General features: G+C 43.6%; 4 protein-coding genes and 2 long non-coding RNA genes across 14 annotated transcripts; 1 reads left to right on the top strand and 5 right to left on the bottom strand.

Annotated features, from left to right (window-relative positions):
* Window positions 1–6,386: 6,386 nt before the first annotated feature.
* Window positions 6,387–28,298, bottom strand: LOC144935465 (F-box/LRR-repeat protein 4-like). 3 transcript variants are annotated; one of them, XM_078862134.1, is made up of 11 exons: window positions 28,045–28,298; window positions 26,464–26,528; window positions 25,706–25,847; window positions 23,074–23,243; window positions 15,821–15,975; window positions 15,537–15,614; window positions 13,734–13,923; window positions 12,837–12,964; window positions 12,248–12,364; window positions 8,370–8,480; window positions 6,387–8,230 (listed from the first exon to the last, which is right to left on the bottom strand). In XM_078862134.1, exons 1-11 carry the CDS (start codon window positions 28,061–28,063, stop codon window positions 8,122–8,124), a joined length of 1,284 nt encoding a protein of 427 aa, XP_078718260.1. In that variant the 5' UTR covers window positions 28,064–28,298; the 3' UTR covers window positions 6,387–8,121. The 3 variants fall into 3 exon arrangements, with proteins under 3 accessions (XP_078718260.1, XP_078718261.1, XP_078718262.1); XM_078862135.1 differs by having other exon boundaries at window positions 13,767–13,923; XM_078862136.1 differs by lacking the exon at window positions 6,387–8,230 and having other exon boundaries at window positions 8,291–8,480.
* A 41-nt stretch (window positions 28,299–28,339) lies between these two features.
* Window positions 28,340–31,862, bottom strand: LOC144935307 (uncharacterized). Its single transcript, XR_013637291.1, has 3 exons — window positions 29,628–31,862; window positions 29,172–29,277; window positions 28,340–28,585 (listed from the first exon to the last, which is right to left on the bottom strand). It is a non-coding gene; the product is annotated as an uncharacterized LOC144935307 (long non-coding RNA).
* A 34-nt stretch (window positions 31,863–31,896) lies between these two features.
* Window positions 31,897–35,287, bottom strand: LOC144935308 (uncharacterized). Of its 2 annotated transcripts, none has more exons than XR_013637293.1 (3): window positions 35,063–35,287; window positions 33,233–33,313; window positions 31,897–32,253 (listed from the first exon to the last, which is right to left on the bottom strand). It is a non-coding gene; the product is annotated as an uncharacterized LOC144935308 (long non-coding RNA). The 2 variants fall into 2 exon arrangements; XR_013637292.1 differs by lacking the exon at window positions 35,063–35,287 and adding an exon at window positions 34,623–34,740.
* Window positions 35,288–42,206: 6,919 nt separating this feature from the next.
* On the bottom strand, window positions 42,207–104,909 carry FRMD3 (FERM domain containing 3). Of its 4 annotated transcripts, none has more exons than XM_078862137.1 (16): window positions 104,811–104,909; window positions 103,289–103,528; window positions 80,378–80,482; window positions 79,790–79,832; window positions 79,513–79,591; window positions 75,564–75,661; window positions 71,724–71,847; window positions 64,481–64,568; window positions 52,088–52,176; window positions 51,425–51,488; window positions 50,783–50,871; window positions 49,239–49,313; window positions 48,764–48,832; window positions 47,324–47,430; window positions 43,247–43,598; window positions 42,207–42,640 (listed from the first exon to the last, which is right to left on the bottom strand). In XM_078862137.1, exons 2-16 carry the CDS (start codon window positions 103,415–103,417, stop codon window positions 42,235–42,237), a joined length of 1,917 nt encoding a protein of 638 aa, XP_078718263.1. In that variant the 5' UTR covers window positions 103,418–103,528; window positions 104,811–104,909; the 3' UTR covers window positions 42,207–42,234. The 4 variants fall into 4 exon arrangements, with proteins under 4 accessions (XP_078718263.1, XP_078718265.1, XP_078718266.1 ...); XM_078862139.1 differs by having other exon boundaries at window positions 50,783–50,868; XM_078862140.1 differs by having other exon boundaries at window positions 50,783–50,823.
* Window positions 104,910–110,255: 5,346 nt separating this feature from the next.
* IDNK (IDNK gluconokinase) lies at window positions 110,256–114,918 on the top strand. The gene is made up of 5 exons (XM_078862132.1): window positions 110,256–110,351; window positions 112,184–112,214; window positions 113,457–113,543; window positions 114,063–114,103; window positions 114,281–114,918. Exons 1-5 carry the CDS (start codon window positions 110,314–110,316, stop codon window positions 114,609–114,611), a joined length of 528 nt encoding a protein of 175 aa, XP_078718258.1. The 5' UTR covers window positions 110,256–110,313; the 3' UTR covers window positions 114,612–114,918.
* Window positions 114,919–121,631: 6,713 nt separating this feature from the next.
* Window positions 121,632–271,117, bottom strand: MEGF10 (multiple EGF like domains 10). 3 transcript variants are annotated; one of them, XM_078862129.1, is made up of 25 exons: window positions 270,761–271,117; window positions 225,174–225,302; window positions 223,879–223,980; window positions 223,637–223,737; window positions 215,143–215,235; window positions 179,192–179,438; window positions 177,007–177,127; window positions 175,574–175,710; window positions 168,143–168,355; window positions 159,166–159,340; window positions 149,953–150,073; window positions 148,582–148,745; window positions 147,336–147,438; window positions 141,294–141,440; window positions 140,149–140,283; window positions 139,487–139,615; window positions 135,791–135,919; window positions 135,073–135,201; window positions 133,546–133,674; window positions 131,289–131,531; window positions 129,283–129,410; window positions 127,714–127,834; window positions 127,544–127,591; window positions 126,115–126,318; window positions 121,632–124,734 (listed from the first exon to the last, which is right to left on the bottom strand). In XM_078862129.1, the coding sequence occupies exons 1-25, from the start codon at window positions 270,802–270,804 to the stop codon at window positions 124,526–124,528; spliced, it is 3,501 nt and encodes a 1,166-aa protein (XP_078718255.1). In that variant the 5' UTR covers window positions 270,805–271,117; the 3' UTR covers window positions 121,632–124,525. The 3 variants fall into 3 exon arrangements, with proteins under 3 accessions (XP_078718255.1, XP_078718256.1, XP_078718257.1); XM_078862130.1 differs by having other exon boundaries at window positions 127,726–127,834; XM_078862131.1 differs by lacking the exon at window positions 127,544–127,591.
* Window positions 271,118–280,014: the final 8,897 nt, after the last annotated feature.

Raw genomic sequence — 280,014 nt, 5'->3', positions numbered from 1 at the left:
AATCACCACGCAGCAGCAGGAGGGGGGTGTGTGGTGTGATGCACGGCGCATCATCCCCACCCACCACCACCTCCCCCCCCCCCCGTGCCCCGTGAAAACGGACGAGGAGTGGGAATCTGGGACCGAGTTTAGTCGACGGCAACCCGGTGGCATTTATCGTTAAAGGGCCGTCCATAAATGACGTCACGCGATTTTTGACAATTTTTGACCCCCCCCTCGTCACACGGCGTCACAAAAAGTCAGACCCCCCCCCTCAAATATGACGTCACAAAGCTCTGCCCCCCCCCACAAAATAAAACACGCTTCAAATCGCTTTAAACTATTGTCATTGTAGTGCGTATTTAATGTGGCGCTGCACTCTGATGTTGTAGGAGAAAACATTTATTAAAAAGTCTATTTAATTAAGTAGAACGTGTTGTCTATATTTAAAGTTGCGCATTTTTATGTGACGTCACATTTCTCAAACCCCCCTCGTCACACATCGTCACAAATGTCTGACCCCCCCCCTAGGTGCGTGACGTCATTATGAACGACCCCTAAATGGAACTCAGACTCCACGAACGATGGCTCCTCCATCATCACGTGGAGTTTGTTTTAGTGCTGGGGGTGGTAATGTGAGTCAAGTGCCTAGCGGCTGAGCAAAAAAGCAAATACGGGGTAAACCGATCATGGCACGAACCAGCCCTTCCCACCTCCCCCATCCCTTTTACGGCAAGGTAGTTCCACAACTGGCCCGACTTGACAGACGTGTTTTTTGTTTGTTCTATTGTTGTCGAACAAAAAGTCTCCGACCCCCACGGTCCCCACGCCAACTTGCGCGTCTTGAGTCGCGAGTTCCGCCTCGCGCTGTTTGTCCACGTGGCCGTTGGCGGGTCAACGCCAGAGAGATGACACGTGGGGGACAATGCCCTGTTCATCACGTAGGAGTGAGTAGTAGGACGAGGGCTTTCGCGACCAATATCATCCATAATAGAGGGGGGGAGGTGGAGTTGTTTTGGTTAGATCGCGTAAATATATGGATGTGTCATAATAAGGGTTTCCCCCTTTTTTTTGGCAACAAAACTGAAGCCTTTTTACCAGGAATTATATCTGCGTTAACCACACTATCTTCTTGGTTTTTTCGGTAAAGTCACGTAGAAGGGAAATAATAAAAGAATAAAAATCAAACATAATAAAATACAATTCTCACGAAATCGAAATTTAACCACAATACTTGTGGTCAAAATGCAAAAAAACCATAACTCTGATAATATATGGCATTGTCCTTGAAACTGATTGGTCCACACCAGAGACAGCTTTCTTTTGAGCCTCAAAAGAAAGGGGAAAACCCCTATCATTATATTTTGGTACTGGCAAAGGAGGTCTAATGATATGAATGTGTCGTTAAAACCCGACACCACCCGACACAGCCAACGAGTAAGGGTTGTCACGTTAACAGAACGTGGCCATTCGTCACTAGTACAGCACTAACCGGTGTGTTGGAGAGCCAAGCCAGATTGTAGCCAGTCCTCAGATTGTAAATGTTGTGGCTTGGCTCTCCAACACACCGGTTAGTGCTGTACTAGTGACGAATCGGCCACATTCTCTTTACGTGGCAACCCTTACTAGTTGGCTGTGCCGGGTGGTGGCGGGGTTTAACGACACATTTATATATTCACGCGATCTAACCACAAGAAAGCCTCATTCATGGGGACAATGCTGTTTTATTTTAAATTTAGGAAGAGTCAAAAGGCGTATAACAACCTTGTAGCGCGCACACGCATTCCATCACAGGCCACGGCTAATCCACTGCTGGATGAAGACCTCCCCAAACTGGCCACCACCTTCCACGATGTGACTGATGATCGTGATGCACGCAAAATGATTTCATAGCTTCATATACAACTCGGGGAAAGTCCTCGGTAGACGTGTTCCGTTTCTCGAATGTCCGTGACGTGAATCATTGCTGTGTTGTCGCCGATATGAACACACACTCACAGTAAACACAACTTCCGTTCGTGTTTATGAGGTTGATTTGCATGAAACGCGGATTACAGCTCTGCTTAGTTGATGGTTAAGTTCGGTGTTGCACAATATAACTTTATATTAGTCCGTAAACGTGTGAACTGCTTTCAACGCTTGAGCCTCATTCGAAACGGACACGGGTTGAAGTTTTTGTTTTTACATTTAAACTATCTGGATGTTAACGTTACTTTAAAGGTTTGAAACGGCACGCGTTCGAGTTGTTTTCGCTGTAACCAGGTGATCAATGAATAGAAACGGGTTGGTCTCGCTTGCCGGCGTGACCAGGGTCGCGTACGGTACGAAAGAAGTTCAACATACATATGGTAGGGGGACTAAATACATAAACGTTAACGATTTGTAAAATTAAACAGGTTGTAATAATTATGAGCACATGTGGCCGGATGAGAAATGGAACGGGTTGTGATCATTAAGAGCAGGTGGTCGGATGGCTAACATCTGGAGAGGCGTCCAATTAAGGGCGGGGAGAGAAATATTTAGAAGGGGAGAGAGGACTGCAGTAGGGGCGATTGTCCAAGACGAAGACAACAGAGAGATTACCACAGATCGGTGACCACACCACAGAGAAGCGACAACAACACAGATTTGTGACAACAGATTTGTAACGACAGAGAGGTGCCCACAGTTGGGCTGTCCTCATCGCAGAGCTGTGAACAATCTCCACCTACGCAAATAACAAAGACTTACACACTCGTCTCCAAGGAGCTGCTCAACACCTACGTACATCAAAAGGACAAAAGCTAAATCGTAAAAAACAAGTAGAGTACAATGACGCCATCTGAAATCGGAGCAAAAAATAACCGCGTCACAGAAGAAACAACGTAATAATAACGTCCATAATAGAGGTGTTTTTTGTGTTTAGATCGCGTAAATATATAAATGTGTCGTTAAACCCGCCACCACCCGACACAGCGAATTAGTAAGATTTGTCACGTAAACAGAACGTGGCCAATTCGTGACTAGTACAGCACACCGGTGTGTTGGAGAGTAAATCTACAACATTTACAATAACGTAATAATGATGATAATGTGAGTGGCAGCCAATGTATGTAAGGCGTCCCACAGAGGACGTCAACTGTGGAGATGGAGCGGTGCGATTAGTTTGGCTTGCAGATATTAGGTGGATGGTGACATCGCGGGATCGGATTAAAACACAACTTGGCAGAACCCTGCTGGGAAACAAAGACTTGTGAGGCTTTCCTCGGTAAAACAAACGTGAATAAATAAGATATGGATCACCATTGGAACCTCATTTGCCAGTAAAAATATAATTGTTTTTTACCCTTATATCTGGCAACAAAACTGACACCTTTTTTTTACAAGGAATCATGTTTACATAGACCACAATACCTGCAGTCATAATGCAAACAAAAAACATAACTCTGATAATGTGCACTGTCCTGGACCAATCAACTTCAAGGACAGTGCACATGATCAGAGTTATGTTTTTTGTTTGCATTATGACTGCAGGTATTGTTGTCTATGTAAACATGACTCCTTGTAAAAAAAGGTGTCAGTTTTGTTCAAGTTCAAGTTCATTTATTAGGTATAGCCCGTGAGCCATTCAGCTCTTGAATCGGGTGCAACCGCAACAAACAAAAAACAAAAACATGAACAAAAAACATCTTAAAGTGAATATGTGACTAAGTGCAAACAGAAAATCCAAGAAAAGACAGCAAAATATTTCAGAAAAATCACCATACACCAACCCTGTGCAAATATCCCAGTGGGATGCAAGTCAAACAACAACAACCACAAGACAACTTAGATTAAGGCCATCAGTCTAACTCTGTACTACAACAAACAAACATGGCCAAACCAAAAAACTTTTCGAAAATCCCCAAAATAAAGCCATAAAAGCAATGAAACAGTGGTCACATGAAAGGGACTGCACAGTAATTCGGCGGCAATGAGCGCTGCTTTCAAATAATGCCCTCAAGCCGTAGTGGTGGTACTTGTGCGTGGAGACTCCGAAGTTGAGCAGTGAACGGGTTATGGGTTAGCCATTGGTACAGCTTAAATTTCGATTTAAAGCTTTCGTGACTGCAAGGATTCATCTTCTTGGTTCTTTCGGTAAAGTCACGTAGAAGGGAAATAATAAAATAATAAAAATAAAACATTAAATAATTCTCACGACGTTTCAGCCACCATTCAGACGCTGTCTCGCCGACAGACCTGGTCTTCTTCACCTGAGGACGGCTGCTTGCGTTGTGGCTGAAACGTCGTGAGAATTATTTAATGTTTTATTTTTATTATTTTATTATTTCTCTTCTACGTGACTTTACCGAAAGAACCAAGAACATTGGTACAGCCTTTTAGCAATCAGAATCTTTATTAGTACTGGGGCAATCCGATGAGCGAGACATCTACTTTTCACACATGTCCAGTAGGGGCGAGTGAGAACGTTACAAGAACAAACAATACGAAAACACGACATGAGTGCAGAGGAGAGGAAAGATTGCCACGTATTTTATCAGTGCACTGCGCTGGATTAAGCCCCCCCCTCCCACGCCGTGCTGGTCATGGGGGCGTTGTTTTACCATAGGGGCCGTCCATAAATGACGTCACGCGATTTTGGACGATTTTTGACCCCCCCACCCCCATCGTCACACGGCGTCACAAAAGTCAGACCCCCCCCCCCCTCAAATATGACGTCACAAAGCTTTGCCCCCCCCCCAAAATAAATATAAAACATGCTTCAAATCGCTTTAAACTATTGTCATTGTAGTGCGTATTTAATGTGGCGCTGCACTCTGATGTTGTAGGAGAAAACATTTATTTAAAAAGTCTATTTAATTAAGTAGAACGTGTTGTCTATATTTATTTAAAGTTGCGCATTTTGATGTGACGTCACCTTTCTCAACCCCCCCCCCCTCGTCACAAATGTCTGACCCCCCCCGCCCCCCCTAGGTGCGTGACGTCATTTATGGACGGCCCCATACTTCACCACACTGGTTGGGCAAAGGGGTCAGATATCGCTCCAATTGGTTAATTTAGGTACAGTATGTGCATTCGCCCGTTATTTCCAGATAAACACACATACTCCGAGAGGCTCGGATGTGTATTTGGTGAATATGGATGACGTGTGTTGTTGTGATGCTGCAAGTCGAGCCGTAGAAAGAGTACACATTGACCATTGGGCTCTTGTGCAAGGGGATTGCAATAAGACAAAGTAGGTCTCTGGTGTGTGTTTGCATCGCTATTACATCAGCTGAGGAGGAGGCTGAGCCGGGATAGCGTTTAATGGAAAAAAGCAATGTTTAAAGTGGTTATAATTAACGATGCCCATTTCGCCTAGATGAGGGTATTAGTAACAAGTGGATCGCGAGAAGGATCTCATCCACCTCATTCGAATAAACATCTCTGTCCCACGCCCTGGCTTTAACATTCCTCGAACACGCTGGTGGAAACTATCAACCGCATCAGAACATCAACTGGCCGATGTGGACATCTCCTTCTTACGTGGTTAATTAAAGACAAGCCACAGTAGTGTGATTGTGGTCATGCAACCCAAACTATGGATCATATAGCAAGCCACTGTGGTCTGCGCTGCTTTAACGGAAAAGCAAAACGACACGAACTCTTTCCTGAAGCTATCTCGTGACTACCAGACCTCGACATTGGCAATTATCTCCTGAACACATTGCCATCATACGCAAGAATAGAATTAAAGTGGCGAAGGCGCCAGGGTTTGTGGAGAAGTGGGGAGTTGTTTAATAGGGAGTGTACGAAGCGGCCGTTAAATAATTTTGAGCCGATGACTGGAAAGCACGCCAGTGTTGCCTGTTTGCCTTAATGTGGATAAGCTAGGAGCGTTTGTGGGAAGGCAAGTAGGAAGGATGGACAGGAGTGAACAAGGGGTTGGGGATTTTTCAGCATAAAGATGGGAGGTTTGACTTCTGAGGACTGAGATGATGAATGAGCTCGGGGAAGACATGGAAACCTGTGTATCACAGAGAGACGGGCGACTTGAGTGAGAGCATGCGGGTAGGGTGGTTGTTGTGAAGACGTGCTAACTCGTGGTGTGAGAACATTGGGCAGATGGGGTTGGGAAAAACCTAGAAGCTGTGATGGGAGTTATGGTAAGAACTTTCGCACACAGGGTTGTGCAACAAAGTAATTGTTAATAAATAGCAGTTTAAGCTTATCCATTGCTGTGGACGTTGTTGTGTTGGGTCTGCTATGGAATGAAACGTGAGTGTCATGTTAAAAGTGTTCATGCTCTCTACGTTATATTAAAAAGCACAACTTTTCCAAACAATCAGACAACATTTGACTGTCATCAAGGAAGCATGCATTAGCATATGTTGTGAGTGAGACTCAAACAGATTTAATGTAAACATAAACATTCGAGATTTTCAAACTTGTTTTAAATGTTCCATTACTTTATTTTGCAGCACTGGGTAATATAATCAGAAGTTAATGAAAAGTATAAAATCATAATTTAGCATTTAATATTTTACATAGAGAAGCAAAACACTACAGCTGACATTGAATATGTCAAATCTTTCCCGATTCATGTAAAAGTATATCACGATGTCAAGCAATCGACACATTAAAGTCACACTATAACCACACAAGTAACATTTATATATCGGGCAATGTTTCGTTTCTATATAAAGCACACGCTCTTTACAAAAATGTGTTAATTTAACAGTTAGTTTTAAGATGCAGATGCAGTACACATGTAGATATACCCCTTTAAAGAGTTTTGCGACGTTTCATCATATTTCCTGATGAGCTAAAAGTGACAGATGAAACTCAGAAAACTTGCATTTTTAAAAATTCTAAGGCCAATTGATGGCACAGACGATGTCGTGGATTTAAAAAAAACTGATTTCCACCGAGTCTGCTCCATATCGCCGTGTAACAATTTGCCTCCCTTGGAACTCGATGAATTATCACAAATCGTGGTCATTGCAAAAAAAAAGTGATTTTTTTTTTCAAGAATAGCATAACTGAATACAAAACAATAAAGTCGTGCAAGCAAAATTCGATGCACTAGCACGAATATTGGATCTCATTTAAATCGATAATTGATGCATTGTTACATACCCAGCTCGGTCCTATTTGCATCTTATAATCACAGCAGCCTGGGAGAATTTGCTGAAGTGGCTCCAATCAGGGCCCATGGGCTGGGTGACATTGGCACCACGATGTCCACATACCCAAGTGTCAACAGCCCATTCAGTGGGACATGTCACATCCCACAGGGCAGCGAATGTGCCTAATACGACACATTAATGCCCGACCACGATTGTCTCATGCTATTGAACAATTACTGAATATTCTAAATAATCCTAATGGTGCTCTATTACTGCTATCGTTGGTGTATCCACGTTTATATCTTGGCTTCTCCATTTCTGATTTCTCTGCCTCCCTCTGTTCTCTCAGTGCTGTGTCTGTATGCTCTCTCCTGGGTTCTATTATGTATGCTTTCAATTGTCATCTGGGACCCTGGATCAATCAGCAGGTCAGCCAAATTCACAAGACATGAACTGCAACCAAATGATCATTGCATCTCAAAAGCCAATTAAAGGGCACAGATGCTAATGATGACCATGTGTGCAATTCACACATTTTGCTGCATCTCAAGCAGATATGAGAACAAAAACAATTTACCTCCCAATAATTTGATGCATTGTTACAAATACCTAGCTTACATTTGGAGATGCGAATTGGGCATAATGGGCAGATCACAAATATACTCAGTACATATGTCCAATGTTTGAATTAGACTTAGTTCCACATTAATTAAAAGCCCAATTCGTGTCCTTACGCTTGATTTGGCTTAATTGCTTAAAAACAGACTGCTCTACCAGGTTTTTATGGTCCTTTGCGAAAATGTGATTAACATATCTGTCTTTTATACACTGCTGAACAACGATTGTTTCCAAGTCATTATAGTAATAATAGTGGAGATATCCATTGTAAAGTTGTCATATGTAGAACATGCTGAATAACTCTTCACATTCCATTTTAGTGTGGTTATTTGTGGCTCTTTAGCACAGCGTAATCTGAACATCATGCTAACCTATGCAACAGACTTCATATCAATTAAATATGTTTGGAAGTAATGTTATTGCAATTGCTCTTAAATCATTTTCTCGACTGTAAATCGTGGTGGATCTCTAGAGAGGGCCTTGCTCTCTGGATGCCATTGAGGTCTTTGACAGCACGGCACCCATACAAATGGAGTAGTTTTAGCCTAAACACAAATCCACAAAAAGAGAATAAATATCATACAACAAAAAACAAAGTACATCCATGCAATTATATACTAAATATGCTTCATATAATCATGTCAATGCATGTGTGTATATGTTTTACTTATATAGAGATTATACCTATGACAATTCTCCACCAGTTTATGAACTGCATTTTCTGTGATGTCCTGACAGAAGCTGAACTTGACACTCTGCAATGAGTCACGGCAGTAGGATCCTAGGAGGCACACACTGCAGGGGATGGGCACACGCACAAGCAGAACATTGAACACAGCAAGCAGAAATTACACTTATAAGTAATGGAATGCAATTATTTTTTTTATATGGCGCATACATTCCAAGTAAAGGTATGTTCGGAATGGTCATCTGATAAAAGACTGCACCCAGCCCTTATCAATGCCTCAACTATTTAGTGGGGTAATTGCCGAACTGGTAATATAACACAAGTTGTATTGGTGCTGTGGTGAAGCTTAGACTCTGCCTCTACATTTGCAAAATACATTAACGCCTACTTCCGCAAGCTAAAACATTGAAAATATATGCAAAAGTATGCTTGAGGGCCAACTTTGCATTTAGGAACTACAACACAAAGGACAAAGGTAAGCCACGATATTTGTTGCTCTGTTTGCTTCTCTTTATATGATCGATTTTCGACAACATTTACTAAACATATTTAAAATATCAATTATCAACAACATAAAATAACATCTTAAATAATGTAATTATCGGCCACGTGTTAAATTATATGTTTGATAACTGACAACATATTTAAATGCAACATATTTATAAATGATGTTTCATTATCGCCAACATTACATGCAGCATATTTATATTTGTTTGATAATTGTACATGTTTGATACCTGTTGATGTGTCCTCGATTATCAAATATAAAATATTCTTTATTGTCGATAATCAAACATAAGACTTGTTATTTATAGTAACATGTGCAACAAACGTAACATTTTCAATTCTTGAACATTATTTAATATGTTGTCGATGATTGAGGATACATTAAATACGTTCATTAAATATTTCGTCGATGTTGGAACATAGATGAAGAATCAAACGCAGCAACAAATATCACGCCAAACAAAAGGAAAGTCCATCTATCTTTTATTCGAGACAAATGGCTACGCCAAGGTGAAGCTCACGGAGGTTTCTTTTGTGTTTTTGTTTGCCAATACTGTAATGCAGAGGTGGGACAAAGTCATTGTTATGCAAGTCCAAGTCGAGTCGCAAGTCATCAAATTCATGACTCGAGTCTGACTCGAGTCCAAGTCACATGACTCGAGTCCACATCTCATAGGTGGGACAAAGTCATTGTTATGCAAGTCCAAGTCGAGTCGCAAGTCATCAAATTCATGACTCGAGTCTGACTCGAGTCCAAGTCACATGACTCGAGTCCACACCTCTGCTGTAATGACATTACCTATTCAGACAAGGGAATTCGATGTAAAATGGAGAGGCTGTGCTGAACGTGAAAGGTACCATTGAGAATGAAACACCGATTTCCATGGCAACGCTAAGAGCATACACTTCTGGCATCCTGGGCAGGAAACACTAATTACTGTCGGAATTAGTAATTTAAAAAATACGTATATTTCTCTATGTAGGTAGTTACAACAGTACACTCTCCTTAGATGACAAAACACATGAAAAATAGATACCACATTTTTGCACGCACCTGTTGTTTAGGTGACAAAACTTACTAATTGGCTGTATGTTGGTGGCGGATTTAACAACACATTTATATTTACACGATCTGGCCCCACAAACACCTCTATTATGCACGTGTTTCCGTTTGCATTTGTCTGCATATTACACAAAAGTTAATGGAATACAACAGCGTGATCTTTGCAACCTTCATAAACAGTGCATGGAGGCAATGGAAATGTTGTCAAATTGAGTTAAATGTCAGAGGTCCTAACACGAGGGAATGCTTTGTGGTCTAATTGAACACCTACATACATTATGCACACTGACAATGAAGGCACGTTGCAGCCTGCTTCTTGACAAATTATGATTCGTAATAGGATCATTAAGGCTTACCATAAATTTTACATGCAACTAATTCGCTGCTATTTTAATCCGAGTAATATAATTAAAGTACTGTGAGAAAAAAAGACAATATTTTGGAAGACGCTCTTTATATATATATGTCAATTATAATTATTTATAAACAAGAAATACTAAATATGCTTTGGAAATATAACATGGAATAAAAAAGTGAATATTGTACAATATATATCAAGCCAATTATAATTAATTTTAAAATTCCAATTCCTTTTATTATAAACCTCAGATTGCATTAAATGGGTGTCCAGTTTCTACCAAAATTAACGTGTTTTATACAATGAAAACAATGTATATCTGTGACTATAATAGACACAAAGTAAATTTATCAAGATATTCAAGTGCTACATACATTTGAAACTTGATAAACATTGAACACCAGCAAATATTATCCAGGGTGGTCCAAAAGTCAGAACACATAGGGTTATTTATTTTAATAAATCAGAAAAGGGTTCTTTCATTTATGTATATAAAAAATGCTCAAACTGACTTCCACAAACATGAATGCATGCATTAATTACCTTTATAAAATTAATTTAGAATGTTGTTGTATTTTAAAGATTACGACTGTCACCTTTGAAAGCTCATCAATTACGTTTTGTCTCAATTAATTCGGTGCGCCTTTTGGCGTCATCTGGTCGAACACCATATGAGACTAGGCTCTAAAGAAAGCTGTCTCTGGTGTGGACCAATCAGTTTCAAAGACAATGCATAAATTATCAGAGTATTGTTTTTTGTTTGCATTTGACTGCAAGTATTGTGGTTAATGTAAGCATGATTCCTTGCAAACGGTGTCATTTTTGTTGCCAAAAAAAAGGGGAAAAATCATATTAGTATAATTCGGGGTTCTTGGTCGAGTTTTGTAAGCAACGGATTTGAGGTGACCCAGAGGAAGAAAAAGAAGAAAACTAGATATTTAAATAAATGAAGTAACCCAATGTGTCCTGGCTTTTGGGCTACCTTGTACATCTCACTTGTGTAATGTCTTCATAGTTGTTGAGGTGATAAACCAAAGAGAACTTTAACCTTAACATAAACACTGTCAAGAAGTGAACGTAATATGTCACTCGGCTCTCCTAGCAACAAATCAAACAAACTGTAAAATATATGTACGAGTATATAAATTACAACCTGTCTGGTTAAATTCCATTAACAAGTATTGCCCCTTCAGCTAACACAGTTGTCACCATTAAGGCCACGTAATATTGCGGTTTTTTTTTAAAAACAAACATGCATTGGGATAATTCCTATGAAAATGGACAGACTTGGATTTTACCACTTTTATGTCCACACATTCCAATTTACTTGCTTTCAAAGCAAATGTTGTAAAGCACTGTTCAAGCAACCTTTCAAATCTCTATTATATTATCCATTAACTACTGCCTACCTATATTTATGTAAACCTTTACATGCACTCTTCAAGACCCCCACATTCTCTATCTTTTGAAATTCAATTCACCACTAACTACTAGACAGTTATTCTTAACAACATGTGCATTTAATTGAATCCCATGCACTTTTTTTTATCTGCCCTCTATTATTCTACAACACACTTTAGTTTGAGCGACAGTACTAAAGAGTTTAATGATGCAACAGCATGCACAATAAGCATACCCAATAATAATAGCGATGCCAAACGGCCAAAGACATCACCTATTATTTACACGTATTCCTCTTTAGAACAGTATTATTGATGATATTTATAATGGAGGAAGTGACCAGGACTGCAGTTAATGTGTTTTAAAGTGTCTCTGACACACTGAGATAATACTGAGGGCAGAGTTAGTATAACATGGATCGAGGCGTGAACCAGCTCCTTAAATAAATTAAAAACGAAGTCCGTTTTACAGCTATAGGTCTCAAGCCTGTAACATATGGAGTTCTACACTCCGAAGTATCTCCATGGCCCAGTAGGACGAGGTACCCTCGTTTGGAGATGGAGGTGGAGCTGAGGTCCAGGGTGTTTAAGAGGCGGCAGTTCATGGCCAGAGCCTGCACTCCAACATCAGACACACGCCTGCATCCACTCACATCCAACGAGCTGCAGCAAGAACACAACACAAAGGAGCCAATTTACGGGGAATTCAATAGCAACGTTTGACACCACTATTTTATTCGAGATGCAATTGCTCTCCTGAGCTTATAATCATGGTGAGCAACATATTATAAATTAAGTATAAAATGAACAACCCCACGAAAGTAAATATTTTGTTTAGAGCTATATTGAATGCAGATGTACAATGAATATATTTACACAATTCTTATCTAAATGTATTTTTTGTAAATATTGAAGAAAAATAAACCTATTGAGGATTATGAATATTTTCTGAGGATCATTATAGTTTTTTACTTGTATTTAATAGTGTAGTAAATACAATACAGATGTTTATAAAGTGTTTATTCATTAAAATCCAATGTAAAAACAAATGTGTTGTGTCTTTGTCATACTAATGGAAACTGAAGCAATGCATTTAAACGTTTTACCAGCAGCTATTATAATTTGTAAACATTACCATATTTTAGGAAGGTAAGTTGCAATCTCCACCAATGATTTATCCGTTATCTGGAGGCATGATGTGAGGATGAGATGTTGTAGATTTGGACAGCGTTGAGAAAAAATGTGAACACTTTGATCCCTGACCTACAAAATATGACAATACAGTAACACTATCAAAACAAATTCCATTATGCTTCACAAAAATGCTTCACAAAAACATATATAAAATAAACTATGGTCTTATAATCAACTACAAGCACTTCATCATGATTCATTCCAATACACAGTTTAATACCACAAAATATATTCTTGGGTCTTTCAGTAAAGTCAAGAAATAAGGTTCAAAGAAAATAATCTATCTACGTGACTTTACCGAAAGACCCAAGAATATGAATTCCTGCAGTCACGAAAGCTTTGAGTCAAGATTTAACCACAAAATATGTTGCGGTATTGACTTGTGTTTTGTTATTTGGGCAGTGACACGGCCTAGTGGTAGCGGGTAAGCCACTTGCTGCAGAGATTCAGGGTTGAATGGCAGCGGTTGATCTGATTATTACTGTGGGTGCAATAGCCATAATACTAAGCGCCGTCTGCTTCACAGTGGCCGTCAAAGATCCCGACGTTATTCGTAAGAGTAAACCAACTACGTGCCTGCGTCAGTGTACATTTGCAAAATTCGAACTCAATTAGGAATATACAGAGCAATTATTGTCCACTATTGGCAGACTAATGCCCGTTTGCAATCCAGGTGCTGAGTCACCTTGTGCCCACAGGGACAGCTGCCACTGGGGGTGCCCTTTTAAATGGGTTGATGTCAAGTGCTCTGGGACGCCTCGACGTCTAGGGCTCTATGTCAAAAACCAATCATTATAACCATAAACAATGTGAGCAAGAATGAAAAAGTATCACCAACAGCAGTAAGTGCAGTCAGGTTTAAAGTCTGCACAAGCTGCATGCTGGTGGCCAGTCGCATCAGGCAGGTGTCCGTAGCCTTGGGCACTCGGCCCAAATTGAGGACCCGCAGTGAGGGGCACTTCTCTCCCAAGTGCATCAAGCTCGACGGTGTTAGGGCATGGCACCCAAACAGCTCCAACTCCGTCAAACTGCAATTCACAGGCAGAGATAATGTATTACTTCGACAAATAAACTGATGAGTGGATTTCCCAGATAAAACACAAAGCTAGGTTAGGATCATTGTCATGCTGATGAGCTATAATCTATCCACTGCTGGATGAAGGCCTCCCCAACCTGTTGCCATGGCTTTGGCAGTGGGCAGGTCTTGCGTAATGATGTCATGACGCTGTGGAATCCTTCGGTCACCCCACACTCCAAGCCATGATTGGCCCACTGCATGAATATCGGCATCGGGTTTGGCCGCTGGAGGGAAACCCATCTCATATACGAATCACATCTCTGTAGACATGGGTTTAAATAATACAACACTATAGAATAATAAAAATTGCTTTACATAATCCTTAGCAACACCACCACACGGACGCTGTTGCCCTTTCCCTGGCACGTGGTGCTGTTGCTAGCTTGTGCAACATCCTTATCGTCAATAGTTTAATTAATTATGAACAGTATTATGAAGAACTATGAAAAATAGATCTGCTGCAGGAGCTAAACATTTACGATATATTAGTCAGAAGCCGACTTTGTTGTATCCATTCATCCCCTCAATCTGTTATGTAAAACGCTAAATTAATATAGGCTGATAATTTTACTCTTTGATATCCTGGATTAAGCTAATTCATGACTTTTCTAATGTTTAATCCACAAACATCTTTACCAGCTCTCTGGAGTATACTTTGCAAGCATTTTCCACTCTCCTGCTTTCACCCATACTCTACCTTCAGAGCTGAGTGCATCTAAATCAACAGAAAACACCAATTCCAGACAGATTTTATGTGCAGTCATTTGTAACCTAGCTGAGGCCATCAAACGTGCTGCACACAAGAACAATCTCAGACCAAAAATGACAACATTCATTTTTCGCTTCATCGCTTCAGGGTTTTAACCCAGTCACTTAGGTGCCAGCTCGTAGGTAATGGCTTTTAGGTGACGAACCACTCAACTTTCTCAGTTGTGTTTTTATTGGGAGCAATCGTGAGAAAAAAGGAATATGCATTTACTTGCATGCATGCAAAAAGTATCTACCAGAACAATGCTGTCATAACAAATACTATCTGGAATTGACAGATAGGCAATAACCATCAAGCATTTCAGTTGACATTTTTTTGACAAGAACTGCATTTTGCAGAATCTGAAGATACAAATCTTTATTTCTCTTACAGGTTGTTTCATTTTCTAGAAAGCCATATTCAAAAACGTTGATACACAAATGGTGGTCTATTCACATCATGTCACAAACTACAGACGATGCCACGGTGAATATCCTGAATAACGCCTTTTATTTACCTTTTATGTGCAGTTATTGCTAAATCATCTGAACATAGCACATTTCAGGCTGTAGGATATTAAAAGTGGCTTAAATATGATGAGTGCTCTGCTTACGTCAAACAGGTCGTTAAATCTGTCGCAGAAATTACGCTCATCAGATATGACTGCCTTTAAAAACGACAGGCTACAGATACACATCAAACATGAATGAGGGCATGTGTACTTAGCTTTATTTATTTTCTTTGGTTAGACATATCACAGGCTATATATTGTCCTTTCAATAGCTAATCACAGTGTACACTTCTTCTCAGCTCACCACTGTCCGTGCAGCTCCAGCAAAATGTTGATGGCTTCATCGGTAACTGGACATCCGTTAAGATTCACCTTCTCCAATCTACACGTGTAAAGTTACATAAAAACACTTGTCCTTTATGAAGTCAATGGGAGGAAACCTCGTAGATTAGAGCAATGCTGCTAATTTGTAATATTACAACAAGATAGAGCAAACAGCTGTTCAGCGGATCGAGAGCAGTGCGTGAACGTGAGTGAGGAGGTGTGCGTGCAGAAGAACGGCAGCGTGGGCGGACGATGGCCTCTCACCGGGACACGGAGCGGGCGAGTGCTATCACCCCATTCTGCGTGGCTGCACTCCAGGCTAGGTTCACGGTGGAGAGGTTTCTGCAGTGCGTGCTCGCATGTAGCAGCACCGAGTCACCCGTCAGGGTAACGCCAGCAGAGTTACTGACATCCAGCTCCTACAAAAAACAGCAGATTGTGATAAAAACAATTATATTTTTAAAGCAGCAGCCCCACAATTGCTTGTTTATGCTGGTGCTGCCAGATAGGCCTCGACTAGAGGTGACGCAAGAAAAGCCCCTCCAAAAATATATTTGGCCTCCAGTTCCACACTGGCCAGACATCTTGGAAAAAGTGGGATTATCTCTACCTTTCCCCACCATGCGTGGCCTGCCAATGCCCTAACTGTGGTGTGCCAATTTATACTGCTGGGTGGACAGAGGTGGGCGGAATTAAGACACCTGTCCATTGCTTCAGATGCCGTTCCGAGAGATCAAAATGGAAATCTCTGGATTGCAAGTCTCGTGTGCGAACCATCATACCATGACAGCATCCAAAAATGTAATAATCGTTCAAGAATAGCAATTTTACGTAAATATCGTCACACGTTAATCTGCGTGTTACATCTCTAACAAAAATACGATGCATGACACAATGCCAACAATGCGGTGTTGTATTTAGGCATAGATGTAACTGTGACATATCATCCACACGATGAGTCATGTGAAAAATATATTTAAACGGTCACACAGAGGTTACTTCTCTGAGATTTCCAAATGGATGCTTTTGTCTCAAGGGCATTATGCTGACAGCACAAATGGAATGAGCTGCTGAGAAAACAACGGCAAAAAATGTCCCCCAAAATTGTTCCACGTGTTGGTATTATACTTTGTAATGTCATGGACAATTCTTTTTTGTGGGTGTCCATTTACTTTTGTTCACACATAATAAAATAAGACTTACGATATACTTAGAACCTTTTAGCAACTACTCTAATTCAAAACAGAAAGCATTTCACCTTAAAGAAAATGTATTATTGTACATGTAAACACGTGCAATGTATTGATGTAATCCTACAGAAATATACAATGTGCATCATACACCACCTTTCTATCACACTTGAGGACAAAATTGCAGTGTTGGCCTTCTAAAACCTTGATGCAATGAATTTTGTCATTTCTAGATATTGAAGAATTTTAGGACATTCTCTTTAAATCGATCAGTCTTTGATATAGTATGGGTATAATCAAGAATGGAAGAATAATTTCACTTCATAAGCAGAAATATTTCCTTAAGCTTCAAATCTACAAGAGATATGCTTCACGAACAACATGTGGTTTTGCACCACGACCACCCATAAAATTGGTAGCATGCTTGAATAAATGTATTTGCATACTGACAATGCACAGAAGCCCAGCCATTACATTTCCTTTCCCATTAGTGAATGCCAATTAGAATTAGCAATCTGGAATTAAAGAGCAATTTTAATTAACACATCACTCTTTGTACATTATGCACAGTGTCAATGTTCACACATTTTCTCAACTTGTTTTTTCTACTGCAGATTTGCTAGCTATTGTTATTTCACAAAGATTATTAAATTGCGTTAAATACAAAAGGTTCTTTACGAAAATGTTATATTTACGAAGTCATGTAAAAACCCATTGAAATAAATCCGGAAAGTAACTATCCAAATATCTGTACATTGTATCAAAGAGGAACAAAATACATCTGTGTATAGATATTTCCAATATTTGTTTTATTAACCTTACAAGGCATATATACAGTAAAACCTTGGATTGCGAGCATAATTCGTTCTGGAAACGTGTTTGTAATCCAAAGCACTCGTATATCAAAGCACTCGTGACGCTCGGCAGACAAAGCGTATACGTCCTACTCGTATTGCAAGACCTCGCTCGTTTATCAAATTAATATATATTGAAAAAATTTGCTCGTCTTGTAAAACACTCGCAGACCAAGTTACTAGCAATCCAAGGTTTTACTGTACAGTATTTTAAAAGTTACGTGTCAGTTTAACGCGTAGGCTTTCGTGACCAATATCATCCATAATACAGGTTTTATTTGCACCCACAAATCTGGCTGACTGCCTGATGATGCGATTGTAATTACTGGCGAAACGTACTCAGATTGCAAATGTTGTGGATTTGCTCTCCAACACACCGGTTCGTGCTGTACTAGTGACGAATTGGAATATTGTGTTCACGTGACAAAACCTTAATTGTCTGTGTTGGGTGGTGGTGGGTTTAATGACACATTTATATTTACGCGATCTAACCCAAAAACCTGTATTATGGAGTTATAATGTGTGTTGGCAGGCAGCTGTAAACGCCTCTGTTGAAAAACTAAAATGTCAAGAGCTCAACTTCTAAGCCGTTATTGTGCTTTCACTGTTTACAGGCAAAGTTCAACAACAAATAAAATATAGGTTCCACTAATCAGGAGACGGAGCGGCATTTTAACATAATAATACAGAACTTTAGTGTCTTAGGATTTACTAAATAACAGCAAGACAACAAAGTGCACTTATAACCAGGGTGTTTGGTGCGGTTATAAACTACATAACATATCCATGAGACCCTTTTGCTCGTATTAAGAATTGATGTCTTATAATAGGCGTTTATTTGGCGTTTGAACATCTTAGCGCCTGTATCAACTACATAACAAATTACATTTTAAGGCAATTAAAGCAATTCGGTTTATCGGATAAAACATGGATACATGTCATGTTGTTTGGCTTCATAATATGCCCTGTAAGGTTCATATTAATGATAATAATGCGATGACCTCAACGACTGAAATAATGTCTTTAGAACTGCTTTTTAGGTTTCGTTTGTTTTCCCCCTACACCTCCGATTAGCACGGTTGGCTACGTATGGTGCAAAAGAAGTTCAACATACTGCACATACATCTATATATTATTTAGGAATAAAATGGCAATTATTATTTTTTAACCAGTGCCAACGTAAAAAAATACCTACCCTGGAGTGTCTATTAAAGTGATTTTAGAAACATAAAAAGAGTTATAGGCAAGTTTGAACATTAGAACACTACACCTCCAGCATTGCATCAGACCCCTCGAGTCAGGAATCACACTGCCCTACCATGAACATGATTAATGTGCCCAAGCACACTGCAAACAAGATCAACTGCTTTTCCATGACAATTGAAAAAAAAATCCTATATATAAAGGAAAGCGTGTTTTTACTGTATTCGAGCATTATTTGTGCTTGATTTAAATGCATGTTAGACCATGGATGGATGTTTTTTCATGGTAAAATGCCAGACAGAGCAAGCAAGCAGCAATGTTGGTCTTGTCTTGATACAAAAAAAAACAGTTCAAATTATCCGAGAAAAAAGACGTGTCACATGTCTGGCAGTTATGTATGTGACTGTACCATTTTGTCAAATATAATTTGCACAGCCAGGAAAATATTTGTGAAACAAGACAGATATAAAATGGAGGCACAAAGCACCGGGTTTCCCAGGCCATTGTGTATTTTTTAAAAGTGTTGTCTTGCCCCAACTTGTCTAGAGCATTTATATTCAAGGGATCCATTCAGTGCCATCCAGCATAACTATTTACACACGAATTCAGAATAGAGTTCACGATATGTTTGCCTCCAGAGATGACACACAAGAAACGTCTGCACCTCCGATAAGCACTGTCAGCTACATACGGTACAAAAGAAGTTCAACATACATACTATAAACACCCAATGCATCAATTGGTAAAAACTTTATAAGAGTCAGAGAGCAGCTATTCAGAATCAGAATATGTATTTATCCTGGAGAAACCCGATGAGCTATGAAGCTCTTTGTCACAGGGGCAAGTAAGAATGTTACTATAACAAACAATACAAAAACATGATCTATCAAAATCTTACAAGAGCGATAGCAGAGACTGCAACATAAAACGTCCTAGAAATACGCAGGACCTGAAAACTAAGTGTATGAATAATTTATACTATTTAGTAATTCTGAGTTGGCACTGAACATATTTGTCAATAACACTGTGGTCTTAAAATGAAAATATATATGTAATTGGTGACGTTTTGAGGTAATGGATCTTCTTCATAGCACACACAAACACACATTTCAAACTTCGTCTATTATAGATGTTTGTGTTAATAACAAATGAGTAAAGTTTTCACATGAATAATACGATCATTGTTGCATTATTTGTATACTGTATTCTGAAAAACATAGACCCAACAAATATTTGACAAGCATTTGATATTCAACTATGAATGGAAGTTATATTTTTAGAAAGCCATTAAACAAACATATGCACGTAGACACATTTTATTCTGCCTTCGTGCTTTGAATGGTTACATAGAAATGGAGAACATATGTTAAACATTCACAACAGACTTAATTTATTTAGCAAAAACGTACCTTCAGTGTAACGTTTGATATATAGGTCCCACATTAGAGGCTTTCGGGAGTTTGTTTTATTACCAGTAACTCGTTTTCCTTTTTTCCCTGGTTGATTGTGTCACTGAACAAGTTAATTTTCACCGTGCCATTAAACAAAGTCCCTTTCTGCCTCCAGATGGTCTCCATGGGAGCAGCCTCCCGTTACAGCTGAATGTCACTCTTTATGAGAAAAAAATCACTGTTCACACAAAGCCCTTCTGTTTACAGACCTTTATGTTTATTCCATTAATTTAACATTCTGATTTCTTCCGCACATTTCAATTAGGGCCCAGCAGGCATATAACATGCATTGATTTAATGATTGCAATAGATGCTTATATTCAAGATACACGTATTAAATTGCGCATCTAAGAATCGATATTTACTATTTAAGAACATTTAGGCTTACGGAACAAATTAAAATGTACGAACTAATGTTATGAAAAAATAAACAATGCAAATTATATGGTAAAATGAGACGAAAAATTGTCAATTTTTGAATCAAATCAACTCATCACATCACTACATGGATAAACACATTCCTGCGGAGGGAGCTGGTAGGAACGTTGGGTTGCTCGGTCAATGGCCAGGGTCAATGGCGGCGTGGTGTATTCCGCAAATATGCCCGACTGTGAGGGCGGGCACAAGCCGGCGTGAGTAGGTTAAACGTTGAGTTTTATAAGGGCACCACGGGGTGACCAGCCCCTCCCCACCCTCCCCACCCAGCCTCTCCCCACCCTCCCCTCCCCACCCAGCCCCACCCTCCCCACCCAGCCCCTCCCCACCCTCCCCACCCTGCCCCTCTCTCCCCACCCAGCCCCTCCCCACCCTCCTCTTTTCACCCAACCCCACCCCTCCCATTTTTGGATGCACGACGGACGGACACAATAATCCTCTGTGGGCTGGTGTAACCAGGAGGTTCCTACCAGTATTATTCCATGCCTTGTGCTCAGTATGTAATGTACACGGTAGACATGCAAAAATTTGTTGCAGCTGCATGTTATATTTGGCAGAGGAACGAGAGAAGCTGAATACAAATACTTTAGGACGGAGGTTGTTTTTTCTTACATCTGATTAAGTTATTTCTGTGAACTTTGTGAATCAATTCGTAACTTCAGTGTGCTCTTCCATGTCGCAGTACATCTTTATGAAAAGGTCGTTGCAAAACACATTCTCTTATTGCTAGACAAACTCAACCTACATGAATTTGTAAGCACATATTTTATTGCCAACAAGGACATTGAATTGATTTTGATAACGTTGAAGTGTTATGCAGAACCAATTATTACTGGCCAAGATTAGTTAGAGAATCAATTGAAATTTAGAAGAATTCAAATAATTTTTATCGCTGTGATAGCTATAGACTCAGCGCAGCTTGGAAGCGTATTGTTAAGTAATACACAACACACATTGCAATTCCTTACAGGTGAGTCACATGCTAAGTGGTGGATTACTGATATATTACATAATTGCATACACCCACATCTCCACCTCTGATCTCGAATCCTGATGGAGTTCAACAATGATGACGTCATTCTGCACGATTTAAGACTGGAAGCAGGTGGATGGCTTCACTATTCTGGCAAATCGCCCGAAGATGCTGGATGTAATTTCCAGCGAAACGTTGTACTACTCAAATTGTAATTGTTGTGGATTCACTCTTCAACACACCGGTGGGCTAAAGTAGTGAACTATTTGTCTTTTGTCAACGTGACACATTTTTTACTGATTGGCCGTGTCGGGTGGTGGAGGGATGCGACACATTTATAAATAACGCAATCTAACCCAAAAACCTTTATTATGGACGTATTTCATAGCAAAATAATGGGAATGAACACATGTCATGTTTTTCCAAATCAATTTGTGAAGATCTTAGAACCAGATCAACACGAGACTTATTAGTTAATTACGATGTTATTAAAGCAGGTTCTAATAACATTTTATCTGTAATTATTGCTTTTCATTGCCCATTGATCTAAATCAGTATTCTAATTATTCAGTGTGCTGCATTAATAATATATTATTTCTGCTTTCTTGACAATCTTTGATAATTGAAACCAAATTAGCTCCAAGCTTTTTCATAAACCACAGGGGAAAATGATGCTTCACTCACAGGACTTTTTTTCTCTAAAGGTCACCTTCCACTCCATCAATACTCAGCAGAACAAAATATTCAGCTGCAATGGCGGAGCAAGGATTTTCAGGTAGGGGGGGCAACCCCTCCAGCAATGAAGAATGATATAGTTGTTAGTAAGTAAGGACTTGTGCCTTGCTTTTTATTCGACGCGTGTGCGGCAATAGCACAGCCATCGATCGAGAGCCAAATTCGAACCGTGTGTGATCGGCATCGCGCTTTCAGGGAAGCCGTGTACTGTATACGCAACTGCGCACAATTCTGTGAGTCCCTTATAACTGCTTTGCCGTTACTTATTGCCAATTATGGACTCAAGACTATTGTCCAATCATCTCTTAGAGTCCCTGGTACATAATATGTTACACGGGCAGTGGGGGTCACAAAATGCCGATTTATTACTAATAACCCCAATGATCCGATCGAAATTAGGGATTTCGATCGGATCATTGGGGGGGCATGTGCCACCCCACCCCCCCACTGGCTCCGCCAGTGTTCAGCTGTGTATGGAGCCGCTTACTCGTGATCCAGTGTTTAGAAGCTAGGGTTCGTGGAGCACCTTTGAGATTACTGGGCATTTGATAATTCTGCAAAGTGGGTTTGTAAACTTTCCGTGCAAACTTTTCAGCGTTATCCCATAATAAGCATGGAAGAAGAAGAAGGCGGCAGCGATTATTTTCATGTCCGTGCCAGGATTGTTAATACTAACCGTGATGCGGTCCCCACACTGCTTGAAGAGGGCTCGCAGGCCGGCCGCGGTGACGGTCCCCCGCGTGTCGCGACACCTCGTCAGGCACAGGCCCTCTGGGCGTCGGCGCCCCACGCTGGTCAACCACGCATCGCTCAGCCGCACGCTGCCCTCAATCCGCACGGACCTCCCTGTCAAAAGACGCATGTGCAGGGCACCGCCGCACACACTCATGGCTGTGTCCTTGCCCAGGGGCTTTCTGCTAACATTGTGGGTATTCTCTCAAGTGTCTTTTTAAATCCTTTATATTAAGTTCGCTTGCTTGCTTGCTTAGGACCGTGCAAATCTTTCGGTCGTTTTTTAACCCACTTCCCGTGATCCAATCGAGCTGACATTTTGCACACAGACTCGTTGTGCGTGACAATGCATTTTCGTGAAATTTTCTTTTTACAAAATTTTACACTGTTTAGGGGAAAAAAATAAATATTTAATTACCAATTGCTTAATGCTGGCAGACAATCATCTGACCCATAGGTGGCAGCCATCTCAAGCCAGAGGACGAGAGGACTCTAGCCGCCACGCATATAAAGGATTTAGAGTGAAAAACTTTGTTTTTACGGGTAAATTTTTTCAAAGTAATTTTGGATGGCATATAAGGTGTACAATGCTGAGAAATAGATTTACACATTGAAGTAATGAAGACAAAATAGGTCTACATGTATAAAATGTATGAAATTTAAGCACACATGATAAATAATTGCCACTATTTAAAACCAATTTTGGTTGACATTACATTAGATTAAGGTTTTTGAATTGAACACAGCTATCAGGGAACGCTTTACGAGTACTCATTTTAAATCATTAATGCTGTGGAAAATATGGCAATGAGTGGGCTGTGTAAACGCTCATACTTGAGTGAAATTAATCATCTCCACCAATTCAATGAGATGGTAATTTTGTTTAATCATATTAAGGTGACAATGATGAACGCAATATTACAATTTAAAGTTCAGTCAAGGTTCTCTTTGGAAGTTGTGTTTTGTTCTCCAAATGAAATGTAAATATCTTATTTTCAGAGACTGAATGTGGCTATTGTTAGTCGTTGATAAATAATATAACTATTTCGGTTTCAAATATCAGTGGAGCAACTTTTTTTGGTTAAAATCAGTCAATGTTTATAACATATGGAGGTCGCTGGATGGCTCAGACTTGAGTGTACTTAGGTGGCATTGTTGAGACTATTCAAATATGGGCATCCACCAATGATAATATTATTCTTTAGTGGTGAGCTGCATTTTTCCATCCCAGTCATCACAGTGATTCCAAAAACAATCACACTACTTTTGTATATTTTTTACTTAAATTGGAAACGGTTTAACCATTGAAAATTAAAGGTTTTGGTTTGACTGCTATGAATTGAACATCTCTAGCGCATGACATATGGGAAATTGCATCGCCCCTAAGATTAAAGAGGGTTGAAGGCATTTCAAAAGTAGTTGTTTTACCACCTTCTGTAAAGAGGGGTGATCGATTGCTCTACTAGAGTTAATAATTAATTTTTGTTTGATGTCAGCAGCACAAATTAGTTTAAAAACTCTGCAATCACACATTATGTCAAGGTAATGACACACATGGACATTAAATGTAATCTAGCATTGGGAAAAATATGGCTGACTTGTTTTACTTCAGCCTGTGAAATGTGTGTGCTTGGGTATTCAGTATAGAGACCACATTGACAAGGGGGTCCAAAGTATGTGGGTTCTTAACCCTGATCTCAGCACTTCTGATAACTTGTACAGAGAACGTCATTCAAACAAATAAGGGAGCAGTAATTCAGAGGGGACGGCCAGTCAGCTTACAGACGCACGTTCTACAATAATATTTAATTTGTTTTTATGCCAGTATGTTAATCAGTTAAATATAATTCAAGCTAAGCATTGGTGACCGAGCAAGCCTGTGACTACGTGTTATGCAGAACAAACTGTGAATTTGGGTGAAAAAAAAACCCCTCGATGATTCTTACAATGATCACTTTACTTCTATGGTAAGACACTGCATGCAAAAGTAAAATACATGACAGTATAATACATATTGGTGACAAGTGATAATTCCTATACATTCTAATAAATATATAGTTAACATAGAAAGCAAGATAAAAAAAATATATAAAATGATGTACTTTGTATATTCCTATACTGAGACGTATTCTATCCACTGCTGGATGAAGGCATCCCCAACCCTCAACTCTCATGATCTTGTGATATAACAATCCATCTGTCTCCTGCACAAAAGCTGATTTTATCACTTTATTTTCACGGTGGACACCCTATTGGGCGTGCTCCTCCTGTAGCTGCCACTGTCATTAGTCTTGATCAACAGCCATCGTCCACCCATTCTAGTGACGCATCCTGCCCAAGTCCACTTAATTTTCTTAACAGCCAATATGTCTAGAACTTGTGAATGTTTTCTAATCCACACATTGCTCTCCCTGTCTCTCTGTAAGGGTGTAGCTCTCTACGGTTTTTGCTTTCTTCTCAGATTTTGTTCCATTTCATATACAAAATATTTTTAAACATTTTTACAATTATGCATTGTACAGTGAGCATTTTGTTTTATGAAGTGTCACTGAAATAAGACCCACGAATGCACCTACAGAGGGACTGGTCAGAAGTCAGGCGGTTGAAAAGATGGCAGGTGCAGGCAGCTTGTGTGAGGTCACCATGTGACAGGAAGGAAAAGACTCGCAGCCACAGTTCCTCAGGTAGGTAAATCCACCTGGGGATGCAACCTGCACCCTGCACATCACCAGCACAGGATATTCAGCACCAAGCAATAATGTAATTCGTTTATCTGGGAGAGATTCACCAGTCTCAAGAAACATTTTCAGAATGGTCCTGCATTGGAATGTTCAGTTAACATCGTTTTTGAAGGTGTTTTGTGAGTGTGAATGAGGAAACCAATAAAACTCACATATCGGGAGGGATAACACTCACATGGTCCCACTTGCTATACAACCACTAAGATTAGGAACTGTGGAGTTTAATTAATCTACATGATCCAATAATGTGGATATGCATCTCCAACAAGAAAACCATTCCAGTTTATTTTAAAATTAGGTATTTTTGAAAGGATAAAAAGAAATACACTTTTCGTTTAACAATGTAAATTTTATTATGTATTTGTTTTTTACAATTACAAACATGTGAAGGTGAGTGAAATAACTTTGTCAAAATCCCAGGCGCCTCGTGATTGTCACAGTATTTCTGTATGCACTGGATGTTATAGACTATGATATACTGTGTGTTCAAAATCATGACAGGAGATGCTGCTTTGTGAAATACCTGTTTCTTTATATTATTTATGTTTCTTTTTTATGCTATCGAATGCAATATATATTTACATGTATCTCACCATTGTGGATGCGGCTGTATAAGCCTGGGAGTCAGAATTGTTTGCCATCCACTCGGTAATTGTCCCTTAATCCACATATACAAATACAGAAAGTAGCACAAAATCAGAACTGCATTGCCAATGTTATTTCCTATTTACCACACTATGATTGACTGTCACACATGCGCATTACGACCACCGCCACTCGCAATGTTGCTTCCTCTCATAATCGTGAATTGCGTGTGCTCACGAAGATCCTGGTCAACTTGTTTGGCCTTTCCTTAAATCTGTAACTTGCTGACCCGCCCCTACTGGACATCTGGAAAAAAAGAGCTTCACAGCTCATCGGATTCCTCCAGTCTAAATAAAGATTCTGAATTAAATTTTGTGGAAGAGTAGGCCAAAATTTCCACTAAAAGGGCTATTTAGAACTGTATTCTTAGGTTTTTTTCCGGTAAAGTCACGTAGGTAAAAAATTTAAATTAATAAAAGTAAAATAAAAATAAAATAAAAATCACGACGTTTCGGAGGCAACACAAGCTTCCGTCTTCAGGTGGAACAGTCACAGCACGATAGCTGTATCAAGTGAGATAAATTCGAAGAAAACAGTCCTTGTATATATACTGGTTGAGGGTGGGAGGAGCCAAGGTAGGCCCTGAATATTTTTATTTATTAATTTTAATTTTTTACCTACGTGACTTTACCGAAAAAACCTAAGAATATGAATCCTTGCAGTCACGAAAGCTTCAAATCTAGAAATATTTAGAACTGCATCGAGTGGAGGCCCTTCCATCAGCAGTGGTGGCGAGAGCAAGCAACAGCAGTACAGCGATGTACCTTTACCATAATTCCATTTACAGGGCGCAATGTGTTGTAAACGCATTAATCAGACATCAGAGCAGACTTGAAAGTGGTATGCTGGTCCTCTCTGCTATGTGGTGGGCACTGCATGGTAAACGATCCTTCAGAACATATGCGCAGACAGTTGTCGTTACTGTAAGGCTGCTAGATAGATCCAATTACTGAAATGCATGCTTATTGTATGCACATACTCATGTAATCATCAGGTTTCACAGCCAAAACGTCTTTGTTATTTGCCACAACCGGTGCGAGTGAATTCTCATAAACACAGGAGGGATCACAACTGTAAACGTTCACCATTACTCTATAATTATAAATGTAAACATTGTTACAGTATTGTATTTAATACTTGTACAATACCATCCTATAAAATTAGACTGAACTTATATTTGCATACACACTATACGAGGCATATTGTATTTGTACCACACGGCGATTACACTGTGCCAGTATAGTGAATCACATAAAGACAAAACTCTGGGAAACAAACAGGGCTGCCTGACAACATTCTGAATGAGTAAACAGACCTCAAAGTTAGTAAGGGAAGCCATTAAAGCACTCCAATAATCCAGTACGTGTTAATCAATCAATATAATAGCACCACGAGAGTGCTGATAATGATTTTAAGCTTCAAACCCTGTTAGGCAGCCTGAGACACATAGCCTAACAGGTAATTGTTTTTTTATTTTCTTAGATTACATCTGCCTGTCAACACACAATTCTGTTCCAGCATTAACGTACATGCATTTTTCGCCTTCATAAACGAAGAGATAGTTGACAGTTGATGCTCATCGGAGATGCTGTCACCCGCAGGTCGGCTACTGACTCTCTTCACTGCACCCGCACCCTTGCTTCCAAGAGCGGCATTGGAGCTGGCCGGCCTCTGAGGCAACGGTTTCAACGAGTCCCGCACAGCTCTCTGATTCCCGACTTGCGACTCACAGGAGGAAGCGGCAGTGGGACCCTTAGTGCCTGTCACTGTTGTTTACAGACACGTCCACATTAGGCACACAGAAGTCGAATATACATTGATGGAACTTATGCTGTATTGTTTTACACATTAGGCATACAGAAGTAGAATATAACGTTATGGAACTTCTTAAGTTGTATTGTTTTGCACAATCAGGAAATTAAAAACAATTGCCTGGAATAACAAGTTTAGTCTACGGTGCCCCAAAAATACAAAGGTCTGGTGTTCTTACATGGCGTTGATTTTTGTGAAGTAGTTGTTACTTGATGCAGTAGAATGTTTGCTGTTGCTGGTCTGTTTCTAACTGCTGATCTAAAATGTGAAAATAAGAACAATTACAAAGCCATTATTATACAATGTTAATGATGCAAAATGTAACGTTTTTCAGAATGAATAAGTAATTTGCTTGTTTACGCAGCAAATAGTCAACATGTATTACCTATAAAGGGGCATAGCATTTGCAGTTACATTCTGCCAATCCAGATTTGTGCTGAATGCAATTCACTTTGCAGGTATCGATCTTTCAATCTAGAAAAACCAAAGCCCATGGAGTTTAGTTTGTTCACTGTGATTTGTGGGATTCCTTTTACCCAGTAACAATGAACAGAAATCTTGACATGCATGTGAATAAGAGTGCCCAATGCAAATTGACTTTAGGACGAAACATGTTGTCTCTATCTGAAGAAACTGCCATTATGCTTACAGCTGAACAACACTATCCATTATGGTAAAAGCATGCCTGGATTGTGCAACAGACCCACTTTTATGTAGCAGTGACACACATGAATGATACTTGACATAAATGATTCCACTTTTTTATCAACTGTGTAGAACAAAACTGTATAATGCTAATAGAGTATATTATATTAAACTCTAAATAATAGTGTGATGTACTTACTTTGGTTTTAGTTCTCCACTTTGGTAGGTTGACCAATCAATGCTAGACCTGTCCCAGTGCCTCCTGTAGCCACTGCGTCTGATAAATTCGGTGGTCTTGCTTTTTCCTACAAATACATGGAAGCTACAAGATTACATATGCATTCCAATGAAATGTACAGAACTGTAAAAAGATTAATAATTTGTCAGTTTAAACCCTGTTTTGATGGCAAATACTTTAACAATAAAAATATAACTGGATTTGAAGTTTTCGTGACTGCAGGGATCCATACTCTTTGGTTCTTTTGGTAAAGTCACGTAGGTATAAAATAAAATAAATTAAATCACGACGTTTCGGGCGCAACACAAGCGTCCGTCATCAGGTGGGACAACCACAGCAACAAACTATTGCTGAAGCAATTGCTGAACCAAAGAGTATATAAATATAACTACAATGTGTTAAAGATTAAGTGTTTACCTTGTATTTTACTTTTTCTGAGGTTGCTGCCATCACTTGATGTAAGCTTCCCATTTTCTTGTTTCATTCTTGAAGCCTTTATTCTCGGATGGGAGGATGGTGTAGGGCATGCCAGTGATTGCATTTTTTTACTCCACTCTGCACTATTCTCACATCTTCCCTCTCCCTCGTCTGATCCAGGTCTGTTGGAATCTTCATTTAGCTGATCAACCACTGCCTGCTTCACATAAGAGCCTTCATCCGAAGAAGTGTCAGAGTTTATATCCACATTAATTGATCTAAACTCTGCCTGTGGTAGATATGAAAGAGTTGAAAAGGATTCTGCAAATTTCATTACCGGAGCCTTCTCAACTTCGCTGGACTCGGCTACTGCTTCCAATTTACTGCGGCTGAATTCTGCAGGCCTCCTCGAAACAATGTTCACAACACCTCCAGATTCCACATCCCAATGATCCCTATCCTGGCTGTTGTTAAAACATTTACGATGGATTTTGTCATCTTTATCAGTATTCCTTTCTGAATCGACATGTTTATCAAGCACATCATGTAAGAACACATTACCGAGATCTGGTGAATATATTGCTTCCCGTTCACTAGCCAACTCTGATGATGCATTGTGCACATCATCTCTTTTTGTTTGACCTTTTGTTGACTTCACAGAGGTCAGAATAGGCGCATGAATCACTGGTGATGAATTATTGTGGCCATGTTGCTTTCCATTTTCTGTCTGGTGTTGGCGAGCCTCTGTTAAGCTATTATCACATTGACATATCTGAGAACCTATATCATTACCTTCTCTGTTGCTCTCTTGATTTTCTTGGATTCTCAACCTGTCTAAATGTTTTTCAATGCTCTGTTTGTGCCGTGCTGACTTTAGACTTTTCGTGTTGATGCTTTTTTTAGATTTCCTAGATGTATCCAATGAGCTGCCTACATCTTGGTCAAAGGACTGCAAAACAATCTTTGACGCTATTGGTAAATTTGGGCCAGTGTCCTCACCACGCATAAAAAAATGTTGAAGACTTTGATTTTGACTTTGACACCAATCTTCAGTGGCATCTTTATAACTGGGTACCATATTATTAAAGGATGAGAGATGGCTTTCTGTGATGCCACTCGTACATTTATATATTTTCTCACCATTTTCATTCATCTCTGAAGTTATGTCATCCCGAATATAAAGTTTATCGTTATATGGGTTCTCATTGACAGAACTAATGTCACTTTCAATCTCATTTGCCATAATATCAGAATATCGAAAGCAATACTTGACAGGGATTCTGTCAAAATGTTCATCTTCAGGATGTGGGACCATTAGATCACTATGTCCATTATCTGTAAAACGCTCACATGCAATATTTTGCATCACCACAACAGCATTGTCCTCATCATCACTAGAATCGGTTAGTTTCTGATAACTATTCTGTAAAATGCATTTACTATTTTCCTTCGAAGTGTGCTCATCCTCTACATGTTCCACACATAGAGATGATTTGCTGACGAAAGCATTTCCATCAAAATTTAAATCTGGAAAAGTTTTGGTCTCACCTACCTCTTGATTAAACTTTCTTGGTGAAGCTAAAAATGGGGTTTTCATTTGTTTTGTTTCCAATGACCTAGAAGGAGGAATATCTGCCCGAAATTTAGATTGACGGTTGCTATCACTTTCATCAAAGCTGGTATTGCAAACGGACTGAGATGAATATTTCTGAGAATGTAATTTACCACAGCCATAATTTCCATCATCTACTTGTGTGGTGAGCAAAATATCTGATTTGCTGTTACATTTTAGCATACCATCACCTTCTTTTACACCAATGTGGATGTAATTTTTTGATAATGGTGAACAATCATCTCCATTTTCTGTGATTCGTGAACCAAACCCTGTATTAATACATGAAGGCATCTCCAATTGTCCCGCATTCAAATCGTGATTTGAATTTACCCTTCTCAGCTGCCTATGTTTTAATATCTTACTTGCATAGTCAAGGACATGCCTCAATTTTTGTGTCTCAGAGACACTATTGTCTTCTAATATGTGATGTAAATCTGAATCATTAATGAGCAGGTTCTGGTTTGCTTCAGCTCCGCGCTTAATAGATATGTGGGGATGATCTTCTGAATTACAACCAAAAGCTTGCACAATTTGATACGATTCTTCTGTAATGGGGTCTTCTCGGGCAATACTATTAATTTCACTTAATAACCCACATTTCGATGTTTCATTGTTAAGCATGTTCGAATCAATGTCTAAGTGTATAACTGCACTTTTGCACTGAGAATCTGACAGACGGTCACTATTGTATGGGTTATCTACTTGAATAATTTCATGCCTCAATTGATCACCTCCTTCCAAGATCGTTTTGTCTAAATTAGGTTCAAAAAAGGATTCAGTATTACTTCCTGAACATTTATCAATTGCTTTTTGTGCTGGTTTCTTGCATTTGTCTGCCTGTGGAGCCTGCATTTTTTGTGGAGCTGTCGTAGATTTCAGCATCCTGTCATAGTAGGCAACTCGCTTTGATCGTAGACTTTTTACATCTCGAGTCCGGGGTGTGTCAGTTTCAAGGACAATTTCTGCCTGCAACCGGCGTAAAGTCCGTGCTGTGGTAGCTCCGTTCTGCATCTGCAAACAGGCAACCAATAAAATATCCGTACAGTACTTTATTGACTTGAAAGATCAAGTTGAACTTTCTGTGATGTCAGGTTGCTTATTGGTACGCTCTACTTATTTTCCAAAGCACTTTTGCAAGTGGTATTAATATCCATGTTGTCATGTCATTTTAACCAAATGCTTGATCTAAGAGATTATGACAAAATGCACTCAAATGTCACGTAGGGAAATGTGGAGCCATGGCTTGTTTAAAGGATGATGCTTAGTGAGTGGGTGGAAACATCAATAAAGGTTAGATGTTTTAGCAGTACCTCACTCACCCCTTAGCAGTTCACTGTCTTTTGAATGTCAGTGTGCTGAGCATTATTTCTCAAAATGTGCTTTTAAAAAAATTCTAGAGAAACAAAGACACCAAAAACAACCTACTGCCAAAAAGAGCAAACTGTTTATTCTTGGTTCTTTCGGTAAAGTCACGTAGAAGGGAAATAATAAAATAAAAATATAAAACAATAAAATTCTCACGACGTTTCGACTGCAACACAAGAAATCATCATCAGGTGTGAAATCCACAACAAGAAGATTTTCTTGCAACACTGCAACACAAGCAATCGTCATCAGGTGTGAAATCCACAAAAATAACATTTTCTTGTGAAAAAATTCTTGTTGTGGATTTCACACCTGATGATGATTGCTTGTGTCAGTCGAAACGTCGTGAGAATTTTATTGGTTTATATTTTTATTATTTGCCTCCTACGTGACTTTACCGAAAGAACCAAGAATATGAATCCTTGCAGTCACGAAAGCTTTAAATAAAAATTTGAATGTACTGTATTGTCATTTGTGTCACCTACAATAAGAAAACAAATGTTAATTCATTAGGAATAGTCCTAAGAATTCATCAAATGAAGCCTCCATACGTAAGCAAAGATATAACAGAGCTTGCATACTTCAGCACATATTTGTGAATGCACATGTAACGTGGCTCACGCACCTTCGGTGACCCATTGGTTGCAGCAGATGAAGCCATGTGTCGCGAAAGGTCTGTTATGCTCTGAAGTCAAGCATAACAAAACTGAAAGACAAGGTTTGCATATTTTAGGCATGTCCTCAAAACAGCTTTAAATTGTATATGTACTTGAATTTCGGTGGCCGAGGCATGTCAAGTTTAAAGTTTAATTTATTAGGTACCTGTATAGCCCGGTGAGCCATGCGGCTCTTAAGTCGCGCCTCGCCCGTCGCCACCACTGATGTCCTCTACTGACTATTGTATGTAGAGTGTGTAGACAGTAGATACTACTATTGTATGTAGGTTGTGTATGCATATATACAAAATACATTTATTTTGGGGGGGTGGGAAGTGAAAACAAATTGGGGGGGGGTCGACAATTTTTGTAAACATTTTGGATCATCTTTTTACCGCCACATCTGGGGGGTGGGGTCCACTTTCTATAACTTTTTGATTCAGGCCTTTTGAAAGGCTCCTATAATTTAGTTGACGGACAAACGCAACGGCGGGATTTTAGAATAGATTTTAACACATTCCTGCGGAGGGAGCTGGTAGGAACGTTGGGTTGCTCGGTCAATGGCCAGGGTCAACGGCGGCGTGGTGTATTCCGCAAATATGGCCGACTGTGAGGGCGGGCACAAGCCGGCGTGAGCAGGTTAAACGTTGAGTTTTATAAGGGCACCACGGGGTGACCAGCCCCTCCCCACCCAGCCCCACCCCTCCTAACCCCCACCCAGCCCCACCCAGCCCCTCCCCACCCCTCCCAGCCCCACTCTTCCCACCCAGCCCCTCCCCACCCTCCCCACCCAGCCGCTCCCCACCCTCCCCTCCCCACCCAGCCCCACCCAGCCCCTCCCTCCCCACCCAGCACCTCCGTGCATGACGGACGGACACAATAATCCCCTGTGGGCTGGTGTAACCAGGAGGTTCCTACCAGTGTAATCCCCAAGCTTCCCAATGCAGTGAATGAATAGACTAAAGAGAATACAGTAAAGAGCGCCACCTCGTGTCTCAAAATCATATAATACGAATACCACGTTTAATGAATTTTAATGCTCTGCTGGGCAAAGTCCAGTCAAACGTCTTTATTGTTCATCCTTACCAAAGTGAAGTTACGTGGCTTAGTCTAACCTTAAACATGACAATCACTTTCAGGTTGGCGAAGCTTTTGCAACCTCACCGGGTACTGGTCACCAGAACTCATGATGGATTTTAAAATAAAAATGTACTTATGTTATTGTAAGAATTAGCATTTTAACGCATGCAATTACTGCATTACTGTAGTTAAACAGAATTTACAACCTATTGCAAATCCACTGCTGTATGAAGGCCTCCCCACAACAGGTGCATGTCATTTATTGAACCAAACCCTCACCACGCTGGTCAGTGCTGGTTGGTGAAGGGGCCCAGCAGGACCGCTTCAGATGTCACTCGTGGCAGCTGCCGAACCAGAGCGCGAATATTCTCCCCAAAATATGAATTTATCGTCGTCGTTGTTGTTGTTTTCTATCACAGTACTAAGCACAGGCCCAAAACGTCAAGCGACCAGCAACGAACGGCACTCTATAAATGTTGTAACACGTTTTAATTGAATGAACAGGGTTACTATACGAACTTTGGATGGGTTGGGGGGGGGAGGAGACGATGGGAGGGAATTCGAAAGCGGCGCAATTGCCATCAAAGAAGGAGCAAAAAAAGCGGAGGGGAGTGCGAGTGAGCGTTTAAATGAGTGAGCTTGGTGAGATAATGAGATAGTGTTTATAGTGTGAGTGAGTGCACAGGTGGGCGAGTGATGATTGTTGTTGTTGTTGTTACCTGCAGTCGTCCTCGTTGTTGGTGCTTGAACAAAGTTTGCTGGATGTTGCCGACAGCCCCGGCCGACCGAGTCCTCAACGTAGGCGGAGGAACCAACAAGTAACCAAGGTAGCAGTAGTAGTAGTACCAGCGACAGAAAGGTTATGTTACTAACTACTGATACAATACAACGCGTTCGTCAAACCTCAAATACATGCGCGCGTCCAGAGGCGAATGAGAGAGCGCCCCCTAGCAACCGCATTTCCCAAGCAGCATAGGCAGCCTCGAACACACGTGTTTTTGTTCCCGTACGCGGATTGGTCGCGGGTAGTAACACGCGGACCGTGGGGACCAATGAGAAGGCGTCTTGTGCCGTGGGGGGATGGGGTTGGGAGGGGAGGAGTGACCTATCCGCGCTAGGAAATGTAGTCTCCATGCAAAGTGCTGGCGACGCCGTTGCCGAGCAACCGAGCGCGCGAGACCACCAAGCTCCACCCCCCCCACTTAGCAACGCCCACGTGGCCACTGCTCGAGGGGAGCTTGCCAGGTTAGAGGGATTCCCCCCCCCTTCTCCAGGTGTTGTCAATGGATACAGGCGGACGCGGGGCGGGGGGACGCGGGGCGGGGGGGCGTGGGGCGGGGGGGCGCGGGGCGGGGGGACGCGGGGCGGGGGGGCGTGGGGCGGGGGGGGCGTGGGGCGGGGGGGGGGCTTCGTTTCGACACCGGTTGTCCTTTACTCGTTTTCGAATCGGTTGTTGTGTCGGGGGTCGGGAGGTGCACTTTCGCCGATAGGACATCAAGCGTGCGGGGCTGCCCACCACACATTTGAGAAACACGGTTTTGAGGAGGGAGTATTGTGGGGTGGGGCGCACTCAAGGCCACCAGGGAGCGCCAGTGGCCCACGGGCCTTGCGATGAAGAACACCGAATTCATATCCACCCGAGACAATGATCTAAACCAGGGGTCTACACTATGAGACCTCCATTACCAGTGGCAAAACATAGTAATAGGTTTTCACCCTTTCAACGCCTTTTGGCGTAATCTGGTCCAACACCAATGGAGACTAGGCTCGAAGAAAGCTGTCTCGGGTGTGGACCAATCAACTTCAAGGACAGTGCATATCATTATCAGAGTTGTTTATTTTTGTTTGCATTTGGCTGCTTGTGTTGTGGTTATTGCAAACATGATCCCTTGTATAAAGGTGTCAGTTTTTGTACCAGTTGAAAGGGTAAAAACCCTATTACTAAACCAGTGGTCCCCCAATCCCCTGTTAGGAACCGGACCATGTAGCAGGAGGCGAGAGCGGTGAATCCGCGTGTGGCCCGCTCCTATTGTTTTTATTCACCACTTTCATCCGCGCCTCTTTTCCCCCACTGCGCACTTGTCTCAGTGTCACAGTGTTGGTAAGCCCACAAGCTCTAACCCCTAGCCAACATGAGTCAAAAACAAACGTCGCTGGAGAGCTTCTTTGAAAACGGGGAAAGACCCAATGATGACCGTCATCCCCCCCCCCCCCGGTTCGTGAAAAAAATGTCTTCTATGAAACCGGTGCCAAAAAGGTTGGGGACCGCTGATTCTAAAATGCTATATCAAAAAATAAACTAATTGGTTACTACGGGGGTGGGGGGGCGGGTGTAGCACACTGGAATTGCAACCTTAAGGTCGACGGTTCTTATAAGAATATGTTTGACCCTTTCTGGCAACAAAACAGGTGTTAAGAAGTTCAAACAGGATACAGAAACCTTTTGCAAGGAATCACGTCTGCATTAACCACAATACTTGTGGTGAAGATGCAGGGGGGGGGGGAAACATGCTCTGATAATATATGGCATTGTCTTTGAAACTGATTGGTCCACGCCAGAGACAGCTTTCTTTAGAGCCTCGTCTCAAACAACGTTCGACCAGAGAACCCCAAAAGGCGAACAGCACAAAGACAATGCCACTATCAGGGAATTTATAGCCAGGTAAGAGCAGCTACAATATGGTATATTATTGATAGAAAGGGTTAAACTTTTTATTATATTTTTGATACTGACAAGAAGGTCCCATATCGCCGGTCCTTGGATCTCCTGGCGCAACAGTTGCATCAATGGTGCACATTTCTGAGATCCCATCGCCTGTCCTCTCGGCAGTGTAGGTCGCTTGTGGTGGTGGGGTAAAGTGTGGGTGCCCGCCTGGTATGCAGGAGGTCGGGGGTTCGATTACAACTCTGACGCCTGTATATTTGGAGTTGCAGTGTCTCTCTCCACGTGGTCATGTGGATTTCTTCTCTGGGTCCTCCGGGTTTTCCTCCCACATTTAGAATTGTGCGTTTAGGGTATTTAACTTATTTGGCTGCGATAATGAGAAGCCACTTGGTTAGATCTTTCATTTGTGGCCAGGTCGCTGCGATAATGAGAATCCACTTGGTTAGATCAATCATTTGTGGCCAGGTCGCTTCGGAAAAAGAAGCTAAAATCTCATTGGGCCTCTAACTACTACAATAAAACAAATTGTGATTTACTTACCCTTCCTATACTTTGCACTACTTTCGTGTCTTTGTATTGTTTGTTGTAACTTTCTGACTCACCCTTACTGGACATCTATAGAAATTAACTTTAGGGGCCATCTATTGAGTAGTTACGCAAAAATCAGTCAAAACTTGACCCCTCCCTGTACGCACGCGTACTTTGTACACCCCCCCTCCCCCCGAATCCCATAGAACGGCCGATATGTAATCCACGCAGAAACGATCAAGGATGAATAATATGCACATGTTTAAGCAAAAAGACAACATTAAAGAATTAAGTTGCGTTCCTTGGCCACTTATTTTGCTGAGCTGCATGACAGCTCGCAGTCAGAGTGGCATACAAGTGACACCTCTCCCACAGTCCTATTGCGTGTAGTCACTTTAAGATGTTTCTTGTTCATGTTTTTGTTTGTTGCGGTTGCACCCGAGTCAAGAGCCGCATGGCTCACAGGGTTATACCTAATAAATGAAACTGAAAACTGAAATAATTATCCCGGTAGTACTTGTCTGACAGCTGAAGAAACTGAACTGTGGCTTATTTGAATGCCAATGTAGACAAATTATTATCGAGGCTTCACCCCCCCCCCCCCCCCGCTGTTTCATATGCGTACGTACATTGTCAGTAGACTCCCCCATACGCAAGCGTACACATTTGGGTTATCCCCCTCCATGTGTACGTACTAAATGGATGGCCCCTTATACCTCATTGGATTAATCCAATACAATTATACATTCTGATTATTAACTTTTCCCAAACGTATGGAGAGTGTAGAAGAGTAGGCCACATACCTCGAGCGGCTCTCTCGTGAAAACCCTTCTGCCAACAGTGGTCTGAGCAAGACATTGCACGTCTGCACCTCTACAGACCATCACCATCAACCCAGTAGTCCTGCAGTTCCTCTGGATCAGTCTTTTTCGAGCAGCATTTAAGCAGTAAACTGGACTGGTTTGGATATTACAGGTAGGAATAACAGGTTCCACACTGCCCACTAGGGATTATTTGTCTGTCTGTCGTGCATATTTGTCTGTCGTGCACGAATGCGCTGTCCAACCAAATTCCTACCTGCCCACTCCGAAGGAACGTGTTCTAAGTGCCATCAGCATTGCATAATAATTTATTGATTTAAAATTGCTATTCATGCTCCTTATCTTGACTGACCATACATGTAACGTACTTGAAAAATCGGTTTTTTTCCACTTACAGGCATATGGTATTGATGAAAAAATACGTTTTGAAATATCTAGAACATTAATTTTAACATGTTTTCACAAATTATTGTTCAATTTTGTTTGCTCTACAGATGTGAAGTGTTTTCTTTTACGGTTATTTATAATGGAATTACAGTAGACACGTTTGTAAACATCCTATGGTGACACATAACATGCAGAAAAACAGCAATATATGATATTTGTTAAGAGTGCAATATATATTTACACCAAATGCCACCCACTCACTTAGGGCTCGGCTTAATTGGCCAGGGTATGTTCATGAACGTGCTTTGCAAAGCTTTAGCAATCTCATATCGTGCAAAAGAAATATGAAAGAAAACATACGCATTCAGCCATTATTTGCTTGACCAACACATTTATTTACATGTATTTATGAGCAAAAAAAAACTGCATCAGAGATGATCTAGAGAAAAGACATGTGTGCACTCACCAGGGTCCCTTGTGACATGTTTAATGTTGCCTCTATATTTGTTTCATCGCGACCAATTTGAATATAGTAAACATGGAATGTTGGGCCAATGTTGGGCCAACAATGGTCCAATGGTTCCCACTAAATACCGTTTTCCCATCATTGCATGTTTACTGGGAAGACGCTTTTGGTACCACCATTTGTCAGATACATCAATATAAATATGCAGCAATTCGATTTTACTTTCACACTGGTGCACACACTTTCAATTGTAGGCATCAGTAGGGAACGGAGTGTGCCAGTGTGAAGCCAGCACATTACTGATCTGCAATCTAACTCATATACTTCTGCAAAATGCATTTACAAGTGTATGCACTGCATTTCCAGATTATAAACATATTTAAAAACTATTGAAATAATTACATTTCCTCAAAAGACTTTATGCTTTACTAGTTTTACTACCCGGCTTCGCCCAGGACTTGGATTCTAGTCTTGGATTAATACATGGCCTACGCGGAGGGTGAGGGGGTGACATCATGCGGGTGACATCACAGATGTGACATCACCGCTCACTTGCCGTGCAAAATATATGCATTATTGCGCCCCCCCCCCCCCAAAATACAAAAGTCTATTTTTATACTTTTTGCATTGTGTACAGTGTGGAAGCTACCCACATGCCAAATTTCAAGTTTGTTGCATGTCGGGAAGTATGCTAAACATTTCAAACAGACAAACATATTCACAAATTTCCCTTTTATATATATAGATTATACATTTTTGGGTTAGGTGACGTAATGTTCTGGAAAAATTTGTGTTAAGACCCTCCACTACCGGACATAGCCAAACAAATTACATTGTCCCGTGTACAAGTGTTTAAAGTTCCAATTATAATTATTTCAGTTCACCAGCAAAGTGCACATCAATGAAAATTATGTGAAAACGCTTATACACGTGATAATATAATGTGTTTGGCCTAAGTCAGGTGGTGAAGGGGTTTAAAGACAGATCACAGTGTCCTTACACAAATAATTAATCATTCATGAAACATAACATTGGCTGGGAAAACACATGTATTATTCTTTTTGTCTTTTAGCGCGACGAAATAAAAAAAAGACTGAAATGTCAGATGATGAACATCCACAGCACCAAAGCACATCATCTATTGCTGTCCTGTGAGACTGCCCAATCTGTTTTTCCGTAACGTAATTGGTTTCCGATTATGCAAGGTTTGCATTAATAGCCTGTGAACATTGTGAAATAGAGCTTGTTAGGCATGGACATTTTACCAATGTCTTGAGGCCTGTAATTTGAGATCTGCTGCGAGTTACACAAGCACAAGGGATGTCCACAACCCACTCCCATCGTACTTATCATTTATCTCTAATAATCATATTTAAACCATACGCTTTGCATGACTAGGTTTTTTGAATGTCTTGGAAATCTGGGTTTCAGTGTAACTACGAACAAATATTTTAGGGCTGCTGACTAAAATATAAATGTTACAAAAATCTATCATACAAAACACCCCTGCACCCCCACCACCACCCACCCCCTAATGAGTGTTTTAATACAATTATAAAAAGCTAGTTGGAACACCCTAAATACATTGTTATTTAACCAGTTGGTACTTGTTATGTATTTTTAGACATATGCTGATGTATTCTTTGGGTCTTTCGGTAAAGTCACGTAGATAGGTTGAAAAAAAAAGAAAAAAATACAACATTTCGATCACAACACAATCGATCGTGTTGTGATCAAGATGATGACGATCACAACACGATCGCTTGTGTTGTGATCGAAACGTCGCAGTTTTCTTGTTATTTTTTGTTATTTTCTTTCAACCTATCTACGTGTCTTTACCGAAAGACCCAAATAATATGAATTCCTGCAGTCACGAAAGCTTTAAGTCAAGATATGCTGATGTGTTTTAGAATTCAGCTTCCAATTTCCAAACACAGGATGAGATTGTTCCTTAAACAAATACGGTACTCAAAAGCCTGAATAAAAATTTACAAATGCAGTCTGTCCTGTAAACAAAAGCCTAAAGGCAAGAGGGTAGTTGAAAATAATTTAATGCGCCCTTTATAGCACTAAATACTGCCATGTCTTGTTAAAATAAACCAATGGTTTTCTTTGAAATATATACACCTTCTTAAGATAGAAAAAATTCACAAGTCTAATGTATAAATACACTATAGCAAATCCTGCAAATGAACATTTTATTCAATCACCTTAAACTGTATAACATAAATGCCTATAGAAAGGAAAATGTATGCAAGGTAACAGCACTCATTCATTCATCCGACTAGATCTTCTCATAAGGTCATGGCAACTTGAATGGTTCCTAGCCAATGTTTTTTTAAACGACCGCAAGAAAATATGCAAGCTCCCATCATACAGTGCTCCGCTAAGGACACCACAATCTGGCACTGTCATAAACAATGCTTTTAAATGATCAGTCATATGGAAGGAACAACCTACTGTCATCATTTATATATATTGTGTATAATGGGTAAGTCTTTCAAACTGTCTCATTTATATATATAATAAGAGTCTCAACTCATGTATATGATTGGAGATCATGTTTTCCAAAAACTCTAAATGAACGGCGAAAAAGAATAAAATTTTGCATATATCACAAATTAAACTGATGATGCGTCACCCATAATGCAACGTTCTCTTTACTGAAATATGAAAACATACATAAATGATTCAACTGAAAGGAATTACATATTATTTTATCATCTGTTTTTAGGAATATCCAGAGTTATGATATGTACTATTTTTTAGCGTTATTATACATGGATGTATTCAAGAAATATATTCATAAGCCAGAGTGACTATACTGTTGTCGTTGATACTCACGGTATGCATTTACAAAATAAATAGCAGAGGGTGAAAACGCTCCGTTTATTTCACCATGCCGACCAACCCTGTGAAGCAGAGCACTTAATGCTCATTTTTTTTATTTTCAATGAAATTACAATTTAGCTCCCACCCCCCCCACCCTTCTTCATGATGAATCTGAGCGAACGAGGCGGTTCTTCAGTAGTCGACCTCGGGGCTGGAGGGCTGCAGCCGGGTGGACAGCCATCGACGTAGCGGGCTCAGGTACTCGCGATGCAGCTGCTGGAACTCGGGAGTCTGACGGATCTCGCGCAGTGGCGCCGCGTCCAGGCCGGCCTCGAGCAGCAGCAGCAACAGGCCCAGGGAGGCGGCGAGCGCCAGCAGGAGCCGCGCCGTGCCGCACGCGCACGCCGCACCGCGCCGTGCCGCGCCGCCAAGAAGGCGCGTGCCCAGCAGCTCCAGTCGGTCGCCCTGCCAGCCCGCGTCCTCCTCGGAGTCGTCGCAAGCGCCATCTTCATCGTCGTCGTCGTCCGTCATAACCAGCAACGAGGTCGGCTCGAAGTCCGACCCCTCGCAGGTGGACTCTGTGTCCGGCTCCCTGTACCTGCCACGCACAGCGATGGATTCGACTTTAGTATAGAGCGGAAAAAGCCTCCACGCATGCTGAGGGCTGGGTCTACCAGACTGACTCTTTCCTCTCCTCATTATGTACCGTGTTCAACAACTACACCGCGGGTCAAAACACTTCTCTCTCTCCTTATTTCCTCACACTGCTCGACTTTTGAGTTCCCTCCCATCGTCTCTTTTCCCAAGTTCTCATAACTTTGCTCGCTTCAAGAACAATATTAACTCATCTACAGTGGTGGTTGTTTGCTTGCCACTGGATTTTTGTGATATACATTTTGGCTTTGATGTGGCCAGGGAAAGATTGCACAGCAATGAATTATTGATTTTTTTGTTGTACTGCTCAAAGCTCCGAGTGTCATCCCCTCCAATTTGTGTGATTTCTCAAAGTACCCTGGTTTCCACATGAATGGATTGACCAACCTGTGCTCAACTAAATGGCACCAATATAGAATGAATCAATGATAGCTTGGTCGACCAACTACTATTTAAAGAACCACGTTTTTTGTTATTAAACATTAAATTATCAGTAGATGCCTACATGTCATGTTATATGCCAACGTTTGATAAGCGCTTCATGATTTACTTGTTGTTGCACGCGAAGATGCTGTCTATGGTGACGGTATCCTCCACGGGCGTGGGCATGGTGCTGGAGGTCGGGCTGTAGGTCAGGTCGGCGATGATGAGCGGCTGCTCACCACCACCCGCATCCTCGCGGTCTTCCAAAAGCCCCAAGCAGCCGCCTGGCCAAACCTCGGCCCGCGACTGTGACCTCGGGTGTCTGCCACATCCTGAGCCTGACCACGTTATGGCTCGTGACTGTCCACTCAAGGCCGGGCCAAGTCTTGACCCGACGTCCACCACACACCCTGGATCCTGTTTGGAGCTTGAGCCTGGCATTGGTGTCGAATGTGCGTCCGCCTTCAACGCCGATAAGCCTGCAAACATGAACGTGCTTATGCAGAGCATTTCAATAGAGTAATACATCTCTTCCACTGGCACATCTGAGCCAAGCCAGAGCAAGCCTCTCACAGAATCGGTGGTTTTCCACTATTTTTTGTGTCGAAACATGACCATAATTGCTATACACTGACCTCACAAGACATCTGAATCTATCTCAGAGCCCATTAGAGCCAGGGCCAATAACACATTCATTGCATGTCACGTCAGTCTACACTGAGGACACAGCTTCACTGCATCATCTACATGCGTCTCAACGTCACACATTGTGTGTGATGTGAGTGGCACGGCTCAGCTTCTGCAGTGTAAAAACAACCTGTTCATCCTGAACTATGGTGGCCTGGCTCGGCACTGCTCTGGCATGGCTCAGACGTACCAGTGGAAGGATATAACAGTACATGTATGGCTATTTACCACATCTCAAATAAGGCTGCGCATGTACTTGCAAGTTATTAATTGAGATGTAAAAAACATTTCCCAGTGCAAATATTTTTAGAATATAAAATATAAAATAAAAGTGGCAATGTAAGCTTTAAACAGCATACATAATTGATTTTAGAAATTGTTATAATGTTGTCGTGGCATTCAAAACTTTCTTTTTCTTTTTTATTTCTCAAATTAGAAGGGAAAACGATATATTAAATTAATTACAAACATGTCAGTATGCTCCTTGAAGTGCAATTACAAGAAAGCATATAAACATGTAAACTACCACATTTCATAAGATTTATATTACAGTGCAGTGCAAACAACAATGCAAAAAAGGATAGAGACATATACAGAGGCACAGGTTGCTAATTGCAACGTATGGCAACAGGCATTACGTTAATTGAATTGGAAAGCACAATTTATTTCTGTAGCCGATTATCCTCTGTTCATTAAACGTAAGTGCTAATAAAATGTCCTTTTGTGCTACAGCACATATTTATGATATATGTAACTCTACTGTGGCCAAGAGACATATCAAAGTATCTTTCTGAGTACCTTATGATGATAATCATTTACAGCCCTTAGTCAATTCACTGCTAGGGCAAAGACCTCATGGGGGTTAGTTTAACCATATTTTACCAGGCTGGTGGTTGGGGGTTGGAGACATGGTGCATTGGGCAGGTTCAGATATCATTCGCCACTGATGTCAGCGAACAACTGTGCCACAGCTGCCCGCTAAGATAACGATAATTAGGCATACGTTATTAATGTTTTCAACAATACAAATGTTATACTAATTACTGTAGAAATAAGTGAAAGCACTGCAAGTGCATTGGATAAAAGTAAACGGATAATTAATTTAATTTGTTGAAAATACTGTATATTGTTCCGTCTTAAATTAAATTAAACTTTTTGTTCTGTCAGGAATGTAAAAGAGTCTGCTTCAAAACTCAACCCGTTGTAATTAATCAAGGCATGACAGCATCCGTGCCACAGGGAATAAGCTAAAAGGATTGTGGCTTTCAATGGCAAAAAACTCACCAGTTTTCATTGCTCAGCCAATACTTTCTTGAAGCAACTTTGTTGATTCAGGATAACACAAAAGCGCGTGCCGCATTCTTTGCAAAGTGAGTGCTTTGTGTGCAAACTCAATGAATAGGCATACATTTTACAAACATTATTTCTACTTTGAGAGATCATACAGAGGTTGTTTAAAATAACCAAGATAGATTAAATCAACGGCATATCATTTAGGCTAACTGGAGAAAAATTTCCAAAGTGGTACATTAACTTATTAAGCCTTTCTTCTTCATTCGTGTGGCTGATGTAGATGCAGGGCAACGACTACAATTCCACATGCAGGTGGTCAAGCCAGATAAGCGCGTCAGGAGCAGCGGCGTGTATCGCTGTGATGTCTACTTCGTATTTGTGGATCGGGCATTGCGTTGTTATGTGTTGTATGCTCTGTTCTGTATCACCACAGTTGCATACTGGAGAGTTAAAACATTTCCATTTGTGCATCAGGTATCCACATCTACCATGATTTCGAAAAGTTTTTTGGTTTGGCCATGTTTGTTTGTTGTAGTACGGAGTTAGACTGATGGCCTTGATCTAAGTTGTCCTGTGGTTGTTGTTGTTTGACTTGCATCCCACTGGGATTTTTGTATACAGCGTTGGTGTGCGGTGCTTTTTCTGCAATATTTTGCTGTCTTTTCTTGGATTTCTGTTTGCACATCGTCACATCGTCACTTTAAGATGTTTTCTTGTTCATGTTTTAGTTTTTTGTTTGTTGCGGTTGCACACGATTCAAGAGCCGAATGGCGCACAGGGCTATATCTAATAAATGAATTTGAACTTGAACCATGGTTTGTGCAGATGTGGTTTAGGGTGGACCATGAGCTTCATAGAAGATCAAATCCATTTTAATTTGAAACCAAATAACACGAACACTGAGCTCTGGTTTAAAATAATGTGCAGGTGATTCCATTTGCATTTATTCTGTAGATTCAAAACATTTTGGCGGAGAAAAAAAAAAGTGGGGCATTGCTTTCAGGGCAATTCTTGCATATAGTCACGAATTTATTGGTATTCAAAAAAATATTGAGGTTAATTAACCAAAAACAATGTGGCTGCATCATCATTTTAATCCAATAGCCCCATGCGATTGCTATGATCCAGTCATGTGTTCTGAAACTTTGTGCAATGGCTAGTGCTGGCTCTCGCCACATGGTGGTACTCAAACCACGTGTAAATGAAGCCCAAATTAATTCCACCTTAGAAACAAACTGTAAATGCTGAATGGTAAAATGTAAAGTGCAGCCCCACAACTGGTTGCTTTACGCCACTACTGATGGAACGGCCTCTACTAGAGGGAGCTCTAGGAGGGTATTTGGCCTACTCTTCCATGCTGGCCAGATGTCTTGGAAGGGGTGGGAGTAACCAGAATGCATGCCAGCACACGCAACCTGCCGATCAACTTAACAAAATGAGTGCAGTGAAATAAGGCTTATGTGACGGTTGAGTCACTATAATGTATTGGCCCTCACCACAGTTATAAGAGGGTGTTTGAATCCCACAGTACTTTGCTTTGTTGACAGATAAGGGAGACAAGATACATTATTTGTAAATATAAGGGGGAGCTGTGAATGGCGACTCATTCAATAATTGAGCTGCTGCTAAGACAAGTCATGTGGGACACCCCCAGGTTTAGATGGCACATGCCAAATTCATTTTAATCGGATATCTAAATCGGTCAATATTTTACGAACGATAAAAACCCAACACGTTCGTCAATATCATTGGCCTAAAAGAAATAAATATATATATTGACAAGATGAGTGCCTCCCCCCTTTCTTACCTATATAACCTCTTGCCATGGCAGCTCTCTCGCCTACTTCAGCATTTTCTTGCTGCGGTTGTTCCACCTGATGAAGATTTCTTGTGTTGCGATCGAAACGTCGTGATTTGTTTATATTTCATTTTATTTCTACCTAAGTGACTTCACCAAAAGAACCAAAGAGTATGGATTCCTGCGGTCACGAAAGCTTCAACTCAAGATCGAAGACCGTTCTTCATAGCAAAGAGATGCTGTTCAGAAGGGCCATTGACCAAAACACCGGGCAGAGAGATGCGATGTTCATTTTTCTCTCTTGAGGGCAGTGCTACTGACGAATGCGTTGAGTTTTTTTTAATTTGTGCTCGTGCACCACTGCCAAGGCAGTATCAAAACAACAACAAAAGTGTATTGTTAATCAGAGATGATGGGGCAACGTACCTTGTATGAAGGAGCAGTCAGGAAACTCAGACGGGGCATGCTGGGTCGTGCAGGTGGACACACTCTGCTGGGAGAAGGAGAGGCTGCTCCTGCTCTTTCCTATGGAGCTGTCGTCAACGGGGTCACGCATCACTCATCGTCATCAACACCAGCGTGGCATTAAACAAAAACGTCATCCGCAGTTGACAGTGGGCATGTGATGATGCGTCGATGCACATTATTCTCACGGTCACTATTTTTTAGACCTGTATTGGAAGATGCGTGCGAGAATACATTCACGTACTTGAAATTTGCGCACGTTGTATGTATGGCCATCAGAGGCGCTATATTTACAATAACGTAAAAAAAATAATTGATGTCTGAATCGTGGCCCCGAATGGTGACAATTATTCAAATTGTGAGGCGGGTGATTGATTGCATTTCTCATTGACAAAATTCAATTTAAACATTCTACCAAATGTTTCGGGATGAATGGCAATTCATGCCACACGCTTGAAGCTTCTTCAGCTTGTTCGGCTTATTGTCTGTGTGTTTAGTTTGTTGTCCTTCCCCCGCACCTCCGATTAGCACGGTTGGCGATGTATGGTGCGAAAAAAGCTCAACACACACGGAGTCAGACGTCGGACATCGTGTGGAACAAAACGCAGCGTAATCCAAAAACACATCGGAGAGCCGTATAGTGCAACAGTAAAAGTCTAAGCGGCAATAACAAAAATATATTCATATTCATTTTCATGAAAATTATTACTTAATAACAATGTGGTTCCTTCATGCCAAACTTTTCCCCAGTCTTCATTCTCAATAATTAATTATCTCATACCTCGGTGGATTGTCAAGCAATTGTGATTGAGGAACAATGAAAATAACCCTGATTACCATGCATATATATAGTGATGTACTGCATGAAAAATCAGTGTAAGCATTTTACAAATATGTAATTCTGAAGTACATATTCAGTCATACGTGATTATTTTACCATTACTTTATTATTACACTTGTTTACCCAGGAAACCCTCAATGAGTCTCATGACTATTTTTCAGGAGGATCTTGCCATATTTGGTAGTAGGGCAATAATTGCGAAGTATATTCAAATTGAGTAGATTTGGGGGTACATTTTGCAAATGTGGAAAATTTGGAGCACGACGCCGACACACAATGGCCTACTCTTGCGAATGATGTCACGGGATCCTGAAAATCGACTGGTTATGGTTAACATACACCCACAGTATTAACCAGGGCGGCCTGCCCTGGTTAATACTGCAACAACGAGCGGCGAATGCGCTGCCGCAGGGCCATGTCACCGTCCCCCCAAAAAATAGGCACAGTAGACATTTTTGGAAGTGGAGCAGAGTAGTTATGTAAAGTAAAGTAATGAACACATGCTAAGTAACCAATGACATATTTACGTGGCGTGCGTGGTTATTTTTTAAATAGCTTACCGCTGCACCTCTGGAGACTTGCGCTGAATCCTGGCACTTGCCTCTATGACCTCCTTGGCAACCCTGCCTCTGGTGACCAGAAAGCCCTTGGTTAGAAGCGGTCATCTATTCCCTTCCGCAATTGCAAAATCAACAACAAAAATCATGAAGTTGCATTGGCAGTGGTGTGCAAGCACACATAATATAAACTCAAAACATTCGTCAATAACACTGCTCTAAAAGTAAAACATGATCTCTCTATATATATTTTAGCCGATGTTTTGGACAATGGCCCTCCATAGCATGTAAGAGGCCACACAGAGAGATATAGTGAATAACAGTTGTCAACTGCACATATAATACTGTACGCTTGACCAGTATGCCACAGAATTTTTTAATTACATTTATCAGACATTTGGTTACGTAAATTAATTTTAAATCAGGAAAAAAAAAGATTGCATTGTTCCTTTAGGAAGTCCATGTCGTGATTTCCCACCTGTATCTGAACCTGGACCCCCGGAAGAATAGGTTACTGCTCAGGACTGTTTTGATCTCACAGGATTTCTCAAACCTGCGCAGATGGGTGAGTGTGGGCGCACAGGTTAATGCATTAGAAGAGAATAAAACAGCAGCTACAGCGAACAAAAATGCCCCAAATAAACTGAAAAGCAGAGAGACGTGCAATTCTGTTACACTGTGTTTTAATGCACTACTTTGGTTTTCTTTTATCGCTCGGTTCATTTTAGACTTGCCGTGAAACACCACGAATGCACTTCTTACAACAAATAAAGAACGCACAGTGCCTAAGAGCAGAGCACAATTGTGAAAATTATAGCCCAGGCGCTGGCTATTGTAAAGCCACTGGATGTCTCTGCACTTGATTTGTTTAACCTGACATGTTCAGAGTGGAAAGAACGTACATGGTGCCCCAAAGACCAACCAAGCCGTTGGCAACAAAGCTGAATTGTAAGAGTCAACGACATGCCGATTCAGCCTCGGATATGCATTGAAGCCGCATTGTACAGAAGTTCCTTACGCACAGAGCATGCAAGAGCAAGGCATAAGAATGAGTTCATTTTACCCTGTGCAACTTGATCTCAAAGGTTTAAGCAAATCAGTTAAGACACAGCGCCTGAGCAGAATGTCATAATTGTGGGACGTATGGGAGTTGAATGGGACGTAGTGCCTTGTAATTGTTTTATTTAATTACGACAAAATCATAGTATTATACAACCAAATTCACTGCTGGATGAAGGCCTCCCCCATGCCGTGTTGGTTCTGGGGGTTGTTTGACCATACTTCACACCACACTGGTCACTGCGGGTTGATGAAATGAGGTGGGGAGGCACCCAGGACCAGGTTCATAGCCACTGTTCCAGCCCTATAATTTCAATAACATTTAATAATACTTAGAGACTATGACACATGATCAGAGATTGGTGATATACTCAATTGTCGCTATTTTCACGCATCAAAAATGTATCTTACAATGTTTCCTGTATGTTATTTATAATCTATTGGATATTCATATATTATCCTGTCCAACTATTCCTAATCGGTGGATTATAATTATTTTGAATCCTTCAAATAGGTGAATTGTAATTAGTTTGAATTCTTCTTAATTCAGCTTTATTCATTATTTTGTTTACAAGAGCCCGGCACAGAGTGCGAGCGGCGAGGTGGTCCAGATATTCCCCGGACGAAAATCCTGAGGCCGGGTGCTCATGGGGCAAGAGAAAGGGAATAATGTTGGCTGTCTATCCTACTGACGTAGGGACAAAGATCAGGAACATGGTATTTTTTAGGGGATGTGAATATGAGGGAAAGGAGGGGATGGGGGGGGGGCTTTATTCATTCTTAGCGTGGAAGAGTAGACCAAAGGCCCTCGTGCCAGTAATGGCATGAGCAAGTCATTTGCAGTTATGAATTATGCCACTGTCTGAACGACAGTGTCTGTGATAGCGCTGGCTATACGCAGGACTGGTCTGTAGTAGAAAAAGAGTGAGCAGGACATTTAAACAATATGAGTTTGAAGCTTACTTGTAAAAAGCCTGATTTTCCACGCCACACTTCCAGAGGTGCTTGCAGGCAGACGGAGTGGGTGCATGGTATGTTAACACAGTCTTCTTCTAAAGGAAATGAGCAATTCAAGCATTAATAATGTTCGGTACGAAGTACATAATTACCAAGAGGCACTTCACTGGTTTCTACCGAGTCAAATTTGTAATTTTCTATGTTAAAAAAACTATTTTTTATTCCTTTCCCTTTCATTTAGAACAGTAACGCCATTGTCACTTTCCTTTTTTTCCAGAAATGTATTCAAACCGTTTATTAAAAAAAAAAAACCCATTAAAATATACATGCTGGGAAATTGCCTTCAAAATGCATGGATTTTAATCGCTGTTTTAGAACTGCCATGAACACTGCCAATTTACAGGAACTCACTGGAAATCACGGTGAAGCAGACACCATTACGCTGTGAAACTATGCACTTTGAAATATAGATTGAAAACTAATTTCTTTAGAACGTTTTTTTGTGTTTAGTTTGCTGTCCTTCCCGGCCTCTCTCATTAGCACGGTTGGCTACGTACGGTGCGAATGAAGTTCAAAATACATACCTACAAACTTAAAGATATCACGTGCAAAGATATGTAAAAAAAATAGGATATCCAATAAACCTACCCCATGTTGCACACCGTGAACATAAAAGCTCTTTCCTTCACATTTCAGCTTGCCGACGTCCATCCTAGCAGCAGGTGGATTACAAAAAGAAAGAAACAACTATAAACACAATGAACTTGGCGATTCAAAACCAAAAACACTACAGATATTATATCACATTTACTCTTCCCAAAAAATTCGAATATACCAATCGCCAAAGACCTTTGTGCTGTTGGCGAGCACCTATGACGGCCGCCACGGCGCATGCGGGGGTTGTGGGTGGCCAGCGCCGTGACCGGTCGCCATCGTCTCGTCGATGCTTTTTTAGACACCGCACCAGGTACTCATTTAAGGCTGAGTCGATCTAGAGGAGACCCAGGACCGGTTCAGATAATTGTCACTTACATTGGCTGCACGCGGATATGTAAACCCGGGTCACCGGATTCATAGTGCAGTATGCTAACCGCTGCACTACCCCTCTCCATGACAACACACCGTTCGAGTGCACACACGTAAATGTGAAAAAAGGGCACATTATTTGTACAAAAACCAAAAAGACCAGGGCACAATGACACTGATGTTGGTTACACCCTGTCAGTGCATTGAGGACAACGTGGATGATAAGGATGGATGACTGGCGAGCTGGGGATGAACCAATCTGGGGTCATCACCCTGTGAGCTCACCACTTAAGCAGCTGTACTCGCTTGTTCCCTTGAAACCCGACGAACCCTGCGGGCGTGAAGCCAAGGAAGACCGTGGCTCCAGAAGGATCCTGCGTTCGGGGAGAGGACATTGCCGAAGGCTTTGCTACAAACAAGGGCTGCTCGCTATCCATTTGTACAACACCGATTGATCAGTTTATACCGATTCTTGAGTTCACGGTACATGCATCGGATCGCGAGATTATTGTTTGATATATTTTTTCTTATCTCGGTTGCTGAGCAGAAGGACCCAAGGTCACAAATTGCAAGCAGCGAGCAACAAACAGCACCGCTAAACCTGTACAGTAATAGATAAGAGTAATACATGGCTTGTACTTAACAAGATGATACGAACTTGGGAAAAGTGAAGATGGGGATGGAATTCCAAAGTCGAGCAGTGTGAGGGTCGAAGCAGAGAGCAAAGTGTTTTGCGCTGTATAATCAGAATCACAATATTCATTTATAGTGGACGAATCCAATGAGCGATAAAGCTCTTTTTCACAGATGTCCAGTTGGGGCAGGTCATACAATTACAATACCGAAATAAAAAAGAACACGATCCGATTGCAAAGCATAGGAAAGGTAAGCAAATCACTGAAAAGAATATAAAAATAAAACTAAAGTATTTAAATCTTATTAGGTAAAGCCCACTGACCGATTACATTCTTTTTCAGAAGCGACCTAGCCACAGATGATAGCTCAACGAAGTGACATGTGGAAATTTATAGCAGAAAAATAATCTAAAGACGTTAAACTCATATTTATATATGCGCTATGAAGAGAGACAATTGCCCAACATTCACTTGTATATATTTATTTCCTTTTCAGACAGTGTTATTGACAAATGTGTTGAGTTTTTTTTTGCTTAAGAATTTGATTCGTATGCGTTGCTGAAATGGACGATGGCCGGAACCAGCGTGGAGACAGAGCGATGGGATCAGCTCGTGTGCAGCAGTGAGATGGGTCTGTGTATCACGTGGCAATGAAGAATGCTAACAGCTTGATAGAGGTCATCATCCAGCAGCGGATAGACGAGCATTATTACGATGTGTTTTACGTGTCAAGTTTACACGAACCTTAGAGCCACTTGTGACCATTACATTCACGGCAATGTAAAACTATAAGTCAAATCATAGATCAAATCATTACCCTGAATTGGAACAATTCATTGCACTATTGGGAGGGGGGGGGAGGTACATTGTTTCACCTTTACTACAGGTAAACAAGAATAATACTACAACACACATTCTAAGCAGCCAGCAACACATGGCACTGTTAAACTTGTACAGTCATAGATAAGAGTCATATATTGAATTTCGATTTAAAGCTTTCGTGACTGCAGGGATTCATCTTCTTGGTTCTTTCGGTAAAGTCACGTAGAAGGGAAGTAATAAAATAATAGAAATAAAACATAATCAAATAAAATAATATAATAAAATAATATAATAAAATATTACTTCCCTTCTACGTGACTTTACCGAAAGAACCAAAAAGTCATATATTGCTTATACTGAATAAGGTGATAAGAACTTGGGAAAAGCGAAGGTGGGGATGGGATTCCCGAGTCGAGCAGTGAGGGACGAGGCAAAGAACCAAGTGTTTTTTCATTTATAATCAAAATATGTATTTATTTATACCAGTGGAATGCGCCTTACAAATAAATGTCAATAATTATGACTACACCAGTTGGTTTTCAGCTTTGTTGTAATGGCTGTACAATCACCTATTATACCTTCATTGCCATTGAAGGCTCATTGGCTCGGTGTAGTTTCAAACGTCAGAGCCCAGAATAGCGGTCCATTCGCTAGGTTGAAAATACAGTAACATGACCTCGCAGTCATTGAAAATGCAGGTCGCTATCACCAAAATTGGAACTTCTTATCAAAGAGACTATTCTTCTTGGTTCTTTCGATAAAGTCACGTAGAAGGGAAATAATAAAATAAAATAAACATAATAAAATACAATTCTCACGACGTTTCGGCCACAACGCAAGCAGCCGTCCTCAGGTGAAGAACAGGTCTGTCGGAAAGACAGCTGTCTTTCCGACAGACCTGTTCTTATTATTATTTTATTATTATAGACCTGTTATTAATATTATTTTTTTATTTCCCTTCTACGTGACTTTACCGAAAGAACCAAGAAGATGAATCCCTGCAGTCACGAAAGCTTTAAATCGAAAGAGACTATTTTCAAAAACGATCAGTTCCAAACAGCAATTAAAATACACATGGAGCACCGAGAAGCCAAACTCATACATTATTCATTGTTTTCATAAAACATTGATGTGGTTACTGATTTTTAATGCAAAAATTTCTTCCGTATAAACACAAAAATATGTATTTTAAGCTACAATCAATACACTGCCTGGTCTGGAATTTTGCAGCACGCCAGCAACTTGCTTATTATTATTTTTAATATATGAGGCTGCAGAATAAATACTGCAGAGTAAGGTAACAAGGCCTCGACACCAAGAGCTTCTTATATAAAACTGTACCATCAACAGAGCCGGTTTTATATTCAAGGCGGGATTGTTACCATGTCCGGACAAAGGCAGCTGTGAATTAGCAAACATTACCCTTTAAAATGGGCCTTTGTGATTAGGCGCATACGACGATTAATGTATTCCTGAAATGTCACCGTCCGGGACAAGCCCAATTAATAACACCACGCAGCGCGCCCCCTTCTTACAAAACGCCAGACATCATTATGCACACAAGCACTTTCAGGACACCCATTTTTTTGTTCACGGACAATTGCAAATAGTTCATGTCAGCGCGAGCTTGCCTAAACATAATACATAACAACGCCTGACAATGTCGACAGCAGGTAAAGGTGCGGCCCTGAAATGTCTTGCTCACGCCACTGTTTATGGAAGAGCCTCCACTAGACGGAGCTCTAGAGATCCCCCGATAGAGGGTATATTTGCCTACGAATCCACGCTAAACAGACGCCTTGAAAAAGGTCAGCGTATCCCCGACCTTTACTCTGTCACATGTGACCTGCCAATTGTTCTGCTGGGTGGACAGAGGGACTTCGCAAGCTTGGCCATTGTCTCAACTGGCGGTAGGGAAGTCGATTGGAACCGGCGACCACTCGTTGCACTGCAGCAGCACCCCTCGGAGACGCAGTCGAGATTGGGAGAAATGAATGAATACATCGTTCGCGAGCACTTGATGTGAAATGCAAGGCTGTAGGCATGGAGTCAACATTGGGGGGACCAAATTTTTCAGGGGGTCTGGTGGTCCCCCCCCCCCAGAAAAAAAATTCTGAATTTGAAAACGAATTTCCTGCCTAAAATATGAAAAAATTGACTAACATATAGGATGGACTTTTAATTTATTTGTTATAATAATGTCTAATAGTGTATTGTATTACATTGCTCTGTTTTTTCTTTTTTTTCTTTTCTTGTTTCATTGTATGTGAAGTATCGGAAATGACGGCAGGAAACTTCTTGACGGGTAACACACTTTTTATTAAATCTTGACTTGTCACAATACAACGTGTGGTCTCTATTCTTCCGACGGCACACTTTACTTAACTCGTGTAGACTCTCTGCCTCTGGCTACACTCTTTACTTAACTCGTGTAGACTCTCTGCCTCTGGCTACACTCTTCACTTATCTCGTGTAGACTCTAGGCCTCTGGCTACACACATCACTCGTCTCGTGTAGACCCTATGCCTCTGGCTACACACTCCACTCGTCTCGTGTAGACTCTAGCTCTCTGGCTACACACTCCGCATGCTGACACTGCATGCTCACCCTACACTCTGCCTCTGGGTTACACAGAGTCCGGGTCCTCACAGGACAGCGGGACCGGGTACCGCAGGGCCCTATCTCTTCCTCTCCGTCTTCAGTCTTCGCTGGTTACACTCTCCCCGTGCGCCTGTGCGCATCACCTTATATAGTCCCTCCTCCCGGGAGACGGAGCGGATGCGGACCTCGATGTGAGCATCGCTCCTTAGTGAACCAATCACGACGCGCTATCTCTACGATCCGCCCCCACACCAGCGCGTCACCGGCACCCAGCCAATCAGCACCACACAACCCACGATCCCGCGCTGACCCCTGATCCCTCACCGTCAGCGCGCGTCACCACACACACATCCAATCCCGACGCGCTGGCACCTGATCGCTACCCCAGCGCGTATCGCCACTACATCACCCCCCCCCCACATAGCTCGCAGCCGTCCCGGCTGCTAACCAACAACCTCACACAACGTTAACACAACAAAACCCCCACCCCCCCAGTGTGCCCTGTAACACAACAACAACACAACAGCAACCTATGTACAATTTGACAATTAACACAAGAAAAGTCAACAATAACACACAACACCTTATAAAAAGCTATATACAGCCCGACGAACAACATAGTCACGTCCCCGTGACTACCGCAGCGACGAGGCGCTCCAACTTCCTCGACTCCTCACATGGTAGGTCATGAAAAGTAGCGCGACTTGGCGCGAGTCCGTCTGGCCGGTCCGTCATATGGGACGGGACGCTGACGACCGTCCGGTGGTTCCGGTTGCTCTAGACGGCGCGGGTCGGGCCTGAAAGGACCGGCCCCGCCGCCAAGATCCGGCCGCCGGTGGTCGGCAGCTGTCAGTTCCGAGAGACCTGGGAGGAGATCAGGCGGAAGCATGTGAGGATCAGGCAAGGACATTTTCCCCTTTGGGTCGTCGGTCACGTCACATGCTCGGCCCTCACGACACAAGGGGAGGCCATATGGAGGCGAGAACGGTTTCAGTCGGGAGGGGTGGACGTACCACCGTCGCTTTCCCCATTTTATCTGAACGCACTGGGGGCGTGCAACACGCACGACCTCCACGGGTCCCCGCCATGGCTTCAACAATTTAGGCGACGTAGCCAAAGGCGCCTGAGGGCAATGCAGCCAGGCCCTGTCACCCGGTCTCCAGTCGTGCACGGACACCTTTCGTGCACGCAACCGCTCGTTAGCAATTTGGCGAGCCCGCGAATTAAGCCGTGCGGCCTCCCTTGCCTCTGTCAGCTTATGAATATTAAATTTAATATGTTCTGCCAATTTAGAATTAGGTCGTGGTGCGGACAGGCCAAGCTGCGTTTCCATTGGCGGGTCGGCTTCCCGACCGTACATCAGATAGAATGGGGAAAACCCCGTGGCTGCATGGGGGGCCATTCTATACGCGGCGAGGACCCCCGGGACCTGCAGGTCCCAATCAACATGTGCCTCACACACCCGCTGGCACAGCATAGAAGTCAAGGTCTTGTGGAGTCTCTCCACCATCCCGTCCGTCTGCGGGTGGTACGGGGAAGTACGCACCTTCTTAGTGCCCAACAGATCGCACACCTCTTGCAGCAATTTACTTGAAAATGTTTTCCCTTGGTCGGTCAGCAGGCGTTCGGGAGCCCCCTTGTCCAGGACGTAGCCCTGGACAAAGGCGTCCGTCACAGCCGCCGCCGACTGGTTGGCGAGTGGCCACGCCATAGGCCACCGGGTAAAATATTCGACCCCCACCAACAGGTACTTATTACCCCTAGGCGTGACTGGAAAGGGCCCCAGAATATCGAGCGCAACAAGTTCGTTAGTGCGCGAGACTTGAATGGATTGCAGCGGTGGATTAGCTGCCACGGGCGGTGGTTTCCGCCTGGCGCACTCAACGCATCCCTTCAGAATATTTACCACGTCGCCCCCCATTCCCGGCCAATAATAATCACGCTGAAGCAGGGCAAGCGTTTTGTTTACCCCCAAATGCAAGAGGCGTTCGTGTGCGGCCAAAACAACTTTCCCCCTTACAGCAGAAGGCACCACCAGTGCATGCCGCCGGGACAAACTGTCCCATCTCATCAACATGCCCTGTTTAAGTACATAGGAGCCAGTTCGCTCCTGGTCCTCGTTAGGACCTCCCACCCTGCGGCGCAACGCTAGCAGGGAGCTGTCCGCCATTTGGAGGCGGCCCCACTCACTCAGCGACAGTGAGAGCAGCGAGTCCCGATCCTGAGAGGTAGCGGGAACATCCCCGATTGGTGTGTCCGCGGTCGCAACCAATGCCCCCCTATCTTCCCCAACCGGCGGTTTACAGCGCGCCGATCCCGATAGACACGCACATTTCTGACAAGGCAACAATCGCGACAGGGCATCGGCATTTGTGTGTCGCAACCCCTTACGGTATGTGGTCGTGAACTGATAGTCTTGGAGGACTTCCAACCACCGTGACAATTGGCCCGAGGGCTGGGCGACCCTCAATGAATACTGTAGCGCCGCGTGATCCGTCCGGACCGTAAAGTGACGACCATAGAGATACGGTCTGAACTGTTGTACGAAAAATACAATGGCGAGCAGTTCACGACGGGTGACGCAGTAGCGCTGCTCCGCCGGAGACAACACCCTGCTACCATAAGCGACCACCCTTTCGACTCGCCCAACGACCTGGGACAGTACCCCCCCAATGCCCGTGTTGCTAGCATCCGTATCTAGCAAGAAGGGACTCGCAAAATCCGGATAATGCAAGGGTGGGGCACCCACCAAGGCGTCCCGGAGGGAGCAGAACGCGGCCTCCTCCTCCGGTCCCCATCGGAACTTCACACCTTTCGCCGTTAGAGCGTGCAAGGGTTTTGCAATAGTGGCGAAGTGCTCAACGAATCGGCGGTAATACGAGGCAAAACCGATGAAACTGCGCACGTCTGCAACTGACGTGGGTGTCGGCCATGAACTGACACAGTCCGTCTTCGCGGGATCGGTAGAGATCCCCGAAGAGTCGACAATGTGACCCAAGTATCTAACGGACTTACGAAAAAGGTGGCATTTGGCCGGTTTAAATTTCAATTTAGCCGATCGCATTCGCAAGAACACCCCTCTCAATCGCTGGAGGTGTTCCTCAAATGTTCTACTGAAAACAATGACATCGTCAAGGTAAATCAAGCACGTCTCCCATTGCAAGCCCGACAAAACCAACTCCATAAGACGCTGAAACGTCGCTGGAGAGGAGTGAAGTGCCATGGGTAACCGGTTAAACTGGAACAGGCCCCCTGGAGTCCGAAATGCTGTCTTAGGTTTAGACTCTTCGTCGAGTGGCAACTGCCAGAATCCCGATAATAAATCAAGAGTCGAAAAATATCGCGCACCAGACAATGCATCGAGGGACTCGTCCATCCTGGGGAGCGGATACGCGTCAGCCACAGAGATCTTATTCAGGCGACGGAAATCTACGCAAAATCGCAAGGACCCGTCTTGCTTCTTAACCAGCACAATAGGTGCTCCCCAAGGACTGGAGGAAGGCGAAATAATGTCGGCTTCAAGCATATCGTTAACGGCCGACTGAACATGTACCTTCTCAGCAGGACTCAGTCGGAAGGGATTTAGCCTGACCGGCGCCGCATCGCCCGTGTCAATGTGGTGGCGCAACAAATCCGTACACCCAATGTCATATTTATGTTTACTGAACACATCAGAGAATTCCATTAGTAACTCGCGCAGCGCACCCAACTGCACACCTGACAAATCGTCCGAGCCCGCGCACAGCGAATGGACCCATTCAAGGTCCTCCCTTGGTTCAATGTTTTGCGTGGGGATCGGATCAACGTGCGCAACCAGCCGCTCCTCCGCAGGAACCCGCGCCGCGTGAGCCAGCACGGTACCCTGCTGAATGACGGCTGGCCGCGATCCAGCGTTTAAAACCATCACAAACGGATCCTTGTCCGCCCGAACCAAAGTGTGAGCCACCGACAAATCGACCCCCCCGACAGCCCTGTTAGAAGGACCCAAAAGCATGCCTTGTTCCAAAGTCCCCTCCACCCATGGTTTCCGCAACCGGAGGGGAATTAGCATCTGTGAACCCGGGGGCACGTGCACGGTCTGCGTCGCCAACGCTTGTTTCGTGGCGCACGCCGTCCGAATCTCAGTAGGGTTCGTCAAAAATGAAATACGGCGACCCGATGGTAGTTCAATGCAACGCTGATCGATTAGAATTTCTATGGGCATCTTAGCCAAAAAATCAGTGCCCAATAGACAAGGAACTGCCAAAGAAGACGAAACGAAAACGGGTCCCGACAATTTGATATCTCCAATGCAAATGGACGCCCTAATCTGACCGATAATGCCCAACGATCCCCCATTTGCGGCGAAAAATGGCACATCCACTGGGAGCAGCGGACGGCATTGGACGAGGAGAATGTTATAAATGAGGTCCGATATAATAGTCGCCGACGCCCCCGTGTCCACCAATACCCTGACCTCGACCCCATCAATAGAACCCGCGACGACGGATGAACCCGCTGAAGCAGCCACAATTCTGTGCCCCAACTCCGACCATTTAATGTCTCCCCGGTCGCGGCCGAAACCCCCTCGCCGAACCGAATCCCCGAACCCTAACCGGCCCTCCTCCGTCGCCCCGCGACGGCCCATGCGTGTCGAGTGTGTGGGCCGAGCGTGTGAGGTGCCGCGACTTGCCGGGGTTTGTAGAGATGCCTTGGGGCCTTGGTCGTCGTCCAGCCGAGATCCCATGGCGCGCTGACGGGGAGCGCGGCAACCGGACGCCACGTGGCCCCGGAGGCCGCAGTTATAGCACGTGATGAGGGTCGTCGGTGATCTCGGTTGCTCCAGCTTGCGGGCCGATCGCAGAGGCGACCGACCCCCCGACCTCCAGTCCCGTGGTCGTTCCGCGGCGAACGCCTCCTCTCGCGGACCGACGACTTGGGGTTCGGTGATCACCGAACCCGGAGCTGAGGCCACGGCAGCGTTGCAGACGATCCCCTGTTTGCGTTGAAGGACCTCGTGCGCTTGTATACTCGTAGCGACCCGTAAGGAAGAAATGTCGATCTCGTCGGCCGTGTTGATGGGGACCCCCAGGTCCTGCGCCAACTTAAGCAGCTGCTCCAAAACCATCGCATCCTGGCCCTCCTCGTCCATCCGAGGGAATGCAGCATCGGCGAGAGCCAGCAACGCCGTGCGATAGGCGAGCGCGGTCTCCGTGTCCGCCTTCCGCCTCGCATAAAAATGATGGCGGCACGCCGAGGGAGGTCCGTAGACCTTGGCCATGAGACCCAGCGCTGCCTTCAACGTGGAGCGGTCCGACCTCCGAGCAGACATGAAGGCCGCGAGCGCATTGTCGTCCAACATGGCAGGCAGTGCCCGCAGCGCCGTAGCATCGGACCAGGCAGACATCTCCTGATGCGCCAAAAACCTGCGCTGAAATTGGCCCCAGTCCCCGCCTTCCGCCTTGAAGGCTGACAATGCGGGGAGGCGCTGTTGAAAAATGAAGTCGTCCTCCGCGTCGTGGTTCCTTCCCGCCGCTCCGTCGGTGTGTAAGATGGCGGCCCCAATGGCGGATGACTGATGGCGGTCTGCAGCGCGCGTTGATGACGTAAGAGGGCGCGCTTGGAGAACCGCCGCCACGTGGCGGTCGCCGTTCCCGCCAAAAGTCGACGCCGATGAAATGGCGAGAATCGCCAAGTCATTTTGGCGGGAATCTGCGGGGCGACCCTGTAGAATGTCCGCCGCCGACTCCGCTCCAGCCGACGAGCTGATTTCCGCCAGGATGGACGCGGCGGCGAGCAGCAGCTCCGCCAGACGAGAGTGCGCCTCACGGAGCACGGCCTCGGTCCCCCGTCGCTCCTCCGGCGCCGTCGGCGGATCTTGCAGCGTGGGCCATTCTTCGTCCTCACCCCCCGACGGCAGCTGGCCCGGGTCGTCAAGGTTGTCCTCGCGGTCAATCCCGTGGGTCCGATTGGTCTTCCTTGTATCCATGCTTGGAAGACAGTTTCACTTCTGACGCCAGTTGAAGTATCGGAAATGACGGCAGGAAACTTCTTGACGGGTAACACACTTTTTATTAAATCTTGACTTGTCACAATACAACGTGTGGTCTCTATTCTTCCGACGGCACACTTTACTTAACTCGTGTAGACTCTCTGCCTCTGGCTACACTCTTTACTTAACTCGTGTAGACTCTCTGCCTCTGGCTACACTCTTCACTTATCTCGTGTAGACTCTAGGCCTCTGGCTACACACATCACTCGTCTCGTGTAGACCCTATGCCTCTGGCTACACACTCCACTCGTCTCGTGTAGACTCTAGCTCTCTGGCTACACACTCCACATGCTGACACTGCATGCTCACCCTACACTCCGCCTCTGGGTTACACAGAGTCCGGGTCCTCACAGGACAGCGGGACCGGGTACCGCAGGGCCCTATCTCTTCCTCTCCGTCTTCAGTCTTCGCTGGTTACACTCTCCCCATGCGCCTGTGCGCATCACCTGATATAGTCCCTCCTCCCGGGAGACGGAGCGGATGCGGACCTCGATGTGAGCATCGCTCCTTAGTGAACCAATCACGACGCGCTATCTCTACGATCCGCCCCCACACCAGCGCGTCACCGGCACCCAGCCAATCAGCACCACACAACCCACGATCCCGCGCTGACCCCTGATCCCTCACCGTCAGCGCGCGTCACCACACACACATCCAATCCCGACGCGCTGGCACCTGATCGCTACCCCAGCGCGTATCGCCACTACATATGTAATGGCAGAGATTAGGGATTAATAAAGTACAATCATAACCACAATCATATAAACAGAAATCTATTTTATAGCAATATATTTGGGGGGGACATTTTTACCTGCTGTCGACATTTTCAATATATATTATAATTATGGCCTTGCTGAAATGTATTCACGTTTTAAAAAAAAGAAGAAAAAAACACGAACATGTACGCACCCCCCACTGCAGATGCCTCGGAGGCACGTTCACTTAGTGAATACTTTTGCCTTGAAAGAGACATTGTTTGGATTTCAGCCGGTGGAGCAGATATTAATCCGAGGAGCTTTTGCTCCCCCGGGCATGAGGCTATTTGTGACAGAAGCCCTGCAGAGGACAAGTCAATGTGATTGTGCACCAGTCACGAAGGCAATGGTCTGAAAATGAAGAGGTGATGATGACTGGATCTGTCTGAGCAGAGTGAGGCACCATTGTTATTTAATCATCACCTCGTAGTTCACATTTATTGACCGGCGAATGCCAAAAAATACAAAGAGGGCCTCAGCACTTTTAAGTTATAGCCACACATTCAGAACACATTCACATCCAAAATAACTTCCACAATACGTTTTGAGAAAATGCAGTCGTAATTCATGACCCACAAACGTTTAAATACTGAATGCAAGGACCAAAATACAATTTTAGACTACGAATGTAATAATTTAAAAAATTTCTGAAAATGTATATGATTTATGTAATGATATCTTACAACAAACAAGTGAAGATTAAGCATGGAGAAAGTGACATTCTGATACACCAATATTCATCAACTCATCAGCAAACACTTGTCATGTTGTCGACCTAGAAATATCACATCACAGCTAATAAAAAAGCTTTGTGTGAGAACAGAATCTTTAAAATGAGAGGCATGAATGAACATAAAGCTTCATGAGATCTCATACCCTTACACGGCACTTTGGCATCAGCTGACATCTAGTCATGCATCTAAACTCAATTAACTTTCAGCCTATATGGCAAACTTAAAGAAACTATGAACAAATATTTATGGCAGTCGGCATGCACCACCTGACCCAAGAACAATCCCCTGGTGTCCCTTACAGCCTGAAACTGCAAGTGGTTTCATTAAGTTATACGCGTGCCATTGAGTCCTCACAATCCTGGGAGGGAATCATCCGTTCGTGCTGCTGACTCCCTGCTCTTTTCTCAAGGCTCGAGGCATTCCTCCTCGCCTCTGCTTGTTACTGAGTGTCCTCTATCTGTCAAGTGTCTTTAACGGCACCCTACATTAAAAATAGATTGGCCTCCCTTGTCGGCGGTGCACATTTCCCGATTTTTCAGATGGAAATACATTTTTTAGACGCGATATAAATCCACATTGTGTTGTTTCACAATTGATCTTTGGGTCAGATGGTATAAGTAAGATGTGTGTCCTAGACCCTCCTCCACCCAGCACAGCCAATTAATGAAGTTGTCACGTGGCGAACAAACGTTCCTCTTTATTACTGCTTCAGTAACACACCGGTATGTTGGAGAGTGATCCACGCACATCTAACAATTGGGTCGTCCAACTTTTCTCTGGTAGTTACAACCAGCATCATCATCAGGCAGTTGCCAGATCTCTGGCTGTCTTGGGTCGAGGAGGGTGTTCGGCACGCATTTTACGTACGCAAACTGATCAACATATCAATAATGAATCATAATATTGGTTGCAAAAGCCTACGTGTTGAATTGACCAAATTTCATCGTATTTTAACGATTCATCGCCGACTGTAACGATGATTTTCCCTTCCTTCCATGTTGAGTCCCAAACGGTGTATTATCCTGTCATGTGCTGAAGAGGACGCCACGATGGCATGAGTGACCAGTTCCATGGACTCGATTACCGCGGACTCGATTTACCTTGCAGGGATGAGGGTCCACTGTGTACGTGTCCAAACCTTGGGCCCTAATCAAGAAATTGATTTCGGCAACAGCCGGAGTCTGGCCTCTGTAAGGGAATTCAAAGACAATAGACGCAAAATGTGTTAAAACAGGGCTTCTAGCATTTGGTATGCGTGCAACGTGATACATATTGAAACGTAATCTAGTGCCATAGGTGCAGTCCTGCAACTGTTTGGTCACGCCACCGCTGGCAGAAGGGGGCTCGACTCGAGGGAGCCCGAGAGAGCTCTCTCTTACAGGGTACTTTGGCCTACACTTCCACACTGCCGAGATGTCTTGGAAGAGGTGGGAGCACCTACACTTTATAAATATATGCTGGAATTTTGGCCAAAATTGAACTACATGACAAGCAGTGCTGATAAAGTGTGGAGGATTTGCCTTTCATTTCAGACATTGAGTACAAACTCTTGGCTTTCGAGAAAATGTTTCACAAAAAAAGCAAGAGCACACCTTCTGCGAAGAAAGCAACAATGGTTAAATTAAATGCATCCAGTCCCCGTGTGGTTCAATGCAGTGAGATTATTTGCCTTTCGTTGAAGTGAAATAGTTCCAGTTGTTAAATGGATGAAAGCGTCCAACTGGCTGGAATATGTTTGATAAGAAATTGTCTGGCAGGCCTCCTCCCACTTCATGTGTCAGTGGAGTTGGAGAAAAACATCGGTTTAGTGGCTTTAAGCTACAGCCAATTTTCCAGCGACGAACACATTTAATTGCATTTTATTCATTACCATGATGCGCCTGTGATGTGCATGCTTTGCATCAATGTGAAAAAAGGTTTCTTTGTAGCCTGCATGTAACCAGTGATAGTTTATTATATATTTCTATGGGAGAAAAAAAATCCTACATTTACATTTTTCAGGAGGAAAATAACGTTACAACTGCAATAATGTTTAGTTTAATCACAAACATGTTTCGTTTTATATAGCGCCGGTCATGCAAATTGTGTCTCACAATAGCTGCAAATAACACAGACAAGATGTAAGAGGACTGCAAATTCCAAGCTTTGCAGGACTGAAAAGCCCAAGTGTCCAAGCTTTGCAGTCCTCTTCATATTTACTGGACATCTGTGAAAAGGAGCTTCATAGCTCATCGGATTTTGAAAGTCTAAATACAGATTCTGATGTTAAGATGTGTTCCATAAATTAATGAGTGTTTATAAATGTGGACAGAAACCGGAGTGCCTGGAGAAAACCCATGCGAGCAAGAGGATAACAGTACTCTATTCCATACAGATGGAACATTTGGAGTCCACATTTGCTCTACCACCTCCTCCTGGAAACCCAGGGCATGGCTCCTCAATGCAAACGGGATGGTAACTTCACAACATTTGAGCGGTCCATCAAACCTTTGCCTCCACAGTGGTGGATTACAGGTGTGCACCACCTCCACCAGGCGAAGACAAGTACTACGTAAGCATAACTAAGCGCAGGGTGGATCGTGACACATTGGTTAGCGCAGTACGCTACGAACCTGGCCACCTGAGTTTGATTCCTGGCTATGGCCAACATCAGTGGCGAGTAATATCTGAACTGGTCTTCCCTCCAACCTCCACCCTTTGCCAACCCACAACAACCAGTGCACTCAAACAACTCTCAGGACCGACACAGCATGGAGAGGCCATTATTTCAGAGTCAGAATATTTATTTATACTGGAGGAATCCAATGATGTATTAAACTCTTTTTAACAGAGGTCTAGTAGCGCTGAATTGACAAAGGCGTGTGATGTATTCATTATTATTATTCTTGTAAATCAACAAAATTCCAGCATACTGCAGATTTGTAATTAATTGTTTAAACAAACCTACACAAAAAAGGAGAAAAACATAATAGAAAAAAGCAAGTGCACTATGCATATTTAAAAACAGACGGAAAGATCAATATTTTGACAAAGAATCAACGGTAATTCCCCACAGCCGCTGGACATGCATTGACTGTTTTCTTGAGTAATGACAATTTAGGATTTCATTGTTTTACCAAAATGTGTTGAAGCTGTCGCCCTGCAATTACTTGCTCACGCCACTTTCGTATCGATTTAACTGCTATGCCAGGGACTTCAACTGGCTTACTCGGGATTAAAAGTCCAGTGTGCTAGGCATTACACTAAGCAGTAAACAGTCAATTGGCAGGCCACGTATGCTGGTGCAAAGTATGGCTACTCCAAACTCCTCCCCAGAATGTCTGGTCAACTGGACATCAGTCAAAAAGAGCTTAATAGCTCATCGAATTCCTCCACTATAAATAAATGTTATGATTCTGATTGAAAGAGTAGGCCAAATACCCTGTGTAGGGGATATCTCGAACTCTATCTCGTGGAGGTCCTTCCACCAGCAGTTGTGTAAGCAAACAATTATCGGTCTGCACCTTTACTTTTAGATTTGTTCGACCGCGGGGTTTCTTTGAGATGAATGTCAATTGGATGGGAACTGCACTTTGCGAAGCGTCCACTACAACCACAACATACATCCCAGGTGTGCGGGAAGTCAGTGAGCTATGGGTTTCTCTGCGATGAACGACGGACCTCCGTGACCTGAAACATTATAACTGGGGCCACTGCCACTGCCTATAATACTACACCGGCGAAAATATAAATTTCTACGCAAGAACCTGACGGTATTGACTGAGCCCATTCTTTTACCCTGACAATTATTAAAACGGAGCATATTGACCAGTATAAACGCACCCACATTCGTTTCTATTCGATATTTGTTATAATAAATAGTGTTTTAAGTGATTTTGTAAGTACAATATTTATGGATTCAACCTTACATAAACAAATAATATTAACCAACCTATGTCATCTTATCTTTTGTATTCATATTTAAATGCTTTTAAGTTAATAGTTGATTAGTGTTTCTCTCATTAAGATGTAAAACAGCCTAATGCTTAGGTCTTCTCAATGTGCAAACATAGACGAGAGTGTTGGATTTAGGCATCCTAAGCTAGTCGCTCACTTTGTGCTCAAGCCCTATAAATTTGAATTTTCCATCATCATCATCAACTATGATTGACCCACCGCTGGATAGAGGCTTCTCCAATCCATTACAATCCCTCTAGGCCTCGTTATGCAACGATCCATCGAGTTGACACACGAGCAGATGTTATCGCTCCATCTCCATCGTGGCCATCCCCTGGCGCTGTGTCCTGCACCAAAGCCCAACTATTTTCCCTTAAAAACAAACACGATGCCTCGGACTTGTTTTTGTTCTCCGATTCATCTGTTCCACTTTATGTCTCTCAGCAGCAACCTGGGACCAGGTGAAAGCTCTCGGCGCACGCTCACTCAACGTTGCTCCTTTAGCTGATGTAGTCCCCAATGACCACTCGGTTTTGCATGTGCCAAGACCGGGTGTGAAGAGAGGTGGGGGTGTAGCTCTGATTTTGCAATCTGATCTCATTTGGAACATTCATCCAGATCCTAGGGTCGGGCCGTTTGAGTATGTGACGGATTGGAGCCGAGGGATATATTTCACTCTTGCATACAGGCCACCTGGTCCCAGTGGTGATTTTGTGCATTATTTGTCCGAGGTGATCTCCCCACTGATGTTGTAATTCCCTCGCACTATTGTGCTGGGGGATTTCAACGCTTGGGTTGTTGATCCCACAGACGAATTTGCCATACATCTGTAGTGACATTGAATGAGTCACTGTAGCGCGTGGCGCTGGGAGATTGGTAGACAATGGAATTCGCGGTAGCAGCCCGTTCTACCAGTTGGACCCGTGGGCCAAGCCCGGAGCCTTCTGGGGGATCCAGAAGGGTCCGTGGCTGAGGGCGGAGCCTGGCCACGCTGGGGAGCATAAAAGGTGAGCTCCGACTCACAGTCGGGGCTGCTGCCATCGGGAATGGAACTCGTCATGCTGCTGGCGGCGTGGTCTTTGCCTCTTCAAACTGTGGGTCTGGAAGCATGTTGGCTGTCCCGACCCGATATGGAGTGATCCCCTGTGGCTGTGAGAGCCGGAATTAACAAGAAGGAAAACGCCTCCGACTAGTGTCTCTGAATTAGTTAACTATACATCTACTGGACACAATGAGGTCTATGGGGTTTTCCCAGTCTGTGGTGCAACTCATGATCATGGTCATACACTCGACCTGATCTTCGCCCAGGGTGCTAAAGTTGGGGAATATAGCTTTCTCTCTGCTCCATGGGCTGATCATCCACAGGGTGATCTAGGCTTTGATAACAGGCACACACTCCCCCCTTAGACGGTGCGGTGGTTCCGAGTCTCGTTGGATTCAGTCTAAGAAGCGAATGGATCCTATTCAGTTCGATCTCGTCCCAAGGATCCATTTAGCCTCATTCCCAAACAGGGGCACCACCATTGAGCAAGTCGATAAGTACGACGGCAAACTTTGCTCTGCCGTTGATGGTATCGTGCCTCGTCGGTTAGCCCCCGTTCGCCCAGTGGTGTCTGCCCCTTGGTATTTTGGTGAGCTCCACTTTTGGAAGCAAGAACTTCGGAAGAAGGAACGCTGTTGGCGTAGATCTCATTGCAGATGATGATGAGGAATCTCTGGTGGCTTGTCAACAGTATTACTTTAAGGCAGTTTATCTGGCCAAAACATATTTTATTGCCAGGAAATTTTATTCAGCAAGGAACCACCCGGCTGAGTTCTTCAGGATGGTCGACAATTTGTCACATCCTGACTGTACACCCATCAGGATGATTCCTTCTGTTGAGCGATGCAGAGATTCCCATCAGTTTTTTACTGGTAAGATTGATCTCATCTGCAATACAATCAGCCCCCCAGATTGTCCCATGGTCAGCCTCATGGCAAATACTCATCTCGTTCTGGATAGGTTTGCCCCAATTTCTTCCACAGTCCTCTTGCAACTTGCTTCCGGGTTGAATCGGACTACCTGTGATTCGGATCCCTGCCCTTCGTGGCTCCTTAAGGAGTCTTTGGAGACAGTAGCCCCATTCATGATTGATGCTTACATCAATCATGAATTCTTACATCAATCATGAATTCCTCCCTTTTGAACGACGAGGTCCCTGTGTCCCTTAAAAAGGCCGTGGTACGGCCACTTCGTAGGAAGCCGGGACTGGATGGTGATGTATTAGCAATATATCGCCCAATCTCCAACTTCCCATTTCTTGGGAAGTTGTTGGAGAAGGTGGTCTCAACCCAGATGGAACATTACCTTGAGTCTGGTAGTATTTTTTTTATATTACTCAGTCCGGCTTTCAAGCTAGGCACAGCACAGTGACGAGCCTCATTTGTGTGGCTGATGACCTTCAGTCCATGGATAGGGGACAGATATCCATCCGTCTTGCTTGATCTCTCAGCAGCTTTCGACACAGTTGACCATGCAGTTCTGCTACAGCACCATGGCAGGAGAACCATGGCAGTGGAGGTGATATAACATTTAAAATAAATACGGAGTACGGTGGAGAACGACATGGGACGACGGCAACGTCCCCACCGAGAGCCTCGCCGCCGACCCCGGCACAGAGACCGCTGGAGTAGGAGCTGCCAAGGAAGGCAACGGTCCGCTTTGAGCCGCGCGTGGACGTCGCACAGCAGGGCGCCCCGCCGGTCACACCGGCGGAGGATGGATGAGCGGCCACGGCCGTCGAAGCCAAACGGTGGAACGCGTCGTCCGGCAATGCCCGCTGGCGACGTCTCGGAATGTTCACGGCGTCGCTCCCGTAGCCCTCGACTGGCTCACCGACTTCGATATCAACATATGCAACGTTTCTCGTCACTGTGCCATGTGAAAGGAGGAGTGTAGGTTTTTATGTTGAACTTGTTTTTCACCGTGCATAGCCAACCGTGCTGATCGTAGATGCAGGGGAAGGACAACAAATTAAAAGTGTAATGCGAGCATGCATCTGTCAATGCTTCTTTGCACACTTTTCATCTTTTGTTGCATTTTATTTTCCAATCTATGTCAGTAGCAGACATGGTGTCTCTTGCCTCTCTTTATTTAATCATTTTCATGATTTCTGGGCGACATGCAATAACTCGCCTAGGTGCACGTGATTTGCTATATCACAGAACCACAAGAATGGCAACGAATTGGGGAGGCCTTCCTCCAGCAGTGGATTCATCATGTCTGATAATAATGAACATCATTTTGCTGTTTTCATGCTCTAATTTTATGCTCTTGACTTTTTGCCATACAACATAGATAGTCTTTATTTAGTAGTAATAAAACATTAATGTTGGGGTTCCCCCCCCATCCCCCATTCACTCAGAACAAATTAAGGCCAAGTCTTTGTAATTTGGTCATTATCGAGCAGAAAGGTTACAATTAGAAGGCTCCCTCATGCGCACCACGAATGCTTTTCAAAGCCAAAACATCGCTACGAAACATATGAAAATATATCACGATTCTATTGCAAAGGTTTTTGTATCGGTGCCTTTTAGACACAATGCAAACCCAGCATGATGCCCTCTCACAACAAAATTGCATGTCAATGATGAAAAGGTTTTCTGAAAAAATGTGATCGTAAGGTTCCCAATTCTGTACTTTACAATATTGCCCTTTTCTGTAAAATAAAATAAAACGAGTGCGCTGCCTTGCGCACATTCCTATCGTTCCGGTTGACTGAGTGGCTTATCGATCGCACGACTGCTACATGTTCCGTGCCAAAGTCTGAGAGCTTCGCACGTCGTTGGCACCTGGCGCTTAGCACCACGTGGCTACGCCAAGGGTTGTGCATTCTGGCAGAGCTTTGAAACTGAACATCCATCCATGAACACCAACAAGTATGCTGCGATGTTGTCAGCACACGGGACCTCTTGCAATCCAGAGGTACCCCGGTTTGGTTTCGTCTCCCAGCGCGGGACTCGAAATCATGGGTGAAATGTCTTCATTCTCCATCCCCCGTAACCCCCCTTGCCACCATCTCTGTCCACCCAGCAGTATAAATGGGTGCACCACAGTTTTTCTTTTGACAGGTCACGTGTGGCGGGGTAAAGTATGATAATTTGTGCATGTTCCCGTAGGCAAAATTCCCTTGAGGGGCTTTCAAGTGCTCACTCTATTGGAGGTCCTTCCACCAGCAGTGGCATGAGGAAGATATTGTTTGGGCTGCACCTTTCCTCCAGACACATCGGAAACCCTCGCCCTTTTTATTGCACGCTCTCATGTTGCCCAGTCTCTTGGCCGTGCCATGCAAATTGTTTTCGTGGCTGGTGTTGGCGAGAGCGAGTTGCGAGGGAGCGGTGGCGCGGGGTGAGAGCGTGGAGACTCACCTCAGCTCGTGGCGGTGAATCTCGGCCACTCTTGCCTCCAGCTTTTGTGAGAGACGCGGGAAGAGCTGCATGGCCGAGACGTATCCATCGTGGTGGTCCAACGGATTGTAGTCTCCCAACTCGGCTGCCAGACATCGATGGTTACAAGACAGTTAATCCTTGGCAAGATGGAGCTTTGCGGCCAGTGCATGCCGCCAGCGAGCTGAACTCAAAACACATGCGTTCACGGCAAGATTATTAGCTCCAAACTTTGCAATACATCTTGACTTAAAGCTTTCATGACTGCAGAAATTCATATTCTTTTGGTCTTTCGGTAAAGTCCCGTAGATATGGCCGAAACGTTGTGAGAATTATTTTATTATGTTTTCTTTTTATTATTTTATTACTTCCCTTCTACGTGACTTTACCGAAAGAACCAAGAAGATGAATCCCTGCAGTCACGAAAGCTTTAAATCGAAATTTCACGTAGATATGTTCAAAGAAAATAACAAAATAACAAAAAAACGACGACGTTTCGATCGCAACACAAGCGGTCGTCATCAGGAAAAGGAGGGTTAGCTTCTAAAGACAACTGCTTATAAAGGTCTTAAATGGGCGTAGCCCAAATGTCAGCAGCCAATGCCAATGCAAGTGGTGGGCCGCGACCGCGACGGTGGTGGACTTTCCACCAATCAAAGGCCTGCTAGGGAAAGATTAGCATGTCAATGCAAGATCGCTGAGCATCCTATCTATGTGAAATCTTGATTGGAAGCTTTCGTGACTGCAGGAATCCATACTCTTTGGTTCTTTCGGTAAAGTCACGTAGTTAGAAATTTTATTTTATTTTATTTCTAACTACGTGACTTTACCTATATACGTGACTTTACTGAAAAACCAAAATAATTTGCAATACATTTGCCTGCTAAGAGACACAGTCTGTTAAGATTACACTTGCGTTACAGAACTGCTTTTTGTGTTTAGTTTGTTGTCCTTCCCCAGCACGTCCGATTAGCACATGTACGGTACGAAAGAAGTTCAACATACATGCACCTTCATGGACACTGTCTGTATAGCACTCACACACACCTCGTGCTGTCTAGTACGATAGACAACCGTCTGTTTTTGCAACAAGGCGAGCAGTTTCTAAAGAAAACCTCAATCTGATTAGCGCCTAAAAAATGTAAACACCATCAAAAGTGAAAAGTCAAAGTATCTTTCGACTCGAGTAACATGGGACGGTTCTCTTTCCCGATGTACAGCACTGTGCCAGTGATGGATATGCCACATTCCGATAGTGGGGATGAGCTTACCCACGGGTAAAATAGAGTCAACCCCGAAACGGGATATGAACTTGCAACCTCCCAGTTGCGAGCCACACACACTGTCATAAGATGTAACCACTGACCAAAATACGAATCTACAAAAACGTTTAACATTTGAAATTGAACCACATGACTCCAACAGAAACAGTCATCTTCATTCCCTCCCCGGTGACATCCAACACTCATGTTCACACGTTGATGACAGAACTGAAATAATTGAGCACTGTTTCCAACGAATTTTAAAATAGAAGTGGAGGTTTCACACATGAGGCTCCAAAACCTGCAGCGAATGCTCACTGCGATTTCTTGAAAAGTCTGCCTAAAATTTGGGGAGAAAATTACATTTCATGTATATGCAATTCTATCGCTTGCGTACTGATGATGTCGTCTTAAAACATGAGAAGATGTCGTAGCTCTCCCGACATGTTGTTCGGCACTATGTCAAACATTTCTCAGCACGTGCCGGGAGCATCTTCAGGAACTGAATTGGAAGCTCCCAGTATGCTGAACAAAACATAGGACGTCGTGCCTAACAATGCATAGTACAAAATGAAAAAAAAACACACTAGTCAGCTAAGGAGCACACCCGTGAAACTATACTCAGTGAGAATACGTAATACCAGTCAATGGAATGGGCAAACACAAATTCAGGACCCTCTTTAGAAAGAGTCCCGAGACTTAGTGAGGCTACCTTGGATAAATATATAAACAATGCCACTGTTACTGCTTCTGAGGTGGAGCAGTGGCGCAGTGGTTAGCAAATTGTGCACTGCATCCTCAGTTGACTCCCAGCCAACTGCTGACATCAGCGTCAGAAAATATACGAACTGGTCCTGGCAAACAAACCGCCATGGCTTACATGGTGTGTGGGGATGCCTTCATCCTACAGTGGATTGACAAAAAATTGTTGAATCTTATCAAATAACAAGCACAACTGGTAAGGATGGTGAAAACGTTCAACATTGCCTTAAATAAATCCAGGCATCAGGGATGCAACATACTGCCGGTGAGTGTGAATCATGCATGTTTAATATTTAAATACCATGCTTCTGACAATCTGTGAAATATATAAAAAATGCTGGTGTGTATATTAAGCACATTTTGGATGTGCGCTGTCTGCATGAGGTGAATGCAGAACAGTTGTGGCTGTATTTTTGGCAGATGTCTGGACTGCTGCATCACAACCTTTTTTTGGCCTCTGGGCGATGCCTCTTTTGATTGACATGTCCCTTTGGACTGGCACTGCAAACGTTATCATTCTTATTTTTTGTTGCAATTGCAATAACAGCAGGGGATTTATTTTAAAATTATTTTTAAATCCGCACAAATGTCAATTGCCAGGGCTTTATATTTTACAGGTGGAGAGTTTGAGCAAGTGGTTAGAAAGCTGCTTTATGAACCTAGCAACCTGAGTTAAATTATATTTTCTTGGGTCTTTCGGGAAAGTCACGTAGATGTAAAAAAAAAGCTATGCTTTTGCCACATAATAATAAAAATAAAATAAAAATAATAAATTGAAAATAATAAAAGCAAAAAACCCACGATAAAAAAATAATAAAATATTTCTTTTAATTCATTTTTTAAAATTCAAAATAATAAAAGCAAAAAACCCACGACGTTTCAATCGCAACACAAGCGGTCTTCATCAGGCGGAGATAAAAGAGGGGGCAAGCCTCCAAATGCAACTGCTCATAAGTTAAATTCCTGGCTACGGCTAACACCGATGGTGCATGATATGTGAACTGGATTCCTGGGCTACCAGACTTTACCAACACACACTGACCAGCGTGTTGAATTCTTGTCAAACAACCCCCATGACTGACATGGCGTGGGGAGGTCTTCATCCTGCAATGTATGGTAAATAGCTGTAAATTATTATTCATTTAATTGTAAATGAATTCAATTGTATGCATATGCAGCATTAGATAGCCTTGGTGCAGTGGTGAGTGCAATTCACTACGAACGCAGCAACCTGAGTTCATTCGGTGGCAAGATGTTAACTACCTCGTCGTGGGTTTGATCCCAACCCTGACGCCTGTATATTTGGAGTTTGCATGTTCTCCCCGTGGTCGCGTGCATTTTTCTCCGGGTCCTCTGATTTTCCCTCCACATTTAGAAACATGGAATTAGAGTATTTGGCTGCTCTAAATTTCCACATGGTAAGCCACTTAATTGAGCTGTCATTTGTAACCAGGTCACTTCTGAAAAAGAGCTATATAGCTCAGTGGGCCTAGACCTGGCAAAATAAACATAGGTTATTTTAAAAATCTTTTTGAGGAATTCAGAGGCCCCCAAGCATACGGAGCAAAACGCCGAACATCGTGCCGCATGGCGCGGCGTACGACCCGAAAAACACGTTAGAGGGTCACAATCACTCGATGCAAATTCAAGGACAGTACAGACAAACGTCGCGGAATTTTAATTCCGGTGATGATTTTTCTGCTCGTTTTTAGTTCAAGCCCAAAGGTGGCCCAGTCCACTCCACTGTTGCGTGCCAAGAGTCGAGATTATGCAGATGGGGCTTGAGGTATTGCAGTACCTTGCAGGATGCAGGCTCCCAGCCAGGCGGCCTCAGATGTGGGGCACAGCAGGCGCCCGTGGACGACATCCCGCTTGATCTGAAGGTACAGCTGGTACCTGCAAGCACATTGCGGAGCCAGTGCACACTCGTGGCTGCATTCGTATGCATGTTGAACTTCTTTCGCACCGTACATAGCCAATGCTGCTCATCGGAAGAGCAACGGTATGCTATAGCTGCGCAACCTTTACACCTTTTACACTATGAGACATCTCCTTTATCAGTGGCAAAATATAGTGATAGGTTTTTACCCTTTCAACTGGTACAAAAACTGACAAAAGGCGCCAAAAGGCGTCATCTGGTCCAACACCAATGGAGACTAGGCTCTATGAAAAGCTGTCTCGGGTGTGGACCAATCAACTTCAAGGACAGTGCATATCATTATCAGAGTTGTTGTTTGCATTTTGACTGCTTGTGTTGTGGTTATTGCAAACATGATGCCTTGTATAAAGGTGTCAGTTTTTGTACCAGTTGAAAGGGTAAAAACCTATCACTATAACCTTTACACTGCATGAAGGCTGTGGCCCTATCGTGCTGATTTATAAGAATAGTGTAGCCCTGCAATCCCTTGCTCACGTCACTGTTGGCGAAAGGGCCTCCACTAGAGGGAGCTCTAGAGGGCTTCTCCAGAGGATTTTTGGTCTACTCTTCCATGCTCTCCAGACGCCTTAGCAGATGTGAGTTCCCACACTTCACCCCACCACATTATGATGTGCGCCCCTGCCCCTCAGAGTTCAGTGAATTGTCACAATGCAGGGTCACAATTGGATTCAAGAATCAATTAATTTTTTACTCCATTGTGGTGAACACAGAGGCTAAAATGGCTGCAAGGATGACTAAATAAAATTGTATACGACACATACGCATCCAAAGTTATCGATTCTTGCACGCATAGTTTGATGCATGTATCTGAAGCAAGAATATATCTCAATCAATTAATGTATACATCGTTACATGCCTACTATGTACTATCATTTGTATTCATTCATCATAGTATTCAAATACATTAGTACTGGGCTGTAAGATGGCCAGTAGATGGTAGTGTTGAGTGCCACCCCATAATACATGTGGGTTTTCTCTGGGTTTCCTGCTTTTCTCCCACATGAAGCCAAACTCTAATGTATGGAATTGGCCAAAATTTCTAAAGTCTTGAAATTCAGTGAGGCTTTCCTAGGTAAATGAATGGCATTATTATTTTAATAAGCCCACACACAGTGCACATATTACATGCACAGTGTTCTAAACTGCATAATCCACGAATGGAATTTTATTTTGTAAAAGCTGCAATATATTTTGGCAGGATAAACTCATTGTTTGCCGCACGTACCAACCTGGGCGAATAGACTATTGATTAGTAACCCACTGTGAATGAGAATGAAGGAGTGCCGCAATTCAGATTCACGGTCGGATTCGCGGCAATAGCAATCGCTCTGTGGGCTGCTGTTCTCTCGTTGTGCTCATCGTGCTGGGTGCCGGAACACCAGCTGGGCACAAATCGCAAGCTCCGACAGCCGCCCACAGGGATCCACCGTGACACCCACAATGCCATGGCAACCAAAATTAAAATGGGTTTCACCCGCCCTCCGCAAGGCCTCACATCATTATACACGTCAGGAGTGACTACACAATTCAGTTACTTGATCCACTGCGCCGTTTGAAGGAATCCGCTTGCAGGGAATTTATTTTCTTGGTGGATTAAGGTAGCATTTTGCAAAGGATGTGCATGCTGTTACTTAATGCTAAATGTGATGGGGGGGGGGTGTAAGCATTTTAGCGTCACGGTGTCTGGGTCAGCTTACTCCGACTGTATAATGTGGACACATCTGACACAGGGGATGTTGCCGTGGTGGAATGATTGCCACACTAGACTTATAATCTGGAGATCATTGGTAAAATGTTATCTCCCGGCGTGCAATCCATTGAGAGATCAATGCTCAAATGCCATTGCGCAGCAGTTGAAGAAATGGGCATATTTATTAAACCACCTGGCCTTTGTCCATACAGCAGTAAAACATGGGTGCACCAGTTCGTCCATTCACAAGGTTCATCGTGTGTGGTGGGGAAGAGTACGTGCACTCTCTTCTCTCTTCCAAGATGTCTGGCAAGTGTGGAAGAGTAGGAGAATATCCCCTGGATGGGCTCTATAGAGCTCCCTCTAGCCGAGGGCTACACCTTTAGCATTAATCTCTGACACAACAAACCTCCAGTATGGCTTAACAGTTTTGTTTTGCCGTGTACCATTCAAACAATTAATACATGAATATTTTCGAACGAACAAAATGTGCCCGATCTTATTCAATGAAGAAGAAAAAAAAAAGATACCATCGTCAGAAGCTTACGTTTCAAAAAACAAAAGGAAAACTTGCGCTGCGTCCAAAAGTAAAATCCTTTCAACTCTCCTCTTATTTTGAACTTCAACCAAGTGCGGCAACAGCAGCCTGGATCAATATTGCTCATCGATGTGTTGCCAGCTTGGCCATTTCAGAAACATCAAACGCTGATGTGCGAGTGCCAAAATAAATAGCCACCTGGCACCTCCAGACATGAGCGACTGAATGAATATTGATTGGGCTGCACCGCATCAAAAAAAACGCTGGCGAGTTTGGCCACGAGCTTCTTTTGACTTTGGCCGCGGCCGGACGTTGTGCTCAGCTGCCATGAATGTATGCCGCTCGGACAGATGGGATGCACAATGCCTACACAAGCTTTACAGGATAAACAGAGGCGTTTCATAATTTGATAATGCACAGTATAGTAGGTTAATGTATTGAGTTGTTTTGCTAGCCACGCGCATTTTGTTACCGATTCCTTCACCAACACGCACTAACCAGCGTGGTGAAGCATCGCCAAACAACTCCCCCCCCCACCACCACCCACGACCTGGACAGCATGGGAAGGCCCTCATTCAGCATTGGATTGAAATCACGGGCATGCATATACAATTATACGTGCTACTTAATGTAGGATACAACTATACATTAGAGCATTATTACTGTAACAATGTCAACATATTTAAATGTGTGCTAGAACAGGAACACTAAAACAGAAATAAAATGACATTCACCGATATACATTCACCGATATATATCGGTGAATGTATATCGGTGAATGTATATATCATCATCGAATGTATAAATATTGGTGAATGTCACGTAATGTACTGAAATAGAATATATTTAAGTGCATTACGTATCACAACAGTGCTTTTAAAAATCACAATTAACATGAATATTCAAAATGTGGCACAATAATATGTAATATGTTACGAAAAAATATTTGTGGTTTAGCTTTAATCTATTCTAACTATAGTATGCTTGTTTACCCAGGAAAGCTGCCTCGAGTCTCACGACTCTTTTTTTTTTTAAAGAGCTGCCAGAAATTTTATTTTGCAGTAGCGTGTGATGATTGTGATCTAGATTGCAACTGAGTAATTTGCAGGTACAATTTAAAAAATTGGCAAACTTTGATCATGACACTGGCGCACAAATAGCCTACTCTTGGGAATGATGCCACAGGAATTTAGAGTCCACCGTCAAGAAAATTGCGTGCATTTTCACGGTTAATACGCCCGCAGTAATAACCAGGGCGGCCGCTGGATGAAAATCAGAAACTTCCGCAACACACGTCAAATGCGCTACCACTAGGCCATGTCACCCGCCCTGTAACTAAAGAATAGTATAGATGAGGCCTGCGCCATAATACTTAGATCAACCAAGGCAATGCTAAAAAAAAATCCATCAATGACTCTGTCATTAACAAAGAACCACTACTGCGAGCTTTGTCTGAACCACAAGAGGCTCAGCCCTTGAGAGAGTTGACATTCTCAAAGCGGAAGAATTAAATGAACCGAATTGAGAAGGTTTTGCACATGAATGATCCAGGGAGCATTATATTTCTGCAATACGCTCACCTTGTGATTTCTTCTCTGACCTTTGATGGCTCCTGAGGGTAAAACTTTACTCGGAAGCACATAGTAAACGGTGGGTGGCCTGGGAAGAAAGGCGTGGAGGGGGGTGCGGAGAACAAAAAACACTTAAAAATAAATCAGAGATTTCTAAAAGGAAAGATTGCTTACAGGTCGAATAGATGACACAACAGCGTTGAAACACGATATTTCGTGAACCATTAATTCAATTGTATGTCAGCGTTTCGTTAAATAAATTTGCATTACTGTGCTGCTCACTTACATTTCATTTGTCTCACGATCGATTTTTTAGGATCAAGCCAATGCTGTGCAAAGGAGAGAAACAAAAAATTATACACAAGGCATTTAAAGTGACACCGGCCCGATGCGACATTGTACCACACATGACTGCCTACGGAACATTAACATTACAAGCAATAATACACGCACAAGCTGATTTCTCCACAGCGAGATGTGCAGTTGCGATCATAGGATCGGTCTTCCCACCATCCCTTGGATGTCTCGTGACTTCGCCTTGCTGCTTGCATAACTGTGCATATCCTTGACTTAAGGCCACAATCTCAACAGAACTAATATTGTTTTAGAAGGGCAACATCAACACAACAATGAGACAACAGTAAACAAGTTTCACATCCTTGCATAGGAGTCATCAGCACAGCCATCACTGCTTACCACTGTGCCTCCTCAGGAGGTTGTTGTGAACAAGACCGCCCTGGTCAATGTGGGAGCAGTTTGGCACTGCCTAAGGGTGGCAATAAATTCACGGGGCTGTCAGAAGGGAACGACGTGAAGGAATGGCATCGTACACCTCCCCTCCAACCTGCCCCGGCTCATCAACCACACAACTCACCCGCTGCTTGTCAGGGTCGACGAAGCGAATTCCAAAGTAGTCGCGCTCCAGTAGGTCGAGATGGTTGCACACGTGGTCCATCAAGAAGCGCCCCTTTGCATCCCGCTGGCATGGGCAGCGTGCCGGCAGGTGCGGGGGGGAGAGACAGGGTGACAAGGCAACGAGCAAACACAGGTGTTTTATTACAATCGTACGCAACCGTAGTCCTTTCACGTGCGACGCCTGCGGATGTGAACACATGATTCTGATAAGATCCAAATGCCTGCCGTGCGCAGGCTACGAATTGTGTTCTCGACGAACGATTGCGTTTGAGATCTGTGTTTAAATCCGGGAACGGCCGTGTTTTGCTTTGCATTCTAGTGACGCTACTAGCGACGCTTGGGTTGCGTTTATTAATTGATGTTCCTTGCCCAGACAGAGCAATACGGTGAATGTGGAAAGATAGAAAAAAGGTAAGATACAGAGCATTTCCAAAGTCATGGCTGTGACTTTAAGCTGAGATAATTTTCCTGGCAATGGGAAAAAATATACGTTTGCAACATGAAATCTTCGAGTTATGTTCGTGCGTATGCATATCAGGAAAATAGAATTAGGCAGCCTAATGCATTTTATGTGTCACTCAATAAATGGCCAATTTAAAAACTCATTAGACAAATACGGCCTATTAAGTGAGTGGAGTTCTCCACAGTGAAAGATGAAATGGCACAAATGGGAGGGTTTTCTGCAGCCCTTATGGACAATTTAAACAGCTCGTGTAATGGGCATTGGACATACTGCCCATAATTCACCACTGTCACTTAATTTATAATGATCTCCAGTTGAGGACACTTTTGGCAAAAACCCTTTCAATGATTGTCACAATGTTCCCTGTCCACTGTGACTTGCGGCACTGAACTAAGAGACAAGACAACAGCCAAAAGGAAGGGGCTAATCAGGACGTTAAGTGCTGATGCATAATTGATTGCCGTTTTAAATGGGTAATCTACCGGCAGTGTCCTGTAAATAGGCTCTCCACAAAGAAAGATACCTCTTAATGACCGTTGCTTGGGAATACACAACATATTTCTTTTCAGTAGAATTTTTTTCAAACCTGGTATGCTATGACAATTATGTGCCACCGTTGATACAAAATAATAAAAAAACAATTATTTTCGGTGACCATGTGGCCCAGAGGTCAAACGGCTGAGCCAACACTGCTGAGGTCAGGGGTCAGAACCTGGGTGCCACCCACTTAAAATAGGTTCTCAATTTGATGATATTTTGTTGGACAAAAAACACACACATGCACAAAACATTATATTAGATTGTTTTTGTACTTAATTTGCCTAAATTCCAGCTGTGAGGATTAAAAATATTGGTTTCACAGTCATTCATAAAAACTGGGAAAGTGCCAGCCCTGTTGTGTAAAAGATGAAGGCCACTTGCAGGATTTTTCAGAAAGCCTGTGGAATATTCTCTTCTGCAGCTGTTCTGACACATAGAGTGAGGCACTGCTCCACAATCTTCCCAAATGTATCCTTTGTCTTATGACACGACGCTGATAGTGCTATTTTAATACATAATAGATGAGATGGGAGAAAGATGAACACATATTTTTTTTAAATCACGTTTTTTACGTTCCACTTCAATAATTATGAGGCTGCAGGATATGAATACAAATCTAAAAGTGAGCTGGTATTGTCAGCCTCTCCCAAAGGCAGTGCATTATAAAATAACGTTACTTCAAATCTGGAGGGGAAAAAAGTTACTTTCAGTGATAACTGATGGAAAAACAATTGTCCAGCAACACACGTGGTGGCTGTAAATATTGAGATGATCGGCATGTGAAAATTAGATCGTGTGTATGGTCTAAACATGCCAATTACAGTATACTCTATTGCAACGATGGCAATCCATTACTTTGTTTTATTATCCTAAAGTACGATTTGGTTTATAGATTTTACAACTGTGTGACCGCACATAAATAAAGGTGCTAAAAGCATTGAAAATCTGTCCAGCAACTTTTAAAAAAGGTTTAAAAGCAGCATTGAAAATGTTTTAAATTACGGTAGCAGGGATGGTATTATTTGTATTCCTGTCGTTGCAAAAGTGCAGATCTGCAACTGCTTGCTCATGCCACTGCTGGCGAAGAGCGACGACAAAGGCGGGAGCTCTAGACAGTCCCTCTAAACCGGGTTTTGTTCAGAGTATACCCACAATTTACCCCACCACACACGACACGCCAATTGACTTAGCTTTGGTGTACCCATGTACAGTGCTCGGTGAACAGTGGCGGGATGATTTAAGACATCTCACACCCATGGTGCTGAAATCAAACCGGTGACCACTGGATTTGAAGTCTACTTTGATAACCCTTACACCACGGCAGCATCCTGTTATAGAGCTACGGGTAAATTAATCAGGAGGAATATTTTTTGCCAAAATATTCAGAAAATGGATGTCAATCTTGATTTGAAGCTTTCGTGACTGCAGGAATCCATACTCTTTGGTTCTTTCGGTAAAGTCACGTGGGTAGAAAAATTAAATTTAACAAAAAATAATTTTATCACGATGTTTCGTTTGGTTCAGCAGTTCCACTGCTGGATAATTTTTTTCTGCCTGAGGACGACCGCTTATGTTGCAATCGAAACGTCGTGATATATTATTTTTTGTTTATTTTATTTTTCTACCTGCGTGACTTTACCGAAAGAACCAAAGAGTATAAAATGGTTAACTGGAGAACACAGACTAAGTGTTACTTACCTAACATTAAAACTAACAATTACATATTTAAGAATCACCATTAAGAGACAAACAACATATATACTATTCGAAAGAATGATTAAAATAACATGTTTTTATTATTATTTAAAATCTCATCAGTGGCCCTAAAACTATCCAGGAAACTATTCAAGTGGCCCGACCAGGCCATTGAAAACACCAACTGAAAGCCGCGAGGGAAATGTTTGCAATATAAAAGCGGTACTTGAACACCACGTCAGGAGCAAAGCTACAGATGCACTAAATGCACTGGGCATTTGACTTATTCTAACCGCAGGGATCCCCAAATGATGAAAAATGAACACGGTAATCGGAGCACTACCAGTGGCCGCTGTTGTTCATTGCACCATTGCAAGTTCGTCACTGCTTGCAGATCATGTGATGGCTCCTTCCATGCCCTATTCTTTCATTTTCCTCAAGTCAGCCAAACCCACGACTCACACCTCTGATTAGCGAGGTTGGTGACGTATGGTGCGAAAAATGGTCGACATACATATATACTCACTGATGAGTTGTGAAACTTTCATTATGAGTGTAAATTTAATTAGATTTTTTAAAAATCAAATTTCCTGCACCGGATTTTCTTATGTCAGCATTGTCGGAGAGAAGAAATTCTACGATATGAAAACATACAAATGAAGCCTGAAAACTAAAATGGCTCATTCCATTAAAAATAACCTCAGCATTAACTCTCATTATGATTCCGATCCGACAATGTATACTCTCAAGGCACAATCAAGCTGTAGAGAGGGTTTCTACCTCTGAGGTGGCAACCATGTCTACAATGCTATGAAGAAGGACCATCGCCCAAAACGTCTCCTCTCGTATATATGTGTAATAAAGGACTCGATCCTGGGTCTGTCTCCGTTGTCCTTTATTCGGGTTCTTACACTTTTCCCACACGGCCCTCGCTCAGAGCTCTCCCCTTGGCAGCTCCATAGCTGCTCTCGCTCCCGTAGCCTCCACACCTCTGCAGCTCTGCTGCAGATCCCCTGTGCAGTCCTCCGGCTGCCCTCACTGCAGCTCCACCGCTGCCCTCACTGCAGCTCCACCGCTGCCCGTCGTTCCTCCGCGCTTGGTCACCGCTGGCCGACGGTGCCAAGTCTTACTCCCCCGTGTGTGTGGCGATCTCGCCACTCCTCGACCTCCGCCCTGCGTGGCCTCACTCTAACTCTGTCTCCCACACTCTCCCGTCTCTTCCGGTATCTCTCCCTTAAGACCTCACCCCTCTCTCACACGTGACCTAACTCCTCCCCCCCATGACGTCATATCCGCGAAGCCGTTTACGCCCGCATTACACCACCCTCCCCCGTAGAGAAAATCCAGCCGACCTCGGCTGAACAATAACGAGACAAGTAATGCGAGCGAACACAACCATCACACATTCAAGGACAACAAAGCATACAATAAATATAACAACAACAACCAAAACACAACAGTAAAATTTAACGAAATGTAAGGGACTTTGAGCGCGTTCGGGTCGCCGGTCCGTCCCGGACGGGGTTCGGCCCTCCTGCAGACCGGGAACGTGACGGGGTTTTAGGAGCGACAGGATGAAGTCCTCCTGTCGCTATTGGAGGCCCGTCAACATCCCGGTCCCGTGTCCCTGAAGGCCCAGCGTCGGTGGTGCGTCGCGATCGTGTCTGCAACGGGGTCGGAAGGGCGGCGGGGCTCGGGGTCCCCGCAGCCGTGGTAGGCACACCCCGAGCAGAGTCTCCTGTCTCCAGCAATGTCACGGCCGGCTTGTCTGTAAAAGGCCCGACAGGCGCTCTTGCAAGGTCAACAGGCACAGGCAAGGATGAGTCGGCAGCCACAGACCCCAGCAAGGCAACATCGGGAGATGACGCATCGTCTCGAGGGGCTACATATGGTTTCAAGCGCGACGTGTGAACGAACCAAAGCCGAGATCCAAACCGAACATGCGCAGACTGTGGGTTGGGAACCTCGATGAGGCGGACCGGCCCTTGCCATGGTTTGTGTAATTTAGGAGAGGTACCTGGCCGCACCTGCGGGCAATGGAGCCAGGCCATGTCCCCCACCTTCCAGGGGCACTCCCCCTTCGAGCGTCGAGCACACCGCTCGTTCCGGGCCTGGGCTTTGGCAGTAGCCATGCGGGCCCCCTCCCGTGCCTCAGTAACCCGGCGAACGGTATCCCGAATGTAATCAGGAAGAGGCTTAGCAGGTCCCCTCACTCCAGTTCCCAACTGCACATCCATTGGCGGCACGTTCTCGCGACCGTACATAAGGAAAAACGGTGAATATCCTGTAGCCGCATGCGGCATCATTCGGTATGCCGAAAGTACCCCAGGGATATGCAAATCCCAATCCGATTGTTTTTCACTCACGGTGTGACACAACATTACGGACAATGTCCGATTCAGCCGATAGTATGAGGCAAACCCCAAAAAACGACGTACATCCCCCACCGTGGCCGGGGTTGGCCCGTCACGGACGCATGCTGTCTTGTCCGGATCCGTGGCCACCCCGTCCGCACTTACGATATGCCCCAAATAGCGCACGGAGTGTTGCAGTAGGTGACATTTCTTAGGCTTAAATTTCAAATTTGCGGAACGCATCCTGGCGAACACCGACTCCAACCGCAGTAAATGCTCATCAAATGTGCGGCTGAAGACGATAATATCATCTAAATATATCAGACATGTCTCCCACTGCAACCCCGTTAACACCAACTCCATCAACCTTTGAAATGTGGCAGGGGCAGCATTCAGCCCCATTGGAAGACAATTAAATTGGAATAACCCCTGCGGCGTACGGAAAGCAGTCTTCTCCCGCGAGGGCTCGTCAAGGGGAAGCTGCCAGAATCCCGAAGAGAGATCTAGCGTTGAAAAGAACTTCGCCCCCGACAAGGCATCGAGGGAGTCGTCCATACGCGGCAGGGGGTACGCATCTGCCACAGACACTTTATTCAATTTTCGAAAGCCGACACAAAATCGCAATTTGCCATCCTTCTTTTTAACCAAAACAACAGGCGCGCCCCATGGGCTGTTAGATGGAGATATTATGTCCGCAGCCAACATGTCATCCACTGCCCCTCGAACCTGATCTCGCTCCGCCGGACTCATCCGATGCGAGTTCAACCGAATAGGGGCAGCGTCCCCTGTGTCAATATGATGGTAAAGCAACGAGGTGCGTCCCAAGTCCAAATCGTCGGAGCTAAACACATCAGAATAACTCAATAATAATTTACGAAGCGCACAACGTTGTTCACCGGAAACGGAACAATTTTCCCCACACAATTCGGCGATCCAGCGATTATCAGCGGCACCAAGACCTGAAACACCACCAACCACGACCTGGCTGCCCAGATGATCTTGTGCCGTAAACGCCGTAGTGGCATGTGCCACAACCGTACCAGCCGGCACACACACATTTTCAGAACTTGCATTAAGCACCTGCAGAAACGGCTGCTGGTCATGCCGGACAATAGTTTGCACCCCAACGAGCGCCGCTCCGCCCGTTATAGTGGCGGACGGCGACAAAAAAATCCCAATTGCACCCTGACGACCAGGTACAGGCTTCCGATATCGCAAGGGGATAAGCATCTGTGAGCCAGGTGGAATATCAACAGATACCTCGGACAGCGCCTGCACCTGAGCGACCGGAGCAGGTCGCCCCCAGGGAGACGGTAGAAATGTAATTTTTCACCCACCCGGTAATTCAATGCAGTTTTGATTAATTCGAATTAGAATGGGCATCTTGGCCAGGAAGTCAGTTCCCAACAAGCAAGGAACCGCGAGGGACCTCGAAATTAACACAATTCCCGAGGCCGACACTCCCCCGATAGATATTGTAGCGTCCACCTGGCCCACAATGCCCATGCTACCCCCGTTGGCAGCGACGCAAGAATCGTAAACCGGACGCACAGCCTCAGGTGGGATGTTCAACAGATGGAAAATGACATCCGATATAATGGTCGCGGACGCCCCGGAATCCACTAACACACGTACGTCCACCCCTTGTATAGAACCAGGTACAGTGGACGAACCAGTAGCGGCCATGACGACCCGCCGTGCCAATTTACGCCACTGCGTTACCGAGCGACGTGGCCCAGTCGATGGCCTCCCCCCGTTATTAACAACACCCGGATCGCACGACAACGGTGATGAGTGAGGTGTCAAGCCTTGCCGGGTGTCTGGTGCGCACCGACTTGCCTGTCCTGGAGGATCCTTCCGTGGCACGTCCGCTGACGAGGCCTCCTGCTGGGGCGGACCCAGGACGCGGGCCCAGCAGTCCCTGGCGTAATGGCCTTTACGGCCGCAGCGGAAGAAAGTCGATGTTGTTGTGCCGCACCGCAGGCACCCCATCCCGACGCTCCCGTGGCGGTGGCGCAGATCGCGGGCCCAGCGTACTGCGGGCCGACCACTGAGCAGAGGCGGCTGTCAGCTCCTGCGGGCCCCCCCCGTCAGGAACGTACACCGCCTTCTTGGGATCCCAACCCGTGGCACCTCCCTCGACGATGGGCCCCCCCGTCCATGCCGTGACTTGCTTCCAACGGCGCAGGTTGAACTGGGCATCAAGACATTTAGCGGCCGCCCGGGACGTAAGCTTTTCGTGGCCACACACCGGCATAGGAATCCCCAAATCCCGGGACAGCTCGAGCATCTTACCCAAGATGAGAGGTTCGAGCAGGTCAGGCTCCGTCTCCGGGTATGCAGCCATGGCCAACTCCAATACCGCACCCCTGTATGCCACCGGCGACTCCTCGGGTGCTCGCTGACGTTGAACAAACCGGTGATGAGCATCATCCGGTGGCTCATATGCATCTGCCATCTCGTCGAAAACTCCTCTCAATGTTTTCTTCTTCTCTGCCTTTATGGAGCGGAAGAATCTCACCGACTCGTCATCGAGAAGAGTCGGTAAAACCTTCAATGCCTCAGCGTCCGTCCACCTTGCTGAGCGTACCGCCGCCAGAAATCTGCAGGCGAAAGCACTCCAATCGCCCCCGATGGAGAATTCTTTGACGGTCGTGAGATGACGACTGCGACTCCTTGTTGCACCGTCCTCAGCCGATGACTCACCAGGCGGCATATTCAAAATGGCGTCGCATCGCAACGTGTTCAAGATGGCGGCCTCTCGCCGCGGAGAGCGCAAGATGGCGGCTTCCCGCCGTTCTTCTCCTGCCACGCCCAAGATGGCGTCTTCTTGCCGCGTGGCCAATGGCGCCGACAGCGGAGGCAAGGCAGCGACCTGCGGACCTCCATCGGCTCTCCCCAACGCCGTCCTCGGCGTGACGAGCTCGCACAATTGTGCGAGCACGATTTTCAGCGTCTCCAGCTGCGCCGCCATCTGCCTCCATCGCCAATCCACGTCCTTTGGTGCAGACGGGTCCACCGACGCGGCGACATCTTGGACTCCCGGACCCGCACTTGTTCCCGCACGGATCTCCTCCTCCATCGCAGGCAGGTCGACCGCCCGAGGAAGGTCGTCGTCGTCGGATGATGTAGCAGATGATGGCGCAGGAATATTCTTTCTTCTGAGCTGTTCTGACATGCCGTTTCACTTCTGACACCAGTGTAATAAAGGACTCGATCCTGGGTCTGTCTCCGTTGTCCTTTATTCGGGTTCTTACACTTTTCCCACACGGCCCTCGCTCAGAGCTCTCCCCTTGGCAGCTCCATAACTGCTCTCGCTCCCGTAGCCTCCACACCTCTGCAGCTCTGCTGCAGATCCCCTGTGCAGTCCTCCGGCTGCCCTCACTGCAGCTCCACCCCTGCCCTCACTGCAGCTCCACCGCTGCCCGTCGTTCCTCCGCGCTTGGTCACCGCTGGCCGACGGTGCCAAGTCTTACTCCCCCGTGTGTGTGGCGATCTCGCCACTCCTCGACCTCCGCCCTGCGTGGCCTCACTCTAACTCTGTCTCCCACACTCTCCCGTCTCTTCCGGTATCTCTCCCTTAAGACCTCACCCCTCTCTCACACGTGACCTAACTCCTCCCCCCCATGACGTCATATCCGCGAAGCCGTTTACGCCCGCATTACACCACCCTCCCCCGTAGAGAAAATCCAGCCGACCTCGGCTGAACAATAACGAGACAAGTAATGCGAGCGAACACAACCATCACACATTCAAGGACAACAAAGCATACAATAAATATAACAACAACAACCAAAACACAACAGTAAAATTTAACGAAATGTAAGGGACTTTGAGCGCGTTCGGGTCGCCGGTCCGTCCCGGACGGGGTTCGGCCCTCCTGCAGACCGGGAACGTGACGGGGTTTTAGGAGCGACAGGATGAAGTCCTCCTGTCGCTATTGGAGGCCCGTCAACATCCCGGTCCCGTGTCCCTGAAGGCCCAGCGTCGGTGGTGCGTCGCGATCGTGTCTGCAACGGGGTCGGAAGGGCGGCGGGGCTCGGGGTCCCCGCAGCCGTGGTAGGCACACCCCGAGCAGAGTCTCCTGTCTCCAGCAATGTCACGGCCGGCTTGTCTGTAAAAGGCCCGACAGGCGCTCTTGCAAGGTCAACAGGCACAGGCAAGGATGAGTCGGCAGCCACAGACCCCAGCAAGGCAACATCGGGAGATGACGCATCGTCTCGAGGGGCTACATATGGTTTCAAGCGCGACGTGTGAACGAACCAAAGCCGAGATCCAAACCGAACATGCGCAGACTGTGGGTTGGGAACCTCGATGAGGCGGACCGGCCCTTGCCATGGTTTGTGTAATTTAGGAGAGGTACCTGGCCGCACCTGCGGGCAATGGAGCCAGGCCATGTCCCCCACCTTCCAGGGGCACTCCCCCTTCGAGCGTCGAGCACACCGCTCGTTCCGGGCCTGGGCTTTGGCAGTAGCCATGCGGGCCCCCTCCCGTGCCTCAGTAACCCGGCGAACGGTATCCCGAATGTAATCAGGAAGAGGCTTAGCAGGTCCCCTCACTCCAGTTCCCAACTGCACATCCATTGGCGGCACGTTCTCGCGACCGTACATAAGGAAAAACGGTGAATATCCTGTAGCCGCATGCGGCATCATTCGGTATGCCGAAAGTACCCCAGGGATATGCAAATCCCAATCCGATTGTTTTTCACTCACGGTGTGACACAACATTACGGACAATGTCCGATTCAGCCGATAGTATGAGGCAAACCCCAAAAAACGACGTACATCCCCCACCGTGGCCGGGGTTGGCCCGTCACGGACGCATGCTGTCTTGTCCGGATCCGTGGCCACCCCGTCCGCACTTACGATATGCCCCAAATAGCGCACGGAGTGTTGCAGTAGGTGACATTTCTTAGGCTTAAATTTCAAATTTGCGGAACGCATCCTGGCGAACACCGACTCCAACCGCAGTAAATGCTCATCAAATGTGCGGCTGAAGACGATAATATCATCTAAATATATCAGACATGTCTCCCACTGCAACCCCGTTAACACCAACTCCATCAACCTTTGAAATGTGGCAGGGGCAGCATTCAGCCCCATTGGAAGACAATTAAATTGGAATAACCCCTGCGGCGTACGGAAAGCAGTCTTCTCCCGCGAGGGCTCGTCAAGGGGAAGCTGCCAGAATCCCGAAGAGAGATCTAGCGTTGAAAAGAACTTCGCCCCCGACAAGGCATCGAGGGAGTCGTCCATACGCGGCAGGGGGTACGCATCTGCCACAGACACTTTATTCAATTTTCGAAAGCCGACACAAAATCGCAATTTGCCATCCTTCTTTTTAACCAAAACAACAGGCGCGCCCCATGGGCTGTTAGATGGAGATATTATGTCCGCAGCCAACATGTCATCCACTGCCCCTCGAACCTGATCTCGCTCCGCCGGACTCATCCGATGCGAGTTCAACCGAATAGGGGCAGCGTCCCCTGTGTCAATATGATGGTAAAGCAACGAGGTGCGTCCCAAGTCCAAATCGTCGGAGCTAAACACATCAGAATAACTCAATAATAATTTACGAAGCGCACAACGTTGTTCACCGGAAACGGAACAATTTTCCCCACACAATTCGGCGATCCAGCGATTATCAGCGGCACCAAGACCTGAAACACCACCAACCACGACCTGGCTGCCCAGATGATCTTGTGCCGTAAACGCCGTAGTGGCATGTGCCACAACCGTACCAGCCGGCACACACACATTTTCAGAACTTGCATTAAGCACCTGCAGAAACGGCTGCTGGTCATGCCGGACAATAGTTTGCACCCCAACGAGCGCCGCTCCGCCCGTTATAGTGGCGGACGGCGACAAAAAAATCCCAATTGCACCCTGACGACCAGGTACAGGCTTCCGATATCGCAAGGGGATAAGCATCTGTGAGCCAGGTGGAATATCAACAGATACCTCGGACAGCGCCTGCACCTGAGCGACCGGAGCAGGTCGCCCCCAGGGAGACGGTAGAAATGTAATTTTTCACCCACCCGGTAATTCAATGCAGTTTTGATTAATTCGAATTAGAATGGGCATCTTGGCCAGGAAGTCAGTTCCCAACAAGCAAGGAACCGCGAGGGACCTCGAAATTAACACAATTCCCGAGGCCGACACTCCCCCGATAGATATTGTAGCGTCCACCTGGCCCACAATGCCCATGCTACCCCCGTTGGCAGCGACGCAAGAATCGTAAACCGGACGCACAGCCTCAGGTGGGATGTTCAACAGATGGAAAATGACATCCGATATAATGGTCGCGGACGCCCCGGAATCCACTAACACACGTACGTCCACCCCTTGTATAGAACCAGGTACAGTGGACGAACCAGTAGCGGCCATGACGACCCGCCGTGCCAATTTACGCCACTGCGTTACCGAGCGACGTGGCCCAGTCGATGGCCTCCCCCCGTTATTAACAACACCCGGATCGCACGACAACGGTGATGAGTGAGGTGTCAAGCCTTGCCGGGTGTCTGGTGCGCACCGACTTGCCTGTCCTGGAGGATCCTTCCGTGGCACGTCCGCTGACGAGGCCTCCTGCTGGGGCGGACCCAGGACGCGGGCCCAGCAGTCCCTGGCGTAATGGCCTTTACGGCCGCAGCGGAAGAAAGTCGATGTTGTTGTGCCGCACCGCAGGCACCCCATCCCGACGCTCCCGTGGCGGTGGCGCAGATCGCGGGCCCAGCGTACTGCGGGCCGACCACTGAGCAGAGGCGGCTGTCAGCTCCTGCGGGCCCCCCCCGTCAGGAACGTACACCGCCTTCTTGGGATCCCAACCCGTGGCACCTCCCTCGACGATGGGCCCCCCCGTCCATGCCGTGACTTGCTTCCAACGGCGCAGGTTGAACTGGGCATCAAGACATTTAGCGGCCGCCCGGGACGTAAGCTTTTCGTGGCCACACACCGGCATAGGAATCCCCAAATCCCGGGACAGCTCGAGCATCTTACCCAAGATGAGAGGTTCGAGCAGGTCAGGCTCCGTCTCCGGGTATGCAGCCATGGCCAACTCCAATACCGCACCCCTGTATGCCACCGGCGACTCCTCGGGTGCTCGCTGACGTTGAACAAACCGGTGATGAGCATCATCCGGTGGCTCATATGCATCTGCCATCTCGTCGAAAACTCCTCTCAATGTTTTCTTCTTCTCTGCCTTTATGGAGCGGAAGAATCTCACCGACTCGTCATCGAGAAGAGTCGGTAAAACCTTCAATGCCTCAGCGTCCGTCCACCTTGCTGAGCGTACCGCCGCCAGAAATCTGCAGGCGAAAGCACTCCAATCGCCCCCGATGGAGAATTCTTTGACGGTCGTGAGATGACGACTGCGACTCCTTGTTGCACCGTCCTCAGCCGATGACTCACCAGGCGGCATATTCAAAATGGCGTCGCATCGCAACGTGTTCAAGATGGCGGCCTCTCGCCGCGGAGAGCGCAAGATGGCGGCTTCCCGCCGTTCTTCTCCTGCCACGCCCAAGATGGCGTCTTCTTGCCGCGTGGCCAATGGCGCCGACAGCGGAGGCAAGGCAGCGACCTGCGGACCTCCATCGGCTCTCCCCAACGCCGTCCTCGGCGTGACGAGCTCGCACAATTGTGCGAGCACGATTTTCAGCGTCTCCAGCTGCGCCGCCATCTGCCTCCATCGCCAATCCACGTCCTTTGGTGCAGACGGGTCCACCGACGCGGCGACATCTTGGACTCCCGGACCCGCACTTGTTCCCGCACGGATCTCCTCCTCCATCGCAGGCAGGTCGACCGCCCGAGGAAGGTCGTCGTCGTCGGATGATGTAGCAGATGATGGCGCAGGAATATTCTTTCTTCTGAGCTGTTCTGACATGCCGTTTCACTTCTGACACCAGTGTAATAAAGGACTCGATCCTGGGTCTGTCTCCGTTGTCCTTTATTCGGGTTCTTACACTTTTCCCACACGGCCCTCGCTCAGAGCTCTCCCCTTGGCAGCTCCATAACTGCTCTCGCTCCCGTAGCCTCCACACCTCTGCAGCTCTGCTGCAGATCCCCTGTGCAGTCCTCCGGCTGCCCTCACTGCAGCTCCACCCCTGCCCTCACTGCAGCTCCACCGCTGCCCGTCGTTCCTCCGCGCTTGGTCACCGCTGGCCGACGGTGCCAAGTCTTACTCCCCCGTGTGTGTGGCGATCTCGCCACTCCTCGACCTCCGCCCTGCGTGGCCTCACTCTAACTCTGTCTCCCACACTCTCCCGTCTCTTCCGGTATCTCTCCCTTAAGACCTCACCCCTCTCTCACACGTGACCTAACTCCTCCCCCCCATGACGTCATATCCGCGAAGCCGTTTACGCCCGCATTACATATGTATTCCTCTTGAGGAACGGTGTTATTGACGAGCATCCTGAGCTTGCGCACCATCGCCGATGCAGTATCACAAAAAATATCTGTTCATGCAGTCCTCTTCTGTCTCCACATTTTCACGGAGCTCTCCGTGGCTGCAAGTTTTTCATCGATGGGTGGGGGGGGGGTGGCATTTTCTAGTAAATCAAGCATCCCAATGCTCACGATTACATCCGCTGTACAATCAAAACAGGCTTGCATCAACAACGGGGATACAGCAATTTAAAAAAAAACTATTTTTTATTTTACCAAGAAAGGCCCACTGAGCTATATAGCCCTTTTTCAGAAGCGACCTGGCCACAAATGATAGCCCAATGAATCGGCTTGTCATGTGGAAATTTATAGCAGCGAAATACTCTAAAAGCATGTTTCTAAATGTGGAGGGGAAAACCGGAGGACCCGTAGAAAAATCCACGCATTTGAAAAAATGTCTCTGGAGATGCATCCCTAAATGCCTATTTTGTATGTAGCAGATTTGTATTATTCTCCTTCAACAGCTATTTCAAGAAAATAACATTCCGCAGCCATCCTCAATCTTTGAAACGTGTCCCATTGGGGCGATTGAACTAATTCCCATATACAATATACAAATGGGCCCTTTGAAAACAAATAATAAACACATTTTTATTGACTGGAATAATTCAGATTGTGTGCTGCTGCTGAGTGTATTAGTACATAGCAGGACTATGAGAGGTGGTAGTGGCCGAGAGAAGCCTTCATCCAGCAGTGGATCGATCATGACGATGATGGCTGTACATTATTTAAGCTCTCGCGCATGAAGAGCCAGTGGATTTCAACCTTCACCGTTGCATTGTACTCGGCCGTGACACCTCCTGTGCACGGCTCACCGACCAATGTCAAGACACGTGACATGAACACCTCCTTCCGTTGTCGGTACAGAGGCAGATATTGCTCGCGCTGGTAATTATATTTGTGCATGGGCCTGCTGCACTGTGCAATCACTCGTACAGCCACCTGCCCCTCCCCCATTAACCGTGTCTATGCATGGGTTGTTTTTTTTGTTTGCAAACAGACACGCGGTGACCTGCATTGTTGGGGCAGCACATCTTGCTATTCGTTATCAATTCTTGCTGTCATGTTTGACCCTCAAAAATAGAATAATTCATCATCAGCAGCCATAAAGCAGCATCCACTGCCGAATGAATTCCTCGCCAATCCGTCACCATCGCTAGCTGTCCTGTAATGCAACAATCTACCTAGATCCTGCACACAAGATGAGTTCATTGATTTCCTCACTCCATCTCCACATGGACGTAATTTTCAGAAGTGTTGCTCCTTTAACTGCCACTCCATTGAGCAATGTGTTGCTGCGAGCCCATTTACTTTTCTTGAATAAAAATAATTATGAAATTAAACTGGCCTAATATTACTGTGGGTTTCCCGGTTGTGCTGTGTAGCTCACAAGAGTTGTTCCCGCATTGTATGTGCCATGCTCAAATATGTACATAATTATTGAACATTCAATTTAGAAGAAATAAAAACGAAAATAGCAATTCAATAGTCCAGTAAATAGAGTATCATGCATAACCAAGCAACGATTATGGGAAAATAATACCCATGTGGTACAAGTTATGCCCATGTGAAGTGGGCGTTCTAAGCAAAAATGACATGTTATTTTTGGACAACGGTAAGCGGACGTTACCTAAATAAATGACCAGCAACCCCGTGCAGCTGCGGGTCGCACCAATCTTAAGGCTCACAACTTCCACGAGAGAGGCAGTCGCCAAGCTTCTCATTTACAGCCACTGCGTTTTACATGTATGTCATCGGGATGACGTCATCGGGATGACGTACATGTACGTCATCAGTTGGAATCGGAATAAAAAATTGAATAACTTTTTCGGTATGTCTTCAGGTTAGAAGACGTACCGATAAAGTTATTTTAGTTTAATTTAAGCCATGTGGGAGGGTGTGTGGCACAATTTGGCGCCAGCTATCAGAGTGTGGTCGTGTCGCTACAGTTCGCTGTGGTGAGTACAGTACAATGTCTTTAAAAACAACAGCACTATGCCAAAAAGAAATAATGCTAACCGCTTGCGCGTTGCGAGATTCAGGTGGTGAACGGGACCCACCCTGCAACTTGCAGATGTCTCGGAACGGTAAATGGTTAAAGATGTTATAAATTCGTGAATGGTTCTCACACTTGACTTGCCAGTTTGGAGGTTGCTGGTTCAATCTCTTGGTGCACACAGTTGAAACAATGGTGCAAGTTTCTTAAATACCCCCCCGGTCTCTATCCACCCAGCAGTATAAATTGGTACACTGCAGTTAGTCGATAGGTAGGTCACGTGTTGTGGTGTGGTAAAGTGTGGGAACTCCCGCACCTTTCAAGATGTCTGAGCAGTGGACCAGTGTGGAAGGGGAGGCCTACTACCCTCTAGGGGGGCTCTCTAGCACTCCCTCAAGTAGATGCTGTTCTGCCAGTAGTGGCATGAATGATCGTTTTTTTAAATATATATTTTGCAGTAATAATGAGTTGCAGACGTTGTGAGAACAATGTGAATAGCGTGTATGAAAAAAAGTACCGAACATTTTTCCAAGACGCATTTTAATAACCTCTTCATAAATTTTGCAATCAATTGAGTAAAAAAGTTGAGGTTTTTAAAATGATGCATTTGTCTTGTGTTCAGATTAATCTCTGGTGGGGGGGATGGAATGGCCGGTGCAAAAGGGGAAGGCTTACAATACAGGGTGAGGTTAAAGGTGCAACCCTGCAATTGCTTGCTCAAATCACTGCTGGTGGAAGGGCCTCAGCTAAAGGGGGCTGTGGCATGCCCATTTATACTGGGGGGTGTTATGTCAAATTCGTAGTTGCAAACTTGTAAAAGCATGCCCATATTTGGTATGCGTTTCGGCAGGTTAATTGGCACAGGAAGAAATGTTAAAATTTTCACAATCTTCCTGGAAGAGCACATTTGTACGTTCGTATTATTATTTAATTGCAGATGTTTTATCAAAATGTATGAATCAGTGTATTTTCACTATACCGTATTCCAAATTCGAGAATTTCATAGATTACATATAAAGTGGTTATATTTATGATGCTAGTGTGTCTTACATACCCACTCTAGCGTCAATTATGGCTGATTAAACTCACACAATTTACATAGAATACAAATGAAACGCGACTATATCGCTAAAGATAAGATAATTGGATCAGAAACCCGAAGCATTGCATTTCCGTTGCGGGTGCCTTACCATTAATTGTCCTATTAATGTGCAATTTTCCTCAGATGTGATTACCTCAATGAAATGCTACTGCAAAATTAAGTAACAGGGTAAAAAATATACAAAAAAACTGTCCCATTAAGAAGAAGAATATACATCTAAACTACTGTATTATAATTTATGAGATAACTGAATGAGGTCGGCACAATCACTGCATTCTTAAATGTGGTAGACTTCATTTTTTGGGTAGAGATCGATTGTTTTTGCTTCATGGTAACTATTTAGTCTAGACATACTGAACTAGGATCGAGTGATAGTGCAGTGGTTCGTGCACTGCGCAAAGAACCCAATGACATCAGCGCGATTTCCGGCCATGACTAAGACCAGTCGCAATTGACGTGTGCATCAGTCCTGGGCACTCTCCTTCACAAAGCCACCCTCACCGGCGTACAGATTGTGGGGAAGTATGATCAATTGACCTCCATGAGTGACACAGCACGGGGAGGCCTTCATCCAGGAGTGAATTGACATATTTCTGTAAAAATTTTACACAAATATATTTTTGTCTTTACGAAGGTAAAAATCTACCGTAAGTTACGTATGAGATCAATGCCCTCTGCAGACAATGTACCAACACATTTTTCACAATTTAAAGAAATATGTTAATACAACTATTTTGTTTTGCATATTGTTCAACTGGCTCGATTTTTCGTATGAATCTACTTGATAACATTACTCCGTAGTGTGTGTGTGTGTTTTTTAAAGAATTACAGTATTTGACAGCAAATAAATTCTTCTACAGTTACTTATCTCATAAACAGTGAATTGGTCCATTGGAACAGTACACATTGATTTTGGGAAAAACACATTTACCACTTAATAAAACAACGGCATTAGCATTGTCACCCATTTAGCGCCGAATTGCACTTTTAGGTTAAAGCATGTTAATTTAAAGCCCAATGCTACAGAGAAGTAATTTTTTTTAAACAGTGCTGTTTTTCACATACTACCGAAAAATACCAAAAATCAGTTGCTGTAATGAGAGTAACATTTGGCTGTCAACATTTTAACAAGGTAAACCATTTAAGTTAATGTTGTGCCGCACACGTGGTACTGCCATGTATGCTGAACTGTCTGATGTGTTGTTGGGTTTGTACCGTGTGATGATTGAATCGATGACATCAACGCGAGGTACAACATGAAAACACAACGTACAGCTGCATGAATCCTACAGAATTATCTTTGTTATTTTTTATTTCATTATTTCATGTTAATTTATGCACTGGAAACTCTTTAAGATGGCATTTGTAGATTTGTATGCATTGTTTGCTTCACAGATCTTGAAAAAATGTGCTGTATTTCGATTTAAAGCTTTCGTGACTGCAGGGATTCATCTTCTTGGTTCTTTCGGTAAAGTCACGTAGAAGGGAAGTAATAAAAATAAAACATAATAAAATAATTCTCACGACGTTTCGCCCACAACGCAAGCAGCCGTCCTCAGGTGAAAAGCAGGTCTGTCGAGGCGACAGCGTCTGAATTTCAGACCGAAACGTCGTGAGAATTATTTCATTATGTTTTATTTTTATTATTGTATTACTTCCCTTCTACGTGACTTTACCGAAAGAACCAAGAATAAGAAAAATGTGCCGTTTTTTTCTGAACATACATGTATGTAGTTTTCCTTTTAAAAAGAGATTTCTGGTCTCAATGGGGTCATATTTTTACAGGCTATGATGAAGGCACCACACGCTGCGCGAGCCCCTGCGGATCTTTGAGCATACTTCACTACGCTGGTCAGTGTGGCTTGGGTGACCAAAGACCCGTTGAGATATCACTCTCCCCGGATTTTATCCGTGGCCAATAATCTTATTCAGGTTGCCCGGCTCATAGCGCAGTGCGAAAACCACTGCGCCACCGCTCCCCCACCTCAATGGGCGTTCACCTGGCCAAAAATAAATGTCTATTGCTACTGCTACTATTTTTATCACGAAACTAATTATATCGTGTTTTTAGAGCCAGAATATATATGTAAGCAGCACCAGTGCCAGATGTGTTTCATGCTGTCGCCTGATTTCAATCAGACAGTCAATGTTTAAAATGTATAATATCAAATTTGGTTGTAAATGTATTTGCTGTATTGGGTGGCATTAGCAGGGCTACAATTATAGTTCATATTATGAAACACAAGAATAGGTTTTACTCTTTCTGGCAACAAAACAGGTGTTCAAATGTTCAAACACCAAATTTTTAACTTTTGGCAAGGAATAATGTCTGCATTAACCACATGTACTTGTGGTGTACATGCAAACAAACATGCTCTGATAATATAATTGTCTTTGAAACGGATTGGCCTACACCAGAGTCAAACTTATTTTAAATAGCATGTTTGTTTGTATGTATGTTCACCACAAGTACGTATGGTTAATGCACTTGATTCCTTGAAAAAGGTAAAAATTTGGTGTTGGAACATCTTAACACCTGTTTCTAGTTTTCATACTGGCAAAAAAAAGTCCCATAATAAACTGCATATTGTCAGACACGTATTGTTTCACTTTTCAACATTGTTAGTACTCAAATGTCTATAATTTATCAAAATTTGTCTTCTATTGTATGCCATTTGTTTATCAATACAAACGTTTGAATTCATCCAGAAATTTGTACTCCGTAATGTTTTCTCAAATATATTACTGACAATCTTATTTTAAATTGGTATTTCGCTTTCTTTATAGATACATATACCTAAAAATTGGCAATGCTTCTCTGACAAGATAACACAGACATCATAATCGCAGAGCTGATCCACTTAAATTGCTATAATATTCCATGCCTGCTCTATCATTGGTTAGCGTTAACATGCGTTTTACCACTTCATAGGTCTCTGTTTTTGAGTTAGCAACTCACATACAGCACCGTCTACTTTTCAACAATTACTTCAATGCACAGAACTTTAAGCAAGTACAATTTACAATTCCTGTACAAAACACAGATTGTGAAGAAGCTGTAATTTAGGACATATTTTAACAAGTCTTCGACTCACAGTTGTTGAAAAAAAAATATTGCAGAAGATGTTATCATTTAGAGATAAACAAAAACTAATTAAAAAAAGCATTTGCCTTTGAATTTTTGTTGTGTAGGGTATGCCATTATTAAAAATTTACATTCCAATAACTTTCACTCTTATGTAAAAAAAAGATCCCGTGTTTATCGTGTCCTGGTTGTTCCGTAGCCTAACTGCTTCCACGGCAGAAGCGTGACAACCTGGCAAGGATAATTCCATAACCCGGTGCTTGCATTGATGTTTATCTAAAAAAAGACACGTAAGATTCATATTCTTTGGTTGTTTCGGTAAAGTCACGTAGATAAAAAAAACCCATGAAGTGAATAATAATGAAAAAAAACACTAATGTAGACTGTAGCCTGGTTATTAATCGGAGTGAGTGTACTGGCAATCTCTAATGTAGACTGTAGCCTGGTTATTAAGTTTGGTGAGTGTACTGGTAGTCTATAATGTAGACTGTAGCAATGGTTATTAAGTTTGGTGAGTGTACTGGTAGTCTATAATGTAGACTGTAGCAATGGTTATTAAGCTGGGTGAGTGTACTGCCAGTCTATAATGTAGATTGTAGCCTGGTTCTTAAGTTTGGAGAGTGTACTGGTAGTTTATAATGTAGACTGTAGCAATGGTTATTAAGCTGGGTGAGTGTACTGGCAGTCTATAATGTAGATTGTAGCCTGGTTCTTAAGTTTGGAGAGTGTACTGGTAGTCTATAATGTAGACTGTAGCAATGGTTATTAAGCTGGGTGAGTGTACTGGCAGTCTATAATGTAGACTGTAGCCTGGTTTTTAAGCTGGTGAACGTATTGGCAGTCTGTAATGTAGGCTGTATCAATTGTTATTAAACTGAGTGAGCGTACTGGCAGTCTATAATGTAGACTTATTATTGGTTCTTTCAATAAAAAAATATAAAAAAAAACAACCACGATGTTTCGATCGCAACACAAGCGGTCGTCATCAGAAAAAAAAACAAAGAATATGAATTCCTGCAGTCACGAAAGTTTAAAGTCAAAATTGACACGTAAGATTAATTCAATCTGCCATGGCACCGAAGACGCTAATGGAGTGAGGGAGTCAAGTGACCTACTTAACTCGGATTCTCAACGAGCACATTCAGTGCCAGCTGAGGTTCGTATTTTATAGAAAAAAGCACACGTGGAATTAAATGCATGTACAGTATATGCATGTGGGCTTAACCTACAAGTTATTTATAATGAGTTAACGACGCTACATTTTGCAATCACGACTATCGCCTACTTCAAAGGCATATACAATTGTAACAAAAAAATATTATTTCAACAAAGTTATACCAAATTTGTTTTTTTTTATAAATGTTTACCTTTTGGATAAATAACCACTCTTTGAAATAAATTCGTCACGAATTCATCCTTATGTTAAATCACTGGACACACATTTACGATACAGGACACATGCCTAGGAATTTGAGATGCTACGTGTGCCTGCCTACAGACTGGGTGCACATGCGATATACACACACACACAACCATTTATGATGGAGCTGTCAGCGGACGAAAGCCCGCTAACAAGAATGAAAAGTCCCTCCTGCTACCTCCCACCTTCTTAGACCCCTGCAGCAGCACTTCAATGCATCTGCCAGGTCAATAAAACAAATTCCAGTGAGGACACCTACACACCGAGATGTGCGCACGATAAATGTTAGACGTAGGCCGATACGCCATGCCCTCAAATGTGCGAACATTTAAAAAAAAATTCCCGAGAGAATTGTGACCACCACGGTGATCATTTCATGCCGATCGGTGCATGAATGGTGCACCGGTTTTAAAAAAGGTGTTTTTTTCCGACACGTCATTTGCCGGTGCCCACTTGGGCCTGCTGTATAAACGCGAGGATGGAATTGAGTATTGATCCGAATGGCTGTCTACAAGTGGCAAGATTAGACACTGGAAATGCACTCCGCACCCTGTGTTCTGTACAAAAAAACGTTTCGAATGCGTTTTTTGAAAAACATTTCTACGATACGATATACAATGTGTGCAAAGAAAAACCACGAAACATTGCCCGTTAAAATAAAACGTTTGTAAGCTCATTATTACCGCAGAAAATTGTTGCTATGAATGTCTACTGGAAACGAAACATCAGAGTGCATGTTTTCATTATGCTCATAGCTACAAAGTTAATAAAATAATCGAGTAACTGCATGCAACTTTACAACATGTTTCACATACATCGTAACATGTGTGTTTATAGGGAGAAGCAGCACAGTTGTTGAACCCGTTGACCTGAGTTCAGTCCCCAGCCACAGCGAACATCGGTGACGAGTGATATCTAACCAGTACTCTGATCCCCGCCACTGGCGTGGAGAAATATGGTCAAAGGACCTCTCTGACTCACAAGGCATTGGGAGGCCTTCACCCAGTAGTGGATTGACAAACGGCTTGTGAGTAAAATCACAGGACCACCACAGGGGATGTGCGCACTGTGTAATGTGTAGCCCTCATACATCTCACACGCATGCGAGTTGTGTTTGGACCATGCCCCCATCGTCTACGTACACACTGCTGGATGAGGACATCTCCACTGCGTGTGGGTCGTGGGGGGTTATTCGACTGTGCTCAACAATTCTAGTCTGTGCGGCTTCGTGAAGAGTAGGGGAAGGCAGAACAAAGTATTTTGCTGAATTGTCCTCGACTGTGACGACTGCTTTTGTGAACAGCGGTCTCCTATCCAAGCGCGATGCAGGCTCACATCCCTGCTTAGCTTGAGGTCTGATGGAATTGGGCACATGCCTTTTGAACTGACCATAGCCCCAGCATCTGTACCGTACAGGTAACCCCCGTTTGTGGCAGACATCCCTTGCCTGGGGATGCTGCCACGGCACAAAAGGTGTCGCGCTTGTAATGCAGAGAGGTCATCAGTTTGAACTCCCGGCACAAAAGTTGAAACAATGATGCCACGCTTCTTAAATATCCGGCCAGTATGGAAAAGTATAGACAATAAATACCATGTAGATATACTCTCTAGAGCTCCTCCTGGTGGAGGCCTTTCCAACACAGCAGTGTTGTGAGCGTGTCATCATTGTACGGCTGCATTTTTGTTTACCTGTTTACCCTGTACGTGGAGGGGGAAACCTGTGCAATTGGGTGCATTGTCAGAGGAGAGATGGGGGAGTGGGAGCAGTCCCCCATACCTGTATGAAGCAGGTGAGTTCTGAATGGTCCAGCAGACGGACTGTGCAGTGGATCTCGCTGGGTTGATGTTGCTGCTGCTGTTGCTGCTGCTGAGCCTTGGCAGCTCCGGGCAGACGGAGGCGCAGCATTGGCTCGGCTTCGTGGCCACAGTATCAGATCTCCCCCTCATTAAAACGGCTCCGTCAAGCGCAGCAGCACCTACAGCCGGACCATTTTACCGGCGCGTCTCGACGTCCTCTCTGACAACAACAACACACAAAAGCACATAGAGACAAATATTTGCCCCACCTCCCTCGCCGCCGACGTAGTTTTTTCGCAGACTGTTGGGGCAAAGTGTTTTGTCAGTGAGCGCCTACGGAAGGCCGGCACGGCGTGTGGGTGGCCAGCACCCACGCACCGGCCGCCTTTGTCTCCCCAGTGTGGATGCTTCAAGCGCACACGCGGAACATGGACACGTGCTGACAGATCCAGGGATGGACAGCGATCAAAGTAATCGTTGTGTAACCACGACAGTGCAGCACTTTGAAAAGACGCAGAGACGCTTCAGCTTAAACGACAATGATCATTTTGTTGTGGACGCCACCGAGAATTTAAGAAAATGCTACCTTCAGATGACTACATTCGGCCGCTAGTAATTGTCACAATGAAATATGCAGTACTGCATATATGGAACACGACATAGACTTAACGTTGTGTGAGATATACTCGTTTGTCTAAAATAAATAGCAGTATGGTTTACACCGTATACATTTTGCACTGAATTTGCCATATGAACTACAGTATACATCAGATATATTCATCATTACCTTAGCAGCCGTGATCTATCCACTGCTGGGGTGCATATGAACCATCAACAAATATCAGATTTCTGAACGCAGTCGTAACAATTTTTTTTAAAGAATATCGTACTAAGATATAAACATTATAGTACGCAGTACTATAAGTACAGAGAACATAACACGTATCAGAATACGCGTGTCTATGTAACACACTCTACCACAGTGCATATGCCGACAAAAGACCGTGCAATATATATTCTTCATATCACATTGTACCAACTGTTCAATACAGGATACACAGGAAACAATGCCGCTAGTACACTTTACAATTGCAGCACACACAATGTTATAACATCACTCTCCTTACAGGCCGTGTACATATCAACCACCATTCAACACAACGTGCCTTATACTACATATACAACGTCCAACAATACACAACACATCCAGCCCGTGCAATTGGACGCGAATGCGCGCGTGCGCCCAGAATTGACCAACGCACCACCGGTGCTTGCCCCCCATCATCTGGGCTGCGACGGCAACGAATGCAACACAATCAATTGTCAGCGTGCGGCGGTAACAATGAGGCCCGTTACGTTACAACGTCAAAGAGTTCTCACAGCGGGGGGGGGATGCACGCGCGCGCGCGCACGATACCACACCGGAGCGCTTCCTTGTGCACGAGATGAAGAGTCTTTGCCCCTGACCGACGCGCGAACATCCTGGTTGGCCGTTCACTCACTCGCTCCTCCTTCTCGTGTGCCGCACGCTGTCGGGTGATGCTGGGAGCGAGAGCCCTGGCAGCTTCCCTTGCTCTTCTCATCCTCCTCCTCCTCGTCCTCTGCACCACCCTCCCCCTCCCACGGCCCCCCCTGCTCGCGTATTCATCTCCGCTGGGGATGATCTGCCCGGCAGATGACGCCTCCTTGGACACGAACGGGATGTGTGCAGCCAAGGGCACTTGGCGTGGCAGCTTTGCTGTTTCGTGCCGTTGAAAGTAAGGCGAGAGCCATCCTCGTTTCGCTGAGGTTATGCGGCACTTTGATTACACTATGGAACACAATTTTTGTTCCTGGGTGGTAAGTGTTATTTCGTAATTGCTTATGCCTAAAAACTATATAAAATGGCTATTATACACCACAAACTTTGCTTTTGTGACCAGGACAGTGATATTTTGAAATGTACCTATTTTTCAATGAGAAAACAGGCGAATTTGTGTCTTTTCGCTTACACAAAGTCAGAAAAAAACATGTGACTCAAAATTAACATCTATTTATACTAAAGTAATAAAAAAATGACTACAAAAAATTTAGAAGTGAGTAGTTTTTAGAGATTTATGATTATACTGTAAATCACGAATCAGCCCCCAAATATAGTTTCCCATCATGTTCTCGTTATACTGTCCTTGGTAGCGGCGTTCAAAGTCCAGTATATCCTGGTGGAAGCGCTCGCCTTGTTCCTCCGAGTTCGCTCCCATGTTCTCCTTGAATTGATCAAGATGAGCATCAAGGGTATGGACTTGAGGGACATCCTACAGCCCATTGTGCCGTAGTTGTTCACCAAAGTCTCAACCAGCTCCACATAGTTTTCGACCTTGTGATTTTCCAGGAAGCCACGAACCACCGTGACAAAGCTGTTCCAAGCCGCTTTCTCCTTGCTAGTGAGCTTCTTGGGGAATTCGTTGCACTCCAGGATCTTCTTTATCTGTGGTCCGACGAAGACACCGGCTTTGGCATTTGCCTCAGACAGCTTAGGGAAGAAGTCTTGAAGGTACTTGAAGGGTGCCGACTCCTTATCTACAGCTCTGACAAATTGTTTCATAAGGCCCAATTTGATGTGCAGTGGTGGCATCAGCACCTTTCGCGGGTCCACCAGTGGCTCCCACTTGACATTGTTCCTCCCCACAGAGAACTCGGTCTGCTGTGGCCAATCCCGCCTGTGGTAGTGTGACTTGGTGTCTAAATCTTTTGGAGTCATTTTTGTATTATGTTAGTATGTTAACTGGTTAATTTTGATTTATATGTTGTTTTCTAACTTAAACATGAACGAAAAGACAAATTCGCCCGTTTTCTCATTGAGAATAGGTACATTTCGAAATATCACTGTCCTGACTCTTTAGTTCTTTCGGTAAAGTTAATGGAGAATATATATTCAACTCCAGACCAGGGTCTTAGCTTACACGTCCTAAATCCTGTTCGTTTCAACAAATGCATTTAGGGTGTAGTGAATTTAATGAAATCCAGCGATTGTCAGCATTATGGGGCTTTTGCAATTACTCGTGCATTTCATTATTCAAATATCGCCATCATCATGTTAATCGTCACCTTTGTCCAAAACCATATTCAAGTTTGGTCACACAATGGTGAACACTATCATCATTTAAACTGGTACAAAACTGACACCTTTATTCAAGGCATCATGTTTGCAATAACCACAACACAAGTAGTCAAAAAAGCAAACAAAAAGAAGCAACTCTGATAATGATAATAATATGCACTGTCCTTGAAGTTGATTGGTCCACACCCGAGACGGCTTTCTTTAGAGCCTAGTCCCCATTGGTGTTGGACCAGATGACACCAGAAGGCGTACAACTCAAACACAGTGCAATATCAGAGTATTATCATCGTTATTACATTGCAACCTCTTCACCACGTTATACTTAACGCCAATTTTATGCTGCTCCAAACTACAGTAATATTTCATGCATATCATTGATACTACATGTGAATGCTCTTCTTTGAATTCACTTTCAACGTGCGCGTTTTGGCCTTGAGGAATTAACTTCAATGCTACTTAGCTTATTTCAGAGGACAATAAAAAATCTCCTGCCATTCGTGACAAATCCACGAATGCAGTGGCAAGCCTTCATCTGTCAGCGCAGATTGATTCCACAGCCGTCGTTTAACAGAGCACGATTTGAAATGATAAGTGATTGTTGAATGAGACGGCTCATTTATAAAGTTGGCACTGTACTATATAATTGTTAGATTGGATTTTGACTTAAAACTTTCGTGCCTGCAGGAATTCATATTCTTGGTTCTTTCGGTAAAGTCACGTAGATAGAATTAAAAAAAAGCACAAAACCACGACGTTTCGATCGCAACACAAGCGGTCTTCATCAGGCGGAGATAAATGAGGGGGCAAGCCTCCAAATGCAACTGCTTCTAAGGGCTTTCAGTGTGAGCAAAGCTGTGCGGCGTCAAGTTAGACAATGGGGGGAGGGAGGGGGGGTAGAGATAGGGGGGAGAAAGGGGGGGTAGAGATAGGGGGGAGAAAGGGAGGGGTAGAGATAGGGGGAGGAGAGGGCGATAGAGATGGGGGGGGGGCATTGCACCTCGCTACACCCATCCACACTGCTGACGGTAGATGTTGACAAGAAAACACAAATCAAGTCATGACCCAAAGTGGTTGATGACATCCTTCCAATAATTGCTGAGTTTAAAACCGTCCTCTCGGTGAAATGTAACCGTTCGGATAGCTACAAACTTAGTGCTTCTTGGAAGCGAATCATCAAATAATGCATTGTTTAAATGCATGCCTATACAGGTCACCATATTGAATGGTGATTACCTGTGAGCTGACAATAACAGGCACTGCTATTTTAGAGCACACAAACTACAGGAGGTACAATAACAATGTGCATGCACAATGTACGTTGATTACCATATAAATAACCCAACCTCTAATTGATACCCATTGTAGTTTATATGCATTCATTACCCCCCCCCCCCCCCCCGTTTTGTACGTGAAGGGCTCACAAGTGACGTCATCACATCTACATTTCTATTTAAGGAACGAAACAGGAAGGAGGATTTATCCACAAATCTGGCTGTTGCCTGATGAAGCTAGTTGTAATTACTGGTGAAACGTTGTACTCAGATTGTAAATGTTGTGGATTTGCTCTCCAACACACCGGTGTGCTGTACTAGTGACGAATTGGCATGTTCTGTTTACGTGACAACCCTTACTCGTTGTCTGTGTTGGTTGGTGGCTGGTTTAACGACACATTTATTTTACGCGATCTTACTAAAAAAAACCTGTATTATGGAGCACATAGCTTTTGAAAAGAACAACATACTCGAGTCCAAGTTTCCCACTCATACAAACGCACAATGGTTTATCCTGAAAGTACACACGAATTCTCAGGGGGGAGATATAAACAGAATTCAATATGCATCGTTTACTTACTGCACCAAAGACTAAATCAATGCGGCATCGTTACAAAGCTATATAGCTCGAGCACATGCGGACATGATGCGGTAAAAAAAGGTAAAAGCGCAGCCCTGGAAATGTCTCGCTCAAGTTATTATTTGCTCTACTGCTTCGCGCTGGCCACTTATCCAATTCGTCATGAAAGCCACAATGTATTGGATAAAGCCATTCAGACTCTGTCTCCTCGACAGACCTGTTCTCCACCTGAGGACGGCTACTTGCGTTGTGGCCGAAACGTCGTGAGAATTATTTTATAATGCTTTATTTTTATTATTTTATTATTTCCATTCTACGTGACTTTACCGAAAGAACCGAGAAGATGGATAAAGCCTTGTTAATAAAGAATGCAACATCCTCTTCCACCGGGTCCCCTGCATCTTTCCTCCCCTAGTACCCCGTAGATTTTCTCCGGGAACGGTGGTTACTACCCACGTACCCAGAAAGCCCCCTCTCCCCCACACCCTAAAGAATGATTCAAAGGGGCCGTCCATAAATGACGTCACGCACCTAGGGGGGGGGGGGGTCAGACATTTGTAACAATGTGTGACGAGGTGGGGGGGGGTTGAGAAATGTGACGTCACATCAAAATGCGCAACTTTAAATAATTGTGAAAACAACACTCCTACAACATCAGAGTGCAGCGCCACATTAAATACGCACGCCAATGACAATAGTTTAAAGCGATTTGAAGCATGTTTTATTTTTGTGACGAGGGGCGGGGGCGTCAAAATCATCCAAAATCGCGTGACGTCATTTATGGACGGCCCCAAACGACAAAGCACCCCGTGCTCAATATTGAATGTACCAGTTGCTCACGCTGCTGTTGGTGCTAGAGGGAGCTCTGGAGAGCACCTCTCGAATATTTGTAGCCTCCTGATCAACGTTGAACAGATGTATCAGAAGATTTGTGAGTTCCCACACTTTATCCCACCACACGCCACCTCCCGATGGACTGTGGTGGATCAGCAGTGATTTATATGTCGGGTGGACAGATGCGAAGGTAGGAGTATGGCAACTTCTGCATTGCAAGGCGAATGTGCTAAAAATACTGAATAAACGAAAAAAAAACGTGGCTTACATTATGAAACTAACTTTTGCACTACATATATAATTGCCCTTATTGTTTAGTGATGCTCCTTCGTTGCCAGTGGTGCAAAAGGGCAATTGACACTCTTTAATAAGTGGATTTTTAAATAAATAAATAAAATAGTGGACGTTCAGCACATTCTATTTTCCATTTTCCCGAATGTCGCCTGTTACATATATTATATTTTTTTCTGTTAAGGCCACGTTGTAATTGACTATTGTGTTAAGCTCTTTACGTGTTCATGTAAATGTAGAATCATCTTGAATATCCTTGCCAACGGTTAACATTGAAGCCTTCCATTGCAAATATATTCGCTGTGCTATTTCATGTCGCTTCTTGTTGTTTGCACTCCCATCACCAACGCAGTGGATGCTGTTGCCGCCGCTGCCGAGGGCTTCATTGGAGGGTGGGTGTTGGTGGTGGCGTGGAGGCAGTGAGCTCGAGCCCACTATGCTAAGGGGACGTCCATAAATGACGTCACGCAATTTTGGACGATTTTGGACCCCCCCCTCGTCACACGGCGTCACAAAAAGTCAGACCCCCCCCCCCTAAAATATGACGTCACAAAGCTCTGCCCCCCCCCCCAAATAAAACATGCTTCAAATCGCTTTAAGCTATTGTCATTGTAGTGCGTATTTAATGTGGCGCTGCACTCTGATGTTGTAGGAGAAAACATTTATTTAAATTATATTTAATTAACTGGAACGTGTTGTATATATTTATTGAAAGTTTCGCATGTTGATGTGACGTCACATTTCTCACCGTCACACATCGTCACACATCGTCACAAATAACCCCCCACCCCACCCCTAGGTGCGTGACGTCATTCAAGGACGACCCCTAATGCCGCGGTCACATGACGCGCGCTGCTACGACGTTTGCGGAAGCACGCGGTTGCTTGACGTTGCTGCGAATAAAGTTATCGCATGGGGGCTGCAGTTCAACGATGATTGTGGTTCTCATGGGGGTGTGTGGATGCGGAAAGTAAGATGCGTTCGTTGTGCGTTTGTTTATTTGCGTTGCTTCCTTGACACACATCACGGCTCATGCGGACAGATCGAGACGGACGTAAAGCAGTCGGGTAGCAGATTTGCGAGCTCAAACTGTGTGGGGGGGGGGAGGGTTGACTCAGCCCATCATCCCACCGGGGATCGATACAATTAATATCACTTTGTGGTGAAGTTTTAACAGAGGTTGTGCTGTGGGACTCGGCCCTGTTATGGGAATATGGCATTTGCCACCACTGCCTCAGGCCTGTAAAACAGGCGGTGGTTACTGACTCTAATTAAGACATCGACCATTCGCGGATAAATCTGTACGGATAGAGTCCTGGGATTTGGCGAATTGTGTGTGCAGATGTGTGGGGAGCGGTGGCGCAGTGGTTAGTGCACTGCGCTGTCAACGCGGAAGCCTGTGTTGTGTTTTTTATTCCACTGCTAGTATCAGTGGTGGGTGATACCTGAACCGGTCATGGGCCCCCAAGCCTAGGTCGACTCAGCCTTAAACGAATGTGTACCATCTTCTTGGTTCTTTCGGTAAAGTCACGTAGAAGGGAAGTACACGTCTGTCGATAAGACAGTCTTATCGACAGACATGTTCTTCACCTGAGGACGGCTGCTTGCGTTGTGGCCGAAACGTGAGAATTATTTTATTATGTTTTATTTTTATTTTATTACTTCCCTTCTACGTGACTTTACCGAAAGAACCAAGAAGATGAATCCCTGCAGTCACGAAAGCTTTCAATCGGAATGTGTACCAATTCTAGATTTGAAGCTTTCGTAACTGCAAGGATTCATACTCTTTAGTTTTTTCGGTAAAGTCACGTAGGTAAAAAAATAAATTTTTAAAATAAATTATTATTTTATTTTTTATTAATTTTAATTTCATGTTTTTACCTACGTGAATGTGTACCAGCCTGGTGCGGTGCGTGAGCATCAGCACCGAGGAGACAAAGGCGGACTGGCGTGAATGCTGGACACACCAAGAGCCTTTGCAGGCTACATGGCCCATCGTTGCTCGCTGTCGTGTCATTTCAGCTGTCTTGGTTGTAATGACAATTTCAGTAATGGCATTGTGGGTCTAATGCAGGGGTCGGCAACCAAAGATTACAAGAAGAGCCATTTTTTCTAGAATTCGGTGGAAAAAAAAGCATGTCCAAGGTACAGTCCTTTATAAATAACTATCACGAAGCAGTCCTTACAGAGCCTCATGCGGCTCCGTATCCGCCGGTTGCAGACCCCTGGTCTAAGGTAAGCCGATTTGCAATTATATCAGTTGCAAATGTTTTAGTTGACATTTCAGCAAACGGGGAAGACGATCAAGCACGTTGTATCCTCACTGTCGTGTTGCGCCACGGTCACGCCACATACAAATTGATCCAAGGACAACCCCAGGATCAATGTGGCCGGAATCCAATTAAAGTCCCTAATGTCAGGACAGCTTTACATGAACATCTCATGCGTCTTGTCTTTGTATATGAAGTACCAGTAGTGTATGCTCTGTATGGTGCAATGAAGTCTTGTATGGTGTTTATGTTGAAGTCGCCTGTTGTCCAGTCACAATACAGTGTTCATGACGGTCCTGCATTGGAATGGTTGGCCAGTGTGATTAGAAACGGGTGGCTTTGTGTGGAAGGGAAATGCTTGGTGAGAAATCTCACCATGCGTAGACATGAGGGTGACACTCAACACTGCCATCTCTTGGCCACAGTCAAATGTTTATAGGAGGCATAATTCTTTGCTGATATTGTAATGTATATCGGACGTTTTACATCTTAACATTTACTGACGATGTTCATGGCCGTTTTTCTTGCATAGGTCGACGATTGGAAACACGCTTTCTGAAAAGGTAAAATAACCGTCATGTAAAACCAATGGTTTATGCAACAAAATTACTTTTAGATGGCTTTCCAGTGACCAGGGCTTCACATTTTACTAATATTACTACTGGGTTTTTACTTTTCAATCTCCCAAAATCAGAAAGGGCCTTAAATTAACCTTTAAGGTATTAAATTGAACCTTCAATTACCCAGTATAAAGCAGCACTAAAACATAAAAGAAAGGGATAAAAAGGAATTGAATTTTTTTTCAATAGAACTATTAACCTTTCAGTTATAAGCAGTGAACACTCCACCATGCACCATTAAGCAATATACGTGTAAAAGATGTACGACATCAATTACATGTTACATTACCTTCCCTTGTTCACACGGTATGAGTCATGTCAATTGCTATAAGAATTCAGAATTGAAGTGTGCTTACAGTCTCATGTATGTAAAGACAGAATCTTGTCTTTAGGTGTTGTTTGTAGTCTACCACTAACTGCAGACGTCAATTTAATCTAAATTACCTCTACCATATGTTGCTCCTTTACAAATAGTTAAATCATCGACCGCAGTCACAAGTTCCATAATTTACCATTTCAACTTGTGCAAAACGGGCGGAGAGCAGTGCTCATTAATACTGAAACATGTTGCAATGCGGTACGCATTTGCGTGAAGATTGCAAAATTTCGCTCTGTTTCTGTCTTTCCTTGTTCCGAGGGTTGGCTCTGAGATTGTCTGTCTTACACCACAGGGCTCTCTCTCTTTCTCTCCCCGGGAATTCTTGCGATTTTGTCCCATTTTGAGCCTTGTGCAAGCAAAAACAGGGTTATCAATACAGGTTTTTCTGGGTCGACCACGGCCTCACATTTCTAGGCCCAAGCCTGTAGCGCTCTAAATATAGGATGCCGCAGTAGTAGCATGTGTTCCTCACCAAGAATTGACCCTGGGTTTGATTCCAGACCTGGGTACATTTCAGTGTGCCGTTTGTATGTTCTCTCTATGCTCTGCATTAGTGTTTTTTTCAAGGTTCTCCAGTTTACATCCGTAACTAATACAAAAAAAATAACTGTAACCGGTATTGCCCATACTTCCCCATTACTGAAGAATTATGTGCATATTATTTAATTGGGATTACGCAAAGCAGCAACAAAAACTTGGCAGGACCCACTTGAAAGAGAGCCTTGAGACTCAGTGGGGCTCTCCTGGGTATATGATTTCAGGATCTGAGAGACACCCAATTAATGGATAATGCTTCTTCGTTGCAGATGAATTGGAAGTTTCTGGATGCTGATGATTTTCATCCACAGTGCAACAAAGATAAAATGCAAAAAGGCATATCTCTCACAGATGAGGTAAGGATGTTAAGATAATACATTGTTAAACATACGGTACACATATGATCTGAATTTCACTCCAGTAAAAAAATTGTCTTAATGCAAATTACATGAGGTTTAAAAACATAAAATGCATAGGTAGTGAAAACGTTCTTAAAAGTACATATTTTTTTACAAAAATAAACACCACAAATTAACATTATTTTATAGTCCAAATGCTAATTCCAGTGAACTTAGAGCTTCACATTGTGCCTGTATCGGCACAGCTTGAAAGTACAGTTTACCACTTAAAGATGTTTGCGAAAAGGTTGACCAATTCCACCTGATATTTAATTGCTGTCAACTTGCAGCGACATGCATGACATATTTTGATGCATACAAAAAAACATAATGAAATTGTAAGAATTATTTTGAAAATAAACACCTAAATAATTATTTTATTGTAGCGTATAAATAGATAGTTTTTGTAGGTACGTTCTGTATTTGTATGCATTTATTTTTAAAATGTTTTTTGGCACATGGAATGTATTTTTATAGGACAGGTTCCCTTGGCTGATGTCATTGCACAGTTTTCTAAGGTGAGATGGGTAATTATGTTTCTTGTAATGATGGTTACAGTCACAATATATGCTTACACGTACATATTAATGCCGCTATTCTAAATGATGCACACATTTTCACAGGGATCACCTTCTTAGCACACCGCCTGCATTCACCTTCTCCGCGCTGATGAATTGTTTTTCTGATGAACTAAGGGAAACTGCTGGAGGTGGTGGGAATGTAATCCTGGCGTGCTCTGCACTCAAGAAAGCCTACAGAGGAATACTCGCAAATGGCACAACGGACAAACGGGAGACGGAGCTTGAGGTCTTATTTGTGCATCTCCATGCTTCAGCAGAGACGATCAGAAGGAGACTGCAACAAAGACAAGGACACTTCATGTCTCCAGAACTTCTGCACTCTCAGCTGGCCACACTGGAACCTCCCGCAGCAGGGGAATATTTTATTAGCATCGATGTAGACAGAGACTTGAGTGCAATAGCCACAGATATAATTAAGCATTTGGTGAATATTACACAGCTTTAGGATTGATATCAGAGTGAAGTTTTGCATACTTAAACACAGAGGCGTGGTTTCTCTGTGTGCCTATGTATGTCTCTCTATGTATCTCTGTAATATCTGTCTCTGCTTATATGTCTGTCTATATGTCTCTGGTTCTGTGTTTTATCTCTCTCTCAAATTTAGCATTCTCAGGAAGAACGTAATCAACCAGGTAGGGTGTTGACTGTTATGTTATCCGACTCTCTGTTGTATTACATTACATTTCTAAGTATACTAGATTTAAAACATAATAAAATAATTCTCACGACGTTTCGGCCACAACGCAAGCAGCCGTCCTCAGGTGAAGAACAGGTCTGTCGATAAGACAGAGTCTGTCTGGATGATAGGCTCTGCGAGAAGAACAGGTTTGTCGATAAGACAGAGTCTGTCTTATCAACAGACCTGTTCTTCACCTGAGGACGGCTGCTTGCGTTGTGGCCGAAACGTCGTGAGAATTATTTTATTATGTTTTATTTTTATTATTTTATTATTTCCATTCTACGTGACTTTACCGAAAGAACCAAGAAGATGAATCCCTGCAGTCACGAAAGCTTTAAATCGAAATATACTAGATTTGTGTTTCTATTTCATTTATACCTGATGATGATTGTTTGTGTTGCAATCGAAACGTCGTATGCTAGTATTTAATTTATAATTTTATCTTCTTGGTTCTTTCGGTAAAGTCACGTAGAAGGGAAGTAATAAAATAATAAAAATAAAACATAATAAAACAATTCTCACGACGTTTCGGCCACAACGCAAGCAGCCGTCCTCAGGCGAAGAATGAGACATTATCAAGCTAGGAGCTTATATAGGTGTAGCGAGGAGGAGCGCCTTAACAAAAGAATGTGCATATGAAGAGGAATTTTAGCATACCAATGGGCAATGCGTAGGAGGGGGGGCGGAGGGGGTTTCAAAGTCCCATTATGCCCATGCATTATGCAGGATCAACAGCACCACGGGGGGGCGCAAGGAACAACGTTAATAAAGGAAAGGAATGTTAATGATATGTAGCTGCATTTACCAAACAACCACGTAGAAAACCAAAGTAAAAACTACATAAAAAACTAAAATATAAACTGATACTTACTATACTCTACAATAAGCTGAGTTACTAACAACAAATAATAAATTACAATTCTACGTCGTAAGAAGTATATAATATATATGTTTGGTAAATGCAGCTACATATCATTAACATTCCTTTCCTTTATTAACGTTGTTCCTTGCGCCCCCCCGTGGTGCTGTTGATCCTGCATAATGCATGGCCATAATGGGACTTTGAAACCCCTCCGCCCCCCCTCCTACGCATTGCCCATTGGTATGCTAAAATTCCTCTTCATATGCACATTCTTTTGTTAAGGCGCTCCTCCTCGCTACACCTATATAAGCTCCTAGCTTGATAATGTCTCATTCTTCGCCTGAGGACGGCTGCTTGCGTTGTGGCCGAAACGTCGTGAGAATTGTTTTATTATGTTTTATTTTTATTATTTTATTACTTCCCTTCTACGTGACTTTACCGAAAGAACCAAGAAGATGAATCCCTGCAGTCACGAAAGCTTTTAATCGAAATTTATAATTTTATCTTTATACGTGACTTTACCGAAAGAACCAAAGAGTGAAAGCCAGTTCTAATCTAAAAACGCTAGTCGACTTAGCACAAAACGAGGAAAGCATTGCAATCCAGAAGAACCTTTTAGCTGCTACCCTATTTCCCGTGATTTCTGTTGTTTATGAGTGCCATTGGGTCCACCAACCTCATTATTCACAGCCAAATTCTTCCAATTGCCCACGATTATATGCACTGGATAATAGGCTCTGCGAGATTGTTCCCCCACATTGTCATTTATAAAAGGCGTTATCCTATATATGTCATGGTTAAAATATGAAATTGCCAAAATTTTTTAGCGTGACAGGCATTGAGCAAATGCAGTAATGTTATTTTGAGTATGAATGTAGAACGCAGCAAGTACGTGTAAGATATTTTAATTATGATGGATGCAGTGTAAAACAAAATGATCTGTCATGAAAAGTAAACATTGTTGAATCTGAAAGTGTAAGCAGCCTGTAATGCTTATGAAGCATGACACAAAGCAATGCATAACAATTACAGACCATGAATTATGTCTGTATTGCTTTGCCATAATACCGGTTTTATTATGGGACATATACAGGAAATTAAATACTGTACACTTAAAATGGGTAGAATTCATGCTAATTATTACACGCTTTTTATTAACTCTGTCATTGTATCCTCAAATCTTGTAACTAAATTTTAACCCACTTCCCAATGTGGTATCGACTGCAAACTTGGTATAATTATGTCATACTGATGACAATACTATATTCTATCATAAAAAATAAGTATATATATTTTTAAACATATTTTTGATGTTATGTTTCGGCTTGGGTATAATTGTCCACGCTCAACTCACGTTGGCTGTAAATCACCATGGTCCCTTACGTTATGGCAAGCTTCGGGGCCACTTCCTGGAGTTTTTCCATTACTAGTACGGTACATTTCATTAAAGCGTGTTTACATTTTATAATATTACTTATCTTATGTTGCGATTGGCTATTTTAACGGAGTGTATAAAAATACAGATTTAATCAAACTGCTTCAAATTTTGAAATGTTAAACCGTTGAAAATATGTTTCTGTGTGCCATGTATGAGCAGATAATATTTAGAGGCTTCCATGATGTTTTTGGATGGCTTTGAGTTGAATATTCTTGCTTTTTACCAGTTACCCAGTACCTGCCGGTTCGAGAGCCATCTATGTAAGCCGATGCAGCAGATGTCTTCTTCGGAATGCTGCCAGGTTGGCTTTGAGGAGGGATTATGGACATATGGCACGACCACTAGAGTACATAAGCATGTATCCTCATCATCCTATAGTATTGTGCACTATGCGGTATTTCCACAATCCTATGACCAGGTTCCTCAACTTTAGATCCATGGACTCACCCTTATGCTCTGTGTGGTTTTCATTAAAGAAAGTGAGATGTATGTCACACGCCACAATATTTCAACAACAGTATTCCAAAGTAGTTCCCAGAACAGCATTCCAGACTGTTCCAGATAAAATTAAGCACGCAACTTATTCCATTCTTGCACTCTGTCGGTTCTATGCAGTAATTGAATTCGAGAGGAGTGTCTTGCAGGATATCGTGGCCTGGTTAAAAGTTTGTATCGGAATCATTTATATTGTTTACTTATCTTATAATGTGCCCTCTCCTTCTCTACGTACATTTTTTGATCAAATTATTTAGGAATGCATCGTGTAATTCACATTTCGTTCATATTTATACAAACATTAAAATAAAAAGTTGATGGGCCTATTAACCTTTCAGACTTATGTTAACTATTGGCATTTGTTTAAACCCGTAAACTCTGGGCCAGTTTTTCAGATGTCGGCCTCATCAGCACAGTCGGGAATACTAACACACACTGCTGGTTTGCCAGATGTTATAACTAAATGCCTATCACATTCACATTGCTTATGAAAGTTAATTGCTCCTGCATGCAAAAAAGCACGTGGGTTCCAGGGAGAGGATGTCAACTGGTGCTCATCTGCTCAGGTTTATTATGCTCTCAAGACAATCATCAGCAGATGAAATTCTATATGCACAGTACATTGAGGAGGTGAACGAAATATTTTACAAATAATGATCTGCTCATAAAACTTCTGCAAAATAAGGTATATATTAAGACATTCACATGCAGAAGAAATGTATTATAATTCTAGATTAATATCACTGGTACTAGTTACAGTAATTGATTATTGTATAGTTAAATGACTTGTAAGCCGATGTATTGTATGTCTGGCCAGGTGGCTGGAGCAGTAGAGTGAGTGGCTCACAATTGAAAGTTTTTTGGTTGGGAGATGACTTAGCCCATCATCATTCTGGGGTAAGTAAAATGAAAACTACATTGGATAAGTCAACGATAGTTGTCCTATGGAAGAACTCGCCCCCACCATAGGAACGTGGAACTTCCATCACTGGCTCAGGGCTGTAAACGGAAGATGAGCACCACTTCGATGCTCACATTGAGCAGAAAATCACATTTATATTTTGTACGTTTAATACCCGTTCCAAAAATGTTATGACAGCCCTGCTGTTAGTGCATGTATATAGCATATGTGCAGTAATTACTAAGTTAAACCTGTACGTGATATGAATATACATTTTCTCAGAAGTCATTTTATATTTTAAAAAAAATTTAGGCGATTTAGATTATTTTTAAAGTTCACTGGCTTGCGCGCTTACGACCGTGCAAATCTTTCGGTCGTTTTTTAACCCACTTCCCGTGATCCAATCGAGCTGACATTTTACACAGACTCGTTGTGCGTGACAATTTATTTTCGTGAAATTTTTTTTCCAAGATTTTACACTTTTTAGCAAAAAAAAAATTAGATTTAATTACCAATTGCTTAATGGTGGCAGGCAATCATCTGACCCATAGGTGGCAGCCATCTCAAGCCAGAAGACGAGAGGACTCTAGCCGCCCGTTTCAAAGACCAATGTGGGCTGGGTTGTGGCCCATTGAACACGCATATAAAGGATTTATAGTGAAAAACTTTGTTTTTACGGGTTAATTTTTTAAACAATGAACACTGCCTTAGTACATGTATTTTAGCAGATACCAACTGTGGAAGTTGTACAAATATAATTCAGTTGAGAATTGACGCTACACATCGTTTAAAGGCACAACGAAATAAGACGAGTCACAACGCTTAGCATACATCAACTTTATTGGCACATAATGTAGCTTATATTACATATTAACAAAATGCAATTGTACGGTCAAAACAGTAATCTCGAGTCAGCGATTACTCATCTTGGCATTTTCAGATGGCCTATTTGAAAGCGTGTAAATGTATTGGCACGTATGACGCGTGTTTCTCTTTAGCTGCCATTGCATGAAATAAACTAATGAGCCATAGTTAACCATGAATGGATATTCTTCTGAATGTGACGTATGGAAGCGTGTTGTTATCCATCACTTTCACACAAACATGTATTTTAACAACATATGCGTAAAAAAGAATAGTAAAAAAAAGAGAAATTCCGAAAACCTTTGCTTGAGCTCATTCATGATGTACAAGAATATTTGTATACTCATTTTTTATTTCAGCAGAAATTACAATATAGGTCGTGTATGCATACCTGGACAATAAAACACAAGAGAACTTTAACCTTTTTCTCGAAAAAAGTTTGAGATCTTAATGGATGAAGAGGATCTCTGTGAATGTGAAATAAAAACTAGGTGACTTATTCAATTCTACCATGTTTACATATGACTACACGTAAGATGCATTGCTATTTTATGTTTCTTAATACTGTGTACTCGGTAAACTCTTTAATTGACTGGGCATTTCATAATAAAATCTTATCTATCAATGGAAACATAGCCATTGGTTTCAAAACTCAAATGTATGTGGTAGAGGATGCGCTAAGCTTTCAGTTTTCAATAGCATGTACTCAAACGTACACGTAACAAAAAGTACCGCACGATGGTTTTTACTCCTTACGGAAGAACAAAAACACTTTCTAAAAGCCAATGTCTGAAATAACTGATGGTGAAGTCTACAGTTTATTAAAACTACATTCCTCGACTCAAGTCTCATTTGAGTGGGCCACATTTTTCGTGATGACTCTCAGTACAAGGTTGTCACACGTTGCATGTGGAATGCACTGAATATAGAGCTATGAAAATGCAGTGAGTATGAACATTTTCTCCATGTGGCAAGGGGCGATTGATCACACTCCCAAACCTCTGCAATTTGGGTCCCGATAAAATGTGTCGGAATTAACAAAGAAAGTTAAAATACATATATCATATATAGCTAGATAATAGGAGTTCAAGAATTCCTGACTGTCTTCTTGGTTCTTACGGTACCGAAAGAACCAAGAAGATGAATCCCTGCAGTCACGAAAGCTTTAAATCGAAATTCCTGACTGGTAATTTAGAACGTTAAATGGTTTATGTTCGCCTTAAGTTAGTCTTAATCAGTTTGTGTTAGTTGCCATGCTTTCATGTGAAATTATCTGGACTTTAGATCTACTGTATACATGGCTATAACCTGCCTGTGTTGAAGAATATTGTTTCGCAAACCTCACATGCACTCTGCAGCTCTTTGCGAGGTTCTTTCCTATGCACCGTCACTGGCATCCAGTAAGTAAATCTTCACTCTCATGGAGAAAAAAAAGTATAATTTGAGTGCAAACATTAAAAAAAAAATTTGCTTCTTGAATCCTACCGGGGGAAAATACTAAAGGGCCAAAGCAACGCAACATTGGATTAATGTGATAGCGCTTCCATTTGCTAAGAATGCAATGCTTTCCTGAGACAATTACAAGACGCAGCATGCAACCCCCTTTGTGAGCGGAGCAGATTATAATAACCCCATCCCATAGCTGGGTTGACTCCCCCATTACCAATTAAATTAACTTCAATGCGTCGCATATATCCTATCTAATTCGTACAATGGGATCCTAATTTACAGGATATACAAGTGCTGCAGTTTTTAGTTTACCACGTAGGCTTTCGCGACCAATATCATCCATATGATATTGGACTGTAGTTTTTAGATTACGTAAATAGGACTAATGGAAATAATGGTCAATTACATGTAGCTCATCAAGGTGGCTGGTTTGCGAGCTCTTTGAACGTGTGTTAGTACATCAAGTTATATTCAGGAACTGTATATGTAATCACTAATGAATGGCCAGCGGTTTGTTTATACTGAAATGACTGGCGGCTGTATGGCACATCAGTTGTAGAGGACGTTCCCCCCATTTAACATAGAAGCAAACACCTATGTCCCTTGCCTCGTCACCTGAATTAACCGTCTGGAATAATATTCCAGACAATTACTGGCCGACAAGATTGCAAAATAAGATGAAGTGTATACTATTCTGATGTCACCAGTCCTGTGGCCACATGCCAGCCTCAAGAACCGCTCCCCTAAATGTGTAGTGACATAAGAAGGGAGGGACAGTGCTTTATTGGCAGTGACTTGTTTAGTGTCCCAGCACAGCATTCTGGAGTTAAAATTAGGCAAATTTCACTTTGTCTCACCTTGCCGTACAACTGCACAGTTGAAGTGAGTACGCATTTGTCGTGTTCACAGACGAAATAAATTGTGATTTCTTGCTCAAATGAGTCTTGAGGCGGTACTCCTCTCCTGTTTACAGCCCGGGGAGCCTGTGGTGGCAATTCTCAAATTAACATGATGGGGCAAAGTATATCCAGAGGACAACCACTGTTGACTTCCCACTCAAAGTGGTACTTATTCGACCACAGCGGGATAAACAGGCCAAGTCAACCTCCGACCAGTATTTGAATGGTGACCTTTGCACTGCGAGCCACGTGCTCTCCAGCTACCGCTTAGCCACCCGGCCGGTTTACGGACAGGCAGCAAGTAATTGATCCAGTGCTGAAACGAAGAGGTCTGTGAGGGTATGAACATTTGGCTTCTACAAGAGAAACCGTGGTCTCCTTGGTTATATTCTACAAAACGTGCGGATGACTGTGGAAATAAGAACACGAGACATGCTTAAAAATATTAAAAAATAGCGTTTCCAGTTACCCAGCAACTGAGACTTTTTTTTACAATTATATATGGAATAAAAAACAATAATGCAATGCTGTATCTTTTTTTTACAAGGCATGTAGTATCTGTTTTGAGGACGTTACAGATATGATGCAAAATTCATGACAAAGCTAGTTGACTTAATGCTGGTAAATACTGTGTAGGAATTGTGTTTACAAAAATATGAAGTTATGCCTCTTATTGAATATATATATGTACCGTAATGCTAATCCACCATATAGGATGAGATGTAATATTTGGGGGGGGGGGGGGATATACTAAAAATGCACTGTGAACTCTGAAGCAAATTCATACAAGCAGATAACTAGAATTGGGACCAAAGCTTGAGGAATGATGTGAAGTAGCATGCGCACATCCACACTGCCATGGTAAAAAATACAAAAGCTAATGTAACTTAAAAAATAATCATGATAATCATAATACAAAACCACATACACATAAAAAATACGGGTATTAACTCGGAAAAGTGGAACAATCACACATCATGCACCGTGTATCAATCCGTTTGCGATGTAAGGTTTCCATTCTCCAAAATAGTCTACGTTCATCATTACAGTACAGTATTTACAATTTACAAAGATCACTGCAAACGCGAAAATTTTGATTTCTGGCTTATATTGAAAGAGTTATAGAGATGGAGGTCTGACCTCGCCTTTTAAATGTTTATATGCTACAGTCGTCAGGCAAAGTAACACTTTGTTAAGCCTATAGTTTCAAGCGACCCATTACAATATGGTCCAACATGCAGAGCAAGCAGAATGCTTTAAGTAGGGAAACCTTTAAAAGCAAAGCTCCGTACAATAAATGTGGCGACTGTAATAATACAAGGATGTTCCTACACAGAAACAAACTCTGCACCCTCAGTTCTTTGGCTAATTAAATATAGACCTTCATTTCTTTATTTGTTGTTTTGCTCTTTATCCTTCCGATTTTCTTTTCCCTTGGTTTTATTCGCTGCTTTAACTTTAGCGTGAATCTCTTTAGCAAGAGCTGGGACTTCATGAACACATCATCCCTTTTAAAACATGACTTTCACAAAAGTACCTTGTTGTGCCTTGCAAGATGAACCTCTACGTGCAAAGATCTGGTCACGTGTGACATATGCCGCTGGACATGACTAAAACGCAAACTAAAATATCCTTAACTTTATTCCTCATAACGGTGAAGAAGCTGCATGTCTCCACCGGCGAGGAACAAAAGGAGTTTTGATTAGGTGTTGACTTTCTGTTTAATTCATGTGAACAGATTGCTGGATTTTTCCTAAAGCTTGAAAAGTATAAATCATAATAACAATTTACAACCCTCTGCCGATCCGCTGCTGGATGAAGGCCTGTCCACGCCATGTCGGTCGTCTGGGCTTGTTTGACCATGCTTCACATTGTTCAGTGCTCCGATTAGCATGGTTGGCTATGTACCGTACGAAAAATGTTCAATATACATACATACGAACGGGGGGATTTTATATCTGGGACCCGTGCAGATATCACTCTCCATTGATGATAGCCGTAGCCGAGAATAAAACAAAATCAGGTTGGCAGGGTTTTCATAGGGCCATGCGCCACCCACTGTGCTACTTTTCCTCACTGAAAGACAAATGTAACGGTCCCTAATGGTGTTTTATGTAGCAACTACGATACGCTGAACAGCAATTCCTGTCTCACTTCACTACATCCAGAATTATTACCCAATTATCATGAGAATTACTCTCCTGTGCAACAGCTTCAGGTCTCTGCACTTTTACATTATCAAACCGATATTACGTTGACTTTGTTCGATAAGCCGTCATAACTTAAAAACAAAATGAACGTAATACTCGTTGCCTGTATCTGATAGCGGGTCAAAAAACTCCTCATTTAAGAAATTCCACAGCACGTATTCTTATACAGCCCCTCTACTTGACGTGAACACCATTCATGTACTTCTCACATTGTACAATGTACTTGTACGTGTTTGGAAAAATATAATTTTGCAATGCTGGCAATTCATATTACAGAAAGGGAATGATCAATCCAGTTTTTCAGGAATATTTTAAATTCTAAATTTTTTTTTGAGTTCATACTTGGACAGGGCAGGGGGGGGCGAGGTATGGGCGAGAATAAAACAAGAACACGTTAAGAGAATTTACATTCGTTCAGCACGCCATGCCCGATGACATCTCACTTTGAGTCAAAGGCGGCGGGGGGGGGGGCACCGTCGCTTTTCTAATTTTCGCCGGCAGCACAGTGGCCCGCTGGACCCCCCGACCCGTGTCTAGGTCCGTGATGCGGTGGAGCCACGAGTCACGACTTGCCGCCCCCGCCGCCGCCGCCGTCGTCCTCGGGAGAGGACTCGACGTGAACGGGCGAGGAGCAGGGAGACGAGGAGGGGCTCAGACGGGCCGGCAGGAGGTCGTAGTGGCCGGGGATGTGGCTGTTTCTTGGGAGGTCGTACGGGCTCTGTCCGAATGCTCCGACGTTGCCGTATGTACCGGGCAGCGTCATGGTGGGCTCTGCGAGCGGCAGTGCGCGGTACAGTCAGTTGACCGCGCTTTCGGTAGAAATGATTGACTTTGCTTTGTATGTTGCTTTTGCACACTTTAAACGAATGTTTTCCCTCTAGATTTGAACTTTTCGTGACTGCAGCGATCCATACTCTGGTTCTTTCGGTAAAGTCACGTAGGTATAAAATTTAATTAAATCACGACGTTTCGGGCGCAACACAAGCGTCCGTCATCAGGTGGGACAACCACAGCAAGAAACATTTCAGCCCACTTCAGCAATTGTTTCTTGCTGTGGTTGTCCCACCTGATGATGGACGCTTGTGTTGCGCCCGAAAAGTCGTGATTAAATTTTATTTTATACCTACGTGACTTTACCGAATATTTCCCCCCCCCAGTTTTATTCAATTGGAGACATTGGTGTCATGTTATAAGATGAAGTGTTCATTCAAAACTGTGGTAGAGAACAATCTGCACAAGGTGATAGCACAGGACTACTTGTGAAATACATTCAGCAAGTTACCTAGATATAAAAAACTATGCTCTGAGACATTTGTTATAAGAAAGGTGCAATATAGCAGGAAATCACTTTTTGTATTCAAATGCTTACTTTTTTTGTATTAATAACGTTTCAACGTTATAGTGAACGTGGCTTAAAACCTTAACAAGAGTATAATGACCAACCGTGACACCATTTAAACAATTGCCACTGCCCATCTGCATTCTGCTAATGTCAAAACGTATTTTAATTACAATGATAATCTCTAGAATCAAGTGCAGCTATGCTGCAAGCATTAGCTATTGACGCAAATCCCCCTTTCCATCAAAACATCCAAGCCGTGCCAGCTCAGGGCCGTCATGGCACAGGTGTGGGTTTTCCACTGGCTACTTTCCGTGCAGACCCAGAACCAAAGCGTGAAAAATTACGGCTTCACAAAGCATCTGTGTGTTTGGCTCGGCACATCCCTGGTGTGGTTCGGATGTGTCAATGGGAAAAAATTAACCCGTAAAAACAAAGTTTTTCACTCTAAATCCTTTATATGCGTGGCGGCTAGAGTCCTCTCGTCCTCTGGCTTGAGATGGCTGCCACCTATGGGTCAGATGATTGTCTGCCAGCATTAAGCAATTGGGAACAATTATTTATTTATTTCCCCCTAAACAGTGTAAAATTTTGGAAAAATGTTTTCACGAAAATTAATTGTCACGCACAACGAGTCTGTGTGGAAAATGTCAGCTCGATTGGATCACGGGAAGTGGGTTAAAAACGACCGAAAGATTTGCACGGTCGTAAGCAAGCAAGCACGCAAGCAAGCAAACTTAATTTAAAGGATTTAAAAAGGGTTTTGTCCCCTGTAGTATTTAGTCGGGGGTGGTGGGGGGGTTGGCGCTTACCAGGTTCATAGACGTTGCTGCTGGCCATGGCGGACGCTGCATGGGCGCACAGAGCAGCACCGCCCCCCGCCGGCTCGCTGTGCCCCGGCGAACGCATCTCCACATAGTTGCTCTCGGTGCCTGGCAGGTCCTTGATGGTGGCGTACGGGTTCTCGCTGTTCAGGGACGCGTTGCTGGCACTGCAGCCCGCTTCGTTCAGCACGTCTGGCGAGTGGCGGGGGTTAGGGGCATAAACGAGAGAGCGGCGCCGTCTCATATCCACTGGATGAAGTCGCGTTTGCAAATGTCATTTGGAAACTTTGATCACTGCCTGTGTATCGATAGTTCAACGTTAATGTGCCATTTTATTGAGGGACTGTGTGTTGTCTTGGTGTGTTATGGGACTGTTTTGTTGTTGTTGTTTTTGCTGCCTTGCCCAATCTAGATAAATCACAAGTATTTATTTTTATATTTATATCTATATTTTGCACTATGTTTTTTTGTATTATTTAAGTTGTAACTGTCTGACCCACCCATACTGGACATCTGTGAAAAAGAGCTTCATAGCTCAGCGGATTCCTCCAGTCAAAATAACTATTCTAATTCACTGCTGGATGAAGGCCTCAGTACGTCGTTAAGACCATACCTCGCCAAATTAGTCAGAGCTGAAACCGTGTCACCAGGTTCGTAGCCGAGTGCGCTAACCGCTGCACCGCCGCCTCGCTCCCCCAGGACGCAAAATGGACTGCGGATTTGTGGATGAGCCACTGGGAATATGACCCAGGGTCTCTTATCTGTGATACTGTGACATGAACTTTGTGTAACAGAACAATGTAATATGTGTATGCAAAGCACCTGCTGCACTGAAGGGAATTCAATTTGAATGGTTGGCAGTGGTGCGAAGGTGGGTGATAATTCAGTTCTCAGCGATGAAACAGGCATTCGGTGAAATCAACGACAGAGTAGATCCCTCTTCCATCAATAAAAAAGTAATAATTCCAAGGTCTAGATGAAAATTTGCATTGACATTCTTACAAATTAAGGGATATTTTGCATACATTATTTTAAAACCAAGAGATATTTATATAAAACGTCAACTCTTTATTCAGGAAACCTTTAATAGTTTGGAAATTATTTCATGAGGGTGCTGCATTGGAATGTTTGATTACATTACATTAATGAGTGTTTGGAAACTGAGAGGGAACCAGAGTATCCGGAGAAAACTTATGCATACGAGAGGGTGAGACACTCAGCATTGTCATCTCCTGGCCACTTTGCAGTTTTATGGCTCTAACACCTGACTAACCCTGGTGGTGACCAAGGCGTGAACCAGGCCCAAACACGTGCTTGGCTTCTGATGTCCGCCATATTTAGGGCAATTTAAAAATAGATCAGCACATCAACACGACTGGCGAATCACCATATAGATACAATGTGGTGTCCATAATACCTTTTAGTGATCTTCCATGGCCATACCTCGTTTCCATTCCAAACAAACCTACAGAGAAAATTCCACTTCTGTAAAAAAAAACTGCACATGCATACCGATTGCGGAGACAAGTGAGCGGTAGCGATTGGCTGAGTGTTAACCCCTGCACGAGTGTGCGTGCGTGTACGTACTCGAATGCGTACCCATGTCGTTGGCATGGCGTTCGCGCTTCCAGTCGGCTGGCAGTGTGGCGGTGTGGCTGATCCCGCATGCACCGCGCTTCTGCTCGTGGTTTTTCAAGCCCACATAGTGCTGCAGGAACACAAGCGGGAACTATGTTACACTATACGTGCATGTGTATGCTGAACTTCTTTCGCACCGTACGTAGCTGCCAACCGCACTAATCGGAGGTGTGGGGGAATGACAATAAATTAAACACAACAGTCAAAAAAGTGAGTTTTCAATCTAGATTTTAAAGTGCATTACTCCAGTGGCTTCCTAACATCGAAAGATTATTTTCAGATGCAGAAGCGCATCTGAAAGCGTGCGATGCAGTGAATGCCTTTGTTCAGTGGTTATCCAAAGGCCGCTGTTTGCGTGATGGTTTGCGCTCCTTGACGAGAAGTGAGGTTATATAGAAGCCAAACGTGGCGTGGTAATTTTGTCGAGCAACATTCACTGGCAGCCCGGAGGGAATTTGGGGCTACTCTTTCATGCTGGCCAGACGTCGTGCATGAGGTGGGAGCATCTACCTCTTAGCGGCGTCGCTATTTGTACACAGTTGGGTAAACAGAAGCGAGGGGGGAGCTTTAACAAACGTGCCTATTATTTAAACTGACAGGAAGGGAGATTAAATTGAACAGACAACTTGCTGGATTGCAAGTACATCACGTCAGTGTATCCACATTGGCAGTAGACAGCTCATGTGAGCCACAAAACAAGACTTAAAGCTTTTGTGATTGCAGGAATTAATATTCTTTGGGTCTTTCGGTAAAGTCACGTAGATAGGTTCAAAGAAAATAACAAAAAGTAACAAACAACTACGACGTTTCGATCTCAACACAAGCGGTCGTCATCAGGAAGAGGGGCTGATGACGAACGCTTGTGTTGCAATCGAAACGTCGTCGTTTTTTGGTATTTTCTTTGAACTTATCTAAGTGACTTTACCGAAAGACCAAAAGAGTACCACAAAACAAGCTTATTTGTTTCATTCGGTGTAACTCTTAAAGTGGGAACAAGAAAAATTAGCCATGTAAAAAAAACACATGGACATTTTCAGATTTCTTTGACATGTACGTGCAATTGATCACTCTGCTTCGCAGACTTTGAGTTATACATGGGGTTTTTTTGTCCAATGTTGTCGACCTCAGTGCTGTTTTGCACCCAAGACTTTTTACACGTGATGCCCGTTCTACCGGCCTTGCGCTGGCATTCGTTTCGCTGGTTGCACTGTGTCGATGCGCGACCTTGCCATACGAAACATAACCGTGCACAATTGTTTTTGGATTGTTTTGTAAGCATTTTTTGCAAAACCATGTCCCCCCCATCGAAAATGTGCAATTTTTTTGCCCAATAGCTTTTTACCTGTGCCCAGAAAAAAGAGAAAAAAATTGACTTTCCCACGTGCAAAAAACAACCGCTCGCCAATCTCATTCCGTGTTGACGACGGTCGTGCGGCAGATACGGGTGGAAACATTTTCCGTGAGAAAACGCTTCGTCTCGGGACAGGTGCTCGCTAAAAATAAGCGAGCCTGAGTCACCTTGGCGTTGACGCCTCTGCTCAAGTTGTTGGGCATCAGAGGTGGCGGGCTGCTGCTCTGAGACAGCGTGTGGTAGCTGGGGTTTGAGAAGTAATGTCGTCCGTGTCCATTGGGCGCAGTCTGGTCCACTGCAACGTAACAGCAATAGCACCGTGGTTATGAAAATTGTCACCTTTCAGGTAAAAAATTAGGAGTTTGTGACTTATTCTACGTGCAATCGCACAGTATGGTATAAAAATGTAAAGGTGCATCCCTGCAATTGCCTGCTTACACTCCTGCAGGCGGAAGGGCCTACACTAGAGGGAGCTCCAGAGAGCCCCTCTGGAAAGTATATATTTTTCAGCCTACTCTTCTCCACTGGGCAAATGCCATGGAAGATGTAGATATGCCAATATATTACCCCACCATACGTGGGGGGGGGGGGGGCTTAAAAAACTTTCACTGTTGTTTCAACTGCCGCGCCCTTGAATCGGCGAGCTCTGGATTGCAAATCCAGTCCAGTGTGCAAACCATTTCACCGTGGTGGCATCACTTCAAGGCCATGATATACGAGGACAATTTTGGGGTCACCTGATGTGACACTCGGAATTGAGTGATGGAGTTCTATTTAGGCAATGGAAACAACGTTTGTTGAAAAGCGTTGAAAGGTGTCTCTGATCAACAATGATTGGTCTACAGACCACACGAGCTTTGGTAGTCACATGACCTCTGTTTGCAAACGCCATGTGCCCACTAGAGGGAGCAGCCATCAAACGGTGTGCCGACATACGGGAAACTAAAGAAATTGTCCAAAAATTAAGAATTTGTTGACATTAGGCATATTAAGTTTGATGACGGTTGCTGTGCACAGGTGTAAAGGGCCAAAATGGCAAGCAACCAGCAACAAACAGCACGATTGGAGGTGTAACAGGTAGTCCATCGGTTCCTTGAATCGAGCAAAGTTAAAGTATTCCAAGGTCAACTGTTTCCAGTTGAATGAATACCTATCAGATATTTTACAATGGAAATCGTTATTGCCGGTGACAACTACCAGCAGCACCTTATTGTCCCTCCACTGCTGCTGGATGAGGGCCTCCCCCCACACGGTGCAGGTTGTTGTTGGGGGTTGTTTGACCGTACTTCACCGCGGTGGTTGGTGTGGCTCGGTAAATGCTCGGTGAAGGCCTGTAGATTGGGGATGCCGCGGTGGCAAACTATTAATTACCTCGCCTGGTATACAGGAGGTTGTGGGTTCGATCCCGACCCTGACGCCTGTATATTTGGAGTTTGCATGTCTCTCTCTCTTCCCCTGGTCGCGTGGATATTTATCCGAGTCCCCCGGTTTTTCCCTTCCACATTTTTAATCAACATCACCAGTATTTGGTGCTATTAATTTCCACACGATATGCCACTTCGTTGAGCTATCATTTGTGATAACCATGTCGCATCTGAAAAATAGCTCTATAGCTCAGTGGGCCTTACCTGGTAAAATAAAAATAGTTTCAAGTTTAATAATTCAGTTTAGATATCACTCCACATCACCACGACTCAAACTCAGGTTGATGGGTTCATCGTCCAGTGTGCTAACCGCTGCACCCCTGCTCCAACCTGGTAAAATAAAAAAAATATGTAGTTTCGATTTAAAGCTTTCGTGACTGCAGGGATTCATCTTCTTGGTTCTTTCAGTAAAGTCACGTAGAAGGGAAATAATAAAATAATAAAATAAAACATAATAAAATAATTCTCACGACGTTTCGGCCACAACGCAAGCAGCCGTCCTCAGGTGAAGAACAGGTCTGTCGGAAATTCATTCAGACGCTGTCTTTCCGACAGACCTGTTCTTCACCTGAGGACGGCTGCTTGCGTTGTGGCCGAAACGTCGTGATAATTATTTTATTATGTTTTATTTTTATTCTTTTATTATTTCCCTTCTACGTGACTTTACCGAAAGAACCAAGAAGAAGAAAAATACGTAGTTGTATCTACAGTTTCGATTGCTCTGAGATTTCATCGGCTCGCAGCCACACCTGCGAGCGTCGGGGGCTCCCCGTTGACGACGCGCAGCGCGGGCGTGTAGGACACGGCCGGCACGTCGTGCCCCTTGTCCTTGCGCTGCCGCTGGCGGTAGAGGAAGACGACGATGAGGACGAGCACCAGCACGATGAGCAGCACGATGCCCACGACCACCACCACGTAGTGGCCCTCCGTAGGCACGGCCGCACTCGTCGCCTTGCTCAGGGAGTTCGAGCTCTCCATGATGATGAGCCCGGCTGCCGGGAAACGCACGGTGACGGCCTCGGTGAACCCACGCGGTCAGTTGCCAGCGGCGTAGCCGCGGGGTTTAAACGGCTGAAACATAGCCACTCGCGGTAGGCCCAGCGGTTAGCGCCCCTCTGTTTGGAATTACGTCAAGCACATATCAGGATAGATTTGACAAAATGGTTTTAGTTTTACATAGCGTGGTCGCTCATGTAAATTGCATCTCACAACTGCAGACAAGCTGGAAGGTAGTTTGTCAGTACAACAATTGCCCAAGATCTGCAGTCCTTTACATATATAACTTTTTTTTCCCAGCTAAATCATGAATTTTTATACACGTGGGGGGACTGCTTCAGATATCAATCACCCCTGACGTCGTTATCGGTGGCTCTTCATCGAACTCGAGTTCAGGATAAATGGTCCAGAACATGTGTTCATTGCTCTCCCGGGCTGATTATGGAAATATGTTGAACTTATTTCTCACCGTACATAGCCAACTGTGCTAATCGTATGTGCGGGGGAAGGACAACGAACTAAACACAAAAAAATATTTCTCTTGCAAGGCGTTTTGATTATTTGCCTGCAGCACGATCTGCTGGTAGCCCAAGTTGTTGTTTCCTTACCATTATAAATGTATTCCACGTGGACATCTCGGCCCACTGAGGTGCCCACTTACAAAGGAAATTTCAAATCGTGGGAAGGTTTTCAGATTAACTCGGTCACTTGTGTCATTGGCATAAACACGCAGTAATCCTGCGACGGTGGTTCTTGTGAGGGTGCTAGCCCAGTGGGGTCTCGAGACAAATCGGTACCTTTGGCGCCCACGCATTCAACGTAGCCAAAAGACAGCAATGAACGGTAGTGAGATCAAAGGAACGTGGACAAAAATAGATACATGCAGTGAGGTGAACTTGCTAGGCAAAGGGTGTGAATGTAGGTGGATGCGAGAAGAGCCACTGATAATACAGAGACGTGTGAAATGAGAAATATGCACTCAGGAGACCGTTTTCACAAAATCCACGTGCATATTCATGTTTGATTTAACATGCACAGTATATGATAATGCAGAATCAGTAATCTGCAAAATACAGACAAATGCATGATTTTAAAATCTAATTATTTTTTGTCATTTCCATTCAAAATATGAAGATACACGAAATACACATGTGATTTTTTAAAATCTTTAAAACACCCCGCCCCCCAGTGCTTTGTGCACAACAGAAACTGAAATAATGGATGCAAATTAAATCCACCGTCATTAAAATTGATGGATTATGCTTAATGGTATCTGTCTCATATGTGCATATTCATTGCACAGTAGTATCCTCTGGCAAGCGAAAAATGTATGCAGCCTAAAGCATTTATGAGGGAGTTCTTCCCCCTGTTGGATCTTCGTTGTATGAGCACAATCGTGGCCAGCATACAAAGTTCTGATAGCCCAAATCTATGAACCACAGAACCCAAGTTAGTGAGAAGAAAATTGTTGCGGAAAAACGTGGCACTTCTTGATACAACATACAAGGACAAAGATTTCCCCACATAGCCTACACAGGCTGTTGGGGCAGGTGCTGTTAGCATAAAGGCCGGCACAGTACACGAGGGGATGATGTGGCCATAACCATGAGGATGCCACCTTATCCCGGGCCAAAAAATGTCTAATGATAGCTGTGCCTCCACTAGAGGACACTACATAGCCAATCCAGTACCAGGAGTGTATCCATTTATATTGCTGGGTGGACAGATGCAGAGGAGAATTTGAAATAACTTGCGACATTGTTTCAACTGCCTCACCGGTGGATCAAATGGAACCGGCGACCTCTGGATCGTGAGTCTGGTGTGATAACCACTGCAATCCATGGGGGCATCATTTTGACAGCTGAGGATGTCTAATTTAGTAGGATTGCCCACGGGAAGCATATCTGGAGCTCCCACAACAGTGCTGCCACTGGTTTAAAATAAAATATGATTCTGGTTGGGATGGAGGAGGGCGGCCGTGTGTGGGTGTACCAGCGTCAGGGCACACACCTTGGTCACAGCGAATGCCCTTCCAGCCCGGGTGGCAGTAGCAGGCGCCGGTCACGTGGTCGCACGTGGCGTTGTTGAGACACTCGCACAGCTGGCGACAGCCGTAGCCGAACGTACCGGGCAGGCACTCTGCAGGAACACGAAACACACACAGACACTCGCATCACGCGGCGGTGACATAGGGAGAGCGGTAGCGCGTTCGCCATTTGTTGTCAAGATTCGTGGCGTGAGACTAGCGGCCACTCTGGTTAATGACGGGGGCGTAAAAAAACATTAATAGGGGCCCTCTGCTTTACATGGATGTTCAAGATCCCGTGACGTTATTCAAAACGAATTGGGCCGTGTGTGCCAGCGTCATGGTCCAGATTTGATCAATTATAACACTAAAAACGTTTCTTATTTTGGAAAAGCCACAAAACGATGTCGTCCCCCTACGGGAAGGCAAAAGCCCATTTGGCAGGCCAGTAGTGCTGTTACCGTTGTGCTGCACAGGGACAGCTGCCACAAGGGGTCACCTTGATTCTAGATTTGAAGCTTTAGTGACTGCAAGGATTCATATTCTTAGGTTTTTTTCGGTAAAGTCACGTAGGTAAAAAAATTCAATTAAAATTAATAAAAGTAAAATAAAATAAAAAATTAAATCAAAATCACGACGTTTCGGAGGCAACACAATCGTCACAGCACCATTGCTGCATCATGACTATACCACAGCAGGGCATTGGAATAGGTGAGATAAGATGTCATGTAAGAGGCTTAAATTGCTGAGACATGTAAGCATCCTATACATGCACGTCCTAAACCCTTATATTTGCCCTTAAAATCATTCGAGTAAGAAGCCCACATAAGTTTCATGTATTTTTGTCCCCAGAGGAAAATGCCACAGCAATGCAGGGAGTATATGATACATAATTTTAAGTCAACTGTTTTATTGGAATGAGTGTTGTTTTATGGAAATGGGACGTTCTGTAAAACTGAAAGGATAGATAAAATATATTTACGAGTGTTTGGCATATGAAAGGAAGCGAAAGTACCTGCAGATACAAGGGGATAATGCTCAAAGCACTACAGATATGGATTCAAACACTTTCTGGACTGCCATCTGCTGGTCACATTGCAGCACGAACTTACAACTGATATGTCTCAGTCTACCATCCAAGTCCGAACCAGGCTCCAACCTGCTTATTACGCCCGTAATTTGAAGAAACCTGCCACATTCCAGGTGATGTGCTTACAGGTAAATGTTATACAGTGGTAAATGTGGAGCAGTAACAATCACAAGAAGAATGATACGGCACCGTTTATTGGCTATCATCCAGACCAGGTCTCCAGGAGGAAGCTTTGATGAAGCCTCATTAGTTACATTCCAATAATTCAAACGATCGCCTTTGTGTGTTCCACACCCGAGACACAAATCAAAGTGGAGTTGATCGCCCACATCAACTGGAGAGCCCCATCCAACCCCCTCTCCCCCACCACTGGCCCCCAGCCGTGCATCAAGGGCACCCACACTGTGGCACCATCACGTACTCGTCTGACAGTGGCGTCCCATGAAACCCGTGCGGCACGTGCACTGTCCCGAGATGTGCTCGCAGTCCGCTCCGTTCTGGCACAGGCACGGCCGGGTGCAGTCCTTCCCGTAGAAGCTCAGCGGGCAGCCTGCGTGGAGAAAAAAAAGGCAGAGCGGGAGCGATGGAGTCGCGCTTATCAAATGACCACGCGGCTCGGAACAAATCAAAAGGGAGAAAACTCATTTGGGCATCTTGCTGGGTTTTCTTCTTGCGTACGGAGTCAAATATTCTAGTTTGCGTAATGAGATGAAGGTCATAGCAAAGGTGCGACGCTGCAATTACTGGCTCAAATTGCTGTCGATGGAAAGGCCCTCCACTAGAGGGAACTTAAGAGAGCACCGCTGGAGGGTCTTCGGTCTACTCTGCTATGCTGGCCGGATGTCTTGGAAAATGTGCGAGTGCCCACACTTTACCCCACCACATGCCAACTGCCGATTGACTTAACTGCGTTGTAGCCACTTAAACTGCTGGGTGGACAGAGGCGAGGGGCGATTATTCGAAACTCGCCTCTCGTTTCAACGGGCAGGAAGGTCATATTCCGAGTGGATCACGAGAAATGGGCCGAACGATGTAGACAAAACGAAACAAAATGGAACGAAGGAGAACGGGGGACAGAAGGACAAGGTGGGTAAGCGCGGGGGCCGCGGTGGCCACTCCAGGCGACGACGCCGACTCACGCTGGGTGCAGTAAAGCCCCGTCCAACCAGGGCTGCACTTGCATTCGCCGTCGTAGGCGCTGCACGCCGCCCCGTTGTGGCAGTTGCACGTGTGGATGCAGTTCGGCCCCCAGTGGCCCGGAGGACAGGCTGCCAACATCAGACGCGAGAGAAGACGGGTTTTTTTGTGTGTGCGCCAGTCGCATGCCCTGTCGCTCTCTCGCCAGGACGTTAGGGAGCTCGCACAAAATCGATTAATTTTTCGGCACACGTTCAGTCGGTTTGGGTGTCTGGCATGGGTCCTGGTGCAAGGGATCAAATGAGTCCCCCATCCTATTTGACTTCCCCACGCTTCGAAAAGCGGATTGCCCGTGCCCCTACCCCCTTTCCCTCTGGCTCAGGGCTGCCGGTGCAGTTGCACCGCCGGTACACTCGCCACTGTATACAGAGTGATAGCATTTGGGGTCATGCACCATCTCGAGGTCGAAGTGAGCTGGGTACTGATGCGAGTCCTGTCTAGGCAGGTGGCCTCAGCCTGATATAGCTGATGTCATTTAGTTATCAATAAAAGTGTCACTGAGTCTCAATATGTTTTCATAAAGATCCTGTGAATAAAATGTTGACAATTTATTTTAACTACTGTTCTCCAACTAGGGGCAAACTGGACTACCCATAAAAACCAACACATAATAATGGCAATGTTTAGTATTATATGGCTGCAAGGCAACCAGGAAGTAAACTAGCACCAATTATTGCCCAGGCCCTGCGGTTATCAAGAAATGAAGGTGTTTTCAGACAATTAGTGAGTGTTCATAAATGTGGGAGGAAACTAGAGCCCCCAGAGTAAACATGCAAGACAGTGACACGCAGACAGTTTCATGAGCCCACTTGGTGTACTGTCATCAATCCTGGCCACCTTCCATCCACAGTGGGTTTTGGGTTTGTCACAACTATTTAAAACGAAACTATTTTTTTTATTTTACCAGGTCAGGCTCACTCAGCTATATACAGTAGTTGCTTTTCAGAAGCGACCTGGCCACAAATTATAGCTCAACGAAATGTCTCATCACGTGGAAATTTATTGCAGGCAAAAACACACAAACATGGGGAAAACATGCAAACTCGAAGTGTACAGGCGTTGGAGTCAGGGTTGAACCCACGACCACCTGTATACCAGGCAAAGTAGTTAACATCTCGCCACCGTGGCGCCCTTATGTGAGCCACCAACCGTGCTTCCAAAGTACCAGATCACAGGCGTGCACCACCATCCCCGGCTCGTAGACAGAGCATAGCGCATTTCTACGGGGACTTGAGAGATTAAAGGCAACGCAATGCCATCTAAGCCTCCGTTATCCCCAACACATCACACAGCTTTTCAGACGACGGCAGCATTTTCTGCCATAAAGTGCCTGATTTGTGTTTAAATATTAATGGTCAAAGTGCATGGTGCGTTTTAAAAATGCTTGAAATTAAGTGTCCGACTTGGGGTAATGAGGCAAACGCTGGGTGGCATAGATCGCGGATGAGCTTGAATGTCAATTTCCCCCTAACTCAGGCTGATCCCTCCGATCGGTGAGGTTTAGAGCTTCCTTAATTGCGCTCACAAATCCGCGCCGTATCTCCAGACACTCGAGCACGCAGCAACGGTGGGGGGAGGGTGACGGAGGTCAATGCTTGCTTAAGCATCGCGGTGACAGATCAAATCGCAGGAGCCAATAAACTACACTAATTGTAGTAATCCTTGATAAGTCCGATTGAATCCCAAATGATTGGTTTAAGGTCATTTCTTATTGACAACAGGAGCGCCTTTAAAGTTCCACAAAGCAGCTTTGTTTCGCACTTTTTCTTCTCTGCACACGCACTGCAAGTGAGATCATTCGCCTCCACCTTGAGGGATAATGCTAGTTTATTGTTTTAATTACACAGCAGAGTCACGGCAGTTGCGCTTAAAGGCACTTGCGTGCTTTGGGATGTCGTTCTGTTGGAGCGTAACCCTACAGGCGATATACACACTTAATCAGTGCTCACTCCCTTAAAGCTTAATAAAAAAAAAACACAGCAGGGCTACCAGCAAGTCAGTCGGGAGTTGTTCGATGTTCAAACTGTCAAGTTTCCTATCTGTCACGTCAGCCGGGATGGCTTAACGCGTAGCCGTGTGGCATCACGGGCAATTTACTTATGATAGTTCGGTGGGGTTCTGTGAGCCATTGAAGTCAACGGCGCTGTTCATTTGGAAAACTTACGGTGTCCACTGACGGTTCTCTTATCTCCAGATTGCTGCATAAGCATGGCAGGACAGCCCAGTCCAATCACTGTTTTTTGTGTGCCAGCATCGTTAAGTAGCGATTAATTCTGACTGTTCATTCGAAGTGGTGCACGCCACAAATACATCCGTTTTCTTTCTACGGCATCTTCACGTGGGGCAGACTGTTGTATCATCCTACCTGGTGCTGCAGGTAGCTTTATACCTGATGCTGCGGTGTGAAACGTGATGTGGAATTTAGTCAAACAAAACGACTCTTCCTGCAATGCAGCAATAGTCATATTTTTTACCTGCTATGAGTGTTTTTTTGCAAATAAGGCAAAACCCCCTAAACCTTATCCCTAACGGTATCAGCTGTGTTATACTGCGCATCGATAGGCATATCAGAGTCGATTGGTATCGATAGAGGTTCTTGCACTGTCTTCTTGGTTCTTTCGGTAAAGTCATGTAGAAGGGAAATAATAAAATAATAAAAATACACCATTATTTTATTTTTTCCCTTCTACGTGACTTTACCGAAAGAACCAAGAAGATGAATCCCTGCAATCACGAAAGCTTTAAATCGAAAGTTCTTGCACTGTTCATGCAATAGGTGAATGTATCCGTTATTCTCTCCAAGTCGAGGAGAAGAGAGAGTGAAACAGAGCTTGCATCACCTCAGTCATGCACTGCACGTGAGGAGCGGTGATTTAGCGGATGGCTGAGCTTTCCCCTAGGTCGACTCAGCCTTAAATAAGTACCCGCTGCAGTGTGTAAACATCAGCAATGGAGAGACAAAGGACGCTTGGCACGGTGCTGACAACACCAGCCCCTCGTGCACCATGCCAGCCCACCTTGGGTGCTCGCTTACAACACTTGCCCCGACAGTCTGTGTTGGCTACACAGGGGATCTTTGTGAACGTGCGTGTGCGTGTGTGCGCGCATTTTGGGGTGCGTGTATGTGTGTAGAACTTCTTTCGCACCGTACGTAGCTAACCGTGCTAATCGGAGGTGCGGGGGAAGAAAAACCAACTAAACACGAAAAGTAGTGCGAAATAAATCAGTTTTCAATCTAGATTTTAAAATGCATAGGAAACCTGAAAAGGCTATTCGCAAATATGCACTCGAGTTTTACCCTGACCACCACCTTTCAGCTTCCATGCCTCTAAGTAATACTTCCAAGGACAAACTCGTGGTTATTATTTATATAATTATATTGTTTGCACACACTTGCTAAGCATAGGCAAAAAGGCCCACAATGCCACACATCCAGTGACGAACAGCACCGCGAAAGCTGTGGTCGACGAGAGGGAACACGTTCCTTGAAACTGAGCGAGGTCATGAGAGCTTGGGGAAGAGAGACAACGTGAATGGAACATTGGGAAGGGCCACGCTCACAAGGGGCCTTTCCTCCGTGTTTGTGTACGCACACAGCAACCCCTGGTCTTGGTCGCTATCCGCAGGCAGACACTTACACTGCGAGCAGTCGCTGCCAATCCAGCCCGGGTAGCACTGGCACGAGCCGTCGATGGGGTTGCACGTGCCGTTGTTGGTGCACGAACAGGTCCCAAAACAGTTCTTCCCGTAGCGCTTGCTTGGACACACTGCAGTTGGTTTGGAAGCCCACAAATGTGTATACGTGTGTATTATATATCAGGACAGTGGTCACCGTACATCTGTTTAATGTTTAAAACATTGTGCCAAGAGTATAATTGGCATGACATCGGGGGGGGGGGGGGAAAGACGAAGGCTTCCATTGAACTGCTTGCCCCACACCTCCGACTAGCACGGTTGGCTACGTACGGTGCGATAGAAGTTCAACAAAAATAGACATACACATATTGAACCACTGAAGGAACGCGCTCATTATGCATTACATTGTCGAGTAGAAAATAAGAAACATCAGGCTATTCTAAATACATTTAAGGCCATTGTAAAAAATAATCACATTTCTGCAGCACATTGGTGAAAACTTAAAAGTACATAATTCGTATTCTAACAGAGTTCTTTTGTGGCAAATAAAACCAATTAAAACACGATATTCATTTGACTCGCATTTTCCCAGCGTCAATGAATATTCTTGGGCTTGAACTCGGCCACGTGATCCCCACAATCCCCGGCGACGCTTACGACTTACCCTGGTTGCAGAGCGAGCCGTGGAACCCCGGCAGGCAGTCACACTGGCCCGAGATGTGGTGGCAGGGCCCGTTGCTGTGCACGCACTGTGGACAAGCTTGGCTGCAGCGAGCTCCGTAAAACCCTGGCGAGCAGACTGGAAAATAATGTTAAAAGGTCAAGGGTCGGCACTGCGACTGCCTCCTCGTGCCAACTGGCTGTGGAAAGGCCTGCACCACGAGGCAAAGCTCTTGAGAGCCCCCATCTAAATTTCGATTTAAAGCTTTCGTGACTGCAGGGATTCATCTTCTTGGTTCTTTCGGTAAAGTCACGTAGAAGGAAAATAATAAAAATAAAACATGAGAAAATAATTCTCACGACGTTTCGGCCACAATGCAAGCAGCCGTCCTCAGGTGAAGAACAGGTCTGTCAGACGCTGTCTTTCCGACAGACCTGTTCTTCACCTGAGGACGGCTGCTTGCGTTGTGGCCGAAACGTCGTGAGAATTATTTTATTATGTTTTATTTTTATTATTCCCCTTCTACGTGACTTTACCGAAAGAACCAAGAAGATGAGCCCCCATCTAGATATGGCATTTGGTCGACTGTTACAATGCCGGTCAGACCATCTTGAAAGAGACGGGATTACCCACACTTTTCCCCACCTGCCGATCGACAAGCTGTGGTCTATCCATTTATACTGCTGGGTGGGCCGAGGTGGGAGATTTAAGATACTTGTCCAGTGTGCAAGAACCGTGCCCAGGTGGAAAAAAAACGTTGACTTAAAAGTGGTCTCCAATTTCACTCTGGCTGTTTAAACTGTTCTTCTTCTTAGAATGAAAGGGAAAATGCACTCACCCCACCTTTAAACTTCACGTCACAATGAAAGAGTGGAAACTTTTGTTGATAAATAACATTAGTAAGCAATTGGAAACAATCTGGAGTGTGATTTTAATGATGTGCTAAAAAGCATATCATGGAAGTGGATATTGGCCAAACACCCCAAGGCTAAAGACATACTTGCAAAATTACTTAATTGGCATTACACATCGCAACGATACTGCAAAACTGGACAAAATTCGTCGCATCTCAGGAGTAATTAATGTTGCTCGGAGCCAACAGATCAGCATCTGACGAGAGTGAGAGAGCGAGAGAGAGACGAGCTTACTTCTCTGGCATGTAGTTCCCCGGTAGCCAAACGCGCACTCGCACGTGCCGTCATCAGGAGAACAGGAAGCGCCGTTATTGCAGTTGCATGACAGCGAGCAGTTTGGCCCCCAGCGCCCCTCCGGGCAGACGTTGTCGCAGTGCAGGCCTGCACGGGGACCACGCGAGAGGGTCGGTCGTGGGGCCTGTGGTGTACGCTTATGCGTGGCAGTGTCAACGTACGTGTGGCGCTTGTGGCGAGATGTTGACTCCCTCGCCTGGTACACAGGAGGTGGTGGGTTTGGATCCCGAACCTGATGCCTGTTTGTATATTTGGAGTTTGAATGTCTCTATCCCATGGTGGCGTGGATTTTTCCCCGGGTGCTCCGGTTTTCCCCTCCACATTTAGAAATGTGCGTTTAGAGTATTTGGCTGCGAGAAATTGCCACGTGATAAGCCACTTCGTTGAGCTACCATTTGTGATAGCCAGGTCGCTTCGGAAAAATAGCTCAGTGGGTCTTACCTGGTAAAAGAGAAATATTTTGTTAGAAATAAATAGTTATTGCGCTGGACTGTGGGGTCACGTCACGGGCAAGCTAACAGCGGTAGCACCGTTTGTCGCTTGCCAGTTTGTTGACCCAGACCACTCTTGTAAATTACACTATCCTGGTGTCTTGAGTTTTCACCTGGTTTGGCAAAATGACGTTGAAATCTGTTGCAGAGAATCACAGCTCGAGCACCGCGGTCGGCCTGGATTTACGAGCACATTTGTTTACCCAGGCAAGCTTTTCTAAGTCACGCAGACTCTTTCGAAGTAGGAACCTGCCACGTTTTTTTCAGTCGGGGCGATAATAGTTACGCATATTACATTTGAGAAATTTGCAGGTACTTAAAAAGAAAATTGGCAAATTTGAAAGGTGATGCCAGCACACAATGGCCTAACCGCGCGAATGACATCACGGGATCTCTAACGTCCGCTGTGAAGCACTCACAGTATTTACCAGGGTGGCCCGCTTGAGTTGAACAGTGAACGTCTGAGACAAGTGGCAAACATGCCGCCGCTCTATGTCCCGTCACTACCCCAATATCATAGCGGGTGTATTCACAGTGGACATTTAAGACCCCATTTAAAAAGAGGTCACGTGCGCTGGTGTCATGGTCCAAACTTACCAAGAAAAATAATTACCAATAAATTACTCAACCGGGAAATTATACAGCAGCATTGCCCCCTACCATGAAGCTTAACAGGACCCTCTTGAATAAGAGTATGGAGGCTCAGTGAGGCTTCGTTGGTAACTAAAAGCTATGAAAAAACATATCTTTATAATTAGCCTTCAGGATACTAAGTATGCGTACAGCTCTCTTGTCAATGCACAGCTGGTTGGCGATGCCTCCCCACACTATTCTGGTCATGGGGGTTATTTCACTATTCACTACATTGGTTAAGAGGGGGGTTGGTGAGTATAGACATGGGGCATAGTAAAGTACAACAATGGATTTTGTTTGATGGCACTTTTTGCAACCGAAAGTAGCGTCACGTGCCATCGGGTGATGCGTGAAGATATGTTAAATGTTATTAGAGTAAATAATTCGAAAAAGACGAACAAATATCTGGAATTTATTTTTGAAAACCAAAAACCTAATTTTTTTTCATCATTTATAAATCCTAAAACTCATCCCTAGTATATCATAAAATTAAGCATTCAACAGATCGCAGATATTTTCTTGATCTAATTAACAAGAAATTGAGGTGGTGCTCATCCACTTTTCACAGCCCTGAGCCAGTGGTAAAACATTCCATGTTCCTATGGCAGGGGCAAGTCTATCCATAGGACAACCACTGTTGACCTCCACAAAGTGGTACTCATATTGTTGGTTCTTTCGGTAAAATCACGTAGAAGGGAAATAATATAATAATAACAAATGAAAATTTTATTGTTTTATATTTGTATTATTATATTATTTCCCTTCTACGTGACTTTACCAAAAGAACCAATAATATGAATCGCTGCAGTCACGAAAGTTTTAAATCAAAAATGGTGCTCATTTTATATTATACTGGACATGCATGTGTCATGAGCTTTGTGCCGTTATGCACATTGTAATACATTATCCTGTTTGTCCACAGGAGGGCAGGATATGACTGCAGCCACCACTACAGCAACGATAATATTATTACAAAAAAGTATCTCATTATGCGTGGACATAACATTATTTATTTATCTAACTTACCGGCTAATTAAATAGCTCATTAACGAGCAACATGAGTGCTCCTGAATAAAACATCTCTTTCACTTGCTCAACAACAAAAAAAAGTATATCAATTAAGCGTCGAATTAGCAAAACGTGGCAAATGTGCGTGGCGTGAACTCTAAATAAAAGGAGTAATTAATAAATAATCATCCAGTGTGTGTTTTTGTTTCGCTAAGCGTCAAAGAAAGAGACATTTGGGCAAAAACAACTTGGGGCCACACGGGCACAGCATTCCGCTCGGACGTAAGGCGCGGTGAGCGAGAGACGTGAAGGGACTCTGACCAGAGGATCTCTCTGCTCACGCCTTTAGTTCCAGAAAGTTGTGTAGTGGTGTTAACTACTCGCTGTTCGCAAACTGTGAGAGAGCGGATCGTAAACAAGGTTTTCCCGCTCAATCAAACGGTCAGGGTCAAATGGGGTGATTTAGGATCCAAACGCCAGATTGGGAAGGACCAATCGGAGGGTTCCACAAGGTGGCCGGGGATTGGACAACCCGGCCACGAACAGGTATAAAAGCCAGAGCGCTGAGAGCTCTTGGCCAGTTCTGCTACACGAAGAACCAAGTCGGCCGAAGACATCTAGGACCCTGGACCAAGCCCTCCAGCCCTTATCAGGGCTAGGGCTCAGTGTCACCAGTGGTCGGGGAGAGATCCCCTAGGTCCAGCCAGAGGACGCTGGGAGAGCAGGGAGATTAGATAGCCTGCAAGGTCCGGAGGCTGTACCTCCTCAGGGTAACGGGTGAGGGGACCATATACCCCCTTAGTGTGATAGGGACTGTGTATTAAGATAATAAACAGTGAGTGCCATAAAGCAGTTTAGAAGTCCGTCCTTTACAACACTACAGTTGTATCAGGAGGACAAGTGGCGGGGATTATAAAGTGTGGTGTGGCCAGCCCATATGGCGTTGTACTTTGCCAGAGAGAAAGAAAAAAACAATCGCATTGAGCAGGCTGCGAGATGGTGGATTATGATGATAAAATCCAGTGACAGATGTATTAAGCCCAACTGCCGGAGTTGTGAGCACACACAAACTGCGCTGGTGCAGTTGATGGGCAAGGAAATTGAAAAGAATAACAATGGCTTGTGGGCGGCTCCACTTTAAAGGGACCGCGGTAAAACAGTTACCGTTATACACCATTGGAACCTCATTTGCCAGTAAAAAAATATGATAATTGGTTTTTTACCCTTCTATCTGGCAACACAACTGACACTTTTTTTTACAAGGAGTCATGGTTGCATAAACCACAATACCTACAGTCACATAACTCTGATAATGTGCACCAACCCATGTGAGACTAGGCTCTAAGGAAAGCTGTCTCGGGTGTGGACCAATCAACTTCAAGGACAGTGCAAAAAAAAGGTGTCAGTTTTGTTGCCAGATAGAAGGGTACAAAACCAATTATCAGTTACCGTTATCTTTTAAATTCTTATTTTAATTCACCACGTATGCAACTAGGGGGCTAACCATTTAGTACTACGCATGGAGGGGGGGTTAACTCAAATGCGTACGCTTGCGTATGGGTTAGATAGTCCGGCGGTGGACTATCTGTTTGCTTAAACACGTTAATATTATGAATCCTTGATCGTTTCTGCGTGGATTAAATATCGGCCGTTCTATAGCATTCGGGGCGGGCGGGGGGTACGTCAAGCGTACGTACGCAGGTGGGGGGGGGGGGGGGGTAAAAAGTTTGCGTGCGTACAAGGATTGGAGGAGGAATCAAGTTGACAGATTTTTGCGTACCTACTAAATGGATGGCCCCCTTCAGCACTCGAATGTCACTCATTTATACCATTCTCTATTATCACAAAAAAATTTCATTAAATATACGAAATCGATATGATTGAAATGTCAAAATATCTCAACTAATATTTGCATATTAATGTGGGAATGCCGTAATTATTTTGTGGTAAACACTTCATAATTTCAGTCCAATTACTATGAATGTTTACTTACATATGATCTCTCCGTGGTCTATTAAATCAGTGATACTGCATTGATAGTCAGCTGTTGGCTCTGGGTCACACATGGGCATGCGCTCTATCCCACTGTTGTTTGAGGAGGGGAAATACTTTTGACCAATTAATTTACTAATTAAAACTGACTCATTGTTTAGGCTATTATTGTGTTAGTTCCTACAAAACCAATTCAATTTAAATTCGTCAATATTTAAATTCACCCCAGCACTTCAATAGTGTTCTGGCCAATTATATTTTTCAACATGAACTTTATTTCTTTGTTCCTCCGCCCATGTTGAGGACTCAATTAACTCATCCATACCGTGTTAACCACCACACTACAGATCATTCACAACAACACACTCACCATACTTAATCACTCTCCCATCTGCGCACTCACCCATTCAGTCATTGACACACTCACTCACACACCAATTCAATCATTAACTCACCAACTCACTCATTCCCCCCACTCTCTCTCACACCAATTCCATCATTAACTCACCAACTCACTCATTCTCCCCACTCACTCTCACACCAATTCAATCATTAACTCACCAACTCACTCATTCTCCCCACTCACTCACACACCAATTCCATCATTAACTCACCAACTCACTCATTCTCCCCACTCACTCTGACACCAATTCAATCATTAACTCACCAACTCACTCATTTCCCCCACTCACTCTCACACCAATTCCATCATTAACTCACCAACTCACTCATTCTCCCCACTCACTCTGACACCAATTCAATCATTAACTCACCAACTCACTCACCCCCCCCCCCACTCACTGTGACACCAATTCAATCATTAACTCACCAACTCACTCATTTCCCCCACTCACTCTCACACCAATTCAATAATTAACTCACCAACTCACTCATTCTCCCCACTCACTCTCACACCAATTCCATCATTAACTCACCAACTCACTCATTCCCCCCACTCACTCACCTACTCAACCACCACACTGCAGGTCACAACACAGCTCTATAATATTCTTTTATCGCACTACTCAGCTTTGGAATTCCGTCCCATCGTCTCCTTTCCCAAGTATCTATAACATTGTCCAAATAAAAATACGTATTAACTTTGTAGCTATTACACCTTCAAAAGTGTAGTTTGTTGCTGGCCACCTGGCATTTTGGGCCTTTGGGCCCCGTACTCGGTAATTACGATTAAAATTAATTAAATTGTAACCGATTAATCCCTTCAACGAAGCCCATCGATACAATATTTCAATACATCACAGCACTGCAAAAGATTTAGGGGATTCCCCAAAATATAAGGACACTTTTTCCCCACTTTATAGTATTTTAAAACAAAATTCGGGGGTGCATCTTATTACCTGGTGTGCACGTGTGAATGTGGGTGGGTGTGTGCACATCGCGATGAATATGGCTTCGTTCCATTCCCACTCACGGCCAACACCACTGGTCCTAGGCCTCCCCCACGTTGACTCAGCCTCAAATTAGTAACTGCTGAAGTGTGTAAACATCTCCACTGGATAGACGAAGGTGGCCGGGCGTGGTGCTGGCCACCCACCGCCTCGTGTGGCATGCCAGCTTTCATAGGTGTTTGCTAACCGCACTTGCCCCAAACGTTTGTCAAGGCTATATGGGGGGATCTTTGCCTTCGTTTTTTGTTCCATGTGTGACCAGCCATATATAATTGTTTCGACCCCAGAAACACGTTTTTCTGTGCGTCTTACTTTCCGGGTGCGTCTTACTTTCGGGGGGATGGGGTCGTCTTACAAATCGAACGAAACCAATAAGAACAGCTCAGCCACACGATGCCCGCGGGGGAACCAGGGAGGGGCGTTTGGTCGATGTCTGCCGGGCCACGCACCTGTCCAGCCGGCCAGGCAGCGGCAGGTGCCGCTCTCCGCGTCGCAGCCATCTGCGTGGCTGCAGTCACAGCGCTCCTGACAGCCGAGTCCGAACGTCCCGTCCTCGAGAAGGAAGAAAGAATCGAGCAAAAAAAAAAAATCTCCTTCAGTGTGGCCCGCGCGAGGAGCGTGCGCCAGCGCAGATGAGTACGCACGGAATACCCCTCTCCAGAGAGGCTCTCTCCCTAGCTCCCTTCCGCCAGCAGTGAGCGTGAGCGAGCGATTTCCGGAGCCGCACTTGAACCTTTTCCCCTCGGTGTTGGCCATCGCAGCACTGGTCGGCTACAGGCGGTCAGAGAGAGCACGAAACGCTGGCGTTCTGCATAAAATATCACGACAAGCTATGTTGAAAATGCCATTTCATGTATTAGGCATGTACTTTCGGGAAATTTATAATGTTAAATGATGGCCTACATCTACGTACGTTTAACCCTGATGCACTTAAAAATGTACAGTTCTTGAATGGCATGTGTAATTCTTGTAATTAAGTTTGATGGGTCACAATAGCAATTTGATGCCTGAATGCTATATATATATGTACAAGATTATAAGTAAATTAATTTCATGCTATTGGTAAAATTTTAACAATAACCCATTAAAATGGACCACATGACAACCGTCTGCAATAATAATGCACACCAGTTCTCAGCAGATTCCCACAGCTATCATCATTAAAACCACCAGCATATCAAAATATCATCAATGGTTCCAATGAAAAAAACACGAGTGAAGTTAAACAAGCAAGATAATAAAGCATGCACATGTATAAAAATATGTACTGCTTTCTGTCTGTCGTAGAAAATATTTTAGTTTCGTAGTTATCGGCATGAGGAGTGGTCAGGGAAATTCGCAAATTCGCCAATCGTCCTTTATGCATGCTTTGTCTCCAAGTTTTGGCCAACGCTTTTATTTACATTTTTTACCGGTTTTCTCTCAGGTAAGTCCTTCATAGCAACACAACATTATAGGAAAGTTGTAGTTGAATTCTTGACCATAATTACGAGAGGCATCATAATCCCACGGACAGACTGATGGACAGACAAGACATACGGACGAACAGATGGACGGAAAGCGAATATATTAACCCTTTCAGCCTGAGTTGGAACGCATAAAAAACGTGGGCATTGTTGCATTCATCTCATCTTCAAGACCGCCGAACTCATGTGCGTGCGCGGTGCGGCGGGGGGAGAGGACAAGCACGCTCACAGGGCACGGCACGTCGCAGTGTTCGCCACGCCAGCCCGCGCCGCAGGTGCACTCCCCGGTGAGCGGGCTGCACGACGCGCCGTTGGCACAGGAGCACGACGCGTTGCAGGCAAGGCCCCAGGTCCCGCTGGAGCACGGGATGGAGCAGTCCACGCCCTGCCACCCTGCATGCGCAGCATCGTCACGGTGCCGAAATGTTAACGAGCTCGCCAGGTATGCAGGAGGTCGTGGGTTTGATCCCGACCCTAATGCCTGCTGTATGTTTGGAGTTTGTGGTGTGTCTCTCCCCCGTGGTCGCGTGGATTCTTCTACAGGTCCTCTGGTGTTCCCCTCCACATTTAGAATCGACACGCGTTTAGAGTATTTGGTTGATATACATTTCCAAGTGATGATAATCCACTTCGTTGAGCTATCATTTGTGGCCAGGTCGCTTCTGTAAAAAGAGCTATTTAGCTCAGTGGGCCTTATCTAATAAAATAAAATAAAAAGTTTAAGTCGATTTATTTCGTATTTTTTTCTGCAGGCTTATTCCAAACGGGGGCCACCTCTGGACTTATATCCCAGTCCAGAGGTAGCTGGTTCAGTTTCACCTCCCAGCACGGCAGCTGAAAACAAAGGGCCAAGTTTCTCAGTTCCCCATGCCGCTTGTCCAATCCAGCAGCATAAATGAAGACATCCAAGTAAGTCGATCGGCAGGTCACGCAGGGTGGCATAAAGCGTGGGTAACCCCTGTCTTGACCAAGACGCGCGGTCAGCAGCAGAGAATAGGCCACAATTATCATCTGAATGGGCTCTCCAGATTCCTCGCTTGTTGAGTCCCTTCACCAGCAATGGCGTGAATAAGCCAGTGCAGGGCTGAAATTTGTATGGTGGCATCTTAACATTTGACTGTACGTATTAAAATTGCTAATTACCACGCCACATTAGATCGTGCAACAAATCTCTGTAAATATTGGAAGAAACTTAAGTTGGGGCCTTCTTGGTACTTGAGAAATTGTCTGGGAATATCTGGAGGTGTGTGCCTGGGCTGTTAGGTGGTCAAGAGATGGCAGTAGTAGAGCAATGACCATATTCTTGAATCTATTTGTACAGAGTTTTGATTGTTATCTCCTCGTTCGGGTGGGGGTTTTTCTGCTTAATCCCAATTTCTTTCCGTATCCCACTTAACGTTTGAATTTGACAAACATGTATGACTCTCTTGGAAACGAGCCTTAGGACTCTTTGACGTTTCCCGAGATGAACAAAGGGCATTTAGTTTTATTTGATTTTGCTTACGAAACAGCCATTGGTCACTTTCACAGCTTCAGAATTTCTTCATTACAATTTTCGTGATAGAAGGTAGCTTAAGCGATGTCCGTCATGTTCACTCACCACTGCCACAGATGCACGACCCATCCATGGGTGAGCAGACACCTTTGTTCTTGCAGGTGCAGGAGGATGAGCAATTTGCTCCATAAGACCCTGAGTCACAAGGCTGGGAGCAATCCGCACCCTGGTACACAAACAAACATAAGGGAATATATTAATCACTCATCATCATCAGTCTTGGTCAATCCTCTGCCGAATGAAGGTCTCCCTACGCTCCTGTTATCTCTCATGATTCTGCAATGCAATAATCGACAAACCGCCAGCAAACGAGCCGATTTCATCACCGCCACCTTCTCAGCGGACGTCTTCTCAAGCGTATTTCATTCCTTGGCTTATACTTTGTCATTATTCTTAACCATGGTCCATCATCCCTTGCAGAAACATGACCTACCCAAGCACACTTACTTTTCTTAACCGTTTGAATTATGCCATTAACCTGCGAATGTTCCCAAATGCACGTGTTCCTCTTAATCTCTTTCTCAAAGTAGTTGCAGGCATATATGAATGTACTGCATTTTTCCTTTGATGATGGTGATGATGTATTACCAGCAGCTATTTTTGTATTCACCGCTGGATGAAGGCCTCCCCCTGCCATCACCATCCCTCACGGTTATGCAATGCTGAAATCCGCATCACTCCTGCACATGAACTTATCTGACAGCTCCATCTCAACGGCAGTCATCCTCGCAGACACGTCCCATCAATTAGCTGCCACACCAGCTTGAGCTGGACACATCGCAAACATTGTCTCACGTGTTCACTCGCAACTACTTTTCTCAACATTCATTTCGAGCATACTCGTGCTTAGTGCATTAAATCAGAATTTCTTCATTTCGCTTGTTGTGATGAAGTTGATGCCGATGACGATGACAAACGATAATAAAACAGATAATAAAGGTGCAACATTTATTTTTCTGCTCTAATTTCGGCACAACAAACCAAACCAATCGGAAAACCATTAATATAAGTAATGCATTTTCAATATAAAATTTATGACATTGTATACGTCATATAAAGCACTTTTATATAGGTCTGAAATTAATTATTGTACTGTAATAATTTTAACCACAAAATCAATCGCGGTAAATAATTGCCCAGAGCCCCTCAGTAGAGGCACATGAAGTTACCTTCTAAGTTTCAAGCAAATTATCACTGCAAATTATTTTGCAGGCATAAACACGTCGCTCAAAAAAGTCTTATTACCGTCTCTGCAATTTGTCGCACGCTCGCCACACAATGCTTTACTGGGCAGAGCCTTTTGCCGGCTTGCCCAGAGCAATTAACTGATATTGCAGCACCTGCATAATTGCCACTAGCTAATAAAAGTGAACACTCGAGGGATTTTCCACGGCATAATGAGTGTCGGCGAGCCGCAGACGTGCAGGAGAGCCACCTTAGCAGGTTTGACATACTTAAAACCGCGGCGACGCTTTCGTGGCGCAGTCATTATCTCCAACGCTACGGGGCATTATGCACTTGGGGATGGCTGTTACGGGGACAGCCGCAGCTGACAGCAAAAATTCCCAATAATACGTTGCGGTTTCTTTTTCAACCCCCACCACTGCTTGGGATAGCGAAATGTGTGAAATCGAGAGAGGTGGAAGCCCGGACTTGCGTTTGTATGTAGGAGTGTATGTTGAACTTCTTTCGCACCGTACGTAGACAACAGTGCTACGTAGTCAACGGTTTGCCCTTCTCCTTCTGAGAGTTTTTTTCGGAGCCAACACTTGCTGGTGGGATTGTTTAATTCCAAATACTGTCGAGAAACATTACATTCATACATACACAAAAAAATACCCAACCAAAGAACATTTATTTTAACAAGTCTGGGACAGGTGGGAATAAATAAATAAATGAATGCAATTCAAACCTTATGTGGGCCACGAGTCCGCAATATGTAACAGATTACATTGAACAGGGACCTTTGCAAAAGTTTTTTTTTAGGTGAGAACTTTGGAAGGTCGTTGCCGATGCATGCACTACATGAAAAAAAACCCCGGCCTGTCTCAAAGTCACCTCGAGAAAAAGACTCTGAACTTACGGTCGCCAACAGAAGTTCATTAGTACTCTGTGGTGGCATCCGGCAGCTGAGTGGCTGAAATAATGGGATGATTGTAATTAGGTTTACGTTTTTCTGCAAATGGACACCAAATGTCCTACGCACCGACCCCTTTGGCTTTTCATGCTGATACTTGTAAACTACTGAAATTAACAGTCCTCGTCAGTTATCCAAGTTCCACTTAAACTATGACCAGAATTATAAAAAAATAATCACGTAAACTTAAATGCATTACGAATTTAACGCAAGTTGACTCATCGGGTAGGTTAATGAAAATTAGACAGCTTAACCTTTAAAAAAAATGGTTTCGGCAAGAGACGAACCTAATCATGTACTGCCAGCAGTGCCCTACATCTGAAATAATGTGTGAGCATGTGTAGTTCGAAACGTGTGGCCAACCCTCAATTTCATTGATTCCTGTCAAAATTCTCTGAACCTGCCATTGTTTGGTATTTTATACAAGCAGCATGTCAGCAGGTTGTGGATTTGGCGAGGACTAAAATAAAGTTAAACAATGCACCGCGATGTGTTTTCGGGTTGTATCCCACGTTGTCCGTCCGGCACGACGCTCAACGTTTCACTCCGTGTGTTGGGAGCTTCTTCATAAAATGTTTTGATTCAGTTTCTGACAGCTGTACAACACGACCACGATGATCTGAGTAACACATGTTAAGCTTTGCATGCTACTGGGCTACAATTCATGGGCTTGGGTTCATACGTTAATGAACTCTAGTTTGCATGCAGAACTCAATACATCCAAATGACCCCGAGCTCTTTTGCCAAAACACACCGTGTAAGACGCTTGGCAGCCCAGGTCACCGGAAACGAATAAGCAAACAAATAAATCAAATTCTAGATTTGAAGCTTTCGTGACTGCAAGGATTCAAATTCTTAGGTTTTTTTCGGTAAAGTCACGTAGGTAAAACATCAAAATTAATAAAAAATAAAATTAAATAAAGATCACGACGTTTCGGAGGCAACACAAGTCTCCGTCACAGCCAGATTAGCTGCATCAAGTGATGCAGCTAATCTGGCTGTGACGGTCCCACCTGATGACGGAGACTTGTGTTGCCTCCGAAACGTCGTGATCTTTATTTTATTTTTATTAATTTTGATGTTTTACCTACGTGACTTTACCGAAAAAACCTAAGAAAATAAATCAAAGTTGTATCTTCGCACGGATACATGTAAATACTCTACACACAAAATGTACGTCCGTTTGTTAAAAAAATAAAATCACGCTCTCTGTCTGTTTATTAACACACACTTGAACGTCCTTCTGTAATCCCCGTAGCAGCGTTACATTTGTCTGGCGATAACATTGTGCCCATCAGGGAGATCACAGCAGCGCTGCCCGGACCGTAACGTTTCAATCACTGGCCGGCGAGGACGCGCCGGACACTATATCGAACGCGGGGCAGATTGCCACGGTTAAGGCTGTCACTTCAGTTAACCATCACTCGTTGCTGATGCCAACAGCGGAAAACGCCCCCACCTCCTCCTGCCCCTCTCCAATGTCTGGTCGCCCCCCACCCACCCCCCATTGTCTGCTGTGGTGGCTGCTGAAAAAAAATTCCCCCCCAAACCATAACCAGTGGCAACTTTATTACCACACGGTATAAATAACAGCATTTCCACTGATCCTACCGCTGCAGTTCCATTATTACTCGAGATTGTTTTATTTAATTTAAAACTGCATTGTAAAGCTGCTGCTGCTGCTGCTGCTGTTGTTGTGCTATGAGCCTTCATTGCTTCCCTCCTCCACGCTCACAGCATACTTTGCATTTAGACTGACCGATATACCATTAAGCAAAGCGTGGGGTCGTATGTGAACACAGGCCACAATTTGTACATGAACGTTTACAAACGCATAAAAAAGCGAACCGTGACAACGTGAAATTACATTGCCAGATGCAGAGAGAAAGTTTCACTGTATCGGAGGTAAAAAAAAAAATCACGGGCAACCCGTTTCGCCATGCAAAGCAGGCGCGCTGTACGTTGCAATTAACATCTCAAGAAGCAAGATTGTGAGTGCAAGACTGTAAATGTAACACCACACACGCAAGTTCACCGGCCATAAAAACGTCCTTGGCGGGTGTGCGCGCAATGTCAAGCAAGCCACAAATCCGTGCCTTGGAACCCAGCAACGACAACGTGACATGACTGGCGCTAATCGCGTCGATGACTAATTAACGAGAGCCCCGGGGGTGACAGGGCCCAACAGATGTAGGTTAGCCGCGATAATGACTGAAACGTCACGGAATGTCATTTGCGTGCGCCAGCCTGCGCCGGGCGCCACAACGTGTCAATATCGCAGGGTGGACGATCTCTCACAGCTGCGCGGTGGCTGCGGGCGCAGACGGCTGCCCGCGCTGATTAGGGGCACGAGAGCGTTGCTGTGGCCTGCATCCTCACGCCTCGAGATGATTTACGCATGCACGCAAGAGCTCCCCGCTCGGCGTCACGCGTAGAGAGGTGACACGCGCGACGCAATACCTTTGGGACCGACCAGAAAGGTGTATTTTAAATATTAAGAAGATCACGATGTATGTTGAATTTTTTTTTGCGCGCCGTACACCGCCAACCGAGCTCATCCCAGGTGGTGATGATGATCGTGATAGAAGTACCGGTGAGAATAACAATGATGATGGTGATGATAAAGAAGATTCTTCTTCTTACAGAATTACATTTTCGACACGAAGTGACGGTGAGGTTTTGGTCGATGTCTAGTTTAACACGCTGTATTCTCGGAAGAAATCGAGAGCTAAACCCAGTTTTGATGGATACGTTTGATGGTTTTTTTCCTTTGCCACTTTTAAAACAATCAACATTCCCACAACTTGGTGCAAGCGTAGGGAGAATTTTATGTAAGCATATTGATTCGATAACAAGCAGCGTTGTGTATACAAAGTTTAAAGTGAATAACGTCAACTCCTTAGCGCCCATTAGTTCACAACAGCCCAGCGAGGATGCCTTGGAAGCCTGCGGGTTTTAATGGGGTTGGGGGCTTTTAAGGCGGTTGACAGATATGAACCAAATTCCTTTTTTGCTGCAAGCAGAAAGGGGAATATGCCCGAACTTAGCCAAATGAGACAAGCTTGGCTTAGCTTATGCTTGTGGGCCCCCCACCCCCTTACACCCCCCCTCCGTCTCGCACATTCACACCCCGAGTCGCCCGTCTCTGCTGCCAAAAGTGTGGCTTGCTAATGCTGACGCACAGATGCAGCATACTTATTAGGGCTTCTTGTGAACACACAAGTGAGGTGCATTTCAAAAGCTTATAAAAAAAAAATAGCCCCTCCCCCCCCTCTAACTATACAAGGTGAATAATAAATCAGTGTGGGGAGGGTGGGTGGGAGGAGGCAGAGGTGTGGACTCGAGTCATGTGACTTGGACTCGAGTCAGACTCGAGTCATGAATTTGATGACTTGCGACTCGACTTGGACTTGCATAACAATGACTTTGTCCCACCTATGAGATGTGGACTCGAGTCATGTGACTTGGACTCGAGTCAGACTCGAGTCATGAATTTGATGACTTGCGACTCGACTTGGACTTGCATAACAATGACTTTGTCCCACCTATGAGATGTGGACTCGAGTCATGTGACTTGGACTCGAGTCAGACTCGAGTCATTAATTTGATGACTTGCGACTCGACTTGGACTTGCATAACAATGACTTTGTCCCACCTATGAGATGTGGACTCGAGTCATGTGACTTGGACTCGAGTCAGACTCGAGTCATGAATTTGATGACTTGCGACTCGACTTGGACTTGCATAACAATGACTTTGTCCCACCTATGAGATGTGGACTCGAGTCATGTGACTTGGACTCGAGTCAGACTCGAGTCATGAATTTGATGACTTGCGACTCGACTTGGACTTGCATAACAATGACTTTGTCCCACCTATGAGATGTGGACTCGAGTCATGTGACTTGGACTCGAGTCAGACTCGAGTCATGAATTTGATGACTTGCGACTCGACTTGGACTTGCATAACAATGACTTTGTCCCACCTATGAGATGTGGACTCGAGTCATGTGACTTGGACTCGAGTCAGACTCGAGTCATGAATTTGATGACTTGCGACTCGACTTGGACTTGCATAACAATGACTTTGTCCCACCTATGAGATGTGGACTCGAGTCATGTGACTTGGACTCGAGTCAGACTCGAGTCATGAATTTGATGACTTGCGACTCGACTTGGACTTGCATAACAATGACTTTGTCCCACCTCTGGGAGGAGGTGGGAAGAATGAAAACAGACGTGGAGCATATACACACAAGGCTTGATGGATTTTATTTTGCATTTAGCTGCCAAGGTTAAATACCAGCGCTGTTTGTTTGCGGTTCAACTTCAGAATCAAAATAACCGTGCGACAGCTCGGATTGAAGTGCAGTTGCACATGGCCAAGTTTCCTCGCCCCTACATTTTACCATCATGCAAACACAACCGTGTAATGAGAAGGATGAAGCAAAACATGGCAATAATTAAGCATTCAAAGTCTTCCAATTGTCCACGCAGTGGAAACCTCATCACGTGGGTGTGCGGACTGGAAAACGTTACGCAACTAATTATGGGTCAGCTACTTGAACACGCTACAAAAGAGCAAATTAAAATATTCTGAAAAGGCCCCTGCAAAGTTTTATAAATTGAGTACGCGCATTACAATACATCGGTGATTTCAGGTCGATTTAAGGGCAAGTTCAAGAGGTCATCATGGCCAATGCCTAGAATGTCACCGCAACTCGCTAGGGCTTCTATAATTTCACTAGGTGTTGGAGTTGTTGTAAAGTTGATACCTGACCATCAGGGTCCTCTCTTACAGCATCCCATTATGTGGCTCTAGGTCTCCCCTTGCTTGCCAACCTTTGAATGCGCTCCAATGTCGAATTCAGAAACCTGCCCTCCACTATTCTATGCATGTGCCCCATCCTCCACATCGGTCTTTTCACGTTTTTTTTTTATTAACAACATTGTATTGTAATGTTCTATACTTAACTACGAAGTTTATTTTTTTGTTACCCTATCCTTTCATTCAATTCCTGGAAACCGACTGCAGGCAACAACATTCAAAGCCTAGATGCATACTCTCTAGTTGCGTTTTTAAAGTAGAGCTCTCCCGCCAGTACAGCAACATTGAACGGGTTGGCCTTCATCTCTTCCCAAGTGTTTCACATAACTCTGGGAGGGGGGGGGGGGAAGTCCAGCGGTCTTGTTTGGGGGTCAACCAGATCAAAAAGGTTGTGAGACACTGCCATACACGAATGCACTATCGAGCAATGAACTGAATGGGTTATGTGCACGTAGAGTATGCATTTTAATAAGTAATGCTGTGGAAATCTTTGGAGTACGTTTAATTGAACATAATCAAAGCTGCCAAATCCTTATTCTTAGTTCCAGATCAGTGACACAGTAACAGACATTGCACTTTCGCAGCGATCCAGTTGCTGTTTTATTCATGGAGTGCCGGTGGTAAAAATTTATGCAATGGAAAGTTAATTAATGCCGCATTAACACCCTGCTTAAATGCATTATGTATTACATATGCTTTAACCAAAGTAGATTAGCATTCTGGGTTTTGCACTAGCAGAGAATTTTAATTGTAGTGTGCTTTTTTTTAGCACGCAAATTGTACATGTACAACATCTGAATGGATTGTGTTTGTGAACATGAGAAGCATGGCATTGCTGTTTATTGAGTTTTCAAGTTGTGATTTAATTTTGTAAGAAATGTTAAAAAAAAGAAACAGGATACATGGTATGATGTATATTGAACTTTTTTTTCGCACTGTACGTAACCAACCGTGGCTAATCGGAGATGCAGGGGAAAGACAGCAAACTAAACATAATCCAGAGGTCGCCGATTCAATGTCCCGGCGTGTCAGTGTAAGTTTCTCAAATCCACCCTGCTTCTGTCCACCCGGTGGTAAATACACATGGGCAGGTTTTGAAATATGTGATAGAGTAAAAGAATATCACACAAAACCAGTGAGAGGGGGGAACTACATGCAAATCATTTCTCTTGAGCGGTGTATTGTATTAGTATTACGACAAAACTTTGACGTTTAATGTCCCAGACATACTTACCGATTTCCTACGATAGTTACCTCAAAAAGAGGATAAGCTTGAGAAAACCAGGACAGATGGCAAACCTAGATGCATGTCACGGGACTGAGACGGGCAGGTTGCAGAAACAGGTATTGGAGTGCCACCCCGTAAGGGCAATGCTGGCTGCCTTGACAGCGAATCACATTGTCAGCTGACTCACCCAGTGACCTGGTACACAGTGAATGTGGTGTGCTTATAGAGGAAGCAGGCGAGGGAGCTGAAGCTGTTCCATATGACAACAAATCTTAGCCGAGGCGCTAAGGAAAGGAAGCCATGACAGAAAATGAGACGGGACTTTGCCCAGCAGTGGGAAGTTACAGGCTGACAACAAAAATCAAGGTCAGGGGCTTTAAACAACCTCAAGGCAAAACACAGCTCAACTCTTTGGGGCCACATAATTGGCACGAGGTGGGAGCAGGGAGCATGGTGGAGGTGACAGCATGGCTATGGCACGTGGTGGAGGTGACGGTACAAGTATGGGGCATGGTGGAGGTGACAGCATGGCTATGGCACATGGTGGAGGTGACGGTACGAGTGTGGGGCATGGTGGAGGTGACAGTACGAGTATGGGGCATGGTGGAGGTGACAGTACGAGTATGGGGCATGGTGGAGGTGACAGTACGAGTATGGGGCATGGTGGAGGTGACAGTACGAGTATGGGGCATGGTGGAGGTGACAGTACGAGTATGGGGCATGGTGGAGGTGACGGTACGAGTATGGGGCATGGTGGAGGTGACGGTACGAGTGTGGGGCATGGTGGAGGTGACGGTACGAGTATGGGGCATGGTGGAGGTGACGGTACGATTGTGGGGCATGGTGGAGGTGACGGTACGAGTATGGGGCATGGTGGAGGTGACGGTACGAGTGTGGGGCATGGTGGAGGGGACAGGATGGCTATGGCACATGGTGGAGGTGACGGTACGAGTATGGGGCATGGTGGAGGTGACGGTATGAGTATGGGGCATGGTGGAGGTGACAGTACGAGTATGGGGCATGGTGGAGGTTACGTCACGGCTATGAGGCATGGATGCTCGTTTACCTTGTATCCGGGCGCACACATGCAGCGGCCTGTCACGTGCTGGCAGTCGGCCCCATTCTGGCAGGAGCACACCTGGGCGCAGGCCTCCCCGTAGAAGCCAGGCGAGCAGGTCTCGTTGCAGTAGAGGCCGGCCCAGCCCACCCTGCATGTGCACTCCCCTGACATGGGGTGGCAGCTTCGTGCGCACGAATCGAGAGGCGGCGAGTCGAGGGCACGTTGCGTCAGTGCGTGCGGAGTGTAAGTCGGTGAAGGGTTCAGGGTCGTGGAGAGGTCACGGCAAGTGCAGACAGAGAGTGAGAGAAACAACATAAAACATTCAGCGTCAGTTATGTTATTATTTGACAATGTTTGTGGCGGGAAGCACAAGAGAAAAGGATGGCCTCGTGATAGTGTGTGGTCTTTGGTGACAATGCACAGCCGTGCACTCTTACAAAGAGGGCACACAACAGACCACATGATCCTGAATTTCACAAAGGTATGACCCTGACTGAGTCCTTTTTTTGTAAAACTTAAAAAGCAAAGCTACCTTTAGCCTGGTTGGTGAATGAATGGTTGTTATAGGGCTTGGGCTGTGAAGAAGCGAGGTGGTGGCACTTCAATGTATCTTCACACTAACTGTGTGGACCTTGAACGTCACAACCCGTGTGTGTGTGTGGGTCTTCTCTGGGTGCTCTGGTTGTGTTCCCCTCCCCTGCATGGCATGAAAACTGATCAATGCATTTGGCCGAACGTAACAATGCAGGAATCTCTGAAAAAAATTCTTGACACTCCGTAATGCTGGTTGAATTGCTAAACAATACCGAACATACACAAAACATACACTTGACTTTATTTGTATTTTTCTGACCTGTTTAGCAATATGTTCAAGACTGTCTTAAAATGAGCTACGAAAACAGGTTAAATCATGTTTATACTCTGCACTGATGTTGCCTTGGTGCGATCCCTAGGACACTGGACTCGCAATCCAGAGGTCGCCGGCAGATCGAACCGGCGCGGCGATTGAAACAACGGTGTAGGTCTCCCAAATCCTCCCCCGCCACTGCCTCTGTCCACCGAGCAATATGAAAGGGTACAACCACCACAAGCGGTCAATCTGCAGGTTGGGATGAAGTGTGGGTTCTCGCACCTCTTCCAAGACGTCTGGCCAGCGTGTGAAGAGAAGGCCAAATACACGACAGAGGGGTTTCTCTAGTCGCCCATCCGCAAGCAGCGGTGTGAGCATAAGCTGCGAGGGATACGCCTTGACCTTTCACTCCGCTGCAATTGAGACATTGTCCATTGCGTTGGAGGTTAGTAGATGTAATATAAAACAGCAGCGCATGGGCAGAAAGTATTGCTGTTCTCCAGGAGTGCTTCCTTTGTAGCATTTTGCACGCCGCAGCCATGGGACAAAACAACGGATTTAAAAATGGGGATGGGGAAATGTTGGCCCCGCATTGCTAAGAGCAAAAATGTTATTTGCTATCGAACCATTCTACCCCGAGAAATAAATAGTGCATTCAACAAAGAACTATCCATGACCAGAAAAAAATCACATCTGCGTGTTAATTAGCGGAAGACATATGTGTAATAAATACACTCACTTCAGTTGCGCGTTTCCACTTTCACACTGAATGCAAAAAATCTGCTCAAAGATGTCAAACATCTCTGGCCTGTTTCGCAAAAAATAACAAGGGAGAGAAATTCCAAAAGATTCATGCAAAAATAACCAATCTCCTATGAATCTAAATTAAACTTAAAGTTGAGACTGTGTTGGCAGTCGTGTACAACCACAATTTAAATAATTCACCACCTTCATCAACAGCACTGCATCTCATCGCAAAAAATAAACACTGCGCTGACATCTTGGGCATTGACCCTTCTTCAGAGGAGAGAGCACAGACAAGAATGACTCACTTGTAGCGACTTGTAATGTTAAATGCGACCTCCATCTACATGCCAGTCAATCTGTCCGCTGCTTTCTTTGATTCAGGGCCGTCGCAATGCTTTTGATGAATGTGGTGATTTTTTTACTAGCGTGCAGGTTTTGCAGTTGTGCTCTGTGGAGCTCTATTATGTGCTTTCGGATTGTGGCATATTTTGTTTCTGAATGATGCCCGACGTTTCGATCCAATTGGACCCAGTTGGCCAAAGACGCTCTCTCAACACGCAGAGCCAACCCATTGGATAACGCGCCCAACGACACGCGGCACGACTCGGACACCCCAGAGAGCGGTGAGCTTTGTTTATCGCCCTTGAAATAACGCTGAAGTTGCAGCGAAGACATGAAACCACAACGCACTGCCAACTCGGATGCCTTCCTGAAAAAAAAGTTACGGAATACCCAGCAAGTGATGGCCAGAGACGATGGGGCAAATTCATGGGTGGAAAACAACGGTTGAAAACAACGGGGGGTTGTTTTCCACCAATTTAAGCTACCCACCCCCCCTCTCTCCCTCGACCCCAACCCTCCCCCCACAGGGGCGATGGGCACGGTGCCCTGGACATGAGCCGCCAAAGACAGCTGCAAGCGGCTGCTTTGCCCAATCGTCGCCTCCTGTCAATGCTGGGGCCACGCACGCGCAGCGCATAAAGGGGAGCTTGTGCGATGGAAACGCGTCGTTAGCGGGGGGCGCCCGGCGCCGCTGTAAACAAGCATCGGGCTTGGCTCGAGGTGGCTTCACGGGAGGGCTCAGGCGAGCAGGCATTGGCAGGCACAGCTGCACGCGTAACCTCGCCTTCACAGCTCTGTGTGTGCATGTGTTCACAAAGTGCCACGCAGTCTGGAATTGTGTATTTATCGGTGGAGTGAAATGACATTTGTCTTCATAATTTCAACTACTGTTGCCCTGTATGTAAAACACAATATTGTTTATGAACACTTTTAGCTGTTATATTTAAGGTGAAAGAAACCGAAGGGAGATTAATAAAAAAAATATATAAGTTGAAGCACATGTAAGCAAACTATTATGTGCGTGAGTTTTTTTTAAATCATGATACCCATTACACAGATAATCCTCGCTGCATGACTTTTCTAATTAGAGTCAAGTTCCTTTTTTAAGCCTTGTGGTTAACAATGCCATTGTGTGATAGCGGCAATTCACATTTCTGTGACTCGCGAGGGCTTTCTTTGTGGCCAGGTCGCCAATCCCTGGCTATTACATATAGCTTTGTGGGCCTAAGCTCTCTTGGAGCCTCCCCAGAGTATTCCATTTCATTAACAGGCCGATTCCACTGCGGCCTTTCTGAGTAAATAATGCCACCAGGGAAACACCAACAAAACCCAATAGTGCTGTTTTATAATGCTGCTCAGGAGAGATTGAATTCTATGCTTTTTTCTGCTGTTATTTGTTTGGCATTTGTTTGGCAAGGAATGTGGAATGAGCTGCCAGTGTTAGCCGGTACATTGCTTTGAGAATAAACACTTGTGCATTACGCAGATGGATGCAGCATTATGGAAATGTACGACTGTGTTTGGGTTTGTATTTCGGAGGGCAAGAGGGCGCACCACAAATTTACGTGCGTCCCTCATGAGCACATTTCTGTGGAGGCGGCTTCGTGTTGGACGTCCGTGGACCGCCGGTCTTTGTACGATTAACCCCAACGCTAGCACTTGTTATGCCAATGCATTTCAAGGCTGTACTGAAGCCTGCCAATTTATATGATTAGTGCCTCTGCTCGTGGCTTGATAGTGGCAGCATATAACGTTATAATAATACTTTTATGTACATCTCAGACTCTTATAGATGTTTGTTGTTTCCCCTTTGTGTTTGCTCTATAGTCTGCATTAGAAATACTGTACAGACAATAGCAGCCACAAGTAATGAGCAGTCACAGAAAATAGTATAGCTTACTGCCACGATTTAATAAATCAACATTAGGGATACTTAATTTGCCATCTCCCTTTGGACGAGCAATGCTTAATATTGGTTGATCTTTGCTCATATTCCATTCCATGCCCATCTACATTACAACACAATTGCAATCTCTGTGTATTCGGAGCCACACTAAATTATTACACTGTGAAAAACGAACAACTATTTCATTGCAAAAACAGCAAAGGTGGTTAAAGGGAAAATTCTGATGGGGGAAACAGATAATGAACCACCTTGCAGCAGGCTCCGTGCAGTGACACCATTCAACACATAAATAGTTTCTTCTTCCAGACGCTGCAGTATATCATCTGATTAGCACACATAAGCAGCCTGTGACCTCCAACACAGCTGTAGGGCTAAGGCCAAATGAAAAAGGACTGCTGATGCCCCATGACCCGTCACCTTGTCTCGGAAAAGGAGAAATCCTGCTCGGGGAGTCGTTTGTCTTTGCTGGGAGCGACTCCGAGCACGGTACTAGTTTTCCACTACAGCAACAACAACTTGTCAATTCCACCTAAGATCTCGAGGTGAGATTAATTATAACATTCTAATGTGGAGCGCAGACTCGCCATGCTGACCTTCGGTGATAGGGGACATGTAAAAAAAAATACCTGGCCTTTTGTCACTTAAATCAAATGAATAGCAGAGTGCAGATGCAAGCAGTGAAAGCTCAAAGGTGGCAGCGTAGTGGATGTTGTGAGTGTGTAATTATGATGCAAACTGGGAAATATAACGCACTATATTCTTGGTTCTTTCGGTAAAGTCACGTGACTTTACCGAAAGAACCAAGAGTATGCATTCCTGCAGTCACGAAAGTTTTAAGTCAAAATTTAATATAACTCACTGTTAGTGCGTCGAACAGCTGCAGCCCGTTTTAATTAAGAATTATGACAATTACACCACAGCGTAAATCAATCATCTCACATCAGCGTCAAAACTGGGACAATGCAGAAACATTTCACATTTTACATTTAACTATGTTATGGGCGGCTTGACTAAATCTACGATTTGGGTTTAACAATGTCAAACATCCTTTTTAATAGCCCGTTTCTTTGTATTTTTTCGCCTATAAGAAACGCTGCATTTTTCATATTCCATTAGTATAAAGTTTTGCTCCGTGTTGAGTTGGGCTTTTACCAGATGTAGATACATTTTTCAAGGTTGTGGGGAGACGCAAACAGCAAAAAATACAGGGGAAAGGAAATACTGCCTATTTTAATGCCCAAAAAACAAAAAAAACGAGCACATAAATATTCCAGGAACACAGTGGCAATAATCCTCACTGGGATTCAAGTGGGCAAGTGCAACATGTTAATACGCGATTGCAATACACAGTGTTCAGTTTCTGTGCCCGCTTAGGGTGAAGGGTAGGTCGACCTTTGCCTACAGCTGCCTGCCAGGTTTTTATTCGAGAAGCCTCAAAAGGAATGGCTGCAGTCTATATGATATATACACACACGTGATGTATGTCAGTCCGATGTCCTTAATTTAACGATGTGACCGTGCATTGCGATTCATTATCTGTTTTGTGAAGGTGGTCTGAGTTATACGAGGCCAGATAAAAAAAACATGTATTCACTAGCCGTTGGCAATTTTTATCGGTATGAGATTTGGCCTATGATATCAGCACACTATTATGTAATCTCACGCACGATATTTAGGAAAAAATGTGTTTTTCTGAAATGCATCCTAATTTTTCCGAGCTATTTACTAAGTTGAAAACCTGCAGCAATCTGTAAATTGGGTTTTCATTAATAAATAGGAGAAATATCTTGACCTGTTTGGATCCAAATTGCCCTGTTTTTACCCAACACTGAAAAACCGGCACATTTTTTTTCGATTAAAATTTCCATTTTCCAAAAATTTTCTAACAGCCTCAACTGATTTCATGAACTGTGGTAAATGCACCTATTTTGACAGTATCCTCCCAATTTGCCCAAATTGGTTATGTGTAGCTTGTTTTGGTTCAAAATATTCAACTTCATCCTATATGCCAAAACGCACGTATTTAACAAATATAACAGAACATATACATATTTATCCAGGTCATGTGCACATTTTACCCATCCAATCAATTTTCAAAATAACTTTAAATCTAATAAACATTTAACATCAGGGGTTGGCTCTCGCATATGTTGTAAATTTATTTTACCGTTTTCACTGGATACATTTGTAGTACTGGAACATAACCAGTAGTGTCACAAAAACAAATTCAAATGATGAATTTCTATTCCACATATCATCTCTGATTAACTATGTTTTCTTGAGCAGCCTATGTGCATCAGAGAGGTCATATACTACAACTACGTTGTCGGTAGCTCTGATGACATGCAGACAAATGTGATTTGGTTTTCGCCAAAAAAAAGATTCAGTTTGTAATGCATTTACTTGGGTTCAATAAAATATTTCCATCATCTTCATCATCATCAGCCACCATCTATTCACTGCTGGCTAAATGCCTCCCCAAACCTCTGCCAATGCTCTCGGTCCTGCTATGTGATGATCCACCTTGCTACGGCAAGCTGGGCTCATCTCGTCCCTCCCTAGCACCTCGGTAAAGTCATCAGGCCAATTATAAATATAAAAAAGTGAACTGGAAACACGGTATATTTTCACTGGCTCAGGGACCATAGCTGCAGTGGTGAGGATGTGTGATGCAGTGGTGAGGATGTGTGATGCAGTGGTGAGCATGTGTGATGCAGTGGTGAGGATGTGTGATGCAGTGGTGAGCATGTGTGATGCAGTGGTGAGCATGTGTGATGCAGTGGTGAGCATGTGTGATGCAGTGGTGAGGATGTGTGACCCAGTGGTGAGGATGTGTGACCCAGTGGTGAGGATGTGTGATGCAGTGGTGAGGATGTGTGATGCAGTGGTGAGGATGTGTGATGCAGTGGTGAGGATGTGTGATGCAGTGGTGAGGATGTGTGACCCAGTCGTGAGGATGTGTGACGCAGTGGTGAGGATGTGTGACCCAGTGGTGAGGATGTGTGACCCAGTGGTGAGTATGTGTGATGCAGTGGTGAGGATGTGCGATGCAGTGGTGAGGATGTGTGACGCAGTGGTGAGGATGTGTGACCCAGTGGTGAGGATGTGTGACGCAGTGGTGAGGATGTGTGATGCAGTGGTGAGGATGTGTGACCCAGTGGTGAGGATTGTGATGCAGTGGTGAGGATGTGTGATGCAGTGGTGAGGATGTGTGGCGCAGTGGTGAAGATTGTGATGCAGTGGTGAGGATGTGTGATGCAGTGGTGAGGATGTGTGACGCAGTGGTGAGCATGTGTGATGCAGTGGTGAGAATGTGTGATGCAGTGGTGAGGATGTGTGATGCAGTGGTGAGGATGTGTGATGCAGTGGTGAGGATGTGTGATGCAGTGGTGAGGATGTGTGACGGAGTGGTGAAGATGTGTGATGCAGTCGTGAGAATGTGTGACCCAGTGGTGAGGATGTATGATGCAGTGGTGAGGATGTGTGATGCAGTGGTGAGGATGTGTGATGCAGTGGTGAGGATGTGTGATGCAGTGGTGAGGATGTGTGATGCAGTGGTGAGGATGTGTGATGCAGTGGTGGGGATGTTTGATGCAGTGGTGAAGATGTGTGATGCAGTGGTGAGGATGTGTGATGCAGTGGTGGGGATGTGTGACCCAGTGGTGAGGATTGTGATGCAGTGGTGAGGATGTGTGACGCAGTGGTGAGGATGTGTGATGCAGTGGTGGGGATGTGTGATGCAGTGGTGAGGATGTGTGATGCAGTGGTGAGGATGTGCGATGCAGTGGTGAGGATGTGTGACGCAGTGGTGAGGATGTGTGACCCAGTGGTGAGGATGTGTGACGCAGTGGTGAGGATGTGTGATGCAGTGGTGAGGATGTGTGACCCAGTGGTGAGGATTGTGATGCAGTGGTGAGGATGTGTGATGCAGTGGTGAGGATGTGTGGCGCAGTGGTGAAGATTGTGATGCAGTGGTGAGGATGTGTGATGCAGTGGTGAGGATGTGTGACGCAGTGGTGAGCATGTGTGATGCAGTGGTGAGAATGTGTGATGCAGTGGTGAGGATGTGTGATGCAGTGGTGAGGATGTGTGATGCAGTGGTGAGGATGTGTGATGCAGTGGTGAGGATGTGTGACGGAGTGGTGAAGATGTGTGATGCAGTCGTGAGAATGTGTGACCCAGTGGTGAGGATGTATGATGCAGTGGTGAGGATGTGTGATGCAGTGGTGAGGATGTGTGATGCAGTGGTGAGGATGTGTGATGCAGTGGTGAGGATGTGTGATGCAGTGGTGGGGATGTTTGATGCAGTGGTGAGGATGTGTGATGCAGTGGTGAGGATGTGTGATGCAGTGGTGGGGATGTGTGACCCAGTGGTGAGGATTGTGATGCAGTGGTGAGGATGTGTGACGCAGTGGTGAGGATGTGTGATGCAGTGGTGGGGATGTGTGATGCAGTGGTGAGGATGTGTGATGCAGTGGTGAGGATGTGTGATGCAGTGGTGAGGATGTATGATGCAGTGGTGAGGATGTGTGATGCAGTGGTGAGGATGTGTGATGCAGTGGTGAGGATGTGTGATGCAGTTGTGTGCATGTGTGACCCAGTGGTGAGGATGTGTGATGCAGTGGTGAGGATGTGTGATGCAGTGGTGAGGATGTGTGATGCAGTGGTGAGGATGTGTGAAGCAGTGGTGAGGATGTGTGATGCAGTGGTGAGGATTTGTGACCCAGTGGTGAGGATGTGTGATGCAGTGGTGAGGATGTGTGATGCTGCAAGTGGAACATGCCCGGGTGGGCTATCCCACTACTCCAGGACTACACATCTGACACCAAGGATACTTTGGCAAGACAGAGTGGGAATTCAAACGTGGTGCATTACAGCTAGTATTCCCACCTGTCCCAGTTTTCCTAGACTCGTCCACTTCTTTAGACCCACGGACTATGTGGAACATAGCGCCTTTGTGAAAGCCTTGCACTATAATGAGCATAACAATGATGCAAATGCCAAATGTATACCCAAGTCCGGTGTTTCTTGGTCAGGCTGTGTGTTGAGCATTTCCCCCCTCAAGCTTTCACCGCGTGCATCTCCATCCAGGAGGATATGGAAGGGGGGGGTATATATAATTGTAAGTGCTGGATCACCTAAGCGTGTTGGCCGGGTGGCAGGGGCACATCTCGTTGCACGCGATGCCGTAGAAGCCGTCGTGGCACACGCGGTCCTGGCAGCGCGTGCCGGTGAAGCCCGCCTCGCACAGGCACTCGCCGCTCACGTGGTAGCACTTGGCGCCGTTCGCACAGTCGCAGCGCTTGCCGCAGCCCAGCCCGTAGCGGCCGATGGGGCATTCTTCCTGGCACCTGCGTGGCGGTGGTGGGGTGGCAGGGGAGGGAGGGGCGATAGCGACGAGGCACGGTGCCGCGTGTGTGAAACGAGCGTAGATCGGTTACGTTCGGCGCGGTGAGCGCCTGCTGCCTTGCAGCCACTGCTGTCACCTGCCCTCTTTTTTTTCCCCCTGGGTTGTTCTCGTCTTGAGTAAGCTGTCCTGGGGAATATATACGCATTGTATTCTAGGAACATTAACAGTCGAAATTTTTGACAGTTTTTGACAATATACCACTCAAGACCATGCATTTGTGTGTTGTTCTCCCCCTATTGCAAATTAGATATTCCTATTCACAAGGTATGTCCCAGTTTTTTGCAGCTCAGGTGGCAACCCTACTTGCAATCGGAGTGGGAAACTTTTTTAATGTCTGAGGGACAAATAGGACTGTCAATATATCTATCGTGCAACTCCACATTAACACACACCACCTCAGTCGTCGCTTCCCTCGCTGCAAGAGGCCCCTGCCGTCTAAAGTTACTAAGCGTGCTAAAATGTTATCTTATAATTATTTTGTAATCGAGGTGTTTGTCTTGCCAGGCGAACATGGCAAGGTTTGCACCCTATGAATTTGTTAGATTGTTTACATCTGACTATAGCGAATAATACATTTATGACGCTGGTTTGTTCTCGAATTCTAAACGTTGTGGGTTTACTCTCCAACACACCAGTGTGCGGAACTACTCACGAATTGGCACGTTTTGTTTACGTGACATGCCTTACTAATTGGCTGTGTCGGGTGGTGACGGGTTTAACGACACATTTATATTACGCGAAAGCCTACGCGTTAAACTGACATTCATCATGGACTAGCAAAACATACAAAAACATTGCCTGAATTAAAATATTCCACTCGAACAGGATACATGTGAATAAGATGCTTGCGGTGATGGATAATTCTCGTTTGTAGGCCGTTTAAATTCGGTAGCCCTCATGTGGCCGTGGGCTCTATGAAATTGAGTTGTGGGCCTGGCCTGAGAGGAACAACAGCAGCTGATTTTACGGATACATTTTGGAAATATTAACAACAAAAAACGTCATCGCGAATTTTGGTTTAGACCGCTTTATTTGCTTTAAGTGGAACGCTCATCGATAATTATTTATCAAGTTTGATCTCAGGATGCAAACATTGAACCACGTGTGCAAGCATTCAATTATAATTTAGTATAGATTTATTATTAAGCATCGATGCATGTCAACCCATATGTGTTGCATGCAATATACGTACACCACATGCAATTTGCCAGATAAATACAGCAGGGTTTGCACGTTTGTATTTGTTAAACGGTTAATGTGTCTATATAATGCACGCTAATTTACCATAACTAATAAAACATTAAATGTTTATTCTCCTGTAACACATACAATTTACAAAGGCAGAACAAATAACCTTAACCCAATAAAATATCCAAAACGATGCAAATTTTTAAAACCAATTAACAGACATATGGGCGGGCTTAGCATTTCATTAGTTTCCATTGAATCGTTAACTTCTCATGTGTCATAACAATTAGGCAGCAAAAATGGTGTCCGTTAATCTACATCTATAAGGTGAAATGTGCGCGGTCACGTAACATTTCCAGTGGCGCAGGCATAAAAGCAACATTACACATCAGGGGATGACTTTCTTATATGTAGTAAATTCACTATATCGTTTCACCAGGGACTTTTACAGTGCTAATGCATAAACAGTAATGTCTCAATAGCACACAGAGATGACGAATTTCCTCTGCGACATATTATCGCCTTTGCTGGAACAATGTGTTCTTGTGCAGCTCTGTGTATCAGACAAGGAGGTGTTACTTTACTATAATTCTGCGTCGTCAGCTGGTCCGATGGGATGGCAAAAATAATAATAATAATGAGTCAGTGGTGTTTCTCATCAACAAAAAAACATCGGAAAAGTTATGAAACAAATTTCTGTTGCATCACTAAAGTAACTGTATTTGACGGAGAATATACTACGGAAGTCGCAAGTATCTTGCGTTACATACCCAAAATATATAAATAATTTTAAAATGTGCAAAGAAAGCTATAGAAATGATAGAAAATTGTGCAAATAATCTGACAGTCTGGTTCCATTATTGCAGTGCAATTCTCACCAGCGGTATACTGCATAGCTTGGCAAAAAAAAAATGGGAACTCCTCGTCATTGCTACGTGGATTCGGAGGAGGGGGGAACTGCGGGTGGATAACGAATGTGGACGTCACGTGAGGATTCAAGACAAACTAACCACTGCTTACCGCCCTGGGCAAAGCAAATGCAGCATCCGTGGATTCATGCGCGTGGGCTTTTCGAAGGCGTTAAGTTTCGTTGAGGAGTTTATATTTGTGCAAATGAATCCCACTATTTCAGCGTTTGCGTGACCGGAGCTGTAATTGTAATTTATGATAAAGATATGCCTCTTTGGCAGAAAAGGTTTTATTTATCTTTAGGAGCATTATTAAACACTCGAGGATACTGTTATGCAAATGGAGATTTCATAAATAATGTAAAGTAATCAAAACCTCATAAAAAAGCCTCACATAAAATAAAATATTCAATATTTTCCCACAAATTGGAGGCGAACACTCTTTTAAAGTGCCTTAATAATTAGTGCCAGCAATTTAAATCAAAACTTACAATTATTAATGAAATATTGAAATTATTATAATTAAATTTTTGCAAAACATGCTACATTTTCTTTTATTAAACATCCAGCTATAAAGCGTTGGCTTTGTTTATCGTAACTTTTGTTTTACTTATGGTATAAAATATATCACTACAACTTCCATAAAGATTTATATAACGAACAAAAACATTGCATACTCTTTGGTAACTTCGTTAAAGTCACGTAGGTGAAAAAAAATAAATTAAAATAAAAAATTAAGAATAAAAAAAATATAAATATCTAAATAATTTTTTTTTTCACCTACGTGACTTTACCGAAAGAACCAAAGAGTATGGATCCTTGCAGTCGCGAAAACTTCAAACCTGGAAAAGCATTGCATTTATCAAGATAGATTATGCATGCTTCTCTAATTCTGTATTAGTGTGCATCATCATTATCATCAGCCATGATCAATCCACTTTTTGACGAAGGCCCCCCCACCCCAAAACCATAATGCTCTTTCATGATCCTATGATGTAATCATCCACCTTGCACGAACATTTTCCACTTGCACTAAAATCAAATGCAGTCGCTCCCTGGCAAAATGTTCGAGTGGGACAATCCATATGTCTGCCAGCTGCCGCGGCCAGATCAAGTCGCTCCAGAAGGCACAGCATTCTACCCAATGTGCATTTCATTGCAGTGAAAATAAACAAGTTCAAGTCGAGCTGGTGCAATCTTCCAGGGGAGATGATTGTGTTGGGGCACAGGCAGAGAATTGGTCAAGTATGGCACTTTGAGGTTTGCTTCTTGTAAACCTAGGGTTTACTTCTTAAACAGGCTTATGTATTGTTTATTTTGGCAGAGAGTTGATAGGCAACATTTGTATGTTCATCTCAAGGTTAGTGAGTCATCCGGTGGGTGGATTCACATTGAACCTATTGAATATCTCAATGGCTGCCAGTGAATGATGGAAGCAGGCAGTGGTGTTACTGCGTCGGCCATGGTTTGAGATTTGGTGACCACAGTCCAGTCCACACTCTGGGCTGTTCTTAATTGCCAATTAGTGTAAGAGATAGCTGCCTGATTTTCTTGCTTATCTGTCCTTATGAAACAAAAAAAATAACTTCAATTAACTCTATTGTCGTGGGAGTTTTACTGGCCCTACCCAAGACTGCCTATCATACTCTTATGCAACCTAATAGCTCGTACAATAAGAAGTTAATCATACGAATGGGTGAGAACGACAGTTAAACATTTCAGTTAGGGATTGCTTAATATTGGACCATACACCAGGGCTTAACATTTTTGCGGGTTCCTATAGGAACGTCTCGTACACGTAAATTTCAGTCCTCTGGACACAATGCTCATACAGCAGAGACGATATAACATTTCCTGCGCCACAAATCATTGTACACGTAATCGTAAAATGTCTACACTTCTTTAAATGATGCGTTGTGAGTGTACAACTGTTTGGATATTGCATTGGCAGGCACAATGTGTTTGTGACACTGTGTTCAAAACATGCAAGCATTATGGAATCCTAATTGTGTCCGCATTGGTGTCCTGTGGATCATTTAGGATGTGGCATGTTACAAGATGTAGTTCAGAACAAGTTTGTCCAACAGCATTGCTCAATGGTGACCAAAACAGGAACAGGGACTTGCGTATAAAGAAGCTGGGATGACATGCAAATAGCATTGTTGTCCCAGGTGGCCATAGCAGCTGTAGATGTGTGCTCGGTGGATGGGGTTTGTCCTGAACGTGACATTGCTCTTGGGAACATATGGAATTTAAAAGTTGAATTTCCTATGGGATATACCCTAAGGGTCACACTGTAGGGTAATACCTACACGTATTGCATTTTACAAAAAATATATTATATTATCTTAGACTCAAGCAATGTTCATTCTTTTAGAAGACGTCACGCAATAAAAATGCGCCGTTATTTTTGGGCCGAATAATTTTTGAATCGCTGAAAAAGTGCACGAAATCTGGCGTCAAGACTTGTGGTGCTGTGAACTCTTGGTTTTCCTATATCAAATTTCGTACATAATATCTCATTGGTTGATGTGTGATTTTATTTTAAATTGGGAGAAATAAAAAGCAACTAGGATTTCAGGAAATGACATTCTTCATGCCTTATGCATGCAAAAAACTTTTAAGAATATTAAAATTTGCTTCAAACTAAAGAACACTTTTTTGAATTGGTATATTTCTTTATTTACGTTTTCACTTTTTTAAAAATGTAAGTCATCAAATTGCAGTTTTCACTTGCAGTGACAGACTGACACAAAGTGAACCAGATGTCCTTCGCACAACACCAAAAAACCAATTTGTTGCGTCTTCTCCATCTTTCGACTTTCAGGAAAGATGGGGCCACATTTCCATTTGTGTAGGCTCATTAGTTTTTGATGCCCTCAATTTTCTATGCTGAAAGAGATCAATTTTTAATCAGTTTTTGTTTCCGCAGAAAGCTACCAGTACTTTTTCATTACAGTTCAACATCATGCGAGCAATTGTCAATGAATACGTCAACGCAAGTCTTGCGATAACAAGCTGATCTTTTTTCATGTAGACGTACATTCTAAAATTATATTCCCGTACATCGAATGCCATGTGAATTCCACTTGCGATTGCTCATAACATAATTGACTCAGGCTTGCTATTATATCATGTATGTATATATATATTTTTTTCTCTCTGTATTATGCACTCATTTTAAACTCATTTATTTGGAATTAGGCTCCTATTCTTTTGAATCCTTGACAAACTGACCTTTACATCGAAAGTAATTAAAGTGAATAACCGCTGTGGCAGGGTGAAGTGAGGGTTTTTCACAGGTCAGGGCATTTGGATCATATGTGGACGACAACCTAACAATCACTTGTGTTAATAGAGGCTGGAGTACAAATGTGTTCAAAGTTAGTTAACAGGCAGGTGGCATGTGGTGGGGTAAAGTGTGGGCACTATGACCTCTCCAAGACATCTGGGCAGCGTGGAAGAGTAGACCAACATACCTTCTAGAGGGGCTCTAGAGCGATGTGTCGTGGAGGCCCTTCTGCCAGCAGTGGTGTGAGTGAGAAATTGTATGGCTGCACCTTTACCTTTATACAAATGTATTTTGACTGTAGGGGGCAGGGGGGGGTACATGCCTACAATCCAGCGATTTGGAGGCAGTGCTGGGGAATCGTTCTGAGATGATATTCATGAGACACTCAGCTACTGGTCAGCAAGGTGCACAGAGTAAATACTATATTTGTAAAGTGTACATACGTGGAACAATAGTGCATCGTCCACACTTGTGCATCTTCCTTACAATCAGTGGTTAAGGCTTCATCGGGTTTCTTATTTGGATAATATGAATGCTAGAACATTAAGTGATATATTGTAAGTGGTAAAATATTTTAACCGTAATGCAACTTCATTTCTTTTTCGCAAAACGTCACATATAGTTGAGTATATTGTGATTCCTTTTTGTCTTGGTTACTATTTCGACCCTGTGTCATTTTGGCTCTTTTGATCACATATTCTGCATTGCTTTGCGTCGCAGGTCTCCCTCAAACGAGAGGCCTTTAATCTCGACGGGCTATCAGCTGGTATATAAAGATTCTGATTTGATTTGACGTAAACAGCACAGCAATCGAGAAGACTGCCGACCAATCTGTGTGGAGCTTAAATAATACTCTGAGTTTTCTTCAATCATTCCAAACTCCCCCCAATGTGTAAAAAAAGACTCGGAAAAAATAACAAAACTACTAAAAGAATACTAAAAAAAAAGGTACCTGCCAAACATTGAAATGCAAGGTTCTCCTCAAAATGAGATATTCACGGTTGAATAAAAAACAGCAACTTCCACAACGACATTTATACGTTATGTAATGCTTGAGTCACTAAAATAACCGATACCATTTTTTTTTTAATTGTAAGATGCTCCAGACAGTAAAAATGTGTGCCCGGTGTCATTAAAGTTATACAAATCAAACTCACACGCACCTACCAGATTACAATAAGATGCATCTCAAACTTTTTCTTAAAATATAGGGGGGAAAAGTGTGTCTTATAATACGAAGAATACGGTGTTTGTATTGCACAATGATCACGAATTAAATATGTTAGTCAATTCTGTCCTTCTAAATATCTTGTGAGGTCAACCAAGTTTCGAGAGCTGACAAGTTAGGTGGAGTGGGCTTCAGTACACAAGGTGATCACATGACACCTCCATAATAATGATCACAACAAACATCGTCATCATCATCATCCATAATAATTAATCTACTATTGGACGATAGCCTACCAAAGCACCAACTGATTCCGGTTGACATCATCTTGCACGGAATTGAGTGGTGACGAAGAGCTTACAAGAAACGCAAGCGCGCTACACTCAACGTGATGACCACATTACACCGACACAAGATGTCCACAACAAACATCGTACTTTTTTTTCTCTCCAAGGAGAAAAGGCACGTGTTTTTCTGCTCATAATGGGATAACAGACGTACAAAAGTCACAAGCCATGGTGTCCAGCAACAGAGCAGACCCAATAGTTACAGCAGCAGCAGCAGCAGCCTCACTAGAATATGAATAAAACATGCTGTTCTCACCTATCTCCGGTGAATCCTGCTGTGCAGTGGCATTGTCCAGAAATGTGGTCGCACTGCCCTCCATTGTGGCACTGGCACTCTTGAGAGCAATTTATACCGTATTTGCTGGGTGGACAGGGCTGACCACACACAAACCCCTGCACCAGAGAGATAGAACAAGAAAAATAGAAAGCGCATTTTTTGTTTTATTGCAGTGTTCATCTTTAAGCAATGTCGTCCATAGGACAAAACAAGAACGTTTATTCGCCAGGTGTAAACTAAGCTTCCATGCATGACAGCTGACACCGCTTCCTGTCACATAAATTAGCGACCAAGGCAGACAGGTTTTTTTCTTGCATTTATCTATACCATAAATCTGCATATTACTGTCAATAAATCCAAAGTGTGAAAGCTTTAATATTAAACATGTGACTGATAACACAGGCTGTCGCATCGAAGAAACATTTCATGAAATCAAAAGGGGCTTTAAAATAATTTGTGCTGCTGATTCATTGCATGTTTGTACCTGTCTTAACAACGGTGAACACAATACAAATTTAAGACTTTCCATTTTTCAACACAGAACTATGAATTTTCAGTTTTGAATTTAAACAAATCATATACATTACCTTGACATTTCTGCACAAAAATACCCTTAATTATAAAAAGTTCCACATTCTTCCGGATTTTTTTTCCAAGGGATGAACTTTATAACAAGACCACCATGGCATCCCTGTGTTTTTGTCATGTATTATTACATCCATAATTCATACAACATTTGCTGTATGTCTTTTATATTAATATTTAATGTGGTGTTTATTACAAGTTTTTGCATTTTCCAGGGCCCGGAGATATGAGCAGCTCATGCAGCTAAAACTAAATTTTTATAGAATGTTGGGGCTCACTTACTTGTTGGATTGTTTTGAAGGCTCCTTGGACTTTCCCCAAGTATCTAACACATCCAATAAAAACTAAAATACCACCCCAAGCTCACACTGCACGCGCACCCAGCCTCTGACCTCAACTTCAACCTACATCTCGCTCCCTCCATCCTCGTCGGCCTCATCCACTCATCTAATCGCCATGGAGAGTGTGTGCGCCTGTGTGTGGAGCGTCGGGGGGCGATAGTGCAACGGTTAGCGTGATGCACCACGAACCCGGCGACCCGAGTTTGATTCCCGCTCATGGCCAACGTGAGCGATGACCATCTGAATCGGTCTCCCCTAGGCCGACTCAGCCTTCAATGAGTACCTGCAGCAGTGTGTAAATAACAGCACTGGGGAGACAAAGGCAGCCTGGCATTGCGCCGGCCACAAACCCACCCTCTCATGTGCCGTGCCGGCCTGAGTAGGTGTTCACGGACAGTACTTACTCCGACAGTCTGTTCAAGGCTATAGGGGGGGTTATCTTTGGCTATTGTGTGTGTGTGTGTGCGTGCGCGTGTGCATATATACCATCCAGCCCGCTGGGCAGGAGCACTCTCCCGTTACGTGGTGGCACACGCCTCCGTTCTGACACGGACATCGCAGCTCGCACTGGGCTCCGTGGCTCCCGGGAGGACAAACCTCCTCACAGCTGTCTCGGCACGCAAGCGCACAAGTGGACACGCGCACACACGCGCGCGCGCGCGCACCCCACGGGAACGACAAAATACGGTCAAACAATCACACCCATTTGTACAGAAAACGCGTAAGAAGCCTGCTGCCATCGACGTCAGCAGCAGAAACAGCAGCCATGCTAAATTTCGATTTAAAGCTTTCGTGACTGCAGGGATTCATCTTCTTTGTTCTTTTGGTAAAGACACGTAGAAGGGAAGTAATAAAATAATAAAAATAAAACATAATAAAATTATTTTATTATATTTTATTTAAATTATTTTAATTTTATTATGTTTTATTTTTATTATTTTATTACTTCCCTTCTACGTGACTTTACCGAAAGAACCAAGAAGAAGCAGCCATGCTCTAACCGCTGCTGGACTGATGCCTCCGTCTGTTATGGTCTCGCAATGTAACAAGCTGCGAGCACGTGCACACGAGATGATGTAATCGCTCCGTGCCCTCGGTAGATGTTCTCTCGGGTGTGGTTTGTCTAGACAACATTTCTAAACGACACGAAGACGACGTTTGATAATTCCACATGCGTGTATATGGGAGTGTCGTATGCTTGCTGCACAATACAATTATTCAAAGCTATAATAATCCTTCATCATATTTTACAACAGCAACAATGCTCTATTGTACGCACTATACTAAAGTACAATATATAGTGGGGTTTCAAATAATGATATAAATGTACACCCCTTTGTCAATCCACTGCTAAATGAACTGCTGTATATCAAATAAGTTCAGAAAAGGGCTGACAATAAACAGATATCATATGCCTTCAAAGGTACAATAATCATATTCGTCTTCTCCTGCCTTGGCTCTTGAGTTACAGGAACACGAATGTTTCCTACGCCACAATTTTCTGTCCGTTGCTGCATCTTTAAATTGAGATAACCTACTCTCAATCCAAAATTAAATCACAGGAATGTTATACTTGGAAGAAGATTAATTTTCTTCCAAACTATTAATATACCCAACGATAAAAACGAAACCTACACGAACGTAGCGTGTGCTTACTCATCTGCTGGTGTTGAAGCCCATGTGTGTTATTGAAAGTTAAAGTATACAGTTTTGTCGAGGGTCATTCATTCTAAAGTTCTGGCTAGAATCTTACTAAAATTCAATAACATCTCTGGCCTGCCTGAATTCCCACTATGCAGTTCATTCTGATCAAATTGGGCTTCTTTTTCTTTAATAGGGACTGAGGAACCCTATAACAAAATAGAAATAACACTGCATCTCAGAAAATATACCTAGATGCTCGTACCACACTTTAAATAAATGAATAATAATAATAAAACGAAAATAGTCTTTTTTTAATATGAGTATTTACTCAGGAAAGCCCCACCGAGTTCTGAAACTATTTTTGCAGGAAGACAGGCAGACGAAAATCAATCAGCATCATTAGTTCGAGCAAGCAAAACTCTTGACCAGTTTAGACATTCTGAGTCTCATCCATCAGAGAGGCTTACTAACTGGATCAGAGTCCAGAATTGTATTTTCCACCGAGTGAAGCCCACTGAGCTAAGATGCTCTTTGTCAAAAGCAGCTTGGCCCAGCAGACATCAACAAATGCTGCTGGGTTTTACCAGATGTGATTAGCGAGGGCACTCCATCTGTAAATCCGAAAGGCTCATAACTTAAACATTATTTATCATGGAGACTGAATGATCGTCTGTTTATATATGTTATCAACCATGATTCTCCACATCTACGCATAACGAGCAGTGCCGGATGCGATGTGTCTACCAACAAGGACGAGGACATGCTTCCTGCTGCTTGACCACTCGGGCGTTCATCTTTCTTGGCCGGCAAAAACCCTCACGCATATCGGCGATCCACCCACAAATTCATCATCTTCAGCGCTGCATTGCATTAAAAAAAATTCCGATGGTCCATACCCGATGGATTTTTTTGTTTTATTTATAAGGTTTTGATAAGAGTCTGCATCTGTGTAAAGGAAATTACTACTGGAGTTCTGAACAGCGGCAGCGGCGGTGGTGGTGGCGGTGGTGTCGGCGCAGTCACTCACAATGCACCGGTGAAGCCGGGCGGGCAGTGGCACTCGCCCGTCACGTGGTCACACGTGGCACCGTTCTGGCACTGACACCGCAGCTGGCAGCCCAAGCCGTAGGTGGTGGTGGGGCACGACTCCTCGCAGCGCCAGCCCTGGAAGCCGGCGGCGCACACGCAGGCGCCCGTGATGGGGTTGCAGCGCGCCCCATTGCGGCACTGGCAGCGGTTGCTGCAGTGGGGACCCCAGTGCTCGATGTCGCAGCCTGGAGTACACGCGGGGGCGGGGGTGGGTGGTGGAGGTGGGGAAACACGACGCCAATTAGTGCGAGGCACGAAGTCCGCGTCGCGTGCCGACACTCCGAGCCCCCTTCGCCGTTGTTGCGCTGCATGGCGAGCGCGTCTTCCAAAAATATCCACACTCCTTGGTTCTTTTGGTAAAGTCACGTAGAAGGGAAATAATAAAATAAAATAAACATAATAAAATACAATTCTCACGACGTTTCGGCCACAACGCAAGCAGCCGTCCTTAGGTGAAGAACATGTCTGTCGGAAAGACAGCGTCTGAAGTCTTTTCGACAGCCCTGTTCTTCACCTGAGGACGGCCGATTGCGTTGTGGCCGAAACGTCGTGAGATTTTTATTTTATTATGTTATATTTTCATTATTTTATTATTTCCCTTCTATGTGACTTTACCGAAAGAACCAAGAAGATGAATCCCTGCAGTCACGAAAGCTTTAAATCGAAAAATATCCACACTATTTTTTTTCACTGAACAAACGATTCAGGTACACACAGAGGGCACGCGTGGGAGTTGACACCAGTATTCGACACAATGCGAAGTACAATTATTATTACCAACGTCTAAAATGTTTTACCTGTCAATGCCATGCATTTCAATAAACTCTACATCCCTCGTGTCGACTTCCTTCATATCCACACTTTTTAACGACGCCCAAATTTGTGACTTCATGGAATGCACGAGGTGCTAAATAGTCGCAAATCTTTCCCGATAAATTTAAAATAAGGCCAATGCCGACGGATTATTGTAGCTCGTCGTACGTGTATATTTTTAATTTTTATTTCGCGTTTATTTTGTATTATGATTAAGTAAGGGTAGTGCTTGGATGGATTTCCATTTTTCCCTGGTGATGAGATGGTCAAACACAGAAAGGTGTTATATATTTAATCAGATTTATATAAAATTGGTTTTTGTACACTGGAAATTATTCATAGTATCTTTCAATGCAAATCCCGTTTTATGAAAGCTAAAAATTGTGTTATTCTGAAGGTTTGTATATTACCATATCTGTAATGGAATCACTAAATTGTGTGTCAAGGAATTCAATGCTGCCTAAACTTATTTCTCTCATTACATCTACAGATCCACGTATCAAAGTGTACTAAGGAAGGAAGAGAATTATCTCCTTCTTGGCGTCCAGCTGATTAAGCTGCGATCAAAGGAAGGTCACGGCCCATAATTGCTGTCCAATTTAAAGGGGGAAACAAATAAAGCAGCAAAACACAGTTTCCAAACACCGCAATGGAATCTGACACTGACGCTACGGAGTGACCGTTATCGCACTGGGCTTGCAGTCCAAATGTCGCCGGTTCAATCTCCCAGCATGGAAGTTCAAACAGCGGTGTGAGTCTCTTAAATCTCTCCACCACCCGGCATTACTCTTAGCCGATCAGCAGGTGGCATGCGGGTGGGGTAAACTGTGAGTACGCTTGCCTCTTCCGAGTTCATCTGGTGGGCATGGAAGAGTGCGGTAACCAAAGAAATACCCACGAGCGAGGCCATCTCAAGTTCCATCTCGCAGATGACATTTCACCAGCAGTGACGGAAGCAAGCAACTGCAATGGAATCTCGATGTCAGTCCGCATGTACATTACCCCAGTAGGCACATGCATTGCACTAGGGGGCTGAAAGGTACTTATTACGCACTTTGCTGTAGATATGAATTATTGGCATCATCATAAACGCTCTTGTTTTCACACCGATGTGTACTTAAACTTAATTAAAACTGACTAAACGTTTTATTTTACCGGGTAAGGCCCACTGAGCTACATAGCTCTTTTTCATAAGTAACCTGGCCACAAATGATAGCCCAAAAAGTCGCTTATCACGTAGAAATGTATAGCATGCAAATACTCTAAACGCATGTTGATTCTAAATGTGGAGGGAAAACCAGAGGACCCGGAGAAAAATCTACACGATCACAGGGAGAACATGCAAACTCCAAATATATAGGTGTCAGGGTCGGGATCAAACCCCCGACCTCCTGCATACTGGGCGAGGTAATTAACATCTCACCACGGCGACGAGAGGATACTCGTGTGGAGTCACCGTTAGTTAATGCCCTTGTTGTGATGGTGTGCCACTACACTGCTGTTTTTGGAAGCGGAACAAAAGTTGAAACCTATTTCGCTGGCGTTACCCAGAAAAGTTTCACCGAGTCTCAAGGCTCTTTTTCAGGAGGGTTCTGCCAAGTTTTGCATTAGGGGGGCGATGATGTTGCGGCTATGTGTAATGCCATTTGAGTAGTTTGCAGGTAATTGGAATGTTTGGCTGAGACTAGTTATATTGGTATGTTTTAGCAATGGGGAGATATTGGAGGAAACCCATGCACAACAGGGGGAGAACATCCGTGACTGCAGGAATTCATAATCTTGGTTCTTTCGGTAGCTACATCTGGAGGTTGGCCCTCTTTTCTTTCCACCTAAAGAAGACCGCTTTTGTTGCGATCGAAACGTCGTGGGTTTTTTGCTTTAAATTTAGATTTTTGCTTGTTTACTATCTCCGTGACTTTACCGAAAGAACCAAAAATATAGAGGGAGAACATACAAATTCCACGTCGAAAGGCGCACGAGTCGAGAATCGAACCCAAACAATTCTTCTTGTGACACACACTTTGCCATCCTGCTGCCCCATAAAGAACAATTAACCCAAATTTACAGATCTTTATCAAGCCACTGCTGTGTCTCTCACGGGGGTTGTTTGACCATCCTTCACCATGCCAGTCAGTGAAGGTTAAAGGAGGAGGAAAGATGCGTCCCAGACTGACTGCGATTTGAACCTTACGAACGAACATTTTGGAATGTTTAGTCATATTCTGCGTGGCCTGTGTTTATATGTTGATGCCAAACCTGAACCTATACATAACATTGCTTGTAGTTTCGATTTAAAGCTTTCGTGACTGCAGGGATTCATCTTCTTGGTTCTTTCGGTAAAGTCACGTCGAAGGGAAGTAATAAGTAATAAAATAATAAAAATAAAACATAATAAAATAAAATGTATTATGTTTTTTTGATTATTTATTACTTCCCTTCTACGTGACTTTACCGAAAGAACCAAGAAGATTGCTTGTAGTTGTATTATTTTCATTCATCAAAAAAGTAAGCGGTCATTTCAAGCCTGGCATACTTTTCAACTGAGTGTACTGCGCATCACTTGCATCAGTGTGTACTAGTTCTCAGACAAACAATCAAAATGTAAATAAGACGGTGGCTATAATTGTGTTCACAACCACTGCACCCACCAAAGTGCATTTTTTGCTTTTGTAAACAAAAGTCATCTATAGCATACAGCATGTAATTTGGCTGAGCCGTAACTTTGTATTCTTTTTTTTCACAGTACAACAAAAGGTCACAATTTGCGATGATGGAACGGTGGGGGATAATGGCTCTCAGGTGGTTTGTGAATACAAAGCTGGCACGGCGTGGTACGCTGGTGGCACTAAGCAATACAAGTGTGGGCAATATCTGGGCGACAATGGGAAAACTGAAATTAACACACAGCCAATGGGACGACCGTGAATTGGGCTGTCTGCAGCCTCATGGTGACTCGGAGGGGAGTGCAACTGGTAAGGAATCTGTAATGAATAAAAAAAAACGCATTCTTGTCAGAAGTAATATTGAAACAACGAGTAAGCATTATGTGTGCAGAGTTAGACTGCGGGTGCCACCAGGAAGGGTATCGTTGTGCGATGAGAATTCAGGCTGACCGAAGGTCTTTCGTCGTTTTTCGTGACCTTGCCTCACTGCATTACTAATGAGCCGCAAGTTTCCTCCAGAGCTCGTCAAATTGTGCTCTTGTTTTTTTCCCCATACATAGAAACCCACTTTTTTTTTTGTTAATAAGAACGACTCGAAAAGACACCTCCTTCATACTGCAAGCCATCAAAATAAGCTCAGCAAAGTACGACTGCTAATGCTATGCAGCAGTGTTAAAAATAAGATTAAATACCTTTAGAGGCATATGCCAGAAAAGTATTTTAACAAATCATAATATTATTGAATATAACCTTCATACGTGTAATTATCAAATTAATGAATATGACCCTTTATAAATGTTGAATAATTTATGTGGTGTTTCCTCTTAACTCTTATTAACATTAAATATTCAGACTTGCCTCAACACGTTTCAGTACTGCACGTGTAAAATGTTATAAAGAAAATGTATCATATACCTTCATTTTGGTAAATTTATCGGGCTGTGAAAAAATACGAATAAAAATTGCAAAAAGGTAGCATTGTTCATTAATCCTTTCAATATGAAGTTGGGTTATCTGAAGGCTTGGTGAGATCCATTCCACCTGTCCAATTTTTGACGAGAGCAGCTTGGAGTGCAAACAATACCGGCACTACGGGCTCGCTGAGAACTTGAAGAAACATCAAATATCACCCTTCCAGATCTGCAAGCCGCCTTGTGTCAACATAACGGCTAAATCCGCTAAAAGTGTCTCCAATGAAATAATAAAAAAAATCACCGCTTGCGAGCCCCCCCTGCTGAGGCTGCCTCATTGCTGGCGAGCAACACAGCAAGGCGCTTTGGTGCGTGAAGAGAATAAATAATAAATATGCGCGAGACGACCATCGCGGTGCCATGCATAAGTAATTAGGCACAGGTAGCGAGCGGGGCCTCGCCACAAGGGATGTTACTGCACACAGCGATGGATTCGAGTCGCCGTGGCTCGCTTCGCAGTGCAACGTGGTTTAATTATCCACAATAGAGGGGTTTTTCTTTTGGGGGGGAGGGGGGCGGTTAGATCGCGTAAATATATAAATGTGTCGTTAAAACCCGCCACCACCCGGCACAGCTAACTAGTAAGGGTTGTCACGTAAACAAAACGTGGCCAATTCGTCACTAGTACAGCACTAGTATATAGTCATATAGTGTAGTGTATAGTAGTGTATAGTGTAGTGTATAGTAGTGTAGTGTATAGTGTAGTATAGTATATAGTAGTGTATAGTACTGTATAGTAGTGTATAGTGTAGTGTATAGCAGAGGTGTGGACTCGAGTCATGTGACTTGGACTCGAGTCAGACTCGAGTCATGAATTTGATGACTTGCGACTCGACTTGGACTTGCATAACAATGACTTTGTCCCACCTATGAGATGTGGACTCGAGTCATGTGACTTGGACTCGAGTCAGACTCGAGTCATGAATTTGATGACTTGCGACTCGACTTGGACTTGCATAACAATGACTTTGTCCCACCTCTGGTGTATAGTAGTGTATAGTGTAGTGTATAGTGTAGTATATAGTAGTGTATAGTGCAGTGTATAGTGTAGTGTAGTGTATAATGTAGTGTAGAGTAGTGTAGTGTATAGTGGAGTGTATAGTGTATAATGTAGTGTATAGTGTAGTATACTAGTACAGCACTAACCGGTGTGTTGGAGAGCCAAGCCACAACATTTACAATCTGAGTACGACGTTTCGCCAGTAATTACAGCTTGCTTCATCAGGCGACAGCCAGATTTGTGGAGGAGTCTAACTGTTTCGTTCGTTATATAGAGGCGTTTAACCGCCTTTAATTCTGATCCATTGTGACGTCATCGCCGCACCCGATGGGTTCGGCGATGACGTCATGTCGCTCCATTTAAGACGGGAAGCACGTGGACATCTTCGCTATTCTGGCCAATCGTACTACGGTGCTGGTTGATGTATTTCTAGATTTGAAGCTTTCGTGACTGCAAGGATTCATACTCTTAGTTCTTTCGGTAAAGTCACGTAGGTAAAAAATGAAATTAATTTTTATTAATTTTAATTTCATTTTTTACCTACGTGACTTGACTGGTTGATGTAATCACCGGCGAAACGTCGTACTCGGATTGTGAATGTTGTGGATTTACTCTCCGACCCACACACCGGTGGGCTGAAGTAGTAAACTAATTGGCGCGCGTTGTTGACGTGACAAACCTTGCTGGCTGTGTCGGGTGGTGGAGGGCTTAACGACACATTTATACTTACGCGATCTAACCAAAAAAGCTTGATTACGACGTGTCTATATATAGTGTACGTACGTGGTGAATCTGTCTCGACGTTTGTATGTATGTTAGTAGACTGCCTTTGTTAAAGAACTAATCCTAGACAGCTCCACCAATTTCAATAAACGAGCCAATTTAATGCGTACGATGTGCAGTTCATGGAAACGTGGTTAGAAGTTACAAAAGAGATCGTGACCTCTTTCAATGCATCACTCGGCTCATTTTGTCCAATTTGACCCCTGCGCTGCTCCTTATGCACGCCACCATTTGCAATCGCCCGCTGCGTGGTGCGAACACCGTTTATAAATCGCACAACGGATAGGTGGCGATCCGGAGCGCGGTGCCACTGGCCTGAAGCGGCGGTCCACAACTTTGTTGGCACCAGCGACCGGTTTCGTGGAAGATAATTTTTTCACGGACCGGTGGGGGGGTGGTGGGGGGGGTTCATCATTGGGTCTTTCCCCCTTTTCAAAGAAGCTCTCAAGCGACGTTGGTTTTGTACTCATTGTGGCTACTAGGGTTAGCAGCTTGTGGGCTCACCAACACTGTGACCGAGACAAGTGCCCGGTGCGGGAAAGAGGCGCGGACGAAAGTGGTCGATAATAAAACAATGGGGGCGGACCACGCGCGGACTCGCCGCTCTTACTTCCTACTGTGCGGCCCGGTTCCTAACAGGCCACGGACCGGTCCCGGTTCGTGGCCCGGGGGTTGGGGACCCCTGGCCTAAAGAACCCACCTTTTCAAACCTGCCCCCACCTGATATACTCACTGAACCGACTGTCAAGATTATTGTGCTAAATATTGTGTTACTTTTATTGGTACAATACAATCATTGTTTATTGGGGTTTTCTTTCGCGTATGCATGTGTGACACAATAATTAATTATGTAGCTTATTGTGGAATAAAAATTCGTCGTAATTATTAAATTGTGTATGTATGTATGCTGGACTCACGTACGTAGCCAACCGTGCTAATCGGAGGTGCGAGGGAAGGACAACAAATTAAACAAAACAACAAGCAGTTTTAAAGAGAAGCGTTTTATATTTATCAATTAAAGTAAATGATTTGCTATTACCTTGAAGAGAATGTAATAGCAATGGTAATTCGTATTCACATTGCGTCTTAATGGACTTCCCACTTGTTTCGCGCACAATTTAAAAATGTAAACAATTAAATTGTAATAAATGTAACGAAATAGATAAGCAGCCTTCTGGGAGGGCATAATGTCCGCAGCCATGATTCAGTATGGTACACTGAGCAAATTCTGGACCCGTTTCAACAGACAGCGTCTCATCAGCAGTCCGGTGTGCTTTTGCTGGTTAACTTACCAGATATTATCGGCAAAGCTCTCTGTTTAAGACATGGGTCATATAGTTCGACCGCAAACATAACAAACGCATAACGCGATATAAACACCAGCACCTTGTGGATGATATTAATGATGCTCATGATATTTTTTTCCGTAACAAACATAAAAAAATGCGACAATTGTTTTTACTTGCAGCGCAATGTGATGGACCTAAAACTTTTCATCTCGCCTCAATACTATGGTAAAGTTTGAAAAAATTCCATTTATTGGTGGGAAAACGAGCGATTTGGCAGCGTTGTTTGATTCCACACTGATAGACAGGAGATATGGGACCATTACATGCCTTAGTTTAATAATAAAACCTCATTTTCAGGATATGCTGCTTGTGGTGCATTTAATCCTCTTAGCTTATGTGGCAGTTTGCAGATAATTGCCTTTTGCAAGCTGTAATAGCCAAAAACAGATAGCTTGAAACTCATCAATCTTTACGTTATCGCGACTTTTAGCCGACAGTAAATTAATTGCCGTCTTCATAGGTAAGTGGACAAAAAATTATATATGGGTGGAAAAGAAAAACTCCGTCTAAAAGCACGATAGCGCTACAGCACATCACAGATAATTGGATAACTTAGCATTGCATTGTAGAGTGAAAAGAGGAGCAACATATAATTAAGTGAAATGTTATTATAATTAACTTACATTAGTTCCACTATTGCCTATAAAATAAAAGTGCACTTCAGGATCTATACAGTAATGCATCAATGATCACATCAACCAGGACAAGTCAACGAGAATAATAAATGAGTTTTAATAATAATAATTACTTGCAACGCGCTGCACAGTGCAGTATTCCCTCGTTATTCGCGAACATGTTATCTGCGATTTAGGCTATCCGCGAATCACATCTGGAACTCGACACCATTGCACAGAAAGAGAAAGAAAGAAAGTGATGAGAGAAAGTGATGCGAGCAAGGGATGACAATGTGATAAGATATAGTGATGAAAAATAAAGTGATTAGATAAAAGATAGCTTTTTGTAGGCCAATATCATTATCCGCCAAATTTGCTATATCACGAGCATCTCCGGAACGTATCCCTCGCGAATAAAGGGGGAATACTGTAGTCGATTATTCTCAACGAGAGAGAAAGATTCAGAGGCACGAGGAACCACAAACTAGCAGCAAGGCCGTAGCGAGGTGGTGAGCCGGTGCCAAATTCCCCTCTACGCGTTGGCCAATGAACGTTTACACATGTGGTGGGAAGAGGAGCACCCAGAAGAAACCCAGACCTGTGAGAGGGCAACACTCTATCCCATGCAGTTGCTGTACCAACTTCTCCTGGTGAGCCAGTCTATGGCGCACCTCGACACCCATGTGAAGAGAGTTATACAACTTCTTAGTTTTTTTCGGTAAAGTCACGTAGGTAAAAAATTTAAATTAATAAAAGTAAAATAAAAATAAAATAAAAATCACGACGTTTCGGAGGCAACAGAAGCTTCCGTCTTCAGGTGGAACCGTCACAGCACGATAGCTGTATCAAGTGAGAGAAATTCCAAGAAAACAGTCCTTGTATATATACTGGTTGAGGGTGGGAGGAGCCAAGGTAGGCCCTGAATATTATTTTTGTGAGGTTCGGTGCGGCTGAAGCACGCTGCTAGGAATGAGCCTTTGTTGTGTAAACTGGGTGCGGCTGATGTAAAGGTGCTTGTAAATGGGACTGAGCCTTGTGTTATGTAGAGGTGGTGCGGCTAAATTAGAGTTATACAACATTTGCGTGATCCACCAACCCTAATCTCCACAGTGCTTGATTAAAGAATTGCGGCATTACAATCTGATATGCCGTCAATTTACCTGTGTGGACATGCAGTATTTTTAGGTGTTATTTATATTTGCATTTTAGCCAGAGTCATGTCAGAGAATCGTTGGTCGAGTTATTCAGAATGTCAATCAGGCCCTCTACTGATCCTCTTAACGATTAGGACCTGCCACTTGTGTTAAATAAAATGGCAATCAAGTAACGAGATGCACATCAAATGCAAATTGTGATGAAGCGCACTCATACAATCACGATGATAAATCTCTCGTCATTAGCAACACAACAGCTTGACCATTCGCACATGTAACCATGGCAGCGGGAAAATATTTCCTTGGCAGGATGAAGGGTGAGAGAGAGAGAGAGTGCATTGTGTGTCAAACCTGAAACCGGAGCGCAATGCCTACCACAGTGAATCAGTCTGATATTAGTTTCTGCCAGGTAATAAAACGCATCGCACGTAAGCTAAGACTTCCAGCTGCTTATGCCAATTTCGCCGATTGTCACGCCAGCGCGCGGGCGGTGATGCGCCCCTCAAATGAACGCCCGAAAAACTTAGCCGACTCAGCGTACAAGCCGGAATTAAAACATTTAAACAATGGCAAGTATTATATTCATACTCTTAGTACTTTCGGTAAAGTCACGTAGGTAAAAAATGAAATTAAAATTAATAAAAAATAAAATCATTATTAATTTTAATTTCATTTTTTACCTACGTGACTTTACCGAAAGAACTAAGAGTATGAATCCTTGCAGTCACGAAAGATTCAAATCTAGAAGTATTATATTGTTACATTTCTTTGGGGACTCGGGCAAATGTTGTTGGAAATTTAGATTCGAGGTGCAGTCATGAGAGATTCAAACGGCTCAATCTGATCGACAACGGGGCGAGGGTCACTATTCGACACAAACGTCGCTTTGCAATATAATACGTAACGAGTAATCAGAGACGTTTTTAATGTTTTTTTCCCAATTAGGCGTCGTAACGGAATGGCGCGATCGCGTTGTTGCCGATGGGACATTGCGTGTGAATTTTGGGGACTTGAGGCAAGCCACGGCACGCAACAGCATCAACAAATGTCCCAAGTCCAGGCGAGCTCTGCACACCAACCCAGACAATGGAAAATTCGACAGCTTGTCAAGGCTGTTTTCTTTGCTCCTACCTCACCACGATTGCTTTGTCTGCATGCAGTTTCATTGTACACCCATCGCTTATTTTCTTTGAAAATGTATAACAACTATAACCATTAACAGCCCTTTGTCAATGCACTTCTGAATAGAGGCCTCCCCCTGTGCCATGTCAGCCGCGAGGGTTGTTTGACCGTGCTTCAACAAACGGATCAGTGTGTATGTACGTACGTACGTTGAACTTCTTTTGCACCACATGTAGCCAACCATGCTAATCGGAGTATGGGTTGGTGAAGGGACAGCCCAGGAAACGACTCGGGTATCACTCGCAACTAATGTTCGCCGTGGTCAAGATTCGAACTCGCGTCAGTGTATGTTTCTGGAATAATAAAATCAGAAGAAGAAGAATCGCAGCATTTAACCCAACCGAATGAATACGCATGCACTAAAGAGCTTTTCTTTGGATCTTCACGGCACGAGAGAAAATCATTCAAAACCACTTTCCCTGCCAAGAAACACAAGCAGCTGGTGGAGGGGGGGGGCAGTGGAGGAGAACACTTGTCTCAGTCAATCCCAGTCTCTTCGCTTTTTCGTGGGACGCGACAAACCCCTGGTGGCAATGTTAGCCGGCGGGACCCGGGAATAGCTTCAGCATTGGGTCAGGACCCAGGGATCAAGTTAATTTCGCCGCTGGGGCCAGCGCCCTCTGTTATCTTATCCAGTGGCTAAACGGGAAACTTTTCCCAAGGGTCAGAAAAGGTTGACAACGACTCCCCTTTCACTCTCACTCAGGCCGTCCGTCCAAAATGTGTTGGGTGCTCTCAGCGTCTGGGCAGCTGAGAGCTGCTTTGGTCACCTTGGCATGCACCTGACATCATGCACACGAACCCATGACTGCTATGCAAGCATTCTGTTTGCCTATTTCAAGAAGGCGGAGTGTGCAGCCAGGCTCAAGTTCGGACGGTGTTGTAAAAAGACACGTGTCGTACTTCCTGCACTCGCGGGTCACTTGACGAGTGCCGGGAATTATTTGGTATCGGCAGGGCCAAACGTCGGCACACTCGCCGAACCTGAAGACGTCTGCTGCCATTGCACCAGTGTGGGCTTCGGCGATTTGTTTTGCCGGTGTTTCGTCAACGCCAGGATGATGACGTCGTCTCACGGGTCACGTGGCCTCAGGGGAGCGCGTTCACCTTACTTGTTGCGGAGGTTCGCGGCTCGAGCCCAATGGCCGCCGTGATCAATACCACGGCTGTTTGAACCGTGATGGTATGCACCGTCTGCTTTACAGTAGATGTTAAATCGTCCGTGACATCATTTGGAAGAGTAAGCTATTGTCAAGTTTAAGCTATTGTGTTTTGGCGTTATGGTACAAGTTTGAAAAAGAAAAATGTCGAAAATTACTTTGTTGGAACTTACATTGCCCACTACTGAGAAAAATTGGCAGGACCCTCCAGAAAAAGAGTTATGAGACACAGTGAGGCTTTCCTGGGTAAACAAGAAGAACTATGATATATAATACATAGGACTTGCAATTCAAAGGTCGCCAGTTTGGTGCGATCTCCTGGCATGGGAAATTAAACAATTGGGAGGTTTCTTAAATCCCCCCGGCCACCTCTGTCCTCCCAGAGGTATAAATGGGCACACCACAGTTCGTTGATCGGCAGGTCACGTGTGGTAGGGTAAAATGTGGGTACTTCTACCTCTTACAAGATGTCTGGCCAGTGCGGAAGAGTAGGCCAAATTTCCTCTCGAGAAGAAGGTCCTCTGTAGTGGAGGCCCTTCAACAAGCGGTGATTTGAACAAGCAATTGCTGGATTGCACCTCTGCTCACCATGTTTTATAATACAACATGACATGATTGCATAATACATGTTTACTTGCACCAGAGCGTGGCTTTATTGACTTAAGCGTATGTTGGAATACGCATAACGTGGCAGCATTCTTTTGTTGTTTAAAATAGGGAACGCTGTGAATGCTGATACGCACAAATGGCCTTGTTAATCTATATTTCTCATGAATGCAGAGCAAAACCAACGCATCAAATGCACTATAATGGCCTTAATGTTAGAGGCTATGAGTTATAAAGAGATGTCATGAGATTCGCCCCCGGCAAAAATACTTTGCATCTGTTTTCAGCAAAACATGATGAAGACAGTTCAAAACGATACACTACAAATGACGATAAAAAAAAGAAAAACATTCCGATAGACTCTACAGCTTTGTTTAGTTTAACATATCTGTAAAAAAATTATGCACTGAAGCAAGTGATAGTTTGCCGATTTGAAAGTGTTATGTTAAGATGCGAATATAATTTCTCCATTGTTGTAAAGAGTAATATTGCATCTTCAAGAGTTTAACCCTAATGATCGACTTTTATTTTGTTGAGTAAAATATCTCATAAGGCGATTGGCTTGCCCGTATTCATTTTCACATTCCACCGAATTCAAAGTAAAATTTAACGCGTCTCTGCGCTATGCAATAAAATTGTCCCTGAAAATATAAAACTTACGGTATCATACTTCTACGATAGTTTTCTTCTTTTAAAAAGACAGTCAGAAAGAAGGATATCTCAGTATATCGTAAACGCTGGCACATTACCGAACATCACTCATGATTCTCCTGGGCTTCAGAAGTAATTTTTTTTTGCATTGGTATAGTGACCTTTATAGGTAAGATAAGCAAAAATTGTGCCTCGGCTGCACATTAGCTAAAGTCACGTCTGCTTAGGAATAACTCACTCTCTGTGCCTCTTTAACCATACTTCCCCTATTACCATCATCCACCTTCCAATTTTTCACGTAATCATTGCAAGAGTCACTCAGCGAATCCGCGCTCTGCTTGTCAATAACCATCAGCGGGTTTCATACCACGTACATGACTGCCTAGATGTGGGTCAATAGCCTATCAGATGGGGCAGCCTGAAGGGCAGAAAATTAATCTATCTCCTGCGCATGAATAATAAGAAATAAAGAGTTGCTAATTGACAAAAAAATACAATGAAATTATTTTTTTCATTACAAGGACAGCCTTGCAGCCTTGCACGCTTGTTTTTGTTTAACGGATGTTGAAAATACTGTACATATTTTTGATGGGGGGGGGGGGGTCCAATGTTATTCCTCGTCGGCTCTCAGCGTAATGTAACTGAACACAGAATCCGTTCAGAAATCTCACGGGAATGGTCGTGCATGAGAATTTCACACAACATATCGTAGAAAACTACTTAAGTTTTTTGCATAGGTTTATAATGTTGTATAGAGCTCCGATGTGTTTTGCGGTATTTTGTGTTATTCGGCAAGATGTCTAACGTTTCACTACCCGTGCTGTGAGCTTATTCAGGAACTGAATGCAATAGCTTACTCTCTCCCTCGATTATACAGCGTCTCCCAGAACGTGGAGCGAAACGTCGGACATCATGCCGAACAACACACAGCACAACCCTAACACAACATCTGAGAGCGACCCTTCGAATTGCCTTTGTATCTTTACACAATAAGGGGCAGTTTCCCATACACTCTGCTACAAGATTGGAATTTTTCATACTACAATTAAACTCACATTTCAATTGTCTGAGTTGTTGCCAAATTAAGTGAAAGTCCAAAATGAGTCGTGTTTTTTTGTGCAATTATTGCAAACCAGGCTGAGACCATTAGCACACACTACATGAATGCAATTATTTAAGGCCAACCATATTTGTACCCAAGGATCTCAGCATTGCTGGCTCAATGCTCTGCTATCTAAATCGCCAGGCCACCTCTTGCTAAATGTCTCAAATAAAATTATCTTATTTTGTCTTCTATTTATGTTAATTGCTATGTATTGTATCTGGAGATGCTTTATATTTAGATGCTATGTAAATTCATATAATAATTCATGTTATTATTGTGGTGCACATTAGATCAGTCACCTGACAATAGTTTTACAATAAAAAAAAATCTTTAATTCGTAATTGCATTTGGATTGATGTTTAAATGTACAAACTCACACAAAGCAACATATATCACATGATAAATACATTGCCTTTGTTCGATACAAATGTAGGCCCATCGAACGTTAAATATGTAAACAATTATAAAGTTGCTCTTAAAAAAATCAAAAGGCTATTTAAATAAAATGATTGACTACCAGTTATGAATTTGTAGCAAAACAGGTCCAATGAAGATGCTTGATGACAAGCAGAGAAGAAAAATGAATAAATAACAGTTGTTCATTACAAAAGTTATTCTAGATATTAAAATAATTGCTATTGACTAATTTCCTACCACATAAACAAATTATGACGCTATAATGAAGTGCACGGGCAGACAATTTAACATTGTGCACAAATGGAAGTAAATTACATCAAAATCTAAAATAAGGCCAGCTAATCCTTCCATGGAAAAAAAACAATTACTCTTGCAACGATTGCCTGTTTTGTCAATTAATTTGTTTATTAGACCCAAACCGGAGCGCAGCGGCGTGCAGGCAGAATGGATCGATGTGCAAGAATTTAACGGAATTGTGGTCCTCAACGCTCGAAGGGGGGGGGGGGTGGTGGGTGGGGGGGGAGCCAGAAAAGAGGATCGACAGGCGCAGGCGGCCGTGCAAGTCGTGACGCACGAGGGGTGGGGGCAGCTAGCCCCCCCCCCCCCTCCCTCGCTTGGGGTCTCAGAGAGACGTCCCTGTCCACCGCAGCCTCCACCGGTGCCGGTTTGAAGGCCACGCAAGACCCAGGAAGACCCGCGGACAGGACGCCCAAGCAAACAATCATATTGTGCCATAATAGCAACCCCTCCCCCCGCCCATACAAACAGGCAGGCAGGTGATAAAGGGTACGGTTGACATCACACTGCAGGGCTCATTGGTGCAGGCCGTGGCTCTTTGTGAAGAGAGATTTACCACAACAGGAATTGTCGATGACTTCAATATTGAGTATTAGTTTTCACTGACCTGCACCGTCAAGCACAATTAAGCAGGAATGCTTTGGTGAGTGATGGCAGTAGAGGTGTCATTGGGGGTCTATGAGACGCTAAGCAGAAAGCAAAATGCCCTAATGTTTATTTAAATAAAATAATGGGTTTTTTTTTTTACCAATAATAAATTAACAAAAAAGCTTTACCTTTCACGCTCCATTACACATTCAATGCTGCTACTTAAAATGTAGGTTATTAAAACCGTAATACTGTAATGCACCAATGCGAGATAAAACTTTAGTTCATTATGTTACTACTCTAAGGATTATGCATAGACTCAAAAACAATAAAAAGACATTTGCTGAATGTGTGTTTGAATGACATCACTTGTCTAATAATGAACATAAATGTGGCATTTTAAAAGAAATTGAGAACTAGTCATAATGAAACTGGTAATATATGTGCATAAGACCAGCTCCGTTTATTAACAATCAAACAACGTTCTCTCTCAAATTCATGGGAGTAAATTTAGTGTTAATAAACTGGTAAAGGCATTTTATTGTTACCAGTTATTTTCCCTCTTGTATTAACAGGTCAATTCAAATAATCCATGCAACATGCTTTAATTGGTTGAATTATTGGTTCAATTTGTACCTCATTAAAAACGTAACTTTGCAGTGATTACAACTTGAATTGAATGTTTATAAATTGTAATTAAATTATACATTTATCGTAGAAATGGAAAATAGCGTTCCCCATCGTCCTTTCATACTTTGGTAAAAAAATAAAATTAGCTGCAAGATAAGCAATAACTGAATTACAGCGGTAGAATTGTACCACGCTGTTTCACATTAATGTTTTATTTTGCTAGTTCTGGAGCATAAATACAATTACTTAAGACAACCAATTTTATTTTCATTACAGCTGTTCAGTAAGCCTACAGTCTACGAAAGTGTTCATTACATCCAGCGCAGCTGTCTTTGCTAAATAATTGCAGTCGACGTTACAAAAAGATTGTTCATTACTTATAATTTTCCCACAACTTCTGTTTCGCAAATACAAACAAGTTTAAGTGCCCGTACAAACCAAATCAGTAACGGGGAGTGATTGCATTCATTTGCAGTTTTGAACCTGTGTTGTAAATTCCACATTCCTATGGATGCAAAGGCCTTTATCCAGGAGTGGCAAGGCTGATGGCTCACACCAGAAAAACAGAACAATCACTATTGCTTTCCCACCAGGTGGTGCTCTGTTGGTGGCGGTGGTTTTACCAAAGAGGATTTGACCTCCAATCTCATGATTGGGAGAGCTCTTGCTCGTCCAATTGATCCTCATAATCGACAAATTAATAAAGGACACTAGTTCCTCGGCACGCGCACAGGCAACAGCAACATTAAGTGGCACACAATTACTAAGTAGCAGTATATCAATTACCACATAGGTGCGGTGGTGCAGCGGTTAGCACACTGGACGAAGAACCCATTGACCTTAGTTTGAGTCATGGTCACATGGAGTGATATCTAAACTCAGCTATTAAATTATAAACTATTTTTTATTTTACCACATAAGGCCCACTGAGCTAGATGGCTCTTTTTTAGAAGCGACCTGGCCACAAATGATAGCCCAACAAAGTGGTTTATCGCGTGGAAATTTATAGCAGCTAAATACTCTAAACGCATGTTTCTAAATATGGAGAAAAAAACCAGATGACCCCGAGAAAAATCCACGTGACCATGGGAGAACATGCAAACTCCAAATATACAGCAGGCGTCAGGGTTGGATCGAACCCACGGCCTCCTCCTGTATACCAGGCCCGGTAGTTAACATCTTTCCACTATTTCGATTTAAAGCTTTCATGACTGCAGGGATTCATCTTCTTGGTTCTTTCGGTAAAGTCACGTAGAAGGGAAAAATAAAATAATAATACAAGAATAATAAAATATTAGGTTTTATTTTTATTATTTATTATTTCCCTTCTACGTGACTTTACCGAAAGAACCAATAAGATCTTTCCACTATTAAACTCTGTCTCCTTTACCATCATGCCCTGACCACCACCTCTCCACTGTCACCAACCACCCCAATCCCCACCATCCTTCCAGCAACAACGAATTGAATCACAAATCAATTGCACTTTAATTTACTGCCATTTGCCAATTTACTGCTGGAAGGTCTCCCAAAGCTGTGTTGGTTGTGGGGGTTGATTAACCATATTTCACCATGCTGGTCAGTTCAAGTTAGTGAAATTGGAGTGGCCACGGGAGAGCCCAAGACAGGTTCAGATTTTACCCGCCGCTATTGTTAGCCAAGAATCGAACTCAGGTCACTGGGTTCAGAGTTCAGTGTAATAACCATCACACCACTGTTCCACCAACAAGTAGGCATGAAGAAGTAACAACAGCAGTCACCGTGTGATGCAGTACCAGACACACGAGCAGCAGCTACTTAACTGTCAAAGAAATCACATGCGGTTGAAAGTGTATGGAATTGCAAATTAAAAGAAATCTAGCAAACAAATAACGATTCTAAAGCACCTCTTAATAAAGGTGACAATTATATTTAAAAAAAATGAGATGCAGAGTCATGATGATCATGAATCATGAGCTTTCTCTTTTACTTCACCAAGCTACGTATGCGCACAATCATCCATTGATGCTATCAGAAGAGCTGCTTTGTAAAGAAGTTATAGAAGCTGTAAACACATCAGCCCATTTAAAACGAAAGAGTCGTTATTTAGCAGATTGTGTGCCAACTATATGAAATATTTACAGGAGAAAATTATAATACATTTGTGTCTTGTTTAAGAAGTTGCATTTATTAAGTCTGTATACATAGATATATGTTATGATGAAGTGAATTAGTGAATTCAAATGCACTTTCAAAAACAGTGCATTTTTTTCTCAATGTATTGCACCAAAGCATTTAATAAATTGCAGATTTTAATTCTAAAATAAAATGGAAATAAGGGATTAAATATCACTAAGCAAGTTAGTTTTCACTAACAATCAGAATTTTCTTGGCTGCATAACTTTGCTGGAATATTCCCAATACAGTCCTTTGAGTGTTTTTTTTTGTTCCAAACTGTGTAGATTCCCACAGACAAATGGAATTCCAAGCAAGTGACTTCACAAGTCGTAACCACGAAAATGCACGCTCCCACTTTGCTTCATTTGAATGCCACACCAGTACTCCTAGCTTCCCCATAGCTTGCACATTATTATCATGGTTATATTCACTATTCAATGGTGATTATTTACTACATTCTGTTGCTCAATAAGATTTGTCTCCTATAGACAAACGTGATTTGAAAGCAAGTCATAGTTGGGACGTGCTGACATTTAAAAAGACAGACAGTCCAATTACATGAAATGTGTACAATGCATCATATTTTAAAGTAACAGTGAAACCAGAAGGTGTACACTGAAAGTTGGGAACCCGCTCCTCGTGCTAAACCACATCAAACAACTTCTGAGCTTTCTGTTAAAACTGGAGAAAAACCGAGGCTTGTAAATGCCATTCAAAAGCCAAATTTCAAGTGGGCTTTCCGGCTCAGGGGCATACGGGGTGCGAGATAGGGCCTGACTTCTGCTCAGAGATTCGTTACACAGCCTGTCACGCTCAATCAACAGACCCACAGCCGATCGGGCCTCTCTCTTGCCTTCCACAACCACACTCCCATCGCTAATAAACACCAAAGAGGAAAACACAAAATTCCACCATCATTTCACAGATATGCTCCCAACCCCAAATCTGGTTTATGAAATGCATCTTTCTACAGGCCAAACATAATCGCCACAATGAACGGTGGTCGTTTAAATAATAATAATAATAAGTAGTTCCATACCTCGTAATGTTAAATAGGACAAGAACGAGCATTTTCTTTTTTATAAGTGGGAAAATTTGTAGAATTGAAAATTATATAATCTTCATCTTTTGTAACACTGAGAGCCCAAATATTCATAACTAGACTGCAGAATTATAAGTAGAATTTAAAAACTTAACAATTGAGATACATTTAATGAAAAGCAGTCAGAAGCTCTGCCAGAAAAAAAATAAGAAAAATCCACAGACTCAAACTTATTACTTTTTTTAATAGCAGCGATGTACCTATCACTATATTGCATGATCGTTACACGATTGACATACCGAGACTGAACTTCAAAACAGATTCTAAATTTAATTCTAGATTTGAAGCTTTCGTGACTGCAATGATTCATATTCTCAGGTTTTTTCGGTAAAGTCACGTAGGTAAAACATTAAAAGTAATGAAAGTAAAATAAAACAAAACAAAAATAAAAATAAAATTCACGAGACCAAGGTTCTCTGCAAGCCTCCTGGCTACCATCAAAGGTTTGTACACGAAGCCATACAAATATACAAACACAGACATAATTTCAACCGTGATGATGGGTACAAACTCAGTAATCACTGGAAAGATGTTATTAACCACGCAAAAAAGACTTAATTACACTTTTTGGACCATCTTATCTGACAGGCACTATTTTAATTTACTTCACCGAGTGTTAACATCCCCAGTTATTTTTAACAGTACTCTCTTCATTTTTCAGCCTGCATTGGTATAAACATGGGCATTTTCGTTCCTTTGTTCTATCATGTGTATCAGACCTCCCCTCCCCCCTCTCTGCCCATTGTGTTGGCGTGCGCAGCAGCCGCGTCCAAGCCGTCGCCAAATGTTTTGTTGGCTCCCTCCCCCTCCCACCCCCCTCCCTCCCGATACGTTCCATTCATTGGCTACCACATTCTGATGAACTCCCCCCCCCTCTCCTCCCCCCTTCAACTTGCTTATAAGGGATTACATCTTGAATCATTGCTTCACTTGATGCAGCTAATCTGGCTGTGACGGTCCCACCTGATGACGGAGACTTGTGTTGCCTCCGAAACGTCGTGAATTTTATTTTTATTTTTGTTTTGTTTTATTTTACTTTCATTACTTTTAATGTTTTACCTACGTGACTTTACCGAAAAAACCTGAGAATAAGATTCTAAATTTATTCGGTGCGGTCTACTTTTCAGTGGTAAGCCCCGAGACTCCTTCGACCGCATCTTGTATAATTTTACAATACAAATCGTCGACGGTGCTGCCGAGATAATCAAGCATTAATTTTGATACGTCTTTGCAAGGTTCGGAATACAACTTGGCAACCACGGAGAAACGTTCGTAAACTGTCACAACGGGGCGAGACCCCCATTTTGAGAGTATCTCCTCAGTCACTGGTGTTGTTGAAATAGAATTCCTCTTGCCGACTGCAGACAAAACACAAGTAATCCTTCATAGGACTGACAAGAAAAAGGCAACCTAATCACCCTAAATCTGTGGATGGCAGCAGCAGAATTTATAGAGTACTCATTTTGATGTTTTGCTTGATAACCCAAATATATTCTAATAACTCACGGTCGCCATTATGCGGTGACATGTTCCTATGTTTTTGAAATTAGATGTCCGAACGAACCAAATTTGTGTTCTGATCCTACTATGTGATTGATGAAAACACATCCATTTAAAATTTGTAATCTTCCCATAACAAATGCCACGTAGGTACTCGAATGTTGCAATATTCTGCCCTAATACGCCGGATTTTGTTTGTTTGGATTTGAACATAATGACACAATTGCAATTCAATTACCTATTTCCACGTAGACATGTTTGTATTTCTCTTTTAAAGAAATTGATATTTGCATGTGTATATAAGGATCAGGAGGAAGAGTTGTTATTACCATTAAAGCCAGTGTGCTTGTTAGGCCTCAAAATAGATTAAGACAATCTCATTAGGATTCCCAGGACCGGTTCTGTCTTAATTTATAAAAATCTGCTGAGACAGGGCAGTTCTGCCTGTTCTCATTGAAACCAATCACGCGGAAAGGTGCGGTGACCTCAATCGCTTTGGTATGGAAAACAAAGGGCGGCGGAATAAACAAAATACACTCTCTCCTTGCCATCCCACAAGTCAGAGCTTGCCACCCCATTCCGAACGTGCACCACTGCTAAAGGTCTATTTCCCCTAAGGCCCCAGGCTATACATATTGGATAGACATAAGCAATTACTACTCTTAAAGGGATAACGCTAAACAGGAAACATCAGCAGGGGGTATATTATCAAAAGCACAGTGCTATGGTATTACAAAGTTCAACTTTTAGAACTGTGTCCATATTTCAATTTCAATTTATATCGCTGCGGATGAGATGGCCCCTGGCAGCTGTCACTGACAATGGCACTTCCAGTAAGACGTTTTCTTTCATACACCAAAAGTGTGTCGTGCCCAGAAGCAGCCCTTCAGAAATAGCTTCGTCCAACGTCTTCACACACGCAAGTGCATAGCCCTTCACATGAATAGGCATCGCAATACCTCGCAATGGACTGGAGCAGTTTCTGCAGTGGCTAAAGCACTGCACTATGAACCCTGCCCTACCTGAGTCCGATTCTTGACCACCGTTAACCCAAGCAGTGAGGTGAGTAATACCTGAACTAGTCCTTTCTCCCCCCCCCCTCGCCCACTACCCCTTCAATAAGCTACAGCAACTCAGCATGGTGAAGTATGGTCAAACAACTTCCAAAACCGATATGGAATGGACAGACCTTCATTCAGCAGTGTACCGACAATAAATTCATTATTTAATTTAAATATATTCAAACATTACGGACGTTTACACGGCTCTAGTCCCTCAAGCTGGCAAACAGAATGTATAATACATTTGATGCCGCGTAAAAAAGAAGCATGGAACGTATGAGTGAATGTCATACGTGGAATTAGATTTAGGTGAACTATACTTTATGCACTGATTTCAATGGAAAGTATTTTGTGCTTTACACCTATAACCTGCAGTAATATCACAAACTACTGAATTCATATGTTTGTTAAAAACAAAAGATCTCCGTTTTAAAACGCAATATCATATCATGACAATTAATTCTGAATTCAATAATAAACTAAATGTCTACACATTTCACCTGAAGGTATCATTTCCGTAATCGTCAAATGTTTGCACCGAAATCAAATCACTTAATCATCATGATCATAATCAACCATGGTCAATCCACTGCTGGATGAACGCCACCCCAATGTCACCATCTCTCGCAATCGTGCGATGCAATGTTGTACATAAAATTTACTGCACACAAATAACTTTAATACCAACGCATCTTCTATAAATGTGCATGCATGTTGCCCAACATACAATAGGAGGTAACGGTGTTTATCTCGTTATGAAAGCTCTTTAATAACTTAAACTGCAAAGTAAGCATGGCTCAACTCAAAGTCAACCCTGCGGGTAGCAATGTACATTAGTATTGCTCTTTCAATCGTCCAAATTAATTAGCAGCTTTCTTTCTCATGGACAGATGGGCCCAACCCGCATTCCACTGATCCTCAGATCTTCAGAATTGCGGATTTGTGAAACTAGAGACAATTCTCAAAGCCACACAAAACAAAAACACATCCGAGGCAAGGCTGGAACATGTCTTTAGAACATTTTGCATGTGATCCAACCCCCACAAAATTTGAATTATCAAATTCATTTATTCAGGCTTGAATTAATCACTCTCATCGGCCCACTGTTTTTTTACTTTATATATGAAAGCAAATTTTTTCAGGGCTCGGCAAAATAAATTATTAACTGTATTCCGTCATTTGAGTTCCAAAATGCATGACTTGCTTACTGTAGTACACCGACTATACACACAAATAAATCATCTAAAACATATTGCAAGAAAAATGTACCTCCACTACATGCTATGGAATATGGGCACAGGGTGCAATTTTCACAAACCAAAACTTTCATCGCAAATACCAATTGCGTGTTTTCGAATCACATAAATCAAAACTTCAGGAATGTGAACCGATGGACAGGAATTCTGGGTGTTATGCCCTTCTGCGAAAACACATGTGAACAAAAATGGTTGCCTGCCCATTGCTTCATTACTTAGATTCACAAAGAAGGACTATGTCTGCATCAATATTCACGTCGGTTTTTTTTGCCTGCAAGCTAACAGTGCAGTACCATTCATACAAAATGTGACCTTTTTACTTATAATCTTTTTTTTTTGCTGGGATGTGCGGTGCTGCAGTATTAATTTGTGTAAGACTGAGAGAAGTACAAGCCTTGACTGGAGGGTAGATCTAGACAAGCCAGGCTTTCAATCAAAGAAATGACCAAGCAACCCACTCAAGGCATCAGCAGCCGAGACAGCACAAGGCACTCCAAATGACGAAGGGTCTGTCCACTTGACAGATGCCTGCTCATTTGTATCTTGTGTCGCCGCCGTGACTGGTTCAGAGTTGTCGATTGCATCAGAAGATTAAAAAAAGCGCAAGCACGCGTACAACTGAAAGCACGTGCGGTTAAAATCCTTAACAAGGACTCTTAAGTGCAAAAATTAATCTCACTAAAAAAAATGCCCAATTCCATAGGGAAGTAAATGTTTATACACGTAGTTTATCGCCGTTTGTTTTCACAAGGCAAACGAACACCGGGATGAAACACCCTACGAACGACATGTTAACTTCTGCAATGGGATTGCCAATATCACTGAAGCAAGTAATCGATGCACAGACGCCCCCCCTCCTCCTCCCCGTGCTGAAGAGAGCAGGCCAGGCGAAGGCAGACTTTATAGGTAGCATCCAACCGCAACACAAGTGAAGCATTTTCATTTGACTAATTGGCTCGTAACCATCAGCAATTCAACCAGATGGACAGTGCAGGTCCCCGGGCAGCAGTAAGTAACTCAGGTGGATGCTGTGCAGTAATACGATGCCAGGATAATGGTAAATAGATCACAATGCATTGCCGAGAGAGACTTACTGCCCCCGTGCCTGGGTCATTTCTTTCTATCAAAGACAATTTAATTATGTCTGGGGATTTCTAAAGTGTCTCGGGCCCTCCCCTATAGTAACGGAGCTCATACAGGGCCCCTTGCAAAAGCCATCACTGCCAATAAACGCCTGCCGCTGCCTCCGTGGTCACGTGAACAAATGCACGCACAGAGCTCGTTTTTATTTTAAAAGTGTAAATATTAAAATTTCACAAATTAATTTGGTTGTATAGAGTGACCATTATAAATTTAACTTCAGCATTGTTCATTTTTTTATGAATATCACTTGCTGCCCAAGTCAGCCATGGGGGAGTTCTTTGACCATACCTCACCGTGCGAATCAGCACGAGGTAGTTAAATAGAGGGGGGGGGGGGGTGGAAGGTAAGGCCGAGGATTGGTACCGATATCACGTGCCACCACGGTTAGGCATAGCCAGAAATCAAACTCAGGTCACTGGATATAAATCTCAGTGCACGATCCACTGCATTGCCACTCCGCCCAGAAACGTGAGCTTTCTTGTGATTTAAAATTGTTTACTTTAACCTAGTATTTGGAGACAACGGTTACGTGCCCTTCCCATAACATCACAAACGTTGGCACCAGCATAAACACCGTGACACTATGCTCAACATTTTAAGTTCTAAATCCTAGAGTAAACCAAAAATCTCAGGAACATAAAGAAGCGATTAGTGCCCGTAAACATTCTGTCGTGCCACGCGGCGGCATGTGGAAGAAGCCGTTAACGTGCAGTTGCTGCTCCTTGGGTTTTTGTGCAGCGTCGCGTTGAAAGCATGAAAACAGGATTATGGTGCCCATGCTGTGTGTTGTGTACCAACACTTAGGGCGTTTTGAATGTGACACGTTTAAGCTTACTCTACACGTCGGAGTGGGGGTTTTTTTCTTGAAAAAAATCAGGCAAGAATGATTATCGTCATAATTGTCAAAGCTAAGATAAATAGATAAATAAATATGTAAATGCCTTGGCTTAATCTCCAAGCTGTCAGGAAGCGAAAAGTGACGTGGGGTTAAGCAAAACGTTTCATAACTGAACACAATCATTATTGGCCAGGGAAAAATGCTGATATCAGTGCACATGGATCACAGACGATGACCAAATGCTACTGTATAATTTTCCACACTCACATTGTTACAAAATTTTAAAACTGTCACACAAATGGTAGATACACCAAAACTGCAGGTCACCTCACTCCTACTTCTGCCTCTCCCCTTCACACTGCTCGACTTTGGAATACCCTCCCATCGTCTATGTTCCAAATTTCGTATGTAGCCTTGCTCAAATAAAGAAGAAAAAAACGTATAAACTCTTATTTATTACAACTTTTATAGTGCCGTTTGTCTCATAGCCGCTTTGGTGTTTTGGGCCTTTTGACCCTGTACTCGGCAAACCGTGATACAAAAAAGATAAAAATCTAAAAACTCACAACGTTTACAAATCTCTACAAGAAACAGATTTGCACTCTGGACATTTCTCTAAAGAAAAAAACCCCCACTGTATTCCCAGTAAGAGGACTCCAAGTTCATTAGTAGATTTCTTGTGATCAATTACCATCGAGTAAACGTTGACCAATCAATTTAAGTGAACTTGCATTTCTCTTAATCCTTCCAAGAAAACACTGAAACATTCCATGTGTGGTGCTTATAATTAACTCGGTTGCAAACGCAGCAACCTTTTTTTTAGCTCGACCTTTTAGAGTCGCACGGTTATTTTTCCCATCATGCATTGTTCACGCTTAGAGCCGGGGCACCATACCCACATGTGGTTCTCTGTGGCACGGGCATCGCCTGTACTTTGGTGAAAGGATATATTTAAATAACTTGATAAATGGAACACATCTGTGAGTCAAATTGCCATAAAAAGTAACAGAAAATTTATGACAGGTGACATTTCTGGGAGAATAGCTGAAATAATAGAGGGAAGTGCAATTTCCCAAAACATCATCTGTCCTTTACGTCGGTGACGTGGGGTGAGGTCAATGGCTGGGGAGGCACTGACTAGTGTCCGAGCCAGATTCACACACGGAGGGGGCGTGGTCTCACTGAGGGGGCGTGTCCTCACTGAGGGGGGCGTGTTAGACTCGTCCCCCTCAGTGAAGCAGCTGTGATAACTGCCTCCCCTGGTGCTTTTTCATTGCAGTTTCATGACGAGACCAGCGAGCCTAAATATCTTTATACACATACTTGAAATAAGTTACCTGGAGTATGGAAGGCGAGGACATGAAATGAAGGGGTATACAAACATTACATTGGTGACATACTGAGATAGTAACAGGCACACGCTTATTGCCCGCGCTCCATCCAGTTACTGAGGGGTTGCGCAATCAGAGGGGAGGCTGAGCTCGTCGCTGCCTCACCTCTCGTCTCTTCCTGTATTTGCAGCGGAGCTCCGCAAATTTGGCGATTTTGACTATAACAAGTATAACCTGTAAAAACAAAGTTTTTCACTATAAATCCTTTATATGCGTGGTAGCTAGAGTCCTCTCGTCCTCTGGCTTAAGATGGCTGCCACCTATGGGTCAGATGATTGCATGGCAGCATTAAGCAATTGGTAATTAAATATAATATTTTTGTCCTAAAAAGTGTAAAATTTTGGAAAAAAAATTTCACGAACATTAATTGTCAAGCACAACGAGTCTGTGTGGAAAATGTCAGCTCGATTGGATCACGGGAAGTGGGTTAAAAAACGACTGAAAAATTTGCACGGTCCTAAGCAAGCAAGCAAGTGAACTTAATATAAAGGATTTAAAAATGATTGTAATCGTAGAGAAATTACATTTATAACCCAGATCAGTGGAAAAATCTTAATATTTTTTGTTTACTTTTCGTAACAGCTATTTTCATTGCCTGCCCTCCCTGACCGCATGTCCCTGCTTTACGTGGCAGTGTTATTTATGAATGTGTGGATTTGTATCTGTCATGGTATTTGTGTACCGTTGCTAATGCAGTTTTAGTTTTGCTACAAGGAAGTTGAGCGAGTTGAAAGGTAAATACAATTGGTGCTCTTTCCGATCACGTTTGACAGCATGTAATTCTCAATTTGTGATCAGTGCAGCCAAGAAAGCCTCGCCACAGAACTATTGTAGAATTGTTAAAAATGCGATTGTTTGCGGTCTTACCTTCGCCATTTCAACGTCTGTCTCTTTTCCTGTCTCGTTTGTAAAAAAAAAAATATTTGCCGATGATTTCAGCAAAACGTGAAATAATCTATTATTACACGCACGATTCAATGTTATGCATCATAGAGAGTCGGAATCGTTTGAATCAATGAATCAATGCACAGTCTCATGTCTTAATTGAAACCTATTCCAGAAATGAGGCGTGCAACCTCCAAAATGACTCATGTAGTTTTTTTAAGGCGACTCAGCCTGAACAATGACAACAATTGCATTAGCATCACAAATAAATCAACACTCGAGCAGGATAAGTCAATATATGTTCTCCAGTACAGTATTGATTTTGAATTTGGCACAAACCTTGCTTCAAACACTAGTGTATTCTTCTATTTTGCTTGTGTCATTCAACCAATTCTGTTCGTGAGAGAAAATAATGTTATAACCTGCTAAGTTATTATTATTTGGTTCTTTCGGTTAAGTCATGTCTAAAAATAAAATAATAAATTAAATTAAATAATAGAATACGACGTTTCGATTGCAACACAAGCAATCATCATCAGGTATAATGAAATAGCGACATAAAATCTAACCAGAAAACTATAGACAGACATATTAGCAGACAGATATCACCAAGATACATAGCGAGAGCAACACAGGTAACAGAGAGGGGTGATCGTCTCTGTGGGGTGGCCTTAAATAGACAGAGGGGGGGCGGAGGCAGAGAGAGGGAGGGGGGTTAGAGAAAAAATTAGCATATCAATTGGTGCTGCAAGAACGATTACACGGCAAGCAAGCCTGAAAATCAGGAGAAAGACACACTAAAATTAAATAACCTAGTAAAATATCGAAATGTAATGTAATACAACACAGAGGGTCGGTCAACACACAATTAACGCATAGCCTGGTTGATTACGTATTTCAAAAATTGCTAAGTTAGAATTTGAGTGTGAACATTCTAAAGAGGACACAGGCAGAGAAAACAAGTCGCCAGAGAGAGAGAAAAAAGATAAGCTTAAAACTTCCCCGTAGAAGTGGTTCAATCTTAATTTTAGAACTTTCGTGACTGCAGGAATTATTATTTGGTTAATAATTCCTGCAGTCACGAAAGTTCTAAAATTGTGGTTGTCTTTCCTGCACCTCCGATTAGCATGGTTGGCTACATATGGTGCGAAAAAGTTCAATATACAAACATACATGGAGATCATCCCCACCATAGGAATGTGGAATGTCCACCACTGGCTCAGAGCTGTAAACAGAAGATGAGCACTGCCTCAATGCTCCTTTGAGCAAGAAATCAGTGGCAATGCCAAAAATAATGAAACACCCCTCTATATGCACCTGGATAAACGAACTACCTCTTGTCGCATGGTTTGAATTCATATCTGTTTGAATGTTAATTTTGCAGCTATTCGTTTGCAATGGGCTATATATTAGTGGATCCTATTATCCACATTTAGTCATGGAAATGATTTGTTATCCGTTCGGCTAAATGCAGATACAGTAGTGGCATGGGGCATCCCAAAACTACTGAAGGGTCCCCGATTCATTAAAACAATACAGTGTATCCAATATCAATTAAACTTTAAATCGTAATAAACAAGGTAAGGTAATGAACATACAACAGCCAACTACTCTCACCTGCATCCTATCTCCCAAAATATATATCTATTGTCGATATCTCTTCTGTCATATCAATTGGATTTTATAAATTGAAAAGTGGGCTCCCAAAAAATATGTCTGCACAGGGTCCCCAACAGGCCAGCACCAACCACTCCGCAGATAAAAGCAGACATTACTGGTAGGAACCTCCTGGTTACACCAGCCCACAGGGGATTATTGTGCCCGTCCGTCCGTCGTGCATCCAAAAATGGGAGGGGTGGGGCTGGGTGGAGAGGGGAGGGTGGGGAGGGGCTGGGTGGGGGGTGGTGGGCTGGGTGGGGAGGGGCTGGTTACCCCGTGGTGCCCTTATAAAACTCAACGTTTAACCTACTCACGCCGGCTTGTGCCCGCCCTCACAGTCGGCCAGATTTGCGGAATACACCACGCCGCCGTTGACCCTGGCCATTGACCGAGCAACCCAACGTTCCTACCAGCTCCCTCCGCAGGAATGTGTTATATATGATCGTTGCAAGGATAACAGTAATTGCTGCTGATTTATTTTGGTGTGCAGATAACAGCAAGAGGAGATACGAGCGGCACGGATTAAAGGGGTTTCACTGTGGCATGTCAAGTAACAAAAAATAGAAAAGCAGACGGACTCCCTGAAGGTTCACAATGTAAGCGAGGCAAGTGGCTGATGTTGCAGAAGGGAGGGAAAGCAGGTTGCGTTATAGCCCAGTCTCTCTGTTGCTGGCCGTCTGCCATTCTCAATGTTTGCATCCAGCCGACACTGACCCTCCTGGGACGGTACCTTTTGCCACTAATAAACCCGCAGGCTTCCCAAGCTTATGCCAGACTTACAGCAAAGGTTGGTGGTGGGGGGGACAAAGGGATGGGGCAGATTACGGTAGAGAGGAACGATCATGGCGTTTAACTCTTTCATGCATTTGCCGAGACCACACTATTATCAAACAGTCATTTTATGCAATGCGTTGATTCCCCTTTGGCGGAGAGTCAGGTTTTTTATACATCCATCATGCGTTGCTAATTTTATTATTGGCATTTTTCTGCCATTATTAATGCGGTGTGCTTTTCTGTTAAAGAAAAAAGTGGAACTGAATGGCGCATATAACCTCCAAAGCAATGCCGTTTTTCACATTGTGATTTAACTTCACCCATGCGGCACCTTTGATTAATCTTGAAATTATATTTTCTTTCATCCTTGCAAATGATACACCAAACAACGTGGCTACCGATCGCGTCGGTTATTGTTTTTGCAGGTAAAAAAAAAAATCTATAACAACGAGCCCCAAAACCTGCGCTGGAGTTACCGGTGCTTGAGCGATCACCCAAATCAGGATCACCCTCTACCACAACACGTCGAAAAGCCCTACCGTCGTATTTGTACGGCGTCTTTATTCATCAAGTTACATGCATTTTTGCCTCCGTCGGCTGATCTTCGCGTGTGAATCGTACATCTCGCTTGCCCGCAAGTATTGTGCTTGAATGTCAAAGTAACCCAGCAACAAGCTCATGAGATTAAGTGGCAGTCGCGGTGCTGTCGTCTCTGCGTGAAGCGTGACGTCACAACCAGGCCAAGCGCATTTGGGAGCGAGATCGCTCCCATTTTGGCTCAACCAAAATTTGGCCACGAAGAGATATGCCAGATTAGGATATTTTCACTTTCGTAAGAGACTGGTTGTTGCCATGCTGTTTCGGCACCCTGCATTGGGTGCAGATAACACTGGTCAACAAAGACATTTTTTTTCTGGCCTGGACTTTTGCAGCTGTTTTAGACTAATTTCAGGGTGCTGATTCCAAATCTGATCTCAGATTTGCTTTACCACATCTCATTTTTATGCTATCGGCATACCCCATTTTCATTGATTTTACCCGAAATTAACTCTGTCACTTACGATTGCAAGTTGTTGCGAGTCAGTGACTGCTTTAGTGTTAAAATATGGTGCTGTATTTTTAGGATAGTGTGTTTATAATATAATTTTATGTAGATATCCACATTTATTTAATATTTTTCTTCTGCAGTTTTTATTGAAAATGCAATCATTGATATCTCAAAAACCTGATGGGATAGACAAAAACTGATGCCAGATTTGGAATCAGCACCGCAAAATTACATTAAAACCGTTGGAATACCTTATGCCAGAAAACGTGTGTTGACCAGTGTAATCCAAGCAGGTAGCGTCTGCCCGCTGTGCGAGACGCTGTCTGCAGAGACCGGGTAGAGAGGCCACACACAAAGCAGAAACTCTGCCAGAAGAGCAGGGGAGCAGCCACATTTTAAAAGTTGGAGTTGTCCTTCCAGAAAATGGGTCCCAGTGGTTATTGGTTCGATGACAGATAGGGTCCGTGAAGTTGGCGCTCTCCCCCACTTAGCAGGTCTACTGTACTATAACTTATATTCAATCCACGCAGCTACTGGCTACCGACTCGGTACTGAGCCAACTGTTTATGCGCGGCTGTGTAGCTAAAGATTCCGTCAGCATTATCAGCGCTCATGCCACCTTTGTGAAAGGAGAAAAATGTGGACTCAAAAAATACCATGATATTTGTACAAAATTGTACGCATCTCTTAGCCATACCTAAAACTGTCAGGGGTGTCTGGGCACTCAACACACAATTTACTTAATGGAAAGAAGAAATTAACAATACGTGCGTTGAGTGTCCCTAAAGTAGGTAACAGCCGTTTTGCTGTAACGCGATTAAATGACTTAACTACAAGTTGACTCGAGCCCGGATATAACGCCTGGAGAACCTGATGCTGCTTTACTCATGAAGCTAATCCAATCTGCGTTGCTCCCTCGTCTCTCAAGATTCAACAAACTCATCGACAACTTTTCCTTGACAGAAATATTTTTCAATAAAATTTGGCATACCATGTGCTATGAAGAAGGGTCATTGACTGATATGTTGCCAATTCCACATATATATTTTAAGGCCACAATGTTATTGATGAATGTGGTGAGATGTTAACTCCCTCACATGGTATACATGAGGTCGTGGGTTCGACCCCGACCCTGACACCTGCTGTATATTTGGAGTTTGCATATTCTCCCCGTGGTCACGTGGAATTTTCTACGGGTCCTCTGATTTTTCCCTTTACATTTAGAAACATGCGTTTAGAGTATTTGACTGCAATACATTTTGACATAAGCCACTTCGTTGTGCTATCATTTTTGGCAGGTCGTTTCTGAAAAAGAGCGACATAGGTCAGTGGGCCTTACCTGGTAAAATAAAAAGTATTTGTTTTAATTAATTGTGCTCGCGCACCTCTGCTAAAACAGGATGGCCAAATAATTTGCTTAATTTTAAAGATTAATTTCCCTGAAGCTAGAAACTTCCCCCCATCCAGGATATGGTGGAGCCTTTACCTCTCAGACATGAAGTTTTTTGTGAGAGAATCATGGAAAGTGTAACCCCTGCCTCAGGTGGAATGGGAACAGCGAAGGGACCTCAGCAAGGAACAGAGAGCCACCTTCTCTGGTTGGGATACTATGAGAGGCCATTCACCAAACAAATGTTTGAATTTCTCATATTTGCCTTGCCAATGTGGTGACGAGCAGGAATGCTACCTTGAGAGTTCAGATCTTCTCCGTCACAGTAGCCAATCGCTCAAATGGCAGCTTCGTGAGAGCATGAACCACTAACTGCAGATCTCAGAGCACAAGCAAAGTCTTCCTTGGAGACCTGTCCAATGATGTGGCCCACAGCAATCTGGCAAGGATGGGAGACTGTCGCACTAAAGCACACTCAATAGGGGCATTATATGCCTATAACGTAGAGATACACACCCTGATTGATGCAATTGGCTTGCCCCAGTGGATCTCTTCCTGTAGATGCTAAGCCACTATCGGCAGGCCACATGTAATTGGGTTTTGCAGCCTTCTTGATGTACCATTGGCAGAATGCTCTCCAATGATTCCTGTAGACACCTGTCGCGAACGGCTCTCTGGAATAGAGCAGGAGGGACTGCACCTGCTCTAAAAGACCTGGCTTATTGAACTTCCTCCTCTCAATCTCGAGGCAGCCAAGTGAAACACTCTTGACATCTGGATGGAGCTGACCTCCTTGGTTACGCGGATCATTCCACTGCAGCAACGGGCAAGAAGGGTGGATGAAGATCTCCGGTGGATTGGAGAACCAGGAGCTCCTTGCACAGTTGGGACCAATCAACAATAGCAGATCACTGTCCTATAGAATCTCGCACCGCAAGCTGCGAATAATGATGGGTGTGGTGTGCATAACACTCGAAACTAAACTCTCAACGAAATTTGTATTTTAGCAGGTAAGGCCCACTGAGCTGTATAGCTCTTTTTCAGAAGTGACCTGGCCACAAATGATAGCTCAACGAAATGGCTATTCACGTGGAAATTTATAGCAGCCAAATGCCCCCTCTATCCAATGCAACTACACCAACTAGCAGTTGTGACGCACCCAAATTGCATCAAACGTCACAGAACACAGAGACACGTAGAAAGTGTGGGATGGACCAGGTAAGGGAATGAGAATGACGAAGAAACTCTGAATATGAAGGCCTGGGGGTTGAAGAAGAAGACGGTTTTGAGGAGAAACTATAAAGCAAAATGAGAAGTCGTCACTTGCAGAGCTCTTGGAGTCCTCGTCCATGAGCAGAACCTTGTCTGTTAGTGCTCGTGGCCTGATGTGCACAAATCGATAGAGAGGAGATCAAAGTGCACGTTGATACCCTGGGACATGGACAGGTCGTGTGTCCACTCGCCTGGGTCTAGCCATGTTTGATGAGGTGATCAGCCGCGGTGTTGTCGACTACCACAAGATGGATGCTCTGACAGAGATCCCACTGTTCTCAGCCCTAGACAGTAACTCCCAGGCCTCTTGCATGAGGGCCTTGAAGCGTCGTGAGCCTTGATGGTTTATCATTTGAACAGAAGGAAGGGTGTGGGCAAAAAAACTCCCAAACACCATTAGCAATGTTTCTACTGCTTGTCTGAGGAAAAGGAAGCTTGATAGGGCTGCCTTGAAGAACACCATCTTCAGGCCTTGCCGTGAGCCACAAACAGGCAATCCTGAGATGATTGTTCATAGGAGGCGGACTGCTGAATGTGGAGATATGCAGGCCAAGCCTTGAACCACAAGCTGTTAAACGATCGATGTGGTTTCTTAAATTCCTTGTTGGTGTCAGAAGTTGTTTACCCTTTCTGGTAGGTCCTCATAAAACAGTATCCTGCCATCGAGTGACTATGAAGCACGCAAAGCATTTTTTATGGAAATTGCCATTGGAAAGTGCCGCTCCACACCAAAATTTTACCAGCGGAGTTGATAAAGAAACAAGGCATATCAGCGAGTTGGATGGCCAGAGTGAAAACACACATTTTATCATGAAATTAAGAAAGAAACTAAATTCAAATCGTGGTAAAAAATATGATCCCACTCTGCTTAATGGCTTTTGAAAGAAAGAGGGGGATGGTCACGGTGAGGTCACGTGTTGACGGGGCGCATCTACTGACAGCACGCTCGTATCGTTGAGTTGTCTTCTCTCTGCAGACAGTGGCTATCACCATAGGAAGATGCGATCTGTTTTGATTCATTCTATTCTTGGGTATGGAAATATGTTTAGGAGCTAAAGGCCAATGTCGAGGTCTGCTTGCCATGAGAGGGCCTCAGGAGAGAGTTCATGTAGTTTTGCTTTTCCTCCGTTGAAGGAGCACAGACTACAAGTCCAAAGTTTGGGCTGCGTGGCCATAATTGCACTGTGGCTTGTCTTTAATTCTCTTTAATCTACACCTACATAGGCACAAACTACGGTGGATGAAAATATGTGTTTATGACAATCTAAGATGCTATGACATGTCTAGCTCTTACAAGAGTGTGTTGCATATGAAAGTCTTCAGAAGCACCACTGATATTTTACGAATGAATTTTTTGATGAAACGTTCTTCCATCGGGTTATGACACTTTTTACTTATTTAAAGACACCAAGAAAAATAACCGTTTATTCTTCCAACTTTTTTGGGTCTTTTTTCACAATTTGTGCTGTCAGCATCATGCCAGGAGGTGAATAATCCATTCGGAAATCTCACAGAGCAGTGCAACCCACATGGCAGAGAATGGCCCACAGAAGCAGATATCACAAAACTACCTCTGAAGTCTCTTTAAGTGGCCTCTGTTCCCCACAGTACAGGGCATCAATTTGCATCATTCCTGCCATCCCATGGCAGTCAACCCCATGTTATTAATGCTCAGAGCTGGCATTTAACCAATGCAAGGGCAAAGCCAAATTGAATATGATGGTTTATTCTACAGTTTTGGTTACTGACCTAAGACCATTAATATACTAGACTTGAGAAGCAGTGTAATCGCATGTGGCTGCCTGGATTCAAATACAGGTTGTCAGCATTGTCAGCGCAGCACTCTGACTTCTGAGCTATCGGCCACCTCCTTCGAAGCAAAATTTCATATGATAGGGTTTTGTGTGCGCAGTCATTGATGACTTGGCCTGAGACCTTCAACTCATTACACTTGAGGATTCAGTTTTAATGACGGGTGGCTGCCTGATTTTGAAAGCAAACATCTCAGCATCGTCCACTCTGACCTCTGAGCCACGGAAGGCACACCCTTACATCTAAAATTGAACATTAATTCGATAAGTCCAATATGAAGCTGGCCTGAGATATTACTTGATCAACTAGGCCTAAAATCAGTACCTGTCTGACAGGTGGTCAGGCAAAGTGCTGGTGGCACCACCCCACTGTATGTTATACTCACATTCTCACACGGTTAAACACAAATAAAGTATGTGTTTGCTAACAACATTGCTCAACGAAGCTGGGATAATTTCATTTGTATTATATTCTAACATCACTTTCCTAAACAGTCTGTTAAGGATATTCTGGGAGATTTTCGTCTTTGTGTATGCGTGTGTGTATGCATGCATGTGTGTGCATCTGTGCGCGTGTGTATTTATAACTAAAGATAGAGTGTATGCGTTGTTCACTCACCGCTAGAGCAATCTGTCCCACCCCAGCCAGGTTCACACTGACACGTGTCAGGAGCGACGCATCTTCCATGGACACATTGGGATGTGCATTCAGCTGCGGAAAACAAACGGCATACGTGAGCGCAGACCGATTACAAGCGTGCACATTATTAAGCAACGCGGGGGGCATGGCAGATGAGCAAAGGCAAGGCTGCTTTATCCTCTCAGGGTACCCGTAAGAGTACACGGATGTGTGCACAAAGGGGACGTATGTTGAGAGGGGGCACATCGCAGCCGGATGACTTTTGAGCACATTATGAAGAAGCAATTTTATTAGTGAGAAATGCCTTTTTATTGCCATTTTTGGCTGGGTCATCTACAGGCCACTGCAATATAAAAAAAAAGCTGCAGCTCTTTGCCAATCCTTAAAGCACACACCACTGACATGGACTTTGTTTAAGAATCACAGCGCTTCAGAACGTACAAAAGTAGGCAATGAAAAAAATTGATGCCTGGGCTAAAAGTCACTGAGAACCATCGGGGCAGCATCATTATACTCATAGAGTAATTTTTTTAAATATATATAAACTCAGCCTATCATTCTGGATATTAATGAAGCAATCAGCTCATTTATTACTTTCTAAAGGCAAGATTGCTATTAATATTGTTTCATTTTCCCAATCAATTTGCAGCCGAACTACCAAATTGTAATGGTTCAGATCCAATTTGATATACTTTTCCACGTCTGATTGACTATATTAACCATGAGTAAGTTTGCTCTTTTAAGCTCTTCTTACGCATACGAGATTTATCAGATTCAATTGAAGCCAATGCCAGCCAGATGAGCAATGCAAGTTAGCATCATGTTTCTTCAACAAATCTGTTCAATAAATGTTAAAATGAGGAATATCAAAGCAGTGAACCTTATTATTAGCATCATAAATTAATTGTGGAATTAATTAATTGCGCAATTTATTCATTATATCTCAAAGTACATTGCATGTATATTTTATGTATTGTTTTATATTGACATAGTACCATTAGTCAGTGGTAAAACACATTTATAATAAAATTTCATGAATGTTTGCAATATTCCCTTTGCTCATTTATAAACTTATTTATGAGTGACTTATAAATATGTACAGGTGCACCCTTTAGAATGAATTATAAAAATATCTTCTTTAAAGGGCATATGGCCTTTATCTCCACACTGACCAGATGTCTCGGAAGACATGGGAGTACCCCCCCCCCCTCCCCCACTATACTCCACCAAACACAACTTTGCCAGTCGACTAAGTGTGGCGTACCCCCATTGATACTGCTGGGTGGACACACAGGCGGGGATGATAATTAAGAAAGTTGCAATTATTTCAATTGCTACTCCAGGAGAACGAATTCAACTGGTGATCTCTGGTTTGCAAGTCGAACGGTGGTGCTCACCGACACCACAGCAGCATCCACTTTTCATAAAGCAGCATTGTGCGTCAACAATCTTGGGCTAAACATATTGGAATGTCACCACAAATCTCACAGGCAGGCCACAAGTCAATATGATCCAGTCAGCTCTCGCGAGACGAAAAAGCCAAAAAACGGTTTCCTTAAGAATTCAAAGGCGACATGTTGTTCAAAGTGTTGCTTTCGACCCTTGAGGCCATGTCTGTGTAGTTGTCAGCCCATGCCCTTAACAAATTAATTGAGATAAATAACACAGTCTGGGAATTGTTTCATAAGATAGCTGCTCTGTTGTGGTGAGGATTTTTGTTCACCATCAATTTTAAGCACGTAATTATTGGCTCTTAGAGTTTTGTTTATCGCTATTTTCTAAGAAGTGCACACACACAACGGTTGTTTTCCCATAAAACCCAGAGAGACGAAAAATGTTCCACTTTTGGTCCATTCTCATGCCTACACATTCTCTCGACCCACTGCCCATCATTCCTTTAAAAGGCAGCATTAAGAATGCATACTTTTGGGAATTTTTTTCATGGCACTAAATATAAAATGGGGTTTTTCACCCCTTTGCACCTAAACATTTTTTACTAGGACTGAGGAAATGCACCCACAAACTTAAGCCCAAAGGAAAACCCGGGAGGAAAATTTGACTTTGAAATACATGGAGAGATTATGTTCAATTATGCTACGCATTTTTTGGGTGGGGAGCGGGGGGGAACGCAATGATGATTTGAATAGGAACGCAATATCACGAATTGTTGTAGGATTTAGTGTCGGCTGAATCTGGCCAGGCCAGAGTTTGCCTTATGCACCGGGTTATTACCTATGCCAGGAAGCTGCAAGATAATTAAATTCACTAAATCACACATAAGGGATCCAAAACCCCTACACATTTTGAAATATGATGATGCTCTCCAGGTTGATGTCCCTAGAGCAATGCCGTATTTACAATCGTTTACCCAACCAAATTGCCTGCTCATTATCATAATCATTACCGAATTATTTCACAACATATACGAACCCAGCAATTTAACGAACATCTAACAAAAGCACCCTAGCATCTGCTCCTCGCTTTGAAAATCTAATTTGAGAAAAAAGTAGTAAACAAAAATGTTCAAGTAGACATAAAGCCACAATATATTATGCACAATACTATATGGTACGTAATTGTAACAAAGGCCTTTCGGGAAACATTAAGCAGCCACTTACCCTGCATTTGGCTGAAAGGAAAAAAGTGCTGTTTTACTTATTAAAGCCTGTAGCGTGACAGTCATTACAAAAGTTTAATGTTTCATGATATTATTTATTTAAAAGCTACACCACAAGGCTTTAGGACCGGCAACATAGGACGAGCAGCCGTTGCATTGTCACATTAGATGCATGGCATTTGCCGGGGTCTATAAGCTTTAACAGATCACCGATCCAATAACCTCAATTGGCTGTCAGCACTGGAATTCAATAGCAGCTGGCTGGGAAAGAGTGAATAACGATTCGGTTTAATTTCCGAGAGCCATCCCAATTAGGACTCTGCAAGCACACGGTAAAACCCTTTAATTTAAGTAAAAGAACCGTTGGCCAAAGTTCAAAGCTTGCTAAGTGTATTGCGATGTGTTTATAGAAAAGTTCCTGCGGGTGCTCATTCACGCTTGTTTTTTTGGCAAATACAGTCGCCCCGATAGATTTCCGATGGCTCTCGTCAAGGAGGAGCGAGCGATGTTTTGTAGGCGTTCTAACCTTTTGTTTTCTGTCGCGATTCGCAATTGGTAAATGTTCAAACGGGACCGAATGTGCTGTATTTGAGTCAAATAAAAATGCGTAAAAATTGGACAAAACCGATCAGAAAAACAGATCCTATTTCATATTTCCTTCATATTCTGGAGAGTGTGATCATGCTTATCCACAAATATTTGCACTCTGCTTAAAAAACACAACCAACATCTTGATTAATTCAGCGCATGACACTATCACCCCCAGGTGTAAACATACGCACGGGGAAACGCATGATTGCTTACAAATCCCAAAGCAAAATTGTAAATGCTGGGAGATTAGCATTCACCATTTACAGCATAATAATGAAATGCTATATCAAAAAAAAATGCGTCAGCCGAGCAGAAATACAAGTAAGCGATCATTATAAACAATCGATTCAAACGTGAAAGTGGTATTATGCTCCAAAAACTAAAATGCCCATGCTTGATTACCTAGTAATTCTCCTGAACACCCGTGGGCTGCAGGGTGTGCCGGAGGTTCTGGGCTCAATGAGACCTTGGACCGAGTCAAAGGTTTTCTGGTTTGAACACCAATCTCTGTGCCTTTGTGCATTGAACACGCCTCTGCTGTGCAGGCGTGTGTATGCATTGACATGTGCCTTAAATAGGGTTCATAAGGAGCAATGCTTTATCGAACAAGACACGTACATCGCCCCAGAATGCTACCGTGGTGTAATGGTTTGGCGCACTGGACTGGCAATTTCGGAGGTCACCGGTCAGATTCGATCACCCGGCGTGGCAGTTGAAACAACGGCGCAAGGCTCTGAAATCCTCTCCCACTGCCACTGTCCGCCCAGCAGTATAAATGGGTACACACACCACAGTCGATCAATAGACAGGTGGCGTGTGGTGGGGTAAAGTGTGGCTATTACCAACCTCTTCCAGTACATGTGACCGACGTGGAAAAGTAGGCACAAATACACTTCAGCGGAGGCCGTTTTATCCAGCAGTGGTGTGAGTAAGCAATTGCAGAACTGCACCTTTACCTTTTATATAGCAGGTTTGTCAACAATTGGGTGAGCCTTAAAATGAGAAAAATACATCGAATATTTTGACTTAAAACTTTCGTGATTGCAAGAATTCATATTCTACAGTTCTTTCGGTGAAGTCACGTAGATAGAAAATAATAACAATTAAATAATAAAAATCAAGGGAATAAAAATATCACGACGTTTCGATCGCTCGTGTTGCGATCGTGTTGCGTCGTGATATTTTTATTCCCTTTATTTTTATTATTTAATTGTGCTTTTTTCTATCTACGTGACTTGACCGAAAGAACCATAGGATATATATAATAGGCAACGTTTCAGGCAATGGCCTTACTTCATAGCACATAAAGTCACCGAATATACATTGTTCCTTTTACGGCGGTGTTATTGACGAATGTGTTGCATTATTTGTTAATCGCACTTGTGCACCACTGCAAATGCAGCGGCATCGGCAAATAAATAGTTTACCTTTTTTTTAATGTACATCCAAACAAAATGAAAAGCCGGTGCCTTTAATTACACCATGTAGAGAGTGATATTTTATGGAGCAATGTCGCTACAATGTAATGAAATTAATTCCCATTGTGTTGCGTTCCATGCCGTTGCTTGCTCTTTGTTTTGGTCTCGCTTTATTGCAGATATCCCTTTGGTAATATTTGCTACTTCATATTTATATTGCATGCTTTAATGGGGTCATTGCAGTGATATTGCAAGAAGTGTAACTCAAATGCATGTAATACAATAATACTAATTATAATAGCATACTTTAAGGACTTCATTCACTACGTGCTCGTGATGCAATTAAAGACTTGTTAGACTTCTTCTGGTGCCAACCAATTTAAATATTTGGGCACAAAACTCTCAAAACATTAAATAATCAAACAAGAATACCCTCCTGCAGGAAATCAATACAAACTGAGTTTGATTTATAATGCCAGAGTTGATTAAACTAATCTAGCAGTGAAGTTTAAATTAAAGTGGTTTCTTAAGACCAACCGAATGTTTGAATTTAACGGGTGTTTGCACCTTGTCTCAATGTCGACATTTCAAATGTGAAAAACATGTCAATATTACAAAAAAACTAATCAGGATTGTTTTCCACACCGCATATTTCGACAGAATAGCATTTCCATGTTAAGTCAATAAATATCAGCGCAGTGTAAATATTCATGGGGTATTAGGGTGTATCTTTGGATAATAGGCATTGCTCTCTTTTCCATTGGGTCTATTCATTCATTCAGACCACAGAGTGTCCCATCATCATATCTTTGCAAGACATTTTTCTTTAATCCATCCATGTGGATGCTTGGTAATGCTTGCGTCGTTGCTTGGAAGGTGAACTGCCAGAGTTCTTCACACGGCTGGGTACGCTCAGTCACGTACCGTGGGACGCGTGAGAGCGAAAATTAAACGGGCTTCCTCGGCAAGCGGGTCAATCTGTCCTAAAGCACATTGCCATTGTCAGGTGGATTATTTTATTTGAGTGATGTGTCTGATGAGGTTTCGTCGTCAGGAACATTTCGCTCAGGCGCGAGTAAGCCAACACACGCAGCCATTGCATGTGCACACACCGAATGCCATTTGCGGTGCAACTCTGAAACTTTTCAAACGAGAGCCAACATAAAATGTGGGGTCTTGACAAAATTCTGGACACTTTGTGACACAATCAGTCACAGGCCATTCCCACCAATGTCTGTTGCACCCTTCAACCTTTCCCCCCCCCCCCCATGACGTGTGAGAAATTATGATAGCGATAATACATTTCATTTTAGTAAATTTAGCTTTTATTGAAAGCTCAGCCTATTGCTATTTTTGATTCATCGTTTCTCCATTTCTCGTTGGCAGTGCCAAAGTGATTTTGGCAGCTTGAAATCTCAAAAGCATATATCAACCGTGTGCTAAAACTCAACCTTCTATGGAACTGAAAAAGTTTGAAACTTACAAATGTATACTTTTTACTTATTCAGTTCAATACGTATATTCATTTTACCAAGCAACTGTTTTTATATAACTCCCTTGATTCGTGCCTGTAAAAATGTGCATCCCATTGTAAAGCCACTGCTGGTTGAAGGCCTGATGACATCCCCAATGCTGTGATAGTCATGGGGGTTGTGCGACCATACTTCACCATTCTGGTCAGTGCGGATTTTTGAAGGGTAGAGGCCAAGGACTGATTCAGACATCACTCACTACTGACATTAGCTGGTACCGGGAAATAAACACCCAGGTCACAGGATTCATAGCACAGTGTGTGATCCACTGCACCAGCACTTACAACTTCATGCAAATAATACATACAAAACTATTTACTCTCAGAGAACTATATTTATAGCTTCCCCATGCTCAGTTTGCTATGCATGTATGTATGTTGAACTTCTTTCGCACCGTACGTAGCCAACCGTGCTAATCGGAGGTGCGGAGGAAGGATAACAAACTCACCACAAAAAGCAGTTGAGCCAAAACAAAACTTCTGCAATTTAAAATGGAAAAACACGTTGGGGGGGGGGGGAGCAGTGGTTCATGCACCGATATGTGAACACAACGGCCTGAGCGTGAATCCTCCGCCACGGCTAAAGTCAGTGACGAGCGATATCAGAACCCGTCCTAGGCCCTCCCTTCCCCGAGCCGCCCTCACCAGAATGGTGAAATATCGTAAAACAAACTCCCAAATATAGCGAGGGGTGGGGCCTTCATCAAGCGATAGATTGACCGTGACCATAAATTATTGTCGTCAATACTATTAAAATTAAACATTGACACGTAAAAAATGTATATACTCTCTCGGACACTCTCTCACATGGGTGTACTGACTGCGCAAGCACACGGTGGAGGAGAGGATGGTTGAAAGGGCCATTTGTTCTCCTGGGCTGTGTACGTTTCTAACTATGTGCTGGCGTTTATGCAAAATACTTGGAATGGCGAATGAAAGGAGATAAACACGAGCTGCAATTAAAAAGTGGAGCTCATTCACTGCGTTTATTGAATTCCAGTCGGCAATTTGAATGGGATTGAGGCTGAGAGACGACTGTACACAATACACAAAGATAACAATGCCGTAATGTTGAGCCATTAGCGCGAATAACACACGCTTTAATTGGCCTAGGTTTTAACTTTAAATGTTCGTACACATCATGTTTAATTCCAATTCGTCTTTAATTGAAATCAGCAGGAATAACAAACTTTAAAAAATAATTGCTAAATAATGTGTGAACTGAAAACATTTTTCAATAACGCAGCTGGCAAAAAAAGCAGATTATTTGAGATATTGCAGTAATCTTTCCCGAATGCGTTGTAATTATTATTTCTGTACAAAAGAACTTAGCTGATGTAAATATGGACTATATGGTAACCATAATGTGACTGAATGATAATGAGATGTTATTTAAGATTGAAAATGAGATCATTTGTATTTAAGTTCTACACTAAGACCTGTGCCAAATGACCCACATGCATTTTGAATGAGCCATGACAAGTTTCCCTTGTGCAGATATTCAGCAATTCTCGGTTTTTTGCGTTGCTGCCTCAGAAACAATTCATAAAATTTTCAAAAACCATCTTAAATGACCTGACAAGGACAACATAATAACCACTCAGAGATGGCCACTCAATTCCTCTCACTTGCCAAGTTAATTGGGTTCAGAGTTTTCCGTGGATATGAAAGAAACTTGCAAATATAAACCAGACGAGACTGCAATGCATTTTCAAACAGTAGTTTCTCTCCCATCAACAGTGCAATGTACAATGCAGGTTTCAGATCTTTTACTCAAATATCACGCAGGCACAAACTTTCACCCGCATGCACATCAACAAACGTGTTTCGTCTACCTCGGAAAACTGTGGAGAAGAACCAATCCCTCGATTGTCAATAGACCATGCATTCAAGTGACAGTAACCATTCACTGCGCATGCTTCAAAAGAAAATAAACCAATTCAAATGGCACATCTGCACTGAGCATGGTGGGCTCTCACCGGTCGGGTGGGTTTTGCTACTGGCTATATGCTGAACTGAGCCAGAACTAGACTGTGATACACTGGCCTCACAAGATATCTGAATTTGGCTCGGGGCCAAGCAGGGCCAAGGAGGGGCTAATGACGCAATCATTGATTGTGTGCCATGTCACAAACTACACCGCGAGGACACAGCGTCACGACATCATCTGCAAGCGTCTCAAACTCGTTTAACTGCGTGTGATGTCAGCGGCGGTGGCGCCTCCCGAGGCTCTGTTTGTCCCAGCGGGGGGGGGGGGGGAAGAAAAAATAAATGTACGTGTATATAATAAGAGGCATACTTCGAGGTTCTACTTACGCAGGCAAGCATCAGCGTTTTCGTAGAACCCGGGGCAGCACTGGGATTTGCGGCGGTACATGGTGCGAGCCCCGCGCCGGTAGGCGGTGCGGTAGCTGATCCTGCGGACGACACGCGCCGGCTCAGTGGCACCAGGGGACACACGGCCGGTCTTGCACATTCTGGCGGCAAAATGGGAATGGCCCCGCCAGGCCGGCTGGTGCCAAGCGCCACGTGCGAGCTGCGCGACCGGTGGCCTTTACCTGTGCCGCGTGCATTTGAACCAGTTGAGGATGTCGGAGCAGCTGGTGTAGTACACCTGGTCGAAGGGGTGCGCGTAAGACTCCTGCACAGTCACCGCGTAGCTGATCGTGGAGGAGAGGAAGGAAAAAAAAACACAAGGTCTCAAGTCTCCCGTGTGTAAAGCCAGGCTTGAGTAAGCACCTGTGCACATTAAGTAGGCCTCACGAACTAGTGTCATCCAGTCCGTTTGTGTGTCAGTTGAGTCTTAAACATCGTTCAGAGAACTACGCGAGTTTGAGACGTAATATTTGGTTGTTAAGAAAGGTAAGTGGGCCTTGGGCATGACACGTCACTACAAAAGGAAAGTAGCCGGTGGTCGAGACTAATGGCACATTGGCAACCAAAGGGGGGAACGCCCAAGAAGACGTCTATGGCACAATGTTTTTAACGCCATGATATCAGTTTGTGCTCAGGAGCTAGACCGGTTGATGATTCACGGCTTGGGAAATTCTCCATTCAGCAGTCAATAGATCATGGCTGATGCTGATGAAACGAAAATAGTTTATTTGTAACAGTGACAGCTAGATTTGAACATCTTTGGCATAATTTCGATTTAAAGCTTTCGTGACTGCAGGGATTCATCTTCTTGGTTCTTTCGGTAAGCAGCCAACTGCTTGCGTTGTGGCCGAAACGTCGTGAGAATTATTTTATTATGTTTTATTTTTATTATTTTATTACTTCCCTTCTACGTGACTTTACCGAAAGAACCAAGAAGATCTTTGGCATAATCAACAAGCAGGTCCATTATGCAGCTGCAGACAAGATACGACTGTTATTTGGGGAGGCTACGTGGCATGTCCGGAAAACGAAGTAAAATGTTACCTGGCATGCAGGGCAGCGTCACTTGAAACATTATTTGACCATAAACAATGGATTTGCTGTAAATCATTTCCCATAAAAAGGTAGTCACCGTACCTGATTAACCATGCTGAATGTGTGTGGATCAATAGGTAGTGAAATATTTATAAAGTCAGAAAATTGCAATCAAACGAATTATTTTGTATTTGTTCATGATCTGCCCACATTTAATTTCATGCCCTGGCACACAAGCTAAGGTGCTGCATGCCCGACTCTTTAATTTAACATCTGATTGCATAACTAACCGTGACCTCCTGCTGAATAAGCAAAAATAACTATATCACATTAAATTTAAACAAGATTATTTTTGAAAAATCATAACTTCGCATCACATGCACACATTGCATTTTAACGCTACTCAATTAATTAAAGCCACCGAACGAACTGCGGAGCTCACCTCTCCCAGTGGCTGCACACGTTGGGGTCCTCGGGGTTGAGTGCCAGCAGCGCCGTGGCAGTGCCGAGGAACAGCGCCAGCCGGAGCGCCGTGGCCAGCTGCGATCGGCCACAGGCGACCATCCCGAACCTGCCGCGCGCCCCAAAAAAAAAAACCACACACACACAGGGCGTCGTCATCCGTGCCCCATCGCCAGCAGCTGTGGTCTGAACACCAATTGCCGGTGCACACCGCCGGTCCATGTGGAGAATGTGCTCTGTCCGTAATGATCGCAGGTGTTGTGTGCAAGTGCGTGAGCGGTTAGCGCGCTGCGCTACGAACCCACCCGCCCCGGGTTTGATTCCCACTCACGGCCAACACGAGTGACAATTATCTGAACCGGGTTTGATTCCCACTCACGGCAACACCAGTGACAATAATCTGAACCGGGTTTGATTCCCACTCACGGCCAACACGAGTGACAATTATCTGAACCGGGTTTGATTCCCACTCACGGCCAACACCAGTGACAATTATCTGAACCGGGTTTGATTCCCACTCACGGCCAACACCAGTGGCAATTATCTGAACCGGGTTTGATTCCCACTCACGGCCAACACGAGTGACAATTATCTGAACCGGGTTTGATTCCCACTCACGGCCAACACCAGTGGCAATTATCTGAACCGGGTTTGATTCCCACTCACGGCCAACACCAGTGGCAATTATCTGAACCGGGTTTGATTCCCACTCACGGCCAACACGAGTGACAATTATCTGAACCAGGTTTGATTCCCACTCACGGCCAACACCAGTGACAATTATCTGAACCGGTCTTGAGCCTCATCTAGGTCGACTCGGCATCAAATTAGTATCTGGTGTGGTGTGTAAGCATCGTTACTGGGGAGACAAAGGCGGTCAGGAGTGGTGCTGGCCACCCACCCCCTCGTGTACCGTTCCAGCTCGCTAATCGCACTTGCCCCTGCAGTCTGTTAAAAGGATATATGGGGGGGGGGGATCTTTGTTTTTTTTAAAGTAGGGATTTTAAAAAGTTCAAACTGACGGTATATGTATGTATGTTGGACTTTTTTTCACCATATGTAGCCCACTGTGCAAATATATTTTCACAAGCGGTCATCGATAACCCATCACACAGTTGTAGCCACCCACCGCTGGATGGAAGGCCACTTCTAAACCAGCACCATGATGGGTTCACCCCCCCCCGCCCCAAATAATTGGATATGAGAAACGGGCATAAATAAAATTTGCTGATGATTTGCTACTTATTGTAAAGACCAAGGACAGTGAATTACAGGAAATGGTAGAAGAGCTAAACCAAAGAGGATGCAAAGTAGAGCTCAAGATAAATATGGTTTATCCAAAAGTCATGACCCACCACGCAGGACCTGTAATGCCAGACCGAATGTTTATTGTTGGAATGCACCATCCATCAAAACATTTTAATTCAGAAAATATATTTTTTAAGTAATGACCCATAAGTTCACTACACAATTAAAGATATCTGTCAAAGGGAATCCAACTGGAAAACACATTGGAGCATGTGTACCTGCGGTAGTCGGGCCAGCAGCAAATGATATGGAGAACAGAGGTGGACGTCATGTGCAGAAGGCAGCACTTTTAGAAAACCGAATTTAATAAAAAAAAAACGTCACACCTCCATCACAACCTCAAACATCTATAAAATATATATGTAAAAAAGGTAAGATGAAATATTCAACATCTCTACAGTCATAATACATTTCCTTTTTTTAAATGAGCTGCATTTACTATTATGCATACATTATCATGTTTTTAAATCTGTATTGATAAAACACCTATCCATTGGTAATATCCGCATGTTTTATTTTACTGCAGGCGCTCTTTAAAAACGGCTCATCAGAGGACTCAAACTTTAATAGTTAACCACCAACGTCACATTTTCGTCCTCATCTTGATGATAGTTTCTCAAGGTACAGTGCACTTCTAAAACAGTGGGATTCTTACAAAACCCCAAATGCATTTATTTTCACGATGTAAAATGCATCTTGAACATCACTCAAAATCACGTGCCGTGTTGAATATCATTTAACTCTAAGATTAACTGCTGAAACATCAAATAAGCACATCTTTCCTTTTTTAAAGGTAAATGCTAAAACAAATTAAAAATCTTCGAAGCAAATAGTCAGGGACATTTCACTACTACAACTTTCCTCGCAAGTATTTTTTTCATCTCATTTCTGAATGCAACATCTCACTGGGTGTCTCACAAGATTAAAGCAAAATAAGATTTGCCACTCACTGGTGACGATATAAAGTGTTCCCCAGTGTCATTCGAGCAGATAAAAAGAACCAAGAATGTCAGCCTTTTATGTCTTCAAAGGTGGTCATTAATCAGCACGAAGCTTTGGCACTTTTGGAAGTGCTGGTAAAAGCTATTTATGGTGTAAAGTAAGTCCTTCAAATAACCATTGCAAGCTGCATATGTACGTTCTATAGTACAGGGAACACAGATAGTTTGCAATTCACATTCATGGCAATTGGATCATTATTGTCATCATTACCATCATGGATGAAAAAAATAGATTTGTTTCATCATCGATTATGATGTATCCACTGCTGGGTAAAGTCACCACCAAGTCATCGCCATCTCTAACGATCGCATGGTGCAACAATCCATCTAGCTCCTGAACGTGAGCGTATCTCATCGTTCCATCTTTGCGACAGTAGTCATTTTAGGAACACTCCTTACTTTGGCTGCCACTCCATTGTTAGTCTCGACCACGAGTCGCCAACCCTTCTAGCGACGACATGTCCTGTCCAATGTCAATATAATGTCTCTAACTTGCACATGTTCTCTGATCCATGTGTCCCTCTTTCGAAGTGTAATTAACACATCCCTCCTGCGAAGGGAACTGGTAGGAAGGTTGGGTTGCTCGGTCAATGGCCAGGGTCAACGGCGGCGTGGTGTATTCCGCAAATATGCCCGACTGTGAGGGCGGGCACAAGCCGGCGTGAGTAGGTTAAACGTTGAGTTTTATAAGGGCACCACGGGGTGACCAGCCCCTCCCCACCCAGCCCCACTCCTCCCACCCCCCACCCAGCCCCACCCTCCCCACCCAGCCCCTCCCCACCCTCCCCTCCCCACCCAGCCCCTCCCCACCCTCCTCACCCAGCCCCTCCCCTCCCCACCCTCCCCTCCCCTCCCCACCCAGCCCCACCCTCCCTACCCAGCCCCTTCCCACCCTCCCCTCCCCACCCAGCCCCACCCTCCCTACCCAGCCCCTTCCCACCCTCCCCTCCCCACCCAGCCCCTCCCCACCCTGCCCTCTCCACCCAGCCCCACCCCTCCCATTTTTGGATGCACGACGGACGGACACAATAATCCCCTGTGGGCTGGTGGAACCAGTGGGTTCCTACCACCAGTATAAACGTGCACCTCTCCACGCTTCATTTGGCGGTGACACGGCCGAGCGGGAGCACGTTTGCCGCTCGTTGCAGAAGTTCGCGGTTCAAATCCAGAGGGCTGCCCTGGTTAGGACGTAATAACCACGACAGTACGTGCAATCGACTTCGCAGTGGAAGTTAAAGATCCACTAACATAATTTCGCCGCTTTGTGCTGGCATCTGGGTCCACATTTTACAAATTTGAAACTAACCTCAAATTACTTAATTGGATTTATATACTGTGAATAGCAATCATCGCCCCCTAGAGGCAGACTAATGCGCCAGGTGACGCTTGCAACTGAGACTCATCCTCGTCTCTTGGGTTCTCACCTGGTGAATCGGAGTCAACGTTAGACCTCTTTGCGCAGCGTATGCGAGTACAAATTCCCCGTGTTTTTGGCACAATTTATCGCAGCATTAATAACTCAAGCCAATGTAGGCGTTGTCTTCCCTTTATGTAATTGCCTTTAGAAACCGTCCATTAAATAATATACGATAAATTGCAATTATCGAAATTAATATTTAACATCTTAAAATGCTCTACAGGGCAATCACTGTGCAATGTACACATGTTTACAAACACGTCGTGTAATTACAAAAACGTGGAATATTTGTAATTCACTCAATTATTTATCAGCGGAACAAGGCAGTGGTCCTTGCACTCTGCTATAAGTTTGAGCCCCGATCAAGACTAACATCAGGGGGCCGAATGATAGCCGAACTGGTCCAGGGTACATCCATTACACAACGAACCGGCACAGTGCAGCGTGGTGTCGTGGAAGTTCCCCCCAATGGCTGAAATTGCCTTCATCCAACAGCGGAACTGTAAATTATTATTGCTAAAAACACACTGCCGAGTTGTGGTATCCATGGCTATACCACAGTTTCAAAAGCAACTAATCATGGCAATTGTTTAGAAAATGCACGGCTATGTTGAGCAAATGCCATTATATAACATGTTATAATGTGAGTAGAAAATGGAGTAATACTTCATCAACATGCCTATTTCTAGAGTCGGCCACTATACCCAATAATTTGAATGTCAAAAGTTAATGGTGAAATTCTAAGAAGTCTCGTTGCGTTAGGGAGGCACTTTAACATTTCAAAGAGCCAATGCTCGCGTGAGCCGTACTTTTTGGCAGCCGTTAATTTTCACAGCACTTGAATCATGTATCGCAACACAAATACTACGCATTCGTGTGTACTGTTACACAGTACATGTACAACGCATGCAGAACAACGATTCTGACAGTATATATATTGGCACGTATCAAAACAACTTTTTGTAAAAGAAAAAAATGGGTTGAAGCACTATGCCCGCATTGCATGGAATGACGCGTTCGTCTGCAACATGTTTATAATCTCAATCAAAATGTAATTTCACAAAATTGATATCGTCCACATTTCCAGTCGAGAATGTAGTTGTTTTAAAAACTGCCACAAACAGTAATCAATGCGAGCAATACCGTTGCTTTAGGTTTACAGTATTTTTCTCTACAGGTAATTATCACAGCCAACTATATTTTTTTGTGAACAATTAGAATGTTTCATTTATTTACGTTGTTACTCACGAATCATTCCAGTTGAGCTATGAGCTGGTGGCAGACACGTCACTAAATAAAGGCATTTACATTCAAAACTTTTGGAGCCACTGCATTGCACCGCACATTGCCAGAGAGAGGCCCAAAAAGATGATATGATTGAACTCATCGCCAAGTTACTTCAATACCAAGTTTAATCATGGGGTGCTGAAACCTGGATTTGAACCATGCATCTCAGCGGTGCTATCATAAGACATTGGCCCCGAGAGCTAATTCACCACCCTCTATTATAAGGATATTTTGTTTAATTTACAATTTTAGCCATCGTGTTATATAAGAAAGCACGTCTATTTTTGCAATTAATATTTTTTTATTTTGCTCACTTGTTTTTGTATCTATTCTAACGTGTATACAAAAACTGCCTAGCGAGAGAGGCTTTGCTGTTTCGATGGCACGCAGCTCGAAAAAATAAGGCTATGGAGTGACTGATAACCACTCATACAAAGGGATTAATTTAAGCTGGGTCCGTCCGGGTGGGCAAACAGAACATTTTCCTCACCCGGCACACCACATCCAGTATACACCACACACTGTGGCTCCGGCCACGAGGCACGTGCAACCTAACTCAGTCTACCGGCGACCCAAGAAAATGTTCAGTGAGAATTAAGCCTGGCTGCACATCACCATGTATGAGTGCATCATACTCACATGCATGCAACAACGCTGCCAGAAGGCAAAGCTGAATACATATATCTATTTGTCATGCTAAATTTGTATTTGATTATTTCTAAGCTCAGAAATATTGGACCATGGGTGTCCTGTGGCCTATATAGAAAATGAATGTGAGCAACCAACGTTTTTTATGAAATATACAAGCAACATATTTAGCTTCACCAACATCTATGCACTTCTCATAAAGTAATTAAGCCTAATTGCATATAAATTACTTTGTTTAACAGATATGAAATGATTTATATGAAAGTTAATCCCACATGTCATCTGGTATAATGGGTTTAAGGGTTTTTTTCTTCTTCGATTTAATCCATTTGGATATTTGGTCCCTTGACTTACAAAACAAACATTTTTAATTTATTGTCTTCTACTTTGACAAAGCCAAAATTTTACGAAATGGTCAAGATTCATAATAAAACAAGCCGTTGCTTTTGCTTAATTTTTTTTTTAGATTTCCACCACAAGGTGTTGATCATATTTAGCACGGAGGACATCCATCCAACTGAACGGGGAGTGTGTGGCTCACCCGTCAGGCTCCTCTCGCTGGTTAGCGAGCGGCGTGTGTCCATTCTCTTCATTTCCAAAACAGTTCATTATACGACCGAGCATATTCGATCTCGCTAATGGCCAAGCCGCGAGTCTGTCCGGCAGGGCCGTAGCTGCGGAGGTTTAATCTACTTAAAGAGCACAGAGTGCTGCTGTATTTGGAATTCCCGTTATTCCCCAAGTGCCCATAACCTGACTGGTGGTGGCCTGAGCACAAAACGGGGAGGCCAGGCTGGGCTTGCCCGGCTCAGCGCTGCCATCCTGCTGTGCGTGCGGGATTGCGATTATCGACTGCACGGACAGCAAATCAACTCACTCCATCTTCCCTCTGGCAGGAGCCCGGAGATCCGCTATGCAATTTTTGCCACAGTTGTGGCACGGGGCGTTGAAGGTTGACCTATTGACATTGTCTTTATCTTGAAATGAAAACAAGGACAATTTGTTTTTTTTTTCTCTCTCTCATGGAGATATGGGAGGAAAGAACATTTGGCTCTGCGCTTCATGGTTTATTCATAGTTATTTCATGTAATTATTTATTTACTCTGGGAATTTGTTGTTATGCAGATAATCCAAACTTGATCCTTGGCAGAAATGTTGGAGACAATGTGCATCAATCAGACATGTGCTGCAATTTAATGAAAAAAACAAATTACCAAAATCAGAGATGGAAATGTTTGTTTTACATCAATTCGATGCAGCAACACATACATCAAATAAATGGGCATATGGAACACAGACATTTCATTTTGTTAGCCGTGTACAAGAATATTACATTCAGCAAACGCTACCTATGGCATTGATTTTATTTCTAATCATCAGCAGCAGGAGCAGTGTGCATGGGAAATATTGTATGCTGCTTTTGGTTAATGGTCTTGATTTGGCCCTGCCAAGCAAACAGGTGTAGAGATCCTTAATTTCCCAAGGCAGCACACAGCGGGATCCAAACATAGCTCTCCCTTGCAGGCTTCTGTTACCTGTGTAATTTCTGAAGTGGCAACATGGTTGAGTAGTGAGAGCCCAAGCTACCATTTCTTCTGGTTTTCTGGTGCCAGGTCAATCTACTAAAATCAGTCTCGTGGGCCACGCAGACCCAGGAGAGCTGGGCTTTGAGGCTTTCGCTTCGGAGTGATATCAACACAATTGTTTTAGTTACTTTAGATGTATTTTTACATTTACATTTTAATATTATGGATAAAAGAGAGACAACCGGGGGCGGGGGGGCATTTTCATAATTGAGAGTGTGTCAAGGGAAAGAGAAATTATTGGGAGGAAAAAATGAATCGGTTCTCCCAGATTTCCACGCCGAGTGTTGCGAGGCCAACGGCAGCCTTAGCAAGCTAGAGAGTGGGCGCTCTCTCTCGCTTGTCAAAAAAACAAAACGTCGTGATGATGTTTTTGTTTGTTTTTGCTAAACTATAGTTGCAACTTATTTGAACGATATTACAAATTAGGAAATGAAGGGCCTGGATCGTGTCGACTAATTTGCGAGGAACCGCAATCTGAATTTAAAATAAAGTGCATCAATTGCATATGTTGTGCCTCCCCACTTTTTCATTTTACATTTATTCTCCGAATAGGTTTAGTCATCGCGCAATCAAGTGTGATTAAAAAGCATGATTTCTTTGAAGGCAATGGAGCAACCTATGACACAATATGAAATCACGCATGCCAGCTCCTATTAAAAATGTAGGGCTACTTTCTTTTCAAAGTACAATAATTTCTGACAGCTGTGAAAAAAAACACATTTTTACTGCCTTACATTGCTCGGCCAATTCGTAACTAAACAGCACCATTGTGCTCACGAAACATAATAAACAACCCTCGGAAAATAAGTGCGTACAAATTATGTAACCCAATAAAAACCTTGCTCCTTTTTACAGGTATAAACGTCAGGGGTATTGACAAGTGGAATGCTCCTATGTTGGCCTAGAGATTGAATAGACTACAAGTCAGACACGCGGGTCACAAAGCACCGTGTAGAACCGAGCAGTTCTCAATTCTCTTGAGAGAAAGGATGACGAACAGTTGCTGCCGCCGAAGTAATATCAAAAGGTAAGAAAAAATTGCCGTACTTTATCTTTCCATTGTCATCCCTGATACAGGCCAAAAATGAGAGAACGAGTGCAATAATCTGCGTACGCCTGCATGCCCCTTCATCACCAACGCATCTGTGGGATCATAGCAAAAACTATTCCTCCTCTTCTGCCTCCATGATTCCAAAATGTCCTTCCACAAGCCATCCGCGCTGTTGACTCTTTTCTCCCTGATAATTGTTTTTTTTACCCTTCTCTCTGGCAACAAAACTGACACCTTTTTTTACAAGGAGTCATGTTTGCATAGACCACAATACCTGCAGTCATAATGCAAACAAAAAACATAACTCTGATAATGTGCACTGTCCTTGTAGTTGATTGGTCCACACCCGAGACAGCTTTCCTTAGAGCCTAGTCTCACATGGGTTGGACCAGATGACGCCAAAAGGCGCACAACTCAAAGACAATGCACCATCAGAGTATGAGAGCTCGGGGTAAGCATTTACACCATTGGAACCTCATTTGCCAGTTAAAAATATGATAATTGTTCTTTTTACCCTTCTCTCTGGCAACAAAACTGACACCTTTTTTTACAAGGAGTCATGTTTGCATAGACCACAATACCTGCAGTCATAAGTGCAGGCTCAATATCTAGTTTTTTTCCCCTCTGCTATGAGTTGGCTGCCTCTAGATATGAGACAATTAAGTGTACCGTTTCTGTATACCGCCTTGAGATGTGGTCACATTTAGATGTGGTATAAAATCCAAAAATCCAAACTGTGTTGCATTAAATTGCGATTCGGCACGGTCGGGGGTTGCATGCGTAGAACATTATTTGGACTCAAAGTTAATAATAACCTTCTATCAGAGAGTGTTTGGTGTATGCGAAGTTTCTTTGTTTAAACGTTGACTTTTCCTTGCCACCACTGGCAATGGGCCAATTAAATGTATTTAAAAATGTTGGGGGAGGGGAGGGTGTGTTTGTAATACATTCTCATAAAGCCCTTCTTTGATGAGCAGACAAAAATCTGCATGTTGCTTTCTAGAGCACAAACTCAGTTGGCCATGTTCCACATGGTCACACCAGCAGGTGTTTTTTGTATGACAAGGTGCAAGCACATGCAGCGGAGGACTCCAGTGGCAACAACTCAATAAATTAAACTTGTTTTTGTTCACGTTCAGGAGTTAAATACCAATGTCTATGTATGCTAGCCATGACAGGAGCTTCAGGAGAGTGTTGCTTTAGTTGTATTGCTCCTCCTCATCCTCTGTTGAAGGAGCTCAGGCTACTGTGGTTTACTGCATGGCCCATAATTTTGGTTGCATGGCCACGAGCGCATTTTTCAATTTGTGAAGATGTGCACATCGGCCTATTGATGCTCTGATGTGGTTGATGGTTTTACCAGTTTTATCGAATATAAGTGGGCTACGATGTAGGTTTTTGTGGTTGTGCTGTCCAGCTCCCCATTGTGTTCTCAGGTTGTACAGTGTGTTTTTCGGTACAATGTTTTAATTTTCACTCCACGTGCTGGGAGTAGAACGTCGGACATCGTGCTAAACAATGCGCAGTATAACCCGAAAACACATCAGAGAGCAATATAAATATATACACAACAAAACCGATTTTAAAAAAAGCCATTCATTTTAATGATTCACCTGAATGAAAACCACACAAAGATACGAGATGCAGGTGTATTAAGACGCAAAATGTGTTCGTGGTTTAGGCCAAATGATTCCGACTCAAATCTGAAAAAGACGCTGTCTTCTCGACAGACCTGTTTCTTCACCTGAGGACGGCTGCTTGCGTTGTGTGCGAAACGGCGTGAGAATTATTTTATTATGTTTTATTTTTTATTATTTTATTACTTCCCTTCTACGTGACTTTACCGAAAGAACCAAAAAGATGAACTTGGGGGCTACTGTGGATGATGTTTAGAAGGCAGTGTGGTGCAGTGGCAACACTTGTGTACCCTCACAGCAAGAAGGGCCTGGGTTTGATTCTCACATCAGGTGCCCTTCTGTGTGAAATTTCTACGTTCTCTCCCTCTTCTCAAGAAGTTTCCATCGCTTTCCTACAAAAGCTAATCCCCCCCCCTCCCCATACAATGTTGCTGTTATTGGCCAGACATCAAGCTCCAAAGTACTCAATTGAGATTACACGTAGCAGCATTAAACCCTACTGTGAAAAAATAATTGGCAGGACCCTCCTGAAAAAGTGAGGCTTTTGGGATAAAAAAATATATAAAGATCAATGAAACTGCTAGATAGAGGCTAAAACGAACACAATACTGCACAGGGTCGTACAAATGTCTTGCGACCCCCATTCAATTCTCCAAAACTAGATTTTTTTTAAAGTTACATTTATTTAAGACAGAAATTAACATGCAAAGGAAACAAATGTTTGGGGTCAATTAATTGTGGATCCCAAGACATCTGGACCCCTCTGTGCACGCATTCTTCGCCTGGAAAAGAACGAGGGGAATTGGTTGAACGAGGCAATTGAGCAAAGAGATAGCAATGAAATCAAAGGTTAATATTCAGCACTTGACTGCTTTAAGGAAATTTATGCAGGCCATAATATTTAAAATTAATATCTTGATTGCCTAAGTAGAGGAGCTCAACGTGCATGAAGGGTAAACACTACAGGCAATTATTAGTTACATTTGAGGGGGGGGGGGGGGTTAAATGTAAATTACAGAAAATATTTGAAATGAAACCGATGTAAAACATTATAATAATTAGGTACAAAAAACGTCATGCAACGTTCCTTGTCAGTAATACCTGGGCCCTCGTGTTTTTGCGAACGCTCAGAACAATGTATCGTTTGTTTCAAGCCTCTATTTGAACCCACTGCTGCATGAAGGCCTACCCATGCCGTGATTGTGATAGGGGTGTGGTTTGACCACACTTCACCATGCAGGCCAAGAGTCAGTTGGTTCAGAGATCACTTGCCGTTAATATTAGACATTGCCAGGAATCAAACTCAGTTCAGAGGGTTGTTTTTATCGTGCAGTGTATGCGTAAACCACTGAAACAATATGGTAAAACTGCACGATATGTTTCATAGCTATGCTCCTGCTGAAGGTGTTGACACGGTCAACCAGAGAAAACAAACATTGTCATATAATCATAATGACAAGTAAATCTCAAGTAAAATCATAGTCATTCTAAGCATGTATTCGCTCACGATAAACTTGTGGATTTCAAGATATTTTTTCTATTTTAAAGTGCAACAAACGCTTGTCAAACTTTAAGTTTGATGTTAAATTCACACTTTGCTTCCACCCCCCACCCAGCCCCTCCCCACCCAGCCCCTCCCCACCCTCCCCTCCCCTCACCACCCAGCCCCACCCTCCCCACCCAGCCCCTCCCCACCCTCCCCTCCCCACCCAGCCCCTCCCCACCCTCCCCTCCCCACCCAGCCCCTTCCCACCCACCCAGCCCCTCCCCACCCTCCCCTCCCCACCCAGCCCCTCCCCACCCTCCCCTCCCCACCCAGCCCCTTCCCACTCACCCAGCCCCTCCCCACCCTCCCCTCCCCACCCAGCCCCTCCCCACCCTCCCCTCCCCACCCAGCCCCTCCCCACCCACCCAGCCCCTCCCCACCCTCCCCTCCCCACCCAGCCCCTCCCTGCTCGACGGACACAATAATCCCCTGTGGGCTGGTGTAACCAGGAGGATCCTACCAGTGTATATGTAGTATGTGTGCCCAGCTATTTATATACTGCAAGCACAAAAACACAGAATAAAAGTTGCGATGGAAATCGAGTTATTTTTATATATATATTTACACATCAGCACATGGCATTTTCATAATGTGCAATTAAGTACGCATTAAAGAAAAACAACACGCACAACTATATCCACACCAAATATAATTACACGTAAGCTGTACAATTTGCATAATATTCGTCTCTGTAGATTGCCGAGGTTAGAGTTAATCTGCTTAAGAGGCTTGAGCAATGCCAAAGATCAATTGAATCACACCAATTTCCTCTCTACACAGCCCAGCCAGCCTGGCCTGTTTTGAGATCCGGAAAGAAATAAAAACCACAGCACCTGCAAGCGGATGAGTGAGAGTCCCTTCCCAGTACAATACATCACACGTGCGACTTTCTTGTCCAAAAAACCCCACCTAATTCCAACATTGATATTCGGAAATGCTCAATGCTTCAGGAATTGATGACATGCATCAGTGCATTACATTTTTTTTGTACACATGCAAAAGGAATAGATCAACAAGCCGTGGATGTCGTGTGCGTGCTGGTAATAATTGCGAGCAGCCACTGTACGGCGGGGACCGAGGGCAAAGCAACAACAGCCGACATGAGGTTAAGCCAAAACTAATGAGCTGCTGGAATCCCAGGGCATACATTACCGCAAACAAATAAAACTCTCGCCTAATTACGACCCCAGTGCCGATGCTGTCCCTCCCAAAAGGGTGGCGGCGGGTCTCGTGCCATGTAATAATGAGCATTTCTTGGTTTTCCACAGTCCACAGATCTTGCGTGCTCGGGCAACATCATTGTTAGAGATGGCAAAAAAAAGTCGCGTGATTATATCAGCGACGACGAAGGACCGCGAACACAATTTGTAGCATTCGACAAAACTGTCGCTCTCTGCTGCAATTGTACATTCGATGGAATCGCTTAAAGGCCAAACGCGCATAGTGAGTGCTTACTAAAAGTATGAGTTTATTAATGAAAGCATACTATCCAATCTAAGGCGACCGACCACCTTACAGCCGAGTTAATTTTGCCAAACATAGCCAAGTAGTGGGAGGCGGAATAATAACGAAAGGGGGACTTCAAGCTGTATCGCGTGTTATTTAAATACAAACGCAACGGATATCAAAAATATATATTTACAGCACTGATACCGAGACATTTCCTCTCTCCCTCTCTCTCCGCGCGTTATTTCTCTTGATTTCGTTTATTCGTTTGGAAATTGGCAAAAGTCGACTGACAAGCTACGATTTAGTTTCAAGTCAAAGTGAAATGCTGCTCAACTTTTGCCTGTGTGATCCTACTCCCAGGGTGACCCCACGGTTCTCACTTAGACAAATGGAACTCTTGGCTGGAACCCCAGAATATTTCCACCCCCCCCCACCCCCCAGTCCTATTTGACTCTCCCCTTTGCAATGTGGATATTTCACTGCGCTTCACTGGCGCGCGCGTTACACACACGTGCATTGCATGTCTTGCCTCTGTCACACACCAACAACTTTTGAACGTTAGCAGCATCACCATCGCTCACTTAAACTTATTTGCTTTTTCCTCCCCCCCCCCTTCATTGTTTCTTCTTTCCCGTCGTTCTTTTCAAACATTCACGCGCCGATATGTGCGAAATGCTGCCTCGGTGTGACGGGTTTCAGACTCGACTCAAGGTGGTTCAATCCTCCTGGGCGCTGGCAGTTAAAACGATGGGGCAAGTTTCTTAAACCTCTCTCTGTCCACGTGTGCACCAGAGTTAGTCACGTGTGGTGGGGTGACGTGTGGGTACTTCCTCGGACCTCTTCCAAGTCAATGGGCTTTACGCAGGAAATACACTTCTGATTTCGATTTAAAGCTTTCGTGACTGCAGGGATTCATCTTCTTGGTTCTTTCGGTAAAGTCACGTAGAAGGGAAGTAATAAAATAATAAAAATAATAAAAATAAAACATGTTTTATTTTTATTATTTTATTACTTCCCTTCTACGTGACTTTACCGAAAGAACCAAGAAGACACTTCTGATTATGAAGAAGACGCCAAAATACCGACGTGAAACGGTTGTCTAGAGCTTCCTCGAGTGGAGACCCTTCTGCCAGCAGTGGCATGGGCAAGCTATTGTAGAGCCGCACCTTTACCTCTACTATATATGTGCTGTGTATCCTGTAAATTCACATACAGAAGGCTCTCCTTCTGGATATCCACTCTGCTGATTACCCCCCCCCCCTCCCATGCTTTACGTCCAGACTTGAGACCTCCCTTCTCTCCTCCACTGTAATTCTCTGCCACAAGGCTTGTTATGTCCGAATAACACTCGCCATGACTCCCCACCAATCCCTTTACCCCTCCATCTCCATACTCATGTTCATCACTCCCATTCTTGCAATGATTGCGTAAACTGGAGATGGTGTTGCCTCTCTCCCTACGCATCACAGCACAATTCGCCTCCTGCAGGGGTTATGGAGACCACAACAGTTTGCATGCTGTGTTTCACACCGCTGCTCAATCTTCCGAAGCCATGTTTGGATATTCTGTTCTTTATTTATTACGCCTGCACGTATGTGTTGTGTTATGTTTATCTGGTTTGCCCTGTACAGCTTATTTAGATGCTGCGTTATTTAAATGCTGTTTAAATTCCAATAACAGGATTATAATTAAAATGATTCTCCATTTCACACACGCAACAAAAACCAGGCCAATACCCACGTAATTTTAGAACAGACTCAATGTTCTGGGAACAAAGTGTCTGATGGGAAATATTTCACCAACATTTCCAAGGGGTAAAGGCTTTTCTCAGCTTGAGAGTTGTACTAAAAGCCTCATCTTTCATTGACGTGGAACAGAGCCAGTTCCTCTCTGAACTTAAATTCTAAAATTGGGTTGAGCAAGCATATGAAGATGAATATTAATGCTATCATCTTTGCCTGGAAGATTATATCGAGAATGGGAGAGTGTAGCCACTGGGTCACATACTAACAAAACTCATGATTTCACTTGGAAGAATGGTACATTTATAATATGTCATTTATTTATCCAGGAAAGCCTCACTCAAGACTTTATTTTCAAGAGGGTTCTACATTGGGATGTTTGACCAGTTTCTTTCTGCGAGATGTTTTGTGGGTGGAAGAAAACTGCAGAACTGTAAAGAAAGCCACACATAGAAAAACGATCATAGTGAAAAGTCCACAAACACAGGTTCATGAACCCACTTGTTCCATGGCTATCGCCTGGTCACCTTGCAGCCCAACATGCAAGCCCAACATGCAATGCCCATGCCTAGCTTACAGGCGTGAGCCCAAACCACCACTGAGCAACTAAAAAAAGTCAACGTCCCAACTGCTGTAGCACAGTAATGTGCCATACTTCTAACTCAGCTCCGCATACATCTTCGAAACTCAACAGTGCGTGCACAATATGCAAACGTCTGCAGCCAATCTATTAACGGGTGACCTATGTGACAGTTGCCATTTTCAAGCAATGTGTGTAATACACATAATAGGTCCGCAGTCAATCAAGTGACAGAGTAACCAAGTTCGGGTTGACATCAGCCACGCAACCGCTGGGCTAAGGCAGCCGAGCAAACATCCCGTTCTGCCGACCCATACAACATGGGGAGAATTTAATAGAAACGCAATCATTGTCGAAACCACTCCAGAAAATGAGCAACAATAACGGAGGCATATAAATGAATTACTTAATTTTTGCTAAATAAAAGTAAGTCATCATATTTTTTGTTGTGCGAAAGGTAAAAGGTGCATCCCTGGAACGGCTTGCTCGTGTCACTGCTGGTAGAAGGGTCTCCAATAGAACGGGCACTCTAGAGAGCCCCGCTAGAGTGTACCTTGGGCTTCTCTTCAACGCTGGACACATGGTTGGGAAGAGACGGGGGGGAAGGGGGGTACCTACACTTTACTCCATCACATACAGCCTGGTCGTGTCCCCATTTATACTGCTGCGGGTGGATGGAGGTGGGGATTGAAAATAATGTGCTCATCGTTAAAACTGCTGAACCACGCGATCGAACCAGCAGCATCTGGATTGAAGTCCCGTTTGCTCCCTCGTGCATAATACAGCGTTTCAAAGCCATGTTAGTTGGATCAAAATGTGTGCACAAGTCAATAATACAACACATCCGTAAAAAGACCATGTCTCTCTGTAAGTAACGACTAATATATGCCAATAATTTGAACACCAGCCAATATAACTTCCACTGTAAAGCGAAAGCATATCGTCAAATTAAAACACATCGCCGCTGCAGTGCTCAGTGGAACAGCGAGTGGCAGATTAACGTCCTGCCTTCCAGTTCATTTTAACACGAATGCCGTTCTCCAAGCAGGGAGGATTGGAGCCATTAGGGCTCCCACTCTGCTTTTCGGAGAAAAACAAAAGCCACAGCCGGCAATTTTCATCGAAATCTAAACCTTTGTTTTTGGCACAAGAGAGGGTTTTGACAGTGTGCTTTTCTCACAATCTTTAAATTGTACCAGTCAGTCACAATTTTGAATCAAAGACAAACAAATTGTGTTTTTTTCATAATATATTTGGATAGTAAACAAGCGGTGGAGTAGTGGTGCAGTGGTTAGTGCACTGAACGACAAACCCCTGCAACCTGAGTTTGATTCCTGGGCAAGGCTTCACTTTGCGAGCGAAATCTGAAATGGTCCTGGGCACCCCACACCGCCACCCCCACCGGCCCCCCACCTCCAATCTCACCCCCACCCATGCATCAACCCGCACCGACCTGTGTGGTGAAATATGGTGAAAGATCTATGACAGACTCGGCTTGGATTCCACGTGACAAAGGGCTGTGCATTTTGGGTAGTCTTAGGATTGTTTTATTTATTAATTTCAACCAGGTGAGAACCCACTCAGATGAAAGCCACTTTCCACGAGAGAGACCTGGGTCACAAAGCTGCCCTTTGTACAGTATATATATGGAAAATTGTCAGAACATTGTCAAAAACCATCATTGCGTGTATTACATTAGAGAAATAATCACATTCACGAGGCTGACTTGTGCTAAAACTGTAGTTTTTTCATCAAAAAAATATTAATGGCAAGGTTATGTTCCAAAATTAACATTATTGGTTTAAAAGCCATTGCTTTAAAGAGCCCCGCATGCTCATACTAATCTCACTAACACCTTAAGTCAGCAATATCACGGCCATTCCCTGAAGACATCGGTGTAGTAGTTTCAGGTCATTTCATCACAATGCACTTGAGACTCAGTGCCCCTGTTATTACACAGTGGCAAAATTGGCCATTAAAATGCAATGGTTTTCAGCTTGAGGACATTCCGGGTAAAAAATATACAACAGTAACACTTAAATGCTATTGATGGCTGCTAAATAAGGATGGAGTGGAGCGGTGGCACAACAGTTAGCACCAACCCAGCGACCCGGGTTTTATTCCTGTTCACAGTTGACGTCATTAAAATAAAACTGCATGGCCGACATGGTGTGGGAAGGCCTTGATACGTTGGCGGGCTGAGAACGAATGGAATTTAATTCGGCACGTGCCATAGGGTCGATGCGTGTAGTGCAGAGCGCTTCGGAAATAAACCTCAATGAAGTAATTTTTTGCGTGTAAAAATACAGGCGTTGCTTCTAATGAGCTGCTAGTTTAATTTACATCCTTAATCTCAGCCTCCTGGCAAAAGTGCGTGTTTACAAAACACACACGCCCTTTGGACATAACATATTAGATTACATTCAGCAGCACATATAGATGAGCTAAATAACGCAGCGCTTTAGCAGGATATGCTAAAAACGAATGATAGAATAAATGAATGCATGCACACGCCTACGCAAAGCCAAACATATCAATCCGCACTATCTGTACTTAATATTGCCCAAACGCTCACTCTGCCAAACTAATCAAAGTCAGACACTTTTGGTGGTGAGCCTAATGGAAATGGGTTATTTCATTGAACTTGATTAGATAAACAGGGCCTATCCTGTCAACGATGCATTGCATCACGTGCTTGCCGATCCCACACAAGCAAGATGAGCAATGGTTGTCGTGGGCCCCACCTGCCACCGAGCTCACTTGAGATATTCTCGGGCAGTGTGACGCAAGAAGCCAACTCGTGCATGTGTCCGTGAACACAATGAGTCCAGTGTTCACCCAACAAGCACCTGCCCATGTCGATCCATTCGCATGGTCGTTGTGCCACCTGTTGGCTCGCAGAGCCCACGTGGATTTCATCTCCTTGGGGGGTAGGGGGTGGGTTTCGTGTTATCAGCACCGTCTCTCTAGCCCAACCTTGTCCACCCATGACTGCGACCTCTTCACCCAACCTCGACGCGCAACCGCGGGCATTAATGTAAACACACTCGCTCGCCGCCTGCACACGTTGTGCACTCCTTGAACCCCATCCATTTAAATCCCAGGGCAATCTAAACACTCTCGCGTCCTTAATGGGCATCGCTTAAAGACGACGACGAGCAGCAGAGGCAGCGTTGTTTCTCGCAGTGCGGGGATTAGAAGCGCGTGTCTGTCTATGGGCCAGGGGCGGACAGCTCACGGGCAAGCGGGCGCCGTGCCGTGTGAAATCGCGCCGCCTCTATGGACACAATTTCCTGTATTCTTAGGTTTTTTGGGTAAAGTCACGTAGGTAAAAAATAAAAAATAATAAAAGTAAAATAATAATAAAATACAAATCACGACGTTTCGGAGACAACACAAGCTTCCGTGTTGCCTCCGAAACGTCGTGATTTTTATTTTATTTTTATTTTACTTTTATTAATTTTAATTTTTTACCTACGTGACTTTACCGAAAAAACCTAAAAATATGAATACTTGCAGTCACGAAAGCTTCAAATCTAAAACAATTGCCTGTGTTTAACCCACCCCCTCCCCTCCCCTCGTATAGAGGGGAGGGGGGGCAGAGAGGGCACTTATGATGATGCAGTTAGGGGCCATCCATTTAGTGCGTACGCATAGGAAACGAGGGGGGGGGGGGGTGTGAAGCCTCAATAATAATTTGTCTACTTTGGCCTTCGAATGAGTTAGATAGTCCGGCGGTGGACTATCTGTTTGTTAAACTCGTTAATATTAATAATCTTTGATCGTTTCTGCGTGGATTCAATATCGGACGTTCTATAGGATTCGGGGGGGGGGGGGGTGTAAAAAGTCCGCGTGCCTACAGGGAGGGGGGGAGGGGTCAAATATTGTCAGTTTTTTGCGTACCTACTAAATGGATGGCCCCTTACACCATAATTAGCAGTCATTTGCAGGTTACGTCAGCAACAACGTCCATTCTCCAAGCAAATGTACCTCTCTTAAATGAAAAGGAATGGTCAAGTGCTGACACATTTATCAAGTTATCATATCAGATGGCTGCCAAATAAATACACCTGTATAGTAGCAGTCGTAGCGTGGAAAGTTTAATTCTGCTCTTTACTTTCCTGCAGTGGTTCTTTAACCTTCACTGCAGCCTTGTGGCCCTTTGGTTCTCAATCGTAAAAAAAACATGCACAATGTTTAAAAAAAAACACAGAGGTTTGATGATAAATACGGGGCCGTGCCTAATTTGTGTTTCGATGATTTACCTTCTCAAAAAATCTGCCCGTGTCTCGCACCCCCAGAGAGGGCATCTCGCACAGCCAGGGGGTGCGTGCACCCCAGGTTAAGAACCACTGCATTACGGAAACAATAAGTGTGTGTGGGGGGGGCAGCATCGGCGTAGTGGTCAGCACACTGCGCTATGAACCTCGCCGCCTGAGTTTGACTCCCAGCCACGTCTGACATCAGGCGCGATGAGAAATCTAAAATGTTTCTGGGCTCCGACTTCAGCGTCCCACCGCACTCGACGTCGTGGTGAAGTATGGTCATCACAGTTTGTGGCCAACACAGTTCAAGGAACCGTTCGGCCAACAGTGTTTTATGAACTCTTATTAAAGCGGTACATCTTTTAAATTCCTAACTTTTTTGGCCGAATTAAGGGTCCATAAACCAAACTCCCCACACCGTGTAATGGCACTGTTCGATGCAAATCATTGACATTACTGCAGACGAACACCGCACATTAGAATGCCACTTTTTACAAGTGCCAAGCCAGGTACTGTAATTAAGCACCATCAATTAGCACCTTTAAACGAGGGGGGAGGGGAGGGTTCGCTAAATTTACGAGCGCCGACCGTGCAAAGTGTCGCACGAACCATCGGCCATCGATTATCAATCAGTCACCTCGGCAGGAAGCACGGGTGAATAAACACGAGGACTCGCACAAACCCACGGGCTTGCTCGGTAACTCGAGACGTGGCCACGAACGGCGGCCAGCGAACGGATGTGCAGTTGTTTGGTCTTCCAAAACCCGCCTGGCGCCATCCCTCCTCTTCCTTCCAACATGACGCGTTGCCCACGAGCGGAGGGGGGGGGGACCGCGACCGCGTGCCGCGGAAAAGTAATTATCTCTCATTGATTCGTTCTGGGCGCGGCGCTGGAACCAACTGTTCCCGTTTGGTTGGCTCGACGCTGTGGGGTTTTTTTTGTGTGCAGATGCCATCGCACAGTCAAACACCTCAATACATGCTAATGACTCTTGCTACATGCCCCCCAGGTTAAACATGATTACTTGTGACCTATGGAGATAATGAATAAATAAAAAACCATTTACATCATAACCGCGCTATGTAATATTAAAGGCTATTTGTGTGACACCAGCAGATGTCAATGGTTGTACACAATTCTGCAGAAAATGCACAGAGAGTCGTAACAAGAGATAAAATGTACGACAATTGTGATACTGTTTTGGAATTTTACAAAAATAAAATGACACGATTTTGCAGGGTGTTGTGTATCGTTACTTTGTTATGTTGAACCAAAGTCAGCCAATGTAAACTTGATACTACTCTATTTGCATTATTGCCGTGGAAGCGTACTTAGTGGGCCAAAATACCGCGTAGAGTGACTCTCTCGAGCTGCCTGTCGCAGAGGCTCTTTTGCCAGCAGTGACGCGAGTGAGAAATTGCAGGAGCTGCACCTTTGCCTTCACCTTTTTTTTTACAATTTGCACACCACTCACATTTTTGCACTCGACTTGGAAGTTCATTCGCATTGAATATCCTCGAGAGTGAGTGAAGTGTTCGAGCCCATTACGAGGCCAGTGGTGCACACTATTATTGTCCCCCTCTCACAATAACTACACGTGTTCTAAGCACTCAATGGCCCATTTGCGGTGGTCAAGCGTACACCTCCGACGGCCAGCCACGAGAGCGCATAGGTCAAGATTCACGGGGGACAAATAACTGCTGCTGCTGCCAACGAGATCTACACGATAGAATCCGCTTGCGGAAGGCACGTCAGGAGAGGTCGAGGAGCTCTGGCTTGAATCGCTGGCAGATTCGACTCGGCCCGCCTGCAGCAACAAGCTGTGGGAATTCCGTACGTGTGTGTAACTGCATTTCCAGTAAAGTCTTGGAGATATGCGTGTTTAAGCACAGCATGGGGCGGGGGTGGCTACGCACATCTGTAAGTCAGCACTGCGGAGGCAGCGAGGGATGGTGGGTTACACAAATGTTGTGAAACTCCCTTCCCTGTGGGCGTCGAGGTGCCAAACATATCCCGGACTCCCAGGAAAAGGCGGTACAGCAAATGTGGACACCATCTGTTCAATCAATACGGGATATAGTGCTGCCCCACTTGCAGGCGGGGCTTTTCTCCCGTTGCTCCGGTTTTCCTCACACACTCATTGATTGACTGAAAACATTTTTATATATAGAGCACCGCAGAGCTTGGACAACTGTTGGCACTGGCTCGCCACCTGACTGCTGCTTCCTTGTCGCTTGTCTGTGCTTCCTCGCACCTCCGAGCGATTATCTCTCTCTCTCTTGGAGAGGGAGCCAACACGGTGGGTGTGTTACAAGTCGAATGCATTATTAAACTGCCACTCAAAAACTGTAAATGTTGTGGATTCACTCTTCAACACACCGGTGGGCTAAAGTAGTGAACTATTTGTCTTTTGTCAACGTGACACCTTTTTTGCTGATTGGCCGTGTCGGGTGGTGGAGGGTTACGACACATTTATAAATAACGCAATCTAACCCAAAAACCTTTATTATTAAACTGCCACCAACAACACAATAATTCAGTCAATAGACGCATACCAAATCAGCCCCTGGAGATTAAGGAATGTTCATGATTCAGGGTCGTGATTTTATTTAAGAATTGATCTTTATTTATTTTTACATTGTGGTGAAGGTAGTACCCGCTTGTGTCTGCAAAGGTCATATTTAACCATTACAACACAAATTAATCGAAAAACATTGATTCTTACACATACGACCCTGTGCATGTATCATGAGGTTAATCGACACATCGCGACTTCTCTAGCAGTACATATATATAAATACTGTTCAAGGTGAACTTACACGACCTTAAATGACATTGCACATCCCAGTCTGCATTGTGTATTATTTGCACAGTGGCAAAGGGCATACACACAAACTTAGTGGTGCAACACAGTCGACTGTTTAAAGCATTCTCATGGGCTTCACCGTTAATGCGTGCAATGTTTCAAGCGGGATGGGCGAATATGGCATTTTTTGGCAAGGAAACCCAAGTTTTGCGATTGCTCAAAAGACAAGGCCCCCTGTTTGGCGGACTCCTGCAGCTGTCACGGTTTGAAACAGCTGCATGCAGCCTCACACTGGACACATTGAGCCTCGTGACTCGCCATCGCAAGAGGCCAGAATGAAAGAGAAACTGTGTGCTTGCAGACAAGCGCTTTGATATCCAGCGTGATGTTTAATAGCAGAACGCTGCCAAAGCCTAATAATTCCAAAGGGAATTATTATCTTTTTGCAGTTTTCACGAATGCATCCATGTACTACGCCGGTTAAATTGTCTAAAGAGATGAGCAAAGAAAAATATAAATCAGACCCAAAAAAGTGTAACGGTATTATTGCTTCTTTTGCAATCCCACAGAGATGCCTGCTATATGATGATGATGATGATAATAATAAGCATAATTCATTATTTTGGGCCATCTTGCAACTAAAAAAATTGTATATTAATAATGATTTTCATAGCATATAGAATACTTTGAAAACTAAAATTATGTTATGGGGTAGCGTTAATGACATTTGTAGCTATTTATTTATTCTAGCATACCACTGCCAATGGTGAGCCGTTAATTGGTTATTTAATTTTATATACGATAAGAATTGGCAAAAAATATATATAATATTTGACCAGTTTTGGAAAAAAACATGTGTCACACGGAGTGCTCGCCACACATGTGAGCTCGATAGAATAATACATTTGGAATGAAAAATATTTCACTCAACCAACCCCTCACTCTCCTCCCCTTGCTCTTCCCACTCCCCACCAACACCTCCTCAATCACCACCTGGACGACGACTTGCAAGCTCCAAACACTAACACACGGTATGTTGGCGAAGTAAAAAAAAAATCTCGTATTTTACCGGCGTGAATACTTGTTTGCACAAATGAATGTCAAAGCAACCAAAACAAAACGGCAAAATACAACTTTAAGAGCAGCCTTTTTTAATTAAATTCTCAACCGTACACAATCGGCCATCGCGACCTGCATTTTAAGCAGCTGGCTTCGTCGCCCTGCTATGGCCACGTATGATGAACAGTAGAGAGTGAGCGAGGCAGCCGTGCCCCTGTTTTTATGAACACTGGCATCACCCTCTGACCAGGTGGCCTAGCGGAGGAGCGAGCGGCTCGCAGACGGAAGGTTTCGAATTTAAATCCTGTTTGGGGGTCGACTCGGTCCATTATGCCCCTCCAGGGTCAATGGAAATAGTCAAACTACGTGGCAGAAGTTAACAGTGATTGTCCTATTGATAAACTCGCCGCTGCCATAGGCAAATTGACATTCCACCATTGTGTCAGGGATATAGACAGAGGACGAGCAAGACCTCAATGCTCAACAAGAAATCACTGCCTCTTTTTACTTTTAAGCAACGTCCTGGATGACTGTGTAATGAGACTGACCTCTGAGCCACTCATTACAGACACGGGTGCAGCCTCCGTGGGTGTTCGGGCACCCCAATAGGTTTAGGCACGGCCATGAGACACGCCTGCAATATTTCAGACAAAAATAATGGTGTTTCTGAATCCGTATTTTGCTCCCTTCAACGAAGTGAGCTAAATGCTGTTTGTGCTGATGGAACATTTTTAATAAGGAGTAGCACTTGAACAGTTGGCTCAGTGCTGTGTCAATCGCCAGTAATTGTGTCGATTTAATATAATCAGAGAAAATTTGCACTCCTCTTATCTGTGACCAAGCAAGATGTTGGAGGGAGCAAACTCCGCGGATTCCCACTAGAATCTAACTACGCACCAACCATTTACTTAATAGAACACCACCAACCTCCGCTGCAAACAGACATTTTTGATTTGTGTTCAAGCCAAGAGTTAAAGGCGCCTTTGCGCCCGGGCATGCACACGCTCGCTCTTGGAGAGTCCGGTCTGTGTGAGTGTGCCATCACAAGTCACAGCACGGCATCTAATTTGTTTGTGCCCTGTTTACATCAGCGGTAGTTTGTGTCTCCTGGTTGAGGAGGCAACAATGTTCACCCCAGGTTTTACAGTTTTCGGTGATAACGGTAAAGCAGGTGGGATAACTGAGAAACTTCTATATGCTGGCAGCGGCTGAATGACGAGCGCTCGCTATCATGACGATCCAAAGACTGACAAAAATACCCGTACATTGATTCTCACACAGACCCATAGACTCACATAGACTCCAAAATACCCACACAGAGACTCAGAGAGTTCCACTGAGAAACTGGAATGTTTTGGCAGTGACTTCATCATGAGCAATTTCACCAGCAGATGGCCACTCGCAGCCCACACAGCTTTACCAGGAGAACTGGTCTGGTGGGAGCCCAGCACTCCAGCATAATCATCACCATCACGAGTTGCCTTTGTATTCCAACGATTAATTAGTCCATCAGGACGTTTTATTACCTGAAACTGGAAAACTCGAAGTGGAGTTTGTAGCCTCTTAAAACTGGAGCACCCAACTGCCGCCACTGGTTTACATGTTGGATTTGTTTCTCCCCTTTATATATATTAATACAAAATCACAAAAAATACTTGTACTCAATGTCTGTTATCACATCTTAAAATAAAATTAGTGACATGGTGATTATATTCCATAAACTCCTCGCGTAATTCATGTCAAATATTGTACGTGTTATACTGAAGTTGTTAAATTAACTTATTGCAGAAAGTTTTTAAAACTATCGAAATATATAACGAATTTACCTGAATGACAATACGTCAGCCAACAGTCCTGATCAATAATTTTGCCTAAAAAAAATTCCAATTCAAGAAAATTTTTATTATTAAAAGATTTTATGGCAGACTAGGTGAGGCCTTTATCAACAGCGGATTGACCATGGCTGATGATGATGATGAAGATTAACTCAAAACAAAGTTTTAATCTTCCAGCAAAAATGTTGCACCTTCATAATATTGCTTGATATTTCCACATACTCGAAACAATGTGAGTGCAAACATATTACAAAAAGGCACCTTTGAGAAACGCATTTCATCCAAAACACACACAGAAAACAGCGAGTAACAAGTCACACTTTTGCCATTTGTCCTGGCTCCTGCAGCAATCCCTTATTCAGAGACGCTTTTGCGTGGATTCCGTGGGCTCTTAAGTGCTTTAGCACGAAAAGCTCAATGGGCTGCATGCAGTCAAGTGTGCTGTGCGACTCGCATGGCCAGAGGACATTGGCTTAAGTAGGATGGCCAGCCACACAATGTGTCAGCAGGGAAATTTACTCCAAATGGAAAAAATCGCTTCAAGCAAAGAATACGCAACAAAACATTCGGCACATTTGTATGAATGCTGGGAACATGTCTGGCTAATGTGTTTTGTTAAGGGCAGAACATTGTAAATAGCGAAAGAACTTTGATTTGAAGTGCATTATTTGTCATTGCAAATGTTAGAAACACACATTGCTTTGTTTGTATGAAAGGGATGCAGAGCTCCAAAATAGCTGACCTAAATAAAAATGTGCTTCTTTGAGGTCATAAATCATCTTTACAGCTTCATTTTGTTTACAAATCAAGTTCACACAACTATCATTCTAACACACTCTTTAAAAACTTCATTGCTTGTCTAAAATGGTTAAATTTAATGCTCATTTAAGATTATCTTATTTTATTTCCAATGTACATCCTACACCAGCTGACTACGAGTTGGAGGCAGGTTCAATCTCTTGTTAGGACCTCTCAGCCAACCACGTTGCAGTGGAATGTGTACTGCAGTCACCTTTCATTATTGAAACAATATAAAATAGTCGACTTGAGAAGTGCAGTCACAGACTGAGTACACGGATCTCCCCCCCCCCTTACCCCCCCATTACCCCCCCTTACCACCCCCCCCCTTACCACCCACCCCCTTACCCCACCCCACCACCACCACCTTACCACCACCCCCCTCCCTTACCACCCCCCACCTTACGATCCACCCCCTTACCACCGCCCCCTTACCACCCACTCCTTACCACCCACCCCCTTACCACCCACCCCTTACCACCCACCCCCTTACCACCCACCCCCTTACCACCCACCCCCTTACTACCCACCCCCTTACCACCCATCCCCTTACCACCCATCCCCTTACTACCCACCTCCTTACCACCCATCCCCTTACCACCCACCCCCTTACCACCCACCCCCTTACCACCCACCCCCTTACCACCCATCCCCTTACCACCCACCCCCTTACCACCCATCCCCTTACCACCCATCCCCTTACCACCCACCACCTTACCACCCACCCCCTTACCACCCATCCCCTTACTACCCACCCCCTTACCACCCATCCCCTTACCACCCACCCCCTTACCACCCACCCCTTACCACCCACCCCCTTACCACCCACCCCCTTACCACCCATCCCCTTACTACCCATCCCCTTACCACCCATCCCCTTACCACCCACTCCTTACCACCCACCCCCTTACCACCCATCCCCTTACTACCCATCCCCTTACCACTCACCCCTTACCACCCACCCCCTTACCACCCACCCCCTTACCACCCACCCCCTTACCACCCATCCCCTTACCACCCATCCCCTTACCACCCATCCCCTTACCACCCACTCCTTACCACCCACCCCCTTACCACCCACCCCTTACCACCCACCCCCTTACCACCCACCCCTTACCACCCACCCCCTTACCACCCACCCCTTACCACCCACTCCTTACCACCCACCCCCTTACCACCACCCCCTTACCACCCACCCCTTACCACTCACCCCATTACCACCCACCCCCTTACCCCCTTACCACCCACCCCTTACCACCCATCCCCTTACTACCCATCCCCTTACCACTCACCCCATTACCACCCCCCTACCCCCTTACTCCCACCCCCTTATCACCTTCCCCCTTTCCTTCCCCCCCACCCTTCCCATAATCCGCCACTCCGAAGACAATGACCCCCAATATCTCGCGCATGCTCAATCCACACACGTGAAAACAACACCGCTATCATTACTCCCCCCTATCATTACAATGGAAGAAATTAGATATTGAGAAACATCATTGTTTGTGTAGAGCGGTGGGGCGCAGTGGTTTGCCATGGCATCCAACTATCTGAGTTAGATGACTTCTGGCCACGGCTATAATATCAGTGGCAAGTAAGAACTCCCCCTTCATATTCACTATCCAAAAAATGATTTTTTTTAATTAAGTTTTCATAAATATAAATGCGTAGTTAACCTCGCCACCATCCGACACAGCCAATTTGTATAGTTTATCACGTAAACGGAGTGTGCCAATTTGTTACGAGTACACCACACCGGTGTGTTGGAGAGTAAATCTACAACATTGACAATCTGAGTACTCAAATGCTGTACTAGTAACGAATTGGCATGTTCTGTTTACATGGCAAACCTTAATAATTGGCTGTGTCGAGTGGTGGCGGGTTTAGCGACGCATTTATATTTACGCGATGTAACCCAAAAGCCTCTAATGGATAAGATTGGTCGTGAAAGACCACGTGTTAAACTACATTCACTAGCGTGCTAAAGTATGGGCAAACAAGCCCCATGACCAAGATGGTGTGAAGAGGCCTTCATCCAGCAGTGGATTTACAGAACTATTAATTATTTGTAGTATTATTAAGCGTAGATTTACACAAAATGAAAATAGGAAAATTTCCATTGTTGTATACTTTTGCAACATCGAAAGGCCAAATTTAGCTTTAAATTCGTTTTTTTGCCAGTGCCCTTGACCCCAATAGTTTGCGTCAAGGGCACAATTGTCAAGCACTTGAAAGGACCTACAAAAACGTTTTTTTTTATATGCTCTAACTTGCTATGACATATGGATCAGAAACACGGACACTGACAGAAACTCCAAAATGCACAGAGAGAGTGATGCTGCACGTTTGGGGTGAAACTAAGATACAGCTAGAGGAGCACATGGACTGGAGAACAAGCACACGCTAAAGACATACATGTTGACTGTAAAGTCACGTGCGTAGGATTAGTGAGACCACGTCGCTGAAGAGGATAATGGCCGGCGGGCAAGACTAACGCAGGAATTGCAGCCAAACCAGAGACGTAGAATTGTAATGTATTACTTACTGTTAGTTGCTCAGCTTATTGGAGAGTATATTTAGTATACTGATGATACTATGTAGTTTATACTTTAGTTGTTTACGTGGTGGTTTAGTTACTGCAGCTACATACTATTAACATTCCTTCTCTTTATTAATGTTACCCCTATCCCCTCCCTTTGACCTTTGATGCTGCTAATCCTGCATAATGCACGGGCATAATGACTTTAAACCCCTCGCCAAACCTCCTACGCATTTCACAAGTAGTACTAATCGCATATCTGCATTTCCCATAAATATGGTAAATTCCTCTTGATATGCAAATTCTCTTGTCAAGGCGCTCTTCACCCCTCCATCCCAGCTTAAATAGTCGCTCCAAGCTTGGGGCATGTCATTCAGACTCTGTCTTCTCGACAGACCTGTTCTCCACCTGATGACGGCTGCTTGCGTTGTGGCCGAAACGTCGTGAGAATTATTTTATTATGTTTTTTTTATTTTATTATTTCCATTCTACGTGACTTTACCGAAAGAACCAAGAAGATGAAACCAGGGAACGTGTCCAAGCGGATGCCCGCCGTGGAGATGAAGCGATTTAATCAGCTCATTTGATCGTGCTAGGCGGATTGTTAACATCGCAGGCCTGTGAGAGATGGTGGCAGCTTAGGTAAGGCATTCGTCCAGCAGTGGACTGATAATGTGATACAAAATCCACGTGAAACATCTGCGTTGATGACACACAGTCACCCGTGACTTCTGTCACGTGACTGTCGTTCCGACGACAGCGATGGCCTTATGGTGCACGTTGCCTGTGGATGTACTCGTCACAAGGTCTGGGCAGATAAATGTTCCTCCTCAATTGACCGAAACACATGACTGAGAATTCCACCACAAAGCAATGTTTAACGAATTATTTACGGCTCGAAATTACTTTTGTGGATGCGTTCTAAATTCTCATCCCCCCGCAGATTTGGTTAACTTGTACAATTACCGCAACAACAAAAAAACCATGTGAAGCCGTGTCGCCGTGCACACGCTTTTGTGTCCCTTACATATCACGACTCTGCAAATCGGGGAAAGAGGAGGAGGAGGAAAAAAAAGCGGTCCCTTGGGCTTGCAGTAAAATACTCCGTACTCTACAAATGCTGAGCGGTGATGCTTTGCAAAATTAGAGCAATTTGTTTGGCCCCCTGGGGGGTGTAACAGCGCACCTTGCTAACTCCCAGCCCAATAGCTGCTGGCCAACAACGTGCGTGCACACACAGGAGGGATACCTTGCCTTTCCCTTTTGCCGCGAGTCTTTATGCTCATTTCATTTTCATTTTTTTTTTTAAACGTGATGTTCCTAGACATTGACGGACTCCACTTTGTGAGTAAATAAGATGGGCCTGGTGTGAGTTATGAGATTTCCCAGCGCAGGTGTGACCAAAACAGACAGCTGAATAGTTTGCACTTCATCTGACACGACATGAAAATGTGAACTCTCCTGCAGACGCCCCACCGTCATGGAGAATTTGCAACCTGAACCTCATCGCTAAAACCACACCGAGATGTGTCGGACAATAAGGCTCGTAACGCCGAGTCGATTCAAAGATTAAAATCGATTATTGCACTCGCAATTCATACGTCAACCCGTACGCGTGGGAATTGATTATGTCTAATTTATAACAATTATCAACACAGTGAGTCGATTGCCAGGTCATCTGTGGTGGGGAAAAAGGTGTGGGCACTCCCACCACTCTCAAGACGTCTGGGCCAGTGGGGAAGAGTAGACCAAAACACCCTCAGAGGAGCTCTCTATTGCTCCTTCTAGGGGAGGCAATTCAGCCAATTGTGGCATGAGCAAGCCATTGCAGGGCTGCACCTTCACCCTATCTTTTACCTTATGAACATTACAATGAAATTATATGCTCATGTACCATGTAACCTTATGGGGTGGACAAAACTGTACAAGAAATGCCGATATGAGAAACAATGCATCGAATCACTTACGGATGTCACACAAAAATGTTTTTTTTTATATATATAAAGAGTGACAATTTAATTACTTAGAGGGTTCATTATAACAAAAACAATTTTATATTCCAACTGCAGGACATTAGATACAATAGGTCTCTGATGTGTTTTCGGATTGGACCGCGTGTTGTTGTGCAAGAGGTCTGACATTTTCACGATACATGCGAAGCGCTTCTTCAGTCCTTTGAAGTTCTTGAAGAAGTTCACAAAAAGCATATCGGCGACCTCAAACAGCACAGCGGCGAACATCTACGCAGTAGTACATTGGGCACACACACCCTGAAGATCCGATATAATCAGTAGCAGGCAATACAATGAGTAGCGTGTAAATTTTCATGGCCGATGCTTTTGCCCAGCAGGCTCAAAGCCATGGTTAAGTCTTACAATTGTCTACCTTGTGCGAAAGAAACCCATTAAATGTCTCCTTATTCCTTGTGAGATGACGTGCAATGACTTTGAGGGGATGAATTGTCATCTGAGAATAGTACTTAGTTTGCTTTTATACCGCTGATTGCTACGCTTAAAAAAATCTGCAATGCTAAATAGGTACTGCTTTCAAAGCTGGCATGCTTGATGCAATAATTGCAGTTCTGTAGTTAAATCGTGTTTTAGAATCGCCTCCGAGCCACCGCAGATAAAATCAGACTGCACACTTTGTCAAACAAGCGTTATGTTGTCTTCATAGTACAAAAAATGTGATCCCAGCAGCCCGATAATAAAGGGGCCCTTTTGTTGCAAAGTACACATTGTGAATGTGTAACGCGGATGCCATTCTCTCTTTTAATGCTTTTCAAATGTGTGCATTTTTCTCCTGTCATTCATGTTGATGACTCATAGCATGTGCATCTGCCAGCTAGTTTTGAAGGTAGAATTACAAGAAAAATATGTATTGTTTTTACGCGTATAATTATTTATATTAACGAGCATTTGAACCCACTACACATATGAGGAGAGGGGGGGGGGGGTGCTAACTCATCTAAATACAGATCAGGATTAAACCTGCTTAGCTTCCAATATCTGGCAAGATTAGGTGCATTTAGGGTACTTTGTCTGGTGAAATTCACTCTAAATGAGACTTTGCTTCTGTGAATTATGCTTACAATGAAAATGATTGTTAGTGGTGTTCTTATTTATAACATCCCAGATTAGATTTGGAAAGGTTTTTCAATTGTAATAACCAGCCTACTATGTGTGAATAGTGCTATTCTTTATCAAGCACAATGCCTGATGAGAGCATAATTCATGCGAACTTTCGCTTTTAAGTGTCGATCACCGAGTCAAAGTGACTGAATCTGAATCAAGTACAAAAGTCCCAACTCGTTGAGACGTCTCCTCATTTCCCCATAACAAGTGCTTTATCTGATGAGATTACCCATCCAATTAAAGTCATTGTGGTCATGGCGGTGGTGAGTTGGCAAGGAGATTCGTCATTCACCCACCTAATCTGCTTTTCTTTTGGGCCACAAAAAAAATTCAAATCCCCTTGAATGGAATGCAGCGGATTAGCTTTATCGCTTGGCCACCACAGGTTCCTAGAGGAATGGCATTAGCTATGCAGCATAACCTGGTGAGGAACGGACAGATTATCAACAATTGCCTTCGTATTACGTTCTGCCACTCTCTCTCTCTCTGAACCAGTCACCAAACTTAAATAAGCTTAGCTTCGTCATTGCAAAAAAAGTAAAATGGTATTTATTTAAATGTACACTAACACATTATAATGATGATGCTAATTATGTATCCCCGTAAGCCACGCTGAGTTCAAACGCTCTTTCTTTTGCAGGAGGGTCCTGCATTGGCAAGTTCAGCTCATACAATTAATGAGTAATAATAGGGTTTGTCCCCTTTTTTCTGGCAACAAAACTGAAACCTTCTTGCAAAAAATCATGTGTGCATTAACCACAATGCTTGCAGTCAAAATGCAAACAAAAACACACACTATGATAATATATGCATTGTCCTTGAAACTGATTGGTCCACACCAGAGACAGCTTTCTTTTGAGCCTCGACCCAATTGGTGCTCGACCAGAGGACGCCAAAAGGCCTACAGCTCAAAGACAATGCACTATCAGAGTAATGAGGGCTCGGGGTGAGCATCTACATCATTAGACCTCCTTTGCCAGTACCAAAATATAATAATGGGGTTTTTCCCCTTTTTTCTGGCAACAAAACTGAAACCTTTTTACAAGGATTCATGTCTCCATTAACCACAACATTTGCAGTCAAAATGCAAACAAAAAACACACTATGATAATATATGCATATATTATCAAACAAAAAACACACTATGATAAGCATATGACAGTCAGCCCCATGCCGACAACACCTGATACGCCTCGGTTGTCTTCCACCCAAGCACAAACCAGGCCCAACCAGTGCTTAGCTTCTGAGGTTTTCCAAGATTGGGTGCATTTTAGGTTGATTTGTACATGTGGCAATTTTATAATAATACACTCCCAAGAGTGAGGGAAAAATGTTTTTTATCGTGGATTTTTTCTTTCTCTTTGTCCGGAGGTAGGTATTACAAGATGAAGAACGTCAAACCCACACATGAAAGCATGAATTTCACGTGACTTTATGAATTATGACAACGATACACCACCAAAGTGCTACACGAGTGATATTCTTATGGGAGTTGCATAAATGCACTTCCAATCAGTGCTCAGATTTAATGCACAGAGGCACCATGGACAGCAGCAAAGTCATCTATGAACCACACGCTGCGCCCCTGTGACGGCTCACTGAAATGCTTTTGGAAAACTGCCGACGTTTTTAACCATCACACAAAAAAGATGATAATAAAAAATAAAACACTTTTCAGAATGCAATCTCCATTTGTGCTCCATTCTGATGCATGGTCCCCGAATTATCCATCAACTTTGATTTTTCATTGCAGTGCTTCACTGCTAGCCCCCCCCCGGTGAGGCTTTTTTGACGTAGCACTATTTGAGTCATGAAAACGTGAATTGGTCACCGTGATGTTGATTTACGGGAATGTCATAATTAAACAGCGATGACGTAAATGTTATATTTTTTGTTATTTAAGTTTGTACAAGCCCAGTTATACTTCTATTGGTCATCACACCACAATGCCTCTTGCAGGGGGCTGTTCTTTATTTTTGAATAGGTTAGGCCATGATGTCCACACTTGTTTAACCCTTTCCATTTCCGAGACGTCTGCAAGTTGTAGGCTGGGTCCCGTTCACCGCTGAATCTCGGAACGCGCAAGCGGTTCAGCGAGCACCGTTATTGTTAAAGACATTGCACTCACCGCAGGAAACTGTAGCGACACGACCGCATTCTATGCTAGCTGGCGCCAGACTGTGCCACACGCCCTCCCCGCATGGCCTTGTGGGAGCCTCGGCACCGCCAGGGTTGTTTTATTATGTTGTTTATTCCGTGTACGGCCGGAAGAAAAACTGATGATTTACACATACATCGTTGGAATTGGAAAGGGTTTTTAACAATAAATTCTAGGTGGCCAGATGGCTCAAAGGTCAGAGTGCCAAGCTGGCACCACTTATATACGGGGTTCGAACCGAGGCAGTTGCTTGCAATTAAAATCGGTTTTCTCAAGCGCAGAGAATTGTACGTCACTAAGCTTGAGAGCCCGGTCTGTCGCCAATGACTTCGCAAAACAACCATCATTAGCTTTGCTCAATTCTAGGTCTGAAATGAAAATATCAGTTTGACTGTCATAGGACGAACACTGCCCATATACACCGAATGGGTGGCAAAGTGCTGCCCTTACTGTGTGAACCAGATGTCACTGAAAATGATCTCAAACGTAGCTCTGTGATATCCACTTCCATGGGCTGTTTCTCTAACATGAAGATTTGCACCGCTCTTATAAAGTTACGAATGTATTCTTTGCCTGATAGCATGATCTTGAGGAGCACAATCAGGATACATTTGGTGAAAATTACAAAACGCATTCAACAAAGAAACAGTACATCCCAGCTCAGCAGACAAATTGGGGAGGTGCGGATAATGTATAACAAATGCATCGATTAGTCCACAGCATTTGTTAATCAGCATTCTTGTACCGACATAACCTTGACCGCTATGATGGCCAGTCAAGTGCTATCACAAAATACATGTATGTGTACCTGTGTAGATAGTGTGCACATATTGTAGGTTTACAATATGCGCTGGCAGTGCTCACACGCATCCTTCACCCAGTGGACACTGATGACTATGGCACGATGCTAACAGCCCTAATTAATGTAAACTCAAGGACTTCACAGTGTGGCAAGGGGCAGCTCAGTGGGTTTCACCAAGGACAACCGCTATTGCAGAGGTCGCAAACGGGTTTTGATTCCTTACCCATACCCGTACCCGGCCGCACCAGGGTCGCAAACGGGTACCCGTACCCGTACCCGGCCGTACCCGTACCCTAACCGTACCCTGCCGGGTACGGGTAGGGTACGGGTATCGGGTACCAGATTGCGACCTCTGGGATGAAGCCATGTTGCAGGCGCGGGTGGGTTGATTCTAGGAACTTGATTTGTGAGAAGAGACAAGACGTTGGGAAATGAGTGACAAACGGTTACTCACCAGTGACTCACGGTCTACCCGTACCCGGCCGCACCAGGGTCGCAAACGGGCACCAGGGTCGCAAACGGGTACCCGTACCCGTACCCGGCCGGGTACGGGTAGCCGGGTACGGGTAGGGTACGGGTATCGGGTACCCGGTTGCGACCTCTGCGCTATTGTCGCGTGGCATTGCACACTCCCACGTAAGCAGCCGTTTGCAAGGAGGGCAATCTAAGCAATAACAAAGTTACATTTGCAAAGGTGCTTTTCCGCAGATGCTCGTTGTGCCCATCATAGCGATGTGGTCCATTACAGCAGGTGCTGGATGTGCAATCCAGAGGGATGCAATGCAGGCAGCGCTCCACTCTCCCTACCCCACCCCCCTCTCTCTATCTCTCCTCCCTTGCTCCTCCCCTCTCTCTTACCTAAATAGCCTCTTGTTACAGCAGACCTTTGGCCCACTTCAGCAATTGTTTCTTGCTATGGTTGTCCCACCTGATGACGGACGCTTGTGTTGCGCCCGAAACGTCGTGATTTAATTTATTTTATATCTGCGTGACTTTACCGAAAGAACCAAAGAGTTTGGAGGAATTGTTGTTGTCGTTGTCATATGTTTGTCTTTGCCATGCAAGTCAAAGTAACATGACAGTTATGTTGAGATGCACTCGTGGTCAATCGCTCGTCATCACCTCCATCGTGTTTGTTTTACTCTGGTCAGGTGCACGTTTAGATCACAGTCAAGCTAAAGTGGAACGGCCAGTTTGGTTCTGACAACAACATTTGAATTGAACACGTTGTTATTATGAGAATGTAAATGTGTACGCATTACATCGACATGCATGCAACATTCGTGTCTGCTAATGTGAAGGCCTACCATCATGGTAAGCCTATGTAGACGATAAAATGGGATTTGGCTCAGTTGAAATTGAAGCAGTCATCCAAGCTCTCACAAACCGAGTCCTAAATAAACAACGCTTAGAAATAATAAAAATACATTTACAAAAAATAGAACATCTAAACCGAGCACGAATGAACAAAATGCATATTAGTAGGGGAATCAAGACAAGGGGACAGACTTTTGCCAAAGTTGCTCGCAGAGACGTAAAACATCTTTTGAAAAAGAATGGAGATAATATCAACTATCTCAGATTTGATGATGGCACTGGAAATAACGTAAAACATAATTCTGCAATGCTGGGTTGAAGATATATTTCAGCAAAACAAATATGATGTACAATATGGTCACTAAACAATTGGAGATAATTCTCAGCGGGACACGATTGGAATGGGAACTTAGGACAGGGATTGATACTGGACTGGCATCGAAATTGTTAAATCAAAATGTGACTGAGAATTAAGATGGAATACTTTTGGAAAACGGAATTTAATAATGAAAAGCAATACATACTATATACCACTATGCATAAAAAATAAAGCTTTAATCAGTGTTTATTATCTGTTTTGACATATGGATCATAAACATGGACATTGACAAGGAAAATGGAACAAAAGCTTAAAACCGATTAAAAAGCACGTAGGAAATAAACAGGAATAAACATTTGCATGCTTTGAATTACACATAGAGGCAGAGTGAGAAACTCATGAAACAGAGAACAAATGTATTGACTTGTAAGATAACTTGGCTTGAGCAGTACACGTCACTATACGGGATGATGGATTGCGGTCAAGACTAACATTGGAGTGACAGCCAAAGGAGGATAGAATGGGCTCACGATTACATCCACCAACTGAGATGGAGCAATGAAATCAGCTCGTGTGCTCGAGCCAGATTGATTGTTGCATCGTGGGAGACAATGAAGGATGAGGACAGCTTGGTGAATTTATCATCCATCAGTGGCTACATCATGGATGTTGATGATGAAAATAAATGCAACGGGAGTACTGTATGTAGATATAAATGCGATGTTCCAACCTACATGAATGGATATAATTGCAGAATTTTAAAAAAATACACACGTTTAAGGGAAATACTATAAACTTTGTTATTTGCGGATTAGAACATTATTGTATTAAAATTATTCAATGTGAATTGCGATCGCAATAAATACATATGCCTAATAATCCTCTTTGCATTTGAAATTATTATAATCAATTTTGTCATCACTTAGAATTTAAGTTTTTTTAAATAGATTTTCAAGCAGCCTGTTTACTGTAATTGTTTTTTAATGGTAGATTTTAAGAGATTCCTGCCCAATGAAAAACATAAAATAATTTCTATGCCCAACAGAAACAGAGCCACGCCTCTCGGTCTATACACTTCCTGCAGTGAATGCAAGAAATGGTGAAAAGTACCTTTTTTACACATTTGTCACAATTTGAAAAACAATGATTTTTTTTTTCTATGATTTATTCTTCAATGAACAATTTCGCTTTGTTTAATAAAAGTCTGCTTATTAAATTGCTATGTAACCCTTTCGTCATGGCATGCAATTTTAAATCAATTACACATTTACATCGATACCCAGGTGGAAAAACAAGAATGACATCTAGATTTGGGGCTTGCCTCTTTTGTCACTACTAATGTAACATTTGGAACAGTTCTAAAACTTATCTTTCTCCAAAACAACATAACAGTTGGTGGCTAACTTTATTTTAGAGAACACTCACCCTGTGCACTTAAGTTAAATATCGCAGGAGGGTTTGTGAATTCTGAAAAAAATATAAATGTGTCATGTTTTATCTAAAATTTTCCACAGAAAAAGTGTTCACCCAAGTCCCGACACAACACCAAACGAGAGAACGTGCAAACGGAAAAAAATATTTGGTTTAACACGTAGGCTTTCACGACCAATATCATCCATAATATAGTTTTTTTGAGTTAGATCGCTTGAATATAAATGTGTCGTTAAACCTGCCACCACCCGACACAGCCAATTAGTAAGGTTTGTCACGAAACAGAACAATGCCAATTCGTCACTAGTACAGCACACCGGTGTATTGGGGAGAACATCCACAACATTTACAATCTGAGTACGACGTTTTGCCAGTAATTACAACTAGCATCATCAGGCGGCAGCCACAAATCGGTGGCGAGATGTTAACTGCCTCGCCTGGTATACAAGAGGTCATCGGTTTGATCTCGACCCTGACACCTGTATATTTGGAATATGCATGTTCTCCCCATGGTCGCGTGGATTTTTCTCCAGGTCCTCCGGTTTTTTTCCTCCACATTTAGAAATATACATTTACAGTATTTGGCTGCTAGAAATTTCCATATGATAAGCCACTTTGTTGAGCGATCATTTGCGACTAGGTCGCTTTAGAAAAAGAGCTGTATTGCTCAGTAGGCCATACTTGGCAAAATAAAACATTGTTGAGTTCAGTAGTGTGCACGAAAAATGTCTACCTGTCGTCACGGGATGATTCCACAAGTGTATGGCGGATACAATGACAGCTAAACCCACCGCCAGACAGACAATTGCTTTCAATTGGAGGGTATGCAGTGGGCACCAATAACAGCAGGAAACATGGTAGCTCACAACACGAGATAGAACGACAAAGGAAAATTGAGCGTGCGTTTAATTTTGACAATAGAACGCCGACGCCACCCTCTTTTTCATGATATTTTTTGCAGATATTTTCATTCAAACACAAACAATACCATTCGATTGTTCAGCCTCTGTCACTCTCCCTCACTGCGAGAGAATAGCTCCGAGATTGAAGTTGAGTGGTTACTTAATGAGTAAACACAAACTACAAGAAATAAATCTCGCGACGAGGGTAATAAAGTATTCACAATTAGATGCCTTAGCCAACCAACATCAAGTTCACTCTTGTGCGTGACTGATTTTTAAGAATAACGATATATACAGTTTAAAATGTTGTAAGCACGAGCTTAGTTAAGTGTGGTTTCTTATAATCCAAGGAAGATTTAATGAATTGCTCATAGCAATGCCCAATCGTTCAAACAAAACATCATGGTCGATGGCATCAAAAGCCGCACTGAGATGGAATAGAAATAGAATGCTGGGTGAGCCAGTATGGTGGCAGTCAATAAATAATTTACCAACCTCAACAAGGCCATCTCAGTGCTGTGCTTGGGCTGAAAACCAGATTGGAAATTGTCAAGGAAGTCATTAGAAAGAAAATGGTGTTGGAGCTGAGAGGCAACCACACGCTCGATTAGCATGGTTGGTGCGAAAGAAGTTCAACATACGTACATTGAGAACCTTAGAAAGAAAGGGCAGTTTGGAGATAGGACAATAGTCGTTAGGTCATACAGAATCACGATGTGGCTTCTTGAGCAAAGGGGTGACATGAACGTATTTTAAAAGCGAGGGGACTGAGCCAGACCAGAGTGACATGTTCAAGTGGTGGGTGGCAAATGGACAGAAATAGCAGAAGATGGGTCGAGCTTTTGAGACCAGCGCTGAAACGTCAGATGTATTGATCTCAGAGAAGGAAAACAGGGTAGTGCCCTGAAAAAAGTTGGTGGCTTTGTTCAAGGAAAATACTGCAGATTATGGCGGATAGCATTAATTTTGCAGAGGAATAACTCAAGGAATGTATTACATTTTTTGGTGGACATGAGGAAATATGACTGTGGAGGTATTTAAAAAAATATCCGAGTGGTGATGGTTGTTGGGAGCTATCAGCAATGAATTTAGAAAAATGCTGAATTGGCTTGAGCCAGAGCATCTCAGTAGCATTTTGCTTTGCACGCTGTCGTGTTGATGGAGCACACTTCACAGTTATACCCAAGGAGATGGCCTGCTGGTCGAAATACTCCTCGTTTGAAGGGGGCATAACAAATCCATAACATCACCAAGGGATGAATTATACAACTGAGCGAGATCATCCAATGAAAGTGTAAGATACGCTGGCCGAGCAAAGTGGGGAATGGAGGAATTTATCAGATAAATATCTTGGAGTAATGTAGTTTATGCTACCAAAATTGGAAGTGCAATGTATAGCACAGATGGACGAGGGTATAACAAGATTTAATGAAACACAGTAAAATAATTTTAAAGGCCAGAAACACTTCTGATAAATTGGAAACCAAGATGCCACTAGCACAAAGCAGGTCAAAAGTGTCACTGTGAGAACGGGTGGGAAACCTTGACGATTTCTGAAATACCAAAGCAATCGAGAATCTCCACAAAATCTTTATAAAACGAATGACTGGCATCACCTGCGTGAATATTAAAGTCACCAAGGAGTCGCTTACTGGTGCTTGTACACAGTACGGAGAGATATTATTTAGGAATCTGAGGAGAGGCCTCGGAAGGGTGGTGGAGCAATGCCATCAGAATAAACTGGCTGGCTCTCCATTCCATCTCCGTGGGCTCAAACAACTGGAAGGTCGGAACAGCTACTGGCCATATAGTGGCAGCAGAGGGGTGCAACAATGCAAAGGCCTCCTCCCTTACCAGAAGAACATGATTTGAGAAGGGAGGCATATCCACAGTCATTCAGACGCTGTCTCCCCGACAGACCTGGTCTTCACCTGAGGACGGCTGCTTGCGTTGTGGCCGAAACGTCATGAGAATTATTTAATTATGTTATATTTTTATTATTTTATTATTTCAATTCTACGTGACTTTACCAACAGAACCAAGAAGATGAAGCCCTGCAGTCACGAAAGCTTTAAATCGAAATGTGGCCTTATTGTTCAAGGCGCGCACACCGATGAGTGCAACCTGGGGAGGTCAGGCTGTGACACCGGCAGATGGGGTCCGATTTGTGATTGGTATCAAGGGTCACAGGTGAGAGAGGTTTGGCACCATGCGATCGGAGTTTCGGGCATCACCCACAGGACCATACAATGGCTAGGGGTTCATCAGGACCAGTAGAGACAGAATGACAAATCTTGCTGATGCATATATGGCCGACGCCAAAGGATTCCAAGTGAACGGCGTATAAGTTGAAGTTCAGGAACCCAGGAGAATGTTGGTGATTTGAGGTTTTCAGGGAACGAGATGGGAGAAAGCAATCATGGTGATGTTGACTACCTTACTATTTATATAAGATAAATAATGCTATGCCAATGGAAGTCCTTGTGGAGTGGATATGTTGGTCCAAGAAGGCACAGTGAAGGAATTATAGGTTGACATGCTAATCTCGAATCTCTAGCCATACAATGGCTTCTTCAGCACCGTCGTCGTGGGGTTACATGCACAGGTTGACATGCTAATCTCTAGCAATACAATGGCCGAGGTATACCTAGCTCTGCCATCTTACATTTACTTGCAAATTCCATCTCTAGCCCCGCCCACTTACCCTTGGGTGGTACCCATCTCAAACCTTTATAACCGCTTGCTGTAGCAGCTTTGCCGCTATATTTCTCCTGCCTCAGCAGTTCGCCTGCTGTATTTCGTTCACCTAAAGACGATTGCTTGTGTTGCGATCGGAACGTCGTGATTTTTGTATTATTTTTTTTTCTATCTCCGTGACTTTACCGAAAGACCCAAAGAGTATGAATTCCTGCAGTCACGAAAGCTTTAAGTCAAGATTTATAGGAAAGTAAACCAATGTTCTGAAGCTACAGAACAACACCAAGCTGTAGGCACCGACGACAGGGTCGAACACCGCACTAAGCTCCATTAGGGCAGGCGACATCCCTGTGTTCTCAGTGTCTCTGTGATATCAGTATCTCGTATCTCTGTCTTGCCTCTATCTTGGTGTTGTCTATGTTGTATGTGACCCTGTTGCGTCTATATCTTTGAGGTATCTATGGTTCTATGTTGTCTATGTTTCTGGACTATCTGTCTCTATATCTTATTGTTGTTATTTTATCCACTACTGGATGACCCCCCCCACTCCCCAAGGCCCACCATGTCAACACCATGCCTCATGGTCCTGTGATGCCACAATGCATCACGCTCTGGGACATGAGCTGATGTCATCACTGCAGTGGTCATCCGCTGGGGCATATACCTTCCTTTTGCTGACATTTTGTCACCGGTCTCATACATCTGCCATCATTCCTTCTCGTGGTGGTGTCTTTTGCCCAGTCCCCGCTTACTTTTTTTATCGTCAACATGGCGTTTTTTTATATTTTGTTTGTGTGACTGACCCATGTGTTCATATTTCTGTCTCTCAGTGGGATTTCCAGCGTGGATTTCTTAATGATTCTTTTCGTACAGGTGGGCTTTGCTCCATGTTCTGTCACATTTCTGACCTTTGTCATGACAGTTATAATGTTTGCTGAGCAACTACTTTATTCTTTAAAAGCACATTCGTGTGTTGCTTTTGATTATAAAATTATATTTCCGGCAAGCAATCTATCCTGCTCTCAACTCACCTCTTTACATCATAATTCTGATCATCGTCTATCTTCTGCAATTGATATTATCGACACTTGTCCCTCAAACGATGATTTCCTTTTGTTCAGCCAACATGTGGTATTTGACTTTGGTTTCACTCATACTCAGCTTTGGCCCCGCTAAGTGGCCATCTTGTTAAGTTCTCCTGATTATTCCCTGGAGTCCACCCACATTTCCAGGCAGTTGAGATATACAATTTGACAACCTGCGCTAGACCTTGCAGGACATCTGAATGGCGCCTGCCTGAGTTTTCAGACAGGGTCGGCATGACATTTTCAGGAAATTGCAATGCATTGTTCTGCCTTAAATTTGAGTATGGGTTAGACTGCGGCTAGCACATACGTATGTTGTAGTGTTTCTATGTATAGGTTTTAGGCCAGTGCGCTGTGGCAATGTCCGAGGTGTACCATGGTAATTATAGCAAATAACCTGACCATTTGCAGGCTGGGACACACTCTCCGTGCCGTTCAGTGGCCAATCCAACCCCCACCACCGGCCCTCTCCGTTCACTCGGTCACGCACGAGCAGTTGGCCAAACAGCTGCGACAAAGCATCCCCCCCCCCCTCCACCCTCCTGACTACGCGGGTCCACAGTGATGTTTTGGTTCGGTGTGCCACGAAGATGGAGCAAGCTCAAAAGTATACCGCAGCATGAAAAATGTTGAAGCACTGGCTTAGACAATGCCCATTAGTGGCATAGTACCTACATTTTATCAGCTCAGGCGGTACAGCGCTCGGTTAGGTGGGGCCCCAATATTTGATTTGCCTCGCACAGTCGCACCAAGGATACACAAATCCCGGCTCATCTTGCCTCATCACAACATTACGCTCGCGGTCTCAAACATTTAACGCTGCATGGGGCGCTCCGTTTTCGCAAAATGCAACCACTACAGCTCCGTATCACCTCTTTGCAATAAAATTGACGTGTATCTAATGAAATAAATACCCCAGAAACAGAGTTCTATGTCCAATATTATTTTACTCAAGTTACTATCATTGAAGGAAATTACGTTATATTACGTTACATTACGTTTCTTTACAGTAATTTTTTTATCAAAAAAAAATAGCTACGTAAAATTTACACTAACATACACTATGATGGCAACAAAATAGAAACAAACATGCGATGCGCAATTTGCTGAAGCCAAATGTTACCGCTAAAATTTGATTAAATAAAACGTGGAGCGTAGATTAAAACATTTTCCGCAAAAATACATTTAAACCGCGTTTAAATAAGTTTATGTTTTTTTACACTGTTGTTGAAAACACATCTCATGGCAGTTATCCAGGAGGCCCCAACTCAGAACTTTGGCCACCCCCTGCCCCCACGCTGGTTACGCTACTTATGCCCATACATTAGTACCAGTGTTGAGATGTATGTATGGGCCAGGCTTTGGCCATATCTTTAGTTTCCTTTAAAAAAAACTATTATTTTATGACAATGCTACTAATACATCAATACCCTCCAGAGGTGCTTTTTAGAACTCCCTCTATTGGAAACCCGCCCACCAGCAGAGGAGTGAGCAATATATATTGCAGAGATTCACCCTTGCCATTGTTTTTGTTTGCGAACAAATGAAAACGCTGCTATTGCATCCATCAAAATTCACATCGCTACCGTTATTGTTGTTCACCGTACAACAGGCGGCCAAACAATATCACACGTGCACGTATAGCGCTCCTGGTATGCATGGCACAGCGATTGGTAATTGTACATTTCATTCAGCACTGCCGTAGAGCGCCTCCCACGGCTACACCCTTATCTATTGACGCACGCAAACGGCATTGTGGTCCGCGGTGTGTTGAAAGACATCATGATCTAAACTTACTTTTTTTTCTTTTAGCACTGAGCTATATAGCTCTTCTCTTTTTTTCAAAAGCGACCTGGCCACAAATGATAGCTCAACGAAGTGGCTCGTCGTGTGGAATTTGATAGCAGCCAAATGTTCTACAACGCATGTTGCTAAATGTGGAGGAGAAAATCGGAGGACTCGGAGAAAAATCCACGTGTTTCCACGGGGAGATGGAACATGCAAACTTCAAATAGACATACGTCAGGGTCTGGACTGAGCCCACGACCTCCTGTATACCAGGCGAGGCAGTTAACATTCTGACCACGGTGGCATCACCACATTCGAATTGTACCTCCCCCTTCTCCTCCCAGTCCCCCCCTCCCCCCGCTGTGATGTTGAGGGAGTTAATATCAGGAAGATTGTATGCCCGTATAGAAGATGAAAAAATGTGTGATCGATGTCGTTTGCGCCAAGCGGTTTCTATGCAATCTTTATTTCAAGTGGGCACGTGCCCGATTGATTAGCAATTACAACACGTTACAGAGAACAATTGAGCTGTGGTTTTGAATACTGCGCCAGCGATTTAAGAAAAAAAAACAAGGTGCCATTGATATTAATTGCACATTTCACCCGCATCCAAACCTTCATCGGTCATAATCACGCGACGAAATTTAAATTATTTCGGCGGCGATACTGATGAAAATCAATTTAATACGCTATATAATTTCTGATCAAAGTCCAGCCTTAAGCCAAGGGTCACCTTAGTTTGGTTGTAGCGAAGACAACAACGGTGCGCAAGTTTTCCAGACACACACACACGCATCATTCTGAACGGTGTTGTGTTGTACGATATTGTGCACACAAGTAATCTCAAACTTGCCCAAAACAAAAAAAAAAACCTCGCGAACAATTCAGGGCATTACAGTCGCAAATATGCTCGAGACAGAAGCGAATGCGAATTGATTCGTACTTTGTACAATAGCCATCACGTAGCTTGATTTTTCTTTAAACTTGCGGTTACCAATCAAAGACAAGTCCACAATTATCTTAATACAAAAGCGTTTTAGCTTCACGATCACTCTAATCAAGACTTCATCTCGCTGTCAGCTGTAACACAAATTCGCTGATGACTGGGAGCAGAATCACGACAGTGATAGAGGGCACGCAAATACATCGCAGCAAGTTAACACGAAATCCGGTTGGAGCAGAGGCAGATGTGTTTATTAAGCAATTTATCTCTCACCCACCTTTCCACAGATGTTTAGCTTCGAATTTGTAGAGGGGAAAGGTGGACTCATTATCAATCACCATCATCCTCGGAGAAGCCCGGCTGATGGCTTTCATCACGAAAAATTGAACACACAATCATTGAATATTAATTCAATTCACCAACGTTCGGAACTCACCTATGGAAATAGCCACCAGCCACAGCACAGGGATGACTGCGCATCCCAGGCGCAGACGAATGTAGGAAGATGTAGGGCAGGATGTGTTCGTGGGTGCTGGAGAGCAGATGGGGCCAAGAAGAGCTCTTGTGCAAATGATGTTTTCCACCAGCACCAGCACCAGCCCCAACTCCCACAAAAACCAATAGCTCCAACAGTAGCGGAGCTCCTTCCCAGAGGTGAGTTTGAAGACAGCGTTGCCCGGAGGTGGTGCTGTAGGAGGCGAGGCAGTCACGTCGTAGCGCACAAAGTTTCAGTGGTTGTGAGAGTGAGTGAGGCTTTGGGACGGAGGGAGGTCGAGATGGGAGGGAGGGAGAATGGCAGGGGAGGGAAAGGAGAGAAGGAGTTGGGGGGGGGTGAGGCACGCTGGGGACAAAAGGGTGGAGGGAGGTGGGCGAACGGTTGTAGATGCAGAGAGGGGGAGGGAGGAGGGATGGGATGGAGAGGGGGTGAACAAATTGGAGTTCCCATCCCGAACCCACGCGCGCTCTGCTGCGTCATCGAATGCACGCAGCTCGTTGGCATGCTGTGACAATCGGGCGTCTGCTGAGTCTGGCTACGCCGGCTGCGAAAGGTTTTACTGTGAATTTTGTGAAAGTTGACCGACTCCACTAAAAAAAAACATCGGTTCGTCTCTCCACATAGCTGTGAAGTGTTGTTTCTTTTTTTAAACAGACTCAACAGATTCGTCAATAGCACTGGCTTGAGAGAGACAATATTAAAAAGGCGACGTTTCGGGCAATGGCCCTTCTCTCTGCTATGAAGAAGGGAAATTGTTTCCTCTCTACGTCAGTGTTGTTGACGAATGTGTATATTATGTTTATTGTGTTTGCACACCGCCATCGCTAGTATTACGACAACAAGAGTAGTCATCAGCCTCCGTTGTTTTTGAGACCAAACAATTCATTTACAGTCCTTGCCAATCCACGACAGGATAGAGCTAAACTGCCTCACGCTCTTTTCTGGTAAATGGGGTCGTTTGACCATACTTCACCACGCTGGCCAGTCGGAGTTGATGATGGGGGAGACCCAGGATCACGTTTCAGAGATCACTCGCCCACTGATGTTAGCCTGGACCGAGAATCGAACTCAGGTCCATGGGGTTTATAGCGTAGCGCGCCACCCCTACAGCCTCGACTGTTATACAGCATCGTGTGTTTAAACAAACGTATTACCTGTTTCGTCCGTTAGCTTGTCATCACCCTGTTCAAACAATTCTTGCTGGATCGCCACAATTATTTGCAGCGTAATTATATATATTATCAGAGTATTATTCAACGCACGAATAAATCATTTACAAATATAAATTTCATCATGCGTTGTTTTGCATCGTACTCCCCAAAATATAGAGACCGCTCATATTCATTGTCACAGACTGTTCGCTAAATTTATGTTGGCGAGCACCTATTCGCTCACACCTATACAGTACTGTACATCATTGGAACCTCATTTGCCAGTAGCAAAATATGATAATTGTTTTTTTACCCTTTTATCTGCCAACAAAACTGACACCTTTTTTTGAGTTGTGCGCCTTTTGGCGTCATCTGGTCCAACACCACGTGAGACTAGGCTCTAAGAAAAGCTGTCTCGGGTGTGGACCAATCAATTTCAAGCACAGTGCATACATTATCAGAGTTGTGTTTTTTGTTTGCATTCCGACCGCAGGTATTGTGGTCAATGCAAACATGACTCCTTGTAAAAAAAGGTGTCAGTTTTGTTGCCAGATAAAAGGGTAAAAACCCAAATTATCAGTACTGTACATATCACTCGCAAACTACAAAATATCATGAGATTGCATTGGTAACGATAAAGGCGCAACCCTGCAATTGCTCATGCGACTGCTGGTGGAATGGTCTCCACCAGAGGTAGCTGCAGAGGGACAACCTCTACAGTCAGTGCATTAGGCCTACTCTTCCACGCTGATCCTAACATTCAACGAATAAAACATTACCATTATACTATGGGAACCTCATTTGCCAGTAAAAATATGATAATTGGTTTTTTACCCTTCTATCTGGCAACAAAACTGACACCTTTTTACAAGGAGTCATGTTTGCATAGACCGCAATACCTGCAGTCATAATACAAACAAAAGAACATAACTCTGATAATGTGCACTGTCCTTGAAGTTGAAAAAAAACAATTATCATATTTTTACTGGCGAATGAGGTTCCCATAGTGTAGATGCTTGCCCCGAGCTCTCATATTCTGATGGTGCAGTGTCTTAGAGTTGTGCGCCTTTTGGCGTCATCTGGTCCAACCCATGTGAGACTAAGCTCTAAGGAAAGCTGTCTCGGGTGTGGACCAATCAACTTCAAGGACAGTGCACATTATCAGTTATGTTCTTTTGTTTGTATTATGACTGTAGGTATTGTGGTCTATGCAAACATGACTCCTTGTAAAAAGGTGTCAGTTTTGTTGCCAGATAGAAGGGTAAAAAAACAATTATCATTACCATTATAATGAAATAAATACAAATAGTGAATATTTCAATAAATATACAGACTATAGATGACACATTACTGGACTGCGTCACACGGTATGCCTTGTTTTTGTACCGTTCATATACATGGTATTTATTATCAGATGCGAGGCGTTTCAGACCTCTTTTTTTTACAAAGGAGACCTAAGATATGCATTAATATCCTTTGGATACATATAGCGTATACGGCATTTCAGGACGATACGGTACAAAAACAATTGGCATGTTTAATAGAGGCAGCCATGGATTTTTAAAAAGACATTGAGCGTGGACTTAAACAGAGGGCAGGTGAGTTGACAGCACAGATGGCTGAGGAAATGTAGTTTCAGTTTATGGAAATGCAATGTACTGCATAGTCAAGAGTATTAACAAAATAAAGGGTCAAGTAAACGTTTAAATGATACATATTTTTTTTAATATAAACTGTAAATAGATATATGAGTGGAGTGGTTCGTGTACTGTTCTTGCTATGGATACGGAGACCTGATTTTGATTCCCAGCCACGACTAACGTCAGTAACGAATAATATCTGAAACCGTTCTGGCCCCAACCCTCCCTAACCTGCGCTGGCCAGCCTGGTGAAGTATGTACAAATCTATGAATCACACAGAGCGGAATAGACCTTCATCCAGCAGTTGACAAAGGGCTGTATGAGCACTGTTTTTTTAATTAAATAAACTGTCCCATCTATAAACAGAGTCGAAGAGTAGGCCAAAAATACCCTCGCAATGTGCTCTCTAGAGCTCCCTCTAGTAGAGGTCCTTCTGCCAGCAGTGGTGAGGGCTCGCAATTTTCAAGGCTGCACATGTACCCTTAATTTTAAAAAAGTTCATTAGAACTGAAGCAGATTTACACATCCAAGTGAAATTCCTGCACGTTTACACTTGTTTAAAACAATGTAACTGAACTGCATATATATGCTTGTATTTATTATATTAATGACATCCTGGAGCTGGTAGGCATAGTTTGAAATCCACTCCAGTACGGTGACATGGCCCAGCGGTAGGGCGTTCTCGCGGTTCCAATCCGGCAGGACAACCCGCGTTAATTCTGCGGGTACATTAACCGTGCATATGTACTGTCTATTTCATAGTAGATGTTAATGCCCCCCTGCCGTTAATCGAAACAAGTCGGCCACTGTGTGCCGGCGTCATGGTTTAAATTTTGCCGAATTCAAAAATGACCACCCAAATTGGTTTTCAATTTGGGATTGCACATCGCCCTCTACTGGCAGACCGAAGTGCAGGCCGATACAGAGTCTCATTTTGTGCGACACAGGAACAGCTGCCACTGAGGGGTGCCTCGAATTGTTTGAGATGAGATGTGATACAAACCACGTTGTGTTGCGGAAGAATTTAAGCAAGAGCCGTATAAATGCAAAGATGATTATTATTGCTATCCCGAGATTCCATATATGAATGATCTGGTCATGGTTAAAAAGCCACTCCTGTACACATGCATCGGCACTACACCGACTGGCCTATAAAATTTACATATTTTACGAATTACATAACAAATTGTCAGCTTTTACATTAACAAATCCATACAAATTCGGGGTAGTTCTGACTCCTCAACGGAATGAGGGTGGAAAGCCGTCCCTGACGTCGAAATGCCATCCATATTTGGTATAAACAGCGTGCAGATGCCCTATAATCAATCTAAATTCGGATAGTAAAATACGTAGGTTACACACACAAAAAACTACCACTATAATATGATCATTGTTTTTTTACCCTTCTATCTGGCAACAAAACTGACACCTATTTTACAAGGAGTCATGTTTGCATAGACCACAATACCTGCAGTCATAATGCAAACAAAAAACATAACTCTGATAATGTATGCACTGTCCTTGAAGTTGATTGGTCCACACCCGAGAGAGCTTTCCTTAGAGCCTAGTCTCACATGGGTTGGACCAGATGACGCCAAAAGGCGCACAACTCAAAGACAATGCACCATCAGAGTATGAGAGCTCGGGGTAAGCATTTACACCATTGGTACCTCATTTGCCAGTAAAAAATATGGCAAATGAGGTTCCAATGGTACCACTATAATACTTCATCGTGAATATGAAGCCATTATAGCATGACAGTGCCAAATGTAGATTGTGTTTTGTTGATGACAGGGTGTCTTAAATTGCAAGTGAAAACACGTGGCTAGTGCTGCCAACTGGTCTAGCCATTGCTTCATCGCGCCCACCTAAATGTGTGCCTGTGTTTCCATCAAGGGGCCTCCTTTTGGAAGTGCTTCACACCACCAGCGGACATCACGTGCAGTACTTTCAATAAACACCCTATTTGTCACGTCATGTCTAGACACGTAAAAATACATCCTCGCCCATGACGTAATTTACAACGGAGTCAAATCATAGACATATTATATATGATTTCTGTGATAATTAATTTTACATACATTTTCCATATACATACTGTAATGTACCGTAATGATTTTCCAGAAAAGATATGTTTTGTCTACCATCTCACCATCTGGGATGTGCTGCCACCTATTGTACAAATGTGTTATTGGTTAAGCAGCTATCAAATGTACACTTGCAAACGACGCTTAAGGCACGAATAATTATGATAATGTAAAAGTCTTACATTTTCATGAATTGTTTTATGCTATTGAAGACGAATGACACAGTGCATATGGTGAAGATTTGTAAACTGAGTAAACAAAATGTATATTTGGTATGTTTCTTATGAGTCTATCATTTTATTCACTCTCCAACACCTGAAAACTTCCATGCATGACATTTTACATTTAAAACATATGCGGCCTGTTAAAAAAATATTGTCAAATTGTCAGCGTTGCGTGTTTATGAAAATAGCACATTCACGCGCATCATGCATTTTATATGCGTCCTAATCTTGTGGTCAGGCTTGCCAACACCCAACGTAGCATCATCATTGAAGTGAGGCCAATCTATTTAAATCAACAAATATGTGCATTGTGTTGACAGCTGCAGAAATATAACATGACCTTTGAAATTCTGAATGCAGTTGCACAATACACGGTACGCAAAAAAATAATTTCTAAACAAGAGAACAATTCCAGAAGACCAAAGAAACTACCCATACAATATTTGACGTCAATCATTTACCTAAAAAATATACTACCAATGGAAAGGGTTCCAAACTTTCAAAAGAAATTACATTTCGTCTCAGCTAATATATGTAGATAAAACAAACACTTGCAGCCCTGCAGACAGGCATAGACTGATAGATTTAGCAGTGATGTGTATGGGTAATATATGCCAGGATATACTGTAGTACTGTAACTGGGCAACTACTATAATTACGGTAAATTAAGTAAGTCAATAAACGTGTATATGTTATAGTCCTTAAATACCTACTTGTGTATTGTATATGGCATGCATATTAGGTGACCTTGGACATCAGGGAAAAGAAACATATGAAAATAGGATGGGAAGATTCTTGCCTAATAATGTAGTGAGCACAAAATTGTTGGATTTGATGTTTTGAGAGCCCCCAAAACTGTACCTAATAGCCACAGTGACCGTGACATATCAAGTACACCAGCCCAAACTATCAGAGCATTAGTACTGAAAGCATGACACAGTAAATATCCATACTATTATACTGTATGCCTCATTCACATGTCAGTTCACCATTACTTTCTAAAGTATAACTTTTTATTACTTCATATTTACGACAATGATTTATTTCCATTATAAAAGTTTATTTAAAGACAACGGTAATAATACTGCTATGAAAAGTTATTAAATGTCTGATTAAACTTGGATTTTTATTTGTATCATAAATATAGCTCTGTTTATTAGCGTGGGCCAACAATCTCTTTATTCCAATGAGCACATTCATTTCTGATCTTGGCCATTTATGCTCTCGAGGCCACACTGAATCTCATGCACAGTGTGTTATATGACCCCTAAGGGATTAAACAGATTATATGACCACAGTCGTGCTGTTGTTTGCGCTAACCCATTTTGCAGTCTGGTGGCCTTCCGGGAGCAAAACATGTGCTCTTTGGGCGATCATGAAGATATGTTGCAGTGTTGTTTAACAGGTGCAAGCCTCACATTGAGTCTCATTCATTCTCCTCTACGGAATGCCCAAAAACAGGTGCTCCTGTATAAGTATGTGATTTAAGTTTTTTGCCCAAAAAAAAATCATATTTAATAACCCTATATATACCAGGCAGCTTTGTGCATATGACTTAATTTCCTACTCTGACACTGGGTGAAATATACGGTGAAATGAAAGGACCCTTATAACAAGGGAATTAAATGTTACGCGGTATCAGAATCCACTTACAGCACATAAAATAGAACTCCGCAAGACAATCTGTTAAGTGACTTTCCATTTTTTTCTTACCAGTCACTATGAAGGGCAAAGTTTTCCCAGTGTTTCAACGAACACTGTATAGACACTTTTGGTATGGTAATATAACATGTACCATGTCATAGTATTTTGTCAATCTGCATGTTGGATGAAGATCTCCCCACGGCATGGGGGTCATGGGATTTGTTTGACCATACTTCACCATGTTGGCCAATGCGGATTGGTGAAAGGGGAACCCGATACCATTTAGATATCGCTTACCACATATGTTGGCCATAGTAAAAAAAAAATAGCTCAGATCACCGGTTTCATGGCACAGTGTGCTAAGCACTACACGACGTTTAAGTACATAAAGTTTAGCCTGTATTTAAGTATAAAATATACCATAATTAGGCCTTCCAAAGCAGCGCACAACGTATACAATCATACGTCTTAATCATACTCAAATTACTGTCTTTTTTTGGATACTGTATGATGGTTGAGAATAATTATTGAGTGCCATTAAAGCAATGGAACGCGTTCAGAGTGCTTTCACCAAGGAAATGGAATGATGAATTCAGTATGTGCGCAGTGCTAGGACGGGTTATTATGGCGACGGCTTTGGGAGGCTTTAACCCAGCAGTTGATTAACCATGGGCGATGATGCCTTCATGATCCATTTAAAATATTCAATAATTTTGCTACACTGTTGTCACAAAATACATAATACAGAGTAGCCCCTGTGTTGTTGGGTGGTGTACATCATTATAGTAAGCTTGTTATCGTACCACTGCGGTGAAAACACCAGCAATTTTTGGCTGATAATTTTAGGCCATTCCAAACGTTCAAGGGCTTAACTTGAAAAACAGGAACAAGCCCAAAAACCAGATGGATCATGTGGGAGGATTTCATGGAACCCAGTGAAGGCCATCTGTGTGTATCAACTTGTTTTTATTTTGAGCCCACCAAAAATACATTTTGTAATTGTAACCTCACACATTGTATGTTTATATACTGTGTACATCGAAATTCTAAATATATGGTACTGCAATGATGACTGGCACATACAAACAATCCCATGGGTAAGAACCGTCACCATACTTAGAATACACAGAGCCTATAATTTTTTAAGTGTGTCACATGTCAGGTGAGGTTAGTAGACACTCCTTTTTTCATATAATAAAAGTTGTTCAGACAGCGACCTCACTAGGTTGGCCATGCTTACCGAATGTGAAGAAAGACTAAATGTACTAAAACCATACTCTTTGGTTCTTTCCGTAAAATCACGTAGGTATTCATAATCAACGATTTTTGGGTTTAGATCGCGTTATTTATAAATGTGTCGTAACCCTCCACCACCCGACACGGCCAATCAGTAAAAAAGTGTCACGTTGACAAAAGACAAATAGTTCACTGCTTTAGCCCACCGGTGTGTTGAAGCGTGAAACCACAACATTTACAATTTGAGTACGACGTTTCGCTGGTAATTGCATCCAGCATCATCGGGCAATTCGCCAGAACGTGTTAAACTCACGTAGGTATAAAATAAAATAAATTAAATCACGACGTTTTGGGCGTAAAACAAGCGTCCGTCATCAGGTGGGACAACCACAGCAAGAAACAATTGCTGAAGTGGGCAAAAGGGGCTGCTGCAACAAGAGGCTATATAGGCAACAAAAGACGAAATACATTTAATTTATTTTATACCTAAGTGACTATACCGAAAGAACCAAAGAGTATGGATCCCTGCAATCACGAAAACTTCAAATCTGTACTAAAACCAGATCAGGAACAAGACACAAATAACCGACGTGCACAATCCCAATGGTTCAGGTGCATACACTTTATTATTAAGTGACCTGAAGGGAATATGTTTACAACACATTTCAACATTGGTTATAACCGCATGTTACCCCCAGAAATGATTTCTTAAAAAATGTAAACTATTTAAACTATTTTTATTCTATCAGGTAAGGCCCACTGTTTTTTTATATAACTCTTTTACAGAAGCGACCTGGCCACAAATGATAACCCAACAAATTGGATTATCATGTGGAATTTTATAGCAGCCAAATACTCTACACGCATTTGTCTAAATGTGGAGACAAAACCGGAGGACCTGGAGAAAAATCCACATGACCACGAGGAGAACATGCAAACTCCAAATATACAGGCGTCAAGGTTGGGATCGAACCCATAACCTCCTGCATACGAGGCGAGGGAGTGCATACCAAGCGAGGGAGACAGTAATGATTATAGCAATATAAACAAAACATGTTGTGATACTGTGTTGATAGCGGTGATAGAAGCACAAATAAAAACGGTACACACGCTGGTGAGCATATACACGGTGTGTCGGCAGGGTGGAGGAACTGGGGCAAGGGTCATGGAAGACCCCATCTGGAAGCCCCTGGAACCCGCTAGTTGGTTCG

The sequence above is a fragment of the Lampetra fluviatilis genome, chromosome 13 (assembly GCF_964198595.1).
Source record: "Lampetra fluviatilis chromosome 13, kcLamFluv1.1, whole genome shotgun sequence".
In the NCBI taxonomy this organism is placed as follows: Eukaryota; Metazoa; Chordata; class Hyperoartia; order Petromyzontiformes; family Petromyzontidae; genus Lampetra; species Lampetra fluviatilis.
Note: the sequence above shows the minus strand (reverse complement) of the source record. Positions and strands in the feature narration are given on the sequence as shown.

Excerpts from the sequence above, each read along its gene's own strand:
- LOC144935465 (XM_078862134.1), bottom strand. Across the intron at positions 15,615-15,820 it reads CTCGCCCGCTCCGTGTCCCG|ATTGGAGAAGGTGAATCTTA; the intron begins GTGAGAGGCCAT and ends TTACACGTGTAG. Across the intron at positions 8,231-8,369 it reads CTGGTGGAGAATTGTCATAG|GCTAAAACTACTCCATTTGT; the intron begins GTATAATCTCTA and ends ATTTGTGTTTAG.
- FRMD3 (XM_078862137.1), bottom strand. The coding sequence starts at position 103,417 with ATGCTGCGCCTCCGTCTGCCCGGAGCTGCCAAGGCTCAGCAGCAGCAA. Across the intron at positions 80,483-103,288 it reads AACTCACCTGCTTCATACAG|CGGGATGCAAAGGGGCGCTT; the intron begins GTATGGGGGACT and ends TGCCCATGCCAG. Across the intron at positions 43,599-47,323 it reads TGACTGCTCCTTCATACAAG|GCTTATCGGCGTTGAAGGCG; the intron begins GTACGTTGCCCC and ends TCATGTTTGCAG.
- IDNK (XM_078862132.1), top strand. The coding sequence starts at position 110,314 with ATGATTGTGGTTCTCATGGGGGTGTGTGGATGCGGAAA. Across the intron at positions 110,352-112,183 it reads GGGGTGTGTGGATGCGGAAA|GTCGACGATTGGAAACACGC; the intron begins GTAAGATGCGTT and ends TTTCTTGCATAG. Across the intron at positions 112,215-113,456 it reads GAAACACGCTTTCTGAAAAG|ATGAATTGGAAGTTTCTGGA; the intron begins GTAAAATAACCG and ends TCTTCGTTGCAG.
- MEGF10 (XM_078862129.1), bottom strand. The coding sequence starts at position 270,804 with ATGCGCAGTCATCCCTGTGCTGTGGCTGGTGGCTATTTCCATAG. Across the intron at positions 179,439-215,142 it reads TGGGACAGATTGCTCTAGCG|GCTGCGACATCGAGCACTGG; the intron begins GTGAGTGAACAA and ends CGTGTACTCCAG. Across the intron at positions 140,284-141,293 it reads GGGAACTACATGCCAGAGAA|TCTGCTCGCCAGGGTTTTAC; the intron begins GTAAGCTCGTCT and ends ATTATTTTCCAG.